General features: G+C 40.0%; 3 protein-coding genes, 1 long non-coding RNA gene and 1 pseudogene across 5 annotated transcripts in view; 2 read left to right on the top strand and 3 right to left on the bottom strand.

Annotated features, from left to right (window-relative positions):
* The window catches only part of RHOJ (ras homolog family member J), a 96,095-nt gene extending 87,173 nt beyond the window's left edge, over window positions 1-8,922 (top strand). The window contains exon 5 of the mRNA XM_040226309.1: window positions 6,578-8,922. Within this exon, the coding sequence (XP_040082243.1) occupies window positions 6,578-6,724 (147 nt within the window). The 3' untranslated portion in view covers window positions 6,725-8,922. The remainder of the gene's footprint in view (window positions 1-6,577) is intronic.
* Window positions 8,923-21,622: 12,700 nt separating this feature from the next.
* On the bottom strand, window positions 21,623-25,634 carry GPHB5 (glycoprotein hormone subunit beta 5). The gene is made up of 2 exons (XM_040226308.1): window positions 25,431-25,634; window positions 21,623-21,811 (listed from the first exon to the last, which is right to left on the bottom strand). Exons 1-2 carry the CDS (start codon window positions 25,632-25,634, stop codon window positions 21,623-21,625), a joined length of 393 nt encoding a protein of 130 aa, XP_040082242.1.
* Window positions 25,635-50,430: 24,796 nt separating this feature from the next.
* On the top strand, window positions 50,431-52,016 carry LOC120853617 (annotated as a pseudogene).
* A 27,540-nt stretch (window positions 52,017-79,556) lies between these two features.
* PPP2R5E (protein phosphatase 2 regulatory subunit B'epsilon) lies at window positions 79,557-235,728 on the bottom strand. Of its 2 annotated transcripts, none has more exons than XM_040226306.1 (14): window positions 235,127-235,728; window positions 232,764-232,927; window positions 153,006-153,202; window positions 122,867-122,968; window positions 115,825-115,917; window positions 99,917-100,047; window positions 99,705-99,764; window positions 98,276-98,384; window positions 96,782-96,835; window positions 96,628-96,678; window positions 94,843-94,962; window positions 91,545-91,672; window positions 89,357-89,458; window positions 79,557-84,229 (listed from the first exon to the last, which is right to left on the bottom strand). In XM_040226306.1, the coding sequence occupies exons 2-14, from the start codon at window positions 232,918-232,920 to the stop codon at window positions 84,130-84,132; spliced, it is 1,404 nt and encodes a 467-aa protein (XP_040082240.1). In that variant the 5' UTR covers window positions 232,921-232,927; window positions 235,127-235,728; the 3' UTR covers window positions 79,557-84,129. The 2 variants fall into 2 exon arrangements, with proteins under 2 accessions (XP_040082240.1, XP_040082241.1); XM_040226307.1 differs by having other exon boundaries at window positions 232,764-232,924; window positions 235,127-235,722.
* Window positions 204,749-232,751, bottom strand: LOC120852840. The gene is made up of 4 exons (XR_005718668.1): window positions 232,010-232,751; window positions 230,307-230,318; window positions 209,848-209,853; window positions 204,749-204,760 (listed from the first exon to the last, which is right to left on the bottom strand). It is a non-coding gene; the product is annotated as an uncharacterized LOC120852840 (long non-coding RNA).
* Window positions 235,729-271,949: the final 36,221 nt, after the last annotated feature.

Below are 271,949 nucleotides of genomic sequence, written 5' to 3'. Positions count from 1 at the left end.
TCAGTTATGTCTGACTCGTGTGTGTGTGTGTGTGTGTGTGTGTGTGTGTTCAGTCGCTCAGTTATGTCTGACTCTTTGCAACCCTTTGGACTGTAACCTGCCAGGCTCCTGTCCATGGAATTTTCTGGGCAAGAATACTGGAGCGGGCTGCCATTTCCTACTCCAGGGGATCTTCCTGACCTCCCCACCCCCCACCCCCACCCCGCACCAGACCTTTTGTAAACCATCTCCTCAAACCATTTCTTTTCCCACGTATAAAATGGGCACATGTCAGACTTCCCTGGTGGTCCAACAGTTAAGACTCTGCACTTCCACACAGAGGACACAGGTTCAGTTTCTCGTTTGGGAACTAAGATTTCACATGTCATGTGACATAGCCAAAATGTTTTTTAAGAAATGGTCACATTTCTACAGGTTCTTCTTCCTTTTCCTCAAACATCCCGCTTCCATTCTCTCCCTAAAGTACTTAAACATACAGTTCCACAAATGACTGTACGTGATTCCCAGCTAGATAGCTTTCACACAAGGAGGCTCCAAAGGTTCAGCACCAGCTTTGTGCAGAAACCTGTTTTCCGTGTCTCTTGCTTCCAGAGTCTCCCACCGCCATCCTGTCAACGTCCTAGGCTGACTTCTCATTTGGGAAGTTGTTTTTTCCCCTCTGAGAAGAAGTCGTTCCAAAGCCTCCCATCTCATTTCATACTTATTTTAGGAACAATGGCTGAGTTCACCACTCCATTGCCTTTTGCCAGTTTCTCCTAGCAACTGCTCTCAGATACAGCAAAAATCATGTTTAGCTTACAAAATCCAATTTAGAAGAAAACCAAGCAAGAGTTTAACTTGTTTCATCCCAATTCATGTAATTATAGAGATGCTTTAGGTTTCTCTGCAACCTGACTTTCCTGTCAAGTAGTTTATAATAACAGCTAACGTTTATGGAGTGTTTGCAGTGCACTGGGCTTCATGCCAAGCACTTTTCACACCTTGTCTTAATTAATCCTCACAGCAACCCCCCAAGGTGTACATATTATTACCTCCACTCTCCTAGTGGAAACTGAGGCTCAGAGAAGCTAAGATCGTGCCCCTAGAAAGTGGCAGGGCCAGGATATGAAACTGTGTTTAACCACCCTGCTCTTCTACTTCCCTGCTCTAATCTGAAAAGAAACCCTTAGGTTTGGGGTTTCTTTGTTTATAGACTGAAGCCCCTTATCTTTTTTAAAGACTTTTTTTGATGTGCACCATTTTTAAAGTCTTTATTGAGTATGTTACAATATCATTTCTGTTTAATGTTTTGGTTTTTTGGCCGTGAGACATGTTGGATGTCAGCTCCCCCGTCAGGAATCGAACCTGCACTGCCTGCACAGGAAGATGAAGTCTCAACCACTGGACCAACAGGGAAGTCCCTGAAGGCCCCTACTTTAATGTGTATACTCTCCCCATAACTTAGATGCTTTGCAAGTTCAGATTTTTTATATACTTTTGTTCAGTACTTTTCCATTTCCAAAATGTTTTTCATCTGAGAGGACATTTTATTTATGAGACATTTTCATGTCATACATACTTCCTATTATTTACACTCTAGAGTCAACTACATTTATATAAATGTTTTATATCAATTTATAATAAATAGTCATTGTTATCCCTTGCTTTACCCTTCCTCTTCTTTTCATTATTGGTTTTAATTTTCAGCCTACTCTTCCCATGCTTTTGTCATTTGTGTATGTCTATTGCAACTGGACGTATTTGGCAATAATTAATACCTAATCTGTGCCACTTTGGCTCTAAGATGATGACGCTTTGTGCATTCTCTTTCCCAGTTCCACTGAGTACAATCTAAACATGGTTTTCTAAGCTCAGTCTTCCTAAGATATTTCTGAATAAAACACTGGACCATTTTCCTTTTTTCAGTCTTTGGCCTCTCCTGTCATCTTCTTCACCCTGTGCATTTTTTATTGGTATTCTCTCTCTTTATCTTAGCACCCATCTCTTGGGTTTTTAATTTGCAACAGTGCGGTTTAAAGCAGCAAAACTGCAGCAAAAACCCTGTCATCAATGTTCATGGGGTCCTTAATACCCTCCCGCTGACTGTGAGGGTCACCATTACCGTCCTTGTTTTGTGTGCCGGCCATTTCCACTTTGTCCTGTGGTCATGGGAAATCAGTCACTTCACTGCTGAGATCAGAGGGAGACAGCCCTGCCCTCAGGAGACCCACAGCCCAGAAGACGAGAGAGACAGGCAAGCTAAAGCACACCAACTGAACAAATAGAATAGACACGTGCCCAAAGGACTGGGGCAGCAAAGAGGAGACAGGGATGGACATGTTTGGGGAGAAGGACTCAGAGTCAGTTTCTTGGAGCAGCCAACAAATGAGCCAGGATAATAGGTTTGTCAGGTGGACAAAATTAGGGGACTGGGGAGATCAAGTTCCATACAGGGAGACCGATACATGCAAGTAATGGCCCAAATTTCACCCACAAATGTTTTGATCAACCAACATGAGTATTTTTGATGTGATTTAGTGGCCAACATTGAACAATTTGGAAACTTCATGTAAATATACACATTTCTGACTTCTTAAAAAAAATCAGTACATCTGGCAGCACAACCCAGCATTTCCTCATCAATTGCAACTTTTAAACAGTTTTTTAAATCAGGTATTGGGTTGGCCTGAAAGTTCATTCAGGTTTTCCCATAAGATGGTACAGAAACACCAGAACCAATATATACTGTTCAGTAAGCCACAATCCCCACCACCTCATAATAACCTACACTCAAGCAGTACACTCACATTATCCACTCTTGAGTTGGCAATTTCTACCAATTCTTGAAAAAAAAAAACGCTTTTCCTCTTTCAGCAGTTTAATCACCATGCTTATTTATTGGAGAGGGACTCTCTCTCATGCGCCCTTTGGTTCTCTTTCTGTCATGTGGCTCTCAAGTTGAACTTTCTCTCTGCATAACTTTCCTAAATTTTAAATAAGAAATAAGGAGCTTCTCCACTACCTGCCATTTCTTTAGATACCAGCTTACTCTGTTTATTGTGCTAACATTTCTTCTCCCTATTTACATACAGTACCAACCTTCCTTCCCTTCTTCTCTCATCATCACTCAGCCATAACAAAATCTCCATCTGTTTGTTTTGCTCTTTCATCACATTTCTTTACATTTGCTGGAGAGACCTCAACAGAATGATTAAGACTCAGGCTCAGGAGACAGACACATTCACATCTCTGCCATTTTCTTAGTTGCATGGCTTTAGGGAGGTTACCTTACCTCTCTGGACATCAGTTTTCTGAGCTGCAAAGGGGAATGGTGAGAGACTTACCTCTCAACTAAGGGAGCCAGTGTACCTACCACAAGGCCTAGCTCGCCTAGCTAGCACTGTTGTGGACACTGTGTCCTCTCAGATATGTCTGCAGCTGGGCAGACCTTCCATTCTATTCCTTCCAGTTACACCTTATCTTATTCTAGAACATGTCCTACTTCCACAAGGACCACCTGGAAGAAACACTAGGTTTTCTTTCACTTGGTTGGTCACTGTGAGTTCGTTTGCCTGGTTTTTTCATCTTGTCAGACTCTTTTTTATGTTCTGTATACCTCTGATACACTTCCCAGCTTCTGAAACAATGTTACAGCTATTATAAAGTTATCAGGAAAATGTTCTCTCAGTTTACATTCCTCAGTCTCTATTTTGTTCCTGAAAACACATCATTTGGGTAAAGCATGTCCCAGATTGCTAACGTGTATCTAAACAAAGATCTGTGAATCCTGAGCGCTTGCAGATGGATTCTAAATATTTGACAGTGTAGGTCACTTTGCTCCAAGAGGCAGATGAAGTTGCTGCTGTAAAAGAGGCTATATTTCCTTAGGATTGTTTTGCATTTTGCATCTTGGAGGGCACACTTTTTTTTTTTTTTCCCAGCAGTCCCTATAATATGGCTGTGTTTTAGGGAATAAGTCTTACCTGCCTCAGGATGAATTCTTTCCTCTGATCATTAGAGCACCTGATCCTTGGTTAGCAATACTGACCTCACAACAGGGTTCTGGTTCTCACGCATATTTCCCAAATCACACCCAAAATCTGTTTGCTACTTTTCCAGTAACTATCAGTACAAAATAATGCTATATTAACCCAGTTACACAATAATGCCTTGATCTACTGTTTGATTATCTTCAGAAATGTCTGAATTGGGAACAAGTTTGGACTCCTCTTGCACCATCAAAAGGCAAACTCTAATAAGTTGTCAGCAGCACTGTGGTGGGGGTGGGTAGAGACAAGAGAAGGAGAAAATGTACACTCTCCCATCTTGCAGGACCAGATGGTCCAGAATTCCACGTGTGAACCCAGCTCAGTCCAGCTGTCCTGCAATTTCCAGAGACAGTCGAGGCTTGTGATCTTAGCGGGGAGGTATTCTAGATACAACAGCCCCATGGTGTGTTCTGGGTATTTTTTCCAGGATGACTGACAAGAACCATTCAGTAGACACATTCATTAAAAATTAGTGTGCTTTTCACATGTGTTAATATTGAGTCCTGAATACAATCCCAAACTGTAAGAGATGACATTTCAGGACATTATTAGGAAAAATTTTTCTGATCCTTATCCTTAGAATTCTTATCCCTCACTTCCCTTTTGGCTCAGCTAGTAAAGAATCCGCCTGCAATGTGGGAGACCTGGGTTCACTCCCTGGGTTGGGAAGATCCCCTGGAGAAGAGAAAGGCTACCCACTCCAGTATTCTGGCCTGGAGATTTCAGTCCATGGGGTCGCAAAGAGTCGGACACAACTGAGTGACTTTTGCTTCACGAACCCTCTTTTATATTCAATTGTTTTTGATTATATTAAAAAAAAAGCTATTTTCTAATCCAGGCCATGGTCAAAGTGAAACCATAAAATGAATTTTTAATATGTAACATCCTTCCTTTGGGAATTCTTTTGGCTCATATAGTAACCAATACCCATATCAGAAAAAAGTGCATATCTGGACCCCACCAGAACAATTTTACCTCATGCTTAGTTTTCTTATCTGTGGACTTTCAAACAAGTGGGCAGCGTCATTTCATTGTCAACTTGACCAGAGTTGAGTGATGAGGGTCAGAATTTCCATCATGAAACCAGGGAAAGAACACTCATCAAGTGACCCAGATTCTAGGTCTAGCTCGTTCACTTTCTAGTTGGATGTCCTTAAGCAATACAAATTGGCTGGTTGCTGCCCAAAACACCCCACATTAGTGTCTTGCTTGGCCAATAGAGTGTTTTTTGATTGGTAAATATTAATTAAAATCAAAATGCCCACGTCCTCTTCAAAAACACAAAGATGGCAACAATGAACCAACATTCCTGCATGACAACGATTGTCCAAAGTCAAGTAGCCTGACAGCTTTAAAGGGGTATGCACCCACAGGACACCACAGTCTCCACCTCTCCCTGTTGTCTGGCACCAGCCCTACTTTACTTAGTTACCTAAGCTACTGGCTCTAATCAGCATGTGATTTTGCTACCCTGTTTTAGTCATTTATCTGTTGGTTTCCGGGAGCTCTCCATCCATCCACCCTCTCCTGGATACACTTTAATTTTTTCAGTTATTCTTATAATGTGAAGCATATAATAGAAGCATTTCTCCAGATGTCCTTAATATTTAAAAGTCCACATCAAATTGTTAGCTCATACTGAGCTTGGGAGCAATTAAAACCCCAGGTCTTGCTCACATGAATTATCTCTTGAAGTTGACTGCCAAACATGGTCTGCTCTACCTGCAATTTTTTAAAAATGAGAATCTGTAGCTCTGGCCTGAATTTTTATATTTCTCATAGGGATCTGTGATTATCAAATATGTCATAATTTTAAATCATCAAAAGCTTTGAAATAAAGCCCTAGGCAAGCACAAGATATTTTGTCATTTAAATACACGTAGACTGTATATTGACAAAGAGGGTATCTGTGTCAGTAGATACATTTTATGACCTTTATTTTTCTGTGTTTTGGGAGTTTTTTAACTGCTTAAAATATGCCTTTTAATGTATCTTAAAACTGAATAATATAACCAATCAGATATTACTTTGCTGAGAGATACCTTGTCAGAAGTGCATTTTAATCAAAAATGACCTATAAAACCATATCACTCTCTATAAAACCACTCTCTTTCTATGAGCTTTATTAAGCAAGTTGACACCCTGCCCTACTATGCACAGAAGGGAATTCATTCCACTTATTCGGCATACAAATGAGTAGGCACTAAAAGCAACATCACATACCCTGATGTTCACAAAAAATACTTAAACCATATCACTGGTTTTGAATCCTCTTAATTTTTATGTTTTATATTCTTATACTTATGAATAAATTTGTTGTTCATCAGAAGCAATCCATAGTCATTTAATGTTAATGACAGAAAGCAAAATATGTAAAAATACCAAAAAGAAAAGCAGATGCAAGTTGAAACACAGAAGGAAAAGACGTGATCCAAACCATCCCTGGGCTGTTTGTGAGACAAGCAGCAGTAGCTCTTGGCTGGGCAGAGGGCAGGCACCACTGTGCTTTTCTCTCCCTCCTTCCTCTCACGCCTCTCTTTGTGTTTTAGATTGGAGCACAGTGCTACCTGGAATGCTCGGCCCTGACCCAGAAAGGTCTCAAAGCAGTTTTTGATGAAGCAATCCTCACCATTTTCCATCCCAAGAAAAAGAAGAAACACTGCTCCCAGTGTCACAGCTGCTGTTCAATTATCTGAGGTGGCTTGAGACCCACCTCCACCCCACAAAGGGTAAGAATGGCAGCCAATCTCTGTGACCCAGCTCAAGCCAAAAGGAGGGCATGACCAGAGAGGAAGTCCCTGACCCAGAGGCTTGCTCCTCCGCCCTGTGAGCCCTCCCAAGCACAGCACTCTATCAGCCAACTGCCACATCCTCCGTACCAGCCAGAAGCATCCACGTTGCACACTCCACGAGAATGCTGAGCACAGATCCCAGCCAGTGCCACTGCTGACCACGTGGGAAACAAAGTCAAGGCCAACTTGAGTTTTCCATCATCCCCTCCAAGAACATGAAGCTGATAGGAAATCATCATAGGAAAACCAAAAAAAAAAAAAAAAAGAACTTGGTTCTTACATTGGTGGCCTTACGTGATGTCTTTTACAAAATATGGGAATATGATACTAACCTTTTTTTCTTGAATCTGCTGTTCTACTATGTGTCTTACATTAATTTGTATTATTTTAAGAAATTACTAATTTACCAGTTTACTCAGGCCTTATAAAACCATGCCAAACTATCTTAAAGAAAAAGGTTTTTATGTTCATTCCTATTTTCAGCATGTTTCTACCAAAGCTATTAAAACCACATGTACCTCTGAATGCCTGACTGTAAGAAGATACAAGGAAATGTTGAAACTTTTGGAAATATGTGAAGCCATAATTTCTGAACCTGATTGAAAGAAACACCATCCGAATTGTTGCAGGTCTACGTTTGTTGCCTAAAATTCACCCCCAGAAATGCTTACGTTGATTGGTCGCGTTATTTTTTCCACATTATATTGTCATTGTTGTTGTTTAGTCAGTAAGTCAGGTCTGACTCTTTGCAATCCTTTGGACTGCAGCACACCAAACTTCCCTGTCCTTCAGTATCTCCCAGAGTTTCCTCAAGCTCATGTCCATTGAGTCAGTGATGCCATTCAACCATTGCATCCTGTCTCCCCCTTCGCCTCTTGCCTTCAATCTTTCCCAGAATCAGGGTCTTTTCCAATGAGTTGGCTCTTTAAAATTACAAATGAACTGTGCTTTTAAGAAAGTAGAATTTCTGCTTTTTAATCAAACTGATTAGGAAGAGAATATGACAGACCTATCTTTTAAAACAATTATTATTCATTAAAGTGAAATTTCCTGCTCCCTCCCTTCCGCACTATATGCCTCTTTCCTCTCTTGATTTCACACTGTCTCCCATGCCCAATAATAACTTGATTCCAAAGAAGGATCTGATCATGGGATGTAAAAAAGTTGTGTTTAAAAGTCCCCAAAGGTTAAGCCAAAGTGCCTCAATTTTCCCTCTCACTTCAACTGAAAATTCGTCTCAGCTTGTCCCATGGGAGCTCTCATTCATTCTCTTTAAAGGATATTTTCCAGGTATAACTGGTACTAAAGTATTGCCTCTCCCTATTTCCTGTACTAATTGTCCCAAATGATATTTTGGTCTATATCCATGAGTACCAAGCTCTGGATCCATCTATGCCCTGCTTCCAAAATGATGTGCTCTATGGAACAGGGACTTTGGCCCTGGGGAAGAGACTCTTCCAAACATACAGGGATTCTTGTATCTCAGAGTGATTTATTTCCTAGCTTTTAATTAGAGACTGTGAAGGCTTCTAATTAGTCTTATTTGCTTACAGTTATCCTGGAAACACCCAGGTAGGCACTTTATTTTTATTTCTACTGCATAAGCAAAGTGCCTCTTTGCAGCATGAAATTACACAAATTGTAGTTTAAGAATTTCTAGGTTCACATTCCTTTTGGAAAAATCCAGTCTTTCTAGTTCTTTCTGCTCCTGGAGGAAGCACAGTTAAAAAGAAGCATACAGTATTGGTCTTTTCTGTCCAGACCTTCCATGACACCCCCCCCCGCCCCGCAGTTTTTTGGGTTTTGTTTGTTTGGAATTTTTGAAATGTGCTTTCCCTTCTTCTACATTTCAAGTTGTATTTCTCTTCTCCCCCATCTAGTTGCTGAACATTTTCTTGAATACACTCACACCCCACCTAAAAGAAAACGGGAGTTTTGTAAGTCAAAGCTTGACATTTAGAGAAAACAAGGACACTCTCTCTTTGTAAATGGAAATCAACCATGTATAAACTGTAACTCTGCAGACATTGAGTTCATCCTTTACAAACAATAATGAGCATTTAGCCCTATAATAAATGAAGTGCCATTAGCTGGTTTTGTTATATTATTGTGTGGTTATGTCTTGCTAAAGAGTCATTCCTCACTGATGTGGATGAAAAATTGAGAACAGTGTGTTTGCTCTGCCAAGGATAATATTCCAGATGTGTGCACTCAACAGGCAAAAGGTTCCCCAGGTCATCACCTCCCTAATGGGCCATAGAGATTAACTTGTTCATAGTGGGAGATCTCTCTCTCGCCTAGAACCAGAACCTGGAGAGACAGTGTCTGTGTGGAGCCTAGGTGCTTAGAGGTTTTAGGAGCTACTTGTTGAATAAAATAATGAAGAACAAAGCAACCTAAAAGAGTTCATGTCATTCCACCAAATTCCCTGTTTCGTGGCAATAGGTAGTTCATGTCTCTAAAAAAAAAAAGTTTTCTGCCATAAAATTGAATAAAACTATATTCTGAAACCAAAGATTAAAAGACCTAGAAATCTCAACAAGGACCCTTTAAAGGTCTACACCATCTTCAAAGTCAAGAAGAGGCAACAGATCGCTACTGAAGGTGTAGTCTTGACTTTTCTGAGATAGAAGAAGCTATAATCCAATCTCCTCACTGTACAGATGAGAAAATACAAGCCCAGATGAGTTAAGAGAGAAATGTTGTGACAAAGCAGGATAGATCTCAGCTTTTCTGCTTCCCATCCAGTGTCTTTTATCTCCATACTGTAATCTATACTGGGGGCTCAGACGGTAAAGAATTTGCCTGCAATGCGGGAGATCTGGGTTCAATCCCTGGGTCAGGAAGATCCCCTAGAAAAAGGAATGGCAACCCATTTCAGTATTCTTGCCTGGAGAATTCCATGGACAGATGAGCCTGACGGGCTACAGTCCCTGGGGTTGCAGAGTCAGACACCACTAAGCGACTAATACTTCACTTTCATACTAGAATCTACTCATTATCAACATATTAAGTTGGAGTTTTGTAGGTATATTACCTGAGTTGCATCTGTTTATCCTATAGATCTTAACCACATTTCAAATATATGACGTAGGCCACTATAATGAGATACACATATACAGTGTAATATAATCTCAATTTCACGGCTTGATCAGGTAGCTAGTTTGATGGATTTTTTTTTTTTCAATCAGATGGTTGGTTGTTTGGTAGAATTAATGGACTTATTTGGAAGACCCAAGTCAGAACAATGTTAACAGTAGAACTCTGGGCTGCTTTCTGCCAAGAAAATTTATACCCAAAGAGCAATTGCTGAAGGCAGTAACTGCAGCACTCTCAACAAGAAAACACTAAACTGGGAAATCAAAAATTGTCACACACATATGACAGGAAGAGAGATTTAGTATTGAGATTTCAACATGTCTGATCATAACACGCAAAGAACCATTTGGAAGATTTCTGGTCTGGAAGAGAAGTACCAGATGAAGTGCCTGTAATCATACACACAGCTTTCATAAAACCCAGAATATGAAGATAACATAAATATCATCCTTAGGAGTGTTAGTTTCTATAACCTCACAAAGTAGAGGGTCTTCAAGAAGAAATATATAACTTGAGTGAAGTCGCTCAGTCGTGTCCGACTCTTTGTGACCCTATGGACTGTAGTGTGCCAGGCTCTTCCATCCATGGGGTTTTCCAGGCAAGAATACTGGGTTGCCATTTCCTTCTCCAATGTAACTTGAGGTCAGCCTTTAAAGAGGCAGTATTCTGGGAGTTGGTGATGGACAGGGAGGCCTGGCGTGCTGTGATTCATGGGGTCGCAAAGAGTCAGATGCAACTGAACTGAACTGAACTGATTGCTTTCATAAACGCAGATTCATCCATAAGACCAAAGTGATGGAAGATTAAATATCAAGGTTTAGCTTTAAAGGAATGTTTGACACCATGCTGAAGATGATCTTATGTCTTCATTTTTAAATCTACCCCTGTGTTTAGAGGCCAGAATACAAAATGTGCATTCTCTTCTGCAGAGAGAACCACAGGTCACCAGCTATTCTCTTAAGAGTCATTGAGTAGGCTGCCCAAGTACAAAGGAAAACTCAAGAAAACATTTCATTTCAAGGACCATTAGAAGCAGAAAAAGAGAGAGTAAGAGAGGTCAGGGAAACCAAACTTCTTGTGAAGAAAATTAGGTACTCTTAAAAAGGAAACATTTAGAGAAGGGAGAAAATCCTAAAACCAAACACGAGGCAAAAACACACATCTGACAGTCCTCCTGGAGAATCCCTAACTTCTGCCTGGTCTCTAGAGCAATGGGGAAGAAAGCAGGACCATTCTCATGAAGAGCATTCTATGTTTCTGGTTCTCTAAGCAGAATCAGCCAACAGAATTAATTGTGTAATAATCCTAGATAATACCACCTCATGATTCATTAAAAATGGATGATGTGCTGGACAGGCTCTCTGGGTCTTTAATAGCCATGCAGGTCATCTCTCTCAAACCTCCTCTGAGGTCATCTCCCTTCAAACCTTCTTCTTCATCCTCCTCAAACCTTCTAACATGGAGCAGGCAGGCAAAGGAAACTTACCAAGAAATATGACTGAATAAATCAGTTTGAAAGTTTCATTGAAAATGAACATGACTTAAAACCTGAAAAGGATGACTGTGGGATATCTGGAAAGACAGTTACTTGTATGAAGAATATTTATTTATTTTGGCAGAATAACTCTAAATAGAAAGATTGCATTTAAAATGGACAATGGTGTTACCTTTCTAAAATAAAACATTTCTAAACTCCAGAATGAAAAATAAAATGTACAACAGCAATGGCAGAGTACAAAAATATGAGATAAGGCAACAATTCATGGTGCTTCAACAAAGAGCAAAAAAGAAATTAAAGCACCAAGCTCTACACACAAGCTCATTAAGCATTAGGCTCAGCACTGCTCTTGGAAGATCTCTTGGGGTTAGGACAGGAATGAGTCAAGGAGGGTTTGGCTCATCTGTGAATTCGTGGGATGCAAGTTCAGTAACAGTTCTTGGCTCTTAACTTCCACTACAAGAAATTAGAGGAAAAGCTGCATGATTAATCTTGGTCACAATCTATGTTTTTTTTTTCTCCTTAGGCAATATTCTGTTAAAATCTAGAGTCATTTTGTGCATGTTTTAAACATGTTCTACCATGGAAATTTCATTTTGTTCTGAGTTCTGCAGTGACTCAAAACCTTTATGATATGTAGCTGGTATAATTTTGTTGTATTTTCAGCCATGTCCTCCAAGCCTCTTGGTATATGCAATTATCATGGATGAACAGGGGCTGATCAGTGTTTTAGGGGTGTGATGTCTGGAGTAATTTGAGAAGAGGGTCCCTAAGACCCAGAGCTGAGTCTTGCCTGGAAGCACATTTCACCTCCCAGAGACTCTGAACAAGTCTTTTTTTATTTTATGTTAATTCTTTAAAGAAAAAACAGAAACTCTTTCATAGCAGGTGGTATGTTTGGGACAGCTTTGTAAATACACACCTGAAAGTGCCACCACCTGCTATTTTTTTTAATCAATTTTTGTAAGCAATCGGATTTTTTCTCACAGAGGGCCTGTGGGCAGAAGGTTAATGAATTCTGCATTCTTCTCATCACCTGGCTTAAATTGTTTTGTTTGCTCTGAGTACACAGTAATTGCTGTTTAAGTACATCTCAGGAGAATTTTATCCCGATGGAAACAGTCCACATTCCTCCTCAGGTAATCTCGGCAGAGAAAATGATAGACACGGGAAGCATGGCTAAGCTGCTTGCCAATTGGCTTTCTTACCATCTGCTTCTTTGTAATGGCTATTCTGTGTACACTATTGGTGATTAACAAAATGTCATTTCCTGCACTCTAACCTTGAAGTTTATCTTGTGCTGTATTCTGACTTTAATTCATTATACAGTCTTTTTTCCTACTATCATTTCTGGGTTATCTGAGGGTATCCTCACCAGCCACTCAAGAAAACTGCCTTCTCTAGCCTTTGTTGGAATGGGAAATTTGCTACTCAAAGTGTGGTCCAGGGACTAATTGAATGGGCACAACCTGAGAGCTAGTTAGGACTATAGAAGCTCAGTCCTGGGCCAGACCTACTGAATCTGAAGCTGTATAAGACCCCAGGTGACTTGTGTGCACTTTAAAATTTGAGAATACTGGCCTATGAGGCAACCAAGTTTATCATTAGTCTTTACACCCAAACATATAGCTGCCAGATGAAACCATCGGCTTCACTTGTCTCTCTGATGCTATCTTAGGCTAATATTTGAGTTGTCCACATTTACTTGATGAAAAAAAGACTTTCAGAAGTCCTTCCTTTCACTTTCCATGTGCTTCCCAGCTACAGTAAAAGAAACAGCATGTTTTGGAATCCAGAGCAGAAAAGCAGCATCTGCTTTGAAAGATCTGATAAATCTCAAGAACTTCTTTTCCGAAAGTCTTTCTGGCATTCATAAGGGAGAGAAAAAACCTCCAAAATGATTTTCCATCAAGAAATAAGAAAGATTTATATCATGTGACATTATAAACTTATAAAATGAAGATGAAACAAGTGTCTGAGGCATAAAACTTCATTCTTCACTGTTTAAGATAATATTCTAGACAGTTCTCTAGAGGCCAGAATAAAGATTGACTACAACTTGACCTCTACGAAGGGCATCCCCCTGATTTAGATGTTTATTGCTCTAAGCACAGACCAGAATTGTCATCACTTATGCAACACGTTTTTACTAAACATCACAGGGGACCATGCTTTGTTAACTCTACCCATATCCCACCTCGTGTACAAGAGCCCTTTAAAAATGGAAAATTGTACACACACATGCTTAAGCCTCTTATCTTATTCACATTCCATTGTTGCTCCAGAAGACCTGAAGGAAAATCATACCTACTTTCAAACAAAGAAAGTGCACAAGGATCACCACTTCTTTTTTACTTACAAATGGCCTACTAATTTCCCAGCTACAATATCAGTGATTCCATCCCAGAATAAGAAACTGAAGTTATTACACAGGTACCATCACTAAGGGACCACCTCCTCTGGAAAGGACCACCTTCTGCCCCCTGTGGCTCTGATTCTGGTCCTGTCAGTCAGCTGTTCCTTCACGTTCAAGGCTGCAGGAACCACCTGTGTCCCAAGATATCCTTAAATTGGGTACAGCTTTTAAATTGGGACAGATTTTACATCTGGGAGCAGCTTGGCTATCCAAAACAGCTAGCATTCTTGGAAGAGTTTAGCCAAATCCAAAAACAGAATCTTACTAAAGATGATTTTCATTATGGCAGCCTCTTACTGATAACCACTGGTGCAAGCTGTCAAAAAAGCACTTCTTATACCAGGGGCTGTGTATCCTCCTGGGGCCCTGCACCCCCACCCATTCACTCCCTTCTCCAGGCCACAAAATAGAGCCTGTTTTATCTTCCTCATAAGAAACTAATAGGACAAGAACACTGGCAACATCAATCTCTCTTTAAGAATCCATTTACTTATCATTTTTAATTGTCTGATTCTCACTGTCTTTATTGCAACAGCAAAGCAAAATCCCAGTCCAAGAAATTGGGAAGTCCTCTACTGAATTAAGCACGTTGAAATAATCAAGTGCTGAAGGAGAGAAGCCTCTGGTCACAACCCGCTTGCTTCTACTCCGCTGGCCAGCAGCCTGTAGCGTAGAAAGAGGTTTGAATGAAATTATGGTACATTAGTTCCTTTTGGTTCGTCTCGAAGGTGGCTCAGATTTTGTTCATGCTGAAATTTGCCACCAGTTTCAGCTGGACTTTCTCATTAACTAATGTTTGTGTTTCAGTGGGGAGATATTTTAACATTAGCATCCTCAGCTTGCTCAAACAGGAGCTAAAAGCTGAGCAAAATCTTCCTTTTAAAGCCATTTCCAACATATTTGAAAATGCTGGATGTCGTCATTCCACTCAGTAAAATCGGTCCCTCGAAATATTTTAGTTTTGATATACGGATGCCAAGAGGATAATGGAAGATGGGGGTTCAGAACAGCCTAGAAGCTTAGAGCACCTTCCTTCAAGGGTGCACCTCTCCATGTATTGATAACCTCTGCATGAGCAACAGAGTGAGGTCAAGGAAATGTGATCTGTTCATGTATTTCCTATGCAAAGAACTGGGAACCTCACAGGATTAAATTTCCATTTCAATTGTATAATTCTGTATGTGTATACTTCATAGAGACAATGACTATTAATAATTCATCAGTATCCTTTATTTTATACATAGAGAGTTTATTGTAGGCTTCCCAGGTAAGCTCTGTGGTGAAGAATCCACCTCCCAAGCAGGAGGTTCAAATTTGATCCCTGGGTCAGGAAGACTCCCCTGAAGGAGGAAATAACAACCAATGCCAGTATTCTTGCCTGGAAAATCCCTTGGACAGAGGAGCCTGGCAAGCTACAGTCCTTGGAATTAGAAAAGAGTTGGATACAACTTAGTAACTAAACAACAAGAGTTTGTGAATAAATGTTCTTTCAAGTTAAGTCATTTATTATTTATGACTTAGGGATAGTTATATTTATTCCTTGCTGGTAACCATACCTTGAGCATCACCAAAAAAAAAATTACAATTATCGTCTTGGTAATATATTGATGCGTGAGTGCATGCTAAGTTGCTTCAGTGGTGTCCAACTCTTTGTGACCCTGTGGACTGTAGCCCACAAGGCTCCTCTGTCCGTGGGATTCTCCAGGCAAGAATACTGAAGTGGGTTGCCATGCCCTCCTCCAGGGGATCTTACGACCCAGAGATCAAGCCCACGTTGATATTCTTTGTTAAAGCAAAATGTTTTTTTCTCTTTTGGAGAAGGGTGTGTGTGTGTTTGGGGGTTTGAATGACTTTCCAGAAGCCCTGATGGTCCACAGTCAAGGTCAAAGCATATAATTGATCTTGTGTATCAGGAAGCCTTTTTTTTTTTTAACTCGATTATTCAGTATGCTAAAGAACTACAGTCAGAGGAACTTAGAGTCAAAAATAAAGCCAAAGAGTTTAGGAAACGTTTACTTTTCTCCTGCTAATGAGGACCTGGAACAGAGACTCGAATAATCCCTCTAAACTCCTTAACATTGGAACAAGTCTCTACTTACACCAGCGGTTACAGTGCTGTGCACCTGCTCCACTTTCTCTCATCCTTTTTCTATTTCTTTCCTCTGTTATTAGACATCACCTACCTCCTCAGAGGTCTTTAGCCTCCCCTTCAGATACTCCAGGACCACAACCACCAGCCACTGAGCCTTTTAGATATCCCTGTACACAATTCCCAACAACCCTGTTCATGAAAACAAAGGGAGATCATTGTAAAAGAAAATGTCAGAAGATTCATTTCACCAATAAGGAGCAAACTGTTTCTCTAGTAGAAATTTTCATCAGCAAATAAAATTTTTAGAATTTTCCAAAGAATCCCTTTAAAGTTACTTCTTCATAAGTTGCTTTAACATGTTGAAGAAAACCAAAAAGGTACATATTATTTTTAAGAAAATGTCTCATGAATGAAAAAGATAATCAGTCCTCTTGGAAAACTTGATGAAATGCAATTATTTTTTCTTAGATGTACAGTTTACCATCTCAGAAATGTTTTTTATTATATTAAAACCTAATTAATTTGAAGAGTTGAGTCGCTACAGCAGAATATGTTGCTTTTGTGGTGGCTCATTCATTTCCTGATCAGGGGAAGAAGGAAAACGCAAATTCAATCAGCACAACTAATAAGCCCAGAAGTAGAATGTGTTGTGAGTATTTACATTCTCCATTGAAAAACACTCTTATGGGGGAAAACAAAATCTAGGAAATTTCCCTTCTCCTTACCTTTTGTTAGAGGTAAAATAAAATACCTTTTGCAAAATAAACGTGTCTCCAAGAGTAAGGAGCTGCTGGGAGTCAGTTTTGTCTAGAGCCCCTCCCCCACCAATAGGCGTGGACCACCATCTCTGCCAGCATTCACACTACCTGGGAGACGAGCCTGAGGGCATACTACCTTCATCTCTACAGCAGTCTCTTTGAATTTCCCTTTGAGGCTCTGCTCCTTTTCTCTCTCAGTCTCTCCTGTTATAAACTTCGGTTTGAGTTATAGCAAAGCACTATCTTGCTAGAGGTTATAAAGGAAACTAGAGAAAAACTACAGTCTCCATAAAACAACCCAAGTTTGCACTGAGCTACCTCCAGGAGAGACAGCAGACATGCTAATCAATGGTGAGAGAGAGTCTGACATCAATAAACTCAAAAACTTCTCCAGGCGAGAACAACTCAGAAGGAACACTCCAAAAAGCCATCATGCTCCGATGGAAAGAATTTGGTTCTGGGTCAGAAAAACCTGGCATGTGCTGCCAATCAGCTGTCTGATCTTGGGGAGGTTACTTGACCTCTCTGAGCTTTGGTTTCATCATCTGTAAAATGGCGATGGCATTAACAATGCTTCGGCAATAACAATGCCTATGAGCACGGTTGACACAAGATTGCAAAGAATTAATATAAAGGGTCCTGCCCTACTGTATAGTGTGTGGAACTCTGCTCAATGTTATGTGGAAGGCTAAATGGAAGAGGAGTCTGGAGGAAAATAGATACATGTGTATGTATGGCTAAGTTCCTTCACTGTTCATCTGAAACTATTACATTGTTTCTTTATCAGCTATACCCCAATAAAAATTAAAAGTTTAAATATATATATAAAGGATCCTGTTTATAATAAGAAATCCATAAATGGTAGCAATATTTATATCTGTACTTCCAAACATAATGCTCTGCACAAAATTAGAATTCATAAATACTTGTGAAAGCAAAGGAGGGAGAAAAAGAGAATGACAAAGAGGGACACAAGAAAAGGAAAGAGGATATTTGAAAAAAAATCAAGTTTACCACTGACAGACATTTTCCTCCTTTTCATTTATAACATTTCTGATTATAATAAATATTTACCGTAGAAGCTGTTGGAACGCCACGGACTGGGAACACGGTGGACTCCTCTCCAGCACCGCAGATCCTGCTGATCAGAACCCTCCTCCTGTTATGGCAACTACCTCCCCCTCGCCTCTGGCAGCTACAAGTCCCCACCAGGTCTCTGAGGTTCCAGACCCCTCTCACCTCTGCTGAGACCAGGAAGCCCAGTTTCTCCTGCCGATCAACCCTGGTCTACAAAGACAGCCACTACTGAGCTTTTCTGTGTTGCAGAAGCCCCTGACTAGTGCCTTCCTCATCGCTTTAATGAAGGGAGGATCCTCTGAACTCTCCAGGTGAACATATCAGGGCCCCTCTCTGAGGCTTTAGTCCTCAAATACTCTGCCAGGATAGTCTGACATTGTCTCTTCATTCATGTAAGCCACCATTTCCCCCGAGATTTAGGGAGCCAGCCCAAACACACACTGGAATGAAATCCAGGTGCCCTAGTGAGGATGCTAGTCCTGAGTCATGGGAGAATGCCCAAGAAGCTCTTCTTGAAGCGAGAAAGTGTTAGTCGCTCAGTTGTGTCCAAATCTTTGTGACCCCATGGACTTTAGCCCACCAGGCTCTTCTGTCCATGGATTTCTCCAGGCAGGAGCACTGGAGTGGGCAGTCATTCCCTTCTCCAGGGGATCTTCCTGACCCAAGGATCGAACCCAGGTCTCTGAGGCACCGGGGATATACAGGCCTATATTCTGCCACCCTCTCCTTCCTCCCATCTGACACCCTCAAGATCCATTCCCAAGCACATTTCCCTGATCCCTGTCTGCTTTAGTCAAGCCCCGAGGTTCCTTCAAAGGAAAATCTCATTCCTCCCACCAGAGGGCATGTCCTTCCCCAGCTGGGTCACCCTGAGTCTTGACCCTAATTATCCACATAGAATAAATGAGGGGTTGCAGGTGGTATGTAAAGCAGCCTCCTCGGACGGGGCCTCGACCTGGTCTCCGAGCACCAAGAGATTGGCCTCCTCTAGGAAAAAGGAACAGCCTTTTTGGTGAGGGAGCCTCAAGCTCATCCAGGGGTTGTCCCCAAAGCAGTCCCTGTGACCCACTACTTCCCTAGGAGGAACTTAAGGACAGGAGATTGCCAGGGTGAGAGACTCAGCCTTTCTGATGATTCAACTCATCAGTTCAACTTATCTGATTAGGCCTGAGGCCTGATTTTCAGCACCTTCTGCCCTCCATCTTCAGGAGAAGAGAATCTCTTCAAATGTGTCTTTCATGCCAAGCCCCAAGTACTTTGATTGCACTTAACCACCAATCAGTCCCTACAGTTCTGATCATTACCATGCTTCCCACATCTCTCAGATGTTGTCAATGTTGCATTAACCCATACATACCTTTCCACACGCACCCCATCCCAATTCATCACAGCAGAGTCTTAGCAACTGTGTTGCTATAGCACCTCCTACGGCTCTCAAGGCCAGCATTACTATCTATGGCATTCTGGCTAAGGTTCCCAAAGATACCTCTGGGGATTTTATCCATTGGCCTCCTTAGGTTCACTCCCCACCTTTCTCCAACCTGCTTCTTGGGTGGCCAACATTTATGAGCTGAACCAATGGGCTCCCCAGTTCTCTGCCTTCCCATTTGCAGATCAGGGCACAGGAGCAGAGTGAGGTTAGAGTATTTGCTAACCACCTTCCTCCTTCCCAGGCCTCATATTGGTAGCGGCCACATCCTCCTATGAAAAACCACAACCCCTGTTGAAGAATTTCTCTCCTATAGTTCTCTTTGAGATCTGAAAATCACTCTTTCTCCTGGTCCTTCAGCCTAGGCTGCCCACAGCTTCACACAATTGTTTGAGAGTGTCTCACCACCCACTAGTTGGTTTCCTTAATTCTGTCTTCATGTTAGTAAACAGCCTCTTCATGTAATTCTCCTCAATATCCCACTGTAGTATGTTATTTGTTTCCCACCCAGGACCCTTACAGATGCTGCCTGCTCAGTCATGTCCAACTCTCCGCCACCCCATGGACTGTAGTCCACCGGGCTCCTCTGTCCATGGGATTTTCCAGGCAAGAAAGGGTGGCCGTTTCCTTCTCCAGAGGATCTTCCCGACCCAGGGATTGAACCCAAGTATCTTACATCTCCTGCACTGGCAGATGGATTCTTTACCACTGTGCCACCTGCTACAGTCACTTTTTCTCAAATTCTGGCAAGCCCTTACTGCTTCCGCTTTTCCCCTCTAAGTTTCTTTTAGAAGCAGCTCTTTCTCCCAGAAACTCCTGATGGAAGTTCTGAAGGATTGGTTGAAAACACCTGAGTAGTGCCATCCAGTCTTATCCCTAATCCCCTTCCTCCACCCCAGTGGAGACAGCAGGCACTCACATACTTTTCACTTTAGAGTGACCGTCTTGTCTACCAACAGATCTGAAGGTTGGGTGGATTTTGCTCATGCCTTTTGTTCTGGGATATCTACCTCAGCATCCCAATCCTAGACCATCAGTCTTAGCATTTGCTTTACTGTTTTCATGGAGACTCATCGATTCCTCATTCAAGGAGGGCCCCTGGTTCCTAGTGATGAAATGCCAGGGATGAGAATACAGATTGAGCCACCTTTGGGATTCAGGGTACCCTGTCATCTGTCTGTATTCCTTACTGAATATGACATCCTAAATGTGCAAGTAAAAATAACCTTGCAATTCATTTTAAGTGTGATTGTTGTTATAATTCCAAGCGTATTAAAGACAAAAGAGACTTTTTTGAAACTTTTCATGAATTCAAAAGACAGAGGAAATGCTTTATTGTCATTAACATAGATTTTCCCGGTGCACTGTGAAAAAGGAACGAGGTTCATTTCAACCCCTAAAATGTCAGAATTAAAGACACCTGCATAACATTAGAGTGTTGTTTTTTTTTTTTAAGTCACAGAGAATCAGCTGCTGTAAGATTTTAGAGAGGGCAAGAGCTAGACAATCACAGACTTTTCCCTCTGAGTCAGCAGTGCAGTTTTACCCCCACAAACACAGAACACTTTTGAGTTTAAAAAACTACAATTTAAAATATACTCAGTGGTAAAGAATATTTGTGACTCTGATAATCTCGGACATAGCTTTGGGGGAGTACCACTTGAGTCTAAATGCATAAGTTTAGTTTCATAAATTTTTAAGATCAAGTGATAGCTCTGATTACATATTTTTTCTGAGCTGTTTGTTTGTTTTTAATCACAAAGTAGTCTCTTTATCAAGGATCTAAAAGGGACTTTGGAATTTTTCTTGGGAAAAGAATCCCCTAAATCCAGACACCTTTCAATTTGAGCTACTGCTGCCCTCCCTTTTTTAATCTGAGCAGTCTCTATATCTTGTGTTGGTAATCCCTCAGTTAAAAGGAAAAGAAAGTTCTAAGGGAGCTTGCAATTGGATTTTCTTGGAGGGCATGAGGACTAAAGCATTGGTTTTTATTAATTCTTGGCACTTTGATCATAAATCTACTTGGAGACCAGTCATTAAATAAGATATGAGAATTTAAAGGCTTTTCTAGCCCCATTTCCTAATTATGCCCAAAGCATTTAAAATATTGGCTTACTATAAATCCATATTGGAGGCGGGTTATGATATACGAGTTATGTTCTGAGACTCAAGGTAAAGAAAATTTAATTTGTAGTGGGTGAACCAGAGAAATTATGTCAGGGAAGGTACAAATACTGTTTTGCATTTTTAGCGTAAGTATGCTGCCTCAGCCTTTTGCCTGAGCTGGGCAGAAGGGAGATATATAGCCTCCTGCATAGGAGGGGTCAAAATTAAACAGTCCTTGAATTCAGGGGGTATAGCTGCTCATGCTGCCCGTGCAGGTGTGTCCGTGAGCCTGGCGCCCTCCAGCTGTGTCTGCAGGTCACGCCAGCTTCAGATGGTCTCACACTCCGTGGTGGCAGTGGAGCAGGCCCCGCAGTCACAGCGGACCGCCACAGGGTAGCTGTAGAAGGGGTCGACTCCAGGGGCACAGTTGGGCAGCTTGACCGTCACCTGTCTGGTCTCATTGTAGGTACAGACTCGGTGATGGGCTTCGATGTAGGGGGGTTCCAAAATGGGCTTCTGTCCCCACAGGTAAAAAACAGAAAACCCGTTAGAATATACCATCCTGTTTCATTTTCTTGGTACCACTTATCACTATGAGAGATTAGCTTGTTATTCATTTCTTTACTTGTTTATTTCTTTACTTGTTTCCCTTCCAGTAGAAAGCAAATTCAATAACCACCTGTTGAATCAATAAAAGAAAACAGAGCAAGGCAGATTCCTTAGTGCCCTATACGCATCTCAAACCCTGCAATCAGACCTATTAAGCTTGAATCCCTGATCTGCCACTTGTTGGAGACCTTGGAAAATCAGTTTCCTCATCTGTAAAACAAAATACCTACTTCCCAGCATTGTTGTGGAGATAAGGTAAGATGGTAGATGACTAGCACCAAGTAAGCATTCAGTAAGTGTAGTCAATTGTTCTTATCAGAGCAATTACAAGAGTAAGAAAGTAGTATAAAAATAAAAACTAGCAAGCTTTCAGAGGACAGCACTTTCATTTGTCCCAGGCAAATGAAATATGTTTAGTGGAGGTCCAGGATGCAGATCTTACATGCATGTCATGGGAATATGGCTTTGCCTTCAATGAGGACCATGTAGAAGAGTTAAGTTCAATATCAACTTCTTCCTACTATTTCTCAGATAATGTTTTATCCTTTCTCACTTTGCTTCATGTCCTCTTATCTTCAGTAATCTGGAATCCCAGGCAATATTGCCAAATAAAACTGTAGCCCACCAGGCTCCTCCCTCCATGGGATTCTCCAGGCAAGAATACTGGAGTGGGTTGCCATTTCCTTCTCCAGGGGATCTTCCCGACCCATGGATCGAACCCAGGTCTCCCGCATTGCAGGCAGATGCTTTAACCTCTGAGCCACCAGGGAAGCCCTAAATAAAATACAGGATACCCAGTAAAATCTGAATTTCAAATAAACAACAATTTTTAGTATAAGTATGTCCCAAATATTGCATGGGATAGACTTATACCAAAAAAAAAAAAAGGTTGTTTATGTGACATTCAAACGTAACTGGCATCCTGGCTTGATTGGTCTGGTTATTTGCTAACTCTAGCTACCCTAAACCTAGGCCAGAAGCAAAGGCTATTTTCAGCAATAGTTCCACCTTCAGAGTAAATCCAGCCACTGTGTCGTCATGAATATCCTTATTTTCAGACATGCTCCCCAGTTAAGTTACCAAAATTAAGTGCTTTATCAATCAGAAACTTTCAGATTGTGGGGGAAATAAACCTCATTCTTTTATTTACTTTCTAGACATAGCCTCCATTTTCCTACCACAATAAAGGCATACATAAAAGCTGCCTGACATTAAGGAGACTCCTGCTCCTTAATAGTCTCAGTGCTTCCGTTTCCCCAGTGAGAGCACAGTCCCTGACCTCCTGTGGGTGACCGCTACCCAGGTAAACCATTCGTTGATTTATAAAGGGAAAAGCAGATGCGTTCAATTAAAGGGAAATTGTAGTTTGAGATTTTAGCCCAGAAAGAGCTCCAAATGGCCCCGACAAGGCTGTGAGCAGGGGAGGGCACTGCCAGGCCACGCCTTGAACACAAGAAAGTTTCTCACATAAGTATGAGGTCATGTGACAGCCACAGTATCTGTAACAACTGAATTTTCATTTGTTATTATGTCTCAAGCCCCCAAATGATGGGAAAATGAAGCTAACTTGGTGGAGTTGTTTCATTTAAGTTACAGGTTTCATTACCATAATCCAATTCCAATCATAGGGCCATAACTTTATCCAAATGATAACAGGTTGCTCTCTGAGCCCTGAATAGAAGGATACTTTTCCTAATGGCAGTGTCCTTTCATAGTGCTCATGGACTTCTAGTTTAGTGTTAGTCACTCAATTGTGTCCGATTCTTTGTGACCCCATGGACTGTAGCCCACCAGACTGCTTTGTCCATAGAATTCTCCAGGCAAGAATATTGGAGTGGGTAGCCATTCTGTTCTCCAGGGGATCTTCCCAACACAGGGCTTGAACCCAAGAGTCCTGCATTACAGGTAGATTCTTCCATCTGAGCCACCAGGCTGCTAAATGGGCTCGATTTGATGAGAAGATGTATAACTCCAGGAAGGGATTCATCCCTTTTAATTCAACATTTATTGAATGCCTTGCTTATACATGTCTTTTGACAAGAGCCGTGAAAGGCACAAGAATGAACCTCTCCACTCAAAAAACTTAAAATGTAATGTGTGGTGGAGAAGGAAATAAGATAAAAAAGGTAGATGATGGTCATGGGCTGAACAGAGAGTCAGAAAAGGCTTAGAGGAGTTGGTTCTGGAGACAGGCACCAAGGAATAAATGTGAGCAGGAATATGAGACAAGGACCAAAAGTAAGATTTCATGAGGAATATTGAATAAAACCTTTAAAATCTAGTCTCTTAGGCAGAGCTAATAATATGCACAGTGCCTGGGAAAATAGGCAGATGGCATATTGCTGAGGACCTTAAAAGTTAGTTACTGAATTTGCAGCAGTGGGTGATCATTAAAGGTTTTTGGAGCCAGGGTGACAAAAGAGAGCTAGTACTTCATGAGGAACCAAGTCAGGCCCTAGTGGGCAGAGGCAGCAGTCACTATATGGTGTGATCCTACAGGGCGCTGAAAGGTGCTCTGTCTCCTCACCCCTCAAACATCTCCTCCTCTCAGCCTAATAGCATTCTACCTTTGATCGAGGTTTTTATCCCATTTGAAATGTACAGTCTCTAAAAAAGCTGGATATAATTGTATGTGAAGAGCCTTAATAGGTCTGTCAATGATGATCCCTGAGGGGCCCAGGAATGACTCTAGGGGAAGTCTTCTGAAGACAGCAGGGCTGAAGGTAAGGCGCTGAAGGAGGGGCTGAGGACACGCCCTCACCTGCTGCTTAGCTTGGGGCCTTACTTGGTAACTGGCTGGCATTTTAAAGGGGGAGGAACACAGGGAAGAGTTTGGGTTATAAGCGTGAACCAGGAGTTTATCCCGAACTCTCCACTGACTCCCTGCATGACTCTGCAGTCAGCTACCAACTGAATTCTTGCATTTCATCTGTAAAATGGGCAGAAAAACAGCACATCTTGGCCTCCCAGAGATGATCCCCAAGTAGACAGACACCATGTCAATCAAATTATTAATTTTATCAATGCCCTTCATTAGAAGGGCAATATCATACTTCTTTCAGATTATTTTTGGAAGATTCCAAGTAGTTGTTTTTTGTTTGTTTGTTTAACCCATAACAAAGTATAGATACCCCAGCTCCATCTCGTTTCATTAAGAACTTTAGTACTTCGGCTTCCCTGGTGGTGCAGTGGTTAAGAATCTGCCTTGCAGTGCATGGGACACAGGTTTTATCTCAGGTCTGGAAAGATCCCACATGCTTCAGGGCAACTGAGCCTGAGTGCCACAGCTACCAAGCATACACCGTAGGGCCCCTAGTCCTCAACAAGAGAAGCCATCGCAATGAAGCCCCACACCACAACTAGAGTGGTCCCCTCTCTCCACAAGTAGGGAGGGCCCGAACACAGCAATGAAGACTCAGCACAACCAAAAATAAAAATAAAGAGAAAAAATTTTTTTAAGTGAGTACTTCAGAATCAGTCCAAGTGACATGAAAGCATTGCTACCAGAGCCTCTTCTGGGACTCACCTCCCAGGTTTCACAGCGGCCCCAGCAGGCATCCGTGGTGATCCGAAGGCCCCTGCAGCCCGGCTTCTTGGCCAGGAAAGTAAACTCCCTCACTGCACAGCCTACAAATGTGCGCAGGTCCCCACTGGAGGTGCTGATGACATAGCCACAGCCAGCCAGGAGCAGGAGGGCCATGGGGCCAAGGAAAAGGCACACCAGCCTCATGCTGCTCCTCCGAGAGGAAAAGGAAGGAGAATTCATTAATGGATCTAGCTACCTCCATCGATGCAATGGACATGAACTTGGGCAAACTTCAGGAGATGGTGAGGGACAAGGAGGCCTGGTGTGCTGCAGTCCATGGGGTCGCGAATAGTTGGACACGACCAGGCAACTGAACAACAATAACAACAACCTCAATGGATAATGTGTGGGTCACTATCAACGGGACATTGCCCTTAGAATTTCAGGTCACTAGACACTCAACCCTCCAAGGGTATCCTAAGGCTTTTCCTTATGGTATCCCAACTGCTGGATTTGTGCATTAAAGAAGTTTGTTCCAATAATCTCTTCAGAATGAATACAGAATATGACTAACACCAAAAGTAATACATATCCTAACATAATACATGAACACACATGAATTATTTTTATTCAGATCCAAGGTATTTGGTATCATGCTACATGCTTCACTCGAAATTATATTTCCAATGTCATGGATGAGAAATGGAGAGGGGTAGATAAATAATAATTGCATGCCCCATATGTATTGTTACTAACCCAACCCAGCACAAAACCATAAAACGTGGATATGCAGAATAGCTCTCACATCCGACTTGGTGGCCATTGATAAAAATGTGTCCTAGTTGCTACAAATTCCCTTTGATCTAAGCCTCAACTGTGATAGGCATCTTGTTGTGACTAAATTTAAATCTGAATGATGGAAAGCATCAGGGGTATTTAAAACACAACCCCACTCAAATACCAATCTACTGTCTATCCTCTCTGTTGTTGTTTAGTGGCTCAGTCGTGCAACCCCATTGACTGTAGTATGCCAGGCTTCCCTGTCCTTCACTATCCACCTGAGTTTGCTCAGACTCACGTCCACTGAGTTGATGATGCCATCCAACCATTTCATCCTCTGTTGCCCTCTTCTCCTCCTGCCCTCAACCTTTCCCAGCATCAGGGTCTTTCCTGGGTCTTGATCATTTCCTGTGCTTTTTCAGGAGCCAGAATCACTTCTTTCATGGTTGGCCCACCAGACAGACATACCTGAATGCTGAAATTAGGGTGGACTCTCCACTTACAGAACACCTCCAATTCATTATGATATAAACTGCAGAGTTATTTATTCCCAAACTTATATCCCAGTTCCTACTCCTGACCTGTCACCTTAGCAAGGCTCTCTGGACTTACCCTCAGGCAGAATGAAGTTCCTGTATGGAGAAGCACTTACCTGATCTTGCTGGAGCTGACTCGCCTGTAAAGCTGAAACTTGTACTCAAGATTTTGGAAAGTCGCAGTGAGTGGTACAAGTTTGCTCTGGGTAAATGCCTCTACCCTCTGTGACTGGGCTGCTTGATTGCTCAAATATATAGGAAAGGTCTTGTCAATCAAAATGAAAAGGGAGGCAGAGCCTTACAGGAACCACTAAACACATCAAAGCCTTGGAATATAAAGCCGTTCTCTATTTTCCAAAAGTGATTAACTTAAAGGGTGTTGTTTTGTTTCTTAACATCGCCTACTGAAAAAGAAAGTTACCTTGGTGGGTGACATAATCCTGGGGAAACAGTCAAAGGTAGTTCACCTGGCTCTGGAAGACCAAGTGCACTGGGGCAAGATGGATTAGATTTTCCTTTGCAGTAACCACAACTTTCCTTCTCAACAGGAGGCAGTCACCAGCTGCTCACAGCTCTCTTTCCTTTAACTCACAACACATTTCAACGCATTGAAAGATGACAAAACAATAATTCTTCCTGGGAGGAACATGGGATCATTAACTGAAAGGATGGAAATCATGGTAAGAAACATTTGAATGTCTTAAAATGCATTAAGTATTAGAGCATATTAATAATACCTTAAAATGAATCACACAGGAAACAAATATTAAGGTATTCAACATGATGGTCTTCCAGCATGGGACTTAAAATGACTTTTTATTTTTTTCCATGTAGTTTTCAGCATCTTTCACATTTTCTACTTGGGCAGGCTTTTCTCATAGAAACTCGGTTAATATTGGTACTTTAAAAATTAAAATAAACCAATAATTATCCATCTGTGCTGCATGTAAGGATATTCAATGCTGTTGTAATAGAACTGCTTCATTCAATTTCTGGTTCTTAAAGTTTAAACTAAGAATGATATATTCTTATTCTCACACTCATATTCTTTATGAGTGTGAGACACAGTTTATATTCCAGTCTGCAACTGTAGCATGTAAATGGATTAAAAATCTCATTGTTCATGGCATTATTGTGGGTGTGCTAAAAAAATTAATGAAGCAGACATCTTTCTAGCCTTTAGGAGTTTACATATCATAGCTAATAATGACATATTTCAAGACATTTAAAATGCACATTAAATAAATATGATTCCAAATAAAGTTGAAACATTTCTATGTTCTACAAAGAAAGGTGTTCTTTAAATAGACTTGCTACTCTTTAAGGGTTTGATTTTTTTTTTTTTTGAAATATATAACAACTCTTAGTGAATCAATCCATCATTATATCATGAATATACCTATCTCTAGAGTCAGATTATCATATATATTTTATAGAAATAGAACTAGGCTTGGACTAAAGGACTTTCTTCAGCCCTTCAGACTGTGAGTAGCATAACCAGACCTGGGGTACTATAGAGACAGACTGCTTACCTGACGTGATTGTCCTAACTTGCTGAGCCAATCAGTGGTGAGCTGCCATCCTGACCTGAGACTGTTCAACCCTTTTGGAGGAGACCTGAAACATACATACCTGTGTCTGCAATGTAACAAGATAAAGAAAGACAACAAAGAGAGGCCAAGAAGTGCCTTTCTTCTCCAGCTGGGCTGTGGCATTCTGCTTGCTCCCCATCAGCAGTGACCTTATAAGGATGACCACTTACAGTCACTGAGCGCCTGCTATGTACCAGACTCCATGGTACCTGATGTGTTCTTGCATATGTTACCTCTAAATCTTGTATCAGTTATGTAAATCAAACTATATTGTCTTCTTTTTCCATTGGGAGAAATGTAGGCTCAGTTATTTTGTAATCTCCCGGTCTCCAAAGCCTTTGGGAACACTGAGATGGCAAATCAGTTTGTTTCATCCCTGTAATCAACTTCAGTCAATCGAAGGTACCACCTGGAACACTCTGTTAAGAAAGGCCCCAGGGCTCCCTGGAGGTCCAGTGGATAAGAATTTGCCTTGCAATGCAAGGGACACCAGTTTGATCCTTGCCCTGGGAGGATGCCACATGCCACTGAGCAACTAAGCCCATGTGCCACCACTACTGAGCTTGCACTCTAGAGCCCACGAGCTGCAACTTCTGAGCCCACACGCTGCAATTACTAAAGCTTGCTGTGCTCCACAACAAGAGAAGCCACAGCAATGAGAAACCTACACACTGCAACTAGAGAAAGCCCACATGCAGCAACAAAGACCCACCACCACCACCAAAAAATAAATTAAATAAATAAATAAGAAAAGAAAGGCCTCTGAATCCATTCCTAGGACAGAAAGCTGTGGACCCCCAACTTCATCATGAGTGTAGGAAAAGGGGATGGTAGATGGCTGCCACTTTTTTGCCATTCATGGACTGTGCCATGCCACATGCCTCTCTAGAGGCAGTGAGAGGGTTGCTGTGTGATTTCAAGGGTTACTTAAGACCCTGATACCCACAAAACATCTCAGAATCTGTATCTGCAGGCTTCCCTTCCATTTTCATTGATGTTCCCACCATTAAAGTCGTTCTCTTGACACAGCAAAGATATGGGCAATGTCTCCAAGCACAGGTACAAGAGAATCTTCTCTCATCTTGTCACATTGTCTTCACTGGATTCATTGTTACCTTGGAGGATGAGTCACAAGATATAGGTTTCCTGGGGGTAAGCAGCAGGGAGCAGGGGCGTATGAGAGCAATCATCTTGAGGTCTAGGGGAGCATGACAACAGAGGAGGGAGGAGCTGAGTGTCAGCACCTTGAAGGGTTGAGGCCTGGTCCAGAGTGGGCAGTCCCAGGCAAGGGAGGACCAGCAGTGCACAACCTGTGCAGGAGATGGAAACACTGCAAGAGCCTGGTAACTCTCTTCCCTGGTTCAGCCACACTGATTCTCAGGGGCATAACTTCTTTTGTGACTGCCTTGGAAGGAAAGTTCTGACCAACCTAGATAGCATATTCAAAAACAGAGGCATTACTTTGCCGACTAAGGTCCGTCTAGTCAAGGCTATGGTTTTTCCTGTGGTCGTGTATGGATGGGAGAGTTGGACTGTGAAGAAGGCTGAGCGCCGAAGAATTGATGCGTTTGAACTGTGGTGTTGGAGAAGACTCTTGAGGGTCCCTTGGACTGCAAGGAGATCCAACCAGTCCATTCCGAAGGAGATCAGCCCTGGGTGTTCTTTGGACGGAATGATGCTAAAGCTGAAGCTCCAGTACTTTGGCCACCTCATGCGAAGAGTTGACTCATTGGAAAAGACTCTGATGCTGGGAGGGATTGAGGGCAGGAGGAGAAGGGGACGACAGAGGATGAGATCGCTGGATGGCATCACCGATTTGATAGACGTGAGTTTGGGTGAACTCCGGGAGTTGGTGATGGACAGGGAGGCCTGGCGTGCTGCGATGCATGGGGTCGCAAAGGGTCGGACAGGACTGAGCGACTGAAATGAACTGAACTGAACTGGGCAAGTCACTTCTCTTAGCCTCAGTTTCCTCATCTGCAACATGAATGGGTCGGACCTGATGACTCATGAGGCGTTTTCTAGCACCAGAACTTAAAGATTTGCAAATTATTTATGAATATAACAAGCTGAAAGCAAGTCAGGTAGAGAATCTGAAGGTTTATATTATATTAAAGACATCTAGGCTTGTGTTCATCTGACTCTGATACTTGCCATCTTGTGATCTTGGGAAATTCTCATAGCCCACTGAATCTCAGTTTTCTACAAAACTGAAAATGCCTTTTTCAAAGGGTTTATGTAAGCATTCTACAGAATAATGTCTAGAAATTGTTTATCTCAGTTCTCGATACCTCATAAGCAGGCAATAAATGTTTTACTCTTTTTCCCCATTATGTGTACCCCTAAGAAAAAAGAAGCAGCCAATAAAAAATTATGTCTGTTCATTATTAGGCATATCCTGATTTCAAAGGATTAAATGCAGAAAAAATACAAGTCTGAAAATAGAGGAAGTAAAGTCTTTGGGGGCTAGAAGACCTTCTCAGCATCCTGAAACCAGGAGACACAGGTGGGTACCAACTGTGCTTTCCCACAGCCTATAGTGCTGTGATCTGACATTAAAGTTAACGCTTTTTAAGTAGGAAAAGGGCTTCGGCACTTCTGGTAAAGTATCTGCCTGCCAATGCAGGAGACACAAGAGATGTGGGTTCGATCCCTGGGTCGGGAAGATCCCCTGTAGTAGAAAATGGCACCCCACTCCAGTATTCTTGCCAGGAAAATTCCATGGGCAGAGAGGAGCCTGGCAGGCCATAGTCCATGGGGTTGCAAAGAATTAGACACGACTGAGTGACTGAGCAAGCAGGGAAAAAGTCTGGTATATTAGATTTAATTTATAAGATTCAAACCTCATACTTCATGTGTACCACAGTAACAAGTTTTAATGTATTAAGAAATCTTCATGAATAGTCTGAAACAATTGCAGTTCTGACCAAAAATAGAGCCAAAGTAACTAAGCCAACCAGTGCATACCCGGCATACCCGCAGGTAACTCAGTGAGAGCCCCCAGGAACTCAGCTGTCTGCTTCATCCATTACAGTGATCTGTTAAGAGGTGAGAAAAGACACGCAAGCTCTAGTATGTTTCTCCTATTGTCCTCTCAGAATACACAATGCTGTGTCCAAGGGCCAAATTAATTAGCATGATGCCTCCTGAGGATGGGTAAAAAAGCCACAAATGAAGCTCTGTGTTTCAAGGAAGTGATAGAATTCACAATTTTCTGTAAACAGATACGAGCAAGGTCAGCCTTGGACTTTTCAAAGTTTGATGTTGCTTTCAATATCCCTTATTTAGAGGGAGAAGAAGATCTTGGATTACAAATGTAGATGAATGGCAAAGGCTTGAAGAAATGAGTCTTCTTGAAAAGTCATTTCTTCCTTTCAAAGCACTGGGTATTTGTGGGACTCTTCATTTTATTGATTTAGAGAGATAACATTTGCGCTAGATGATGGTGCAGTTGCCATGGTAACTATTTTTTTTAACGAGACTAAAAATAATGACGCCAATGTGTGATTTACTAGGACAAGTCAAGCCTTTCTCCACAACTGTCTGAAAGAAATATCTGTCAGTTGTCACAGATTTATTTCAGATTAAGGGGCACATGGTTTAGGCACTGAAGCGGAATGTTTTTATTTCCGCCTGACTCTTCCACTTTTGAATGTCATAGCTTTGCAGGGCATGGCAGACACATGCCTAATAGAGAGGAACAGAGAGGAGCTTAATGAGTCACAAAGAAGCATTCTTTATTTCAAGTGTATCCTGTATTCTCATCGGAATGAGTCCGCAAAGCGGCTGGGTCCCCAAATCCTTTATTTGTGATTCCCTAGGCAGTCGCACAGGGCCAAGCTTGTTGTTAGTTAAGTTTTGAAGCAACAGCACCTCATTTTTTAGCTATTTGGCTTTGTTCCAGAAAAAGGTTCCTAGGATCACAGCCCCAGAGTGTGGGGCATATGTCTGTGTGCACCCATGCTTGTGCTTGAGTGATGGAGCAGGGTGATGGGAGAGTGAAGACGTGGAGAGCTGTTCTACTCTCCAGAGTTCTTGTTACTTAACTTTACACATATTTATCAAGCAACTACTATGTGCCAGGCACTGTCCAGCACTGGAGTCACTGGGTTCATTTAAAAATAAACAGATGATGTTGGGAAAGTGGAATAGCTAACAGCTGAGAGTAATAATTGATTTCCTTCCTCCTTCCCTTTCTTTACTTTATCCCTTCTTTCCTTCTTTCTGTCCTTCCATATTCTATTGACTGTTACCATGTGTCAGACACATGCTAAGTAAATGTGATGCAAATATGAACAGAGCTAAGAACCCGCCCCAAATAGTCAAAATCTAGCAAGGGTGATAAATAAACCAACAGATATATGATCCAGAAGTTGTACTTTAGGGCATTTATCCCAGAGTCATGGAACTTTATATTCACAAAAAAAACTTTCATACATGTTCATGGCAGCTTAATCCATAATAGCCCCAAACTGGAAATAGCTCAGGTTTCCTTTACTAGGTGAATGGTTAAACAAATTGTGATCTACCCATGTCATGGAATCATACCTCAATAAAAGGGAACAAACACACAACTCGTGAATCTCTGGAGAATCATGCTGAGTGAAAAAAGCCAATCCTAAAGAGATATTTATCATATGGTTCCATTTATATACCATTCCTGAAATGATAAGATTCTAGAGATAGAGAACAGACTGGGTTGCCAGTGGTCAAGGCTTCCCTGGTGGCTCAGATGGTAGAGAATCTGCTGGCAATGTGGGAGACCGAGGTTCAGTTCCTGGGCTGGGAAGATCCCCTGGAGACGGGAATGAAAACCCTCTCTAGTATTCCTGCCTGGAGAACCCCATGGACAGAGGAGTTTGGCAGGCTACAGTCGCTGGGGTTGCAAAGAGTCAGACATTACTGAGCAACTGACACTTTCACTTTTCACTGAGGAGACTCAGAGTTAGGAAGGAGGTGGAGGTGATGACGAAGGGCAAATGTAGGATTTTTGTGATGGTGGAAATGTTCTTCTCTTCACTGTGGTGGTAAATAAATGAACAAAACATGTAATAAAATGGCACAGAACTAAATATCAATATACCCATATACACAAATATAAGTTGAGGCGTGTGCTCAGTCATGTCCAACTATTTGCACCTCCATGGACTGTATCCCACTAGGCTCTTCTGCCTGTGGAATTTTCCAGGCAATAATACTGGAGTGGGTTATCATTTCCTACTCCAGGGGATCTTCTCAACCCAGAGATCAAACCCCTGTCTCTTGCACCTTCTGCACTGGCAGGCGGATTCTTTACCACTGCCACCACCTGGGAAATCTAAGTAAAACCGGGTAAATGTAAGCAAGATGGGTAATTATATCAATGTTAATACCTGACAATATACTATTATACTACAGTTTTAAGTATAAAAGATACTGAGGGAAACTCGATGAATGGGACACAGAATATCTCTGTATCATTTCTTACAACTGCAAATGAATCTACAAATATATAAAAATTAAAAGTTTGATTAAAAGATAAATCAACATTTTATTTACGGGATGGGCAAATGGATGCACGTAGTCAAAAGCTACAAACTTCCAGTTATAAGATGAATAAATGAATCCTGTGGCTATAATGTTCATAATGATGACCTATAGTTAACAACACTATTGTATATTTGAAAGTTGGTGTGAGAGTAGAACTTTGAAGTTCTAATCACAAGAAAAAAATTTTGTAACTATGTGCAATGATGGATGCTAACCTAATGTGGTAATAATTTCACAACACACATATATATCAGGCCATCATGTCATACCACTAAAACAAATACAAGGCATATGTCAATTATACGTCAATTTTTTAATGAAAAAGTACTCTGCATTAAGAAAAAATAAAGAAGTTAATTTTAAGTATTACTGCTAGGAAATCAAAAGAATCAGAAGCTTAAAAAATAATTCAACATCCCATTAAGTGCGGTAAGTGCAGTGATAAAAATGGAGAAAGGATCTTATGTGACCTTAGAGTTCCTATTGAGGTGACTCCAGTGAGTTGGGGGAGAATTCATTTCAGGCAGAGGAAATCACACATTGACTCCACCACTGGAGTTAACAGCAGTCTCTTTTGACATGAAATTATATAGAGAAAAACCTAGAGATTTCACACAAAAACTTCTAGAACTGATCATCAAATTCAGCAAGGTAGCAGGCAGGATACAAGATGAACATACAGAAATCCATTGCATTTTTTTTACACTAACAATGAAATATCAAAAAGAGAATATTAAAAAAAAAAAGTACCTTTTAAAAACACATCAGAAAAAAAGTAAAATACTCTGAAGAGTTTGCTGAGAACTATGTAAGATTAATAAGGGAAACTGAAGATGAGTCAAAGAAAGATATCCCATGCTCTTGGGTTGAAAGAATTAATTTTGTTAAAGTGACCATATGACCCAAAGCAACCTAAAGGTTTAATGAAATCCCTATCAAATTACTCACGGCATTTTTCACAGAACTACAAAAAATAATTCTAATAGTTTATAGAACCAAAAAGACCTAGAACTGCTAAAGCAATTCCTGAGGAAAAAGAATAAAGCAGAGACATAACTCTCCCAGACTTCAGACAATACTACAAAGCCACAGTAATCGAAACAGCACAGTACTGGCATAAAAACCGACATACGGATCAATGGAAGAGAATAGAATCCAGAAATAAACCCACACACCTTCAGCCAATTAATCTGACAAAGGCAAGAATATGCAATAGGAAAACATCTCTTCAGCAAGTGATGTTGGGAAAGTTGGACAGCCACATATATAAATCAATGAAGTTAGAATACTCCTTCACACCGTACACAAAAATAAACTCGAAATGGCTTAAAGACATATATAAGACATAACACCATAAAACTCCTAGAAGAGAACATAGGCAAAACATTCTCTAACATAAATTGTATCAATGTTTTCTTAGGTCAGTCTCCCAAGGCAATCAAAATAAAAGCAAAAATAAACAAATGGGACCTAATCAAACTTATAACCTTTTCCACAGCAAAAGAAACTATAGACAAAATGAAAAAACCTACAGAATGGGAGAAAATATTTGCAAACGATGTGACCAACAATTTCAAAAATAATAATTTCTAAAATATAAAAACAGCTCATACAACTCAACAACAACAACCCAGTCGAAAAAAATGGACAGAAGACCTAAACAGACATTTCTTCCAAAGAACACATACAGATAGCCAAGGGCACATTGCCAGGGTCCAGCCCCGGTGGATCCAGGGAAATTCGAAGCGTGGACGGCGTAGGCGAGGAAAACTTATTTGTTTATTAATATAAGATTAGAATATGAAGAAATAGTGTAGTAGGAAAATTAAGTGGAGAAAGAAGGCTGAATAACTTGGCTTACGGGGAAGACCAGTAAAATCTCAGGACAAGAGATCTACACCATCTACGTTGGGCCACTGGCGCCCACTTGAATATCGAAGGGTGCCCCACCTTAGGCTCCCTTTCACGTGGGTCTTAAAAGCCAGGACAAGTAAGTAGACTTGGTGAGCCGCCCCACTCCAGATGGGAATTCAGCCTGAAATTAGAGTAAAGAGGAGACACGGGGGAAACCAGTCCAGTGACTGGCCCCCGGCAGGCACATGAAAAGATTCTCAATATCACTAATAATTAGAGAAATGCAAATCAAAATTACAATGAGATATCACCTTCCACTGATCAGAAAGGCCATCATTTAAGTCTACAAATAACAACTACTAGAGAGGGCACTCTTGTCTGGAAAATCCCATGGACAGAGGAGCCTGGTGGGCTACAGTCCATGGGGTCGTGAAGAGTCGGACATGACTGAGCGACTTCACTCACTTTTCACTGTCATGCATTGGAGAAGGAAATGGCAACCCACTCCAGTGTCCTTGCCTGGAGAATCCCAGAGACAGGGGAGCCTGGTAGGAGGCCGTCTATGGGGTCGCACAGGGTCAGACGCGACTAAAGCGACTTAGCAGCAGCAGCAGCAGCAAAGACACAGAGGAAAGGAAACCTGTACACCGTTGGTAGGAATGTAAGCTGGTACAGCCACTATGGAAAACAACATAGAGCTTCCTCAAAAAACTAAAAATAGATTTGCCATATGATCCAGCATCCCACTCCTGGGCAGATATTGGAACAAAACTATAATTCACAAAGATACATGGACCCCTATGTTCATAGCTACACTATTCATAATAGCCAAGAAACAGAAACAACCAAAGTGTCCATTCACAGATAAATGAGTAGAAAATATAGTACATATATACAGTGGAATGTTACTCAGCCGTAAAAAGGAATGAAATATTGCCATTTGCAGCAACATGGATTCAACTAGCGATTATCATATAAAGAAAGAGAAAGACAAATACCATATATCGCTTACATGTAGAACCTAAAATATGACACAAAAGAAATTATCTATGAAACAGAACAGACTCACAGATATAGAGAACAGATGTATGACTCCCAAGGGGGTGGGGGAAGAGGTGGAGTAGGAATTTGGGGTCAGAAGATGCAAAGTAGTAAACAAAGAATTGATAAACAACAAGGTCTTACTGTATAGCACAGGGAACTATATTCACTATCCTGCAAAAAATCATAATAGAAAAGGATATTAAAAAGAATTCATGTCTATATATAACTGAATCACTTTGCTGCACATCAGATATTAACACATTGTAAATTAACTATACTTCAATAAAAAATTTTTAAAAGAGCAGACTCTTCATCTGTCTTGTCCACTGCCATTTATCCAAGGCCTAAAACACTACCTGGCTCACAGCTAATTATTGAAAACTATTCACTGAATGAATCATAAAGATGTGGAAGAGGATGTGGTGAGTTCAAGAAGCTGCAAGGAGTCATCACGGTTGAGCAGAGTGCTCAGGAGGATAGACAGGAATGAGGAGGGTAGCAGAAGATGGGCTACAGATCAAGCACTCTGAAAGGCTCAGTCTTTATTCCAACATAAAGGAGGAGTTTCACAAAGAAACATTCTGTGCTCCAGAAAGATCCTGTGGGCATAGTGAGGAGATAGACTGGAAGAGAGACACCAGCTGGTGAGTGCTTTGCTATGTCAGAAGTCCTTTAAGGATAAGTCCTATGTCCAAAACAGAGGTGTCCAATTGCAGGAGAACTCAAGCCACACATGCAATTTTAAATTTCTAGTAGCCATTTTAAGAAAACAAAAGGAAAAAGTGAAATTAATTATAATAATTAATTCTAGTGTGTTAAGTGCTAGAAATAAAATTGTACCAAATATTATCATATAATCAACATGTAAACACTACGAAGAGCCTCTCTGGTGGCTCAGCTTGTAAAGAATCTGCCTGCAATGTGGGAGACCTGGGTTCAATCCCTAGGTTGGGAAGATCCCCTGGAGAAGGGAAAGGCTATCCACTCCAGTGTTCTGGCCTGAAGAATTCCATGGACTGTATCGTCCATGGGGTCGCAAAGAGTCGGACATGACTGAGCGACTTGCACTTCACTTCAAACACTATAAAACATTATTCATGAAATACTCCATACTCTTTTTACATCCTTTTCTTATGCTGTCTTTGGTCTAATCTCTATCGATATGCATAACTGACAGAACATTCAGTTCAAAGTAGCCACATTTCAAGTGCTAAAGAATTACTTACACCATAATGAACAGCACAGGTCTAACGCACAGATGCTGATACCCAGTGGCAAGAAATAATTATTTGAACTCCTTCCAAACCCTTTTCACGTGGCATGACTATTAATTCTCACAACAGCAACAACAATCCTGAGAAGTATTATTATCTACCTCTATGATGAGGAAACTGAGGCCCAAAGAAGTTAAGCAAATTGACCGTGGCCTTCCAGCTAGTCAGTGATGGAGCTGGGATTCAAATTCAGCTCTGACCGCCTTTTCCTATATCCGCCTGCTTTAGCCACTTTTTAAGGCTGTTCCAGTGAGAAACCTGGGTCTACAGTGAGGGATCATTAGATCCATTTTATGGCAACATCTGAGGCCTGCCAGCTGAGCCCGTGCAGCCGATGTATGTGAAATTTCAAAGCTTAAAGCAGCAAGGAGTCCATTAAAGAGATGATTTTTTTTTCAGAATTTATCAAAACGCTTATTTATCTAGAACCTGATTTCTGATCTGCTGAGCCTAATTACTTGACTTGAGAGTCCCAGTCTTTAGAAATGCACTAATCTGCCTGACTGAATCCCTGCTTCTTACCTTAACCTTGCTGAAGAGCTCACATTAAAATAAATTATGGGGAGAAATTTTTTCTAAGTAGAGATGGCCCTGACATTTAGTGAACAATCAAGTCCAGAGATGGGAAGCTAAAATTATCAAGGGAATAGAAGAATTTAATAATAAAGAATGGGCTTTGAAAAAACAACGTCACCAGTCTAAAAGATAAGCTGAACAGGCAAAGCCTGAGGAGAAGGAAAGTACAATATAAGATCTTGAGGCCATGGTGGCTATGGGTAGAGTGAATAGCAGTATATCAAAGGCAGACCTGAGACCCAATTCTCTCTGTCGCTGTGGGCCTGAGTCCTAGGTGTCTCTTGGAACCAGGGACCCACCTTTGCAAAATGCTGACCAAGAATTAGAGAAGCAGTTTGAGATTTTTAAGAGCTGAATAAACAGTCTCAAACCCACAATTGTGAGTTAACAAGCCATGGATAGAAAGCAAATTAACGCCCCAAATTTGAAGCTGAAACAGCCTGAATATTAAGCGTATTCCCTTCTCCATGGAATCTTCCCGACCCAGGGATCGAACTTGGGTCTCCTGCATTGCAGGTGGATTCTTTACTGCCTGAGCCATCAGGGAAGCTCAGATATTAAGTATAGTAACATCTAATACCATTTGTTGGTTTCCTTACTATCTACATGATCTCTATCTGATGTCGTGTGCATGAATGCTTTCTAAGTCACTTCAGTCGTGTCCAACTCTTTGTGACCCTATGAACCAGAACCCTCCAGGTTCCTCTGTCCATGGGATTCTCCAGGCAAGAATACTGGAGTGGGTTGCCATGACCTCCTCCAAGGGATCTTCATAACCCAGGGATGGAACCCGTATCTCTTCCACCTCCTGTATTGGCAGGTGGATTCTTTACCACTGGCGCCACCTGGGAAGCCCATTTGATGTCATAGAAACATCCTAACTTCATTATGTCTCAAACAAAGTTCTTTATCTTTCTCCCTAGGGTCTTTCCCACCCACTTCATCTGTCATTTCCCATCTCTGAAGTGAAACCTTTGAGATTCATTCTAAGTACCTCCCAATCCCACCCCCTGCACCCCTACCCCCCAACATGCACAATTCTATCAGTTTTATCTCCTAAATACCTTGTGACTCAGTTTCCTAATTCAAAACACTTGAAGACCCTTCTTACTAATGCCTCTGACTCTCTGTTCACTGTACCTGGGAAGATCTGTTCTAAATGTCAGTCTAAATATGACTCGTTCATTCTGGTTTAAACTCATCACTGCTTCTCGTGCCACCCAAGACAAAATACAAGCTCTTTAACAAAGCTCTCTCCTTAGCCCCTCCCCATTCTCATTTCAAGTTCGGGTCTCTCTGCATGAGCCAAGGACCACCCTCTCTCCCATCTGGCCATCACACTTGCCCTTTCCTCTCCCCAACCCCTACCTCTGCCTCACCCCGTGTTCATCCTGTAGGACTTGGCTTCACTGCCAGCTTCTTTCAGGAAGCCTTCCCTGATCCTCAGAGTCTGAGATGGGCACCCAAGACATGTGCTTTCATCATTCCTCATGCCTCCCCTATTGCAGCTCATTTCATGAACAGTTCGCTTGTCTCCAACCCCTGCAAGTAGTTCCCCATCACTCTCCTGTTCAATCTTCCAAGCCTAGTGCTTTACAGTGTAAGCAATACATGCTGAACTAAATGAGGAGAACTGAATGTTTGTGGAGAACGCCAAATATCACTTATCCCCACTTTTCCCCAGCTCAAAACTTAGCTTCCATTAAAGTTTGGCAAGTATCTCTGGAAAAGCAAATAGTCAATCCAATTAGATCTGCCTTTCAATTTCTAAATGAGAGTTCAATGGCGAGTGCAGGTGTCACCATGAAATGCCATGAGCTTTGAGTTAGTGCAGAGTGGGGTCCACATGAGGGGCTGTGAACTTACACAGGCAACAAGAAGTTCTAGAAGGATTAGGCCCTGGGAGCAGGGCCCTTCCCATTATCTTCTTTCCCATAACAGGACAGTAACCTGATGGCTTCCACCCCCCACCAATCGGAACAGAGTCCTCCATGTGAGTGGTCAGGCAGGGCACACATATCTGCTTCTTGAAACACCTTGGCACCGTGGTCTGTTTGGCTGAGTTTTATGACTAACTTCAATTACTGGGAAAGGAAAAAATATTTTCCTTCTTTGCAGCTTGAAATATCTCATCAAAGAAATGTGGAGACTATGGAAACCAGATTTGATTGGCAGCCAGCTCTTTGCTTCGATCACTTCTGCTGTTCTGCAGCTCTCTTTGGACAAAGGAGTTTGGGCTTTTCTGACAGCCTGATGGGTAATGACATAATTTTAATAATCCTCTCCCCTCAGGGGCAAAAGTAAAGAAGGAAACTTCATAATGACATTACTGTGCCTCAAAGATGCGGTCGCTAGGTTCATCCTTTCTGCATTGTTCATGTCCAAGGCTCTGGAAACAAGATGCGTATTTCAAGACTGGTGAGGCCTGCAGAAGGCTGAGCCGAAAGTGTGAAGCTTTAGAACTATCAGAATACACTCACTCTCAATTCAGCTCTGCTCATCATGTAAAATCATGGATCTAACTCTTCAAAAATTAGAAGACCCTTGTATTTCAGACTCTAATTTCCAATGTTAAGATCAGGGTGGGGAGAGATGCTATCTCCATTCTCACTTGTCTGCAGTGGGCAAGAGGGAGAAGGATGGGGAGAACGCTTCATGCCTCTGTCTCTCTACTCTGCACCCGACCTGTGTTTCTTTTCTGATCGACTGATGAGATTGGAAAATAAATAGGGTGACTCAACATCTTGGAGGTTTAGAGTTCAGGTAGATTTATCAATTGGGATGGTTTTGGCTGCAAATAACAAGCCAATGAAGGTGTCATAAGCACACACGAGCTTAAGCAACAAGAAGCCCAGAGTCAGGGTGATCCAGCCTTGGTGTGGCTGCTTAACATTGTCATCAAGGACCTGGGTGCTGCTCATCTGCCTGGCCTGCCATCCCCAGCATGATGACCTGCCTGCCCTCATGACCTGCCCCAACTCCAAACTTAGTGTCCCTAGGCGACAGTGTCCAAAAACAAAAAATCAGGCTGAGGAGGAATAAGAAGAAGAAAGTACCTTGTCACAGCATCTCTCTTTTAAGAGAGGAAAGGTCTTACCAACACTTCCTGCTGGTTTCCTCTCTAGTCACATTGGCCAGAATCAGGCCACATGATCATGGCCTCTCTGTAAGGAAGCCTGGGAATGGGAGTGCCTGGCATTTCCAGCCTCTACCGTGGAAGACCAGCTCTGCTGACAAGAGAGGGCACCTACTGGTGTCGGGTAGACAACCATCAGTGCCTGTCCCGTGTGTTGGTTGGGGTCAGAGCAAAGGCCAGGTCAAGGCCTGCTCTCTAATTTAACCCCTTTCAGTAGGAAACTCAGCATCTGTACCTCCGCCTGTCAGATTCCTGTGTCTTATCTTTCTTTAGTCCCAAGCTCAGAGCAAGGAGAAAGTCACGATTGCTTATCACCCTCAAACACTAACAGTCACTGCCAGGAACACTGTTGACAGTAGGAAAATAAACCAGTGCCCTCAGTTTCTTTATCTGCAAAGTGAGGGGTTTGCATGAGTGTCTCTGAAGCCCCTTCCAGCCCTGACGTTCTGTGGTTCTATGACTGTGCATTCAAATGTCTCCAAGCAGTGAATCAAATCACAAGTAGCCTAAGAAATGCAATGAAAGGAAACAGTTTGACTCACACTGACTTACTCTGGCCTTAAGGAATCAAAACTAGTAAATAAGGATGAACTTTGATGCCAGTGTCGTTTAATAAAAATAGGAACTTGTGAATATGCCCCAAGCCTGTTGTTCAGTGTAGCCATGTAATGGGCTGACAAGAGTTTAGGAAAATTGTTATTCACTTGAAACTGAGTTTTGTAAGACAAGCAGAATGACAAGGCACTAAAAATGAGTCTCTCGTTCATCTCTGCTTTGAAATAATCTCTAAGTCTACAGGATACAGCCTGTATCCTGACAGGCTTAACATAGCTTATAAAAGTTCCTAGCATCAGCCTCTATTCACACATAATAAAAACAGCTAATGTTTTTAGTCTTACTCTCTGTTCAATACATATTAAACACTTTCTTGTCATTGTCTCCTTTAACCCTCACAACAAGAATATTGCTATAATGTTAATATCTCCATTTTACATGTGAAAAAACTGGAGTTAAGTAACTTGCCTAAGGTCACACAGAGAAATGTAATGGAGTTAGGATTTGAATTTAGGCAGTCTGTGTCCAGAGCCCATGCCTTTAACCACTATGTTATATTTCTCTGACAGTATCTAAATATTTTTAAAATTTTTCTTTACATTTCTACTTCTACCACTAATCTATAGGGGTCATTGTTTTTCTACCCACTAGTATTGTATCTAGGGCTTCCCTGGTGGTGCTAGTGGTAAAGAATCTCCCTGCATTGCAGGAGATACGGGTTCAATCCCTGCATCTGGACAATATCCTGGAGGAGGGCAAGGCAACCCACTCCAGCATTCTTGCCCAAAAAATCCTATAGACAGAGGAGCCTGGCAGGCTACAGTCTGTGGGGTCACAAAGAGTTGGAATGAAGCAACTGGACACTTCACACATGCAGTATTATATCTGACAGCAAAAAGACACTCAATAAATACTTAAAGAATGGATGAATGAATGAACAAGTGACTTCCTGTGCAGACTTTTCAATGTTCTTCAAACAGACTCTATTACACCACCGTGCTGCTGTGCCCCACCTTATACAGCTCCCTCTGCCCAGCAGATTCCTACTAATCCTTTAGGCATGTGCTCAGATGTTGTATCCATGCTGTGTTCTTTCCATCCATCTTCCAAAGAGAAAAATAGGTCACATGGAAAACAAGTCACATAAGAAGGAACTAGAATCAGAATGACACAAGATTTGCCGTTAATCAGATTAGCTAACAAAAGTCCCCAGGTCTCAATGGCTGAACACAATAAAATCACTCACCATCAGCAGAAGCTGAGGGCAGGGCTCTGCTATCATTAAGGGACAGAGGGTCCATCTTGTGATGACATCATCTTTGAGGTGTGGCCTGGAAGACCTCCATGGATGGGAAAGAGCCAGTCTGGAAACCAGTGCGAGCCTGAAATAGGCACACCACTCCCACCCACACCCCACCATAACTCAATCTCGTGGCTCTGACCTAACTGCAAACAAGGCTGAGAAATGAGGTGGTCTTGCCCACGAAGAAGATGAAATAAATCTGATGAACACATAATATTCTTTTCACCAAAGCTCCTTCACAGTAATATGGAAAAATACCTTTGAAATTCTATTGAATAGTATCTTCATCTTAGCAAATTCTACACCCAGACACATTTTCAGTCAAGCATAAAAGTAGGATAAAGAAATGTTCAGGCATGCAACATCTCAAATGTGCCTGTTCTCAGGAAGCAACCAAGAAATATAAACAAGGAAGTCAATAAAGGAAGAAGAAAATATCAAATATGGGAATGAGCAATCCAAGGCAGGAGAGAATTGAAGAGAATCCAGAATAATAGTCCAAAAAGGCCTAGAGAACAGCAAACCCAAACTTGAGCAGAAGGGTATAAGGGGACCACATTTGAAGATGGGAAAAGGGAAGGGGGCTGGTATACAAATGGATGACATATCACCCTGCTCCCTCATCTTCATTATAGAAAGTCAATAAACAACATCACGAATTTATAAATCTAGAAGTTTCAATATAGGCATATTACTTAGAAACAGAGAAGTAAATGACAAATGGAACAGCTAAAAAGGGTTGAAAAGTGTTGCTCTAGGATAGCTGAACTTGGAAGTACGGTGAGCTAAACTTGGAAATAGGGTGGGATACAGCCAGAAGATGCCATTTGTCATTCTAGCTCTTGGTAGAGTATTTGAGTTTTTAACCATGTAATGTATTTCTTGGCTAAAATTTTACATATTTTTTAAATAAAGAGGAAAAAGAGATAAAGAAGTTTTCATAATTTTTTCCTTCATCCTACCCAAAGCTCCCCCTCAAAGACCTTATTATGGCCTCAAAATGTCAAAGAGGGAAGAATGAGACAGGATAAATGCTCATTAATATGACACCTTCTTTGAACTCCAAACAGTATTTTTTTCACTTTCATCCATTTCTTTCAGTTCTTCAAAATAGACACTGGCCAATGGTCCCATCAAATTGCCAACATCCACTGGATCATGGAAAAAGCAAGAGAGTTTCAGAAAAACATCTATTTCTGCTTTATTGACTATGCCAAAGCCTTTGACTGTGTGGATCACAACAAACTGTGGAAAATTCTGAAAGAGATGGGAATACCAGACCACCTAACCTGCCTCTTGAGAAATCTGTATGCAGATCAGGAAGCAACAGTTAGAACTGGACATGGAACAACAGACTGGTTCCAAACAGGAAAAGGAGTACGTCAAGGCTGTATACTTTCACCCTGCTTATTTAACTTATATGCAGAGTACATCATGAGAAACGCTGGGCTGGAAGAAGCACAAGCTGGAATCAAGATTGCTGGCAGAAATATCAATCACCTCAGATATGCAGATGACAGCACCCTTATGGCAGAAAGTGAAGAGGAACTAAAAAGCCTCTTGATGAAAGTGAAAGAGGAGAGTGAAAAAGCTGGCTTAAAACTCAACATTCAGAAAACAAAGATCATGGCATCTAGTCCCATCACTTCATGGGAAATAGATGGGGAAACAGTGGAAACAGTGTCAGACTTTATTTTGGGGGGCTCCAAAATCACTGCAGATGGTGATTGCAGCCAGGAAATTAAAAGACACTTACTTCTTGGAAGGAAAGTTATGACCAACCTAGACAGCATATTCAAAAGCAGAGATATTACTTTGCCGACTAAGGTCCGTCTAGTCAAGGCTATGGTTTTTCCTGTGGTCACGTATGGATGTGAGAGTTGGACCGTGAAGAAAGCTGAGCACCAAAGAATTGATGCTTCTGAACTGTGGTGTTGGAGAAGACTCTTGAGGGTCCCTTGGGCTGCAAGGAGATCCAACCAGTCCATTCCAAAGGAGATCAGCCCTGGGATTTCTTTGGAAGGAATGATGCTAAAGCTGAAGCTCCAGTACTTTGGCCACTTCATGTGAAGAGTTGACTCATTGGAAAAGACTTTGATGTTGGGAGGGATTGGGGGCAGGAGGAGAAGGGGACGACAGAGGATGAGATGGCTGGATGGCATCACCGACTCAATGGACATGAGTTTGAGTAAACTCCGGGAGTTGGTGATAGACAGGGAGGCCTGGCATGCTGCAATTCATGGGGTCGCAAAGAGTCAGACACAATTGAGTGACTGAACTGAACTGAACTGAATGGTCCCATCTTCCTGAGTAGGTTCAAGGGAAGAGGGGAAAACAGATGGGGCCAGGAACACAGCCCCTGAAATATCACTAGTGACCACTACCCATGTCTGCCTCTCCTTCATCTTGCCAAAAAAAAAATTAAAAATAAGACATTTTAGGCATTTTTCTGAAATCAGTGTGCTCTATGTGCTCTTTATCTAGTTTGACATGACTGTTTTGGTGATCACCCATAAGTATTGCCTTCCAAAGTGCTGGTACAGCTATCAGTCTTACCTGTCTAATTTCAATAATTCACCTTTAGTTTTTGTAGGCAACGTTTGTCCATTTCTTGGCTCTCTTGCTACCCTTCACGCTTCTAAAAGTTTACCAGCAATAGTTCTGCTGTGCCGGGGTCCAGCCTGGTGGATCCAGGGAATTCGAAGGGTGGACGGAGTCGGCGAGGAAAGACTTATTTATTTATTGATATAAGATTGGATTAGGAAGAAATAGTGTAGTAGGAAGATTAAGTGGAGGAAGAGGGCTAATAGCTTAGATTACGTGGAAGACCAATAAAATTCCAGACAAGGAATTTGCACCATCTATGTTGGGCCACCTGTGCTCGCTTGAGTATCTAAGGGTGCCTCGCCTTAGGCTCCCTTTCACGCGGGTCTTAACAGCCAGGGCAAGTAAGTAGACTTGGCGAGCCTCCGCGCCCCAGATGGAAATTCAGCCTGAAATTAAGGCAAAGGGCAGAGGGAGGGAAAGGGAAAAAAGGAAAGAGAGAGAGACACGGGGGGAGCCAGATTCCCAAGAAACCAGGCCGAGAGACTAGTCCGAGAAACTGGTCCAGTCCTTTATTGTTCAGAAGGCCTTTTATACTTTTGATAAAACATGGAGATCAATGGGTAACACAAAGTTATGCAGCATTAGCAGTCCAGACTCTTATCAAAACCAGGCTTTTCTCTCTGCATAACTAATTGTATACACAAGTCTTAGGTAATTTACATCATCTTCCAGCAAAAAGGGCCAATTAACATTTTACAGCCTTTTTTCTGATAAGGGTTTGTCAACCAGAAGACATTTGTGTTGATCTTCCCAAAGTCTGGTGCCACTCTCAGAAAGCACTAAATAAAGTTACATTCTTACATAGCAAGGATACAGCAGTTTATATCAAGTGAAAGGAGTACAGTGATTTATAATAAAGGAAAAGCAATTAACTCCAAAGTCTAGTGTTGCTAACATCACAACTACTATATATCTTTTTCCATATCCTGTTTACATTGATTAACATCTTCCCAGGTGCCTAAAAGATAAAGAATATGGAGGCCTGGTGGCAATCATTGAGTAAACAGTGAAAACCCTCCACCAATATAATTTTTAACTCTTTAGAAAAGGCTCTGTATCTTTAAGATGCTTTTAAGCTTTGTGCCTCTCGCAGTTGGGGGGCTGTAAGCAATTCACAAGCTGTAAGAGGTCCGGGGGAACCTGTTAGGCAAGCTAGAGAGCTATCAGAGGGGGTTTAACTGAAACATCCCTTTCAAATGCAGAAGACTAAAGCCCTGAGTTGACTTTTTTCCAGAGGCTATCAGAAGAGTGGAAAAGCAGGCAGATTCTTATTTTTGGGGGGTACATGCTCAGGAAATGCCAGGGGGAACTCCTGAAGTCTGATCACTTCCTTGTGTATGTCAGCTTCCTCCCTCATGACCTTGTCACGGGTGGGATTCCTCACGCTGGCTCCCGGCACTGCTGTTAGTTCTGTAAGATCTAGTAGAATGTCATTTACTTGGTCCTAAATACTTGACAACCTAGACAGCATATTTAAAAGCAGAGACATAACTTTGCCAACAAAGGTCCATCTAGTCAAAGCTATGGTTTTTCCAGTAGTCATGTATGGATGTGAGAGTGGCCTAGAAAGAAAGCTGAGTGCCGAAGAATTGATGCTTGAACTGTGGTGTTGGAGAAGACTCTCGAGAGTCCCTTAGACTGCAAGATCAAACCAGTCAATCTTAAAGGAAGTCAGTCCTGAATATTCATTGGAAGGACTGATGCTGAAGCTGAAACTCCAATACTCTGGCCACCTGATGTGAAGAACTGACTCATTGAAAAAGACCCTGATGTTGGGAAAGACTGAAGGTGGGAGGAGAGAGGAGAAGGGGACGACAGAGGATGAGATAGTTGGATGGCATCACCGACTCAATGGACGTGAATTTGAGTAAGCTCTGGGAGTTGGTGATGGACAGGGAAGTCTGGCATGCTGCAGTCCATGGGGTTGCAAAGAGTCGGACACAACTGAGTGACTGAACTGAAGGGGCAAGAAGTCATATAAAGAGCCTCAGAGCTTAATACTTAGTTCATTTAAACCAAAGCATTTGTCTCCTTAGGGTTCCCACAGCACATTGACGTAACATCCATCATTGTTACATCTGTGTACAGTTTTTTCCTGCCTGAGACACTGTGAGCTTGAAGGTAAGGACAAAATCTTAGTTTATTCATGTCTGTAGGATTAAATACACAATTCAGAATATTCTAGAATATTCTACATGTTCAACACATGTTTATTAAATAATGACTGTAAACTCAGTTCATGGAAGAGACAAAAACAGCAAGTCTGATGTGTTTCAAATTCAGGGAGGTACAAGGCTTTAGCATGTCACTCAAGATAAATTTTAATCTAGGAACACACCTCTTCCCTGTGCCCCCTCATTCTCTTTACTTACCTAAGAACAGAAATCTGGTTTCTAGATTCAGCCACTTGTTTTGCTCCATCATCATGAAAACAAGGGTATTCTCTTTCTTTGAAATGCATGTGCTCAATTAAAAAAAAAGATTTTTTTTTCTTGGAGTATAGTGGGCTTCCCAAGTGACCCAGGGGTAAAGAATCCACATGCCAGTACACGGGGTTTAAGAGATGTGGGTTCAATCCCTGGGTGGGGAAGATCCCCTAGAGTAGGAAATGGCAACCCGTTCCATTATTCTTGCCTCGAAAACTCCATGGATAGAAGAGCCTGGCAGGCTGCAGTGCCTGAGGTTGCAGTCAGACATGACTGAGGACACACACACACAAACACACACACGGAATTGCTTTACAATGTTGTATTCGTTTCTACTGTATAGCGAAGTGAATCAGCTATACATATAGCTATGCACATAGCTGAGCCACCAGGGAACCCCATATAAACATATACATATAACCCTTCTTTTGTGGATTTCCTTCCCATTTAGTCACCAAAGAGCACTGGGTAGGGTTCCCTGAACTATGCAGTAGCTTCTCGTTGTGCTCACTTTTACAACTAAATGTAAATACCATAGAAAGGGCCCTGATTGGTTTCTGCTCTTCAGTTAATCCTTGTCTGAGGCCCCAGCTTGTAGAGGGAGATCAGACCCCCTCCTGGGGAGGGCACCTGTGTGACAATTCCAGCAGCATGGTTATTCTATGAGGCTTTTGTAATCAGAACCTCTCTCTGGGGATAGTTTACTGACACTGGAAGTTCGTCATGGTTACAGAGCACTCTGATTTCACAAAAATAAGAGGTCTTCTCTGCTGAGGTGGCAAGTGCTGTTTTGTTTAATACAGATTAACTGGGGAAGAACCACAAATTCAGTGTTAAAGAGCCAAGATTTCTCTCCCCTCCCTGAGCCAGCCTGCTCAGAAGATAGTGATACGTGTTTATAGTCACTAAATTGAACTGAAGAGAAAGTCAAGCTGGAAGGCATTTGTCTTTGAAAACAGGCCACCAGAAGCAGGCTCCTGCCCTATCTGCCCATAGAAGTCCTCATATTCCCCACCCATGGGTCCTCTTGGTAATAAACAAATGCAGCTAAGAATTTGTATTTGGCATATTTATAAGAGCCCGATCAATGTTACCTAAAAAGAAAAAGAAAAGCAAAAAAGTGACCAAATCTGAGTACTGGGCTTTGGCTTCAGTCAATACAATGCAGACAAGAGCTGGGGTCCCAGTCTCAGATTAACTTTTTATACCCAAGAAACAACAGCGATTATATCAACCCTGGAACCTCAGTGGGAGGGTCAGCATTTAATGGAAAAGTGCTCTCCTCACTGTTCTGCCCCTGAGCCTGGAGATTAGATGTCTGTGTTGCTATTCCATACCTGACAACAGAAAAAATATATATATAAATGACATCCAGTGCTGACAAGAATGTTGTACAGATAATACATCAAAATTATGGAGATGCTGTAAATCAGTACAAATCTTTGGGAAAATAATTTGCTCATAGATCTTAAAAGTCATAGAAAGTTTTCTACCCTCTCATTCCTGGAAATTTATCCTAGTGGGGGAAGAAAAGATCTAAAATTAGGATACAGTTTTGCAAACTGCACTTATTGTAGCATTATTTTACAAACTATTATAGCAACAGGAAATATCCTAACCATGCAAGGATAAGAAAGTGTTAGACCATGGTCCAGCCACACAATGGAAAAGTATTTATCAATTAAAATCATTATAAAGACTGTAGCATGTGGGAAAGCACTTACAAAGTGCCTGCGGGGGACCCCGGCAGCGAGTGGAGGTGGAGGTGCGTGGCAGCAGCGCTGGGCGATGGTGGGCGTCCCTGGAGAGGCTGCCTTCCAGCTTGGTGCTGACAAAAGAGTGCCAGTGATGCCTGGATCTCCTGTGGAAGTGAAGATACAGTCAAGATCCTCACCTCCCACCATGCCACCCCTTCTACCAATAAATCCCGGAAGATCCAAGCCCGTGTCATTCACGTCTACAGCATTGAGCAATGGCATCAACCATTCTTCTCCTACCCTTAACAGCGCCCCATCACCACCACAAAGATTCAGCAACGGCCCTGCCTCTTCCACATCATCTGCACTAACTAACCAACAGCTGCCAGCCACTTGTGGTGCTCTGCAGCTCAGCAAGTTGAAACGTTTCCTCACCACTCTGCAGCAGTTTGGCAATGACATCTCACCTGAGATTGGGGAGAAGGTGCGGACTCTTGTTCTAGCACTGGTCAACTCAACAGTAACAATTGAAGAATTCCATTGCAAGCTCCAGGAGCTTTCCTCTTTGTCCTTTTGTTATTCCATTCCTCAAGGCCAACCTGCCTCTGCTGCAGCGCGAACTGCTGCACTGCACTCGGGCTGCCAAGCAGACCCCATCCCAGTACCTGGCTCAGCACGAACACCGTCTGCTCCACACAAGTATTGCATCCCCTGCTGACTCTTCTGAGCTGCTCATGGAAGTGCATGGAAATGGAAAAAGGCCCAGTCCAGAGAGGTGGGAAGCGAGCAGTTTTGAAAGAGACACAATTGCTCCTGAACCTCCTGCCAAGAGCGTGTGTACCATCAGCCCTGCTCCCCAGCACAGTCCTGCCCTCACTGTACCCCTCATGAATCCTGGGGGCCAGTTCCATCCTACTCCTCTGCCTCTTCAGCACTACACCTTAGAAGATATCACAACTTCCCACCTATACTGTGAGCCCAGCAAGATGATGGAACATTGGGAAGTTCGTGATAGACACCACAATCTTAGTCTAAATAGAGGCTATCAAGATGAGTTGGTAGACCATTTGACAGAAAGGGAATGGGCTGATGAATGGAAACATTTTGATCGTGCCCTCAGCTGCATTATGGAAATGGCAGAGAAAACAAGGCGCTCCATGGCAGCCCGGTGGCGCTGTCAAGAAGCAGACCGTGAAGAACTCAACTACTGGAAAAGACGATTCAACGAAAACACAGAGATGAGGAAAACAGGGAGCGAGTTTGGTCTCCAGGAAGCACAGTCCTGGGAGCGCAGATTCTCCCAGCAATGATTCTCGGCGGGGGGGAGTTCCACAGTAGGCTAGAACAGGATATGTATCTGTGGAGTTTTGGAAAAAGACTGAAGCTGTGAATAAGGTGAAAATTCAGGCCATGTCAGAAGTACAGAAAGCTGTTGCTGAGGCAGAGCAAAAAGCCTTTGAAGTGACTGCAACCGAGAGAGCTCGAATGGAGCAGACAATAGCGGACGTGAAATGGCAGGCTGCAGAGGATGCCTTTCTCGTCATAAACAAGCAGGAAGAATCAACGGAGAGCTGCTGGAACTGTGGCCACAAAGCCAGTGAAACCTGCAGTGGCTGCAACATTGCACGACACTGCGGCTCTTTCTGCCAGCATAAAGCGCCCTTACAAAGGCCCTAGTACAAAAACCAGGACAAGAGGGCACCAGAAAAGAAAGCTATAACCTTATTTTTCTTATGAATACTGATATAAAAATAATAAATAAACTGAGCAAATTGAATCCAGCAACATACTAAACAAATAATATACCATCGCCAAGTTGGTTTTATTCTAGAAATACAAGGATGATTCAGTAACAGGAAATAATCTGTTCATATAATTCTCCATATTAATAGATCAAAGGAGGAAAAACACATGATGTCATCTCAACATAGGCTGCAAAAGCATGTAATAAAATAAATATAACAGTTATTCCCAATTAAAAATATTTAAATTCTTAGTAAAATAGGAAAAATAGGTGTTTTCTCAATTATCTGTATATCTACACATACATACGTAGCTATATTGAGCTTTAGTTATTTGTAACTATAAGAATGCAGCAACAGATGAACTGATGAGTTCCTTAAAGACTAACTGAGTGCAATGACTGCTCAAAGGTTCAAAGGCAAATCCTGTCCTGATCTTTGCAGATTGTACCTTTAGGTCCAAGTTACTTTACCTCTATACTCGTTAGAATGCTTTGAGCTGCAAATTATTCCCATTCTCAATATTTTCCAATAGCTTTGCTTTATGCAGATAAGCAACTCCACATGTTCCATCAACCCACATATTCTCACCATTGCCTCCTTCTTACCACCAATCTCCATCTCATTCCCCTATACCAGTAATTTGGGTTTTTGCTAAAGACATACCAAGCACATTCCTGCCTTGGGACCTTTGAACTTGCTGTTTCCCCTGTCTAGAAAGTTCTTTCCTCAAATGTTTTAATGGCCCACTCCCTCACTTTATTCACTTGCCTGACCAAATAGCAAGCCTCTCAGATATATGGCCCCCAATCAACACTTCCTATCTTCTTACCCTGCTGGATTACCTGACATCATTCTATGTATTCATATGAGTACTGTTTTTTTTCTGTTAACAGAAATTATGTTTCATGAGGATAGGCACTTTGACCATATTGTTTAGGACAGCGCCTGGCACATAGTAGCTGCTAAGTAGGCAGTAGGTTAAGTGACTTGTTGAAATAAAGAGGAAAATATGACTCACACATATTTAAATAATCAAGGAACTTATTATCTCACAAAGCTAAATCCCCAAGGTAGGACTAGGTCCAGGAAATAGCAAAGCTCTTTTTCTCTTCCTATGAAATTCTCTATGGTCTTCCCCCTTTAGCATGCCTGCTTTATCCCTAGAAAGAGGCTGCCCGGAAGGTCACAAAATGGCTGCAGCAGCAGCTAGAGCAACATGCTTTCTCTTTCATGTCGATTTGAGAGAGAGCAAGACTCTCCCGTTATACCAGTCAGAGTTCTCTCATGTTCACACATAAAATTCGCCATCATTCCTCACCCACTGTGAGATTAAAGTCCTTCCCTTCCATCTGACCGAGCTCCCTTTGTTCACATGCTCACCCCTGACCAATAACCGAAAAAGAGGATTGAATTCCAATTTTGGCTCACATGAACGAGGACCTATCCCTGGAGAAGGACTAGAATCAGCCTCTACTGTTTCACAAAGGAGGAGTTTCAGGAGGAAGAAGTAGGTGAATCCTTGTCCTAAACAGACAACCAACCATGAACTATAATCTCTGACTTCAGAGAACTCTCAAGCCCAGGAAACCCTTTCTGACAGAGTAACTGGCCTCTTGGGATCTTGAAACACAGTTAGAACAGTTCATGGAACAACACACTGGTTCCAAATGGGGAAAGGAGTACGTCAAGGCTGTATATTGTCACCCTGCTTATTTAACTTATATGCAGAATACATCATGAGAAATGCTGGGCTGGATGAAGCACAAGCTGGAATCAAGATTGCTGGGAGAAATATCAGTAACCTCAGATATGCAGATGACACCACCCTTATGGCAGAAAGCAAAGAAGAACTAAAAAGTCTGTTGATGAAAATGAAAGAAGAGAGTGAAAAAGTTGGCTTAAAACTGAACATTCAGAAAATGAAAATAATGACCTCCAGTCCCATCACTTCATGGCAAATAGATGGAGAAACAATGGAAACAGTGACAGACTTTATTTTCTTGGGTTCCAAAATCACTGCAGATGGTGACTGCAGCCATGAAATTATAAGATGCTTGCTCCTTGGAAGTAAAGCTATGACCAACCTAGACAGCATATTAAAAAGTAGAGACATTACTTTGCCAACAAAGGTCCATCTAGTCAAAGCTATGGTTTTTCCAGTAGCCAGGTATGGATGTAAGAGTTGGACCATAAAGAAAGCTGAGTACTGAAGAACTGATGCTTTTGAATTGTGGTGTTGGAGAAGACTCTTGAGAGTCCCTTGGACTGCAAGGAGATCCAACCAATCTATCCTAAAGGAAATCAGTCCTGAATATTAATTGGAAGGACTGATGCTAAAACTGAAACTCCAATACTTTGGCCACCTGATGTGAAGAACTGACTCATTAGAAAAGACCCTGATGCTGAGAAAGATTAAAGGTGGGAGGAGAAGGGGAAGACAGAGGATAAGATAGTTGGATGGCATCACTGACTTGATGGACATGAGTTTGAGTAAGCTCCAGGAGTTGGTGATGTACAGGAAAGCCTGGCATGCTGCAGTCCATGGGGTCACAAAGAGTCGGACATGTCTGAGCAACTGAATTGAACTGATGTCTTGAGTAAAGTACCACTCTTAGACAGGAGAGCTGTCTCAAAACTTTTCCTCCTGGGAGAGACTAAGCACTGGGGGAAAGAGAGTCAAATATAACCCTTTCTTGAGGAAAGGAGATGGAAACAGCAGTGCAAAACACATTTCACCAGAGAGCATTTTTCGCAAATCAGTATCAAAACATGAAGCATCTACAAAATACCATATTCCTCCACAGTAATTAAAGGTCATATACTTCCTATTCAGGCAGTATGAAGAAAGGCAGCATTCCAACACAGGGGAAAATATTTTGTCAGCAAAATCAGCCAGGTTGTAAGTAACTGAGAATATATCACCAGGTAGATACCTACACTCGTAAACCAATAGTTCCACTAAAAGTTGCTTTGGTCACAGTTCTGACGTTAAGGTGATTTTCTAGCAAAGAGAGTCCCAAAGAGACATTGAAAAACATCTGAAGTATTGTCTACCATTTCAACAATGTTACAACATCCAACGTAACCTGCTGCAAAAGCACAAATCAACTTCTAATGTAGCCTCCCTAGAAAATGTTTGATCATTTTTTACAGTGACTCCTTTTGCAGTGAGGTGCTTTACATCTCATATAATTATTTTCTTTTTGATTAGCTGTTGAGTTGTCACTAACTATATTAAGCCATTTTGGGGTGAAAATTTCACATGCCTTGAAAATGCTATTTTCTCAATATCCAATGCATCCAAACTATTGTAAGCTGGCCTCCTTCTCAACCCTCGGCACTGGAGGCTGCAACCATAGCAAAGGCACATATTTTGTTTCTAACACAAGAGTAAGGCTCTGAGTAAAACTTTCTTGCTTCTTTCTAATTATCTTGCAAGGGTATCTTCTTCAAAAGGGCTACTGTTTACTTACATGACATGGGTCTAAATATTATCCAACATTTGTAAGCTATTTCATGAAAAAACATCCACTAATTTTGTAATAAATGAGAGGGAATTGGAGAAGATTTGAAGACACCCAACATTGCCAGAAAATTTACTAGCCAGAAAATTTGATACAAGTTGCCCCAGAACACAACCAGCAAGGGACAGAGCTGGAGAATCCAACCCAGGTCTTCATCCTCTGTAACAGGGCTCCGGCCACAGGAAGGCTCGCCCCTCAGCCAGGCAGCCTCATCCCTTTCTGGTGTACCCTTCTGTACACACAGTGGGCTTCTGCTCATGTGCTACAACAAGGCACAAATTCAGCTCTAAGTTTCTTTCATCCAAAGCGAACTCCTAGTGAAGATTTAAACATCCATAAGAGATATATGTATATATCCCATAAGGATATATACAGATATATCCAACCTAAAGTGGTTCAAAAGAATCACAGCTTTTCCTAGTTCAGATAGGACTGAAACTATACATTAGTAGAGAAACTAATCCCTAGGTCTACTTCATTTTATTCGGCAGAAATCAGGGACCAAGTTCAGCCAAACTGCAGAAAGCAGAGAGTCAGACTGAGGCAAGATTAGGAGGTTTCCAAGACTGCTCTGGGCTTCCCTTGTGGCTCAGTTGATAAAGAATCCACCTGTGATGCAGAGACCTAGGTTTGATCCCTGGGTTGGGAAGGTCCTCTGGAGAAGGAAAGGCTACCCACTCCAGTATTCTGGCCTGGAGAATTTCATGGATGCTATAGTCCATGGGGTCGCAAAGAATCGGACACTGCTGAGTGACTTTCACTTTTCACTTTCAGGACTGCTCTAAGGCAAGGGGCTTGAGAGGTTGTAGACAAAGTGAGCTGGGAAATGAAGCAGGAGTCTGAACTGGATAAGGGAATGCAGACAAGGGAGAGCTAACAGGCCATGGAGTCCTGGCAGCAAGGGCCAGGTCACATTTGTCTCTGAATCCCAGCTTCTGGCATAGTCAATCAATGCTCATCAGAACATACTGAATTTATGATGTATGATATATATGCATAATATATATTTGATGATATAACTGCACATATCTATATATAAACAAAATAAACACACACACACAAAAAAGAAAGAAATGGATTAATGAATTCATATACACCATGAATGTACACACACTCATGTGCACACACACACAGATAATGGGGGGGGGCTTATACACTAGAACACTAAGATCATCGTTAGACAAAATTCACCATTATTATTCATCCTTGTTAATTCTTGTCTCAGATGGATACTTCTTTGCTTCCTTTGCTCTGACCCTTTAAAATCTAAGACTTTGACACTCAAACTCTGCTTTCTGGGGAACTCAAGCAAGGGCAGGTAAGGCTGCTGGGAGGCTTCTAGAGAAGAATCTCCCCTCTAGTGGAAAGAGACCTATAAAGAGAAATTGTTCTTTCTTCTTCTGGATGCAGTAACATGAAGATATGATGCCTGGAACTGAGGCAGCCATCTAGTAAGCAAGAGAAAAGTTTGTGAAGGAAAATCAGCGTGTTAAGGACAGTGGTGTGATAAGATCAAAGTCATTGCATCCAACCTTCCGACTTCTTATTATGTGAATTTATAAATATTTTCAGTACTTAAGCCATTGTTAGTCCTTTTCTGTTAGTTGCCGCCCTAGTCCACCTGTAACAATGAGACCAGCAGAGTGGGATCCCTCACCTGCCAGCTGTAACTCACACTATGTTGTTGCAACAAGGAGGTAGCACTGAATTCACTTAAATTGAAATAGTCATGTATTTAGGTCAGGAAGTTCAGAAGCACAGTAACTTAGGTGGGTTCGTAAGTATGTTGTTGACAATATTTCTGACAAGCTAATTTAGGAGGAACTGATGTAAACAGAGATAAAATCTAAGCCTCATTTCAGCCAATAATCTGACCCCCTCTTCTTTTTTATTGAGAAATCAATAAAACTAATTCATGTAAAGTGAAAAGGGGAAGTGTTAGTCACTTAGTCATATCCGACTCTTTGGGACCCCATGGACTGTAGCCCACCAGGCTCCTCTATCCATGGAACTCTCGAGGCAAGAATACTGAAGTGGGTTGCCATTTCCTTCTCCAGGGGATCTTCCAGACCCACGGAAGGAGCCTGGGTCTCCTGCATTGCAGGCAGACGCTTTACTGTCTGAGCCACCAGGGAAGCTCACATAGAATGGTTTGCAGTTTGTATTTGTTGATCTTACCTTGTACCAGCCACTATGTTAAGCACTCTACCTATATTATCTCTTTGAATCTCAGAACAACCCTCTAAAGTAGGGAATATTATCATTTTCGTTTTATAAATGAGGAAAGGCAAGCTGAAAGGAACTATCAGACTTGTAGCTTGCCATAAATTTCTTCTCTGTTATAATCTCATCCTTTGATATAAATGTTAATGAGTAATGAAATACACAAATATCAGAATGCAAGAGAAAGAACACAGAAAAGCAAGAGGCTTCAATAACCCAGTCTTAGAATAAGTTAATCAGCGCTTTGGCAAGCAAAGCCAACATGTTCAGAGCTTAGAATCAGCTAATGTGGAAAAACCCACTTTACATAAGTTTCTTCCAACTCCATTATTCAGTTTCTCTCCAGCAGGCTCTGAGTGGGTTTCTATCTCACCTCTTCCATGACTAGATACTGGGAAGGTTTCCTTAGAAAGGATACCTACCTATTAACAAAAAAAATTTCCAGTCATTTCCAAAGTTTCCCCTAGAGAATTAATCTTCTTCTAATTCATGTTCATAAGCTGCCAATCAGATGTCATCAATAGTAATGAAACCCATATCATTAAAATATAAAACTTTTAAAAGCCCATCTGTAAAAAGACAACAAAAGACATGTTTGTTTACTTTAGAAAAACATAGTAACTCTGTGCTAATTAGTCAACTTCCCAACTAAATCAGAATTCCTATTATTCATGACTATGACATTTGATCAAAGGAAAATACTAAACTACAGGTGGCTTATTTCTCCATAATCTTTTCCCTGGTAGTTAAGCCAAACAGAAATTTCATTACCTGGTTTCTAGTTATACAATAATGAGCCAGACTGTTCTGAAATCTCAGACATCACAGCCAAGGATTTTTGAGAGGGGTTGTAGATGAGTCAGGAAAATCAGAAAATAATAGTAACGGGCAATGGTTTTTAGGAATAATTTGTCAAGTGGAGGGGAAAAGAAAAGGTTTTAAGTAGGGATTTTTCAGGGCAGTAATAGAATTGCATAATCTCTCCTCTTAGGAACTCATCACTCAAATTCACTAAGGTTCCAAGATGGCTTTAGGATAATGTGGTGTCCTAGTAAGTTTTCCAGTTCCCTGTAAGGAATATTCTATAGAAGTCTTCATCACTTAGTCTGTTTAGAAAAGCAATGATTGTTGCTTAGAGGTTGCCTCTTGGACTCATTCTCCTTATGGGACATGAAGAAATATATACAAAAAACTCTTTATATGGAAGTTTCATTTGATGATGAGAGGAAGCGCTGCAGGACTACAGATGCCACACAGAAATATGCCAACAAAGACATCAGAGAGGAATTTAAGACCCAGATAAACTCATTTAAGCATATCTATGCATCTAGATGGTAAAGAATCTGCCTGCAATGTGGGAGACCAGGGTTCGATCCCTGGGTTTGGAAGATCCCTTGGAGAAGGGAACAGCAACCCACTCGAGCATTCTTGCTTGGAGAATTTGATGGACAGAGGAGCCTGGCAGGCTACAGTCGATGAGGTTGCCAAGAGTCGGACACAACTGAGCAACTAACACACACACACACACACACACACACACATGCATCTACTTGAAAAATGATAATCAAGAACACTGACAGGCAAGTGGAATCATATCATGCATTTTACATACAGCATCTGTCCCAACAACAGCCTCATAAAACTGGTGATGTTAACCCCTTTTTACAGGAAGAGAGAATAATAAACTACCAAGAGTAATATTTAAAATTTAAAATATCTCGATCATTGTCTATCCTACGTACATATTAGTTTGTACTTTGCTTCAGATGAGAATTTTGAAACTAAAGACTTTCTCACATGAAATCGTTGAGAACAAGAGTAATACTGGAATGCACATGAGGAACACAGACTTTTTTCTAGACCACAGATTCTCAAACTCTGACCTCAGGATCCCTTTATTCTCTAAAAATTATTGAAGACTCCCAAGAGCTTTTGCTTATGTATGTTCTAACTATTAAGTCCTTTCATTTCTACCTTTCACCCTCATTTCAACCTTTCATTCGCATTCATGGCACATATCCACAGATATACTTTAATGTTCAATTACTAATTAGTTCTAAAATAACAATAAAAAGCTAATTACATGTTAACAGAAATAACACATTTTGTGGAAAAAAAGTATTTTCCCAAAAAAAGCAGTAAGAAAAACTGCTCTGTTTCACTTATTTACAAGTTGCTCTAATAGCTGGCATATAAAAACATCTGGATTCTTAAAGGTACTTTTATATTCAATCTGTTGTAACACATTGTTTATGTTGACGTATATGAAGACAAGCTAGTCTCATAATGATACATAGTTGGGAATGAGAGAAATATTTTAATACTCTTAAGATGTTTATTTTTAACATTTTTTAACTTATAGTTAATTTATAATGCTGTGTTAGTTTCTGGTGTACACCCAAGTTATACATAGGTGTATACAGCTACTCTCTTTCAGCTTCTTTTCCATTGTATGTCATTATAAGATATCGAATATAATTCCCTGTGCTATACAGTAGATCTCTGATCATTTATTGATTCCATATATGGTAGTGTGTGTATGTTAATCCCAAATTCTTAATTTATCCCTCCCCTCCCCCATACCCCTCCTTGCTATCCTCCTTAGGTAACTAAAAGTTTGTTTTCTAGGTTTGTTAGTCTATTTCTGTTTTGTAAAGAAGTTCATTAGTATTAATTTTTTAGATTCCACATATAAGTGATACCATATGATATTTGTGTTCCCCTGTATGACTTACTTCAGTTAATATGATAATCTCTAGGACCATCCAGTTTGCTGCAAATGGCATTATTTCATTCTTTTTATGGCTGAGTAATATTCCATTATGTGTGTGCATATTCATTCATATATAATATATGCACCATTTTTTATCCATTCATCTGTTGATGGATATTTAGTTTGCTTCCATGCCTTGGCTATTATAAATATTGCACTGTGAACACTGGGGTGCATTTATCTTTTCTAATTAGGGTTTTTCTCCAGATATATGCCCAGAAGTGGGATTGCAGGGTCATACATTAGCTCTATCTTTAGTTTTTTAAAACAGCCTCCATATTCTTCTCCATAGTGGCCATATCAATTTACACTCCCACCAACAGTGTAGGAGGGTTCCTTTTTCTCCACACCCTGCTCAGCAATTATAATTTATAGACCTTTTAATTATGCTAGTCTGACTGGTGTGGGGAGATACATTACTATAGTTTTAATTTGTATTCTCTAATGATTCTCTTTTAAGTTTAATTAGGTCTCAGTTGTTGATTTTAGTTTTTATTTCCATTACCCTAGAAGACAGATCCAAAAAAAGAAAATGTTACTGTGATGATAAAGCATATTCTTTGGTACTAAACCAAAGCTCAACAAGTGGTAGTTTTTTTAAGGTTGGTTTGTAGTGTAGAATCTGAAACTACATCAATGAACTTTTTGTAGTGAGTTACATTAAAATCCATTTGTCTCTCTTGCACTTCAAATAGTTTACCCAGGCATGATATCATCTCATACTTCACTGGTGATTTAGAAAACATTAGTTGACTGCAAATGTTCTGAGTGTTCATAAATTTCATCGTACAACATAAAAATAAAATCACATTCATTAATTTCACCAGCACTCTGATCAGAAAAGGCTTTAAATTTTTTGGAAGCTGACAAGCTCACAGTAGTGGATATGTTTTCCAAAATTCTAATTTTCCCTTAAAATCTCAAATTTCATTTTGCCAACCAACACTATCAGTTATTTTCCTTGAAGTGATAGGTTCACTTGAAATTTTTGGCAGAAAATATATGCCAAATACCCAGTGCTAAGTAACCACAACTGGTCTTTCACTCTTTCAAGTAAAAATTATGCCCCATGAAAAATCAGCTAATTCAACTCCCAACTCAGTCAAACAAGTGCTACTTCTCAAGATAATCATATTTCAATATGTAACAGAAGTGCCATATATACACTTTCCATATCATCACACAAATATTAAAATTGTTCAAGGAATGAGAATCTTACTGAGGATTTTAGTAAAATTTACCATTTTTACTGCTTTATGAATGACATTCTTAATTGAAACTAGCATTATTTTTTAAACTGAGTGAAAATTTCAATTACTACTATTATGGTTTGATGTATACTGCCTTAATTCAGCACTTTTATCTGCTAGCACTTTTATCTTTCATTGATTTTACACTACCAGTGGAAATGTCAACACAGTGAAAAGACTGAATAACATCTGAATATTATTCGGAAAATAATTCTTACCTTGCAGATTCCTAAAAGGGTCTCAGTGTCCAAGAGACACTGCCCTACAGTCTTTGAGAAGCACCACTCTACACACACAATAGACTAAAGCTGGACTAGAAAGATGCGGATGAGGGGGAAAGAAAGAGAGAAATTTGATTTTTGGTTAATTACTAGAAATCACTATCATTTTTCACCTAAACTTATTAATAGTAGTATTAATGAAAAAATCTCGATATCTTTAATGCGGTAAGCACCAACTTGCATTCATGTTTATGAAGTCAGTAACATATTGACTGGCATCAATTACCAAGATTTCTCCCTGAATCTCAAAATCAAATTCTTAAAGCTTTCAGGAAAAGCTGTTTTAATTGAAAGAATTGTCTATATATTAGATTATTAATCTGTTAATGGTGTTGGTGATGGACAGGGAGGCCTGGAGTGCTGCAGTTCATGGGGTCTCAAAGAGTCAGACACGACTGAGTGACTGGAATGAACTGGACTGAACTGAATGCTGTTGGGTTTTAAGTTTCAAAAATGTTTTGCCCTGCAATATGGTCAGTTCATAATGATTTGTGATATGGTATTGGGAGTTGCAAAGAACTTCAGTTTACTCTGTCAGTGAGATGGCCAGAAAATTGAGCAGCCAAAGTGGTATATAGAAATTATATTCAGTCCTTCCTCTTCTTAAATTCATTCAGTAACTTTGGATAGTTTGGCGGATAAAATTCAAATGTTTTATTGCAACTTGAAAAGCTGTGTGTTATCTAGCCCATAACTCCCTCACCTTCCTCACCAGCCTCACCCCCTGCTCTCTCTTCTCTCTAGACATCCATATTCTCAAAGGTTTACCTAAGTAAAAACCTAGATTGTCAGGCTGAATTTTAAAATTCTAGATACATAAATGATAGACTATATATACATATGTAGATATATATAGCTTTATATATATTATTAAAACTCGACATTCAAAAGACTAAGATCATATAATCTTAGGCATCCAATACAATCACTTCATAGCAAATAGATGGGGAAACAATGGAAACAGTGAGAGACTTTATTTTCTTGGGCTCCAAAATCAGAGGCTCCAAAATCCACTGCAGATGGTGACTGCAGCCATGAAATTTGCTTGCTTCTAGGAAGAAAAGGTATGACCAATCTAGACAGCATATGAAAAAGCAGAGATATTACTTTGCCAACGAAGATCCATATAGTAAAAGCTATGGTTTTTCCAGTAGTCATGTATGGACATGAGAGTTGGACCATAAAGAAGGCTGAGCGCCAAAGAATTGATGCTTTTGAACTGTGGTGTTGGAGAAGACTCTTGAGAGTCCCTTGAACTGCAAGGAGATCAAACCAGTCAATACTAAAGGAAATCAACTTTGAATGTTGATTGGCAGGACTAATGCTGCAGCTGAAACTCCAATACTTTGGCCACCTAATGTGAAGAGCCAATGCTGGGAAAGATTGAAGGCAGGAAGAGAAGGGGATGACAGAGGATGAGATGGTTGGATGGCATCACTGACTCAGTGGACAGGTTTGAGCAAGCTCTGGGAGATGGTGAAGGACAGGGAAACCTCGCATGCTGCAGTCCATGCGGTAGCAAAGAGTTGGACACGACTGAGCAACTGAACAACAGCAACACTATATTATTATATATTATAGATTTTATATGTTATATTTGAAAAAAAAAAAAAGAACCTAAATCTTATTGGACTTCCCTGGTGGCTCAGATGGTAATGAATCTGAGTGTAATGCAGTGTTTGATCACTGGGTCAGGAAGATCCCCTGGAGAAGAGACTGGCTATTCACTCCAGCATTTTTGCTTGGAGAATTCCATGGACAGAGAAGCCTAGCAGGCTCAGTCTTATTAATTTTTTCCTTTTCTTGAAAAAATAACATATTTACATTATTTTAAAAGCAAATCAACATTAGAAGTCTAACTCCCACCCTGCCCCCTACTCACGCAGTTCTGCCCTCACCCACTACAGGGAACCATTTATATTAATGTCTTACTTATCCTTACAGTATTTCATTAGGCAAATACAGAGAAATACCACTCAAAATCTTATTTTCTCCTGTTTTTTTCTTAAGTAAGCTTACTGTATAAACTCTTTCCAGTATTGCTTTTTGCATCCAATAATATGTCCTAGAGATCTCACCTTATCATTTCATAGAGAGCCCCCTCATCCTTTATTCCCAGCTACATGCCATGCCATAGTATCGTCCTTTATTCCCTTATTGCTTCAATGTCTCCAATCTTCTGCCGCCACAAACTACACTTTCATGAATAACTGAACACATACATGAATGTTTCTTTTTTTAAGGTTTTCATGTGTGGTTTATTTCACTTGTATTTCAGCTGTGTAGTTAGCATTTAAGTTTCGCTTTTAGTACTTATTTACATTCATGTGCACAGAGTTTAAAAATAGCATCTTTTGGGTGTGTGGTTTTTTAACCAATTTTTATTTGAGTATAGTTGCTTTACAATAACGTGCTAGTGTCCGCTGTAGAGCAAGATGAATCAGTTATATAAATACATACATCGTCTCTTTTTTAGATTTCCTTTCCAATTAGGTCACCACAGATCATCGAGCAGAGTTCCCTGTGCATCCTTTAAAATTACAGTTTTCTCCAGATATATGCCTAGGAGTGGGATATATGAAAGCTGTATTTTTACTTTTTTAAGGAGCCTTAATACTGTTCTTCATAGTGGCTGCTTCTTAAACCTAGACTTTCACCTCCTGATCAGGAGGAAAGTATAAGCATACTTGTATTCTGATCCCATAGCCAACAACTTGATCCCTTTAGCTTCCAGTGTTTCATCCTAGAATTGTGAGACCAATCTGTGTCCCTGTCTCCCTTTCTCTTTCTCTTTTAAGGGCACCTGACATTGATTTTAGGATCCAACCTAAATCCAGGGTGATCTCACTCAAGATCCTCCACTTAATTCCCTCTGCAAAGATCCATTCCATGTAGGGTTACATTCACAAGTTCTGGCTGGATATATCCTTTGCCTCTGGACAAGTGACAGTGAAGGCTTGATGATCAAAAATAATGTGATACAACTTGACCTGAATAGGAACCTACTCCAATGGAGCTAATAAAATAAAAATTACCTTTGTCTTTTTTTTTTTTTTTTTTTCCTAAGAATTGGCAGTTTCTACTCAGCAAGAGACTCTAAGACTGCCTCTTTCCCACATCGGCTGAAATTACTGTTAACCATACAATCCTGTCCCTGGAAGCCTTGCCTCCTATCCACCCAAAAAATTAAAACACAGTTTTAACTAAAGTTGATCAGAAAGTTGGACAAAGGCTCTTAGGAATAACTACAAAGCAAGGCCACTCACGACTGAGGGCACTTTCCTAATAAAAAGGTAAAAAGTGAATCTTTCAAAAGACAAAGAATATATTTACATGAGAGTGGAGAATAGGAGCCGGGCTGAAACTGAGGAACATATTGACCTAAATGAAATGGAAACATGTGTAAGGATGGATGCTGCAGATGCAGTAGCAATTTCCCAAGCAGAAGAATGAGTCCTTCGGCCAACTGAGATGTTAGGACACTAAGGCATAAGGACATGCCCGTGGCATTCAGGAAATCCCACTGAATTAAACTCATGAGATACACACCGAGTTAGACAGGCATGATCCTTAGGGCACTCAAATGTCTACAGATTTTTCATCCTGGCATTTGCCATAGAGAAACATTCCAGATTAGTAGAGACCAAATATGAATGCCAAGCAGCACTCTTGAGCCTTGGGAGGACCCCAACCTGGGGCCCCAAGGCTCACCTTCAGGGTGTGTCCCCAGAAGTGGACAAAGTCCTGGAATCCCATGGCCAGCCTGACTTGTTGGCAGCAGAACATGGTTGCCATGAGGGCCTTCTAGCCTGAAGCATCTTTATCACGTGTCAGCATGTTTGGACAGCCTGGCTGCCACCCTAGGGGACAACCATCACCATCATCATCCTCTCAAAGGTCAGACTGCTGGAGGCAACACATACTGGGGAAAACATGTTTTCAAATGGGTTGACAATCACAAAGCACAAACCCAACACCAAATGATCCATCCCTAATAGCCCTCTAGGCCACTCACAGCAAGTTATGCCCTCCTTGCTGCTAGTACTTTCCAGAAACCCCAAGCCCAAAGCTTCACCCAGTGGCTTGGCTTCAATCTGCTCTATTTGCTCAGCAGAGGGACGGAACCCCACAGGCATATAAATATGAAGAGAAAAGAAACCTTTCCGTGATGATGGAACAACAGAGTCAGAACAACAGCAACAAACTTGTCCTAAAAGGTAACTGTCACCAAATAGTTTTCTGTGCCCCTAACATACTGTTGGGAGTATGAGAGGTTTTACTCAGCACTTAGGGAATCAAAGTGAGTCAACCGTTAACTTCCCTTAATTCAGCTTGGTGGAGGCATACAGAAAATCTATTAAGATGGACTTGGGTATGTAGAAGTGGGGTCCTGCCATAACAAATATGAGCATGGTCTTGGAGCCTGGAAGACTTTTGAGGCACATGAGGGAGAAAACCTAAATTGACTCCAATAGACTGTTAGTAGAAGAGACTTGAAGACACTGTTAAGGCTCTGAAGGAAGTGAGGAACAAGTTACTGGAAACTGGAGAAAGGGAGATGCTTGCAGTGCAGTGGCAGAAAGCTTCGCAAAGTTGTCTCCTGCAGTTACATGAAAAAAAAAAAAGTAAGGATTGACCTTGGTTATTTAGCCAAAGAGATTTATTTTCCAAGTAAGATAAAGAAGATATCATCTGGCTTCTTCTTGCCATTTGTACAATAGTAAAATGCACTGGGAGACCAGTGAATTGGAGGGGGGGGACTATTAAATCAAGAACCAGGACTTAATGACTTTTTTAAATTATTAGACTTTTTGTATGTTGAAAGATGCTAAAATTAAGAAATAGCTTCCTTGCACTGTCAGGAAAATGTGGCATGGGGAAAAAAAAAGCCAAGAACATGAGTATACACCTTTTGTTAAAATCTCAAGACAGATCAGAGTTGCAGAAGAGTATTCAGTCACACAAAATGTCCCCTCAAGACACCAAGGCTGTGTCTCCCAGATTCTCTTAATCACACCAAACAGTCATTGAACAAAACCAAGAATCCAACCCAGGGACTGAACCCCGGTGTCCCACGTTGCAGGCAGATTCTTGATCAGCTGAGCCACCAAGGAAGCTCAGCGGGGATCTTAGGAGCCTCCTATCTCAAGCATCGCACCAGGGGCACAGGTAGAGAAGGGCTACCTCACAAAGATCTGTGAGTATGGATTCATTCAATGAAATGAACCCTGGTCCTAGTGGAATCCAAGGAAGACCCATTATGTTTTCAGAAAAGTTATTTTAGCAAAAGTACTGCCAGATTGGACTGAAGGAACTAGAGATTAACCCCTAGTGGCTCAGTCGGTAAAGAATCTGCCTGCAATGCAGAAGACCGCCTGTGGCGTAGAAGACCTGGGTTCGATCGCTAGATTGGGAAGATCCCCTGGAGGAGGAAATGGCAACCCACACCAGTATTCTTGCCTGTAGACTCCCCCATGGAAAGAGGAGGCTGGCAGGCTACAGTCCATGGGGTCACAAAGAGTGGGACATGACTTAGTGACTAAATCACCACCACTAAGTGAAAAGAGGCATTTGAACTCACAACATCCTACTCACAAGAAGTAGGCTAATAGGACTATTAAGCTACAAAGAGTACCATCTTTCACTTTAAAAAAAAAAAAGGATCATTAAGGGGATGAAACTAAGAGCTCAAAGGACAGGGCCAATGAGAATGATTCCTAACACCCCTTTCTACCTCTCATTTCGCCCTTTTTGAACAGAACTATCTATATAGCTTTCATTCTCTGCCTATATTCCTCAGTTGCATGTTGCAGAGGCAAGGGGTGGATAAGTTGTCTCTCTAGTTTTAAAAATCCATCAATGTAGAGGAATTTTACCCAAAGTGCACTTTCTGATTTAGAGAACGAGATGCTGGACTCTGAACAGATGCTGTAATGAGAAATGGGATGAGACTCGTGGCTCCTCTTGGAAGGAAGTGGATATATTTTGGGGGGTGGGGAGGACACCAAGAGGATGTAAACCACTGGGAGCTATATTATGGACAGTGACAAGCAGATTCTAAGATGATCCAGGGAGTCCTGCTTCCTGGCATTCCTGTTCCACATCTCTCCTCCCCTAGAGTACAGCCTGGACCTGTGGCTTGCTGTAGGCTAGAAAATAGCAACAGAAATGAGACATCACTTCTGCGACCACATGACATAAGATGAGAACATCCATTTGTAGCAGATTTGCTCCCTTGCTGTCTTCACTGTAGTGAGCAGGCAGATGGGGGAGACCCTCATAACAAGGAGTTGAGGACAGTCTCCGGTCAACAATCAACTAGAAACTGAGGACAGCACCCTGCCAATGGCCAGCCAGAAACCGAGGCCTTTAGCCTTAAAATTGCAAAGCACAGGATTCTGCCAACAGCCACGTGAGCTTGGAAGCAGTTCCTTCCCCCATCAGTCCTTGAGAACAAACAGACCACAACCCTAGCCTACACCCTGATGGCAGCCTGATGCGAAATCCCAAGCAAAATCCCAGCTAAGCCATGCCCAGACTCCTAATCCAAAAAAACTAGGAGCTAATAAATGTGATTTAAGTCTCTAAAGTTTCTAAGTTTATGGTAAATTGTCACACAGCAATAACTAATACAGAGCTCAGTAAGCTAGCCTGGGCTTTGCAGAAGCCTACATGTAGAGCACAGTGCTCAGATCTCTACACTCAAGACCCCAGGGGGCTTCCAAAGAAGAAGAGCATAGGCTCATTCCTCACAGAAACCTTAGTGTAATGGATACGTTTATTATGCATATTGTTCACTATTCGTTTACGCATTCATTCAACACAGACTTACTGAGCACCAACTACCTGCCAGGCACTGTTATTCTCACGGCTAGTTTATAGGCATTGGTGAGGCAGATCAAGTCTCCCCTATTGAACTGACCTTCTAGAAAGGGGAGGTAAAAATAAGTAAAAAAAAGTTAACAAATAAAAGGTAGTTTCAGGCTATGAGAAGCTAAATTCAGTAAATAAAGAGGACCATGAGATGGGAGTGATTCAGAAGAAGGGACTTGTTTATTTAGGTAGACCAGTCATGGGAATCCACTGATGAGATGACATCTAAGCAGAGAACTAAAAAGTGAGAAGCAGCCAACACCAAGTACCGAGGGCAGAGGAAACAGCAAACGCAAAAGTCCTGAGGCAGAGCTAAGGAAGACGATGGAAGCCATTGGAGCTAGGATCAATGAGGAAGGGAAGGGAATAGCAGGCAAGAAGATCAGAGAGCTGGGTGGTGCCAGATAACTTGGCACCTTGTACACCATGCTTGGGAGTCTAATCTTTATTCCTAGTATATCAAGTAATCACGGAAAGGGTTTTTGGAAGAATATTGACATGATCTGATATTCAGAGCAATCCACTGCCTTTTCTTCAGGCTTTCTTTCACTTATCTGAATCAGTGATGTGTCATGGGATGGAAACAAACCATGAAGCTCATGGAGAAACCATAGAAGAGACTTTGTAATGATTCCTTTAATCTCTCATAGTCCTATTTCTTTTATAGCCTGTACCTGAAGACTTACTGTCTTCCCAGGTGTTGCTGGGTGCAGTGCCAAACTTGGCAGGACTTCCATTGCTATGGGTATCCTCAAAGGAGGTCAGCCTGAGGTGATTCTGGTTGGTCCTTAGCAGCATGGAGACAATTTCAAGGAGATGCAGCCATACATGGTTATCAGGTGTACATCAAAGCATCGAGCCGTTTGTCCCCAGATGGTAACAGCAGAATGCAGTCTCTCCCAACCTATCTTCTATGCCTCACTTTGGTTTCTTGTTTTTATCTCTCTAAAGAAAACAGTAAAAAATGCAGTGAGTTGTTCATGTACATCTGTACTCTTTTCTGCAAGGATGTGCATACGTGTTAAGTTGCTTCAGTCATGTCAGACTCTGCAACCCAATGGACTTCAGCCCACCAGTCTCCTCTTTCCATGGGATTCTCCAGGCAAGAATACTGGAGTGGGTTGCCATGCCCTCCTCCAGGGGATCTTCCTGACCCAGGATCAAACCCGTGCCTCTTATGTCTCCTGAATTGGCAGGTGGGTTCTTTAAAACTAGCACCACCTGGGAAACCCCATATTATACCTCAAGAAGCAGTAAAAATGAAAGGGTACATATAATTTCATAATGAAAATAGAGCCTGCAAAATTGATATACTTTTGATTCATGAGCTTTTAAAATGATTCTCCCCAGCACTTCCCTTTCCTCTCCCACCGCTGTAATTTAGCTGAACCATTCATGCAGTGTTTTACGGATCTTCCGAGGTTTCTCCCTGTGATGACTCCTCATCAAATTAGCCATAAGCACAGTACAGGACTCCACCCCCACAAGGATGCCTCCTGACCTTTGGATTTTCAGAGTCTGCAGAAGAAATTATGAAAGTTCTCCTCTCTCTCCTGACTGGCCCCTCTTGGGCTTCTCCAGGTGGTCCTTCCTGGATTGCTGAAGCTCCTGGAACAAGCAGCAGGCTTTCCAAAGAGACAGGGCTATTCCAGAGTTGTAAGGAGGAAATGAGTCTGCCTCTGAGATTCCACAAGCTCAATTTGTTCAGTCATAATCACTTGCCATTTCACATTGCTCATTATGTGAATTCGCTATTGTCTGAGACACTCCAGGTGCTGAAGTACAAGGGAGAACAGCGATAATATCCTTTTTGTGTCAGTGAAATAGCCTGTAAACGCCTAATTAACACCATCTGATGTTCAAATTTCCTCATTCAAGCAAACTAGAAGGTTATCTGTGCCAGATTTCTTTCTAATCAGTGGCAGAGGTCAATTCCTGACCCCTGCATTCTCAGAATCTCAGAAGAAGAATTATGCATCTTGAGGGATACCAGCTCAACCTGTTACGTCCTAATTCTTGCCCAGGATGTGCTCTATCCATACATATATAATCACTCTGGTCTGAAGAAAGCCCCTTTTATACCAACAGGCATGTCTCAACTTGCGTTGGAGGTTGTTGTAGGTCTGCTCCGCTGAGTTTTTGAAAAAAGGATACACACTATTTGTTTGACCTATTTCTCAGACATTGAGACTTTGATAAAAGACAATTAAGCCTTTTTTCATGATCTCTCTCCTCTTGAATACCTTTAGCTAATATTACCTATACTATGTCTGCAAGCTATCAGTAGTTGCTTCCACATGTCCAGTTGCTTATGCTGTTATTTCTTGATTTGGAAATTCTACAAACATTGTCAAAGATTCAGCTTAATTTTGCACAACCTGTGTCTCCCCTCTTCCATTCTCCCAATGTATCATTCTTTTAATTAAGTCAGTAGTCAGTGACTGCATTCATATGAGTATGTAAATATTCTCTCTAGCCTAATAATAAACAGTGACACCATGTACTCCCTGATATCACACACTGAGGGAGGAGCATCATCTCTGAAGCATCCTATCAATATCCTGAACTAATGCCTCTAACTTCAATCTTATCATAAGGAACCATCTGAAACCCCAAACTGAGGGACATTCTAAAACATGACTTACCAGTGTTGTTCAAAAGCATCAGTAATGAAAGATCAGGAAAGACTGGGAAAGTGTTGCCAAGTTGAAGAGACTAAGGAGACGTGACAGCTACTTATAACATGGAGTCCTGAATTGGATGCTAGACGAGAAAAGGAACATTAATGGGAAAACTAGTAAAATCTGAATAAATTCTATATTTTAGTTGACAGCATTACATCCAGGATACTTGTGCCAAGGATAAATCCTCTGGTTATAGAAGATGGTAACATAAGGGGAAGCTGGAAGAAGGGTATCCAGGAATTCACGGTAATATTTTTCAACTCTTGTATAAGTCTCAATTTGTCTCAAAATAAAGTTTTAAAAGTGAATTTAAAAATTGAATGAAAATATGATTCATTTAAAAATAAGGTAACACATTACAAGTGTAATATTAAAGTGGCAAAATTAATGGCAGTGATATATAAATTACTGATGTGTGGGAAATATTTACCTGACTTAGTACCATGCCTGATACGTAGAATGTGTTGGGGTGGGGGAGGCAGAGAATCATGTGTCTCCAAATTATAGCCCTTGAAGGAAAATCTGCTTTAAAAATATATGATCAGAATTCTCCTAGACCTCTTCATGCAGATAAAAATGGGGAAATGTAGCAAAAATACAGAGACATACACACAGATGAGAAAGGAAAACGATTGGAGAGCACTAAAAGGCATATTCTGTAGGAAAGTCAACACTTGGGAAAAAAGGATGACACTGGGTAAATCTTCCAATTTTATAAGTTTTAGCCCGAGGGTCAATACGAGGTGAAGCAGGAGAACACAAGTAGAACACAACAGAAAAGCTGTGTTTCCGCCCTAAAGAACCACAGAGTGCAGGGCAGCCACAGCCATTGGAAAGTGAGGGTAATATCACAGAAAGGACAGCACTAGAGAGGAGAAGCCAAAGTTTGTGTGCATAACCTAACCCAAATCTATGACCAACACCTGACCCTCCCATGCGGGAAACAAACTCCAGAGAAGGATAAAACAACTGAACAATGATATGAGCTACTTACCAAGAGATGGAGTTTGCAGAGTCCCACCAAATTAGTTTTTGCTACAACTAATTAATACTCTTCAGAGCTATATTACACAATCCAGAGTTCCCATAACATAAAATTTAAAGTATCCAAGAAAAAATTCAAATTTACTCAATATACTAAGGACCAGAAAAATGTGACAAATTCTCAAGAAAAAGACCATTAAGAGAGACAATTTCCAGATATTGGAATTTGCAAAAAGAATCTTATGATAGCTATGATAATTATACACAATGATATTAAGGAAAACATACAGTGAATGAAAAGATAGACATCTCAACAAAGGAATAGACTCCAGAAAATGAACCATGAGAAAATTCTAAAACTAAAAAATATAGTATCTAAAATAAAAATATTTGTTATATGAGCATAACAGTTAATAGAGATGATGGAGGAAAAAGAACCTGAGGAAGATCAATATATTATCAATTTAAAAAGCACTGAAAAAAGATATATATTTTTTTAAATGAACAGAACATCCACTAGGATGACTATAGATAAAATCAACAGAAAACAACTAGCATTAGCAATGAGGTAAAGAAATCAGAACCCCCATGCATTGCTCAAGGAGTATAAATTAGTGCAGCTACTGTAGAAAAAAGCCTGACAGTTCCTCAGAAAATTAATCATAGCATTACCATATGACCCAGAAATTTCACTCCAACCTCATTTACTGAGAGGACTGAAAACGTGTGTTTAAACAAAAACTCATAATGATCACTCATCACAGCACTATTCACAACAACCAAAAGTTGAAAGCAACCTAAATATCAATAAATTGGTAATAAATAAAATGTGGTCTATCATACAATGAAATATGCAGCAATAAAAAGGAAAGAAGTCCTGATATATACAACAGGAACTTCAAAAGGAATATGCCAAGTGAGAGAAGCCAGACAAAAAGGTTACCCATTATATGGTTCCATTTATGTGAAATATCCAGAATAGGTAAATGCATAAAGACTGAAGGCTAATTTGTGGTTAACAGGTGTTGGGAGGGAGGAATGGGAAGTGGTTACCTCAAGATTATGGGGTTTTCTTTTGGGATGGTGAAAATATTTGGAATGATATAGAAAAGAAAGCTGTACAATATCTTTAATGTACAAAATGTCAGGGAATAGTATATTTTTAAATGGCCAATTTTAAAAAGTAAATAAAATGATTGAATTTATGTGAATTATATCTCAATAAAAAGATAATTTATTAATAAAAAACAAACAGTACCTGTGATATATGATACTATAACAAAGACTTAAGTACCTGTAGTTCCAGAAGAAAGAAAGAGAACAGAACAGAAAAAAAATCTGAAAAATAACGATCAAAATATTTACCAAATCTGGTAATAGGTAAATATGTGGAGATTTAAGCAGCTCAGTGATCTCCAAGCATGATTTATATGAAGCAAAACATGAGGCACATCAGAAGCAAACAGAAAACAAAAGATAAAGGAAATTTTGAAAATAGCCAGAGATGTGAACAAAAAAATAATCCAAGATGAATCATGAGCCTAAACATAAAAGCAAAAATTATAAAGCTTTCAAAGGGGATATATAAAAGAGTATAATTTGGGCTGGCAGGGAGGAAGGAAAGGAAGTAGGAAGAGAGAAAGATTTAATAGGACATAAGAAACAGTAATCATAAAAGAAAAAAAGTTAAATTATATCTCACCGATATTTAAATCTTTTGCTCATTAGGTATGGAGAAAATATTCACAAAACACATATCTGACAAAGAATTATTATCCAAGAAACATAAAGATACCCTACAATTCAATAATAAAAAGGTCAACAACACAATAAAGCAAAATGGGCAAAAATCTGAACAGACACTTCACAAAAGAAGATACACAAATTGCCAAAAACACATGGAAAAGGTGTTTAATGTAACTAGTCATCAGGAGAATATGAATGAGAACCTCAATAAAATATCTTTATATGCATTCACCAGAATGGCTAAAACTATTTAAAGTGACACCACCAAATGTCGGCAAAAATGTGGTGCAACTGGAATTCCCATACCTTGTTGTTAAGAGTGTGAAATGTCATATCCACTGTGGAAAATGGTTTAGTAGCATTTTTTATTATTGAGGTAAAATGCACATAAAATTAAATTTACCGTTTTGATCATTTTTACATGTACAGGTCATTTGTACACGTTAGTGTGCAACCATCACCACCACCCATTCTCTTAACTCTTTTCATCTTTTAATGCTGGAACTCTATACTTATCAGAAGATAACCCCCATTCTTTCCTCCTCTCAGCCACTGGCAACAACCATTACGCTTTCTGTCTTTATGGTTTTGACTCATCTAAGTACGTCATTTAAGTGGAATCAAATACTGTTTGCCTTTATGTGACCAGCTTATTTTCATTTACTATAATGTTCTCAAGGTTCATCTATGATGTATCATCTTTCAGAATTTCCTTCCTTTTTGAGGCTGAATAATATTCCACGTGGGGCTTCCCTAGTAGCTCAGAGGTTAAAGCGTCTGCCTGTAATGCAGGAGACCTGGGTTCGATCCCTGGATCAGGAAGATCCCCTGGAGAAGGAAATGGCAACCCACTCCAGTATTCTTGTCTGGAGAATCCCATGGATGGAGGAGCCTGGTGGGCTACAGTCCACGGGGTCGCAGAGTCAGACACGACTGAGCAACTTCACTTTAATATTCCATGTATGTGCCACATTTTGCTCATCCACCCATCTGCTGGTGGACACTTGTGTTGCTTCCACATTTTAGCTATTGTGAATAATGATGGGTGTAAAAATAACTCTTTGAAGCCCTGCTTTCATTTCTTTGGGGTATATACTCAGAAGGGCAATTGCCAGATCATATGATATTTTTAATATTTTGAGGAACTTCCATACTGTTTCCACAGCAGCTGTATCATTTTACATTCCCATCAATAGTGCACAAATGACCCAGTGTCTCCACATCCTTGCCAGCTCTTCTTGTTTTCTGGTTTTTCAATAGTAGCCATCCTTATCGGTATGAGGAGGTATACCCCACTGAAGTTTTGATTTGCAGTTTCCTAGTGATTAGCAATGTTGAGCATCTTTTTATATGCTTGTTGGCCAGTTATTATCTTCTTTGGAGAAATATCTATTTAAATCCTTTCCCATTTTTGAATTGGGCTGTTTAAGTTTTTTGTCATTGAGTTTTTTAAAGTTCTCCATATATTCTTAACGTTAAACCTTTTACAGATATACAATATGCAAATATTTTCTCCCATTCATGAGTTGCCTTTTTACTATGTGGACAGTATCTTAGAATGCACAAGTTTTTAAAATTTCATGAAGTCTAATTCATCTATTTTTTGTTACCTGTGCCTTTGACGTTATGTCCAAGAAGTCATGTCAAATATTGTACAATGTTGTACAATGAAACTTTTGTCCTATGTTTCTTTCCAAGAGTTTTATTATTTTGGGTCTCACATTTAGGTCCTTGATTCATTTTGAGGTTATTTTTGTATATAGTGTTAGATAAGGACCCAACTTCATTCTTCAAATTGTGAATATCCAGTTTTCACAGCACTGTTCTTTGAAAACACTTTCTTCATCAAATGGTCTTGGCAACCTTGTCAAAAATCTTTTGACCATATCTGAGTTTCTTCTGGGTTCTCTATTTTATCCCATTGGCCTATATAGCTTTATGCCAAAACCACCACACTGTTTTGATTAATGTAACTTTATAGTAAGTTTTAAAATCAGAAAGTGTGTCCTCCAGTTTTGTTCTTTTTCAAAATCCTTTTGACAATTCATGCTCCCTTGAGAGTCCATATAAATTTTAGAATGGATTTTTTTTTAATTTCTGCAAAAAATCCTTTTATCAATCAATCAATTGGGATTTTGATAATGATTACATTCTATCTGTAGATCACTGCAGCAGCATGGACATTTTGCCAATAATAAGTAATCCAATCAATAAACATGGAATATGTTCCCATTTATGTCTTAATTTCTTTCAGCAATGTTTTGTAGATTTCATTGTACAAGTCTTTCACCATTAATTACTAAGGATTTTATTCTTTTTGATGCTAATAGTATATGGAATTGTTTTTGTAATTTCCTTTTCAGTTTGTTCATTGTATAGAGATGAAACTGATTTTGGTGTGGAGTCTTTAGTTTTCTACATGTAACATCATACCACCTGCAAACAAATTTACTTCTTCATTTCCAATTTGGATGCTTTTTCTTTTCCTTGTCTAATTGCTCTGATAGAACTTCCAGTACTATGTTGAATATAAGTAGTGAACAAGTGGGTATCCTCACCTTCTTCCTGATCTTAGATGAAAAGCTTTCAGTCTTTCACCATTGAATACAATGTTATGGATTTTTCACATGTGGCTTTTACAACGTTGAGGTAATTGCCTTCTATTTTGTTGAGTGTTTATCATGAAAGGGCATTGAATTTTCTCAAATGCTTTTTCTGCATAAGTTGAGATGACTATGTTGGGGTTTTTTCCCTTCATTTTGATGATGTGGTACATTACATTGACTCATTTTTGGATGTTGAACCATCCTTGCATTCCAGGAATAAATCCCATCTAGTTATGGAGAATAATGCTTTTAATATGCTGCTGAATCTGTTTGCTAGCAATTTGCTGGATATTTTTGTATCAGTGTCTATAAGGGATATTGGCCTTTAGTTTTACTTCCTTATAGCATCTGTTTTTGGTATCAGGGTTATACTGACCTGATAGAAATGGGTTAGGAAGTGTTCCCTCCTCTTTGATTTCTTGAAAACATTTGAGAGGCATTGGTATTAATTCTTCTTTAAATGTTTGGTAGAATTCATCAGTGAAGCCACCTGGGCCAAGATTTTTGTTGGGAGATTTTTGATTACCAATGCAATCCTCTCACTAATTATGTCTATTCAGATCTATTTCATGGTGATTGAATCATTTCATCTAGACTACCCAACTCTTTTTTTTGGCAAACAAATGTTCACAGTGCTCTTGTGTTTTACTTCTATAGAATCAGCAAAGATCTCTCCACTTTCATTTCTGATTTTTAGTAATTTGAGTCTTCTATTTAGTCCATCTGGTTAAAGGTTTGTTAATTTTGCTGGTTTTTTCAAAGTACCAACTTTTGGTTTCATTTTTCTCTGTTGTTTTTCTATTCTCTATTTCTGCTTAATAATCTATATTACTTCCATTCTTCTGCTGTGGGTTTAACTTTTGGGTTTAATATTTATCAAACATAATAATATTTTTCAGGTCACCATCTGTCACACTTTATGCTATTTTACATATACTGCCTAATAGAATATAACAACACTGAAAAATAAGTACCACTTTACAAATGAATTTGAGGCTTAGCTCAGTTTTCCCAAAGTCACACCGCTGATAAATGTCAGAAGCCAAATGATCCCAGGGGCCTCTGTCTTCCAAGTCCCTGGTCATCTTGGGTGACACTGGCTGAAGACACCTTGCCTGAAGAGCTTCAGGGAGGACAAAGGGGGCCGTGACTGATATCCATCTGGTTCTGAGGCCCCATATCATCTGGTAACAGCAAAATTTGACGCAAATCATATAATTAATACAGACTGTGAACAAAATTAAATGAGACAATAAAGATGTAGAAAATGGGAACAACGGAGGATGGGCAAAACTCTGGACAGAGGTAATCCACTAACATTGGTCCAGTCAATCAATGAAATGTACATGACTTTTAATGGTCTTTTTGGTATGAGGAGTAGCATATAGGTATTCAATTTGTTTCTTAAAAATCTTCCTTCTCAAGAATATACAATGAACATGTATCATAATCAGAAACAAGCAAATTTTAATTCCCCTAATCCAATAGTCTTGGTCAACTATTCCATACTTTTCCATACTTAGTCTCGGCTAAAACAAACAAAATCTGGATTATACATTTGTTTTGCTTCATTATAATACAGGAAGCAATGTTATAGAAAAGGTTAGATATTCCATGGAAATCAACTCATATTTCTATGAACCCTAAAATTTTTTGTTACAAGTTTCTTCTTGGTAAGTGACTTACCAAGGTGATCTTCAGATGTAAAATTGTCATGCTTTGAAACACAAAACTACTGAATGTACAAGGATTTTTTTTCCCCTTCCCAACTTAGTTTAACTGAACATGAAACATTAACTAGTTAACTCTACATGGTTCCAAGTCTAATTAGCCAAAGAGAGTAAACCACACCTAAATGAAATGCTTTACAAGGAAAGTATCCCATGGCTGGCTACAGATGACATTCCTCTCCTCACATAGCGATAGGGCCCACATCTACTGCACTTGTATCTGAGCAGACTTCACTGTCTGAGCAACAAAATATGACAGAAATCATGCTGTGGCAGTTTCTGGGCCCAGGTTTTAAAGAATTGGCAGTATCCACCTCCTGTCGATTAAAACGCTCATTCCTAGTTTTCATACTTTGAGGAAGTAAAGGAAGGCACCTCCATATGGAGGTCTGTGTCAAGAAGAACTGAGGTCTCTGGCTGAACCCCAAGTCAACAGCCCGCACCGACTGGCCAGCCATGCAAGTGAGCCATGTTGGAAGGGAGCTCTCCTGTCCCCTTTGATAAACCCAAGCTGACACTTGAATAACAAAGACAAGAATTCTTGCTAAGTCCCGCCCACATCATACATTTGTGAACAAAATAAATAACTTCGATTTTGCCACCAAGTTTTGGGGTATTTGCATATCCAGCAATAGACCCTGAAGCCCACCTTAATTACAAACTGATTTTCTCAAGCTGAAAGCCTGAACATACCAACCTGTCTCACATTTATATTGATCAAATCTACTATTTGTATGGTTCAAAAAGGTCATGGAGGTCAGAAACAGATGAACAAACACACATAGCCAGGCGCCTGAGAACTCTTCACTGCTTCTTTATTAGGACGCACCCACAGTACAGGACCTCTCACACATCTGTGAAAGGGGAAGGTTACATTTTCCTTTGGGAGCACCTTCATTTTTGTTTCTGTTACCACTTTGAAGAAAGTAAATCATTTCCAAAGACATTTTAAACTCCAAGTGTTGTTTTAAGATTCAGCTTGCATTTTGTTGTGTTTGAAAAAGGAAGTAGCATATTTTAGCTAGTGCCAGAAGATTCTTTTGTGGCCTTTTAACTTTCATGTGGATCAGAAGTCTTAACTGTCTGGTTGAATCAGTCTAGAATTTTCATATGCAAATTTTCATATCAAAAATGTTTCATTTTTTTACCTCTACCCACAAACAGATGCTGTTTAAAAAAACACACACACAACTAAATTTAAAACCAGTCATGAACCACAGCATTTCTAACAGGGAAAATGAACTTTTGCTGCCCTCTCCTGCTAAAACAATGAAATACTAAAATACCAAAAGATGTATGAAGCTAAAGCGAAATCCTCAAACCAAAAGCAATGGACATGTCATTCTCATTATACCTCAATCAAAAATCAGACAACAACCAGAAAATGTATTGGTAATATTTATATTTGAAAGTTCCCCATTGATACATGAGGTCTGGATTACAACTTATATACAATAAGTGATTTCCAAAAAAGTAAAAAAAAGAGAAGGGAAAGAAGGAAAGTCAGGGGAGGGAAGGGAAGGAGTGGGGTAGAAAAGGAAACCTATATTCATAGACGTCATAATCTGGGATGTTTATTTCCAAGAGAGATGCTACTGCTGCAGTCGTGCACACTAAGCAGCACAAATTAACATTCCACTAGATTAAAATTTGCTCAGCTTTCTCTCAAGATGCACCATCCTTTTAGAGTTTCAAAATTAAACACTGAGAAATATAAAATGCGTTCCCAATATAGCTACTACAAAAATTCTTTGTAGCTCATTCCTTAACTCCACTCAGAGAAGCAGCTGAGCCAGAATATAAAAATAAAAATATCGATGTGCAAATAAAATATCACTGATCATGTCCGGTGCCACCTTTTTTATTCTAGGTGACTGTCATTTGTCATAACATCGGTAATAGCATCAAAAGAGAGAATCTCTTTATTTCTTGGGCCAGGTCAGTGCATCCAATTGAAGGGGAAAAAAACAAAACGGGGGAAAAAAAAACACCTCTGAACACTTAAAAATGCCAATAACATCCATACATCTTCCCTTTCCCACCCACCCCCCCCAGCCCCCACAAAAAAATAAAAAAGCTTTTAAAGCTCTAAATATACTTTTTTTCTTCTTTCCATAGTGTGATTGAGCCTAGGGCTATACATTTAAGTATAGCAGGTGCAATTATAAGCAATTCCTGGCTCCGCACCCTGGACTGTCCCACGCATAGAAGGAGGTACAAAATAAATTAAACCCTTCCATTTAGGCAAGTGAGCCCAAGATGAAGGAGTATAACCCTGCTTGTGAGTATCCAGAGGCATTGAGGGTATTACTTATATCTACTTTTTTTATTTTTTATTTTATTTTATAAAAAACAGATGTTAGGGAGAGCAAAATATAATAAAATTTCAAAAGACGAAAACTAAACACTGAGGAAAAACGGGGGACACTTGCACAATGAGAAAAGGAATGCATGCTTGATTCAAAGTATGAGATGGGTCAGTTCACTCACATGGTTGTTCCAGGCCCACAGCCTAAGGCCTCAGCATCCTTCTAAACCACAGGGTTTTGTTTTCATTTTTTGTTTTTCTTCCCAAGACACTCTTAATCCTACCCCTGAAACCAATATGGTAGGGATAAGGTTGGAGTGATCATCACTCACTAACTACAATATCTGCTATTTAAAAAATATATTTATATATAGTTCTGGAAATTAGGAAGCAAACAAAATATAACACAGAGATGCATTTGTCACAATTAACTCGAGTTGCAGCAACAGCAGAAATGTGGGAAAGGACAGAGAGAGAGGGCTGCTGCAAATGCAGCAAGTACGTCCTTAAATATGTCACACAGTGCAGCAGTCAGGCTACCTCAGTTACTCTGCGTCACTGGATGCAACATGACAGATGTCACATTGTCACTTCCGGTTAAAATAGAAAAGACAGTGTTTCTTCTCAGAAGTTGCCCAATGAATTTTAGACATATATCTATAATAGCGTCTTTAAATACGTCTAAGATTTGGCTTTATTCTTCTCAGTTTGGAATGCTCAACATACGAAATTGACATCAAGGGTATCGGTACAGCTTTCACCTTAACTCTGAGGACAGGGTAAGGTGCAATAAAGAATCCTGGTCTTTCTCATTTCAAATGACTGCATTTCATTCTAACGGGCAGAGATATAGTTCATAAACCTGTGACCTTGATCGCAAACAAAAGTTCATATTGTCAAAATTAAATATAAAGCAAAGTCAAAACTCATGGGCTAAAATCAAAAGGGCTGAAGGAGATGGTTTGTTACAAATTTATTTTTATCTTTAGCATTTGAACTTGCACCTTTGCTCCAGCACTTTTAAAGTAAATTCTTTCATCTTTGGCAGCCTCTGCCAGCTTTACATTGAATCCCCATTAAAGTTCTTTAAAAAAGAAAAATCTATTAATTCCACTAAACCATGTTGTGTTTGATATTGCATATGACTCTTTTACTGCTGTTTCTTTTTCAGAATTAACAATGCCAAGTTTTGTTTTTGTTTTACAAAGTTATTGAGATGACAATGTCCATAATTGGCTGACTTTTTATGCACAAACTGTGACCTGATAATCCTGAAACACTCGATAGGGGAGAAAGGTCAGCGGCTTCTTTTTTTTCCCTTTTTTCTTATAAAGAATAAAACTGCATATTCTATCTTATATTTTAAATGGAAGGAATAAAATATACAAGCCCATATTGATACCATATTTCTATTAAGAGCAACAACAGTTCATATGTTCCTGTTTGCTACTATCACAATTCAACACATGAACGCAGAATCAGCTCCGTATCACGAATACTGCTGGAAGGGATGGTTTAGGATTATCAACTCACTGCTGCCATGTCCATAACAAGCAAAAGCATCCTGGAAATAAATCCCAAAACACATATCTTTCAGTACATGATAATGCAACTGCATTAGGTTAAGTACACAATGTACACAAGTTTTATCAGCATTTTAACTCCCCAAGATGTAAGATTCCTCTTTCAAATACAAAGCAGAGAGCCAGTAAGATATATCTATAATACAGCCCTAGATTTTGTGTTTTTTTGTTTTCTTAAACAATTTGGTCACAATGCACCTTTGATATAAAAGCATTTTTAAACTTTATTATTAACACTCAGGACATTAGGAATTTCCAGATTTTTTCAGTAGCATTTGTAGAACCACTTTTGGTAACAAATACAGTAGTTAGGAATACGCATCCAATTCAGAATGCATAATAATGTTTATCCTGAATCCTTTCTGGCTAAAAACAGGGCTGGCGCTGTGATGGGATACAGAATGAGAATCTACAAAAAAACACTGTAATATGTTTGTTTGTTTGTTTTCCCCAGAGGCTACATCCTCTTTTTGCTGGAATACTTTATAAATACATATTAAAAAGTAAGGCAACAACTCCAAACAGTCCAAGCTGTTTGCTCAACTCTATTCCCAATTAGATTCACAATCCTGGCAATCAATTTCATGGTTGCACTGTTCAGTGTTCGTCTTTATTTCCAAATGGTCCGAAAGGATGTCTCCTGACATTTCTAAAACATCTCTGGTTTGTGTGGTCAATGAAGTACATAACTAATACTGGTCAGGTACTGAACCCTAGCTTGTCCCAGTGCCTGTTTTTAAAGGATTCAAGACATTGATCTGGATTCACCATAAACTCATGCATGAATCCAAAATTCCCTTCCCTACTATGTTTATCACCTGTTCTCTTTTACTCCTAATTTTAAAACTAAAGGAGTACCTGGACTACCTGGTTACTGGAAAGATGTTCATTCCAGTAAACAAAACTTTTAACACAGGACCTTTATAATTCATAGCCCCATTCCACATTCAACTCATGAAGATGTGCAAAAGGAAAAGATGTCAAATTACAGTCAAGTTATCCAGAGGAGGATGTTATACAAACTTATAAGGAAATGACAGTCTTCTTTTTCTTCCTTCCTTTACTATAAATACATTTAACAGCTTAGCAGAAAGACAAGCTAAATTTAAGATTGTTCACATTTGAAAATTGTTTCATACTCTCTGCTAATGATAAATAAGGAACTCCCAATAATGGAATTTTAATATAGTAATTTCATCAACAGACCTCTGAAGACTGCTTTTTTTTTTTTTTAAAAGAAGGTTAGAACAATAATTATGTTTGCCAAGTTCTGAGAAGTCCATCTACTGTCCAAACTTTGGATTGAAGTCCTTATTTTTTTTTTCCTTTACTTAGAGACAGGTATATACAGTGCTGTTGTAATAATGAAACAAATGTGAAATCTACTGTAAAGTTGCACAATACAGAAAACTGTTGCTCCATCTTCTACTACATAAATGTGTGACTCCACAGGTTAGTAATGTTGTTGTCGTTATTTTCGTTAAGTTGGAATTATCCCATCACGTCTAAGACCTCTCTTTAACTCCAGATCCTCCAGTTTTTTCCACAATTCTTCACGTTCCTTTTCTTTCTTTTTCTCACTGGGGGGAAAACAATAGAATATAAGGTAAATAACTGAGAAAGTTTAAAAAGATTATCCAACAATAACTGCCCCTTGGACATACTTTAACCCAGTCTTTTAAATATCTCTGAAAACTCTGGCATTAAACTTGTAGGTGTTTCATCTTTTGGGTTTTCTGCTCTTTTTTTTTTTCCTTGACACATATGTAGAAACAACATAGAGTAGGAAATGACAAGAATATTTTAAGATTTCATTTCACATTAATATTCCTTTACACCTAGCTTAATAAGGAAGATTAACTTCAAAATACCAAGAAAAAAAAATGACCAACATTTATAAGTATCTGTTATCCTAAATCCAATGGCATGTTTACTTTGGGTCTAGTTCAAATCTGATTTTTTTTTTCCTCTCTGAATAGTTTCTCAAATGGGTTGCTAGAGATGACACTGATATAGAGAACGTAGTAAGTGAAGAAAACATACTTCCTCTTTAATTACAGTCCATTTTTTCTATATTATATGTATGTAAAGTCTTTAGCAAAATCTTGTTCTTAAAAATATCAAACCACAGAAACCAAATTATGAATTTTATACCTATATATAAAATTAAACATCCTTTCTTCTATAATTTGTTTTAATTCTCAACAGAACTTTGTTAGTATTATCAGTTATTACATTTTTAATGTTCCAAGACTTCGAATTTGGCTCAATATCAATTTGTGACTTACAGACTTCAGATTTCACTGTTTGGTTAAAATTTTCCCAAAAACTAGATGTTCAAAATAGGGTAAATGAATTTTATTTTGCCAAGGACATTTTTAGATTACCATACTTTTATAAAAGAAAAGATGTTAACTTTATTTTTTTATTATTATTATTTATTTATTTATTTATTTATTTGGCTGTCCCAGGTCTTAGTTGCAGCATGTGGGATCTAGTTCCCTGACCAGGGATTGAACCCAGGCTCCCTGCATTGGGAGTGTAGAGTCTTAGCCACTGGACCACCAGGGAAGTCCCAGGATGTTAACTTTAATATCAATGAAGTAGTAAGTACGCAACCCAGGAATACATGGGTACACTATAAATTTATATTTATTAAAAATAACTCACTACACTGTCCCTAGTTTCTTCATGTTGTGATGAATCAGTAAACTGCACACCTGATAATATTTGTGAATCCATAAATTCAGATAATTCCTAAAAACAGTGGCTCTACTTCACTTGGCAAGAATTTGACTTCACTTAGCAAGACTTTTGTACTTCACTGTAGTACAGTATATTTATTCAGGGAAGGAAATCCACATAAGTGAAATGTATGTATAATTCCACTGCCTTATATTTTTTAAGCCATTACCAATTTTTTTAAGTTGTACTGATTGTCTACAGCAACAGAAATTAATCTTCATCCCCCCCTGTCAAAATACCTCTAGAAATATCTAAAGACTTTTACATCCCCATTCCAACATTTTATAATTAGTATTTTGGCAATTTAAGCCGTTTACTGCAACTAGTTTTAACTGGCTCAAATACACTTGATACAATATGAATTTTAGTAGGCATAATAGTTTTTCAAACAATTACCTACTTGGTAACTTTGACCCTGAAAAGTTTTATTTATAGGGCAATTAATTCTCCAACCATTATGGATCCTAGATATCTAACTGCAAAGCAAAACCATTTGGTAAATTATCACTTTTGGTTTCTCAGTACAATCTGGGGATTAACATTGGGTCTGTCTAAAGATTTATTGTTTATTTATCATTGGCTGTGCTGGGCCTTCGTTGCCGAGCAGGCTTTTCTCTAGTCGTAGTGAACGGGGGCCACTCTTTGCTGTGGTGGAACAGTGCAGTGGCTTCTCCTGTTGCAGAGCACAGGCTCCAGGCACTTGGGCTTCAGCAGATCAGTGTGTGGGTTCAGTCACTGTGATTCGGGCTCTAGAGGGCTGGCTCAGTAGTTACGGCACACGGGCGTAGCTGCTCTGCAGGGTGCGGGCTGTTCCCGGACCAGGGATCAAACAGGTTTCCCTTGCAATGCAAGACAGATTCTTAAACAGTGGACTCCCAGGGAAGCCCAACATTAGGTCTAAATAAATGTTATCATAGAATACTGATTTGAAAGTAAATTCTGCTGATCCTGCTGAGTTTCAATGCATATTGATCTTTTTACTTGGAAGAGGAGGAAGATAGTAAGCAAGGGCTTTAGAGACTTTATTCAACTAAAAAACAGCTTCAATATATGTTAGGTTCTTAATGCCCTCATTTGCAGTTTAAATGAAGAGCTGACATGATTAAACATTCATAAACTTGTTACTGAGGCATTTCACCAGTCTTTGATCAAGAGTTGTATAGCAATCAATGCAATCTACCCTATGGGGCTTTTCTTCTAGGTAAACTTTTTGCTGAGTTATCATACATCTTTTATACTGACAGCTTTATCTTCAAAAACCCTAAATATTTCTGATATAGCTTCTGTCAGCCCTATTCTTTCCCACTTTTCTCTCTCCCTGTAGGTGGCAGTTTAAAACTTCACTACGCTGTCATACTACGGATAATGTCAAACTCCCTGTTACAATTTCACAAAGCACTAATGTTGACATATGTATCCGTCAGTGTTAGTTACTTATTCCACCCACCATTTTCAGATTTGTAATTCTTTAAAAAATGTTGATCTGAACTGCAACAGTTACTAACTTCTTGCCTTCTAGAAATAAATCTTTTCATTTCTCATTGGGACTCTTTGTGCCCCATGCACTCACTGTAGCCCAACAGGCTCCTCTGTCCATGGGGATTCTCCAGCTAGGAATACTGGAGTGGGTTGCCATTCCCTCCACCAGAGGACTCTTCCCAACCCAAGGATCGAACCCAGGTCTCCCACACTGCAGGCAGATTCTTTACCATCTGAGCCACCAGAGAAGCTCTTGTCGGACAATACCAAATAAATCTCTTTAGTCTCCTTTTCTCTTCCTATATCCACGGAAAAACTAGTATATCCATCTACTAAGTACACCCTTGTATTGCTCATTAGACAAAATACTAGTTTTTGAATAATCCTTCTGTCATTAAGAAAGTCCACTCACTATAAATCACTTTAAAACACCAGACTGTCATAGTCAGCTTCATAGTGTTTATTTGCACTTAATTATCTTTTCCAAGAGTCTGGCCTATTTAGTTTAAATGATAAATGATCATAAAACAGTTTTGAAATTCAATAAAAATGAATGAAATTAATTCAAATGATTTGAATATTTTAGAAATAGGTCTTCAGTAGTCTTAATGGATTTCTACAGATTTAATTCTTATTCAACTAGGAAAATAAAAATGGGTTTTTAGTTACTATAAAAAGAAAGATATTATGTACAATGCACTCCTTAATGGTATATCACAGTATGAAAATTTGCCCTGTATTTCCTTCACTTAAATAACATTTTTTAAAGATTTTAAGTTTGAAACATGGAGGGTTATTATAAATTTAATGATTTGAAACAACTACAAATATAGTAAATTAACAGTTAAGTTTGATACAACATATCCAATAACTGATTTTTACCTCAACGTGGTATTAAAAAAAAACTCAAGTCTCTTCTCTCTATTATTAAATACTTTTCGTATTCCATAAAGTTGCTCTGGTAATTTTTTTAAAAATCACTATGACGATCCTCTGTCCCCTGCCACCAAACCTTTCCCTTCATTGCTACTTTTATCTAAAATCCAAGTAACATATTAAAAGTCAGGAAAAGGTGCAAGGGAACCACAGACAGTTTTTCTCAGGAGGTTTAGCCAGGTCCTGAGTATGAACACTGGGATCCTTCAAAGTCTAAGGTTTTATAATATACACAAAGCTGACATTTTCTTCTGGATGAGAGAAGTCAACCCAGTGGTTCAACTACTAACTAGCTCTCCAGACTTTCCTCAACCTCTCCAAGTACATCAAGTCAGGGTCTGAATATTTGTGTGCCCCCTAAATTCACATGTTGACATCCTAAACCCCAGAGGTGATGGTATTAGTAGGTGAGGCCTTTGGGGGTGATTAGGTCATGAGGGTGGAGCCCTCATGAATGGGATTAGTGCTCTTATAAAAGAGACCCCACAGAGATCCCTTGCCCCATCCACCTCGCGAAGACACAGTGAGAAGGTACCAGATCTGAATCAGAAAGAGGGCCTTCATCCAACTATGGTGGCGCCATGCTCTTGGGTTTCTGGATTCCAGAACATTTGTGTTATTTGGAAGCTACCCACAAGATACCTATAATGTGGTATAGCAGCCCACACAGACTAAGACACATCTTTTGGAAAGTTGAATATACTGAACGAGAAATAACAAAATTGAAGAATCACATAAATGAAATCAAGAAAGACCCATGAAACCAGAAGCATTTATTATAATGAGTTCAACTGGTTTCTGCTCCCTTTTGACCTTAAATGTATCAAGATTTGCATAATACTCTTTTATCTCCTTGTTCTTTGCACTGCCCTCTAAATCACGGGGATGTGCTGAGTTCTAGTATAGAAAGTTAAGTTCTAGGTCAAAGAGCTAAACAAAAACCATGCCCCATCTCTCTTGCCGCTGGTAGTAGTTAGTAGTTTGTCGCTCAGTCGTGTCCGACTCTTTGTGATCCCATGGGCTGTAGCCCACCAGGCTCTTCCGTCCATGGGATTCTCCAGGCAAGAGTACTGGAGTGGGTTGCCATTTCCTTCTCCAGGGGATCTTCTTTCTCGACCCAGGGATTGAACCCGGGTCTCCCGCATTCCAGGCAGACACTTTAACCTCTGAGCCACCAGGGAAGCTGCTGGAGTGAAGGACAAATCAGCCCCATTCTAGTTCAGAACGGGAGTGAATCCAGATGGCTATCAACCTGATGATCCCCTTATGTGGGCCTGAAACACCAGTTATGAGGCAGGCTTCTAACCTGGACACAGAAGAGAAACATTAGGGAAGGGAAAGAGGAAAGCAGCCTTTACCAAAATGACACTCTGTTACCCAGTGGCACACTAATAAAGACACAGCTAATGCATATGCGAAAATGAATATGGAAATAAATAAAATTGTGCTGCTTAGGATTTCAGGTACAACGAGGCAAATTCAGCAAAGAGCAAAGAAAGAACTCAATAGTTTTATGCACAGCTGACAAAAAAGCTTTAAAAAGTTACCGCTGACGATCTGACTTGTATGTGGCTGTCAGCTCATCAAACATGGTGCTGTTCATTTCCATAAACGCCTTCAACACATTGTACACTAACGCCACAATAGCCCTGGAAGCACAGAGAGAAAGGAACGTGTTGGTCAGTCCTATGTAATGGGTTGCTGCCTGAAGAAAATGGATGTACAACCTTTACCTGAGTGAGCTGCTCACACTGCCTAGTCACCATCCCTTTTTTAGTTGGAATAACTAGAAATGACCTACAATTCATTTCCACATGAAGAGAGCTACAGTCTTTAGACAAGAGATCTTTCTGAGGGGTTGGCAGGATTAGAAAATCTAATTTTGCCCTTCTAATCACTGGTACCCAGAATAGACTTGCCTATGGGCACTTGTTAACTTCAATGAATAAAAAGGCAAGTATAAAGCAACTTCACCCTAAAAATGAACACTTGTGGCAGGACCAACCTTTGAGACCTGAATTTGCATAGAATTTTATTTCTAAAGTGATAAAATACATAATTCATCAAAATCAATTTGTTTCCATGGTAACAAATTTTATATATCTATTAATTCATATTCAAAGATGATACCAAGCCCCCCCGGAAGTTGGGCAGCTTAATATGAGTTACATTTCTAGTGGTGCTTTGCATCAGTCCTCTTGCTGACTCAACGCACAGGCTGAAGGTAACTGGCTAGCTGGTGATGGCTGCTATCAGCGGATGGAACATTAAACAGCTCAAGAGCCAAATGGCTGCCCATGCTTATCAAGTCTAAGAATAAGCTCTTGGCAATGTGAGGACTCTGCCATGACAAGCTGAGTATCTTCAGACTAGAATCTAAATAACACTTCCCTGTGCAAAACTATACAACATTTCTTCCATTTTGCGTGTTTCCCAACACCACTGAAAAAGGCATTCCTTGGGTTTGAAGTTTCTAAAGCATTTATAAGTGGATTTACTGTATTGCTTCTGCCCTGTGTTCATTAAAAGAGAAACTTCAGCTGTCTCTTGTTGAAAAGAAAGACCTTCTCAGATACGACAGTGATGGAGCTGTGAGGGAGAAAAGGTGAATACAGTCTGCTGAGCAGTTAAGGACATGTGCTTGAACCACTCTAGGTTCTCAAGAGGCTACCTACATAATGAGATTTAACTGTTTGCCAGCTCTTATATTTTTATAAGCTTTAGTCACAAATTTGGCAAATGTGCAAAGTGAGAAATATGATATTTTACAGTTGTATGCAAAACTCGCAGACAAACATACTATGGAAATACTGAATTATATTTCATTTTTAATGCCACATTCAATTTTCTTTCTATGTCATAGAGAAACATGTAAAGTCATTCAAATACAGAATGCTTTAACTTTCATAAAACTAGATGATAAAAAACATTAAAAAATGTTTTTTCCCTCTACAAAACATGTATAATGACTGAGTTGGTTTGTAAAAAATGGATCTTGCTAAAATGCAAATCAATTCAGACCACTTCCCTTCCTACAGCTCTCTAGTGTTTCCTTATTATCTACTTGGTGAAGACTCACGTGGGCACTACTCTACTTTCTGACCCAATCTTCCAGCAAACTTCTCAAATGACCATGTGCTTCAGCCCTCCCAAATTCACAGGCCTCAGAACACGACAGGTGCTTCTTAGCTTTTGTGCCTTTTTAGGTGACAGGTAAACCCACTATCTGAATGGACTACCCCCCATCCCATCCACTTGCCCAGTTCTTTTAAGATTCAGTATGAGCATCATCACCCCCAGCAATATAATACAAATCTCTCTACTTGATCCAGAGCATCCCCAAAAGATCTCAGCAATATTCAAAGACAGGTTAAGATGCCCTCAAATAAACAGACACACGAACATAAACAACACTTAAAACACTGTTTTATAAAAAATCTGTTTACTTGTGGGTCTCCCCAACCAGTCAGTGAATTTCTAAAATGTAGACATTTTACCTTTTCACACGCGTATCTTCAGCAGCACGCACAACATCTGACACACAGCATGCATACAAGACATTTTATCAAGCAAAAGCGACGGAAGGAGGGAGAGAGGCCAAAGGAGAGGAGGAGAGGGAAAGATGGAAGGAGAGAGGGAGAGAGAGCGGGGAGGAAAGAAGGAAGGAAGGAAGAGGAGGAGGGGAGGAGGGAGGGAGGAGGAAAGAGGAGGAGAGGGAAAACTGTGAAAACCTACGGATTCCAATGTTCTTTAGAAATCCTATAAAGACTGGAAAACATGATGGGAAGGATGACGTTAGAGTTTTCTTCTATCAAACTCATGATGTATTCATTATTCCAATAATAGAGTGCCCTTTCTGCCACCTTTGAGAAAAGGAAAAAGAAAATGTTAACAGAGAGAAAAAGACAAAGATAAAACAAAATTATAACCTCTTCAAAAAAAGTATTAAGACTATTTTAGTATCATTCAAACAAGTATAAAATTAAGTATTAATCACACTTTACATTTTTGTGGGTTTAAAATCTTTCACAAAGTTCCAAACTAGTTAATCAATTTGGGAAAGAAAAAGATCTGCTACCTGCTTATTTTTATTCTCCTTTTAACACATTTATTCTCCTGATTCCACATTTTCCCTACATAGCTCACAAGCATCAGACACCTTCACCCTGCTTCTAAATGCCATGCCGTTTCCCCATCACTTTAATTCCCTTCCTGGCTCACCTCTTTCATCCCACACACTTCAGATCAACCACAGGGCCCAGCATGTAGCTGGCCTTCAGTCAACAGCTGCTGTAGAAAGCACAGCTGCCCATCCCTGCAGAGCAGGCACATTTGCTAAACACCTCCTTTGGCCAGAGACTGTGCCCAGCCTGCAGGCAGAATGTGTCATCCTTACCACCATCCGAAGAGTGGGTACCACTGTACAAACGAGGACACTGGGGTTCAGAGAGATGGGGAACCTGGCTACAGTCACACTGCTTGTGAGTGATAAACTGAGACATGAGTCTAGTGCCCAGACTCCTTCCAGAGTTCATTTCTGGTCCCCTCCTTTGACCTGGGTAAGCCAGGAGGAAGGCACTCAGTTTTGGACTTAGGGATACTGGCTGTATGTACATGCACTTGCTATCTCAGACCTCTTTTTTCTGACTGCCACATTTACCAACTGACTCTCTGAATTCAAAGGAATGCTTCAAAGAAAACCTAAAAAATCTAAAAAGCAATCTGAGATAACAATAATAATTCAAGTAAACCAAAGTCTCAAAAGAAAAAAGAAAACAAAACCCCCCAAAACACTAAAAACTCTAAGAGTAGTTACATGGGGAAAGGAAGAGTTGCTTCTTTCATTTACACCGATTAAGAAATTATACTTCGTTTAAATACATTTAATAAATCTGTCCCCACACTCTGCACAAAATTCATTTGCTGAAGCCCTAACCTCTAGTGTGAGTGTATCTGGAGATAGGAGGTAATTAAGGTTAAATGAGGTCATACAGGTGAGGTCCTAATCAGATAGGCTTGGTGACCTTGTATGAAGAGGAAGCAAGAGATTTGCTTCTTTCCTCAAGCATGCAGCAAGGAAAGGCCATGCAAAGACACAGTGAGAAGATGTACAAGCCAGAAAGAACCCTCCCAGCAGCAGACCATGCTGGCACTCTGATCTCAGACTTCCAGCCTACAGAACTATGAGGAATCAATTCCTATCGTTTAAGCCACACAGACATATGTGTGCTCAAGTCATGTCCAACTCTTTGTGACCCCATGGACTGTAGCCTGCCAGGCTCCTCTGTCCACAGGATTTTCTAGGCAAAAATACTGGAGTGGGTTGCCATACCCATCTCCAGAGGGATCTTCCCAACCCAGGGATCAAACCCATGTCTCTTGCATCTCCTGAATTGACAGGTGGATTCTTTACCACTAGCGCCACCTGGGAAGTGCTATGGAAGTCTGCTGTGGTCTAAATGTGTCCTCCAAAACTCCTACATCGAGATCCTAACCTCCAAAGATGATGGAATTAGCGCCTTTTCAGAGAGACCCCTGAGAGCTCCCTAGCCCCTTCTACTACGTGAGGATACAACAAGAAGTCTGTGACCCAAAAGAGAGCCCTCACCCAAACATGCTGCCACCCTGATCTCAGACTGCCAGCCCCTGGGACTCTGAGAAAAGTTTTCTGTTGTTTATAAGCCATCCAGTCTGTGGTATTTTGTTAAGTAGCCCTAAGACACAGATCCAGTGGATTAAGACACTCTGTCTCCCTCTGATGCTTCTGAGCTTCACTTGAGTCTAAGTCTTCCTGATAATGCTCATTTGGAAAGAGATTCTGGCTCTTTGCTTTCCACTACCCCCAAACACATAATAAAAACTGAAAAATAAGGTAAACAATCCAAGTTTTTGAGTACCACGGACCATGTGTAATACATAAAACATCTACAGAGGGTCCTGCATTTTCAAAGAAATCTAGACAAGTGTCATATCATCTGAATGTGATGGTTCATAGAATGGTTTCTTTTTTTTCCCCTTGGCTCTGTAGTATAACTGCAAGGTTTTCATTAGATTACTGACTTGATATACTAAAGATGTCTTTAGGTCAAAAATTAGAACAGCAGCAGCCAGTGTCTCTAACTATGCAAGATAATAACAGCTCAGAGGGAAGCCTACCATCAAGTCCATCATGCTAGCGGTGGGGCTTTGTGCTGCCAACTGCAATCTGAACAATCTGTTCCAATCAAAAGGCAGTATATAAACAGTCAATTCTCTAGGTCTGTGATTTGGACCTTTGATGAGATGGCCAAATTAGAAAACCTAATGCATTTCACCCCGGACCACCTTCTTCTCTCCAGTGTGGGTCCCACAGCACAACTTAAATGGCCCCAGTGGAGAAACGGGTTGCCCAGGCTCACCTTCCCTGTAATCTCTCAGAGTGGCCACAAGGAGGCAGACTGGTGCCACAGAAAGGTCACAGGCTTTCACAAGAAGCTATGCCATGTGAATCCTCACTCCCTCTTAACTTAGGAACTTCAACAGATCATTTTCTGAACCTCCTTTGTCTCATCTAGAAAGTGGAGCGGGGGAGTCTCATAGGATAATCTGAAGTTCAGGAGTAATGTATGTGAAACATCTAACAGTAAAGAAGATCAGCATTCTTTTTTTCTCTTAAGCTTTATTCACCATTCTCTCTTACACACCATAGGAGCCCTACCTGTCCACCTCTTATTCAGCCATTTTATATGAGACAAGTTCTTGTACCACTCTGAAGGTCAGTGTTTACATCTGTAAAAATCATAATGCCCTGCCTGCAGAGTGGTCATGAGAATTCAAGTTACTAGACAAAATGCACCATCACAGTGGATGTCGCGTAGCAAGAGTTCAAGATGAAGGTGGTGATTATCAAAAGTATGATTATCGTGTGAAAAAAGAGCGAATAACAACACTAGGTAGCTAGTATCCATTACATTTCTTTCAACAGAAATAAAACTTGACCAAAATAATACATGTTGTACAAGCCACTCTGGCTCGTGCCCTCTTTTTAACTAACCTGAAAATGGGGGCTAGACACACACTTGGCGATTTGTTTAAACAAAGGTTCTTGGATTTTAACAAACTGCGAAGGTTCAATCACATCCAGTATTTCTTCGAGCTCCCCAAGGAACATGACCTAGAAGTAACATGCAAAACACCAAGTGTCAGGTGCTTGATTAAAAAATCTGTATGGACAATGAGGAAAACGAGTTTTTGCATGGTTTTAATATAGTGAAAATTTATGCATAAAATTGAACATGAACAAATCAGAATTTAACTTATGTTAGATGTTTATTTCATAAGAAATTCACCGGAGGGTACTTGTTAAGAACAAATTTCCTACAGCACTGAAGATGTGATTCTATTTACTTTGGAAAAAATACTCTATGTGCTACATCTATTACATAAAGCAGGGGTACTTACACACTGCAGCAGGGCCCTGCCTGGGAATGGGACTGTCCCAGTGGGGCTTGCCTCCCCTCCTCCATATTTTTAAAATGGTGGGTGAGTGGCCCTCTTGCACGATGGACAAAGTCCACTGTAGCACATGCAGATATTTGCCAAACATTTACAGCTCCGTGCTATGAGCTAGGTGCTCCTCTAGGAGACACCGGTTCACAGAATATACAAAGTCAGAGACACACCAGTGAGCAGATTTAGTCACAGACAGATGCCACATTAAACTCCTCAGCACACACTGACCCATTCTCCATGCTTACCCGTACATATGTACACACTCGCTCGCTATTGAGCACAACGAATCTCGTTGCCCCAGTACCCTGTGCTTCCAAAACCAGAGCTTTTAGATCACAAAATGGAGCCAAATCAACAGTACAGTTACTTGTTTTAAATATAATGGAAAACTGACAGAGAAATAAAAACCATTTTCCTATTTAGGTATGAAGAAATGACTGCCTAGAAAAAAATTAAGTATGCAATTAAAATATGAAAAATGATCTTTTCATATCTTAAGATGCATCTGGGTAGCAATGGCTAGTTTAATTTTACCTAACAGTTATTAAGAAATTAGAAGAGTTTCTGAAAATGTGTAAAGGAGGGCTTTGGCGAACTGAAGCTGATTTGAGAAGGAGGGTAATTTCCATCAAAAGTGAAATTTAGTCGAGCCTTACCATTTGTTAAGAAACATTCTGAATTTCTTCTAAAACACTCTCCAAATATAAAACCAACTGCTGACCTTTGTTTCCAGGCCATTTTCCACATGGTTTCTAACCTTTCAGGAAAGGTGGTATAGATCTGGTGCTCAGCTAGGCTCACTTCGCAAAGAGACTTGCTTCTGCCACAACCTCACACTGCACATGCCCAGTGAGGTCTTGGCAAAAGTACAAATGATTATAAATCAGAGATTTCCAGGGCCACTTGTGAACAGCTGAAACTAAAGGTCTGCGATATATTTTAAGATTGTGCATAGTAAGATCTCACCCACATGATGCTTTAAAGTGGGTATCTGGGCAGGTTGCTAGAGCATCTATCAACAGTGACAGCAAAACCTCCATCCTCTGTAGGTGGTCACTAGGAAGCAGGCATCAGTGAGCAGACCAGGATAAAACCCCAGGGTGCAGGAATCGGAGGGGAGGGCTCTGGCCTAATCACCTAAACTCAGCGTACCCAGGAAGGCTACTTAACCCCTAAACATCAATTTCATAACTAGTAAAATGAGAATATTTGCAGTCCTGCCTTATTCTGAGTTACCGTGAGGATTAGCTAAGATAATGCGTCTTTACAGATGCCTATTATCTCAGTGCTCTAGTAAGCTATTAACACACTGACACTGAACACTTACCTCTTTTTGACTACATGTTTTGGGCCAAAATTTCATTAATCCCCTAATAACCTAAAATGAAAAGGAAAAAAACAAATTGCACTTCATTTTTCTTATATACTCCATGAAAAGTGGTTTTTCTGAAGTTTTTCAAAATTGCAGAAAAAATACTTACTGGTTCTGTCAGTGAAGGATCTTTCTCCAGAAACTGTACTATACAATATGCCAGCTGGAAAAACAAGCAAAGACAAGACAAAATTAGAAATTCTATATGCTCAGGGCTCAAAGATGTATTATTAAAAAGCCCTAAAAAGCTTCCAGAGTCTGGTTTTAATAACTTCACGTTCAATTCATTTAAAAAATAAAATACATATAAAGGAAAAGAAGAAGCTACTTTTTCAAGCCAAAGATTGACACTAATAAGGCAGCAGGGAAATTTTTTTAAAAAGAATGTTGGGACATGAAGTAGTCAGTTAATGAAAAGCAGAGGTGAAATACCATATCCAGTATATTCTGAAAGCATCTCATCTACATAGAGTTTGAGCTACATCTCATGGGTTTCTTTTCTCTTTGCTGGAACATTAGCAATATGGGGTTTTACTGTGGTTCCAGAAAAGTCCTATCTGAGAAGCAGGCACTTAACTGAAAACATTGCTGACCACCTGAAATGGCACATGCAAGTTGAAATAGTTTCATGGAAAGATTTAAAAGGTTGTACCTGCCATGGATAGAACCCTGAATAAACACGAAGAGTTCTACATCAGATGCTAACTCATCAAGATAAGAATTTTTTTTTAATGATCATGAAGTGTGATATCCTATTTCAAAAACTCAAGGCAAGATCAGCAAAGGGGCTCGGAAAGATTCTTGGACAAGAAATTCACTCTTGTGAAACAACATTTTGATGGTGTTTTAAATTAGAAGCATATGGGCTAATTTTTCCTCGAAACACACTATTTCACATTTAAAGAGGAACACTCCTCTGAAAGATGTGTTACATTTTTATGAAAACTCAAAACATTCCCATTACAGGGAGGGGGCATGTCAGAGGTTTGAAATGCTAAAACTAAAATGCCATGATATCACGTATCTACCTCCTAGTGACATGCTTACCATGCAAGGCAGTGTTAGCAGGGAAATCAGAATGGGGAGGACTAGACAGGGTATGCTTTTTAAAGTAATGGAGGCTAAAGTGAAAATACTGATTGATTTGTTTTCTTGTGAGAGTGTTATTTGTATGGAGGTGAGAAAAAAACGGTGAATGACCGAGAAGAGGGGGTAAAAGGGGCAAGGACAGACTAACGCAAGATGAGGATGGGCTAAAAGATTTGAGAACATTCCAGAATGATTACATACCTCCAAATGTCTAAATCTGAAAAGCCCATCTACATGTTTATCACATGCAACCCGCAGAATATATGATTATGAACTTGGGCAACTATCTAAGTTCTCTCTGTAAAATGAGATGATTAAGCAACTGCTGTTCCCACTTAAGAAATAATTCCCTTGATTCTCCTATACACAGGCAAATATATACACATTTTATTTGCTTTGGGGAATATTTTTAACTTTCACAAGCCTTTTGTTTGTTTAAGTGAAGTAAATAACAACAAAACACTGGGTTTACAAACTTTATTTCGATTCCAAAAGTAGTTGTACAAAATTCTACCTGGGCGTGGAAGAGTGATAAACTCCTGACGGTGTGTAAAGGGATCAACACTTTCACCAGGAACTGTTTGTGTTCTGCCTTAAGAGGTAAAGCAAAGCCATTGATAATACTAGGAAAAAGAAAAGAGACAGGAATTAGTGATGTTATTACCACAACAAGCTAAATTGAGATGCTGTTCTTGTGAGATCAGGCTATATCTAAATCAGTTTATGTTTGATCCAGAACAAACCAAAACCCACCCCAGGGGCATTCAAGTCCTCTCAGTTGCTTTAAAGAATATCTTTAAGTAGAAAGAGAATTTAAAAGAAAGAAATTTGCTTCTGATCTCCCAGCAAAGGCTCTTGAGCTCTTACACTTAGATACATAGTTCCCAAAAGCTTTTGTATCAAAACTCTTTATTTTTCCTTCCCCAAATAATTGCTGGCCTGGTTCACTGATGACCCTTTCCATTTCCAGATAGTGTTTCTTTCTATCCCTGAAATTTGCTCATGCGAAGAATACCCCAGGGTATAAAGCCCACCCGTGGGAAGTCCTAAAGGGAACCAAGTGACTCTACCTTCTCTCTCTCCTCATATTAGGAGGAGAGACTAAGTAATCACATTGTCCAGCTACATTAGACTCCCTTGTGTGTGGAAACCCAACAACAGCTGTCTCTCCCCAATTCATTTCACTACTCCAGGCAGCAGCTGTTCACGAAATACACCTGGTACGTGGACCCTTTGAAAATGGCAATCTTTCTAATTTTTCTAAAATAATGTGTTTATCTGTTTCTGGCTGTGCTGGGTCTCCCTTGCTGTGTGCGGGATTTCTCTAGTTGCAATAAGCGGGGGCTGCTCTTGGTGGCAGTGCCTGGGCTTCTCTTTGTGGCAGCTTCTCCTGTTGCAGAACACAGGCTCTAGGGTGTGCGGGCTTCAGCACTTGTGGCACGGGGGCTCAGCAGTTGCAGCCTGTGGGCTCTACAGCGTGGGCTCAGGAGTTGTGGCCCACAGGTTTTAGCTGCTCACATCACGTGAAATCTTCCCAGGCCAGATCAAACCTATGTCCCCTGCACTGGCAGGCAGATTCTTACCCACTGAGCCACCAGGGATGTCCCTCCAGTTTATCATAAATCTGCTTTCAAAAATTATGGCAGAGAAACGAAACTGACAAGAAAAAGATGTTTGAGTAACTGGTCTGACGGTGATTAGATGAATAACGATTAAACTGTTGGCTCTTTCTGTCATTCCAAAATAATCAGCAACGCATAATTATGAAAGAAGGGGAACACAAAACTAGGTTTTGTAGAGTCAGCTGGGAAACATGCTATAAGCACAATTGAGACCTGATGTACATACAGTAAGATCTGGGGCAGCGGCTCCCCGTGCCACCTGACCCTAACGATCACAACAATACTCACCTGAGATTAGCAATGAGCTAAAAATGTGCTTACCTTCCTAATATTTCCAGCAGTTCAGCTACACCATTGAAGTGTTCTGTTTCATAAACAAACCTAAAAAGAGAGAGGAAAGAAAAGGGGAGGGAAGGGGAGAAGAGGAGAGGAAAGAGAAGGAAAAAAAGAAAAAGTATGCTATGTTCAAATATTTGAGGTTTACTTAATACTTCTATAAAACCATCAACTTTGCTTCTCCTCCCTCCACTTACCTTAGAAAAATATTGTTAATCTGTTTTCGGATAAATGCTCTAAGACCAAGAAACTTGCCATAAATTCTGTGTAAGACTGTTTTTAAGTAGTCCCGTTCCCGAGGGTCTTCGCTGTCAAACAGCTCCAAAAGCTGTTGTAAATAAAAAATAGTGTAGCTGTCAAAGTGGTTTCAGCAAAGGATTTAGAAATTCCGCCACCTGTTATTTAAAATCTCTTCCTTCCTTCTTCAAAACATTATTAAAAATCTATTATGTGACAAGCACAGCGCTATTCTCTAGGAATGCAGGGATAAGTAAGTCAGACAAGGGGCTCATACTCTAGAGAGAAGAGATGCACAAAAAGAACAATAATCAGAACAGTAATTATAATATTAGGTAACACACATATAGCTTAGTATGATCAGCGGGCAATTTTCTAAACAACCTACTTACATTAATACTCTTTATAAGGTAGTCTTATTCCCATTTTAACGAAGAGGAAATTGGGGCACAAAGATGAGAAGTGGTAGAACTAGAATTTGAACCCAAGCAGTCGGGACCCTAGAGTCCATTATTTCAATCACCACACTTTTGTGGCATAAGTCATTTACTGAGCTTATGTTTCAAAGATACAGCTAGGCTTTCAGCTCTCCCAGAGCATACAAGTAAACTGAGATAACCTAAACCAAAGCAAACATCAAAAAGTTCCCCAAAACACTGGCAACATTCTCTTCTGAGATCCTGGATCCTATTACATGGGTATGTTCACTTTATAAATACTCACTGGTGTGAACATTTATGATTTCTGTATGTATGTTATACATGAATAACATTTTTCAAGCTTCCAATCATTTATAATCTAAAGACAATAACTGAATGCTGATAAGATCACATCTTATCAGAATTGAAAACATATGCCAACACAAACACTTGCACATGAATGTCCACTGCAGCACGATTCATGACAGCCAAAAAGTAAAATAAACCAAATACCCATCAACTGCTACAAAGCGTGCTACAGTGGAACATTATGCGGGCATGAAAAGGAATAACGTACTGAAATATGTTACCACATGGATACGCCTCTCAAACATCATGCCAAGCAAAAAAGCCAGACACAAAAAGCCCACATAGTGTATGATTTCACTGAAATATCCAGAATAGGCAAATCAATAGAGACAGAAAGTATTTGAGGAGTGACCACTCATGAGAATGGCATTTGTTTTTGAAATGATAAGAAGTGTTCTGCAATTATAGGACAGTGATGATTAAACTCTGTAGAATATACTGAACATTAAATGATAAACTTTAAAAGGCTGAATTTTACAGTATATGAATCATATTTCAGTAAGACTGCCTTTTTTTTTTTTTTAAATGATAATAAGGTTCCTCTACCTGAAGAACAAACTTGGAGACTGGTTTGAATTTTAATTCTTCATACCTTCATTATCATTGCAATAAAACAGAACTCACAGTTCTAATGTTAACTTTATAGCAAAACATTTCATGAGCGTACAGACACCATACAAATGAATGCAGACTACCCAATTACCAAAAAAAAGCTGTCAAGACACACTTAAACATGATTTCAGGTGATTAAAGACTGAGGCTGGGATTGACAGCGTAAGAACTTGGTGGGCAGTAATCAAATAAATTATCTACTTTTGTCTGAACAAAAGACAGAGTTACAGGGCAAAAAAACACAAACTGAAGAACAGTCTTCAAAACTGAGCAGTGAGACAGACAAAATTTTTGACTGTACAATGTCATCCATTCATCCATTCAAAAATTGAATATTTCAAATGAGCATGTCGCCAGCCACTGGGCACAGTGTCAGGGACAAAATGATGAGCAATACAGACACTGCTTTTACAGAACCTAGTGTAAGAGGAATACATGACAAGTGACTCAGGATACTAGATAAATACACAGGAGCAACATCTACTCTATTTGAGAGAAGTGGAGTGATCAGGTAAGACTTCTACACGAACTGACATCCATGTAAAAATTAGGAGCCAGAGGTGAAGAAAGTGTTCATGGCAGATTCAATAGTACATACCTTTGCCTGCAGCCTATCCAAATAGAAGATGTGGTTAAAATAGCTGCCATCTCTCTGCTTACTTAGTCATACAATCAACCAGCCAGTCAATCAATCAATCTCTGTATATACCAGGGACCATGACCATCTCCTTTGCTGGGTGCATGCATGCGTGCACACACACACACACACACACACACACACACGAAAAAACCTGGAGCCCACAGGAAAGCAATGAGAAAGTCAACTACACATTTCCACAGGAAACAATAAAAGAAAGATGTGAGCCTTGTGGGCAAAAAAGGCCCCATGGGTTCGTTATTTCTTACCTCTACGTGCAGAAAATGACAGATTTCTAACTGACCCATTCCATTCAGTGTTAACAGAAATAATTAACCTTTGAGTTCTATATTTTAATTTGGTTTCTATTTTTAAGTGTTGCAAAAGGCTTAATGAGTAATTTGTAACTAACACAGGAGAAGGTTTGAGGGGGTGTAATGCTAGCAAAACTTGAATCAACCATGCTTATGTACTGTTAATCTTAAGAGTTTGATGAATACATAATAATTAAACAAAAATCACTTAACTAATGCGTTTTCATTAGGCCCTCAAAGAAAATGTATTACCAGGCACCTAACCTGAGCCAGTCTTAAAGGCACAAATAATATATATATATATACTATGTTCTTTGAGAAAGATGAATTGTAGTATACAAACTACTTTTCTGCAGCGCTACAGAACACACTCAATGATTTCATGATATAGGAGGCAAAAGAAAAGGTAGAATCGTGTGTAGGCCCAAAAAGAAGGGAGTGGGATGAGTTTTAATTTCCCAAACCAAGTAATACTTGTGTGCATAGTCATATATAACTTCCAAATGCTGCCCACATAAAAAAGCTATGAAAAATAACATCCAGTATCTGTAAATGCCTAGGTAGACTGTGCTCTCTGCAATGTAACAGACAACTTGTTGTCAAAGAAATGAAGCTGGAGAGTTTCCAAGGTGATTACAGAGCAAAGACAGACCTGTCAACATGCTGTCTCCCACTTTACAAAACCAGCCATCCTGAAGCTGAGAGACAGAGACACTGCCCAGTGATTTAGCCCAACAAACTCCCTTTGAACCTCATCATAAATCTACAGTGAAACGTGAAGGACAAATTACAAAATGTACTCAGGGTCTGTCAGTTAAACTAGAGGGGTTGAACCTCTGTCTTCTTAAACACTCCCTGAAATGAGAGTAAAGGAATAAAAATGCAAGAAATCCATGGGGCAGAGAGGAGTGGGGAGCAGATCAGACAAACCTGCACATCTCTCAAGGATGGAAAGTGGATGGCAAGAGGTAACTATCTTAGATTTCCTCTTTCTCCACTCTGCTAAGTGTTTTTCCATTCTGCCAGCAGGGAGGGAAGCCAACAAGAAGCAAGCCAGTTCACACCAGAGAACCCTTAAAAGGCATAAGAACTGAAGGCACCAGATATGTTTGATGGCAAGGTTGTGAGGAGCTAGAAACAGGAGAACTGATTGAAAGTTTGGAGGAAGAGTAACAAGATCTCCCAGATCCTCTGTCCCATGCAGTTTACTGAAGATTTACAGTCAAGGCCTGGAGAGAATAAGTGAGCAAGTCTAGTCTTAAGGACATCAGATATAGGCTGAAGTAAAACACTTATTAAAAACAATGGGATTTAATAAAATTCTGCATGCTGAAGAGCGTTATCTTTGCCAGGCCCTTCCCTGACTAAGCTCTCAGTTCTGACTGAGGCAGGAGGTTAGAAAGGTCTTATGGGGGAAATGGACAGTCCCAAGAGGAAACAGCTACAGATATACTAATATCTGAAGGTTTCTTATCTGAAGGTTTCTCAATTAAATGGCAAGGCCTCTGCCCAAGATGCCAAGTGTTTCCCACTTACACATGTGTGTACACACGCACACACACCCAGAGATACAGATTGTAAGAGGTCTTTTTTTAAAAACTAACATATTAACTATGAATATAGGGCTTCCCTGGTGGTTCAGTCGTAAAGAATCTGCCTCCCAACGCAGGAGACGCAGGTTTGATCTCTGGGTTGGGAAGATCCCCTGCAGAAGGAAATGACAACCCAGTCCAGTATTCTTTCCTGGGAAATCCCATGGACAGAGGAGCCTGGTGGGCCACAGTCCACAGGTCACAAAAGAGTTGGACACAACTTAGCAGCTAAACAACAACTACGAATATAGTCTAAGATCACCAAAGATTCTAACATAAAAGATACAGACCCCCCCCAAAAAAAAATCATAAAGAATCCAGAGGAAACAGCGCAAGAGTGGAAAAAACTGAAAATAAAAGAATCTACAACATCCTCAAAATAAACAAATCCACTAGATCTTTGAAACAAAAACAGAATGCTATTACAGATGAATATTCAGGAGATAAAATAGCACACTTAGAAATTCACAGGTCTGGCGCATTAAAGTGAGCAAATCTAGCTTGAAAGTATAACCAAATGACAGAGTATACAGAAGAAAGAAGATAAGAAAACCAGCAGATCAAAATGTCAATCAAGTTATGTGGGCAGAATAAAGACATTTTCAGAGAAGTGGGTATCGAAAAATGTGCATCCCATCCATACTTTTCTCGGAAGCATCTAGGGGATGTACAAAGGATATGAAGCAAGTAAAGACACAGTCAGAAACGGGCAAAGGGAAGTCCCAGGATGGCCACGGTGGACACAGCCCAAAGTGCCAACTAGAGCAGGAGACTTGGGCTCCGGGAAGGCGGCCTCCAAGGAAAATACAAACACAAAAGACTAGTTACCAGTGTGGGCCAGCTTAAGAGCTGTGTGACACTCCCACAGAACTGACGGGTGAACTAGTGACCACTACACAAGGAAGCAGGCAAGTGAAAAATCACTAATTCTAGGAGGTTAAAAAAAGCCTACAAGAAAACAAACGCCATTATGGCATACTGTGTGCCTCTGCTCTGAACAACATGTATACAGTCCTGTTGCTTGACTGTAAAATACTACAATTTGATTTAATTAAATTTTCTGACTGTACTGGAAAGATGGACAGGAGGGAGATATAGAGGCAGACATGGAATAGCTTATAGTAGGAACAGATTTTAAACAATCAAGAAACAGCATTAAGAACGCTATTTAGAAGTACTGAGGTACATATGAGACAGCTACTTGAATGTGGTTACTTCCAGGGAATGAGACTTTGGGTTGGGGAAGGATCAGGCAGGAGTTACTATTTTTCTTTATAAAATGTATGAGCAAAAGACTTGAAACAAAAAGCCATTATCCTCTTCTGCAATAATGAAGCAACTGCCCAGCTCTATTTCATGTAAAGAAAGAGTAAATAATCAGTGAAATTAGTATTCTAAATGTTTCAAACCTAACTAAAATCAGATCTCTACAGGTCAGGCTTGACTTAACTTAAGCTATTCTGCTACATTGCTATTTGTAAGAAAAGCTATGACAAACCTAAACAACATATTAAAAAGCAGAGACATTACTCTGCCAACAAATGTCTGTATAGTCAAAGCTATGGTTTTTCCAGTAGTCATGTATAGATGTGAGAGTTGGACCATAAAGAAGGCTGAACGCAGAAAAATCGATGCTTTTGAGCTGTAGTGTTGGACTACAAGGAGAGTCCTTTGAACTACAAGGAGATCAAGCCAATCAATCTTAAAGAAAATCAACCCTGAATATTCATTAGAAGGACTGATGTTGAAGCTGAAACTCTAATACTTTGGCCACCTGATGCAAAGAGCCGATTCATTAGGAAAGACCCTGATGCTGGGAAAGACTGAAGGCAGGAGGAGAAGGGGAAGACAGAGGATGAGACGGTTGGATGGCATCACTGACTCAATGGGCATGAGTTTGAGCAAGCTCCGGGAGATGGTGAAAGACAGGGAAGCCTGCTGTGCTGCAGTCCATGGGGTCGCAAGGAATCCGACATGACTGAGTGACTGAACAACAAATTCTGCTACATGAAAAAATACTATCTTCCTAATACCTTCACCTCAATCAAGTAAAAATGCACCTGGAGAAAAGAGCCAAGAACCAAGAAACAAGAGCTAGCGGCAGCCTGACTCCCATGTATCATAACTCAAGAGGACCAACATATGAAATGGACTAACTATGGGGCAGTCACTGTGCAAGTACAGTGAGCACAAGCTTACATTATAAGCTTACAGCAATTCTGACTTTAGGAACTTTGTAACTCAGTATAAAAATTTCAAAGGTATAAGTCATACAAACATGAACAACTCCACTGAGTCACATGCTTTTATTTTCCTCCTCATTTCAGCACTTTTCCTACAAAGTAGAGAAGCCCATTCTTTCTCCCTCAAGCATTTATCCTGACTCAAGAAAACCCTGCAGTTTAAAATTTTAAGACAATCAATCTGGTGGGCATCTCAAGAAAGAGTGGTTATGCTACATGATGATGTACTTAGTGGGATACAGGCAGGGACTAGCTACATAATTTGTGGGCCCAGTGCAAAATGAAAATGCCTTACTCCTTGCTCAAAAAGTGTTAAGAATTTCAAGACAAGAATAGCAAAGCATTAAACCATGAACAAGTGCCTTCTAAGCACAGGGCCCTCTGCCCCAGCATGAGCTGCATCCCCACCAAGCTGGCTTTGGATGCAGGAGTCAGAACAGTAAACCCCTTTTTTAAGGTTTCTGAGTTACAGGTTGAACAGATGAGATACGGTAATTTACTGTTCATTGGTAATGGCTATCTGATAAAATTCCTGGTAGAAATAAACTCTCAAGTTTTATTTGCTAAAGACTCTGAGAGAGAAATGTAAACATTTTGACACACTCAAAGAACTTGTTTAGAAAATAGTTCTTTGTATTAGGGCTGAGATTCAAGGTTTGTGAATTTTATTTCTTGTTAGAATCTAAAATTTTTTCACAAGTTGGTTTTATGTTGTGTCCAATTTGTCTTCAGTTTTTAAAACACAATAACAAAAGGTCACTATCAAGGACAGGCTGGAAGATTTGCATAATTTGCATGAAAATTACAGCACCTTTCAGCTAAATATAACTACACATGTGAGGAACAAGTTATTAGCCAGCCATCTCCAAAAGTACATATGTTTATGGAAATACTTGAATAGTATGTCTCTTAGCAACCACTGACTACTTTTCAGACTTGCAGAGTGGTTGAAAGCAGTCTTTAGAAATTCACTACTCAATTCCTGCCACAATAACCCATCCAGTGAAATAATTCAAGGTTTGGTGATTCATTTTTGGTCTTGCGGGTGCGAAGAGTCATAAACGAACCATTTGCCCAACTAACACAGATGAAATTTATCTTTATTGGGAACAGACAAGGTTGTTTCATAAGTCTAGGCAAGCCTACACACTTATAGCTTAAAAAGTTACCTAAGTCTAAAATCAACATTACCCTGCAAACAAGTGCACCATGTAAAAAATTGATTATCTTTGAAGTCTCTGACAGCTTCCTTATGTAAAGATTTAGATTAAGTACATAACAAATGCTAAAGGTTATGTAAACCTAGATTTAACAAAAATTAGTATGAAATTTAAGCTAGTTAATATGTCATCCTGAGTATGTCAAGGCTATATATTGTCACTATTTAACCTCTATACAGAGTACATCACGCGAAATGTAATGCTGGATGAATCACAAGCTGGACTCAAGACTGCCAGGAGAGATATCAACAACCTCAGATATGCAGATGATACCATTCTAATGGCAGAAAGCAAAGAGGAACTAAGAGCCTCTGAAGGAAGGTGAAAGAGGAGAGTGAAAAAGCTGGTTTAAAACAACATGAAAAAAAACTAAGATCATGGCATATTATCCTATCACTTTATGGCAAACAGATGAGGAAAAAATGGAAATAGTAGCAGATATTATTTTCTTGGATTGCAAAATCACTGTGGAAGTCACTGCAGTCATGAAATTAAGATACTTGCTCCTTGGAAGAAAACCTGTGACAAGCCTCGACAGAAACATCACTTTGTCGACAAAGATGCACAGAGTCAAAGCTGTGGTTTTTCTAGTAGTCATTTACAGATGTGAGAGTTGAACCACAAAGCAGATTGAATGCCAAGGAATGGATGCTTTCGAATTATGGTACTGGAGAAGACTCTTGAGAGTCCCTTGAACAGCAAGAAGATCAAACCAGTCAGTCCTAAAGGAAAGCAACCCTGAATATTCACTGGAAGGACTGATGCTGAAGCTGAAGCTCCAACACTTTGGCTACCAGATTTGAAGAGCCGACTTATTAGAAAAGACCCTGATGCTGGGAAAGATTGAGGGTATGAGGAGAAAGGGGCAATAGAGGATGAGGCGATTGGATGGCATCACTGATGCAATGGACATCAGTCTAAGCAAACTCCAGGAAACAGTGAAAGGAAAGCCTGGCGTGCAGCAGTCCACAGGGTCACAAAGAGTTAGACACAACTTAGTGACTGAACAACAAGTCCATTCTGAAATAAAAAACAGCAGATCCTTCAAAGGTACAAGTCACAGATAGTTTTGACTGGCCCATAAAAAAATCTAGACTTCCAGGTTTTCCTAAAAAAAAATCAAAAGAATCTAGCAATACTTGGCCCACTTAGCAATTAGCCAGCAGTTGACCGGAGTGGACTGGCAGCAGGGTCCAAGCTCTCTGGGTCACCACTGTTTCCATCAACTCCTCTCTGTCAAACCCAGACTCTACATTCTATATCACTTGTCTGGCCTCTATGAAGATTTGAATGTGCATTCCCTGGTTCTCACATACTAAAAAGAACACGTTCCTGGCCCTAAACAGTTACTTCTAACACTGACTGGAAGAAATCAGCTGGTGAAGTGGAATGATAAGAATTCAAGGACAAGAGACCATATTAAACATCTTAAAAAAAAAAAAAAACCAACAGCCAGAGAAGAACCATACAAGGAGAGTCCAAAGGGCTTTTTGATTTTTTAGATTGATAAAAGTTAAATCTCAAAAAACTGGTAACATGCTAGGTAAGACATCACAAACTAATATACAACTCTGGGGACTGAGGCTGTTCTAGAAAATAATGACAAAGAAACTTCTCAAAACAAGAGGTGATCCTAACAAAACAGTAGTGACAGCAACAGTGTAACGTTTACTGTATAGTTACAGTGCTCAGAAGTTGTTCCCCATACTTACACATGAATATACTTTTTAAATCTACACAACAACCTTGTAATTACTATCATATTATGGATATTTTGGATCTACTTTCCAGGGGAGGAAACTGAGGCACAGAGCGGTTATATAATTTGCCCAAGGTCAGACACTAAAAAATAGCAGAGTCTGCATCCAAACTTCTTTATACAGTTAACCACTAATCTATTTTGCTTCCTGCTGAGGAATTAACAATTAAAAAAGAGTTACTGAAAGAGGCTTTTGAGGAAACACAGGAAGCTTTCCACTGAAATTCAGACTTTAAAAGGACATACACAGAAGAGAAAAGGATGGACACATAAAAAATGTTAAGTGTAAAAGAATGGCCCAGTCTTATAAAAAAGCAGTCTTAGGAAAGTTAATGCACAGAATCAGCTGACATTTATGAAAAATGCAAGGCAACAAAATGAGAATGTAGTTGCAATGGAAATATTTTGACTATTCTTATTAATTACAACATACATGTTCATACTTTAAAATGAAAAAATAGAGAAATACCAAAATCAAAAAGGTCATCATACATAATCTGACACCCTAAGAGACAATTAACAAAAATGTACTGTATCTCCTTTCACACTTTTTATTGCATAGACAAATCATCTTTTCTCTAAAATAACAGGTTCACATATGTTACTATTCCACACTGTGCATGTTCCACTTAAAACCAGATCCTGTGTAACTCTATCTCATTCTTTTTACTCAGTGATCTATATTTTGTTAAATGAATGTCCACAGTTTATTCAACTGACCCCCTACTGAGGAACTTTCAAATTGTTTCCAATTATCTAATAATCATTAACAATGATGCATTCACTATCCCTGTATATTTTGCTTTGTGTACATATCTATTTCTCATGGAACTGCTCAGTCACAATCTACATCAATAGAATACCATCAGATCGCCTCTTCATGGCACCTCACTCCAGTACTCTTGCCTGGAAAATCCCATGGATGGAGGAGCCTGGTAGGCTGCAGTCCATGGGGTCACGAAGAGTTAGACACGACTGAGCGACTTCCCTTTCACTTTTCACTTTCATGCATTGGAGAACGAAATGGCAACCCACTCCAGTGTTCTTGCCTGGAGAATCCCAGGGGCGGCGGAGCCTGGTGGGCTGTCGTCTATGGGGTCGCACAGAGTTGGACACGACTGAAGCGACTTAGCAGCAGCAATAGCATAGTATGTTTTAATGTCTAATAAAGTATCATTAATTTCCTTTTTCAAAAGTGTTTTATTTCATGAACTCTGAAATTTTCAAGTAAAGAAACTACTGAAATTTGGGGCTTCCCAGGTGGTGCTAGTGGTAAAGAACCCACCTGCCAATGCAGAATGCATAAGAGATGTGGGTTTGAACTCTGGGTTGGGAAGAGCCCTTGGAGGAGTGCATGGTAACCGACTGCAATATTCTTGCCTGGAGAATCCCATGGACAGACAAGCATGGTAGGATACAGTCCATAGGGTCACAGAGTCAGACACTACTGAAGTGTGTGTGTACACACACACACACTGAAATTTTAATTAGAAGTGCACTAAATGTGCAGATTAATCTGGAGATTCTATGGACATTTTTTTGATGGCAAGCCTTCCCACCTTGGAATGTTACATTTCTGCATTTATTCAAGGCTTCTTTGCAAATTTTTATTATAAGTTTCTCATAAAATTTTAAATTATTTCAAAAGGTGGAAATTATAAAACTAATATTGGAATCAAGAAAAATAAGATATTCTGCCTATGTGGACAGGTAATATAATGAGGATGTGAAAAGAGGAATTCATACTTAATGAGCAAATATTAGGCCTCATATGATACTAGCAGACATTTATGTAGGTCACATTATTTTATCATCATAATAGCCTACTACTTTGTTTTAACTTGCTATAAGAGAGACGACTGTTATTGTCACTTCACTGAAGAAAACACAGGCTCAGAGCAGTCAATAATCTGCCCAAGTTTTCAGTACCTATTTAAGATTGACGGTAAGGAGCCTGTGTTCGTATCTGTAGTGCCAATTCAATTAAGAAAATCTAACAGCTGTCAATTTGGGGTATATTCTATTTTACCGAACAGTATCTCACTTATTCCATTATCCCTATGTTATGAATGAAGAAATCCATGCTTGGTAGCAAGTATATTAACTTGCTGAAAGTTACACTGCAAGTAGGCAGAAAAGCCAGGATTTGAATACAGTTTCTTCTTATGCCACAGTCATATTCTCAGCTCCTAAAATACAAGTAGATACACAGGAGAGTCAGGGTTCAAATCCAGAGCTTTCTAGCTTTCTTTCCATTACATCATGCTAAAATAGCCCAATTCTTATTTTGCTTTAGGGGATGGAGGAATCAGACTGTAAAGAATCTAGCTAGCTGCTACCAAAAGTGTAAATCTTGTAACTAGAATAAATTATGTCTAACTGAATAAAAAAAGTTCTGCATTGAGATCACCAAAACTCTGAGATCTATGAGAATTCACAGAGAATAAGATATTTGCTCAAAGAAAAGGAATAAGGTAAGTGTCATTCTGATTTGCAAAAGGGGAAAATCTGAGGGTTCCCACGTCACAAGAGAAACACACTAGAACCAGGCTGCACCATGCGAGTCCGTGGTGTAGAGAAAAGCGAGGGTGTGCAAAATGAATGAGCTGACAATAGAGCACAGATGTACAAAGGACTTGCCAGTTCAAGAACGGTTAAGGCTTGGTGGTCAGAGCAAGAGGGAGGGAGGGTGGGACAGGGGATAACAGGACAGAATCTCAGCAATAATGTCTCAAGCTCCAAAAGGCTCACCATTGCCAGAAGGTCCCAGGTTGGGGCCGAAGGAATGTCAGGAGAAGCAGGTAGACGGTTGAGTCCCTTCTCCGAGAAGGAACGGGAGGCCAATTGTACAGGTTACCAACATGAATGAACAGGGTAATATGGAAGATGGAAGCTGATAGAACGACAGCTCATCTCTAACATGATGCAATGGTTTGAGTCACCTACATTCAAATATCACTCAGTGGTGACTTTTGATCAGGGATCAAACCCAGGCCCTCAGCAATGAGAGCTCAGGAGTCCTAACCACTGGACCGCCAGAGAATTCCAGCTTTCCTTTTTATGATAAAGTTCCAAGGTCCATAGAGGAGGGGAATCCTGTAAACATGAAGTCCTGGCTTTTACCATTGCATCAGACGAAATCTCTCTCTGACTCTATAAACAAAAATTTGGACTCAGAGGAGGATGAAATTCTGCAGTCGATTTCTAACTGGCTCAAGGATGGAATTCAAAGACTGCTGATTAATGAATCTGTGCTAAAATAAAGGGAAGTTGCTAAAGGCACGCCACAGGCTTTGATCCTCCATCCTGCCTAGTTTAACAATTTTAATCAGTGGCTCTAATGAAGCCAATAGGTAGCATATTTAGAAAGTCACAAATGTGATACAGATGGAAGGCAGAGTGAAAAAGGTTGATGACAGAATCAAGACCCAGAAAAACTTCAGAAGGCTGGGGAGATAAGATATTCCATAGGAATATATGTCAGATCCTATATCAAGATAAAAAAGCTAACTGCAAAATGAACAAGACCAAGGGAAAATGAAAATGGGTTTATGACAAAATGCATGAAACTAAATTGGAAGTCACTCAATTATGGCTGCGGTGGGGGCGGCGGGGGGAATGATAGGGAAAAGGCATAGTTAGGGAGTTTGGACACTGCTATATTTAACATGGATAACCAACAAGGACCTACTGTACAACACATGGAACTCTCTGCTCAATGCTATGTGGCTGCCTGGATGGGAGGGGAGTCTGGGGAGAATGGATACATGTATATGTATGACTGAGTCTCTTCACTGTCCACCTGAACTATCACAACATTGTTAACTGGCTATATCCCAATATAAAAAAAGTTAAAAAAAAAAAAAGTCAGTTAAGACCATAAGCTTATTAACCTAAATTAACAGTGTCATAGAACAGCAAGAAAAGCTAATGAGAGGACTCCTTTAAGAACCCTAGCATCCAGACAAGGAATGCAGACCCTGACTCTAAGTTCCATTGGACTGACCGAGCTCAGAGCTCTGTGTTCAGATATAGATGTCATCCTTAAAGACAAATGGACACAGGTCGAAGACTTCAAAAACTAACAAATGAGACAGATACTAAGGACTCAGTCTAGAGCAGAGAACACACACCGACAGCTGGAAGGCTAGATCCACGAGGCAGATGGCTTTAATTCACTCTGAATAGGATTTTAAAACTATCAGAAAATTTCACCAAAAGAACAAATTTGGGAGAAAACAATTTCTCTTGGAAAAAAACATTATTTAGCAAGAACTGATGAAAGAGGTATAGTCAAAGCTCCCTTCAGTAACAGCTGGTCTGCCTCGTATTGTCTGAATCTAGCCCCCAGACTATTTTAAGTGAGCCTACAAGCATCTGAGTTGTAACTGCTGCTTTAGAGAAAAAGTGGTGAGAGGTAAATACAAAAGCTGTGTTCTAGGACCTCAAAGGTTATGCCTGGGCTAGTGATACACTAAGAGACTCTAAAATAAGGCCAAAGGCATATGAGGTATAGGGAGATTCAACATAAAAAACAACTTTCTAACAAAAAGGGAAGAACCTGCCTAAGTATGTGGCCCTTCCTCACTGAAAAAGAGCAGGCAGAGGTTACCCCTCATCAGGGTCTCAAAGGAAACTGAATCAATGGATAAAGAACTAGAAGAGACAAACCAAAATGTCCCTTTCAAGTCTGGGTTTCTCTGATGTTTTAATTTTAGGAGCTTTATTATCATCAGTATCATCGACCACGGAGAGCACACCGACTGGGCCCTGCGTGTTTTCCATGTAAGAAAAGCACTGACTTTCATAGTAAGATTGCAGGATTTACTGTTTCCATGTCAACTAAACACAGTGTCTACTGCTGAATAATTATCTGATCCTCTTGGGCACTTTAATTCACCATAAATGTAAGAGAACCTTATCATTTCGTCAGTGTTGAGAGATGGAGGCTACTCCTGCCTTGAAGTCATTCCAAGTTATAGTGAAGGGACTCACAAGGAGGCATCATGGTGTAAGAGACAGAAACCTGAACAGGACATGTGTGGGAAATCTGGTTACCTTTTTTAGACCTCAGATTTATTCATCTACAAAATGGGCATAAAACTTAGCCATATCTGCTTTAGATTATTGTATATATCAAATTAAATAATGCATATAAAGGTGCTCTGACAACTATACAGTGCTGTAGAAATGCAAGGACTTTCCAATACAAACACAGATCTGTTATGTTTTGTTTTTTGTTCTGCCTGAAATGCATTTTACCTCTTTGGGATAAGGATCTGGACCAATCTACCTATTGCCCAGTGAACCATCAACCTACTTAGTTATCTACCTCTCTAAATATCAAATGCTGGGAAAGACTGAAGGCAGGAGAAGGGGGCGACAGAGGACAAAATGGTTGGATGGCATCACCAACTTAATGGACATGAGTTTGAGCGGGCTCTGGGAGATGTGAAGGAGAGGGAAGTCTGGCATGCTGCAGTCCATGGGGTGATAAGAGTTGGACACGACTGAACAACAACAAATATCAAATCTCACTTTTCCAAAACTTCTCAGCCTCATAGGTCCAGAATTCTAAAAGGTGTTAATTTGAGAAAGGGGAATGAGATCATCACTTGAGTCATCAACCTTTATCCAGTAAGATACAGAAGATCAATTTCCTGCCAAAGGAATGTTTTATATTTGAGGTTCTGCATATTGACTCACTGCTGCTGCTGCTGCTAAGTCGCTTCAGTCATGTCTGACTCTGTGCGACCTCACAGACAGCAGCCTACCAGGCTCCCCTATCCCTGGGATTCTCCAGGCAAGAACACTGGAGTGGATTGCCATTTCCTTCTCCAATGCCGGAAAGTGAAAAGTGAAAGTGAAGTCACTCAGCCATGTCTGACTCTTCATGACCCCATGGACTGTAGCCTACCAGGCTCCTCCGCCCATGGGATTTTCCAGGCAAGAGTACTGGAGTGGGTTGCCATTGCTTTCTCCAATATTGACTCACTAGGAGATGCTTATTTTTTTCTACATAAGGCATCTCATTAATCACTTAGAAAGAAGCTACAATAATCCATACACCAGTTGGCTCAAGTATCCATTTTTACAGATGACTGTCAACAAGAGCACCATGAACGTACTTCAGGTCTGGAGTAAACAGATATGATCCATAATTATAAAATGTAAAATGACATTCAAGAAAAATATGTAGGAAGTTCCAAACAGACAGGTGACAGTTAATCTCTTCAAGGGAATCTTAAGTGTTAACCTGTGCTACTTCCTAGCTATGAAAGCTTACTAGTACCCTGACTTTGATTACTTATTAAAGCTTACTTATGCTCTAGACCATGCCTACTCAGTTTTAACAGATGCATGAAATAGTTTAAAATCCTTATGCAAACAGAAGTTTTCAAATTATATAAAGAGTCACAAACTAGAGTTATATAAGTGAAATTCCTTTATAATTACATTTTAAGAAAGAAAATTGCAGGGATTTAGGCATTAGCATTCCTTGTTGTTTAAAATGTAATTTCCAGTACAATAAATTAAAGAGGTACCTATTGCTTTTAATGGGCAATAATAAATTTATGTATATATATTTGTTTATGGGTTGATATAACTGTCACCATAAGATTTTTTAACAAACATCTACAGCAAATGAGATAAAGTGTTATCAACTGAAAAACAAATACATACAATGAAAGAATACACTTACCTGTAATACAAATTTCTGATCTATGTATTTTTTGGCAATGCTGGGTTGGAATTCTTGGCTTTCCAAAAACCGTATGAAAAACTCATATACAAGCTGCAAGAAATGGATTATTGTTAATTTCAGACTATAATTCACTGAGAACAGTATTAAAAACCATAAAAAGCTCTAATACTAAAACTGACAGGGGTTTAGTGTGTTTTAATAGCAATCAACTAGCAGTGCTAGCCTTCCTTGCAGCTCACAGTTGCTGTTATGATTTTTAGCTTTTTAAATTTATAATCTGAAACACAGCCTAAGAAAGCAAATAAAAACCTCCCCAAATCTCATCATTCAGAGTTAATCACTGTTAACATTTTAATGTATAAAACTACCGATTTTTTTATACCTCTACAACATATCAATGTACTATAAATATATGTATGTATGTATATACATACATACACACACATATATAAAATATAGTTTTAAAACTATTTTTACCATCTAAACAATATATTGTGGTCAATTTGTGCCAACAATATCTACGCCACCATTCTTAGTAGCCAGAAACACAGTCTGCTATAGATAATTTATAATAAATAATTCCATTATTCATAATTACTTTAACCAATACCCTCTGCTTAGACATGTAAATAGTTCTTAAATTACTACTCTATTAAATTACACCACAATGTACCTTATATAACATATATCAGTGTGCACTTGTTAAATTATTTCATGAGAAAATGTTTCTAAAGGGGAATTGTTAGATCAAAAGATATCCAAACATGTCAGGATTATCAACATTCATTACCAATTTCCTTTCAGCAAGTTTACAGAAATTTAAGCTCCTCTAGCAACAACAATATATAAGAGCATGTCAGGATGTTCTCATCTGCAAAGAGTTAAGAATATTCTCATCCACAGAGTCAACCTCAAATAACTTCTGATAAACAGTGGGGGATCACTGTTTACACGCTTTACAAAATAAACCTATGTTAAAGTATACATTAAATCCTGGTGTAGCACATATACCACAGTATGTTAAAATCAGAACTTTCAAGAGACAGATACTGGGTTGAAAACCTAGCTCTACTCCTTACTGTGTAACCCTAGTCTGTTGTTTCAACTGTACAATGCAAATGATAATCCCTAAGATTAAATGTGATAATATATACATAAAGCCCCTGCACAGTGGCTAACACATACTACTACTGTCATTACTGCTTAAAACAGGATTCTCAAACTTTTTAGTCTCACCTTTTTATAATGAAAAATTACTGAAGACTCTAAAACACTTTTGTTTACATGAGATATAGAAGTAGAAATAAATACAAAAATTTTAATATATTTTTATTTTATAAATGTATAATTATAAAATTATATTTTAATATATTTATTATTCAGAATAAAACACATCACATGTTAACATAACTAATATATTTTTGTGAAAAACTTTACTTTTCAAAAAAGTTACTATGAAAAGGAATATTGTTTTTTGTTTTTATAAATCTCTTTAATGGCATATTAGAAGACAGATTCTTATCTACCTCTATCTTCAAGCTGTTAGAATATGTTGCTTTGGTTAAAGTATATCAAGAAAATCGAGCTATACACAAACCTACTGCTGTGAAAAAGAGAGAGTACTTTCACAGTTTTTTGTTTTACATAATTGTGGATACTCTTTGATACTACACCAGAACGACAGTCATTTCTTAAAGCTGCATTTAAGAATCTGAAACCATATCAATGAATTTTTCACACTGTTACACTAAATTCCAATCATCTATCTTGCACTTTGGATGATATTTACCCATGCATGGTTACTTAACATCATTCATTGGTCAACTGGAAAACATTAGTTCACTGAGTTACTGCAAATGTTGATATATTTTATTACACAGTATCAATAAAAGTCCTTAACATCTCCAAGGAATTAACATTGCTTAATATCTCCAATTTTTTTTTAAGTCTTTAAGCTTTGGGGAGCTATAAAGCTCAAGGTGGCAAACAAAGGACAGATACAAATTTTCCAAAGGACAGACACAGGCTTTCCAAAATTCTAATTCTAAATTTTGCTTGAATGCTCTAATTTTATCAGTGGGAAAACAACTGTTTTCTTTGTTTGTTTCACAGAAAACATTTACTAAATACCCAAGTCAGAACAACCATAGTTTGTCAAGTATTCTTTCAGGTAAAAATGATACTTTATGAATAGTTACTTTAACTTGCAGCTCAGACAATCACACAAATGCTTGATTCAGCAGGCTTTATGCATACTTTCCATTTCACCATGAAGAATGTTATTTTTAATGTGTACTCAAAGGTCCAGATTTAATAAAATTAATAATTTTTGCTGCTCTTCAAGGACATTCTTAATTGAAATTGGATTTTTTAAAATTCTAAGTGCATGGCAGTAGAGAAGGCAACTACTAAGTCAGTTTGACATTTGATTTGTGCTAGTAAGGAAACCACTATTGCTTTTACAAATATTAGGGCAAATGCCAACACAGTAAAAAGAGAGAATAAAGCAGTATTATTATAAAACTAATTTTGACTTTGCAGGCCACTGAAAATCTGATCTCAGGATCCCCCAATGGTCTGCAGATACCACTAAACTAAACGTGTCACATAGGGATCTTGTGACTTTAGACTCTAATGTAACACTTACATCAGCATTTTACATTTTACATTTACATTAGCATTTTGACTTTCTATTAAATTCTGTTTTGCTCTCTGAAAGTCTAGATTCAGAAAAACTTCTTCCCTGTGATCTGAACACTGCCAAGTTGTACTTCTAGTCATACTAATGCCCGAGTTCAAACATGCCCTAGAAGAATTGTTCTTTCCTTCAATATACTAATCTTTCAACTTATAGTTTTACCAATAGTTTTACATCAGCATTATTCAAATAACTCATGAAAGAGGGTTTCATCTCTCTTTTGACTCCCACAAAATGGAGAGATTTCCATCTTCCAGGCCTGACTTGTGGGCTGGCAGGGCTTTCTGGTGGGATTGGCAAAGTGTCCTCTCCCTTCTTGAAAGCAGCTATGGTTTAAAAAAGTTTGGTGGAAATACTTCAGACACATTTATTAATAAGCATAAATGCTCTCTTTTTACCTCAGAATCAAAAATCTTCCTTGAGTTTCTAAAGGAAAAGACTAGGGACTGGGGAGAATAAATTACTTTTCAGGGTCACGTAAGTGAATTCTCCAAGGAACGTAGAAAGTGAAGTCGCTCAGTCGTGCCCGATTCTTTGCGATTCCATGGACTGTAGTGTACCAGGCTTCTCTGTCCATGGGATTTTCCAGGCAAGAGTACTGGAGTGGGTTGCCATTTCCTTCTCCAGGGGATCTTCCTGACCCAGGGATCAAACCCAGGTCTCCTGCATTGCAAGCAGATGCTTTACCCTTAAGTATTCCAGATTTTCAGTCTCAAGTGCAAAACATTACAAACAACCCCTTAATTGTAAATGGAAGTCCTACAAAATCATATTTTACTAGAAATACAGACCAAATTTCAAAAAATATGCAAAGAATAACCATGGTAACCATGGGATGCCAGTTTAAAAGATACCAATTGTTATTGGTATCTTTTAAAAGATACTGTTGAAAACATCAAACAAAACACATAGGGTAGATTTAACATTTTTCCTTATTTTTAAATATCCTCAAAGATTCATAATTTGTTATGAGTAATACTGTATGAGCCAAAATTAAAATCCAAGTGTGCTGGAGCAGACAATTAGTGAAAGCAATGAACACAGCCAACCACCCAACAACCACAGTGTGATTTTACTGGTGGTGCAGAGGTTAAAGCATCTACCTGTGATGTGGGAGACTTGGGTTCAATCCCTGGGTTGGGAAGATCCCCTGGAGAAGGAAATGGCAACCCACTCCAGTATTCTTGCCTGGAGAATCCCATGGATGGAGGAGCTTGGTGGCTACTACAGTCCACGTGTTGCAAAGAGTTGGACATGATGAGCGACTTTACTTTCAGTTTCTACTATTGTCAGAGATTTGGTAATAAACACTGTTCTGAGTGAACTCTGGGAGTTGGTGATGGACAGGGAGGCCTGGTGTGCTGCAATTCATGGGGTCGCAAAGAGTCGGACATGACTGAACGACTGAACTGAACTGAACTTCCTGTGTTTTGCTTCCCTGGTGGCTCAGACGGTAAAGCATCTGCCTGCAATGTGTGAGACCTGGGTTCGATCCCTGGGTCAGGAAGATCCTCTGGAGAAGGAAATGGCAACCCACGCCAGTACTCTTGCCTGGAAAATTCCATGGACAGAGGTGTCTGGTAGGCTACAGTCCAAGGGATTGCAAAGAGTTGGACACAACTGAGCAACTTCACTGTGTTTCCTTGTAAAATGTGGTCCAGAAGCAGCAGCACACTGCAAATGCTGGAGTTATGAAAAAGTGAAAAGGTTGAAGAACATGCAGTTTGGGTTAGGAAAAATCAATCGTCTGATCAATCATAAAGTAAGATGTTGAACAGCAGTGATGAATCACTGCAACAAGAGAGACCCATCATGGACAGAAAGGGAGATTTCTGAAACATCCATCTAGGGTCTTTCAGTGTGACCGATTCATGGAGTCAGAATGCACAAAGAAAACAGAATTCATAAGACAAGTCAGGAACCAGTACAAAGGCATCCAGAAAGCCAAAGAGAGTGAAGGCAACAGTGCCTACTGACTTGACCTTTGCTATGAATGAAGGTTGCTTTGTGAATTTTAAGAGGTTTCTTTTTCTTTTGTAAATTTTATTGGGGTATAATTTATTTACCATGTTGTGTTAGTTTGAGGTGTATAGCAAGATGATACAGATGTTACAGATGTAACATATATATGTTACATATACAGATATACATATACATATATTCACTCTTTTTTAGAATCTTTTCTCATGTAAGTTTCTTTGTGTGTTTGTGTGTGCTCAGTTGTGTCTGACTCTCTGCGGTCCTTTGGATTATAGCCCATCAGGCTCCTCTGTCCCTGGGATTTCCCAGGCAAGAATACTGGAGTGGGCTGCCATTTCCTTCTCCAGGGGATCTTCCTAATCCAGGGATTGAACCCAAGTCTCCAGCATTAGCAGGCAGATTCTTTACAACTGAGCCTTCGGGGAACCTGATCCAGTCTAAGTCATGTTTCCCCCTGAGCTAAAGAAGGGCTGAGAGGACTACAGGCTGAAACACGTGTCAACAGAGATGAAACCAGACTGTTCTGGAACACAGTTTGCTACTTTAGCTCTCCAAGGACACAGATCTCAGCATCAGTCTTCACCGTTGCTTTGGTTTTAAGAGTTTCAGATGAACTAATGGTTAATGTTTCTGTACTAATGACACGGTGTAAGCTTGACATTTGTGGTGGTGGAATTCAGCTTAATAGCTTTAGAAATTAATTTAGTCCCATGTTTTATAGAGTCATTAAGCTTAGGAAGGATTAACTGAAATACTGAGTTAAACTTTATCATACTTTAGGGGAAATTTATATCTATGGCTATCATAATTTAGAGTATTCAAAAGCTCTTGCAAATGGTAAAAATGCTCTACTGTCTCTTCTTCAGAATGTAAACTAGACAAAAGTTGAAGCTCTGAAGGCATTTCCTTCCTTGTCTTTTCTACTACACGATGAGGGACTTTTCTGAGAAAATTATCTCTTTTTGTTTAATTTGTTTTTTAAATTTCTTCCAGATGATATTACACCTCTGTGACCTGATGCCAAGCATGAAGAATAAGATATGACAAAACACTCATCCATTCAAAAGAGTAATTGCTTTTTTGTGTGTGTGGTCACAATCTGGGATCCACCATGAAAAGCACAAATAGTCTCCCAAATTTCTTAAGACTGCAGAAAGTATGTCTGGCACCTTAAGAAAAAAAAAAAAAAAAAAGCATCTAAGATAGTAAATCAACTATAGGGTTTTAACTAATTTACTCCACTTGGCAATCATAGCAGGAATATATATGTATGACATGCCTAGGTGAGAGTTGAGAAAACACAGCCCTGAACGCTCTCCATATAACTAGGCGAAAGAGCATTACATATATATCTACAGCAACCTTGAGCTGCCAAAGCAGGACAGGGAAAGTTGCAAATGTATGTCAAAAATTCTGAAGCAGGGAAAAAAATAAACCCTTAGAATATCTCTAGGCCTTCTCTCCCTGCTACAGTTTTCTGCCCTTCAGAAAGTCAACTAGTAACCATAAGCACACTGCTACAAAGATGCAGTGGCTTCTGCCTCAGGTTAAAATGTACAAGGTCATATTTCTTCTCCATCATTCCCTCCCTCCTTACTAGCTGTTACCCAGCCTTGGAGAACAACCTAACTGAATGGAAAAACTGGCCTTAAGGTTCACTGTACTCACATTTCCTCGTTCTATTCATTTGAGAAAGTCTGGTCTTGAAAGAAGGCAGCCGGGGAAGGAGGATGGTGAAGGGCTGGTGTGGATAACTCAACACAGTACAAATGGGCTTAATGCTGGGAAAGAAGATGCAGGGGTGGTCCTCATCTGTCCTGGCACATGAGGGCAATTGGAAAACATGGCCTTCTCAGTGCAACAGAGCAAAACTGGCCTTCACACAAGCTTTTTCTCAGCTATTGCTCCTCCTACGACACCGTGAAACACCTACTGCAATTTGTTTTTGTCCTTCCAGGCTAAAGAAACGCATTCGTGGTTCTCATGAAGACAGGCATTCAAAGTCCCCAGGGTACCTAACTGCTGAAAATGAGGTATGTACTCTGTGACCTAATCACATCTAACTTATATTAACATGAAATAGTTCTGTTCTTGTTTGAGGCTCCAGAGGGAAGATCACAAACACTAATAAAAACTGTGCAACCCGGGAGGGGCCACCCTAAAGCATTATAATGCTTATTATTTTAATTCTTTTGGCATCCAATTATCAAGAGTAAGAAACATAAAAAGCATTCTCCAGCTTTCCAGTAATGTACTCTTAATCTGATTTCTTGGTGAATAAAGGCAGTCAAGGAATTCCCATGCTAATGAGCTCATGGATTAATGGATCTTTCTTTTACAACAAATGTTAGCTCAAAGTACCTGTAAGTGTGGCCACGATGCCTCAAGGGTAGGTTCATCTTCTTCTGGATCAAATTCATTGCTGTCACTAGGAGGAAGAGTTCTGAATATATTGCAAGATACCTAAAAATAAACAAGTAGCAGAGTTAGCTGGAATGGAATCACCTCCTTGGCAGCCTTACACAAGGTCTTTGCGGCCAGCCAAAAGGAACCCAGATGACAAGAACACCACCAAACTGGAAGGAGACCCAGCTTTGAGGCCAGGACCAGCTCCAAGAAAAGCTGGGAAATAGAGCAGTACCTTCCACCCTCTTGAACAGTATTCCTAGTGCTTACAATGCCATCTCCACCCCAGGCCCCTGTGATTTTATGCCTTCCATCAAAGCTTGTGATTCATTTACTTTCCAGTCAAGCAAGCTTCTCATTAATCAATTTACACTAAAATACAAATAACTGCTAATGGGCTTCATGTATTTCCCTTCAAGGGCTTATTCACAATTTGTGGGTTTACAGTCACACTAATGGTAAATTTCAGGCATTTACAGAAAGCAAATTGGAAAAAATGTTTCAGAACCTAGAGTCCTTACAATCATATCTAATCTGCTCTCAGCTGGTTTGTAAAATAGTAACAATGACCAGGGTAAGGTATCTGTGACACAAACTTCTATAAACCAGGTACTCCTTTACCATAGGAAATTTCCAAATTAAATCCTGGAGGCTCAAAGAATGGCCATGAGTTGACAACTGTTGAAAGTGGGCCATGAAGAGACAGGAGTTCATTATACTATTCTACTATTTCTGCACATAATCCAAGATTTCTATGGTAAAATGTTTATTTTTTTTAAATGCTGCTGCTACTATTTTGCAGTGACCTTCCCAGGGTTCCTTCCAATTTCTATTCTGTTTCTTGTTTTATTACTTACCCATCCTCTCCTAATGACTCAAATGCATCCTCAGATTTAAAAATTAAAACAGGGGTGGGGAGGGAATTCACTGGTGGTCCAACTGTTTGGACTCTGAGCTTTCACTACAGAGCACAAGGGTACAATAGTTGTTTGGGCAACTAAGATCTTGGAGCCTTAGGGCCAACAAACAAACAAACACAAAAGAAACAAAGCAGGGATGGGTAGATATTATACCAGAAGCCTTTGCTGAACTTTCTATATAATATAGAAAATACTAGACTATAATATGTTGTTCCAAAAGAGGGAAAAAGAAAGGCTCACATAATCTGAATGTGTTTACTCATTCAACAAATAATTGTTAAGTGCTCATTACGAACACACACTGTTCTGGGCACTGGGACAACAGAAGTGAATGAAGTAGATAAAAATCTGTGCCCTCAGGAGTTTATACTCTAGTTTAAAGTCACAGTTATCCCTATTTTCTAGATATGGTTGGACTTCCCTGGTGGCTCAGAGGGTAAAGTGTCTGCCTACAATGCGGGAGACCCGGGTTCAATCCCTGGGTCTGGAAGATCCCCTGGAGAAGGAAATGGCAACCCACTCCAGTATTCTGGCCTGGAAAATCCCAAGGACGGAAGAGCCTGGTAGGCTACAGTCCATGGGGTCACAAAGAATCGGATACGACTGAACGACTTTCTTCTTTCTTCTAGATATGGTTACTGAGCTCAGATGTGTAAGCTATAGAAAGACTTGATTTTACTCTAAGTGCAATGGGAAGCCATTAGCGGATCTTAAACAGAAAAAGGATACAGTTCAATTTTTACTTTTAAAACAATCCCTCTGGCAGCTACGTATAGAACAGACAGGAAGAGGGCAAGTTAGAAGCCTATGAAAGAGGCAAGACATGATGATGGCTAGCAGAGAAGACAGAAATAGACTGATTCAAATATATTCTGGAGGTAGTATTTGCTGCTGGCTGGGAAGTATGGGGTAAATGAAGACTAGAGAATGAGTCGTAGATGTAAGGTCATTTACCCAAGATGAAAACAACTGGGAAAGGAAACATTTCCTTTGTTTGCTGGCTTTAGTGGGGACTTCCAGAGATCCAGTTAGAAATGTGTTAAAAGAGCAATATCCAGGAGCCAGCCAGACACATGAACCTGTAACCTCAGAGGCAGACAGGTCAGGACTGGAGATCTATACAGACTCATCAGCACGTAAAGATACTTGAAACCATGGGATTAAGGGATCTTCTTGAAAGGAATAAATAGAAAGAAGGGAAAGGACCCTCAGATAGCCAACATTTAGAAACCAGACATGGGTGTGAGGGAGACAAGAAAGACAAATGGAAAGGAGTAGGAAGTAGGAGAAAAAAAAGATTTGAGTTTGAGGATCTTAAGGGCTAGGAGAAAAGAGTGTCTTAACGAAAAAAAGATGACCAAACAGCAAATGCTGCTTGAGGAGTACCAAGATCCTCCTCCAGAGCAGAATCTACTGGATTCAGAAGCCCTATAAAGTGTGTACTATCATTACCCTCAATTTGCCATTGAGGAAATAGAAGCAGGTGTTGAGAGCTGAGGTTATCGTTAGTAACCAGCAGTTATGACTGAACCCAAGCTGTCAGGCTCCACCCCAGTGTTCTAAAACAGTGGGTAGACCAATTCTTTTGCTCTTCTTTAGCTTAAATGACTGAAAAATGAAATTATCATTCTAGAATATTTTTGCAGTGACTAACTACAGCATGTATAGCACAGTTACTTTACTTTTGTCCCTTCTCATGATTATTAGAAATTATGTTTACAAAGAAACCAGTGACTTTTCAGATAATCAGCAATCAATGATTTCTCTTCCACCAGCCAAACCAGTGACTTTTCAGATAATCATCAATCAATGATTTCTCTTCAACCAGTCATACTGTGTAATCAAAAGAGCAAAAATCTTTTAATTACTCGCTCTCGAATCTTCATTCAACTACGCGTTTATTGCAGAAGCTGAGTTTTCCTCTCAGCTACGTCGTTGATATTTATTGTACTCTGTAACAAGTTTTATTTTCCTTCCCACAAAATGCAAAAGTAAAACAGAGAAGGAAGGACAACTACATTCCAATAAAAATTAATTTGTAAAAAGAAAGAGAAAAGAGAGAAAAGAAACACACTTTCTGTAGTTAAAAAAAAAAAAAAAACCTGGGTAAAAAGACACAGAAACTTCTGTTCCTCTGTATTCTTTGACATTCAAACTCTTTCACGGTGAGGAAATATTGGGCTGCAGCAAATATTTGTTTACATATTTGTCTCTTCCCACTAATTAGGAATATGCAATGTCATATTCACATTTGTTTTCTTGGCACATGAGTCTTCCAATAAATGTTCACAAAATAAAGTTTTGGATATATAATACAACTGTATGTTTTTGCTTTAACCAAATTTCAATTTAAATTTTTGAGTGATTTAAATAAGCCTAGGTTATTTAACCTAAGATGTTTAGCTTTGCACAGTGTTCTAAGCCTCTCTTTTGGTCAAAGCTTCATCTCTCAATTATTGTCACATCAAAACAATGCTGAATTGTGTAAGCAATCCAAACAGCAAAGAGTTCTAAAGGCATGTACGTGTCACTTAGCCACACAATGCCACTTCTTTAGATCTGCCTTCCTTACAATGCTTTACTTAGTACTCCTAAACATTCACCACGAGTAATGAGGACACAAGGATCTATTGGGCTGGACAATTAATAGCCAACTCAACTAATTAAGTAGCTGTCTAGAACAAATGGAAAGAATGTCAAAGCAAATCAAGTCAGCCCTTCACTCTGCCTGGCACATCATAGTTGCTTAATAAAAATGTCATGACTGAATAAACCATTGTTCCCGTCCTTGAGAATCTATCCTAAGAAACTAATCTAACACAAGACTGAAAAAACTATTTAAAGTAGTTATTTGCAACATTCTCCAAAAAGTGTAAAAATGGAAATAACCTTTAAGTCCAACATTAGAGAAGCACATCAATTCAGTAGAACACTGTACAGGATTAAAGATAATCACTATATTGAAGCACAAAGAGATGTCAGAAATACAGACCTAGGGGGAAAGACGATGTGACCATAATGAAAGTGAAAGTCACTCAGTCGTGTTTTATTCTTTGCAACCCCATAGACTATACAGTCCATGGAATTCTCCAGACCAGAATACTGGAGTGGGTAGCCTATCTCTTCTCCAGCGGATCTTCCCGACCTAGGAATTGAACCGGGGTCTCCTGCATTACAGGTGGATTCTTTGCCAACTGAGCTATAATGCTGTCAGCTATAACTATACAGATAAGAGCAGATACGGATAACTCAGATGGTACTAATAGTAAAGACTCTGTCTGCCAATGCAGGAGGTACAAGAGACATAGGTTCCATTTCTGGACCAGGAAGATTGCCTGGAGGAGGAAGGGCAACCCACTCCAGTATTCTTGCCTGGAGAATCTCGTGGACAAAGGAGCCTGGCAGGCTACAGTCCATGGGGTCAAAAAGAGTCGGAAACGACTGATCACACAGCACAACAACTAAAAGGAAGTTAAGAAAAGCTGTATTAAAGCAAGAGGAATATGGATGAAACTCAGTAGCTGCTGTTCATCCTCTTGGGATACACCAAGTAAGTTCTAAATGCATAAAAAGCCCAAGTGAGAGACATGTGATATGTGCATTATGCCTTTAATTTCAAGATAAAAACAAGCTCTTGAATTTGAAAAAGATTATGATTGTCAGCAGAGTTAAAAATCAGAGCCTCTCACAATGTCTAGGATCTACCTCATGAATGAATGGTTGAAGGACTGAATGAATGGAGCAGGTGAACTATACAGCTGAGCTGCAAAATCATGAGTTTAAAACTGGGCCATCCTTGGATGAAAGTGAGGAGGACAGTTCTCTAAATTCCTGAAGTCTTAGCCAGCACTGTGTATGTGTGAGTCCAACTTGGGAAAAGACCCAGTTGCCTTCATCATATTTCCAAAAGACTTTCAGACTTTAAAATGGTTAAAAACTACTGTTCAAAATAATAAATATGCTTCCATTAAATCTTCCTATATCATGGCAGTAACTTCTGATTTACAGGCCAGGTTTTAAAAGGATTATTAAGTAGGTAACAATTAAATAGGTACCTAACAGAAGCTTTGTCAACAAAGGTCCATCTAGTCAAGGCTATGGGTTTTCCAGTAGTCATGTATGGATGTGAGAGTTGGACTATAAAGAAAGCTGAGCACCGAAGAATTGATGCTTTTGAACTGTGGGGTTGGAGAAGACTCTTGGGAGTCCCTTGGAAAGCAAGGAAATCCAACCAGTCCATCCTAAAGATCAGACCTGAGTGTTCACTGGAAGGATGGATGTTGAAGCTGAAACTCCAATTACTTTGGCCACCTGATGCGAAGAGCTGACTCATTTGAAAAGACCCTGATGCTGGGAAAGATTGAGGACAGGAGGAGAAGGAGACGACAGAGGATGAGATGGTTGGATGGCATCACTGACTCAATGGACATGAGTTTGGGTGAACTCTGGAAGTTGGTGATGGACAGGGAGGCCTGGTGTGCTGTGGTTCGTAGGCCCACAAAGAGTTGGACATGACTGAGCGACTGAACTGAACTGAACAGAAGCAGAAGATATTAAGAAGAGGTGGCAAGAATACACAGAAGAACTAACAAAAAAGATCTTCATGACCCAGATAATCATGATGGTATGATCACTCACCTAGTGCCAGACATCCTGGAATGCAAAGTCAACTGGGCCTTAGGAAGCATCACTATGAACAAAGCTAGTAGAGGTGATGGAATTCCAGTTGAGCTATTTCAAATCCTAAAAGATGATGCTGTGAAAGTACTGCACTCAATATGCCAGCAAATTTGGAAAACTCGGCAGTGGCCACAGGACTGGAAAAGGTCAGTTTTCATCCCAATCCCAAAGAAAGGCAATGCCAAAGAATGCTCAAACTACTATACAATTGCACTCATCTCACACACTAGTAAAGTAATGCTCAAAATCCTCCAAACCAGGCTTCAATAGGACATGAACTGTGAACTTCCAGATGTTCAAGCTGGTTTTAGAAAAGGCAGAGGAACCAGAGATCAAATTGCCAACACCCACTGGATCATCGAAAAAGCAAGAGAGTTCCAAAAAACCATCTACCTCTGCTTTATTGACGATGCCAAAGCCTTTGACTGTGTGGATCACAACAAACTGGAAAATTCTTCAAGAGATGGGAATACCAGACCACCTGACCTGCCTCTTGAGAAACCTATATGCAGGTCAGGAAGCAACAGTTAAAACCAGACATGGAACAACAGACTGGTTCCAAATCAAGAAAGCAATATGTCAAGGCTGTATACTGTCACCCTGTTTATTTAACTTCTATGCAGAGTACATCATGAGAAACAATGGCTAGGTGAAGCAAAAACTGGAATTGAGACTGCCAGGAGAAATATTAATAACCTCAGATATGCAGATGACACCACCCTTATGGCAGAAAGCAAAGAACTAAAGAGCCTCTTGATGAAAGTGAAAGAGGACTCAACATTCAGAAAACAAAGATCACGGCATCTGGTTCCATCACTTCATGGCAAATAGATGGGGAAACAGTGGAAACAGTGTCAGACTTTATTTTTGGGGGCTCCAAAATCACTGCAGATGGTGACTGCAGCCATGAAATTAAAGATCTTCATGGAAGATCTTCTTCTTCTTGGAAGGAAAGTTATGACCAACCTATACAGCATATTAAAAAGGAGAGACATTACTTGGCCAACAAAGGTCTGTCTAGTCATAACTATGGTTTTTCCAGTAGTCATGTATGGATGTGAAAGTTGGACCATAAAGAAAGCTGAGTGCCAAAGAACTGATGCTTTTGAACGTGGTGTTGGAGAAGACTCTTGAGAGTCCCTTGGACTGCAAGGAGATCCAACCACTCCATCCTAAAGAAAATCCGTCCTGAATGTTCATTGGAAGAACTTATGTTGAAGCTGAAACTCCCATACTTTGGCCACCTGATGAGAAGAGCTGACTCATCTGAAAAGACCCTGATGCTGGGAAAGATTAAAGAGGGGAGCAGAAGGCGACGACAGAGGATGAGATGGTTGGATGGCATCACCGACTCAATGGACATGAGTTTGAGTAAACTCCAAGAGTTGGTGACCAACAGGGAGGCATGGCATGCTGCGGGTCCATGGGCGTCACAAAGAGTCGGACACGACTGAGCGACTGAACTGAACTGGCCATTGCATGCTTATGCAAATGTATCATGACCGCAAGTAGCCACCAGCATCACTCCTCACTGCATAGAAATTTTTAAAGCATCTATGTAGCTAGATTAAAATGCATCCAGATATTTACAAAGTGACAAACTGTCACTATTAATACATTTAAATGTATGAGGTTCTAGCCCTAAGCCTTATGTTTTATTTCTTTCATAATGAATTACCAGAAATGAACAAAAGTTTTTAAAGTATACTACCTCTATTTTATTTTAATCTATACTGGGGTCAATGCAATAAAAAAATTAAGAAAAAAGTGTCTTTGAAGTAAGTCTAATTCATTTTCATTTCAACAATCTTAAAATAAACACTGAAAGTTGGACCAAACTAAAGCTTGAAGGCACTGGCCTGGTCTCTAGAAAGCAGTGATAAGGAGAGAAAGCAAAGCTGGGGGAATGGGAGAAACAGGTATTAAATCTGGATATTAAAACTTCTCCTCAAAGACAGAAAACCTAGGGTAGGTGATTCCACTGAGATGCTTTTAGAGTCAGATCTTGTTAGAGACTAGTAAGGTGATAGAATTCCAGCTGAGCTATTTAAAGTCCTAAAAGATGATGCTGTTAAAGTGCTGCACTCAACATGCTACAAATTTGGAAACTCACCAGTGGCCACAGGACTGGAAAAGGTCAGTTTTCATTCCAATTCCAAAGGGTAGTGCCAAAGAATGTTCAAACTCCCAGACAATTGCACTCTTTTCTCATGATAGCAAAGTTAGATTCAAAATTCTTCAAGCTAGGCTTCAGCAGTACATGAACCGAGAACTTCCAGATGTACAAGCTGGGTTTAGAAAAGGCAGAAGAACCAGAGATCAAATTGCCAACATTTGCTGGTTCATAGAGAAAGCAAGGGAATTCCAGAAAAACATCTACTTCTGCTTCATTGACTATGCTAAAGCCTTTGACTGTGTGGATCACAACAAACTGTGGAAAATTCTTAAAAAGATGGGAATACAAGACCATCTCATCTGTCTCTTGAGAAACCTGTATGCAGGTCAAGAAGCAACACTTAGAAACTTACATGGAACAGATAAGTGGTTCAAAATGGGCAAAGGAACACAACAAAGCTGTACATTGTCACTTTGTTTATTTAACTTAACACACAGAGTACGTCATGTGAAATAGGAGAAATATCAATAACCTCAGATGTGCAGATGATACCACTCAAAAGAGCAAAAAGTAAAGAGGAATTAAGGAGCCTCTTGATGAAGGTGAAAAGAGGAGAGTGAGAAAGCTGGTTCAAAACTCAACATTAGAAAAACTAAGATCATGGCATCCAGTCTCATTACTTCATGGCAAACAGATGGGGGAAAAGTACAAGCAGTGACAGACTTTATTTTCTTGGGTTCCAAAATCACTGCAGACAGTAACTACAGCCACGAAATTAAAAGATGATTGCTCCTTGGAAGGAAAGCAATGGCAAACCTAGACAGTGTATTAAAAAAGCAGAGACATCACTTTGCCAGCAAAGGTCTGTATAGTAAAAGAAGCTACAGCTTTTCCAGTAGTCATAAACAGATGTGAGAGCTGGACCATCAAGAAGGCTGAGCTTAGAAGAATTGATGCCTTCAAACCATGGTGTTGGAAAAGACCTCTGAGAGTCACATGAACTGCAAGGAGATCAAACCAGTCAGTACTAAAGGAAATCAACCCTGAATATTCATTGGAAAGACTGATGCTGAAGCTGAGGCTCCAATACTTTGGCTATCTGATACAAAGAGCCGGAAAAGACCCTGATGCTGGGAATGACTGAAAGCAAAAGGAGAAGAGGGCAGCAGAGGATGAAAGACTGGATAGCATCCCTGACTCAATGGACATGAGTTTGAGTAAATTCCAGGAGAAAGTGGAGGACACAGAAGCCAGGCGTGCTTAGTCCATAGGTTCGCAAATAGTCGGACATGACTGAGCAACGTAACAGCAACAAAAAAATCCAGTTCCACTGTAAGAAATCAGAAAAGTGAGGTCCTAAGAGTTTGCGAGTTTTTCAAGGTAAAAGTGCCATGATCTGTCAGAGGGTTCTTGGGGTTCTTTGTTTGACACCTCACCTCTACCACCACCCCTGAGGACCATGTATGGACCTGCTTTCTTTATCTCTCTCTCTTTCTTCCCTGATTCCCCTCACCAGTTTTTGTTTGTTTACCATTTTTATTACTCTGTTTTCCCATCATCCCCTTCTTAGGTTTCTGGTCTGCCAGTGGCACTCAATGACATGCACAGACACTCTTTTTCTGAGAGCGTTCAGACTCAAGCTGATGCCCTTACCCGGCACTAACACAGAAATAAAGCAAGCTCTGCATCCCTGATGTCTGGTTCACAGCCCCATCATCAAACACCTGGATGACTGCAAGTTTCCTCTCTGGTGTTCCTGCTCCTCACATCCCTTCTCACCTTACCCAGTTAGCTTCTGAGTCCCTCTAGGGCTCTTTCCTAATTTCTGAAAGCATGGACGTGTGTGTGGTAAGTCGCTCAGTGGTGTCCAATTCATTATGACCCTATGGCTACAGCCCACCAGGCTCCTCTGTCCATGGCATCCCCAGGCAAGAATGCTGGAGTGGGTTGCCATTCCCTTCACCAGACCATCTTCCTGACCCAGGGACTGAACCGGGGTCTCCTGCTTTGCAGGCAGATTCTTTACCACTGAGCCACCTGGGAATCCCTAATTTCTGAATGCCTAGAACCTAATATAGAAAAAAAGGAAATAAATAGGGTTTCCAGATAAAATACAGGTTACTAGTTAAGTCTGAGTTTCACATAAACAGTTTTTTGGTCAAATATATCCCACACACTACATGGGGACTAAAAAAGGTTATTCACTGTTTATCTGAAATTCAAATTGAAGTAGGTGCCCTGTATTTTTATTTCCTAAATCCAACAACCCTAAAGTAATACTAATGTCAGTTAAGAATCTCTACCAGTTACAACTCAGTAGCAACTCAAAACTGGCACTGTAACATACTGGGGAAGAGGATGAAAGCGGGAGATGCTAGGCAAGGCCTAGGATCCGACAGCAGCTTGCTTTGAGGGACTAGCTGCTCTCTTATTTTTTCAGTTCTTTGGTTTCTTGCTGATTGCTGTTAACTTCGGTATAAAGAAATAAAGTTAGAAGTCTTGACCGAATGTGAAAGAGAAGACTAAAAAGTTTCTAAGTACATAGCCCATCTAGCAAAAGAAGTGTTTAGGCATATTTTCATCAGTTTTTGACTAAACAACTTATTTCATTTTAACCTGCAATATTAAAATACAACTACTAGCATTTTAAATAATTTATTAAATTACTGCAGGAAAACTCAATATCCTCAATCTCTTTCTCTCCATAGAAACTACTAACTTTACACCATGGTTTTTGTTGACATCTTGCTATTGTTATTACTTAGGGAAAATAACTAGCCTAGCATAAGAGAACAGAATGTGGAAGCACCTAGTAACTACTCACTAAATATCTCCCAGTATTAATAATGAACAAAACAGAAGGTAAGGATAATACAGTTGAGTACTGCTTAAAAAAAAAACAACACACAACTATTTAACTTGAACGAATATTAAAAAGTACTTTTTAAAGGTATTAAAGGAATACTTTTTATTTCCTTTGGTTATATATTTGTTAGCACTATTAATATTTAAGGCCTGGGAAAACCAGGCATATAATGTGATCAGGGACACTTCTACTACAGTATAACAAGGTAACTTAAATTATCTTCCCTGTGCTTTAAAATAATACTTTCTAGATGATTAAGTGTCATCTTTCTTCGATAAAAGCAGGTAAGCTAATTAACATCAGAAAGGTTTCTCCCCCTTTCATCTGTGAAACTGTAGTTTCAAATACTTATGCAATACTAGCTGTAAATACAATAAGTGACATCATAACTATAAAATAAATTTTCTTGGAATTACATGTAAGAAGTAAGTTTTCTAACAAAAAAGAGCTATATGAATGATATTAAGCAGAGAACATTCAAGCAAAATTCAAAATGCCATTACTCCTCTAGCACTCCTCTAGCAAAATTTGTGTCAAGACCTCATGCAAGTAACAATTTTAATAATATCCCTGAGGTTTTTCATCCAGTTCTTCATTTATCATTCCAAAATCTATCATGTATTAAAAAGAAACAAATGATTTAATCGAGTATTTATAAGCAGAGGCAGGACCCAGGAAACTCAATGTTGAAACTAGATCATCATGCATTATTCTCATAGTATTCTGTGGTAGCCCAAAAGATACATCTAAACAGATATACTAAAACTAAATTTCGAAAGAAAATTCATAGTAGTTCATCAACGTCTGCCATAGATGCAATTTTTAAAAATAATCACATCCAAAATATAAATGTAAACTGAAATAAAACTTACTTAAAATCTATAAATCAGACATTTGAACAGAGAAGACTGATTTCCAAACATACTAGAATTTGTATTAAACATTCAAACTGTAAGAAATGAAATTCTAACAGAATTTGCTTAGGCACACCTTGCTATGCTATATAATTTTTGTAACATAAAAGTAACAACATATACATATATAATGTCAAGTTACTCTTGGTAACACCAAATTTAAGAACTCTAAGTGATCCCAATTATAAAGAACCTTCCAAACCTGACTCTCAGCCCCTTTTAATTACAGATAAATAAAAACAAAGGGGAAAATCCCAAAGCATTTGTAATTATGCTCAAGGAAATTGCAGAAGATAAACTATCTAATTTTAACTGATGCTCTGATTAGGAAACAAATGGCAACATTTTAAACTTTCAATTAGCACTTAATTTAATTCACTGGCAATCCCCTCAATCAATGTTTTGAAAGACAAACTATGTCTTTTAATTATAATAAATCTCCTGCAGTCTCCACTTCAGACTAGGTACAAATTTTCTTTTTAAACCTCACTGTCTCCATGAATGGACAAGGCTATTTAAAACTTACATCTAACTCATGGAATCATTAAAGTATCTTATTCTAACATAAAGACAAGTCCTTAGCACTAATTCTAAAGAGGAGAAATTTAATTAAATCAGTATAACAACTTCTTAGATTATGAGCCATCCACTACAGGTGTCATTTTCTTCTCTAATATATTAAATATGATAAGTGTCAATGAAATTAGAAGTTTCAGACAAGCATTTCCACAACTTATCATTCCAGACATGCTCACCAGAATATGATTCCTTGAACCAAAACCACCTCCATGCAGGTCACAAGCACAGGTCTTGGCAATACAATAAGGACTGAAATACTGTGATACATAGGTGTGTCAAGCTACGCCAGTAAGGTTGTTCACATTTTTATCATAAAATCATCTTTGTGGACAAAGCTCTATACCTTTCAGAACACATTCACCAAACCAGAACCAAGACAGAGAGCATTGTTTCCATGTGACTAAGAAATATGCCCATGAGACAGTTGTGCAGTTTGTTTTACAAAATCCAGAAATCTAAAAGAGGATTTAAAAGATTTCTAAAGTCAACGATTACAACCTAATTATTGTTACCCATTCACCATCATATTTTAAATCTGTATTAATAGGGCTTTCTAGGACATAGCAGCTATTCTATTAAAACTGATTTCTGAAATGAGGCAGAAAGAACATTTTTAAATGATAAAAAAATTTAAGAAAAAGCTTAGCAATCAGTTGAAGAAAGGGAGTAACAAATAACAAAACAAACAACAAAAGGAAGCTTAAAAACTTATATTGCCCAATTAGAGTTTTTAAATACATAGCCAAATTCAAAAGATTAGAGTAATAGAAATCTTAGGCATTTTCCTAACTCACAAGGATACCAACATTTTTACTTATATCAATATTTCCTTAATCAAGTTTTCCTTTCAAAATCTACTAGGTACACACACTATTCAGATTACACAGACTAGGGGAACAAAAACCAACCTGTTTTCACTGATGTTATTACTGCTCCTAGTGGTGATGGCAGTAGTTGATAACTGTTATGATCAACAGATATAACTGGATTTTTCTGAAAATAATTTGCCCCTTTAGACGATCGGTTTCTAGAAGGATCAGAGCACTGACAATTGTATAGGAAGAAAGGAATCTGTCCATGAGAGATCAAGGACAGTCAACAAAACTTGAATACAGATCAAATACAAGTACCAGGTACAGTTTTGAGGAATAACATCAACACTTAGCTACAAGGAGACAAAAGGGAGAAAGTGTGTGAAGGACAGGCCGTTGCTTTTTTGCTCCACTCTGTCTGACCCATGCTCATCAGAAGACCGCAAAGACCAGTGGCAGGAAAAGAGACTTGGAGGGTAGTGGGGTGCAAGGGAAAGAGGAAGATATCTGAGCTGAACCCCTCCATGTACATTTACATAAAGTTCAAAATCTTGGAAAACTAACCAGAAGAGAGGATTTAAACCCACAAAATTGTCTGCTCTTACTCAGCATCGCACCCAGTCGTATTAAAATGGGAGACCTGTATGAGAGGATGGCACTGGGCAGTGGGCTTCTTCCTCTACACTGAGACTGGCTGGGCTACTTCCTTACCACAGCCATCCTTTCATCCGCCCAGGAACGCTCCTTTTATTGGTGTCTTTGGATCTTTTCTCTCGGGCTTATCTAAGTCTCCAGAGAAGAAGCATCTACCTCCAGAATAGTGGCATAAAGGAACTGGGAGCTGAGTGGGGAAGAAGGTTAAGGATCTTTTCACTCACACTTCCCTGCTTTCAGAAAGGTACTGCTGCTCGGAACCAATGTCCCTGAGTTCGGATTCCCTCCAGTTTAGCCTCTCCAGAGTCTTCTGCTGCGGGCTGGGAGGAGCAGTCATCTGGCTGCCTGGTTTGGGAGAAGCAGTTCCAGCTATATCTTACACAGACTGTTCACCAAGTCTGTTTTCACCCCAAGCACCCTTACTTTGAAAAGTACCTTTCTGCACCTTCTGGAGTTAATGCAGTGTGAGCTGGCAATTTCCAAACTATCGTTGCTATGGACCAGAATTCAGCTTTCTCTAATCAGCCTTGGTAGTGATCACCAGGTCATTTGTTTTATGGTTTCCAAAATGTTGATTCTGAGATCTCTCCGTTTCACTTTTTTCCTGTGGGTTTTATTTCCTTTTAGTAATTTCTGTGTGGTTTCAGAGATAAAGGAAGTAGACATGTGTTCAGTTCAGTCACTCAGTCGTGTCTGACTCTTTGAGACCCCATTAATTGCAGCACACCAGGCCTCCCTGTCCATCACCAACTCCCGGAGTTCACTCAAACTCATGTCCATCTAGTTGGTGATGCCATCCAGCCATCTCATCCTCTGTCGTCCCCTTCTCCTCCTGCCCACAATCCCTCCCAGCATCACGGTCTTTTCCAATGAGTCAACTCTTCACATGAGGTGGCCGAAGTATTGGTTTCAGCTTCTGCATCAGTCCTTGCAAAGAAGACCCAGGACTGATCTCCTTTAGAATGGACTGGTTAGATCTCCTTGCAGTCCAAGGGACTCTCAAGAGTCTTCTCCAACACCACAGTTCAAAAGCATCAATTCTTCAGCGCTCAGCCTTCTTCACAGCCCAACTCTCACATCCATACATGACCACTGGAAAAACCATAGCCTTGACTAGATGGACCTTTGTTGGCAAAGTCATGTCTCTGCTTTTCAATATGCTATCTAGGTTGGTCATAACTTTTCTTCCAAGGAGTAAGCATCTTTTAATTTCATGGCTGCAATCACCATCTGCAGTGATTGCAGAATAAAAAAAATAAAAGTCTGACACTGTTTCCACTGTTTCCCCATCTATTTCCCATGAAGTGATGGGACCAGATGCCATGATCTTAGTTTCTGAATGTTGAGCTTTAAGCCAACTTTTTTACTCTCCTCTTTCACTTTCATCAAGAGGCTCTTTAGATCCTCTTCACTTTCTGCCATAAGAGTGGTGTCATCTGCATATCTGAAGTGATTGATATTTCTCCCGGCAATCTTGATTCCAGCTTGTGCTTCTTCCAGCCCAGTGTTTCTCATGATGTACTCTGCATATGGGCATATGTTCAATTCCTGCTATTTACTCAAAAGTTAGCCATCATTTCCTACAAAATTATTTCTTCCATTCTTCAATAACTTCTGCAAATTCAAGCAATTTTCTTAGGCTAATACATCAACCCTCCATTAGTGGGAAAGAATCCAGTAGAAGGTTAAGAAAATTAAATGGCACCTGCTCTGACCTCAGCCAAAGAAAAGTGAGAGACCCCCCACATCAAGTCTGCTTTCTCAGAATTAGCACCAATCACAGTAAAAGGTCTCAGTGTGAAGCAGAACAGAAAGCAAAGTACATTCTGGGTCTTGGAATATTAAATAGAGAAGTCAATGAATGCCTCAAAGTCATCAATTTCACCCAAGGAACAAGTACACACATCTCAAGAGACAGATCATCACTAAATCTCAAGGTGGAGCAAAGCTGAATCCTCAGCAGGAAGTTCCCGTCTCAGTTTTCTGTCACCTTTTCTCTATGATTTCTGTTTCCAAGGCACTAGGTTGTCCTTAACTCCATTATTCCCAACTGTATACAAAGCAGTTCTCAGTAGATCTCAAATTCGCTCCAGTCAAAACCAATCACATCCTCTACTTCCCCATAAAAGAGAAATCTCCTTTCACCTTCCTCATTCTAACTCTTGAGAATTTTAACTCTTCCTCTTTGTTATCTGCCTTTATGCAACTTATCGAGAAGTCATTTTAGTTATTCCTTCATAATGTCTCTTAGAGTTAATGGTGGTGTTACTTCTCATAGTGGAAATTTGCAAGCAGTTTAAAGGTCTTCCACATGGGAAAACAGCTAAGTAAACAATGGTATATCTACAAGATGGAGTATGAGGCAGACATTAGACTGATGTTTTTAAAAGATATTTAACTACATGAAAGCATGTTTGCATCATAATTCTAAAGAAAAATTTTAATAGAAATTATATATAGAGTAAGATTTAACAAGGGAAAACATGAGAGGAAACAGGAAATTTTCCTTAGTGACAGCAATGTTCTAGATTTGGGGTTATGGTTACTGAGTAAATAGAATTGTTAAATTCCCTGAACATTCACTGCCTAAGCTCTATTCTTAAAATTATATTCCATATATCTTAAAAAAATTTTTTTAACTTAGGGGAAAAATCTCATTTTAAAAAAACTGATAGAAGGAAGCTGGCCAAAATGTGGGCAATGATTGAATTTAAATAATGAAACTATACATCATTTTTCCCTCTGGTTTCTGAACTTTCTTTGATGAGCACAGAAAAAAAATAGAGAAGATGGGGAGTTTCTTTACATACTCTTCTCTAGTTCCTCTTCCTTTGCCACCATCGGACAGGACTGGGACAACAGTCCTCTGCCATTGGCCATCGTGGGCTGAATCGGCCCACTGAAAAGCCACACAAAGGAGCTGGCAGGAAGCTCTCCTTGTGGGGTAGGAGAAAGAAAAATTAGTATATCATTTACATTTCACCTCCTATTCAAAAACCTTAGTAACTTCCTGCTTGCTATCCATGAGACTAAGCCTACTCTCCTCTACTTAGCCTGCCAAGACCTCTGGAATCTAGAGCCATCCCTGCGGCTCCATCTCATTTCCCACAAATTCCAGCCATGCACCCTCCACTCCCATTAGGCTTCTATTTCAACACTAGACTTTGCTCAAAGAGGCAACTTTTTACCTGCTGACATGCTGACAATAATGTCAAATTTATTCTCTCTAGAGTCTATTATCCCCACACAAACCATCACAGGGAAATATTTCCCACAGAGAGACAACTATATTGCACCATCTCCAAAATTGGAAATGTAGCAGCGAATCCAAAAGTGAAGATTGTTGATATTAAATCTTGAAATCCAAAAATAGAGGTGTAAACACTGCAATAGTCATGGTGCTTGCTGTGTATAAATACAGAGCAGGCTGTCTTGCTGTTGGCAGTCGAACACTCACACCCCACACTCAGGCTCGCCCTGTGACACCAGGTTTTCACTATGTTTCATTATGCACGGACTGCAGGTCCTAACATCCTAGAAAGGTACTAAAACTGCTAAGTTAAGTGATTCCAGTAAGAATCACAGTGCCCAAGTTGACAAAACAATAACAACACGGGGCTTTTTTTAGAACACATATAGTCCTTTTAACATCTGCTTTCAACGATTTACTTTCAAAATCGGCCAGTGCTAAAGGAATAATTAAACCTCTTGAATTTTGAATTAAAAAAAACACACAAAACACTGGAGGCTCCTAAGGGGGCATTTCTGGCTACTGAGTCTGTGTTCTTACATAAAATTACTGAAGATAAACAGGAAACTGCCCAAACTGTCACTGCCCCTTACTCTGTGTCTGTGTGTAATTCTCTTGTCTCTGTGACCCTTCATTAGTAAAATAAAGCCCTGAGCTAGAGGGTGAGCAGTGAAAACAAAAACACACCTGACCTACCTCTGACCAGAGATGAACATCACTCTTTACCAGATACTACTCTCCATAATAAACTGAGTATGATACCCCACTCCAGCCAGCGCCCCCCTCACCAGCCGCACAGAGGCGTGCCAGCCTCGTCTCGGAGCGGGAGGCAAAAGCGTGCGTGTAAGTTCCTCAGAAAAAAAACAAGAGAGGGTTCTAGGGGCACTGTCTACCAAGCTTTTTAGCTTCCTTTTAAAATGTGCTCTTAAAGACCACTGCCTTCCAATTATTTTATCCTTCAAATTACTATGCTTGCTTTCCAGAATACCACCCCGCTTTGTTCCTGACAATACAAAACTCCATTTTCTAGCACCTTACCTACTGTCTAAATTTTTCTAATTTCTCAGAGAAAAATCCAAAAGTCCCACAAAAGAAAGAGGCTGGGGTTATTCCAGAATGTTCTACCCTATTCTCATAAAAGGCTTAACTTCTTCTGGAAGGGAAAATCCATGGTATGCCCATGTAAGCACCTGCCCAGCCCCCCACTCTGTTTATAACCTACATTTCTGGAGGGACAGGAAATATCATACTCTCCAAAATACCTTGCTTGTCCATTTTGTGAAAAAATAAACTTGCTCTCCAACTTACCAGATAGTTATGCCCAGTCCTATTTCTACTCAGAAACATCCTCTCTTCTCTGTGCCCCCCTGCCCGCCTCTCCTGGCATTGTTCTTCCCTGAATTCTGCCTCAGGCTCTGCTCTTTCCTGTAGTTCCTCCTCCGCTGACAGGCTAACCCCCACCACTTCTCTATTCATCACTGTAACTGCATAGAGTAACGTCCCTTATCTTGCCCTCACTTTTCAGAGGCAACTTTCTCTGCAGAAGTCACTAGATAGGATATTTCTTGTTTTCATCTACAGATCAAGTTTGGCTTTTACTATTGGTCAGAGGCCAGCTACCTCCTGGAAAGGACCTGCTCATTGTTTTCTTGCCAAATTCTTGCCTCAAGCATCACTGTCTCTCAGAATTCCATATGGAAGACACTCATTATCTCCACTTTTTCCTGCTAGTAAGGCACTGCTACGGTGTAACCAGCTTTTCCCTTAGAGAATCAACCAATAAATCCCTCTCTCTCATTTCTGTCCTCCTTCAGTAAAGAGAAGTCTGGGCCATAGAAACTAACATCGATTGAGTTGCTCTGCTAGAGGTTAAGGACCCACTTAAATATACGACCAGCAGGACTTTCCAATCATTTTGTCATCCATTTTCTTGGCAGGTTTTTCCAGAAGTATTGCTTACACAACTAACCATATTTTCAGTTTCTAGGTTAAATTACAAGGTGGGATAAAAGAGAAATCAAAATTTGAATGCAGTACTGTAACTTATCCTGCAGACTCTGCTGCCAGCCTGGGGGCAAGGAGGGAGGAGAGAGAAGAGGAATATTCTCATCTCAGTGAAATCATAGTATTGGATAGTTCAGCGCTAGACAAGTCACAGCTGTCAAACCATTTTAAGTATATTGAAAACTCTCAACAATCTGTGAAGCAGTTAAGACAGAGGGACTACAGCTTGTAAATGAAGCAAATAGCAATCATGAGTAGCTCACTGCTTCCTGAGTTAAAACCTGCTCCTTAGAAGAATGTTTAAATTAAACTAAACCCATTGAAATCCCTATCAGATATGTTAAGAGACAATGTTTGCAGAAGAGAAGTGGTAAATTATTAATACACTATGGATATTACTATGCAAGTAATATCAGAAAAAAATGTTATATAGGTGAACTAAGGACAGTACATACATATGTATATATTGTGTTGGCCAAAAAGTTTGTTCAGGTTTTTCCTATGACGTTATGGAAAAATTCAAGCAAACGTTTTGGACAACCTAATATAATTATATAGACATGGGCACTTGCAGATTTACAGGGCCATACCCCATCCCAAAAAGCAGACTTGAAAATAAGACTTCCCAGAGAGAATTAAAGTTTAAAATCAATAGTCAAAGATGTGAAAGGCCACCTTAATGACACAAAGAGCTTTCATGCTAGCAAGACTTCATTGTAACCAAAAAACTGATTAATCCATTCAAAGAAAAAAGTAAGTCTAACAGAGGTGGCAAAGGCAGTACCATAAATGATAACAACAGTCACATCACAATAACTTTATAAAGTTACAGTGCGTAACGATCTTAGGATGAAGATTCAGCTAAGATCACACAGCTAAGTAAGCAGCCCAGGTTATTCCGTCTATATCACTAACCCAGGAAGGACCACAAATAGGCAGGCTGTACAATTATAAGTAATCGTAAATACTTCCAAGGATTAGGGGCCATAGAGATGAAAGGACATTTAAATATCTAACTTCCTAGCTCTAAATCCAGGCTAACCAAGCAATTTAAGGATCCCTTGGTTATGGATACGGCCCTCTTGTTTCTACTGAGGAGACAGAGGGAGAACTGCCATGCAGGGAGTACCTGAACTTAGGGGATATGACCATCTCAAGGACTGTGGCCTGGGGGGAACAGAGGAGAGTTCTGAACTACAAAGCTTTCCTCCCGAGCCCCTCCTCACTCCCAGTGACCACTTGTCTACTGGGAGGCAGTGGCTGGGCAGGGGAAAAAATTAATTTGAGAATAACAAAGGCAACGTAGTTATTACACAGGGTAGTGAGGTTTGGGGTGGGGGGTAGAGAGGGAGTGAAAAGGAATGTTCCTTAAGCAAAAAATAAACATTTAACCCCAGAGCTTATTATTTGGTAAAATAACAAGCAAGGAAAAGGTTCCAGGGAAAGCATCAAAGCTTATTACTTAAGTAGAGGGGTTCAAGGAAAATGACACAGTACTGAGGCAAGAGTCCAAGTTTAGAGATTTTAGTCTCCATTCCTATTAGAAAGACTGATCTCAGGCGAGTATTACAGCACAGCAGTCAAGAGGATGAGCTCTGTAGCCAGACTGGGTTCAATTCTCAGTCCTGACAGTTACCCAGATGAGTAGCTTCAGGAAAATATCTTAACCTCTCTCTACTTCCTTTACATATCTATAAAATAACACATAATAATAATATAACATATAATACAACAGGGTTGTTGTGAAGACTTAATTTACTCACACAGTATTTGCAACAGACAATTATGCTGCTAACACTGGAAGTTGCACAGGTGCTGCACATCTTTCATTGGTATATACCTTTATGAAGAACCACTAAGGATTAAGTAATTCAAATACAATTCTTAATTGTGAAACCATTATAAAAACCAACAAAAACTGACACAAGAGAAAACAAAAAACCTCAATAGGTCACCTATGTATTTTAAAAATTGAGGGGGTGGGGGAAGGATGGATTAGGAGTTAGGGACTGGCAGATGCAAACTTATATAGAAAGGATAAGCAACAAGGTCCTACTGTATAGCACAGGGAGCTATATTTAATGTCCTATGATAAACCATCATGGAAAAGAATATGAAAATAATGTGTGTATATATATATTCATAATTGATGTATACATAGAGAGATACATATAATTACTATACAGTAGAAATTAACAGAACATTATAAATCAACTATACTTCAATACAATATATTTTTTAAAACAATGAATTCACTGCCAGAAACCTTCCCATGGAGAAAACTCTAGGCCCAGATGGTTTCATTGGTGAAATCATTCTAACAATTTCATCTTCATCTTTAGTTACCACCATAAATAGGAAGACCCTGCTCCCCTCTAATCTCATCCTATATTTTAGGGAGCAGCACCTAGCAGAGCACTGCACATGTAAAAATTGAGCTTAAACCATTCTGGAGTCAGACTATGTCTCAAAATTTAACCAAAAACTACAGATCTTCTCCCACAAAAACAGGCAAAACACGCAAAATTCTGTGCTCAACATCAAGAGGTCCACTGACCCCCACGAAAATATTCAATGGACACACAAACATGCTAACCAACACTATCAAATGAGCATTAACAGATGCAGCGCAGAGTGATAGCTTAATAACAGGACAGAGTGCCTGCCAGTTTCTCTACCCTCTGATACATTACAAACGGTAACAATCTACTCCTAACCTTGAGCAGTGATTTCTTCCTGATCTCATTCTAAAAATATCTTTTGGCAATCTTCATCATCATAATCTTACAGTCTTTACAAAATACAAGAAATTCTTTTCTTTTAATGTTTAATTGTGGTGAAAGTCCACAATGTATATTATATTACACATAATATAAAACAAACTATTTTAACCATATTTAACACTTCAGTGGCACTAGTACATTCACGATGTTGCACAACTCTCACCATCATCCATCTCCAGAGTTTTTCACATTCCTCAACTGAAACTCTGACCCCATTAAACACTAACTCCCCATCCCCTTCCCCATTCACCTCCCCCCAGGCCCCCTGGCTTCTACTTTCTGACTCTATGAATTTGACTATTCTACGTACCTCGTGATAAGTGGTGTCAACAGTTATCTGTCTGCACCTACTGTATATTCGTGGAGAAGGAAACGGCAACCCACTCCAGTATTCTTGCCTGGGGAATTCCATGCACAGAACAGTTGGAGGGCTATAGTCCATGGGGTCGCAAAGAGTCGGACATGACTTAGTGACTAAACCACCACCACTGTATATTCAAAGTACCAATGAATTATTTACCTTCTAATTTACTAGGTCCTATCTTTTAGACTTATCCTATCCTTAAAAATTTCCCAGTAAATTCATCACTTCCTAAATGCCTTTCCCAGATGTTATTCAATTCTCCTCCATTATTTATATTTCTAATCATGGTGGGCTGCGGTCTATGGGGTCGCACAGAGTCGGACAGGACTGAAGCAACTTAGCAGCAGCAAGCAATACCACCTCCCCTATCCCACCACACCCAATGGCTCACATCTACAGATCTTATCTCCTCTGGGTCTAAAGAGTCACCTCCAAGACAAATCCAGCCAGGATGTAGAGCTAAATCTTCCTGCATCTGAAGATGCAGGAAGATGAAAAATGGAAATTTCATGCTCCCTCTGGTAGTTATCATTCCCAAGGCTACTTTTAGATGGCTGGTATTTTATGGAAAGAAATCTCCCATCGTTCAGCCTAGAGAGGATGCAGTGAAGTTAACAAAGCACCCGTAAGAGTCCGTGTAGGGAGACCCTCAGGTCTTTAAATTGCAGACTTCATATGTTTCCACAAAACTGTTTTAGTCTATTAAGAAGCTAACCAGAGCGATGATTTCCAGTTAAATCATAGAACATATAAAAGATAAAAACAGGGACTTCTCTGGTGGTCCAGTAGTTAAGAATCTACCTGCCAGGGCAGGGGACAAGGTTCAATACCTGGTCCAAGGAGATACCACATGCTGCAGAGCAACTAAGCCCATGAGCCACAACTATTGACCTAAAGTGCTCTAAAGCCCAAGAGTCACAGCTACGAGCCCACGTGCTGCAACTGAAGCCCGTACGACCCAGAGTCCATGCTCTCCAACAAGAGAAGCTTCCACAATGAGATGCCCAGGCATCACAACAAGAGTAGTCCCTACTGGTCACAACTAGACAAAGCCCACCGCAGCAACGAAGACCCAGTAGGCCAAAGAAAAGATAAAACACTTAGATAACTAAGTAACAGGGCATAATTTGAGAGTGGGCAAAACAAACCGAATGTGTGGACAAGAAACAATAGAAAGGACTCAAGTAGAAGAAAATGTTGTATTTTATCTTAAAATTACATTCACTTTGGCAAACCATGTATTCCATAATTTGAGATAGATATTTAACCAAAATGAGGCAGAAGTGGAGCAGACTCTAAAATCAAGAAAAGCCAAGATATAGAGAGAAAATATGAAAATAATAACAATAAATGACCAATGCGATAAAACCTTCACTCAGGAAAGAAGGGATAGGATTTTTACTCTAATGAGGATAGTACACCCAAGATTCCACTGCTGTGTGTGCAATCATTATCCACAGCCATCACTTCAACTTCCTGACACTTCACATACAACCCACTACCTCCCCCTGAACCACTGCACCGAAGCACCGTGATTCTCTGCTATTACCTGGGGTCCCAGCATTGTTCTTTTTCTCCCCTGCCCTACGCTCATGCTGATAATTATGAATAACCATCTCTAACCTTCCCATCAACGACTCCTGTAACCTCAAAGATAATATATCAAAACTCAACTCAGCTTCCATCTAAAACCTGCTGCTAATCCTGCTGTACCTTTCTCAAATAGCAGCTCCATAGACTACCTGTTTTCCAAAGCTATCCGAGACTCCCTTCTCTCTCTCTAAACATCAATGTAAACCCTAAGTGGCTTCAGTTATACCTCATAATGAGGGCGGTGTGCACCTGCACTGGGGCTTCACTGAAGCGCATGGACTTCTATTGTGCAGAACAGGTTCTAGAGCACACAGGCTCGGTCGCTGCAGCAGTGGGTGGGCTTCTACAGTTGCAGCACACTGGCTCGCTAGTTGCAGTGCATGGGCTTAGCTGCCCTGCAGCATACGAGACCTTAGTTCCCCAACCAGGGACCAAACCCATGTCTTCAGCACTGGAAGGCAGATTATTAACCACTGGACCATTATGACTTTTAAATGCCATCCTTGCCTCCCCTGCTTGATGAAAGTGAAAGAGAAGAGTGAAAAAGTTGGCTTAAAGCTCAACATTCAGAAAACTAAGACCATGGCATCTGGTCCCATCACTACATGGGAAATAGATGGGGAAACAGTGGAAACACTGACAGACTATTTTTGGGGGGCTCCCAAATCACTGCAGATGGTGACTGCAGCCTTGAAATTAAAAGATGCTTGCTCCTTGGAAGAAAAGTTATGACCAACCTATACAGCATATTAAAGAGCATTACTTTGTCAACAAAGGTTCGTCTAGTTAAGGCTATGGTTTTTCCAGTAGTTATGTATGGATGTGAGAGATGGACTATAAAGAAAGCTGAGCGCCGAAGAATTGATGCTTTTGAACTGTGGTGTTGGAGAAGACTCTTAAGAGTCCCTTAGACTGCAAGGGGATCAAACCAGTCCATCCTAAAGGAAATCAGTCCTGAATATTCACTGGAAGGACTGATGTTGAAGCTGAAACTCCAATACTTTGGCCACCTGATGCAAAGAACTGACTCATTTGAAAAGACCATGATGCTGGGAAAGATTGAAGACGGGAGGAGAAGGGAACAGAGGATGAGATGGTTGAATGACATCACTGACTCAACGGACATGAGCTTGAGTAAACTCCGGGAATTGGTGATGGACAGGGAGGCCTGGCCTGCTGCAATCCATGGGATCGCAAAGAGTCGGAGATGACTGAGCAACCGAACTGAACTTTCCTCCCCTTCTCTACTTCCTCCCTGTCCTTAGTTCAGGACCTCTAAAACTTCTCTAATACAACAAGCCCCTAATCAATTCTTCTCTGCCTTCTCTCCAATCCACCTGGCCCACTGCCACTACAATACAAAACTGACTGTATCACTCCCCTGTTCATGACTTTTCAGTGGTTACCTACTGTCTGTAGATAAACCAGAGGTTCTTTCAGGTCCTTCTGGTCCACACCTACATCTTCAACTGCCACCATTCACCTCTTCTCACTCCCCACTCCCCCCCACACACACACAACGCTACAACAACACAGCACTGCTTGTGTTCCTCTGACTATATCGTGTGGTTTGGGAATGCCTTTGTATCGTGTAATTCTCTTTTTCATTTCAACATTATTTCAACCACTGGAAAATATGTGTTTCACTGTTTTCGATAGTCGGGCTTTCCTCACTTTGTAAAGCCATCCCTGACCTTCCTACCTTCCCCCTTTCTCTCTGCTCCTTTGTTGCCTTCTACAAACTTCTATTAATACATGGATGACATATTATTTGCTCACATGGGTGCCCTTTCTACCAGACTGATCATTAAAATGTGAAGGTGTGGCTCTAAGCCACTCAACAAATATTACCTGGGGCTAATTAAAACAATGCCTTCACCCATAAGATTCCCTCTCATATTTGAACTATTTCCCAGAGATGGTTTTGAAAAGGAAGATGTGTGAATATAAAGAGTATAAAAGACAGAGTTTAAGTCTGGATAAAAAAATTAACCCAAGATTACTTATTGTTCAGTGGGCAAGTCATGTCCAACCCTTTGAGAGAGCGAGAAATGCTAAGAAATTTCTCAAATGGATGCATGGTAACAGAATCAGAAAAAAAAAAAATGAGCATAAATGTGGTAAAAACACTGCCTCAAGGACAAAAGCCTGACACTTGAAATGATACAAGGCAATATGTGCCAAAGCCTAAGGAACTAACAGTCCTGGTTCTCGTTTCTCCATCAGATATGACCCCATGAGAAAGAAACACATGGAAGAAACCACTGACAGAATAGAAGCAACTACTTTGGACAATATTCGGTAAACTTTAAGGATGGCAGGATCCATTCTAAATTTCTTAAAATGTGTTGGTGGTTTTTGGAGTTGGACGGACATGAGAGACCACCACCAACTCCCTTCATTTACAAGGGGAGAAATGGGGCTGAGAGGAGCTTACCCAAGTCTCACAGTAGTTAAGTGGAAGATAAGAAATGAGGACAGTGGCTTCTACTTTATCTGGGGCTATTCGAGTTACGTGCTACATTGTTTTGTTTACACATAAAGAGTCATTTTTCTTTCTTAATTCTAACAGTCTTTAGGCTTTATTTAAATGTTAGAAATGGGTTCCCCAACTCCTAGATCACTTGCATCTGCCACTCTTTTCTTACCGAAACAGGAATCAGTCCCATCAGGCTTTGGTGATATTGCTGACCACACAGAACACGCTATCTTAAGTCATCAGTCACACTCGTTTGTAAAACCCAGCTATCAACTTCACTGATATTTCATTAAAAGTACCACCATTTCTCTCATTAATCCTACTGAAGCAATTTCATTCTACAGTAATAAGAAAGAGGAACAGGTGGGGACAGTGACTATTCAACAGGCAGGACTGGAATGAGAGAATCTGAGGACCAGAGGCAGTGGGATAGAACACATCTAGCCAATAGAGCAAACAGGAACTCTGGGCTCCTCCAATGCTTATAAAGTCAAGTGCCTAATAATGAAACCACCCAAGTATAGTAATAGTATTACTGACTAAACGCTGGCCGTGTGTTAGGGACTATTGTTGTTCAGTCAGTAAGTCATGTTTGACTCTTTGCAACCCCATGGACTGCAGCCCACCAGGCTCCTCTGTCCATGGGATTTCCCAGGCACGAATACTGGAGTGGGTTGCCATGTCCTTCTCCAGGGACCTTTCCAATCCAGGGATGAAACCCCGTCTCCTACAGTGGACGTGGATTCTTTACCATTGAGCCACTGGGGAAGCCCTTTAGGAATTATACCAAGAGCTTCACATATGTCATCTCCAATCCTCACAAAATAACCAAAAGGCAGGTAAAATACAGATGACGAGAATAAGCAGTAACAGCACCAGGATTTCTACATACGAGGGGCTCACAGGTGGCAAAATGGAAGGGAATAGAAGATAAGAAGGGACTTAGTTCCAACCCTTCTTACAGAGGTAAATCCCTGTTTACTAGATTGTATGTGTATCTGAGGTGGTGAGAACCTTGATGTACAAACAAAGCATAACAATTTTCCTTAGTGGACTATTTATGGAGCATGGTGGGAGGGACTGTAGCCACTCTTCCCTCCATCCTACCCATCTCTTAGCACCTTATGTAAACCGAGGACATTAGAGATGGAGGGCTCGGTCCAAGGTGATGGAGCAAGTAAGTGAGCCAAGAGCTGGCATTTGAACTCAAGTTTGTGTGGTTTCAAAACCCTTTCTCTTTCTACTCTACCATACTACTTCCTTCTCTGTAAATCCCAGACTAAGAATCATGTAAAATTAGTAGCAATTTCACAAATCACAAGATGTGAAAAATAAATTACACCTGCAAGAACCCTAAACTATCATCTAGAAAGTCAATTATCTAACGCCCTAGAATAGCAGACATACTACAGATTCAATACTTCCTAAAATAGGACTTAAGTACGTTTTAAGGTATACATTCAGAAGCAAATGACAGGAGTCATTTTTTTTTTTTTTATTTTTTTGTTGAGGTTTGAGGGTTGTGGTGGTGGTGGGGGCGGGTGGCACGGCACAGATGGATGGTAAAAGAGAAGAGAAAATGGTCTCTCCTTTGAGACTCAAGCTGCTTTAGGACCAAGATGATTCACAGGAATGAATGAATTTTTTAATTATGCTACATACTGGGTTTAAAACTGGATATAACCCAATAAATCCAATATCTTCATCATAATTTGAGAGCGTGAAATGCCCATATTTTAAGAGGGAATATGCTTTCATTCACTCATTCAACAATCTCCAGGTAGGCCTGGACTAGGATATTACAGAGGTCACAGGGATGTTCCTGACATAGTTCCTGCTTAGGAGTACTCAGCAGTCCCCAATCTTTATGGCCAGGGACCAGTTTCACGGAAAACTATTTTTCCATGACTAGAAGGGGCGGGGGGGACTGTTTCAAGATGATTCACTTACATTACATTTATTGTGCACTTTATTTCTAATCTAATGCTGCCGCTGATCTAACAGGAGGTACCAGCCTGTGGTCCAGAGGCCAGGGACGCCTACAAGTACTTATAATCTAAATAGAAAAATCAAATAAATGTTTGAAAGGATTAAAGAGCAGCCAATGAACAAATTCTAAAGGCTGGGTTGTCAAGAAGTAGTAGAACTGAAGGAAGGAGAAAACACTGGACTTTTCAGGAACCAGTGGTAGCACTTTAAGCCAGCTCTTGAAAGCAAGCATGGGGAACCAGTATTAGAGGCAGGGGGCCAGGGAATTCACAAAAGTCCAGGAAGAGGGGAAAAGACAGGCTATTAGAGAACAAATCCACAAATACATAGATGTTCTCACACAAGGGCAAACGGATATGCGTACAAAGATATTCATGGAGTTATGGTTAAATACATTATGGCACATCCACACAATGAAATGCAGCTATAAAAATGAATGAGGCAGGCTGGTATGCACTGATGTACTTACATAAGCGAAGAAAGCAAGATACAGAGAGTGTGTATAGTGTGCTACCATTTGTGTGTTTACAAAAGATAATATTTATACATATAGGCTTGGATATGCTTCAGTATTCACAGACTATCCATGGAAAGATGCAGAAGAACGTTATAAACAGTGGATAACTCTGTTGGCTGAGAACACAGGTAGGTTAAAACCAAGGGACTCTGCTCTGAAGAAGCAGGTGGACTAAAGAAGATCCTAGTATCAGGGTAAGAGGGCTGGAGAACAGGTCAACTCTAGAGCCAAGGTTTCTCACCAGTGGCATTACTGACATTTGAGGCCAGATAATTCTTTGTTATGGGGGCTGTCCTGTGCATTTTAGGAGGTTAAACAGCATTCTTGGCCTCTACCCCTTAGATGCTGGTAGCAGCCCCCTCCCAACCCTGATTGCAGCTCCCAAAAATGTCTCCAATGCCAAGGTGCCCTGGCAGGGAAAATCACCCCTGGTTGAGAACCACTGCTCAAGAGCCACAATGTAAACATGTAAACAGTTAATGTACAAAACACTGTTTTACATTCCTGTAAATTAATAAATGCAATAGACACTCCAATATGGATCTGAGGACTATATTGGACACTGTTTTGAAATGACCTTCATATATGTGTCATAGTTCCTCAAGCTGTGGTAATTGAGGTCCCTTCCCAAATCTGAAAACTATTCATTTTTAACCAAAACGACTCCATCTCAGATGTCTCTTTTCTGCATTTGTTGAATATGAGTGATACAAGTAACACAAAAAGACTAAGTACATTTTCAGCAGTACACAGAGGGTGAGCCAGATCCCCAGTGGGCTTCCCAATGATGCACCAACCCCCTTAGATCTCTTCAGCATAATTTCAGGAGTTAGTAGACCAGCGCCACCACCTCCAAATAGCTTGTGCTCTCTAGACCCAAGATCTTCTAGAAGGCCAAGAAAGGCAACCCTCTCACAAAAATCTAACAGCAGACTGTATTTTGGCTCAGCTTTTGAAAAACTAATATAATTACTGATACAATAAGAACATAATTTCTTATACTAATAATGTTTCTTCTCATAACACTTTAACGACCACACAAAGTACAAGAAGCTGTTCAAAAATAATGAAAGACATCACTCCTGAATGTAAGATTATAAAGTGAATGATTAGTTTATAAAGCCAAGAGAGGCTTTATCTAGGTTCTACATATCACAATTTCATTAAGTTTAAAGCCATTTCTAATATACCACAATGAATGGCGGGGGGGGGGGGATCAAGGCATCCAACAGGCTTGTATATTTTTCGAACACAGATCTAAAACTTTTGTTGATTCTCCTGTGTCTTTTCTTTTCCCAATGCCAGAAATCCAGTAACACTCTGGCAATCTTGGTTTCGTATTTTGAAGTCAATGATTCCTCCAATACTGTTGTAGGTGAAAAGTTCTGGATTTCATTCTCATGAAATCATGCTCTTCAGATTCTAGTATTGTGCCGACTACTTGTGCTTAGCTCTCAGGAGGTTGGCTCTCATTTGTGGAGGTGACCTCCTGTGACCTGACTCTGCAGTAAATACACCTGTGCGTCCTTATGGAAGGTGCTTACATGTGTCCGCGGCGAAAAAAAGAAACTCACCATTCTAACTACTTCAGGGTAAGTCTGCTCTGTCAAACAGCCTCTGCTTATTGTAATGTAGTCCACCAGTTCATTAAGAGTGGAGCGCTTGTATTCTTTCATTTTAAGATCAGATAGCGTGTCCATGAAGTCAAAAATGACACAGCACTGCTGAAGTTTCTTTAGGAACAGTTCAGGCTGCTCTGAGGATGGAACGTCTAAGAAAAAAAAAGGAAATGGTGTAAGTCTGTCATCAATTTCTAGGTAACAGGAATTCTCTGTGAAAGTTAACTTCAAAAGCAAGCTCAAAAAAATAAGAATTCGCATGACAACAGTGTTCTTTTAAAACAGTTACACATGGGCAGGAGGAGACACCACAGCCACTACTGCAGAGACCTTGTCTTCAGAACCTGCAGGGTCCAACACAATGGGCAGCGTTTGCTATTCCACCACCAGAGACCAACCAAGATCCCAGAGCCCTTAGAGAGGGGAAGCAAATTTTAACCAAGAACATCCCAATGTCTACACTCTTAAGCCAAAAACACTGAAAAAGGTCAAACGTTCCATTATAAGGTAGACACAGAAGTTTTCACTGTTGGTTTAAATTAACTTTACTAAAAAAATTTCAAAGCAGAAATGTCAGTTGATTCATTTTAATTTCACGCTGACATCCTTGGTATTTAAGGCAACTGTTGTTGAGTGTTTATATTTTTTGTTTTGTTTTGGCTTGGTATCTGTGAAGCTTTCTTGTCAAAGACACTCAAAAGATCAACAGAATGAAGCAATATAGACTCTCTCAAAAAGGGCACATCCATAATAGGACAATGCAAGCAAACTCTACCTAAACGTAGGCTCTCCTAGGCTCTCCCTCTTGACCCACCTTCTTCTCTTACAGGGGCGAAAACCACTAACATGTTCATTAATGTGTTCTCAGAATAAACATCTGTTCTTTTCCTACAAACAGCAGGTCAGACATTTGGTTTGGTGTCGCTAAAAAATATGTAGAAATTTTATACTAAATTCCCCAGCTAGAATGGAAACCTGACCCAGAGTTGAACTTGAAAGACACCAACTAATGGTAAATAGTTCATCCCACTTCTATCTTCTTTCCACTACTTTATTCCACCAAACTGGAGCTTCTCTGGAAAGGCAATGATGTTATGACAAGAGAACTTCTGCTGCCTTCATCCAAGGCGATTAAATCATAATCCTCAGAATACTCTGAAGTAAGCAGGTGGCATCACTATTATTATTCTCCATTTTTCACAAAGAAAATTAGAGACAATCATGGAGGTTCCACAATGAAGAGTTGTGAAGCTAGGCACAGCACCCGAGTCTCTAACCACACTCTCATCTTTCCTCTGTACGATTCAAGAAGGACTCGAACAGTGTTTGTCCAGTCACTTGCAACCATCCTCAGTTGCCAATCTCCCAGGAAATGCACTACAATGGCCTCGCAGCACGGGCCACCTGATTCCTGGAGGTAAATGCGAAGACTAACAGCACCCATCTTACACAGTCACCAGCAGCCCCAGCAGAGGGTGGACAGGGCTAGACTGCTAGTCACAGGATCCACTTGGTTCCTCCTCCCATGCCCCCTCTCCTCCTCACAACCCACAACCCAAGTGCCAGCCCATGTACCTGGGACCTCATGGATCATTCCCCCCAAAACTGATGTCAACTTTAGGTGAGGCGTAACGGTATCTGAAAGTATCACATTTCTCTACCAGATGTAAGGGAACAAGAAATAGCTGATCATTTTTAAAGGTATACAGCACCACTGCTATTCTCAGCAAAAACAAGTTACATATTTAGAAAGTATTCTCAACCAGTTGCCCCTCTCACCACCACTCCCCAAAGTCCCCCCAAAAGTCTAACATATTGACTTAGTAACGTCAAAGAATTTGAATTAAGCCATGAGATGTCTTATTCTATTCCCCTAAACTTAATCACTCTCAAAACATCTAAGCTTTATAAGGACTAAATTAGAAAAACCAAGCATTCTCTTTAATTGCTGTCTCCTTCAGGTGTTTATATAAACAAACAAAAACTAAACAAGGCTGCTTATCAACATGACTCTATATCCTTAACCAATGGCTAATTAAATGAACATAACCATCATGGTTAATTACTGAAGTCTTCTAAGTTCTAAATCAGATCCCACACCTCAGAGTGGAAGAGGAGTTTTGACGCTGCACAGAGAACAAGAAGAGGCTTATTAATGTATTAAAGTCTTCAGGACAAATTTTAATGAATCCTATTTTTGATACAATAATTTTGATAAAGCTTAAAAACCAGGCCATGTACAAGGAGAACTCCTTAACTCAGCACATATGAATTATAAAAGCATGTATAAATGACAGTTTTTCCTCCAAAAAGCAAATCATCATTTAACAATGATTATTTTTTGTGGTCAGTGCAATGATACTCAAATAATTCACATTTGGCTATTTATAAAAATACAGGCAGTTAACATTTAGTCCTCTTTCTTAATTTTAAACAACTGAAATTTATTCTCTTTTAATCCAAATTGCTATAATGTCAAAGACAAATGTAAAGCAGGCTATTGAGCTGCACAATAATGATAATAGCTCACATTTATTGACCACTATTGGATGCAAGTACCGGGTAATATTCTAAGCATTTTACATATTTTATATCTCACTTAGTCCCAACAACAACCCTATGCAATAGGTACTATTTCCCACTTAATAGATGAGAAAACCAAGACACAAAGAGATTCAGTGACCTCCACAGAGTCTTAGAGCTAATAAGCAGTGGAGAAAGGATTCAAACTCAAGCTAACTGACTCCAGAGCCTGAACTCTTCGCTCTGTGCAACAATCAAACTCAATGAAATGCGGGAATAATACCATATTCCACAGAGAGGGTATGCACAAAGAGAAAAGAGGAAGAACACAGAAAGAAAACAACCAATTAATTTCCAACATGCCCTCAATATAAAGTATGATGCTGAACCCCTCTAGCCTATTTCCCAGTATTAACACATACAGCAACAAGCTATGTTTATCCTTTATCACAGACTAAATTCCTCTAAAATAACCTCCTTCCTCTAAATTTAAGAACTTAAATAATCAAGACTGAAGAAAAAAAGGAGAGTCAAGACAAAGAAAAAAGGGGAATGGTGTCCTCAAAGAACCAATCCCATTATAACAATATTTAAAAACTGTGTTTTCATTTGTGCTGAAGGATGCCCTAACTTACAACGGTCCAAGCTAGGGCTCTTCATTTGGCACGCAGACTGCCCACCCCCCAGGGTGCTGCTCCTACTACCCCCCTTGCCCTCATCCTCCCTAGTTCCAGTGGGATATAAGAGTAGAGTGTGAAACGGTGGGACCAGCCAGGATCTGAGATGAAACACGGAGTCATGCAGACGGTTCCAGTGATTAAGTTTAACGTCTACAGAACCAATCCCAGACGCAGATACAAACATTCTTTTCTAATGAAACATGTGTAAAAAAAGGATCAGGTACTAGGCCATAAAGAAAACCTCATAAATGACAAAAAGAAGAAATCAGACAAGCAGTACATTTTGGCCACATGCAGTAATACTAGATTTTAACAACTCAAAACTACCCACCTCCCAAATCGAAACATTCAGTAACTTAGATGAAGAAAAAAAATTTATAGACATTTCAAAATAAATGTAAACTAGAAAAACTAAGGGTCATTGCAGAGTCCCAAAGCACACCAGGCAGTAGATGCTTGTGTCGTCTCTCTTCCCGTGGAAACCTCTGTCCTGCACAGACTGTCCCTACCCCCAGGACCAGGAGAGGGATTCCATAAAATCATAACCATAAATAATGAAGAATCAGTAAGCAGTTATATAATACCATGAAGGTCATTAGCACAACAACCCATCCATCCAATGTTGGTATTTGTTTGAAAGGAAGAGTTAACTGATCTAATGATCTTAGCTTGATAAGATTTCATAAGGTCAGATTCCACTATTCTGGAACAACTCTTAGAATTTAAGCTGATTTCCAGAATATGTTCCTTACCCAAGAAGATAATAACCAGTTAAATGGTCAATCTTCTTGACACTTGCATTTCTAACTGCAGTGTCCTTGTCTTTCCCTTTCAGCATTAGTCATTTTCTCACACATGCTTTTTTCTATCACCATCTCTCAGCATCCTATCAATTTTCATTAGTAAGTTGAAATGATTACTCTCACCTCCAAGGTGTTCATACCCAAAGAATTTTAAAATTTACAAGCCCCAAAGTATTGGGAAAACAGGCACAGAATTCAACAGCAGAGAAAGGATGTAAGTTCAGATTAAGAGCCAAAGGTTCTCCTTATATCTAAAGAATAGTCAACGGGTGTCACACACACTTAGTTATACATGTAATACACGCGCACACACACACACACACACACACACACTACTCACCCTCATTATGATTTCAAGGGATGGATGTTTATTATTTGTTTATAAATGGAAGAATACTCTTTCCTCCCTAATCAAGAGCTTCCATTATTCCACCCCTTCTAAAGTCTGGGACACAGAATCATGGACCCAATATCAGCCCATCTTCTCTGAGGGAGTGTCTCAATTTTGGACTCTGCAAAGAAGAAAGCAGCAAAGGCAGAAGAAACGAAACATGAGCTCAATGTCCTTTGGGTTTGGTACTCTGGGACGCCAGTTAAACAAAATTGTTGAAAATCACTGCAACTTGCAAATAAATATGCCAACCGAGTAAATAAAGCCCACATCATTAAATTCATTAGCCACAATATCACAGGGAGAAAGCAGATTGGTTTTTAGAAAATAAAATAAAATAAGAGATGTGGGCTGATTATGCATTTACACATAAGCTGTTTAAATGTATGTAGATAAATATTTCCATAAAATGGTCATGTTTGTACTGGAAGTTAAGCAGTAACATTGTTTGAGCTCCTAATGAATAGTATTTATAATCAGTTATGTCCATTCAAAAGATCTGGGGAAAAAAATTCTAAATTAACAATGCTTTTCACCTGAAAACACCCTAAGCTATTACTCCTTTAGCCCTTTTACATCTATTTCCCCAACTCGAAAAACAACAACAAAAAAATTGGAAGTACTCAGCATGTCAATGTGCTCTGATCCCTCCACCTCCTCCTTTAGAACTTTCCCTAAGGCAAACACATCCCCATCCAAGTATGCTATTAGTCCCTTACACGTGACCCTTCAAAACTTCAACAAAGTCACAGAATTGTATCTGTATGGGTATATGAGAATATATTCACAGAAAACTAGTCTCACAGCACTGAGAAGAGCTTGCCTGAGCGTTGAAGACTGAAGTGTGGTTTGTTGGCAGATGTGGTAAAATACCTAAAGTAACTGTCAGTCTCTCAGTCGCGTCCGACTCTTTGTGACTGCATGAGCTGTCGCCTGCCAGGTTCCTCTGTCCGTGGGATCTTCCAGACAAGAATACTGGAGTGGGTAGCCACTTCCTTCTCCAGGTTTCTTCCCAACCCAGGGATCAAACCCAGGTCTCCTGCACTGCAGGCAGATTCTTCACTACTGAGCCACCAGGGAAGCCCCCACTTTTGTCATACCTACTTCAAAAACAAACCTAAAACAAATACTATTTTATTCATGGAACTATGCTTCTATTAGGAACTGCTTTTGATACTTGAAAAAAAAATCAGATATAGCCAACAATATTTCATAAGACCACTATAAATCCTTATAATGAACCAAATAATAAAAGTAGGCTTCATGTCCTATAAACTGAACCCAAGCATACCATGTTGGTGTCACAAGACAGTCCCAAATAAATAAGTAAATAAGAAACTGATGTGAGCTAAAAAGTATTAAGTATCTGACCATACCAATTACTTTATTACTGTGTTCCAAGTAGGGGCTCCAAAAACGTATACTGTTGATGATGCTTCCACTACAAGGTATTTATATGTTATAAAAGTGTCTCATGTGATTTCAATGTGTGACCACAGCCGAAGACCACTGTTTTTAAAGTAATCACTTTAAAATCCTTCTTTCATCTCTTTCACCTTTGAAATTTGCCCTCAGTTTATTTAAAGCTAACAGTGAAAACTTTTGGTTTTCAACCAAAGGTCCCTGGCAACACCTACAACAGTGCAAGTATTCCTTCTTGGCCCTGGCTATAAATACGTGAATGTAGAGTTGGCTGCTTTCAGAACTCTTCACAGTCTATTAGGAAAGTCGAAAAACACTTTGCTGATTATTAGCACACACTTTTTTTTTAGCTTCAAAAACACAGAACTACTACACCAATAAAAAATAGTATCAAAAGAAGACCAAGGTGTTAAGTATTAAACAACAAACTGAAAGGCAGTTAAGACCAGTACTGATACTTTAAGGTTAAAAGAATGATGACAATGATAAGGAACATTTACTACTGCAAAGCACTGTACTAAGCTCTTGACACACATTATCCTATTTAACCCCTAGAATATCTTATGAATGGCCACTATTAATATCCCAGTTTTTCAGATGAAAAAAAAAAAAAACAAAAAATAGAGCCTAGACAGCTAAGTCACCTACCCAATGTCACCCACTATTAAGGGTTATAGGTAGTATCCAAACCTAGATAGCCTTAATCCAGTGCACACACCAACAGCAATGACGATGACTGGGGTAAAGAAAGCAACTCACCACCACCACCACTGGAGCAATGGGTGAACTATCACGACTGCGTATTTGTTTAAGAAAAGTATCTAAAAGTAAAGGAAAATCTGATACACTTTTCTACAAGTATTTACACATTTTAAAACTTTAACATAAGCGAACAATGGTAGGTGGATTAAGTTTTAAATAATAATAAAGTAATTATTCTTCCAAATTTGGACAATCAACATGTGTTATTACTCTTTCATGGATCTCTCCAGTTATCCTTTCCCCAAAGCTGACAAATATACATGCTAGTTTATAAGCAATACCCAGAAGTCTCCACTAATGCAGAAAAGTGGCCTCAGCACCAAAACCATAGGATTCAGGGCTACCATATTGTTTCAACAGTGTTCTAATCAGAATAAGTGGGAAACACTCACGTGCACCCACACATACAAAACTTCTAATAAATATGTTTCCAATTTTTCACAGTTCTCCCTCATGCTTGACCTTCTAATGCACTGTAACTTGTCAGGACAAGAAAAATAAAACATTTAAAAATTCCTAGTTACAGATGTAAACTACGTTTCTGTCACCAAACTTATTCACAGGATAGAAGGCACCACAGCCTCTGACTAACACAGTCTCTCTACTATCAGTCCATTACCATTTGCAGAGATGAGACTAGGAAAATAGGAACCAAGGCTTTTTCAATAAAAAGGATTCCTGAAGCATGCTGGGCTATGTCAAAAAAATAAAATAAGAGCTGCAAGAATTATAGAATGTTCTACAGTATCCCTGACAGTGTCTCCCTCTGAAGATTCTACCAGTAAAATTATTAAAAAGAATAGGTTGACTTTCTTTTATTTCAGGAAAAGACACTAAAATAATAACTAGATATCACTTATTTCCACTATAATTTCCTAAAATAAAAGGATCTTTAAGGATAGAAAAAGAAGAGAAAGCTCAAACTTAGAATCAAAAATAATCCTTCCTCAAAAAGGAGGGTGGCAATTCTCCACACACGCACACACAGATGCATACACATCTGCATACGTGTGGGCACACCCAGTCATGTATTCTCTCTCAATCTGCTTTCCCCTCTACTCGTTTTTTCATTTTGCCCAGTACCAGCAACAACTCTTCCACTGGCCGTCTGCGTTTGGGAACCTCTGGGCCACATCACTTCTTTGTTCCAACATTTCTCTAGTAGCGTGGATAACAGTCTCAGCTGTAATGACAGTACTAATTTCAATTGTATTTAGATGGTTGTAAACGCTGAGAAGATAATCATACACCCTGCATGAGTTATAGGAATATCTCACTTTATAGCAGCCGTGAAGTCCCGAAATCCCATAACAAAAATCCCCTGTAAAACTTTATATATATATATATATATATAACTCCATTCAAGGACTTGCCACATTATATTAGGACCACTTTTTTTCCCCAAGCCAATGAATCATGTGTCTTGTTCCTCTTTTAATGCCCCTCAAAAGAAATTTCTGGAACATGATAGGTACATAATAAATGCCGGTTGACTTTATAAACCAAATCTTATTTTCTTCTACTTTCAAAGGTAAATTACAGCTTTATTCCTCTAGGAAAAAATTATACTGAAGAGAAGAGGGAAAAGTTTAATATATTTAATAAACTATTTCCTAATATTTTAATAATACCAAGTCACAAAATGCAAATTTTAAAACTAAAATGGAACAAGTATAATAAGTCAGACAGAAAAAGACATATTAGAGGTTGCCACTTATATGTGAAATCTAAAAAAGTCAAACTCGAAGAAACAGAAACTAGAATGGTGGTTACCAGAGGTGAAGGGGCGGAGGAAATGGAGAGATGCTGGTCAAAAATATTAACTTCTAGTTATAAGATAAACAGGTTTTGGGGATCTGAAGTACAGCATGGTGTAACACTAAATAAGGATATATTATATACTTGAAAGTTGCTAAAAGAACAGATCTTAAATGTTCTCACCACAAAAAAGAAACGGTAATTATGTGACCAGATGAGGTGTTAGCTAACACCACGGTGGTAATCACTTTGCAAAATATAAGTGTAGAAAATCAACATACCGTACACATTAAACTTACACAATGTTATACATCAATTATATCTCAAGAAAACTAGAAATAAATAAAATTTTAAAACTAGGTTGGTTTTTAATGACACGATATTTATGAATTTAGAAAAAAAAAAAAGTGCAGCTTACTTGACAAAGACCTAAGTTCTTTGAACCATCTGCCCCATTACTATCCAAAAAGATTATGTCTCACTTTCTAACACTTTCTTCAAAAAAAAAAGAAAAAAAAATCTGGCTGACTTTTAAAATCAAACAGAATGGTTCATCTTCACAGATAAGAGGAAAATACAACAGAAAAAAATATTCGAAATGAAGATGAATGCATGAAACTAATGAAGTAGTATTATTTGGAATGCGCTTCATAGCAAACATAAGTCTAGTAATCTTGTCAAGTATATCATTAATAAATGAAAAGTGGGAGATCTGGTGCAAAGGGCACAGGCTTTGCATTCATTCACCAAATATTCACTGAACACTCATTGAGGTCCAAACACTGCAGGGATATCACAAGGAGGAAAAGTGACAAAAATCCCTTCTCTCACAGAGCTTTACATACTAGAAGGAGGAGACAAAATAACTGCAACTAAAAATAATAAACACATTGTATGGTATATGCTGGAGGCAGGCAGAATATGTAGGACAAGGGGGATGAGGCCTGTTGGGTTGGAGCGTATGATTTTAAGTGGAATGTTTATCTGAAAGATGCTGTCTGCTGTGCTTAGTTTCTCAGTCATGTCCAACTCTTTGCTACCCCATGGATTGTAGCCCACCAGGCGTGGTTTTTTCCAGTAGTCATGTATGGATGTGAGAGCTGGACCATAAAGAAAGCTGAGCACTGAAGAATTGATGCTTTTGAACTGTGGTGTTGGAGAACACTTGAGAGTCCCTTGGACGGCAACGAGATCAAACCATTCAATCCTAGAGGAAATCAACCCTGAATATTCCTTGGAAGGACTGATGTGAAGCTCCAATACTTTGGCCACCTGATGCGAAGAACTGACTCATTGGAAAAGACCCTGATGCTGGGAAAGATCGAAGGCAGGAGGAGACACAGAGGATGAGATAGTTGGATAGCATCACTGACTCAACGGACATGAGTTTGAGCAAGCTCCTGGAGTTTGGACTCTCCAAAGGACAGGGAGATTTTTCCGATGAACAGGGAAGCCTGGCATGCTGCAGGCCATGGGGTCACAAAGAGTTGGACACAACTGAGCAACTTAACTGAGACTCCTCTGTCCATAGGATTCTCCAGGCAAGAATACTACAGTGGGCTGCCATGCCCTCCTCCAGGAGATCTTTCCAACCCTGGTACTGAACCCAGGTCTTGCACATTGCAGGCAGATTATTTACCGTCTGAACCACCTGGAAGATGGATTTTGAACAAATACTTGAAGATGAGGTAATCAGAGAGTATCTGAGGGGCAACTGCCTAAGCAGAGGGATAATAAATCCAGGGCACCATGGAAGCAGAGTGTGCAGGTGAATCTGAGTATCAGTCAGCAAAGAGGCAAACAGGGCTGGAGCCTGAGTGGAAAGTGGGGTGATGGGTCAGAAGAGTAAGGGATGAGGGGCTATAGGAGATCATGTCGGGCCTTGAAAAACACAGTGAGGCCGTTGGCCTTGAGTCCAGTCCCTGGAGTAGGAAATGGCAACCCACTCCAGTATCCCTGCCTGGAGAATCCCATGGACAGAGGAGCCTGGTAGGCCACAGTCCATGGGGTCACGAAGAGTCAGACACAACTAAGCATGCACATAAGGCTTCCAGTTCGGAAGTGGAATCACACTTTTACAGTTTAATAAGAGACACTGGACAAGCCACTTACTTTCTGAGCATTAGTCTCCATATCTGTAAAATGTATTGCACAGGGTGGAGAGAGGAGTAAATGAATTACGTGTTCTGTAGGCTGTTCAGTCCTTTCCAAAAGCACTTTTAAAAAGTTACCATTTACTTCACAAACATCGTATCTACAGCATACAGTATCAAATAAATTCAATATTTAAAATCCTATTAAAACTATTTTCTGTATAGAAAGGCTTACATTTGCTTTTTTGGCTCATCTTCATTAATATTTTAAAAACATATACAAAATACATTCTGAAGTACTTTCAGAAACATTAATTTTTGAAATTTTATTCTAATAATATCAAACTTCAATTAAATAAAGGCTGTCTCTTTAAAACCCTAAGATAACAATAATTTGTCTTTTCTATATTTGGATTTTAAGACAAGGAGTAAATCATGAAAATCATACTCTGATAAAAAGTAACTAATAGAACAAATTTCCGGGATATGTCCAAGAGTCACTGTTGATGCCCAAATTTCAGCCAGGTTCAAATATATGAGCAACAAAAATCTTCTAAAACACTATTTTCACTTATTCCATGATTATAAAGTAAGAAATAAATTAATGGGATTATAGCTTTTTTCAACAAGCACTTACCCTTCAGCTGGCCCTCCCCCACCAAAAGAAAAAAAAATGCATTACTTCAAGTATTCAGTTAATTGAGCACCACCACCCCCCACCTCTTCCCTAGGGATTACTTCTACAAGGGATAAAAAATGGCCTATCTACTTTCCATTTGTTTTGAGGATTAACATCAGTGGGAATCAGTTCAGAATGAGATGAACCTCAGTTATTTTAATGGTATGATATGAAGTTAAAAACAAATTAAATAGATAGACATCACATTAATATCAATTAAGCCCATGTCTGCTATTTAACCACCACTTCCTCTATTTCACAACTTACAGCTGACACCAAAGACAACATTAAACTTAAAAAAAAAAAAAAAGATTTAAAATACGAAAAAAGAATCAATCCAATGTTGCAATGCCAGCTTAGAGATGCTATTTCTGAACCTCAGCTGGGAGTTTTAAATATGAGACCTTAAGCTCCTGAGAGTGACACAGGACTGAGAGTACAGTGAAATGACCTCTAATCCCAAGAGTAATAAAGAGTGTGTATGTATAATTAAAGTCATAATCTGGACAATAAAATCCAGCAATGGCATGTAGTACACCTCACTAACTGTGGAATGTGCCTATACTTCATACAAAGGATATTACTTAATGAATAGAAATTAAAGATAAATGTAAAGCCCATATATATGTATATATAAGGTTTGAGGAAATCCAAAATTCAGATTTGAAACACCATACTGCGAATTGAAACCTTATTTCCTATTATGCATAAAAACAGTAGTCAAGTATAAAACAATAAACAGGAATTTACATGTATGTATTCATGTATCATGTACATATGTATGTATAAATACAACTGTGAGTGCATGATTCCAAAATGGAAACTTAGAAAACAGTGATACAAAGATAAAGACACAGAATGAATCTGGAAAGCTTAACAGCTTCAGAGCAGAGAAACATTTTAAAACACTGAACAGTAAGATATACCAACTAGAACAAGGATATTTACAACATAACTCCTTTCTTTGCTACTGACTTCCTGGCCACAAAAATCTGTCACCAAAGGTAGGAAGAGTCACTGAAACCTAAAGATAAGCGTGCTAATGATGAAACTCTAAGCACGTGTTTTTACTGAATCTAAATATAATTCAGCATTCTACAACTAATGCAGTACTCTAGGGCTTAGCTAATGTCACTGGGTAGTACAAATATTTTCTCTTCAGTTATACTAAACATGACTTTTAGGAAACATATTCTATAATTGTATCTTCCACTTAAGGTGGCAGACCAAATGTGAGACATAAGATCTGGCGTTAATAAGAGTGATATCACTAAACTGGACACTTAAGTCTACTATCTCAAAAGTCTGTCAGTTATAATTCTGAAGGAACATTACATAGATGTTTACAATTTCACATTAAGCTGATTTCCTTCAGCACAAGTGGAAACTTTCTACATTCAATATACCAGATGGCTGAGATTATGCTGCAGGTTCCACGCTCTGAAGTCAGGGGTCTGGGCTCTAAGCAGACTCCACTGTTTGCCACTTGTCAGTTTGGAGCGTTTGCCAGTTTGTCAGTTTGGGTGACAGTTGAGGCAATGGACTACAAAATCAGACTGCTGGATTCCAAGCCTGTCCCTGCCACTTCCTAGCCAGAGAATCAGAGGTGAGACTCAGTCTATCGATTCCCTCAGTAATGAGGGCATAATAGTTGTTATTGTTTAGTCACTAAGTCATGTCCAACTCTTTTGCAAACCCACAGCATGTAGCCCACCAGACTCCTCTGTCCATGGGACTCCCCAGGCAAAAATACTGGAGCAGGCTGCCATTTCCTTCTCCAGATCTCTCCCGTCCAGAGATCGAATCAGCACCTCCTGCATCTCCCGCTCTGGCAGGTGGATTCTTTACTGCTGCGCCACTAGGGGAATCCCGTAAGAGTGGTTATTGTTCAGGTGCTAAGTTGTGTCTGACTCTGCAACCCCATGGACTGCAGCACTCCAGGCTTCCCTGGCCTTCCCCATCTCCCAGAGGTTGCTCAAACTCATGTCCATAGAGTTGATGATGCCATCCAACCATCTTATCCTCTGCTGTCCCCTTCTCCTCCTGCCTTCAATCTTTCTTAGCATCAGGGTCTTTTCAAATGAGTCGGTTCTTTGCACCAGGTGGCCAAAGTATTGGCGCTTCAGCTTCAGCATCAGTCCTTCCAATGAATATTCAGGGTTAATTTCCTTAGGATTGAGTGGTTTCATATCCTTGCTCTCCAAGGGACTCTCAAGAAGTCTGCTCCAGCACCACAGCTCGAAAGCATCAATTCCTCAGTGCTCAGCCTTCCTCATGGTCCCACTCTCATATCCATACATGACTACTGGGCAAAAACCATAGCATTTCCAGAAAGACCTTTCTCGGCAAAGTGATGTCTCTGTTTTTTAATACACTGTCAAGGTTTCTCATAGCTTTTATTCCAAGAAGCAAGCGTCTTTTAATTTCATGGCTGCAGTCACCGGCCGCAGTGATTTTGGAGCCCAAGAAAATAAAGTCTGTCACTGTTTCCACTGTTTACCCCTCTATTTGCCATGAAGTAATGGGACTCTGATGCTGGGAGGGATTGGGGGCAGAAGGAAAAGGGGACGACAGAGGATGAGATGGCTGGATGGCATCACCAACTCGATGGACGTGAGTCTGAGTGAACTCCAGGAGATGGTGATGGACAGGGAGGCCTGGCGTGCTGCGATTCATGGGGTCGCAAAGAGTCAGACATGACTGAGTGACTAAACTGAATGCAACTGAATGGGACCAGATGCCATGATCTTTGTTTTCTGAATGCTGCATTTCAAGCCAGCTTTTTCACTCTCTTCTTTCACCTTCATCAAGAGGCTCTTTAGTTCCTCTTTGCTTTCTGTCACTAGGGTAGTATCATCTGTATATCTGAAGTTGTTAATATTTCTCCTGGCAATTTTGATGCTAGATTGTGATTCATCCAGCCCAGCATTTCACATTGATGTACTCTGCACAGAAGTCAAATGAGCAGGCTAACAATATACAGCCTTGATGTTCTCCTTTCCCAATTTTAAATCAGTCCACTGTTCCATGTTCGGTTCTGTTATTTCTTGACCTGCACACAGCTTTCTCAAGAGGCAGGTACAATGTTTCCATCTGGTATTCCCATCTCTTTAAGAATTTTCCACAGTTTGTTGTGATCCACACAGTCAAAGGCTTTATCATAGTCAATGAAGCACAAGTAGATGCTTTTCTGAAATTCTGTTGCTTTTTCTATGATCCAACAGATGTTGGCAATTTGATCTCTGATTCTTCTGCCTTTTCTAAATCCAGATTGAACATCTGGAATTTCTCAGTTCACGTACTACTGAAGCCTAGCTTGGAGAATTTTTAGCATAACCTTGCCAGCATGTGAAATGAGTGCAATTGTGCCAAACATTCTTTGGCTTGCCCGTCTTTGAGATTGGAATGAAAACTGACCTTTTCCAGTCCTGCAGCCACTGCTGAGTTTTCCAAATTTGCTGGCATATTGAGTACAGCACTTTAAGGGCATCATCTTTTATGATTAGAAATAGCTCAGCTGGAATTCCATCACCTCCACTAGCTTAAGAGTAGTAACTAACTACCTCATATGATTGACTTAAGGATTAAGTGAGTGAATAAAAATAAAAACACATAGAACAATGTCTGGAACACTTTAGGTGTTCAATAAACTTTAGCTGCTACACTGCTGTTGCTAAAAATCACTGCTGAACCTTAAAATCCTTTGCAAAATGAATCTAAGAATAGTAGCTTTGTCACAGTGAGAGCTCAAGCATTTCATGAAATAATACATAAAATGTTTCACACAATGCCTGACACATGGAAAATGTCCCAAAATATCAGCTTTTTAAAAAATACCTAACAAATGAAAAACATAAATTGATGATACATGGAGGATTCCTTCCCTTCCCTTCTGCATGTGTGTGTGTCTAATTGTGCAAGCCATATTTGTAGAATATAATATTGAGCTTTTGATCTACTAATATCCAGTGAGATTACTTCAAAATAAAATTGTAATTTGATTAGAAGAAAGGTGAAGACGCTGACTCAATTCAATATGTGAAATGATTCAGCTGTCAGGACATGTTTCAGCAGTGTGTCACAATCCTGGAGGGTGAAGACAGTCAGCATTTGATTGAATGTATGAGAGCCTAACAGAGCATCTGGGACAGAAAATCAAGAAATTATGAGAAATACAACCATCTGGAGGAGCACTGCCCAGACCCGGACACACCCAGTTCTCACACATTCCCAAACAATCAGGTTTGCAAAGGAAAGAAAAATAAACAATGTTGCACAGTGTTGTCCTTCAAGCCTGAATTTTAAAATAACATTAGTACTCACAGATGTTAATACTTATAAATATTAGCTAGAAGCAATAACAGTAATTTATACTTAAAGATACAATAACATATTTATAACAAACATTACTGACCTCCCACAAAAATAACATTAAGTACCGAACCACTTCAAAGTACCTCGTAAACCTTTTTTCTCTTCCACATACTCTGTTATTTAAAGATCTAAGGTGTTAGCTAAAATTCTGCAAACTTTTTATAGCCTCCTACAAGGCTTCAGGCTAAGTCTGGAAGGAATATGATAGGTAGTTTCAGTCTTCCCAGAACAGAACTGGCTTAGAATCTAGTATGTTTAATTTAATAATCAATTATTCATTCATTCATTCCACAAATATTTACAGAACACTTTTTATATGCCAAGCAGTTCAGGCCTTAAGTACACATTTCTGAGCACGATCAAACAAGATTCTACTCTTCAAGAAGCTTACGGACCAAAAAGGAAAAAAATCTAACTAAATAGTCATGTAAATAAATATAAAACAGGTTGCACAATGAAGAAAAGACACTATAGGAACATAAACTACAAAGAATAAAAAAGAAATGATGCTTGTCCTCAAAGAAATTCAGCCTGGTGGGAAGCAAAATTAACATATGTAAATAAGAGAAAAAATGTAAGAACAATGCAATTAAGTACCTAAATTTCACGGACTAAGAGACAGAAAAGTAAAAAGCATTCAGTGAGGACCTAAAATATTCCAGCCAGGGTCCTTCCATGAGTTCCTTCTTGAAATCTTGCAAAAATCCTGAAAGGCAGGCATTAATAATCCCATTTTACAGACAAGAAAACCGAGGCCGCAAGCTATTCAGTTTCATTAATATAGGCCAATAACCATGATGTAAAAGCAATTTCATTGTACAGAATCAAAGGTATGAAAATTTTACATTAAAATGGAATCCTTCTTTGACACTAATTTGAACAGATACATGTGGCAGCAGGGATGTGGAGAACAGATTCCTCTACTTCCTCTTTTATAGTCCATCTCCAACCTCTGAGGCAGACAGGATTTTCACATAATCACACCGTGCACTCATGACCTTTCCACACCCGCAAACATCTGCCTTATCCACTGAAAAATATGGTGGATTACCCTGAATGCTAAAGGACTAACAGGTTTACACTCATAAAGAAACATATTTATACTACTGCAAAGATTTCATAAATAATAACAAAAGGGCCTCACTCGATGGTCTAATTTTAACAATGGACATTTCAAACAAAATGGGCAAGATACTTGGAGCCCCCTCCTCCCCAGTTATATCTACACCACTCACATCATCATAAGACAGGAAAAAAACAAAAAAAGCACATCTTGATAAAAAGAGAAAATATGTTTCTTTTCTTCCAGTTTTACTTAGATATAATTGGACATGTCTAAGGTATACAGTCATTGAGTGGCATCACTGACTTGAAGGACATGAGTCTCAGCAAGCTCCGGGAAGTGGTGATGGACAAGGAAGCCTGGCACGCTGCAATCCACAGGGACACAAAACGTTGGACACAACTGAGCAAATGAACTGAACTGAAAGTATACAGCATAATGATTTAATTTATATACATCATGACGTGATTATCACAGTAAGTTTAGTGAACATCCATCATCTCACACAGGTACAAAGTTAATGAAAGAAAAATATGTTCCCTTCTTGTAACAAGAACTCTTTGGATTGACTCTCTTGACAATTTTCACACATAACGTGTGTGTGTTAGTCACTCAGTCACATCCAACTCTTTGCAACCCCATGGACTGCTGCCCACCAGGCTCCTTTGTCCGTGGAATTCTCCAGGCAAGAATACTGGAGTGCGTAACCAATTCCTTCTTCCCAACCCAGGGATTAAAACCGGGTCTCCTATATTACAGGCAGATTCTTTACTGTCCGAGCCACCAGGGAAGCCCATAACATATATAGTGTTCATTATATTTATCATATGTATATTATATTCCTAGTACTTACCTTGTAATTTTAAGTATGTATCTTTTGACTGCCTTCACCCAATTCTCCCTTCTCTCACCTGTGCCCCAGTCTTAAAAAGATGAAATATCTATTCTCAAGTTCAAACAAATCACAGTTTGTTTATATCATTCATTTCAGTCGCTCAGTCGTGTCCGACTCTTTGCTACCCCACGAACTGCAGTACGCCAGGCCTCCCTGTCCATCACTAGCTCCTGGAGTCCACCCAAACCCATGTCCATTGTGTCGTTAATGCCATTCAACCATCTCATCCTGTCATCCCCGTCTCCTCCTGCCCTCAATCTTTCCCAGCATCAGGGTCTTTTCAAATGAGTCAGCTCTCCACATCAGTATCGGAGTTTCAGCTTCAACATCAGCCCCGCCAATGTACACCCAGGACTAATTTCCTTTAGGACGGAAATTTAACCAGGCAATAAATAGCTTGAGTCACTGCTCCTGAGCCATTGCTCCTCCTGAAGTCCAAAGTCTTAAGAGTTACCAAGCACTGTAAGCAAAGGATAATGTCTCTTTTAAAGGGTTTAACATGCAGCAAGCTCAGCAGAGTTTTGAATGACATTCATCCAGAGTTCAGAAACTCTCGTATTACGTAAACTGGGAAAATATGCACCAGATTCTCTGTGGGAATAGAAAGCACATGCTAAAATGTGTATGTTTCCAGCTTCCGATGAAACCAGATGCTTTATCTGTATAGCTGGTTCACAGATCCAGATGGGCCAGAAGAACCTCATTCACACCCCTCATTAGGGTATTTTTCAGAATCCATCCTCTATTGAAAATACCATAATCTCCTAGAGACAATCTGCCCTTTTAGGATCTGTAACACTATAAACAATGTCAAAAAATACTTGTTCATGAATGAATAAAGCAAAATAAACAAGAGTCACCAAGGACAGGTCAGATATGAAAAAAAAAGACACACTCTCAAGAGCCATTTCCTGTTTCACAATAAATACTTCTTTCTGAAAATCTTCACTGAGTCATCATTTCCCAGCCATATCATATATACATAATAATAGTAAAAACTTAGTAAGCACTTACTCTGAGACAGTCACTACTCTAAGCAGTTTACATGTACGACAGAGGAACCAGAGATCAAATTGCCAACATCCGCTGGATCATGGAAAAAGCAAGAGAGTTCCAGAAAAATATCTATTTCTGCTTTATTGACTGTGCCAAAGCCTTTGACTGTGTGGATCACAATCAACTGTGGAAAATTCTTCAAGAGATGGGAATACCAGACCACCTAACCTGCCTCTTGAGAAATCTGTATGCAGGTCAGGAAGCAACAGTTAGAACTGGACATGGAACAACAGACTGGTTTCAAATAGGAAAAGGAATACGTCAAGGCTGTATATTGTCACCCTGCTTATTTAACTTATATGCAGAGTACATCATGAGAAACGCTGGACTGGAAGAAACACAAGCTGGAATCAAGATTGCTGGCAGAAATATCAATAACCTCAAATATGCAGATGACACCACCCTTATGGCAGAAAGTGAAGAGGAACTAAAAAGCCTCTTGATGAAAGTAAAAGAGGAGAGTGAAAAAGTTGGCTTAAAGCTCAACATTCAGAAAATGAAGATCATGGCATCTGGTCCCATCACTTCATGGGAAATAGATGGGGAAACAGTGGAAACAGTGTCAGACTTTATTTTTGGGGGCTCCAAAATCACTGCAGATGGTGACTGCAGCCATGAAATTAAAAGACGCTTACTCCTTGGAAGGAACGTTATGACCAACCTAGATAGTATATTCAAAAGCAGAGACATTACTTTGCCGACTAAGGTCCGTCTAGTCAAGGCTATGGTTTTTCCAGTGGTCATGTATGGATGTGAGAGTTGGACTGTGAAGAAGGCTGAGCGCTGAAGAATTGATGCTTTTGAACTGTGGTGTCGGAGAAGACTCTTGAGAGTCCCTTGGACTGCAAGAAGATCCAACCAGTCCATTCTGAAGGAGATCAGCCCTGGGATTGCTTTGGAAGGAATGATGCTAAAGCTGAAACTCCAGTACTTTGGCCACCTCATGTGAAGAGTTGACTCTTTGGAAAAGACTCTGATGCTGGGAGGGATTGGGGGCAGGAGAAGGGGACAACAGAGGATGAGATGGCTGGATGGCATCACTGACTCAATGATGTGAGTCTGAGTGAACTCTGGGAGATGGTGATGGACAGGGAGGCCTGGCGTGCTGCCATTCATGGGGTCACAAAGAGTCGGACACAACTGAGCGACTGAACTGAACTGATAATATTGTGCAGGAGGCATTTTTATCCTCATTTTACATATAGGAAATTAAGTCTCAGAGAGATTTAGTAATTTGCTCTTGGTCACACAGCTGGAAAGGAGCCCTACTGAGCCTTAGACTCAAACAATCTGGCACCTGTACACTCTATCACCTCTGCCAGAGAGTAATATGAGTTGGCTTATCAATAACCACTTTTGTTTTTTCATCTCATACCTACAATATAAACTAAAGCACGGGTCCCCAACCTCTGGGATCTAATGCCTGAGGATCTAAGGTGGAGCTGATAAAATATTAATAGAAATAAAGTACACAATAGGACCGTCCCTGGTGGTCTAGTGGCTAAGACTTCACACTTCCAATCCAGGGGCCTGGGGTTCAATCCCTTATCTGGGAACTAGGTCTCACATGCCACAACTAAAGATCTGGCATGTCACAATGAAGATCGACAATCCTGAATGCTGCAACTAAGAACCAGGGCAGCCAAATAAATAAATATTTTTTAAAGTGCACAAAAATGTACACTTGAATCATACTGAAATCATCCCCCAACCCTACCAACTCCCTTAATCCATTGAAAAATAGTCTTCCACAAAATTGGTCCCTGGTGCCAAAAAGGTTGGTGACCACGCGCTAGAGGGACAAACTGAAAAGGTTAATCCTCTTAACAGATTCTTTAATATGTCTACTAAAGTCACAAATTCAGTGATCTACCTCCACTTGGACCAAACAAAATGCAAGTACCAGGAGTTATACAGATTCTCTAGCTGGACTGTTATTTCTATTAACATTTAAAGGACCCCTTTACGTTGGTGTTAAGTCTCTCAAATGATTACTACAAGTGTTCTCTGGCCTTCCAACATCCTCCTTTGCACCTGAGCTGCTTTACCTTTAGATTTCAACATTCCTTCTGTTTGGATTTAATTTACTTTTCAAGGAAATGTAAGGACACAGAGGTTTAGCTGTTGCATTTTGTTCTGGAACACCTGACATTTGTTGATCCTTCATATGTTTTGATAAGATGAGTCAAATTGAGTATTCAATCCTTTGTTATCACTGGCAGGGCCTAAGGTCAAGAAGACATCCGGCAGATTGAGGGCAATGAAACTTAAGGGAACCATGAATGGGACGAGGAAAAAACAAAGGAAGGGGAAGAAGACATTTTAGGCAAGAAGAATATAGTGGTTAAGATCGAGCACATTATATGGGAAATATAAAAAGATGTTCATGACTGCAGAAAATTCTTAAAGATATGGGAATACCAGACTACCCTACCTGCCACCTTGCTTAATTAACTTATACGCAGAGTACATCATGCAAAATGCTGGGCTGGATGAAGCTCAAGCTGGAATCAAGAAAGCCAGAAGTATGAATAACCTTAGCTATGCAGATGACATGACCCTACAGGCAGAAAGTGAAGAGGAACTAAAGGGCCTCTTGATGAAGGTTAAAGAAGAGGGTGAAAAAGCTGACTTAAAACTCAACATTCAAAAAATGAAGATCAGAGCATCCAGTCCCAATACTTCATGGCAAATGGGGGGGAAAATGGAAAGAGTGACAGACTTTATTTTCTTGGGCTCCAAAATAATTGCAGACAGTGACTGCAGTCATGAAATTAAAAGATGCTTGCTCCTTGGAAGAAAAGCTATGGCAAACCTAGACAGCATATTAAAAAGCAAAGATATCACTTTGCTAACAAAGGTCCATATAGCCAAAGCTATGGCTTTTCCAGTAGTCAGGTACAGATATAAGAGTTGGACCATAAAGAAGGCTAAGCACTGAAGAATTTATGTTTTTGAACTGCGGTGCTGGAGAAGACTCTTGAGAGACCCTTAGATAGCAAGGAGATCAAACCAGTCAATCCTAAAGGAAATCAACCCTGAATACTCACTGGAAGGACTGATGCTGAAGCTGAAGCACCAATACTTGGGCCACCAGATGCAAAGAGCCTACTCACTGGAAAAGACCCTAACTCTGGGACAGACTGAAGGTAGTAAAAGGAGAAGGAGGAGACAGAGGATGAGATGGTTGAATGGTATGCATCACCAACTCAGTGGATATGAGTCTGAGCAAACTCAGAGTCAATAAAGGTTAGGGAAGCCTGACATGCTGCAGTCCATGGGGTTGCAGGGTCAGACAGGACAGAGCGACTGACCAACAACAACAATGTACAACTGACTGGATAGCGGACATAGTTGACTGGGAAGAGTAGGAAACCAGAGTGAAGAATTAAAACAGACCAAGCCTCAGCTGGCCTTGAAAAACGCACAGTAATCTGAGTTTCATGCAGGTGACAACGGAGATCTGTTAAGCAGGAGCAAACACAGTAAGTGTTTCAGAGAGGTGTGAAGGAAGGTTAGCAAAAACACTGTCACCAAAACCAAACATGAAGAGTTATGACAGCCAATACTATGCTGATGGCAACTGAGGAATGGAGGAAAGTCTGAGATACACTTAAAAGACAGGAACAAAGGGATCAAAAGGATTTTTTTGTCGTACTATGTGTAACGCAAAGGAAAGATAGTCAAAGATTACTAATGTCTCCAGGTTGAGAAAATAATGATACTGGTGGTAAAAACGGAATCATTAGAGAGGTTAATTTATAAAGGAAGCTCATGTATGTCATTGTTGGGGGAAAATGGAGTATGAGATTAACTCCAGGGCATGCAAGGGAGGAGAAATTCATGTTGGTACTGGAAACATGAGGCTAAGCTAGAGAATAGAGATTCCAGAGTTTTCCCGTAAAAGTGAAAGCCAGAGAAATAAATAAGCTCAATGACACAGTAAGGGATGAACTAAGCACAGAAGGTTAAAAACGGAACCATAAAGTGGCTGCTGCTGCTGCTAAGTCACTTCAGTCGTATCTGACCCCATAGATGGCAGCCCACCAGTCCCTGGGATTCTCCAGGCAAGAACACTGGAGAGGCTTGCCATTTCCTTCTCCAATGCATGAAAGTGAAAAGTGAAAGTGAAGTCACTCAGTCGTGTCCGACTCTTCACGACCCCATGGACAGCAGCCTACCAGGCTCCTCCATCCATGGGATTTTCCAGGCAAGAGTACTGGCGTGGGGTGCCATTGCCTTCTCCACATAAAGTGGCTAGAAACAAGATAAAGAAAACTCAAAGGCAAGGCAGAAAGCTCAGTTATGGGAGCTGGGAACCAAGAAGATGAAGTGTCACCAATAACAATAAGCAGAACTTCCAAGCCACATCCAATGCCAACAGTTTTTGACAGACATACAAGTGGAAAACACTTCTCCTGTAGCCTTAAAGCAATTCTCCTGATGCTAATGAAACAAAACAAGTTCCCAAAGAGGTCTGAGAGATACCCAATGAACTCAAACACTTGGGAACTGGGACAGGGCCGGCTGTAATTTGGTTTTGATTTGGTTTTTATCAAATTAAGAGAAGAAACAAGAGGAAAAAGAGACAAGATGAAAGAGGAAAAAAAGTCAAGTCCATTCAAGTTCTTAGGAACTCAGCAGTTTTAACCCGCATGCTATTGATTTCAACATTACATTTTAATTAGTAATGTCAGGAAAACTGCATGAAAAAAGCCAAGGTGAAGAGCGAAGAGCAAAAGGTGAAGGTTAGGACTTTGTTTTTAATTCCAGATGCAGTGAAAACCCATGGCAATGTTAAAGCCTGAGGGAGAGACATAGCATACAATTTCTATTTTTAAAAAGACTTCTCTGGGCTCTATGAGCTGAATGAATGGAAAGGGGGCAAGAGAAGCTGGAAAACCAGTCAGACCACTGGTATATAAAAGGCTACTGCCGTGGAGTCACCAAAATGACTGGAGACAAAGTGGACTTAGAAATATATACTGGATGTGGCATCAAAAGCACTTACTGATAGCAGGCGTTCTTGGGAGGGTATGAAGGCAACTTCAAAGTGAGCAATAGGAATCAATGGTGAGTACTGGTTGTCTACTTTGAACAGCTGGGCGAATGGAGGAGTTGTCAAGTAAAAAAGAGAAGAAATAGTTGGGTGGGAGAAATCAAGTATTCCACTGAGAATGTGTTAAGTTAAAGGTGTTTAGGAGACATATAACCTGAAGATGTCCAGTCAGTAACTGGACATACAAGACCAAAATCTGAAGTAAGGTCAAGAGCTGGAGATAGAAACATGGAAGCAAACAGCACATAAATGTTCTTAAAGCCAATCAAATAGATGAGACCATCTATGGTGAGTAGAGAAGCCTGAAAAATCCAACACGTGTAAGTGTAGGACAGAAGGAAGAAGCAGCAAAGATAATGAGAAAAAATAGCCAGAGTTAGGAAGAAAATGTCCAGAGTGTCACAAAAGCCAAAGGAAAGCATGTTTCCCCAAGTAAAATGGGGACAAGCAGCAGATGCTGCTGACAGACATGTGTCCATCAAGATTTGGAGGTGGCCTTGATGAGTAATTTCAATAAAGCAACAGTAAAGGCAGGACCACACAACACCAAGAATTTATGGAATCCTACCCTGTGGCCCCACCATTAACATAAGTTTTTTTCAATTTATTTATGTTTAATTGAGAGATACCTGCTTTACGATATTGTGTTGGTTTCTGCCATACATCAACATGAATCAGCCATAGGTATGTTTTCAGCCTCTATTCCTGCCTTCAGTTGCTCTGTGCCAAGTTCAAACTTAGGGATTCTGACTTTGGTATAACACATCACTCTCATCTGTTGGGTAGAGCCTCTGGGTTGGATTCCTTCCTGCCTGAATCAAAGGCCTGCCTATTCATTGCATGGTCTTGAGACCAGACCATGAGGTTCTACATGACATCCATTAAGAGAGGGTCTGTGAATATAATGGGCATTCTAAGTCTTGGCCTGTCCCCCTAATACATTGCACTCTACTTAAATTTGAAACAAAGATCATGACTTTCCCTGGAGGTTCAGTGGTTACGACTCTGCGCTCCCAATATAGAGGGCCCAGGTTTTATCCCTGGTCAGGGAACTAGATCCCACAAGCCATAACTAAACCTCAGCACAACCAAATAAATAAAAAATTTAAAAAAAAACAAAAATCAATGAATATTTTACTGATGAAGGTCAAAGGAAATTTTAAAATTCTAAGTAGTTTAGTTTTTCTTAATTTGGAGTAAGTATCCAGGTGTTCAAGACATCGTTCTTAGACCTTATCATTAATTTATAAAAACAATTTACATCCTTTTAACTGGGATAATACAATGAAGACAGTGATCATTTTAAGTGGAAAAACTACTTATGAATATAGAGTGAAAATATCTAATACATTTTTAATTATTATAGAAAGAAAAATACATCATGTATTTTAAAACCTTTACAATAAAACAAAGTGCAGGAGAAGTTTTTAACAGCATGCATTCACTTCCTATTTTAAAGAGAAAAAAAGTTTCCAACCAAAACACTCAGGCCTCTATAATTTCACCCCACAGGAAAGCCAAGCTAAAATGAAAAAAAAGAAATCTAATGGAAAGTTTACAGTGGAAACTCTGACAAACGCTTAACTATAGTGTTATAAACAGCACTGCTATCATTACTTATGCCTACACAGCCAGACACAAACTCATACATCCTTCATTTCAATCAGTGGTCAAAAAAAATAGAAACTCATGATACTTAAAGCTTATACTTGCCACTGATGAACCTAAACAAAAAATTAAAACCATAAACACAAGCTAGAGTCAGAATACTCTCAAACAATGCCTTTGCATTTGAAAGGAGGACTGACATTAATTTATATTTGTATAGTACTGAGAAGCATTTTAAGACATCCCTAAAATACAATATTTCATTTAGTGATCCTAACAAAACTATGAGCTAGGCTAAGTTTGATACTAATTTTCCAACTGAGGAACCTGAGTTGCACCAAAGAGGCACAATTTGCTCAAAATTACACACATAAGAGTTAACAAGGACCACATTCAAATCCATGTCTTACAGGTTTCAAGAGGTCCACTTCTCCCTCCACCAAAGTTTACAGTAATATAGTCTTTAATTAAGGGGTTTCAAATCCCTGCCAAAATTGGTTCAAATATCACATAAAATACTGTGACTTCTCAACAGACTCAGCTATTCGCCCAAGTAATAACCAAGCTTTGATGATTAGTTCTGAGGCATTAGATGCCCAACTACACTGATGTATTACCAGAAAGCCAATTCTGACAGTTCATTCATTATGCGATTATTTTTCCTAATGAGCACACAGAAATCATTGTAAGACTGTTGGTGGTCACTGTGTTTCCATCCTTTCTTAGAAGTTCTACTGATTTCAAACCCATTAATAATTAGCAGTCATAAAGTAATCTATAAATTACTCATTCATGACATTCATGAATAAGATCATATATTTAACACAAACTTAACTAAGAGTAATAGCTGAAAATTAAAGAACAAGGTGAACCATTTAGACTGTAAAGTATTAGAGTTTGTTTTGTGATTTACACCAAAAAACAAACAAACAAAAAATCCAACACCTCTTCACTTTAAGATGCTTATTAACAAGTATCAAATCTTTCCTTTTAATTTTAATAAGACATTTTAACCCAAAATTTCTAAATATTATCATTCACCACATAATCAGTGTAAAAATATTGAGATCTTTTGCATTCTTTTTTCATATCTAAGTCTTCAAAATTCAGTGTATTTTTATACTTCCAGAGCATCTCAATTTGTATCAACCTCACTTCAAGCATTCCATAGTACCATGCATATAGTGGCCACCATATCAGAGCACAACTAAAGGATTCAAGAAAGGCCCCAGGCGAAATTAGAATGTGCCAGAATTTTGTCCTTAATGCTCCTCTTCTTCTCTCTGTTCTCCACTGAGATGCCTTCTTGCTTCCCTTTTCAGGGCCCCATGCTTTGCTATTCACATTCTCTCTCTAGGAAAATAAGAGAGCACAGGGCATGGAAATACACTGTGATTCAAACAGCCCTAGATTTGTAACCTGAAATGCCACTTCACCAGTATCTCTTCTCCCCACTTCCCATTTAATTTAACAGGCTGTTCTCTGGAGTATCCTTTATGAAGTCCACAATATCTACTACATATCTGGATCACAGGCATGATCCAGTGTCTGCATCATTTCATAAGAAAAAGAAACTTCACCTAGAAATTAAGATAGCATTTAAACTACTATTTCGCCTCTGCCTCAGCCAAACTCAATACACCATCTAAAAGCAAATAGGCAATAAAACAATATTAAATAATATGAATAACTACCATTTACTGAACACTTGATATATTCTAGGAACTGTCAATCTGCTTTAATGATAACAACAACAACATACCAGATAATGTTCTCTGTGGTTTACAGAAATGACCTCCCTAGTATTCGTGGGCTTCCCTGGTGGCTCATCTGGCAAAGAATCCACCTGCAATGCTGGAGACCTGGGTTCAATCCCTGGGTTGGAAAGTCCCCTGTAGAAGGGAACAGCTACCCAGTATTCTGGCCTCGAGAATTCCATGGACTGTACAGTCCATGGGGTTGCAAAGAGTCGGACACGACTGAGCGATTTTCACTCATACTCATACATACACCCCCCTTTACAAAAGGAGAAACTAAGATCCATAGAGACTACACATTTTGCCCAAGGTCACACTGGCAGTTAGGAAGAACCCAGCACCACAGCCTCTGCTCTCTCATCATGTGTGAGTAAAATGGGCTAATTTAAGTAAAGCGCTCAGAACAATGCCTGACACATGATGAATACTCCACAGATGCTAGTAATTGTTACCAGTATTACTCAATCTTCCTAACAATCAAATAAACTCTTAAAATAAAAACATGAGAAAAGAATATGGAAAACAAGAGGAAACTGAGAAGAGAGAAGGTAACAGATCCATAAGTGAAACCTCAGGAAGAAACAAGTCAAAGCTTTCAGAAAGAAAGGGCAAGTTCAGTGATAACTGTCCAGAGTTTTATCTCTTTGTAACAAAATGTCATCTTCTATTATTTTACTGATTCATTTATTATTTTTTTTAATGTAATAATACTAAAAGGAAATGGGAAGGGGAGAAGAAGGAATTAGGAAAACGAGGGAAAGAGAAGTTAGATACATTATCTGTAAAAACTGCCAAATAAATCCTCATTTTAAGGCAGGCTCTTTCAAAGAAAATGTAAGTGTAGGTTAGCTAAAGGTTAAGTCACTATCCACTACTGACTCCTACAGGAAAAAAAAAAGCACTTAATTAACATGCATACTAGAGTTAAAAATCCAAAAATTTACATGAGAGAAACAATGAATCCCAAGAGATATTGCTCTTATGCAAAACATGGGTAAATGAATCAATATGATTTAGCTTCGAGATCCTTCAAACACTCTAGAGGCTGTTTTCCCATCTCAAAGGTGGAAATAATAACAACAAAAAAGGACAGAGCTCAATTTCATTTAATATCTGGCTTATTACTTGATCATCTGTTGATACTACTAATAAAACAAAAGAAGGAAAAATGAATAAAGATTTGGATACCACTGATGTGGACACCTACCCTGAAGAACTGAACACTGAGACCATTGTTTTCAACTTGCAAAACACATAAATGGCAACTTCTGGTCTTCAGCAACTTAATATCCAACATCCAACCTTTTTTTAAGAATAAGGAAATTGAAACCTAGAGGGGTTAAGTCTAAAAGCCAGATGGTCAGTGGAAAGCAGGAACATAAAGAAATGTCATACTTAAGAGTACAATCCAAGTTCCCTCACTGACTAAGTGTTGCCTCACTTTCCCCATCCAATGGGAGAATTACACCACTCTCCTAGCAAGCTGATAAGAAATAAAGAAAACAGAATGTACATCAGCAAGTAATAGGCACTCAGTAAGTGGGAGACAGTGGTTTTAGTGTTAGGCCAATCTCCTTGCAAGTGGCTCAGTAGGTGACAGTTATCACAGTTACAATTAGGAATACAACCTTCTAGGCGACAAGGACTGCGTCTGCCTTAGACAGTGGGTAGAGCCTGGCATAGAGTAGCCATTAAACACTGGAGGCAGGGAGGAAAGAAGAAAGATTACACAAATAATCAACAGAAGAATTGATACCCAACACAGTTCTTCAAAATTCCATCTAGAAGGCACTTAATACCACATGTACAATAACAACATGTACCATTTCATTGTTTTTTCAATCTCAGCTTAGGGAACTGCAACAGCATATATTTGTAAATGAAGCAGAATAGAAACAACTATATAAACAAGTGCATCTAACATATGAAATATAAGTTTTACTTCATTTAACTTTTATATTGGTTACATGTACCCTGTTGCATTTAAGGAGAGGCCCATATATTGCAGCCAGAATGCAAATGAACCTTTCACTGGAGGTGGCAAAAAAAATTAGAAAACCACCATCTTAGATTTTCTAGGAGAGTTTCATTCTTACGTGAATTGTATTTTTCAATAAAAGTAAAAGGAAGTATATTAACTAAATAGTATCTGAGTTTTATACATATGTGTGTCAAATACCATCAAGAAAAATTAAATATTAGCCAGACCCTAACTTCCAACTGCATTCTAACTGGATCATCAAAAAAGCAAGAGAGTTCCAGAAAAATATCTATTTCTGCTTTATTGATGATTCCAAAGCCTTTGACTGTGTGGATCACAATAAACTGTGGAAAATTCTGAAAGAGATGGGAATACCAGACCACCTGACCTACCTCTTGAGAAACCTATATGCAGGTCAGGAAGCAACAGTTAGAACTGGACATGGAACAACAGACTGGTTCCAAATAGGAAAAGGAGTACGTCAAGGCTGTATATTGTCACCCTGCTTATTTAACTTATATGCAGAGTACATCATGAGAAATGCTGGGCTGGAAGATGCACAAGCTGGAATCAAGATTGCTGGGAGAAATATCAATCACCTCAGATATGCAGATGACACCACCTTTATGGCAGAAAGTGAAGAGAAACTAAAAAGCCTCTTGATGAAAGTAAAAGAGGAGAGTGAAAAAGTTGGCTTAAAGCTCAACAATCAGAAAACAAAGATCATGGCATCTGGTCCCATCACTTCATGGGAAATAGATGGGGAAACAGTGGAAACAGTGTCAGACTTTATTTTTGGGGGCTCCAAAACCACTGCAGATGGTAATTGCAGCCATGAAATTAAAAGACGCTTACTCCTTGGAAGAAAAGTTATGACCAACCTAGATAGTATATTCAAAAGCAGAGACATTACTTTGCCAACAAAGGTCCATCTAGTCCAGGCTATGGTTTTTCCAGTGGTCACATATGGATGTAAGAGTTGGACTGTGAAGAAAGCTGAGTGCCAAAGAATTGATGCTTTTGAACTGTGGTGTTGGAGAAGACTCTTGAGAGTCCCTTGGACTGCAAGGAGATCCAACCAGTCCATTCTAAAGGAGATCAGTCCTGGGTGTTCACTGGAAGGACTGATGCTAAAGCTGAAACTCCAATTCTTTGGCTACCTCATGCGAAGAGTTGACTCATTGGAAAAACTCTGATGCTGGGAAGGATTGGAGGCAGGAGGAGAAGGGGATGACAGAGGATGAGATGGCTGGATGGCATCACTGACTTGATGGACATGAGTTTGAGTGAACTCCGGGAGATGGTGATGGACAAGGAGGCCTGGCATGCTGCCATTCATGGGGTCGCAAAGAGTCAGACACGACTGAGCGACTGAACTGAACTGAACTTCCAACTATTGCTTTGGAAAATACAAACATGGAACCTACATGAAACCTAGAACTTGAAACATACATTCAAAAGTTCACCAAGGAACTCACCTTACACAACTCAAGCAACAGTAAAATCATACGGTCTAGCAATTCTAAAGCATAGTAACTTTTTTTCCCAACCAAAACACAAAAATTTACTATAATGAATAGTAAATTCACTACTTTACTATAAACTCAAGATAAATTCTGAGCATAATTATTCTTTTGTGAGATACCACAAAATAATCCTAAGTCTGAGATTCTCTACAGTGAGGCTGAAGTAGCAAGGTAAATTGTACCATGGGCAAAGCCCTCTCTACTGAGCTCTCTAAAAAGAAAATTCAGAGGCCAGAGCTATATATCACAAAAGCCAGAGTTTTGCTATAATTTATGCCGTATGATACCTAACTAGGCAAAACAAAAAAGCATTAAATGCTTAATATTTACCCTACGTTAAGTTGAAAAACGTGTAAGCACCACACTTAACTAGAGGGCCAGGAGTCTCTTGGGTGACAGCAGCCAAGATGGCTAAGGCAACAAGCACACTCTGAGCACAACCAATCTCGGGCATGGGAGTCCACGAGGACTTGACTCTATCCCTGATTTAGCGTAAGAGCAGGCTAAATCACTCACCTTCTCTAGAGCCTAATCTCCTCCTGGCTGAAGAAGACATGAAGAACAGTATCTGGCTCCAGTCTGTTATTCCCATACTTCACAACAAAGACAAAACACACAGAGACATACACACTCTGCGCTCTTTAGAAGATTAATTTCCCTGTAACGTCTACTTGTCAAGTACTATTCAGGTGACAGCTCCAGCTGTCTGGCCCTAAACGGTCTCTTCTATTCACTCAACACCTCGCTAAATGAACTGACCCGTTTGTTTGCCTACACTTAGGAATCAAGAGCGGAACAAAACGTAGTCTTTGATACATGTCAATCTAAATAGCACCTAGCACCACACTGACATCAAATTAAAAACCCTTTTGACAAATTGTAACTAAAAATACTGTCTATAAGGATTAAAGAGCCTGAAAAAAATTCTCCCTGAGCCATCAAGCTAATAAAATGAAATTTTCCAACTAGAAAAATAAAACATGTGAAGAGAAAACCAATACATATGATCAAATATTGTTAGTTTGAATTAAATAAAACAGTAAACTTTTTTATATGTCAAAACTGATCCTAGGTCTATATGAAATATAGGCAATTTCACTTGGTTCAACCTAAGAGAATGCCTTAATTCGTTAATAGCACTAAGACTAATAATATTAGTGGCATCAAAGGATGGGCTAAAACCAGAATACACATGTGAAAACACTTTCCACAGAGAATTTTTGCTTTGTCTTGTTTTACTTTGTGTTTTCTATTAAAATATACTTAAATGAAAACAGTATAATAAATCCCCATATACGCATCATCCAACTTCTCTTTCTGACATTCTCTAAATGTCACTATTTACAACATTCTGGAAATTACACGCTATGCAACTGTCTAAACATACAAGATAAACTTGTCAGAATCAATTCAAAAATTCAATGTTCTACAAAATTCTGTCAGGTTTATAGAGCAAAAATATTTGAAAACTGCTGCCATCAGGCATGTGTGATCCTGGATGCCATATAGATGGTATTCTCAAAGCATGAGTTTTGGTGAAATATTTTCTTAGTTGTTTAGTTGTTGAGTTTTGGCATATATAAGAAAGAGGGGTAAATATATGCTGGCACAAAATATCTCTCATCGACATGGACAAAGAAACTAACAGAGTAAGTCAGCCATTTACAAAATAAAACAACTATTTGAACACATAAAAATCCTGAAAAGTATTTAATTATATTTACTTCTATGTACCACACAAAGGCACAGGCATATACCTTCTGGCAAGTCTAACAGAATACACTATTCATCAACAGTTTAACTTACCCAATGCCTGCTGTGAGCTGGACCCTGGCATATTTCCTTCCACACACATTTCTTGAGTACTTCCTGTGCATTGGACACTCTTCTAGGCAGTGATGATACAGTAGTGAACAAACAAGATGAAGATTCCTGCCCTGATGGAGTTTATGTTCTAGCACAGATACTCTTATAAATATGAAAATTAGCTAGTATTTTAAAGGGGGATATGTGCAACAGGAAAAAGAAAAAGAAAGCAAGGAAAGAGCAACAGGAAAGGCAGCAGGGTTACAATTTTAAGTAGGATGAGCTCACAGACTTGTGGCCTAGACAGACATTTACCTAATTATGACATCAATGTGATAATACATACTATGTGAGATCTGATCAAGGCTCAGTGGGAAGGAGGAGGAGGCCCTTAATTCTGCCTCCCAGAGGAAGGAACATCTGAACTAATTTTTGAGAGATCAAGAGAAGTTGGCCAAAGGCATGAGATGACAAGGGGCTCTCAATGCCCAGAGAACAGCATGTGCCGTGGCCAGGAGAGGAGAGCTAGGAACGGGCAGCCTCCCAGGATGAAGCCACGGCTGACATGATGGGGGAGGAGGCAGCTGTGAGAAAGGCAGGCAGGGGTCAGAGCAAGGGGGTTCCACCTTCGAGGGGGTGCTTTCTACCACGGAGCTGTGCTACAGAAAGCTCACACAGGCAGCTCTGAAAGGCAGCTTTGTGTGGGGCCAGGAAAGAAATGAAAAAGCAGAGGCAGTGATGGGGAAACGAGAGGATAGGACAGACTCAAAACATCTACTGAGCATCTAGAAGCAGAAAGACAAGGAGCCCAAAGAGACGCAGTGGAGGCCACATTGGAGATGCAGGTACCACTCCCTAAAATGGGGACATTCAGAAGAGATGAGATTTGGGGCACGCTCAATGTAAGGGACCTGTGAAAGGGACCATGAAGTAGTAAGAAACACAGATCTGGATTAGAAAAAATTCTAGCCTGGAAATATAAACTGAAAAGTCTGGGAGGTGCAGCTGAAGGTATCAGAATGGATACTATCAATCTTTTTCTCTCTCCTCCCTTCCCCTCCCTCTCTCTCTTCTGCTCTCTCTCTCATACACATAATATATACATACATAAGTATATCAATTATAGAGCACCGAAATCTTCTAATCATTCCCTTTTTCAGAAAGAAGCAGCCTGCAACAACACAACTACTAATATTTTTTTAATCTGTCCTAAGTGCACAGTGTCAAACACAATTATTCAAAAGCAAAAAAGGAACTTCTTAAGAATGAGGCAACTACAAGAATGAGGCTATTACAGATAGTTTCCAGAACCACAAGAAACAATGTTATAATTCAAACCAAAGAAAAGTATTCAGAATCTACTCAAAAGATCAGGAAAGCCAGACACAACAAGGTTCTAACTAGGTCAAGTATATCTGCTGGGTCCTTCACAGTGTTCTCAAACTAGTTAAAGATATAGGAAGTTTAAAAATACTACCAGGGCCCCACCAAGTTGAATTTTTATAGCCTAAGATTTCAGTAATTCATAATAAAAATAGATAAGCCAACAAATTATTTTAACTTTGCAGGAGACCAAGGCAGCAAAGAGCTGCCTCATCTTTCTCAGTAGGAGCACCCCTGAAAACAGTCCTGTAGGAGGGGACAATGTAACCACATTTCTTATTTTAAAAATAAAAACTTTTCAGCACTTTAAAAGAAAGGAAAAAATAATTTTTCTCCTAAAGCCATTATTATATCCAAACTCAACCATTCATTTCTTTGAACAGTCTTTTCACCTGCTTTGCTTTCACAGAAGTAAGTGTTCAGTCCAAAGGAAGCATCAACCCCTTTTGTAAGATTTTGGCTTAAATCTTTCTGCCTCGCAGAAGAGAGCTACCGCTACGGTATTCAAGTAAAAACATATATTTTTTTTTACATACCTAGTTCAACAAGATGACTATGAAATGTGAGTGCTCTTTCCATGTTTCTCTTACTTTTTTAAAAAGCAGGGGAAAAAATCTGCAGGTGTTTCTATTATTAGTGATATATAACTTGTGATGCATATATGCAGATGATACCACCCTTATGGCAGAAAGTGAAGAGAAACTAAAGAGCTTCTTGATGAGGGTGAAAGAGGAGAATAGAAAAAAAAAAAAGCTGGCTTGAAATTCAACATGAAAAATACTAAGAACATGGCATCCTGTCCCATCACTTCGTGGCAACTAGAAACAGGAAAAGTAAGAAAGTAACAGATTTCATTTTCCTGGGTTCCAAAATCACTGTAGACAGTGACTGAAACCAATAAATTAAAAGACAGCTTACTCCTTGGAAGGAAAGTTATGGCAAACTTAGATAGTGTATTAAAAAGCAGATATCAGTTTGCCAACAAAGGTCCATATAGTCAAAGCTATGGTTTTTCTAGCAGTCATGTACAGATGTGGGAGCTGGACCATAAAGGAGGCTGAGCACCAATGAACTGATGCTTTGAATTGTGGTGTAGGAGAAGACTCTGGAGAGTCCCTTGGACTGCAAGATCAAACCAGTCAATCCTAAAGGACATCAACCCTGAAATTCAATGGAAGGACTAAGGCTGAAGTTGAAGCTCCAATACTTTAGCCACCTGATGTGAAAAGCTGGCTTACATCAGGAAAATACCCTGATGCTACGAAAGATTGAAGGCTTACATCAGGGAAAAGCCCTGATGCGAGAAACGATTGAAGCCAAAAAAGGTAAATGGGGTGGCAGAGGATGAGAGAGGGCTAGAGAGCATCACTGACTCAGTGGACTTGAATTTGAGCAAACTCCAGGAGATAGTATAAAGGACAAGGAAGCCTGGCATGCTGCCATCCATGGGGTCGCAACAAGTCAAATGAGAGCAATTGAACAACAACTTGTGAAGAATCTATGGTTGTGTAAATACTGACAAACATTTGTAGTAGAGAAGCCTCCCAAAGGCACTTCCTCTAAAACTATGTCCTCGTCACACTTTGGTATTACCTATTCTCTCCACTCCCCTTCTCACTTTTCCCCTCTCCTCCTCACCTTTCTCCCCCTTGCGCTCTCCTCACTTCTGGGTCTTCCACTTTCTCTTTCATAAACACACACATACACACACTTTAAACATTTTCACCAGGAAGCAATTTTTCTTCCATGATGCTTATAAGTGAAAACATTTGCACAAACAACAGGTTCTCTAACAAATACCAAAAGACACACTCTTCTCGGTAATAAGTCTCTCTCTTTCTTCTCTCTACCTCTCTCTCATATAAAAAGATCTATTATCTATATATGGCAACATTCTTATCTTGAGATGTATGCACGTGTGCATGTTAAGTCACTTCAGTCATGTTCGACTCTTCGTAACCCTATGGACTGCAGTCTGCCAGGGTCCTCTGTTCATGGGATTCTCCAGGCAAGAAATCTAGAGTTGGTTGCCACGCCCTAACTCTAGGGGACCTTCCCAACCCAGGGATAGAACCCACGGATCTTAAGTCTCCTACCTTGGCAGGCAGGTTGTTTACCACTAGCGCCACCTGGGAAACCCCTTGAAATGTATACTAAATTACATATTTAGTTTATTTGTGCAAATATACTAAATTCTCATCACAAACTGCTTACCAACACCATCATTTGGGATATATCAGAATTTGAAACTAGAAATCATGAGATCCACTATGCTCTACCATTTCCGTCCCCTTTCATTTTCTTTCCTATCCTATCTCTGCTTTCCTGCCTTCCTCTCTCCTGTAAACTCTAAGCCCCAAACTGTTACCTGTGTTTCAGCTAAAAGACCCCAAGCAAGTCTTCACTCTCCTCGTTTTGGTCCCATACCCCTCCAGGCTCTATCCCCATCCATCCTTAGATGTCCCTCTCAAATGTCATTTTCAAAGGTCATGAACCTTTCCTGGTGATTTGCTCAACCTGATGTCATCCTTCCCTGCCTTTGAAGTGCAGGGGTCCCTCGCTTGTAAGTCTCTTACTGCACTTAAGTAGATTACAGGATGCAATAATATCTGCCCTCTTGGAATTAGATTTAATTGTATTTGTGCCATGTAGCCCCTATGAGACCAAAACACAACATGAGTAGAGCTGAGTTGTCTCAAACTCACTTTTGTCTGTAACAAATAATTTGTTTTATACAAGTATTCTCATCTCTCTCTCTCTCTCTCTCTCTCTCTCTCACACACACACACACACACACACACACACACACACACACCAGTAACTATGTGTGGTGATGGATATGTTAACTGCCTGACTGATAATTTCACAATGCTGAAGTATTAGAATGGCACATTGTACACTTTAACTATACATATAATTTCTATTCATCAATCACACTTCGGTAAAAAAACAAAAACAAAAAGCAACTGTGCAGTCCAATACAGTAGCCCACATGTGGCTATTAAGCATTTGAAATATCAGGTGTTCTAAGCGAGGTGCACTATAAATGTGTAAAAAACACATGAGATTTCAAAGACTGAGTATGAAAAACAGAAATAATTCATTTTATATCATATATGTATTAAAATGATATTTTAGATCCCTTGAGTTGAAATCAAAATTAATTTTATCTGTTTCTTTTCCTTTTTTAAAAATCTAGTTACTAGAAAATTTTAAATTATGGATGTGACTCACGTTGAGGTCTGCATCCTATTTTTACTGGGAAGCACTAAACTAACACAAGAAACAAAGGAGACAAATTGCTACAACAAAAAGCAAAGAGGAAAACTTGCCATTCCTTTGGACCTGCAAGAGCCCACAACCATTCTACTCTGTGATCATAAAAGAAACCCAGTCATCCTCTATTCTTCAGTAACGTGACTTACTACCTCTGAACAAGAAGTGCAGGCAACCTTAAGTAAACAGCACACTGAACTGTTAAACCTTCACAGACACTTCATACACTTAGCTTAAACCTAAATTGTCACGGAAAAATAAGAAAGGAGAAAATATCTTATTTTTCAATCAGAGAGCTTTCTTTTTATTCAAAAGACAATGTTGCCATGAGAGGCTCTACCCTAAGCAACTGTTCTTTCCTGTTAAGGACTCCAAAACTCCTATCTGTTTTCTCCTACATGATGGTTAATCATGTAAAAAATGTGGCCAAATATAAAGGTGCCCTTTAGAAACTTCTACTAAACAAGCAGTATTCCACGTTATTATGACTCTGAGGCCTCTTGTGAAAATTTTTAAAGGGTCACAACAGGTTTAAATCAACCCCACAGAAAGAATCTGGCATTTTAAAAGGATCTGATGACTCAAAACATTCTTTTGGACTCTCCCAGCCTCTTCACTGGAAATGCACACCGGACAGTCACACCAGTTCGTTTTCTTTTACATTAACCCAAGTCAAGTGCAAACTTGAAATGTGAACTAAAGATAATGACTTTAGGCTCTCGCCTTCTCAGGTGTTTTGTTCTTGTTTATGGGGGGATTTTTGTTTGAGTGGGTTTTGTGTTTTTGTTTGTTGCGGGGGGTGGGGTGGGGGTGTTTTACTTATCCATTTAAGTGGAAAATAACAGCAAAATAAAAATAGCCAATTCCAAGACAGAAACTACCAGAGTCTCCTCACTGGAACTTACAAGTCGACTCTTTATACCAGGCTTTACTTGGCCAAGTTGTGCCTAATTCTGCCTGTCTCTACCTCTGAGCAAAACACGACGAAGCCAGACATTCCAACAAAAAAGTCCCCAAAGGTGGCTAAGGGCTAACCAGATGGTCATCCGCCCATCAGCCACTCTAAGTAAAAAATTCTGATACATTAAAGACAGACTTGGCATGAAGCAGCAAGAAATGGGGGTACAGTTTTTAAAAAAATCAAATAGCTGTTAAGGCTAAACACCCTAACTTCTTTGAATAGAGCTGGGTTTCTCAACTTCACACTACTGGTGTTTAGGGCCAGAAAATTCCTTACTGTGGGCAATGTTCTGTGAATTGTAGGATACTTAGCAGCATCTGTGGACTCTCCACCCCCTGGATGACAGCAGTGACCTCCTTCCCACGTACCCACACCACAAGCTGTGACAATCAAAAAGGTCTCCAGACATTGTCAAAGGTCCCTTGGGAGACAAAAAAAGTCCCCAGTCAAGAATCATTGGTAGAGAGCAAAAGCACCTGAAAAGTTGTACCAAATCAGAGGCAACTTTCTCCGTGTGTAGGTAGGGTGGCAAGTTGTACTGAAACTGCTGGTCTTGCACACCTGATAAGAAGTACGTACTTCTGAGAAAGTCTCTGATATGACCAAACATGGAGGGTTACAATTTCATGAAGTACACTAGGGATAGGAACCAGCCAAGCTTCAGACACAAGGTTCTTCAACTATAGTGGAACTAAAGCTTCCTGTCTTAGTAACTACCTTAACTGGTAAACATTTTTATTAGATTAACCAACAATGATTATTTAGAAGACATGATGTTCTAACTCCTAAACTCAGATGGTTACTGTCTTAATATGGTTTTAAATAAAAATAAGATACCACAGGACTGGAAAAGGTCAGTTTTCATTCCAATCCCAAAGAAAGGCAATGCCAAAGAATGCTCAAACTACTACACAATTGCACTCATCTCACACGCTACTAAAGTAATGCTCAAAATTCTCCAAGCCAGGCTTCAGCAATACATGAACCGTGAACTTCCAGATGTTCAAGCTGGTTTTAGAAAAGGCAGAGGAACCAGAGATCAAATTGCCAACATCCGCTGGATCATGGAAAAAGCAAGAGGAGAGTTCCAGAAAACCATCTATTTCTGCTTTATTGACTATGCCAAAGCCTTTGACCGTGTGGATCACAATTAACTGTGGAAAATTCTGAAAGAAATGGGAATACCAAACCACCTGACCTACCTCTTGAGAAACCTATATGCAGGTCAGGAAGAAACAGTTAGAACTGGACATGGAACAGACTGGTTCCAAATAGGAAAAAGAGTACGTCAAGGCTGTATACTGTCACCCTGCTTATTTAACTTATAAGCAGAGTACATCATGAGAAACGCTGGGCTGGAAGAAGCACAAGCTGGAATCAAGATTGCCCGGAGAAATATCAATCACCTCAGATATGCAGATGACACCACCCTTATGGCAGAAAGTGAAGAGGAACTAAAAAGCCTCTTGATGAAAGTGAAAGTGGAGAGTGAAAAAGTTGGCTTAAAGCTCAACAATCAGAAAACAAAGATCATGGCATCTGGTCCCATCACTTCGTGGGAAATAGATGGGGAAACAGTGGAAACAGTGTCAGACTTTATTTTTGGGGGCTCCAAAACCACTGCAGATGGTAATTGCAGCCATGAAATTAAAAGACGCTTACTCCTTGGAAGAAAAGTTATGACCAACCTAGATAGTATATTCAAAAGCAGAGACATTACTTTGCCAACAAAGGTCCGTCTAGTCAAGGCTATGGTTTTTCCAGTGGTCATGTATGGATGTGAGAGTTGGACTGTGAAGAAAGCTGAGTGCCAAAGAACTGATGCTTTTGAACTGTGGTGTTGGAGAAGACTCTTAAGAGTCCCTTGGACTGCAAGAAGATCCAACCAGTCCATTCTAAAGGAGATCAATCCTGGGTGATCATTGGAAGGAATAATGCTAAAGCTGAAACTCCAGTACTTTGGCCACCTCATGTGAGGAGTTGACTCACTGGAAAAGACTCTGATGCTGGGAGGGATTGGGGGCAGGAGGAGAAGGGGACAACAGAGGATGAGATGGCTGGATGGCATCACTGGCTCGATGGACATGAGTTTGAGTGAACTCCGGGAGTTGGTGATGGACAGGGAGGCCTGGCATGCTGCGATTCGTGGGGTCACAAAGAGTCGGACACGACTAAGCAACTGAACTGAACTGAACTGAAGATACACTTTGTGACCCATATAGTTTATGCTTCCCCGGTGGCTCAGTGGTAAAGAATCCACCTGCAATGCAGAAGACGCAGGAAACAAAGATTCAATAAGTAGGTTGGGAAGACTGTCTGGAAAAAGGCATGGCAACCCACCCTGTATTCTTGCCTGGAGAATCTCATGGACAGAGGAGCCTGGCGGGCTATAGTCCATAGGGTCGTAAAGAGGCACTTCACAACTGAAGTGACTTAGCATGCACACACACACACAACCCATATAGTTAGCAAAAAAATAACAGGACTAACATCCAGGGACTGTGGGAAAACAGGTATTCTCTAGGAATGTAGATTGCAAGTTGTAAAGCAATTTGGCAGCATCTACCAAACTTTATTTTTTACTCAAAATTCCACCTCTAGGAATCTATCCTACAGGTATACTAACCTGTACACAAGGAGAGGGATGCATAAAGCAGTTCCCACAGCACTGTTTACATCAACAACAAATTGGAAATACTTCAAATGTCAATAAGGAAATAGTTTTAAATAAATTAGTGTATATTCACACCTTGGAAGACTGTATAGCCATTTTTCTTTAAAAAAGCAATAATAAGACAAACTTTTAAGTGGGAAATAAATGGACAAAGAAATATATATAGTGAGAGAGAAAGTATGGCCTCATGTATGTGTGTGTGGGTATGTGTGTGTGTGTGTGTGTGTAGATACAGACAGAAAAAAGTCTGAAAGAATATACACCAATTTGTTTTGATTTTTTCGACAAGTATGTGCTCTTTTAAGCCACTAATAATTTTCAAGACACAGACTTAAAGTAAGACTTGGGCTATCTTCATTTTTCAAATTTAAGGCTTATTAAAAACTGTTTTTTCTGTATGTCACTTTTTTGATAAATCAAGCTTTGTGAATAATTCTGTATCACACACTGGGATGTATCAGAGTGCAGTTTGTCGACCATATAATGTTGACATTGCTGAGCCTTCAAAGCAGTCACGTAAGGCTTAATTCACTTTGCCAAGTCAACTTCAAAGAGGTAAGAAATCTCACCAAGAAGCCCTCTTGAATTATAGTCAGTTGATAACTAAGAACATAGAGAGAAGTATTTTAATTTAGCACAATATTTTAATTTTTATTAAGTTAATAAATGTTCTATTGTTTAATTTAGCAGACTCTGATCTTATATAAATTTAAATTTTATTCTAATTTTACTTTTCAATTTATTGATCTAAATGATCCATACTTATTGATGTGGCTTTTCCTCTTCTACTTAAATCTTCAATGAATAATCAAACATCTGAAGGACTGACAGACCTGATAATAAATAAAAATTAGAACCTCAATTCTAGATTTAGAGTAACAAACTATTTTATCTGGGTGCACAGTAGGAAAGTACTTTTCCAAAAAAAATTTTTTTGGTTCTAAAATAAACGAGCAAACACTTTTCAAAACAAAATGTCAAGCATGAACCATAATAGCTATGGCCTTTAAACCATCTTAGCACACCACCCTCTACCCTCAGCTCTAACCAGTTTAACTGCTTTTAAATGGAACATTCTAAGTTGTAAAAATAAACTGTATTCCCTCCTGTTTAAGTTTTCCCATTTTTTCACAATAGTTTAACCTTTATTAGGGCATTTATCTCAAATACACTATATCCACAGCTCAGTCAATAAAGAAGCTGCCTGCAATGCAGGAGACCCAGATTCAATTCAGGAAGATCCCGCTGGAGAAGAAAATGGCAACCCATTCCAGTATTCTTGCCTGGAGAATCCCAGGCACAAAGGAGCCATTGGTCCCAAGAGTTGGACACGTCTTAGTGACTATAACGATGGTGACATGATTATCACTTCTAAATTACTTTATACAGAGATGCATAAATGTGAGCATGATACTATTTCCTTTCCACTGAAAGAACAATGTAATAAAGAACCTTGAAGGTCTTTATTCAATTAGAATACTGGATCTGAAGACTGGATCTATGGGATTTCATAAAACCTGGGTCTACATCAAAAGGCTACATACAATCCTCTTCTTTCTTGACACCATCAAGGTAAAGCACCATCTGTAGATAAACCACACTCCTTCATTCTCCAAAAGTAACTAACAGTGTACGGGGTAAGGAACCGGGTGGGTATAAACACAGGAAACGGCACAAAGTTTACCCAGAAACTGGAAAGGTAACTCAATCACTGCAACCTGTCAAAAAACACTGCTTCTTTCATGTCCAAAACACACTTGGTTTAATGGTACCACCTGGTATTGTTCAATATTTCCTTCGTCACAAATACCAATAAATCTCATTTCCTTACTCACTTAGAAGACAATACATTTGGTGAACTTTGGGCAATAACTGAATTCAGTTTCTATGGCTTATGTCTTATTTTAAGTACAATATCATTCGGTCAACAAAATAATCATCTTAGAAAAGAAGTTAGTATTTTTTCCTTATGAGTTAGATGGCTTTTTTAGTTAGTATCAACCAAGTCTTGAGAGCTTTTTTGAATGTTTGTCATTTTGTCTTGAGACTCAATGCTTTAAATCCGCTAAAGAGACAAATACTGTGGGTTTTATTAAGTGAAAAGGCAAAGCTTGCTTAAGTTGTTTTACTTAAGACAGAAACTGTTTAATACACATATTTATAAACAAATATGTATTATCAGATGGTTCATCTAAGCATTTCACTACCTTCTTGACATGGTTTTTCCAAGCTTCACATATATGAATTTTTACAAGACTTTACAGTGTTTGGGGATCTTTACATGCTAGTAATTTTATCATTCAGGAAAATACAAGGACAAAGTTTTTCTGAATTCAACATTTATTTTTAAATAAATCCATGCTTTATTAATCACAAGCACCTATAAACATCTGAAAAATACTAGTACAATACATTTATACCCAAGGCCTATTTATTTAGTCTGTAGCTTAGGGGTTTGCATAGATGACTGAACCCCTTACAATTACTACATATTCCTCATCTTCTGAAGGCCACATTTGGTGAACCATTGGCAGAGAATAGGAAACACAAAACTGCCTAGGTACAAACAGTATAGCTCTTTAAGTATTTGGAATCTGAAGTGACATTTTATTGTATGTCAGGCATGAATACGCTATTTCCCTCTAAAATTGCAATTCCAAATTTAAATTAAAAATTAGTCACAAAAATCATTCCCATACAAGCGTTTTCTTCATAGGCAACTTTTAAGAAATGCAATTACTCATAAAAAGGCCTCAGGACACTCTAGAACATGGGACATGCCAGCTTCCATTTCCACCACTGAGAGAAGGTTGATTTTAGTCCTGAGCTATGCTGCTCAGCCAGACCATCTGTAATTAAAATCTTAACAAGACTTTGAAAGTATCACAAGTCAGAGCTGCTAGTGAGAGAGACAAACACATTGCAGAAATGCATAAATACAAATCATAAAACAGCCACTTCACCAAGAAACTAGAAGAAAGGCGGCAGCAATTACAAAGAATGGGGAAAGAGCAGTAACAACACACATTTAGTCATTTCTCTGCCCTATCCTTCCCTTATAGCGCACAGGGATTTGATCAATGTTTGCTAGCATCTTGTCTGTTACTAATGAGAAATAAACCAAAGAATTTTCCCTTTGGATAAGCCCCAAGAGACCATCTATTCGGGACCCACTGTCTCGTTTTACAAATGAAAACACCCAAAGAACATTAAGTGGCATGTTCCAGGTCATTCAACTGACTGATATACCAAGTGGTAGCCCCAGAACTTCTGGTTCCTAGCCTAGAGTCTCTAGTGTCTTATCTGGTATTTCATAATCCCTCTTGAATGTCCTAATCTAGATGTGATTTGCATTTATGTTGACAATTATTTTGACAAAGATAACTACTTTAAACAGACATTTCTCACGCTTCATTTTACTATCCTACATATCATTTCAACTGAGCCTCAGAGTTTACCCATCTATGGAAGTGGTGGTGGTGGTGGATATGCTTTTTGGGCACTGTGAATTTTTCTTATACGAACATATCTCCTCTTGGATTTTGGAAGTCTATGAAAAATAACTGTGTCCGAAAAATCAATTTCAAACACAACTTTCCAAGAAACAAACTTCCTTTAATGAAGTCCAACTTGGTTTTCAGAAACCAATGCCCAAGATTTACTTTACTTTAAAATCAGATGGGTGCATCATCTCCCATTCAAATAAACACATCAAGGTGCCAAATGAAGATGCATAATTACACTGCAAAATGTTGCAGGTTTTTTATGTTTGGGGGGGTTGTTTGTTTGTTTGTTTTTAACCAACTAAGTCTTTGTGACAGGAAATAGTTTACAACTAAATTCTAAACTCTGGAGTTAAAACTGACCTGAATGACTTTTATACAGTTTAACATAAGTTGTTAACAGCACACAAACAATAAATACTAATACAGAAGACTGCAAAATGAATTAATTAGAAATATGACAGATCACACCACAATAACAACAGTTAAAATTTATACAGTACTTATTGGGGACAGGTACAATTTTAAGTACCTTCCACACACTAATTCATTTAATTCTTAAAACCCCATTATGTATGTACTATAATTATCTTTTATTTTACGAACTAAAAAATCAAGGCTGAGAAATTAAATGACAAGTTCACGGTTAGGTTCTAGTAAGGGACTTAAATTCAGGAAGTGAAGGTCTGGAATCTGTATAGAAAATGCTAACAAGATACAAAGATGGTAGAAAATGTACATGAAATGTCCAGAATATCTAGATAAATCTAGAAGAGACAGAAAGTAGATTCGTGGCTGCCCGCGGCTTGGGGAAAGGGGCAGAAAGAAGAAAGGAAAGTGACTGCTAATGGGTATAGGGTTATTTTTGAGGTGATAAAAATGTTCTAAAATTAGACTGTTGGTGATAGTTACACAAATCTCTGACTATACTAAATACTAGTGAATTGTATGGGTAAACTATATGGTATGCATATCACAGTCAACCACGGTATCCTCAGGGAATTGGTTTTTGGACACAAACCCCATCTACCTACCAAAATCCATGTGTGCTCAAATTCCTTATACAAAATGGCATAGCATTTGCATATAACCTATGCACCTCCTCCCTTATACTTTAAATCATCTCTAGATCACTTATAATAAAATGTAAATGGCTATATGAATAGTTGTAAACACAATGTAAATGCTATGTAAACAGTTGCCAGCATGTAAATTCAAGTTTTGCTTTTTGGAGCTTTCTAGAATTTTTTCTTTTTCCTGGATATTTTCAAACCACAATTGGTTGAATCTGCAGTTTTGGAACCTCAGGTTTATCTCAATAAACTGTTTATCTCAATAAAGCTGTTTCAAAAAAAGAAAAAGATGAGACTTCCCTGGTGGAGCAATTGATAGGAATCCACCTGCCAATGCAGGGAACACAGGTTTGATTCCTGGTCCAGAAGATTACACATGCCGTGGGGCAACTAAGCCCCTGCTCCACAACTACTAAACCTGACCTCTAGGGCCCAAAAGCCACAGCTAAGCCAATCACCCTAGAGCCTTTGCTCCACAACAGGAGAAGCAATCCCAGTAGGAACCCCATGTCCCACTCTCCACAACTAAAGAAAGCCCATGCACAGCAACAAAGACCCAGCACAGCCAAAATAAATAAAATGAAAAGACGGTGGTGAAATATTTATTCAAAACTGAACCATATTCAGTAGAAAAAAATGGAGATGATGGTTATATAAATTGCTAGTATTAGGGAAAGCAATTTGAATTCTCTACTTTTGCAACTTTAAATCTAAAATTATTTTAAGTTCTGTTTTGTTTTTTGTTCTTTTTGTTTTTAATGGAAACATCAACACATCATAAAGTAGAGGGTACCACAGCTAGAGGCAAGAGGGCCTGCCTCCTAACACCTATAACTTCCCTTACCTAAATAATAATGATAATAATCCTCATCTTCCTCACTCTCTCACATGCCATGACGACCAAATGAAACATGATGTAAGGAAAGAGAGCCAGGACAACAGCAGAGATGACCACTGGAGCAGACTCCAATAGATGAGTTAACTGTGACTCAAAAAGGTTATGCTCTTGCTAAGGGTCATGCACAGGGCAAAAACAGCAAACCTCCAAAGCCTGTTCTCTTCCACTACCCTGGACTCCTTCTATGAACATAAGAAATCTTTGTACTGTCATTAGTCAGCAGTTAACCTGGATTCCTTCTGCCAGGAAGATGGGAGGGTAAGAAGGGAAATGGAGAAATGTACACATTAAGTCATAAACCATGATCCTCCAAAATGCAGAGAAGCTGAGCACAAGCACTCTTTTTCCTCAAACTACAAGCAAAATGTTCTGGCTCAACTTCCAATATTAAAAAAAAAAAAGTCAGTGGTTCCCAAAATGGGTAGTCTTTTGAAGCAGAAGACAATGACCTAATATTCCAGTAGCAATGCTTTATAGTCTCTGTATTTCAGTCTTGTTGCTCAATAAGCACTGAACTAACCAAGAGACATACTACTAATTGGCTAAGTCAATTTCTTGATGTGACTTGAAAAAAAGGCAAATTAACATAAATTACTTATAGTTGTGGATAGGATAGAATTAGCCCTTACCCCAAAAAATGGGGGATCAATTTAAAAATAAATTCAGAATGATCTGTAAGACCATGAGCCCATATAAACAGTCACCCGCCCAACCAAAAGCTTGAAGAACATAACAAAATGTTTGATATGGTAACCATCTCTGGAGCTGAGAGTAGAGGTGATTATTTTTATGTCCTTCTATAATATTCATCTGTATTTTTTATAATGATATATTGTGACTTATATTAACTGAAAAAGTTGCCATTTTTGTTCTTCTTTTTTATTTTTCAGAAGAAGACCAAAACACACATTCAACTATTCACATAGGAATAATCTGTATATTTGGAAGGTAGTGGAGGGGTAGATTTGGAAAAACTTAGCTCAAGGCTTCTAACTGGAATCATTACGTAAAAATAATCTTTAGCAACTGTATATTTCATAAGACAACATTCAATCAATAGTTCTTTAATTTTAATGGCTATTAAAACATTACTCATCACATATTAAATTATAATGAAAATGAAGCAATGGTGGCAAAAGAACTCTAAAAACTAAAAAAGAACATTCATCAAATTTAAGACTGTGACTAATCCTAAATCATTTGTTAATACAATTATTTCCTAAATAACAGATAAAACAGTACCACCGTATTTTTGCTGTATGAAATTGATTAAAATATCAGAAGAAACAGGCTGAACATAAACAGTTAACTAGGTACTATGGAGAACATAAAAATCTAAGATTATTCCTACTTTCAAGGAAGTGAAAATAAGAGAAATGGGCTATTTTTTGCACTAAAACACTGTACATTATGCAGTGAGTGTAAAATCTGCAAAGCTCTATGTGGGAACCCTAAAGAGTATGCTAGTAAGGCAGTCCAGTATATGGGAATGGTCCAATGACCAATACATACCATATATCAAGAATTACATACTCAAGGAGCTTGGGCAAGATGGCAGAATACGAAGATCCTGATTTCACCTCCTCTCACAGGCACACCAAAATTACAACTATTTACAGAGCAACTATGATGAGAAAGACCAGAATCTAGCGGAAAAGATCATCTACAACTGACAGTGCAAGTAAGAAGGAGGGGCAGAGCTGCAGTATAGTCAAAACCCATCTAGTCAGAACCCATACCCCTGAGTGGGCAACACACAAGCAGGAGGATAATTACAATTCCAGAGGTTCTCCACATGAAGCAACAGGTCTGAGTTCCCACATCAGGCTCCCCAGCCTCAGGGATCCTGCACCAGGAAGACAAGCCTCCAGAATGTTTGGCTTTGAATACCAGCAGGGCTTACTTTCCTGAGACCCAGAGAGCAATGGGAAACAGGGAATCCGCTTTTAAAGAGCACAAAAAAAACCTCACACACTCTGAACCCAAGGCAGAGGCAGTAATGTGAAAGCAGCCTGGGTCAAACCCACCTGTTGATCTTGGAGAACCTCCCAGAGACACAGAAGGCAACTGGAGTCCCCCTGGGGACATAAGACACTGGCAGCAGTCATCACTTAGCTCATTCTCCTGTGTGGACACTGGTGCTGGCCAGCAACATTTGGAATCCTCCCTCTAGCTTTGTAGCACTGGGGACCTAGCCCCGCCTACCAGGCTGTCTGCACCAGTACTGAGCCAAGCAACTGGATGGGCAGGGATGCAGCCCCGCCCACCAGTAGGCAGGCTGCCTTAAATCCCCCTGAAACCATAGCCCTGAACATGGGCCCTGTTCACCAGAGGGCCCAGGACCCAGCTCACACACCAGTGGACCAGGCATCAGCCCCATCCATCAGTAACACATCAATTCTGCAACCGCCAGGTCTTATAGTCAGAGATTCTGGGAACTGGCTCAGCCTACCAGAAGGCCAGCATCAGACCAGGGACCAACCTCACATATCAGTAGGCAGGCACAAGCCCAAGACCACCACAGCCCCACAGCCTGCCTTACCAGGACCCATCCAACATGCCAGCGGGCTGGCAAAAACCCTAGGACTTCCAAAGCCCTGATCTTGCCCACCATTAGGCCAACACCAGCTCTGGGAAACCTTGGGTCCATCAGCCAGCAGCCACAGCCACTAGTGGGTTAACACCAGCTAACATCAGCTTCAGGACCCTCAGGGCCCTTCAGCCAGGGGATCTTGGAACCTGGACCCCACCTACCAGCGGGCAAACACTAGCTCTGAAATATCTTAAACTCCTCAGCCAATCACCCCAGGATCCTGCATACTCACCAAAAGGCGAGCACTAGAGTTGGAACACCCAGAAATCTGCAGTCAGCCATGACAGGAACTGGCCCACCCACCAGCAGGCCAACACTGGATTCAGGAACCCTGATCCTATAACCCCTCTCCCCAGAACTCAGCTCTGCCTTCCAGTGAGCCCGCACTAGTTGTAGGAACCCCTGGGGTTCCATAGCAAGTTACCTTGTGACCTGGTCCCACCCACCAACCAATAGCCATCAAGGCTCCACATAAGGTAAGCCCTGGCAACCAACCAGGCTGGGGGGCCAGTCATGCCTACCAGATTGCCCACAGTAGTCAGCCCACCACAAAAGAAGGACCCATGCAGCCTACACAGGGGATACTCCTAAAGCAAACAGCCCTGGTAACCAGAGGGAAATGAGTTGCTGACATGCACAGGACATCTCTTACCACTTCTCCAAGGTCAGGAAACATAATCAACCTATCAGATACATAGAAATAAAAATAGCATATCAGACAAAAATGAGGTGACAGAGAAACATGTTGCACATGAAGAAACAAGATAAACCCCCCCAAAGAACTAATTAAAAAGTGGAGACAGGCAATCTACACAGTAGAGAGTTCAAGGCAATGATGGTAAAGATAATCAAAGAACCCTGGAGAAGAATGGATGAACAGAGTGAGAAGTTTTTAACAAATAGTTAGAAATATTAACAATAATAAATTTTAACAATAGTTAAATATAAATATAAAGAAGAACCAAAAATAGATGAAGAATACAATAAATGAATTTTTCTTAAAAAAAAAAAACTAGAATCAACAGTAGATTAAATGATACAGAGAAATGAACCAGCAAGCTGAAAGGAAGATAAGAGTCGTGGAACTCACTGAAGCTGAACAATGACAAAAGAGAATAAAGAGAAATGAGAACAGTTTAAGAGACCTCTGAGACAACATCAAGGGTACCAACACTCACATTACAGGGGTCCCAGAAGGAGAAGAGAGAAAGGAACTGAAAATATATCCTTATTTGAAGACACAATACCTGAAAACTTCCCTAACCTGGAAAGAAAACAGACAGAATGCCCCAAAATGGATCAATCCAAAGAAGACCACACCAAGATACACTGTAATTAAAAAAGCAAAAATTAAAGATAAAGAGAATAATAAAAAGTGGCAAGGGAAAAGCAACAAGTTACATACAAGGGAACTCCCAAAGGCTATCAGCTGACTTCTCAGCAGAAATTCTGCAGGTCAGAGGGAGTGGCATGATATATGCAAAATGCTGAAAGGGAAAAATTTACAACCAAGAAATTTCATTCAGATTTGATGGAGAGATCAAAAGTTTTACAGATAAGCAAAAGCTGAAAGAGTTCAGCACTACCAAACCAGCTTTACAAGAAATGTTAAAGGGACGTCTCTAAGCAAAAATGAAAAGGCCACAACTAGAAACATGAAAGGTACAAAAGGAAAAGGCTCACTGGTAATGGCAAAAACACAGTAACTGTAGTAAATCAACCACGTACAAAGTTAGTAGGAAGACTAAAATACAAAAGTAGTGTGAAAGTACAAAAGACCCTGAATAGCCAAGCAATCCTGAGAAAGAACAGAGATGAAGGTATCACATTACTTCACTTCAGACTATACTATACAAAGTTACAGTAATCAAAACAGTGTGATACTGGCACAGAAACACACATATAGATCAAGGGAACAGAATAGACAGCCCAGAAATAAACCCACTCATTTATGGTCAATATACGACAAAGAAGGCAAGATTATGCAACAGGGAAAACTCTTTAATAAGTAGTGCTGGGAAAACTGAACAGCTACATGTAAAATAATGAAATTAGAATATTTTCTCATACCAGATACAAAAATAAACTCAGAACAGATTAAACATCTAAAATATAAGACTAGAATTCATAAAACTAGAAGAAAACACAGGAAGAATACTCTTTGACATAAAACATAGTAATATCTTTTTGGATCTGTCTCCTAAGGCAAAGGAAACAAAAGCGGAAATAAACAAATGAGACCTCGTTAAACTTAAAAGGTTTTGCAAAGCAAAGGAAACCATCAACGAATCAAAAAGATGACCTACGGATTGGAGAAAGTATTTGCAAATGATACAATCATAGTCTCTGTCCTCTTAGGCATTAAATAATGAACCGGGGAGAACTGCATGAGGGTTCTGAAAGCCCTTATTAAAAGCAGAATGCAAGGAAAAAATATTGGGAAAACCCCAATACAACTCAAACAAGCAAACAAAAGGATTCTACTTTACTAAGAAGGGCATTGCCCTGTTTTTAAAAGCAAAACAAAACAGAAAAACTCTTTGAAGTTCTGATTTAGCATGCAATACCAAAGTCACATGCCAGGATCCTAAGTCCAAACTTTGAATACAAGTTCCTTACTAGGAAATGAAATCTGGGTAAAAAGCCCAGGAGTTCAAGTTATTTCCAATTTTTTCTTCCAAATAAAACTCAACTACAGGTATAGATTATTCCTATCACATTACCTACCTTACTACTTGTAAGACCTGGACACACTGTATAGATTACAAACTTCAAAGTTCTGATTTATCCAAACAGCTCATGTGTTTTCTTGGCAAGTAGAATTTTTCTTGGCAATCAATCAAAAGAACCCTATCCAAGAAGTCAATCAGGTAATTCTTGCAAACTATTTATTCAGCGCATTAAGACGACTGAGGGAATGAAATACAAAACACACAACTTACCATCTAATTAGGGAGAGCAAACCAACACCCATGACAAGCAACAACAACCGGTGCAATGTAAGAGCTCTGCCTGTATTATTCATGCATTATCCCCAGGACATAGTATAAAACAGATGCTCAATAAATGCAGTTAAACAGATGCTGTTTTAGTCATCTTGGTCACTCCAGCATCTAGCACGTTCCCAGGAGAAGGTCTATTGAATGAGTGAATGACAGGGTGCAGTGCACATAAATATGTCTTGCACGACTTAGGATAAGAAGACAGAGATCACTGAGGACTAATCTAGAAATATTTCAAGACAAAGTCTTGAACCATGAAATCTCAGAACTAGAAGAGATCTTATTATAGCATTAGCAGGATCACATAATCTGGTTACTCCCAAGGAAGTTTCTTTTACATCCCCCTAAGGTTAAAAAGATAATTAAACTATTCTTTAATTATCTAAGAAGTAGTAACTTCTTTAGAATTGAGGAAATCCACATAAACGGTGGGGATTACAGAACCCTAATAATAACCACCTATCTACTCAAGTATTCTTCCCACTCACTCCCCCAACTCCTCCCCCACACTCAAAAGACTAGGCAAGGGAGGCTGGGTCCATGGAGCTGGCGTGTCTCCAAACAGTCTCTGTCAAAGTCTGGAGGAGTATCTTTGGCTGAGAATTTAACTCCTCACATCCTTTTACACCAGCTTTACAATCATTCTATAACCTGGTTCATAAAAGCTGAGAATCAACAGTCTATATACCCTCTTACACTTTACAGAGTTCCCCAGAGAAACTCGTCCTTCGCAGGCAACATTTACCGACCACCTTAAGCTATCCTGCTGCACTTGGCAGAAACTCAGCTGGGAGCATAGAGGACATAGCCCCTGCTTCCCAAGGGATCACTGCGTGGGACAGAAAAGTATCACAAAGTACAAAACTGTGTGGGAATATCATGACAGACATAAAAAAGCATATGCTCTAGAAGTCTGAAAGAAGAAATGACAATTTTGAATAAAGTCTGGTAAGGCTTTCAAGAAAAGGTAGTGTTTCATTCATTCATTTATGCAACAATTATTTACTACGTATGTGCTGTGTACCAGGCACTGCACGGGCACAACATTGAACATTTGCCGTAGATCTTGAAAGACTAAAGTAGGGAGTTTACTAAATAAAGAGGAATATGGGATGGAGAAAGATTTCTCAGTCAAGAAAAAAGCACACAGAGTTATGAAGTAGGAAAAGGGTATGACAGATTGAGATGCAGGTGAGAATATTCAGCATAGATTTAAACACTGATGAGATATTCAGCATATCCAGAAAGATGTGTGCTAAAGAACAGAGGACCAACTTTAAATAAATGTCTTAAATATTTAGACATTATCCTTTATGGACAATAATAAACAGACATTTGTGAAGAGGGAAGTTACATGATCACCGTGGAGTTTTTAAAAAAAGATCTCTTTTGTGGAGGACAGACTGGTGTAAGCAGAGCAAACAGACAGTGACTTGCCCACTGTCAACCAGTTCATTACTGGTAAAATGGACTAAAACCCAAGTTCTCTTGTTCCTATCCCAACAAGCTTGGGATTATAAAGCAGGAAGAAAAGCACAAGCAGTGAAAAAGAAAAACAAATAAGTCGGACTTCATCAAGATAAAAAACTTTTCTGCTTCAAAGGACACCATCAAAAAAGTGAAAGACAACCCACAGTACAGGAAAAAATATTTGATAAGAAACTTGTGCTCAGAATATTACAGCAAGTCTCACAACTCAATAACCAAAGAAACAAAAATAGGCAAATGATTTGAACAAAAAATGTCTCCAAAGAAAATATACTAATGACCAACAGGCACATGAAAAGACGCTCAACATCACAAGCCATCAGAACATGCCTATCACACCCAACAGGATGGCCCTCATCAAAAAAATAACAAGTGTCGGCAAGGATATGGAAAAATCGGATCCCTTATACATCACAAACAGAAATGCAAAATGGCACACCCCGTGAAGAAGTTTGGCGACTCCTCAAAAGGTAAACACAGAATTACTACTACGCCTAAAGTATTTACCCAAGAAAACTTGAGAACATGTCCTCACAAAAACATTATCCATAAAAGCCAAAAAATGGGAACAACTCAAATGTTCATCAAGTGACAAGTGGATAAGTAAAATGTGTTACAATGGAATATGATTGACCATAGAAAGGAATGAAGCAATGATACATGTCACAACATCATGAACTTTGGAAACCTGCTAAGTGAAAGAAGTCGGTCACAAAGGACCACATAATGTATGATTCCACTGACACGAATAGAAAAAGCAAACCTATGCACAGAAAATGGATTATGGTTGCCAAGGATTAGGAGTGGCAGGGGTGGGGGCAAGGAGAATGAGTAACTGATAATAGGCACAGATTCTTTTAGGAGGAATAAAAATTTCCAAAATTAGAGGGTGGCAATGGTTGCACAACTCTGTGAATGTACTAAACACTGAACTGAACACTGTAAATGGGAAAACTGTACAATATATAAATTATACCTCAAAAAAGGTGCTTGAAAAAAGCAATAAGAGGTTGGATATTTTAAGCCAAGGGAAGAGGAAAAAAAGATGGGGAAGCAGTAAGCACTAGAGCATGGTCAATGAACTTTCAAAGATCCCAAGAAAGGAATTTGGGGCCTACAAGGTCTGGAAGAAGAGTAACGAAGGCCTGCCTGCTGAGGGTGAAGCCCTCCTAAAGCCCCTTGGTCCTCACATTCCAAATGCCCTATTTGTTAATTACCTTGCTCCTGGATTGATCCAAGGAAGACAGTGAGAGCGTCTTCCAGAAGCCATAGGATAAACACGGCACATCTCCCTGGAACCATAAACTTTACTAAAAACACTGATTTTGAGAATTAAAAGAAGCAAAGATCCTATGCAATGCAAAAATCTCTGAATTTTTAAAGTAAAAAACGAAACTTCAAAGAAATTGCAGGACTGTGGCAAGGGTAATTCTCTTATGGCTAGGTACCTGAGTGGACATACTCGAGCGTGATCTTTACACCATTCGTCTCATGCCAATAGGAGAGCCTTAGTTTGTACCATCCCTCCTAGTAGAGGCCTTGCTTGAGTGGCTCCTAAGTGCCTTTGGAATCCAATGCAACTGCCAGATTGAAGCCTGCAAGTCCTTACTCCACTCCCTGCCTTCCCACCCCTGTCCCCTACACACCCCTCACACACCAGTGTCCTCCTGCTGCTCTGTAGCTCTGTCCCCACTATCATGCACGTGTTTTTCTCTCTTCACACAACCTGACACTCCTCTCTTCAGAGCCACTTTGCACACATCAAAGGCCCTGCCCATTCCTTGCTAAACCACTGGCTACCCACCCCAGCCACAGGCCTGTGAATGCTGTGACACCCCCTGCCCTCTCCTGTCGCCCCTCACCCTGTCCCTCTCACAGACTAACTGCACATGTTCAATATTTTCATAGGGCCCTCAACGTTACAAAAGACTATAGCCTGCTGCCCATTTCTAAACCCTTCTGATACCATCACTTGTCTAGATACTTGAGAAAGTATGCCTTCTCTATAAATTAGCTAGTACTTGATGAGTATACATTATGTGCCTTTTCTAGTATTAAGTCTTTTGCATATATTAACTTCATTTATTCCTTACAAGTCTAAAATACAAGTTCTACGTGCACCCTCCTTTTTATCACAAAGGAAACTGAGATGTAGATTATTAACATTAGTGATCTTAATAACTTAAGGTCACTCCAATGTGTGCGTGTGTGCTAAGTTGCTTCAGCTGTGTCCGACTCTGTGCGACCCTATGGACTGTGGCTCATCAGGCTCCTCCGTCCGTGGGGATTCTCCGGGCAAGAGTACTGGAGTGGGTTGCCATGCCCTCCTCCAGGAAATCTTTCTGACCCAGGGACTGAACGCACGTCTCTTAGGTCTCCTGCATTGGCAGGTGGGTTCTTTACCACTAGCGCCACCTGGGAAGCCCAAGATCACTCCAACAGTAAATGGCAAAAACTAGACTAAAACTGTAGCCTGTCTCCAAAATGCATGTTCTTCATCCTGGCCATTCCATCATAAGAAGCCACAGTGAAGAAAAGGACCCCAGTCCCTGCTGCCATTATGAGCACTCTCTTTCCACTAAATTATTTAAAACCTCATCTTGTTTTGCTTGCCAGCTTCCTAACTCAATCAGCTTTGGGGCAACAGAAATTAATATGTACCCACCCACCTTCTAGGATGGGAGAAGATGTTTCCACAGAGGATTACCTGAATGGCCAGAAAGAAGGAACGTGAAGCAGTGAAACCTCCTGTCTCAACTTTTCCTCTTCCACATTCCCATTGAAGATTGTGATTACAATCAAATACAAGTCAGTCCATACCTGCACACTTTCAGGTCTTCATAAATTAAGAACACTCTATATAAAAATCAATGATATTTTCAAATCAAAGCTTTCAGGAAATTTATGAGTCCTCAGGTTCTTTAGGTCAGCCTTCAAATTCTGAGTCAAATAACTCTCACAAAGACTTTGCTGCTTACCATTCTTAGCTTATTCTGTAGCCCTGTTGTGAATGGTAAATATTTCCATTACGGCTGCTCGCACAGCTCATTATGTCTCAGTTATATATTAGTGTATCATACACACTATAATTTAAGAATCATATAATTGTCTTTATTTTTAAGTATTCTGTAATTCAGAGGTTTCACTAAGCCAGATGCCCTTCCTCTTACTCAGCCCCGTCCCATCTCATTATTCCAAATTAGAGGTTTGACTCTCTGTTACAAACAAATACCTGCAGATGGTAAACTCCTGTGGACTAACAGAACTCAGATTCAAAGCCTAGAGGTGGCTACAGGAAAGCCATTTGAGAGACAAATTACACTTGAAGGACAGCAACCCTATGCCTAGGTCAGCTAAAGTACAGGGGAAGTGTGGCTCAGTAGGATCTGAATTTGGTACACAGGCCTAACAAAAGGGGGCTTGGGGGCGGAAGGAATTCTCAGCAGACAAGAAGAAGGGATTACCTGGACAAGGAAGTGGCAACCCACACCAACATTCCTGCCTGGGAAATCCCATGGATTGGGGAGGCCAGGCCATGGGGTCACAAAGAGTGGGACACGACTGAGCGCACACACACGGCTCTCTATACATTTCTACTGGACTTTACAGGTTCCTCAAACTCCTTAGGTCCAAAACAGAATACAACTCTCCCCAAACCTCTTTCTTGTTTTGTATCCCTCCCAGCTTGGGACTTTGGAATTACCCTAGACTTCTTTCTCATTCTCTGCATCCTGGCAGTCTTCAAGATCTGTTATGTCTCTTGAGAAGAACTTATGGGCCCTATTTCATTCTCCTGCTTGATTTTGTTAATAAAAATATCATGTTGTTGATTTTCTGCCATTTTATTTCCCAGGTTTAAACGTATTGTTTGCAGAAGTAGTACTTTCTTTAGACCATATGAACATATAAAGAAGGTAGTCATTCATCCCACCAGCAAATGATAGTTTATATTATTTTAATGTTATTACTTGTATTTGAAAAAACAACTTATATATTCTTGGAAACAAAAGTATGGAACTATTTCTTGATTTGTCACTTAAGTAGGAGCATTTTTCTTGTCATTAACAATTCTCAGGAAGTACTGTCATTCTCTGTGAGGTCCTCTTAAGTTTCTGACAAATAACTCCGACAATTATCTTTGGGAAAAAAAAAAAAAAGGTATTAACACCACAACAGCTGAACCTCCCATTTAGCCTAGAGAATTTGCTGTTTGCCACCTTCTGCAAAAAAAAAAAAAAAAAAAAAAAAATGAATGGACGAATATTTATGCATTTACATAAACCATCAGGATAAAAGAGAATGATTATCTTCCTGAGGTATTTATAAAGAAAAATGATCCAAAAATCATTATATTTAGATTGTTTAAAATTTTTTAAGGGAAACTGAATGACTACTTCATTAAATATCATTACACTGGTCTACCTGAGCATCAGGCAAGGGGAGGAGAGAGGCTGCTTCCAGCCCAGAAACAACAGGACACAGATGACACTAGGTCTAGTGAACGGCCATCAACAAGGCCCAGTGATGAATATCACCTAATGGTCATTCCACTGAGGCTCGGGGAGCATACACCCTGCTCCAGGCATTGTTCCAGTCATTGGGAATAAACATTCAATCTTGGCCCTCAAGGAGTTTACATTCTACCTGGAGGAGAGAGGAAATAAACACAGGTGATGATAAGAGAAGGGGAGTAAAATAATGCCAGCTGGAGACTGGTAGGAAAGAATGCTAGTTCATGTGGGGATATCTGTGAAGGCCTCTCTGCAAAGAGGATATAAACAGAGATCTAACAGAAGTGAAGAGAGGAGCCGTGCAGAATATATGGCAGAGAAAGAGCAAAGATAAAGCCCTGAGACAGGAAAAAGTTTAGTGTATCTGAGAAACAGCCAGAAGGGCAGTGGAGCTGGACAGGGTGACTGAGAAGAGTGAGGTTAAGAAGAGGTCAGAGAAAGGGCTACATCGTGCAGTCTTACAGCCACAGTAGGGAGTTTAAATTTTGTTCTGAAAGAGATGAGAAGAGAATAGAAGGTTTTAAACATGATTTGACTCTTATTTCAAAAAGTCTGCTCTGGCTGTTGTGTAGAATATAGGGGCAAAAGTGGAAGCAGGGGACCTGTTAGGAGACAGAAGGTGACTGTGGTCTAGACTCAGGGGTAGGACCAGAAGTGGTGGTAGATTCCACATGTATTTCAAAAGAGAGACAATATCCACTGAACCAAGACCTTAAGTCCTCAGATTATCTTTCGCAGACTGCAAAAATGGCCACAATTTCTTCTCCTCCTTGTATTCATGACACCGCAATACAGTGTTAGAGCTCCTCCCACAAAGGGGTGGAGTCTTTCTCCACCCTAAGGATTTCAGCTTGCTTGTAACTTGCTTTGACCAATAAGATAACAGCAAAGATAATGCAAGAGATTTGAAAAGTACTGAAGCATTAAAAGCCTCTTGATGAAAGTGAAAGAGGAGAGTGAAAAAATTGGCTTAAAGCTCAACATTCAGAAAACGAAGATCATGGCATTTCAGTCCCATCACTTCATGGGAAATAGATGAGGAAACAGTGGAAACAGTGTCAGACTTTATTTTGGGGGGCTCCAAAATCACTGCAGATGGTGACTGCAACCATGAAATTAAAAGATGCTTACTCCTTGGAAGAAAAGTTATGACCAACCTAGATAGATATTCAAAAGCAGAGACATTACTTTGCCGACTAAGGTTCATCTAGTCAAGGCTATGGTTTTTCCAGTAGTCATGTATGGATGTGAGAGTTGGACGGTGAAGAAGGCTGAGTGCCGAAGAATTGATGCTTCTGAACTGTGGTGCTGGAGAAGACTCTTGAGAGTCCCTTGGACTGCAAGGACATCCAACCAGTCCATCCTAAAGGAGATCAGTCCTGGGTGTTCTTTTGAAGGAATGATGCTAAAGCTGAAACTCCAGTACTTTGACCACCTCATGTGAAGAGCTGACTCATTGGAAAAGACTTGGATGCTGGGAGGGATTGGGGGCAGGAGGAGAAGGGGATGACAGAGGATGAGATGGCTGGATGGCATCACTGACTCCATGGACGCGAGTCTGAGTGAACTCCGGGAGTTGGTGATGGACAGGGAGGCCTGGCGTGCTGCGATTCATGGGGTCACAAAGAGTCGGACACGACTGAGCAACTGAACTGAACTGAAGCATTAATGATTGCCCTCTCTCACTGTTTCACAGCACCCCACAATCCACCACATAAAGAAAACCAGGCTAAACTGCTACATGGTGAGAGTCCACACAGCCCAGACACCCCTGCAGCCAAAACCAGTCAATGGTCAGCCAACAATCAGATATGTGAATGACACTATTACGCACCAGCTGACTGCAGGTGCCAAGAGTGAGCCCAGCAGAGGCCAGGACCATCATGTAGCTGAACCCGACCCCAGCTGCCAAACCAAAGAATGGTGAGCTAACTAAATGGCTGTTTTAAGCCACCAAGTTTTGGAATCATTTGTTAAACAGCAAAAGCTAACTGAATACCTTTTGATCCCCCAAATCAAAAGCAAACCACTAAGCTCTCCTGGTTTCTCTAATGGCATTACATGAAAAGAAAGTTTCAACTGTAAAGTAAATTGATACAAAATGGGTATGATGTTGATGAGTGATAAGCTGATTAAAAAGCAGAGAGCACAAGTCACAAATTACTGTGTAGCTCACTGAAGTGTGGTGTATGAGACTCAGGGAGCTGAGTTCTTTGTGAAATAAAATCACCAAGATAAGCATCTCAGAAAACCGTGAGAATAAAAGATTTCACACCAATAGACTTTTTCTTTACAATGTCCTACACACCATTTCTGAAAATTACAAAGTACTTTACCTCCCTTCAAAACATTAAAAATGATACTTTTTCAAGGTTGTCTAGACAGATGAGTAATTAAAACTGTTTCCTTATAGAGAAGAAACCAATTATATTAAAGAGATCACAACTTGAGATCACTCTTCCTTGACTGATACAGATAGATGGGTAGATAGAAGGTGGAAGGATAGAAGGACAGACATATATACATACATACAAATAACACTTCGACTATTAACTGCTTTCAGTAGAAGCATTTACGCTATATGGATAAACTCCTATACATGTTTTCTCATGTTACAACTAACTATATAAAGGCTTAATCTAACGATCATCAATGTTAAATGGATCATTTTATTCCCACTTGCTTACTTTCACTAGTTTGAAAACGTCAAGGTAGAAAGTGAAACCCTCTTATTTCCCCAAAGATAATCACTGTTAACAGTCCACTCTGCCTCACAAAATTTTTTTTTTTTAATCTGAAAACCTAAGATTTAATGGGGGGGGGGGGCAAATTACCTTTTTTGGAACTGAAACAGAAACTGCTTGGATGGTTAAAGGAAAGCACTTGCCAAAGTTTATGGGCTTAGTTTATATTTGACATTTGGAAATGTGTCTCGGGGAAGAAAGGAAATTCCTGGGGACAGATTCGGATTACCTCTGTTTCTGAAGCTATGCTCGCTCACCAAAGAAAGGCCTCCCAGGGTCACAGCCTGGTCTATTCAGAATATACATTGCATCTCCTTTCAAGTATAAAGAACAAGGACAGACAGACTGAGTCTTATCAGAAGTATGCACAGAAAAATGAAGAGCCCAGAAAATAAAGTTTCTAGTAAAAGAAATTGTTCCCAAATACTGTACAGATTTTCAAAAATATGAACCACTCAGTGTGCTTCTCATGTTACTCAAAAATTTAGCAAGCCACATCAAATCCTTTCACCTCTTAATTATACTCCCTAATGAAGGGACAGAAACATGGAAAACCTAAAATTCACTTCTTCCTGAGTTATTAAAAAATATACTGATGGTAGGGCGTGGGAGGCGGGGAGCACAAGTAGGGAGGGCTTCCTGCAATAACCAACAGAAACTTTTCCTTTATATTTCCTTTATGTTAGCTTAAGGCTAGAGTTAAAATAAGCTTTTTAGATTTCCTGAACACACACCAAACAAACGACAGACTGGTGAAGAAAAAAAGTCCATTAAAGAGAAAAGAGAAACTACACAGAGGAGCAGAGTAGTAACTTTTACAGCACTTCTTCTCATTAATCACAAATGAGCCAGAACCGGTGCATCTGAGATGACATAAATACCTACAAGAAAAGTGGGCCAGCACAGAGAAAAGACGAGAACATACACACTCTCTCCTGCAGCTCCCTCTTTCACTCATACAGGCCCCACATATCCACCCAAAGGAGACTATACAAATGTGACGCTTTTCAGGCCCTAGGTGCTAACCCAGTGGAAACTTCTCTATGGTGAATTTTAAGGAGAGCAGTAAAGTGCCGGGTTAAGTGTCAGCAGCAACTGCTGTGAACCAGCAAGTCTGTTTGGTCTACACTTAAGATGTGACAGGAAACTGAGGTGGTTTTATTGTCAAGAAGGTACTAAAATTCATTTAATGTTTGCATACTCTCTCTCCTTTGCAAAGATGATTAAATAAATAGGACCCAATGAAGATCCCACAAAATTTTGATATCTGAACCATCAACATATTCATTCACTCTATAAGCACTCACGCTATGTCTCCAACACACGAGACACAGACAGCTCTAAATCACAGCTAAAGAGACTGAAGATAAAACCAGAAGAGGAAGCCTTTCAAAGCACTTGGCAACTTTAGATAATCCTTACAGAGACTGCGCTCTATCCAAAGCAGCACCTTTCCACCTAACCAGGGCAAGCACAGTCACAAACATCTGTCTTTAAAGCAATGTTCAGTTTATTAAACAACTACATTACATAAAAGTCTCTTCATTTAAAATATATATGTACATTTGTTTAAAAGAATATTTAAGAAACAAATCAGAAAAGAAAAAGGAATGAGTCAGCACTCCTTTACATACATAAAGAATTCCTTTCCTATCTGAAGGATGGCTTCAGCTCAACAGGTACTCAATCAAGAGGGACAATGTGAAGGGACACTATCCTAGACAGTGGGAACATAATTACAAATGGACACGGTCCCTGACCCAGAGACGGAAATACCGTGACAAGGGTCAATCAGCAAGTGTCTGCCACGCGTGAGGTACTGGTCGAGACATAGCTTAGACATGGCCGCTCAAACTAATCCTGCAAGGCAGATATTATCAACACTTTACAAATGAGTACACTGAGGCTCTGAGTCTAGTCAAGGCTATGGTTTTTCCAGTGGTCATGTATGGATGTGAGAGTTGGACTATAAAGAAAGCTGAGCACCGAACAATTGATGCTTTTGAACTGTGGTGTTGGAGAAGACTCTTGAGAGTCCCTTGGACTGCAAGGAGATCCAACCAGTCCATTCTGAAGGAGATCAGTCCTGGGTGTTCTTTCGAAGGAATGATGCTAAAGCTGAAACTCCAATACTTTGGCCACCTCATGCGAAGAGTTGACTCACTGGAAAAGACCTTGATGCTGGGAGGGATTGGGGGCAGGAGGAGAAGGGGACGACAGAGGATGAGATGGCTGGATGGCATCAGCGACTCAATGGACATGAGTTTGAGTGAACTCCGGGAGTTGGTGATGGACAGGGAGGCCTGGCGTGCTGCGATTCATGGGGTCACAAAGAGTCGGACACGACTGAGCAACTGAACTGAACTGACGCTCTGAGAAGGTTATGTGTCCAAAGTCACCCAGTTTGCAAGGAAAACTGGCTGGAATTCCAAGACGTCAGGCTGGCTGGCTCACAAACCTAGCCTCTTCCTATAACCCTACCTTGCTGGCTATGCAACATCTTTGTGTCTTAATCATCAGTCTCCCTAGCTTCCCATGCTACCTCTGTATTTATGACCCAGTCACAGCTAGTTCTATATGGCCTGAAGTAAACTCACCTGAAAGACAGAAAAAAAAAAAAAAACTAAGCAAGAGGAACCAAGCTGGAAAAATAAATGTCAAAAATCTGTCTTAAAAATTTTTTTCTAAACAGATAGCGGGGAAAAAGTCTAGGAACTGTCTCTTGCTTCAACAAAGCTGAAGTCAAACAGTATAGTATACACCTAAAGTGCCTTGCCTTGACTGAAGCTTTCATTTCTCCAAGTTTGAGTCTTTACTTTAAATCTTTAAGATAAGAAGTAAAAATTCAAGGTAGAACAGAATCATCAGCATCTATCAGTTCAAGGAGAAAGGTCACTCGGAAGAGAGAGTTCTTTTCTGAATGCATTCCAATTTGACTCCACCTACTGAACTTTGAACTGCCAATAATTTCTTGGGGCCTTGGTTCCCTCATTATATACCTACTTCAATGTATGTACATGCTGTTTTCATGAACATTTTCAATTCACAGTCACTTATTTGAATTCATTATTTCTCAACAGAAACTGAAGACATATCAATGGGAAAACTCATCATCGTGAGACAAGTATGAGAAACGAGTGGTCAGGACACTGTAATAACCATAGCTTCCCATGGGAAAGAAAAAGGGAAAAAAACCTTCTAGGTTTCTGTTAGTCTCTCAGTCAAGTCTGACTATGACCCCATTGTAGCCTGCCAGGCTCCTCTGTCCATGGAATTCTCCAGGCAAGAATCCTGAAGCAGGTAGCCATTTCCTTCTCCAGGGGATCTTCCCCACTCAGGGATCGAACCCACGTCTCCTGCATGGCAGGCAGATTCTTTACCATCTGATGAGAAAAGAGTGGTCTGAACATTGTAATAACCATAACTTCCCATGGGAAAGAAAAAGGGAAAAAAAACTTTCTAGTTTAGGCCTGAAGAAAGACTAAATACAAGTTCCCTGCTAATCAAAATTATACACACATAACAAATCCATAATCTCAGTTCATAAAAACAGCTTTAGGTAAAAACTCACAGATGAAGGAAAATTTCTAACACACCTGAAATTCATACTCTAAACTACCTACTCCAAAGATACTTTTGCAAAACTCCTAGCAAATTCTTTAGATTTGGGGGGTTGCTTTGGTTTTTTACGATTTTCTAATGTTCCCATGAAATGAAAGACGTTAGGTTGATAACTATTTCCTATCTGTCCAGGTAGCATCCACCAACGTCTTAACTCCATTTAGCAACCACCTACAGTCCCTCCTGATGTTTCACATGTCAGTGTTCAGTGTCATCACACATATGCAACTCCGCAAGCCTCCCTCTCCTCAGAGCACCGAGCACACCAGCTGGGGAAGACAGGTGAGCACAACGCTTCAGCATCCATCGTAACGCAATGCAGCTCACTCTTGGCTAGACTAGTCCTTGGGTTCAGTAATCGTATTTTTTTTACAGCTTCCAAATATTTCTTCACTCAAAAACTCATTTTAAATGTTCTTTAAAGTTCATTAGTAAATGTAATACATTTACTAATACACTGTTTCGCTTAAACAATTTTGTCTATGTATAGACTAAATAGATTTAAAAAAACAAAACACCCACTTCCTAAACATGATATACAAAAATAGATCATCTTCACAGGATTCAACTGAAACCCAAGCCTTAAGATACAATTCAGTACTATTTATAAATAAATGATAATAACAGTAACAACAATGACAAAGCTAGCTAACATTTATATAATACTTGGCATGAGGTGGGCCCTACTCAGAGCATTAGCTAAATTAACTCCTTCAACACTCAAAACCATCCTGTGGAGAAGTTCTTGATCTCTCATCTTTTCCACATGAGTCAAGCAAAACATTACAACTATCTCACCAAGCAGAGCAAATAACCACACAATTATCCTTGTATTTATGGAGAAATGAGTATCAATTATTAACTACAATGCTCTGATGTGAAGAAATTATTCCCTTAAGAGATAGTACAGAATAAAAAGGGGGTGTCTTTCTAGCCAGGAAATATATGAAGGTAAAGTGTTATTTTAACAAGTAAAAGAAAATATTCCAGTAAGTAAAACTGCAAAGAAATATAATTTCACCAAGAGCATGCTAACATTAAATATAGATTTGCACTTAGAGGAGTGTACATTGATTCTAAAATCATTTTGAAATTCATTAACCACTGATGCACAAGAGTGGTCCTTCAAGCTCTGACTGTCAAAATCTCCAAACTCTACAGTTCTTTTATTTATTCTATTGTACACTCCCACAAGTCGGAGTCTGAGACATCACAAACTATCACAAATCCAGTTTTGCTTCAAGCACTGGTACTGAAAAGCACTCACTCCACTCAATTTTCACCACCCACAGAACGCAGCACAGATAACACCCAATAATTTAAATCATAATAGCTTGGGAAATTTTAAAATTAGCAAGTGATAAAGAGGTGGATTCAATTTTTAACTTCATTCAATCTGTCAAATTTAAAATACTTTCCATTATTTGTTTTTCCCAATCTTCACAGTAACCATAATGCTTACCGGTGTTAATTGCTTTGCCTAACTGTGGTTCACTGTTGCTTACATTCTCATTTAATGAGCTTCAAGTGGTGTTGACAGTACATCTAGCTCTAATCTTTCTAAACCTTTCTTCTATTAATGAATTAAATCTACTGTATTATGTCCCCCACTATTCCAAACAGCAGTTCATAAGGGTGAATTAAAACATGAAAACTTAAAACCACACACTTTAATAACACAGTGCCATCTATAGAGCATGTAGTTGGACCTACAAGTGGACTTTATTTAGTTTTAAATGGACTTTTTTCCGTTTTGTACATTTCATGTTTATAGTCTGAAAGTAAACTGGTAAAAATTTTTAAAAAGCAAGTAATGATTAAGTGGTTTGTTTTCAAAGAAACCTCAGTGTCAGAAATGACAAGCATGATGTTACCATGACAAGAAAAAGAACTTTATAAAATTCCAACTCCAATAATAAGACTACCTCAAAATAATTACAGTGCTATTAATCATCACATGTAACAAAAAAAAAGTTAAAGCATAACATAAGAATATTTAAACATGAAGGACTTCCCTAGTGGTCCAGTGCCTGCCAGTTCAGGGGACACGGGTTCGAACCCTGGCCCGGGAAGATCCCCACATGCTGCAAGGCAACTAAGCCCACAAGCCGCAACTACTGAATCAGTGTGCTCCAGAGCTCGAGCACCACAGCTAGAGAGTACGTGGGCTGCAACAAAAGACCCCGTATGACACAACCAAGACCCAGTACAGCCAAACAAATAAATGACTTTTTTTTTTAAAGGGAATATATAAACGTGAGGGGAAAATACTCCTCGTGACTGACTGAGTAGGAGGTTTATTTATGGGTGATGTATATATTCTATCATTGTATATTTACAGCTATGTACAAATACCCCTGGGCTTCCCTGGGGGCTAAATAGTAAAGAATCTGCCTGCCATTGCAGATTCCCATTCCCTGGGTTGGGAAGATCCCCTGGAGAAGGAAATGTCCTGGGAAATCCCTTGAACAGAGGAGCCTGGCGGGCTATTGTCCATGGGGTCACAGAACTAAACAACAACAGACAACAAATATCCTCAGGATCAAGGACAAACTTTAACCTAGCCTGAATTATTTGGCCCAACAACCTGAAGAGCTCCATCAGTCTCTGACCTCCAGCTACAATGACCTTTTGAGAAGAAGCACCTCATCAGTCTTCTTCTTTTGCTCATCACCATGTTCCCAAGACAGTGCCTGGTACATCACACCACAAAGTACAAATCTGATGAATGAATGAAGGAATAAATGAACAAAATGAATTAAACAGCCCACAAAACAACTTCAAATATGAGAATTTAAGTCCCTTGGATGTGACTGATTTAGCCAGGTCAAATACAGACTCTTTCACAGGTATTTGCTTCATATACACATTGAAAAATACCTGCACACAATTTATTTCATTCAAATCTCACCGAAATTCAAGAGCATGAGTACAGGACCTACCACTCTTAAGCCAAGGGTATTTAAAGTATACACCATTTCTAGAACATACCACTAAACCAGAAATGCCTAAATAAATTCCACCATTAGCTAAAATGCCTTTTACAATGTTAAGTTATAAGTCTAAACACAAAAAAATATAGCTCTATTCAAATCTTTAAGAAATAACTAAGTTTAGGTAGGAAAGCACAAGCTTTTCTCAACAGCCAAAGGTTATGCCAAGATTCCTCATACCTGAAAAGTTATAGACAGATCTCCAAGATCCAGTCACATCCCAGACTGAAGTGACTGAGTTTCAGAACTTCATCTTAACTGTTATTGATTAAAACATCTTTAAGCTCTCTTAAAGAAAAGGAGGAGGAGGCAATGGCACCCCACTCTAGCACTCTTGCCTGGAAAATCCCATGGATGGAAGAGCCTGGTAGGCTGCAGTCCATGCTAAGGGTCGGACACGACTGAGCGACTTCCCTTTCACTTTTCACTTTCATGCACTGGAGAAGGAAAATGGCAACCCACTCCAGTGTTCTTGCCTGGAGAATCCCCGGGACGGGGGAGCCTGGTGGGCTGCCGTCTATGGGGTCGCACAGAGTAGGACACGACTGAAGTAACTTAGCATAGCAAAGAAAAGAAAAGAGAAGTTGCTCAGTCATGTCCGACTCTTTGTGACCCCATGGACTGTAGCCTGCCAGGCTCCTTCATCCATGGGATTTTCCAGGCCATTTCCTTCTCCAGTGGATCATACTGACCCAGGGGTCAAACCTGGGTCTCTCACCCTGAAGGCAGACTCTTTACCATCTGAGCCACCAGTGAATCCTTTCTTAAAGTGAGATGTATTTTATTTCTAAATCACTGTTGTTGCTGCTGTTGTTTTGAGCCCCTAAGTCATATTTGACTCTTTGGGACCCCAGGGACCGTAGCCCACCAGGCTCCTCTGTCCATGGAATTTCCCAGGCAGGAACACTAGTGAAGTGAAAGTCACTCAGTCACGTCTAACTCTTTGCAACCCCATGGACTATACAGTCCATGGAATTCTCCAGGCCAGAATACTAGAGTGAGTAGCCTTTCCCTTCTCCAGGGATCTTCCCAACCCAGGGATGGAACCCAGGTCTCCTATATTGCAGGCAGATTCTTTACCCACTGAGCCACAAGGGAAACCCAAGAATATTGGACTGGGTAGCCTATCCCTTCTCCAGAGGATCTTCCCAACCCAGGAATCGAACCAGGGTCTCCTGCATTGCAGGTGATTCTTTACCAACTGAGCTATGAGGGAAGCCCTAGAGTAAGTTGCCATTTCCTTTTCCAGGGATCTTCCCCAACCAGGGATCGAACCCACGTTCCTTGCATTGCAAGCAGAGTCTTTACCTCTGAGTCGCCAAGAAAGCCCTTCTAAGTCACTGAAGTGAGAAGTGAAGTCGCTCAGTCGTGTCCGACTCTTTGCGATCCCATGAACGGTAGCCTGGAGCCTGGTAGGCTACAGTCCATGGAATTGTCCAGGCAAGAATACTGGAGTGGGTTGCCATTTACTAAATCACTAGGTACCATTAAAAATAACAGTTGGTTCTATCACGTGTAGATGTAGCTGAAGAGGGAAACATAAATGGATGCATGGAAGACAAGGTGGAATGGAGAGTACTGAAACTTCCTTTAACTTTTAGAAAGTCCCTTGTATCAATGTGCTTTCAAGTCATTTTGACTTTTGCTCACAAATTAAGGTAAAACACCAGTCCTTCTGATTCATCACTATAACTTTCTAAAAACTTAACTTGATGAGTCAAAGGTTGAAACAGCCTTCTGACCCTTAAAAGAAGCATCATTTTTGCTACAAATGTCCTTAAATTTCAAAATACTCATTCAAAAAAAGTGTTACAAGTTTACAATGTGGAAGGTACAGTCTGGCCTTGATTTCCAAACTGCTAATGTAAGAATACACCGAGAGGTCCTTGGGAGCCTGGAACCACGCTGAACCCTCACTGTATACCCTTATCAGGTATGGTTAAGGTGCAACCTCTCAATGGAGGGGGTCTTCTGGGCATGTTTCAATGAAAGGCTAATTACAAAGCCTGTATCTTTCCTGTCAGAAGACAGCACTTTTCCTGAAATGGTAGCAAGTCCCAATTTTCTCCAAGTTCTTTTTCATGCTTTAATGTTTTACTTTGAACCATGCTCCAGACACTGGTAACCACAAATTAATTATATTAAGATGTAACCTCACCTTAAGATGAAAGTCTTTTGACTTGCGGATACAGCTGGGGGGACATGGGGGACAAATTGAAAGAGCAGCATTGAAACATATATATTACCATATGTAAAACAGATAGCCAGTGGGAATTTGCTGTATGGTGCAGGGAGCTCAACCCAGTGGTCTGTGACAACCTAGAGAAGTGGGATGGGGTGGGAGGGAGGTTCAAAAGGGAGAGGACATGTGTGTGTCTATGGCTGATTCACACTGATGCATGGCAGAAACCAATACAACATTGTTCAGCCATTAACTTCCAATTAAAAATAAATAAATTTTTTAAAAAAGACAAAAAGTCTTTCATGGTGCCTACATAAATGAATGGAATTTTGCCAGATCTCTTCCTTCACAACACTGTGTACTCTGAAACATGATGGAGGCCCACAGGAGTGACTCAAAGAAAGATCAATGGCAAACAGAAAGCAAGCAAAGGACTATTTATTAAGCCACCAACCACACATTAGCAGTTTACCCACACTATCTCATTCCTCACAACCACCTTGGGATGTACGAGTCCCCCTTTACAAAAGTGGAAACTGAAGCTCCAAAGAGGTTAAATACCTGATCTCAATTCACAAAGCTAGAATTATCACCCAGGCTTGAACCCAAGACCCTTTGCTACAATATGCTAGTTCCCAAAGATGGGAAGATGAATGGTTTAAAAAAAAAAAAAAAACACTGCCAGGGACTTCCCTGGTAGTCCAGAGGTTAAGACTCCACCCTTCCACTGCAGCGGGTGCAGGTTCAATCCCTGGTCAGGAAACTAAGATCCCACATGCCACTGTGCAGCCAGAAAAAGAAAAAAAAAAAAAAAAACCACCATGGCAAGAGTGCTACCTGTTTATCAAACTCTAACTATCTGGACTTCACGGTGACAGTGACAACAGGGGTCCAGAGAGGCATCTTCCCTCTCCCTGCCACCATGAGGTAACAGCTACCCTTTCTGTCCGCCTCTTGGTGGCACTGCCTTGACATTTCCAAGCAGCTGAGTCTGGGAGGCATGCTACTATTCCTCAACTCTTCTCCATCACCACAGTGCTCCTGTCAGCCTGGCGGCTCCCTGCTCTTCTATTCTCTGCTTCTCTTTCTCATCACCTCATCTCCTCACAATTTTCAGGGTTCTTACAAGAGGCAGTAAGATGATTCACTTAGGAAGTCATCTTAGCATAGCATGAGCAAAAAAGTTGTTAGGTCCAGGGCCCACCTGTGTTCATCCGCCACTAATGCATATAATGGAGGAAGCCTCGGCTTTGAAACCAGATGGGCTTGGGGCCCCAACTCGGGCTCTCTCTACCCTCTGCCAAAGGCAAACATCCCATGCTCTTCGTGTTGTTGCAAAGCGTCAATGCAACACCCTGTGGTACGTCGCCCGGCATAGGGCAGAACCAAGAGAGAGTGCTTCTCTTCTGCTTCATCGGTTATTAAATTATTTCTTCACCAGCAAAGATAACCTGAGCTTCTCCACCCAACTTCTTCCTGGTCTAATACTGTTCCAGAGAAAATGCTGTTTTACAGGCACTCTCAATTTTACCAATGGCAGTTACATTCATTCATCTTAATTTTTCAAAAGACACTGATCAAAAATTTTCCAACCAACCACACTGGAGTCACGTAGCAACTTCTACCTTCAAACATCTTTTAAAATTCTGTTTGATACCAAAAAGAATTAAAAATCAGAAGACACAGGCAGGAGAAATCTCTTGACATGAGATCTCCCTTCTATAGAAAGGGGTCATATGACAAACTCTCTCTCTTTCTGCTCTAAGCAAATGGACACCCACTACCCAAGGCAATGGTTGCTAGTTAGCCTTTGGGAGAAACTCCTTTCGAGAATCTGATAAACACTCTAAACCCTATGCCCAGAAAAATGTCAATCTGCACAGAGACATAAAATACTGCCTGGAATTTCACGAGGGTTAAATTCACGAGCCCTCTGAAACCTACCCATCAACAGCAAAGAGCCCTCAACAAGGAACCATCTACAATATTCAAACTGGCAATATCGTCCATTTAGATTTTGTTTCTTTAAGGTGCAATAAACTCAAAAGCCTGGACAAAAACCTCAAGAAGATAAAGAAAGAAGTGTTCACATTCAACTCTCCACATCTGGGTTCAGTGTCAACTCTTTCTGGCTCAAAACAAAATGCTATAAATTTAACAAGGCTCAAAACCTAAAAAGAAGGTTCTCTCTTTAAAGCAAAACATCAAAATAAAGAGATGTCAAGGCCAGTGAATGTGCTGGGAGGGCGGGCAAGGGAAAAGGAGGTTAAAAAACGAAGTATTAAGAACATCTACACATTATATTTTTCAGTATCATCCTTTTTAATTTTCTACGTCTGTGTATGTTCTTAACGCGCATTACATATTTACATAATAGCACATATATATATAATATATAAACAGAAATACATGTTACTTTTACTGACAGGAGTAAGCGATCACAAAAAAAGTTTGTAAATCCTGTCCTACTAGACAGCTTCCAAAATTAGTTTACCTAACAATAGTTTCTCCTGGGTAACTCTCCACAAATGGAATTTCCCTTGAAAATAATCACATTAGCCATCTTCCTTACTCCTGAAATGAGAAGTTGGTTTCAAACTGACAACAATAATGCTGAGATTGTTCCACAAGAACCAGTTCCCTCTTTTGCTTTTAAAGTGTAATTCTCATAGCTCCACTCACTGCATATCTTTCTACCTAAGTGGAAATAATCCATGTAATGAATTAAATAAAAAATCCAACTGAAAACACTGGTAAGCATTTTCCACTACGCAGTTCTTACCATAACTGTGATAGTTAATACTCTTCAATTCCTACAATGTCCCCAGCACTGAGCAAAATGTTTTACCTGCCTGATGGTACTTAATCTGACTCTCTTAGATGGGTTCTAATACACTCTCAGTTTTGAAGATATAAAGCCAATACTCAGAAGTCACATGGCTGTGAAGGACCTGGAATTCAAACCTCCGTGTGTGTGACCCAGAGACCATTCTTACATCAGGGAGGGTAACTGCCTCCCTCAAGTAACATATGTTATGTATATAATTTTATATATTAGGTAACAATAATAATATACAGTTAACATATGCTTAAGTTCTTTATGCCTAATTGTACTACAAAATAAAAATAAGATCCCTGGTTTTTTAAATAAAATCTTACAATACCAAAAGTAGAAAAGTATTTTTAAGTGGTAAAAGAGAATGTCATTGGCAAACAAATAAAAGAATTACTTTAGTTAGCCTTTATGGAATATGGGGAAATTTTACTGTTCTTTTTCAAGTACTACAAAATCTAATTAATATTAAGAGTTAACATTATTATAAAATGAAAGTTTTAAAGATGAGAAAATTTGACCATAAAACACTGCTCTGAAAGTCCATTATAAATCAGATATTCTCTCAAACTATATTAAGAAAGAACATCTGATGATCTTATCAGCTTATAATTCAGTCCCCAAACTCCAGCAGAGAAAAGAAATTTCATTGTACTTAACATCTTAACTTGTGCAAAATCAAAGTGATGAATCCCCTAAGTAAAAGGAATGACTCTTAGTCTACCTTACATATAATCCACTCTATTCTCTCTCCACAAGATACCACTTCTGTTTTTAACCTGAAACAAGCAGAATTACACAGAACATAAACCCATTCTCAGCATTTTAAGTGAACACTTAGCAATTTGATCCTTTAAAACTGAAAAATCTTCATTAAACAAGTTTACTATTTTGTGTAAATTACTAGTTAAAATCTGCATGGCCTGGATTTGAGGGGAAGAATTTTAATATTTAGAAAGGAAAAAAAATGTCTATACTGCTATTACTAATAATCTCAATATTGTGATCTAACAATGTTCATTCATTTGCTAACAAATGCTTACTGAATACCAACTATGTATGAGGCAAACTGGTCTAGGCCCTAGAGATAAGTGAAACAAGGTATTCACACTAAAGATTACATTCTCATGGGTGATGAGAAACAGATAACATACAAGTGAACAAAGATAAAATAATTTCAGGTTATAAATATGATGCTAAAAAACAATAAAATGATAAAAATGTCAAAGATTATTTTTTAAAGTGATGCAGGATGGTCCGTAAGAAGGTCCCATTTGAGCTGAAATTTGAAGAATAATACACAGAGAAGAAAGTTCTAAGTAGAAAAGGACCACCTCACCTTATGAGAGGTTTTATTTCACAATTTAATTCATTTTTATTTCTTGGATGGGTTATATCCTGGAGAGACCCACTTTATGATGAATTCTGTTTAAAGCTTACAATATTTACTGATAAGTATCCAATGCATCTGTGCACACACAAAGCTAACCTGATACACAGGAAAAACCGTAATAATAATAACAATTTCCCAATCTTTTAGTGTAAGCCAGAAGCTCTTAACTCTGGGGAAAGAGCAGTAATGATTATGCTAAATCTTTTGAGAATCTGATGAAAGCAATGAACTCTGTCTTCCCCCCCCAAAAAAATGCACATACACAGAAACTTTACATAAAATTTTAGGAGGTTCTTAGAAACTTGAAGCCCGTCTATAACACATACACCCTATCCCCAAACAGAAATCCATGAACCCTAGGTTAAGAATTAAGCAGTAATTATCATACTCAGATGGGATGAATATAAATGCAAGCTGCCACTCTACTTTTAAATCATTCACAAATCAAGAATGCTTACTCTCAATTTATATTGGCCCACGTAAGACTCTGTATGGGAATTTTCTCTATTCTACAGAAACAGACTATTAGGATAGATATAGACATAGTTAGCTATATATATACACATACAGATATACATATATATATATATATATACACACACACACACACACAGAGATTTATACATATATGTATAAAGAAAGATAGATAAATTCCCACCTAAAAGTGAATGAAATACCTCTTCACTACAACTACTGTAATCTTTCACACATGATAACAGTGTAATTTGAGATTTGGTTTTGTGCAAAATCTTATAATTTCTTCTCCCAAAGAAAAATATTACCACATTGCTTCAAAGGCTGCAAAGCTGAACATAACACCTATTAACTTACAGATGTTCTCTGGTTCAAAAGCAAAGCTTATGATTATTTTTTTAAAAACCATTCACACATAACATACACACACACTACAATTTAGTTGCCTAAGGAATATACATCAATTACAAATTATAAAACAGAAACAGACTCACAGACATAGAAGAAAAACTCATGGTTACCAAAGCGGGGAAAGGGAGGGGGTTAATAAATTAGAGGAGTTTGGGGTTAGCAGATTTAAACTACTATAAAACAGGGAAATAACAAGGCCCTACAGGGAATTATATTTAATATCTTGTAATAAACCATAATGGAAAAGAAAATAAAGAATATACATCACTAATCTAAGGTACAAACTAGATCACTAGATCAATGGTTCTTAACCTTTTTTGATTCCAATACCCCTTCAAGAATTTGAAAAATACTATACAATCTTCCAATTTTTAAAAAAATGGACATATGCATATAAAATGTGCATATAATTTCAGTCTGTTCAGTGCATTTCAAATTAAATCAAGGGTTTAAAAAAGCCTATACCTACAATACAAGTATATTATGGCTGCCTGTTTCTGGGAAGGGGAACTAACTAGGAAAACCAACTTGGAAGGAAGATTTTTCATTACATATCCTTTTGTATTTTTCAAAATTTGAACCATATAACTCTACTATCTATTCAAAACACTTCTAAGTTAAAAAATAAAAAAGCATTACACTCAAATATGTGGCAGGATAGCAATACAGAAGGTAAAAAAATCTTCAGATAAAGATATTTAAAATAACTAGTCTACTAAAGTCAACATATTTGCACACTGTTTCTTCATATTTGGGGGTTGAAAGAGGTTCATGACCACAAAACTATGCTCTTGTTTCCTAATTTTCAGAGAAATTTCCAGTTTCAACTTTTTGCTATGAAAATATAAAAGGTCAAATAATAATTTCACATTATTCATATCTAACTTCTGAAATCTCCGTTAAATGACAATAGTTAGTAATGTATTGGATGTGGTATTGCCATATCTCTTGATTTTTATTATCATTCCCATTTGATAGATATGGAAACCAAGCTTTCTGAAGTTAACTCACTTGCCCTGGGCAACAAAGCTATAAGTTAGCTAGAACTCCTGCAGGAAATAAAGCTTATGTACCTCCTCCCATGTAACACTGCAACATAACCTCCACAGAGGAAGGTGAACACTAAAATCAAGGACACTATTTCTTAGGCGATCATTCTCATCATAAATACAGTTTAGAGCCCTAAATCGTTATAAAAACTGGGAATTCTATCTGCATTTTCCTATACACTACACAAACCAGATACAAATGAAAGAGAGGAATTATCCCATCTAACAATTTCAAAAGCACAAAAACTAATTTTAACTTGAAATTATTTAAGTCCTTACAAACTGTCACCCTATAAAATAAAAATGTATGCTGAATCATAAGCCTAAAGTTAAAAAAAAAAATCAGAGAATGAGTGTCACAGAAATGTTACCCATCTAAAGGTTTCAATATCAAGAGGCAAAGAGTTTCTTTCTGCTGAACAGCACCTCCAGGCATCAAAGTTTTTGGAATGTTTGATACCAACTGTTCAAACTATAAGCAAAATGCCTCAGAGACGTATGATGAATTGTGAGCCTAGCAACAATGATGCCACTTTCATTATAATCACATTTTCAAAAAGGTGGTAGTTTTCAAAAACATTTCCCTCAAATCTAAATTTATATAATCGTTTAAAGTTAAAAAGAGAAGGAAATAAGGAGTGGGTGGAGAACATAAACCACTTAACCAGATAATAACTCCTAGTAGTTATTATTATTATTGCAATTATTATTCATGGGTGTGTGTGTGTGTATCTGCCTAAGTGTTTATCTCGTCCTAGGTACCTGTCAAAGTCTGCTTCATGTCCTGCTGTGCAGGTACCCAGAAAGCATCGAAGTCTTTACTTTCTTATGACGCTCATAAGGTACTCAACCTCTACTGAATTTCCCTTACCAGGAAAATGAGGAAAAGTCCTTCAAGCTTAAAAACTTTAGGACCTTCTGAAAATACTTTCAGAAGTACTTCATGGACAAAATTCAGATGTCTATATGTCAAGGTCTATCCTGCAATTTCACAATTGCAGGAAAAGCCAGGTCACTCTAATATATTAACACAGACAGAACTATGTGCTGGTGTTGCTTTCTGCAGAAAATAAAATCACTGATACAAATTTCAAAACCCCACCTATTAGAAAAAGAGCAAAAGAGATGAAAGTTTCCTTTCACATTTTTACAGTTCTGCAAATAAAGAGACTTTTAAAATGCTAAGCAATAATGGTAGTGTTACTTATGAAATGAAGTGAAGTCCCTCAGTCGTGTCCGACTCTTTGCGACCCCATGGACTGCAGCCTACCAGGCTCCTCCGTCCATGGGATTTTCCAGGCAATAGTCCTGGAGTGGATTGTCATTTCCTTCTCCAGGGGATCTTCCCAACCCAGGGATCGAACCCGGGTCTCCCGCATTGTAGATAGACGCTTTACCATCTGAGCCAAGTCAGTCAAATACTATGATGTCTATAATAAACATTTTTATAGGGCAAACACACAAAATAAGTGATCATTAATGAATACCTAATTTTTGAGCTTTCAAAAATTATGTTAAAAATGTTTCATAATTACGATGTTTATACAATTTCCATTTTCAAACTCCCCTAAAATTAAAGACCTTAAGGACATGTTTTTACTTTATTCTTTAAAGCAACCCCCAAAATTCAACTGTACTTTATATTACACCCTCAAATAAAATTAACTCAAGCCTTCCAAGTTAGTCAAAACAATTCTATAGAAAATTAAATCAGTAGCTAGCCTTTGGCATGCATATATAATTTATTCTGGTTTTTCCTAAGGAAATGGCAAAATAAGAAAAGAAATTCATCTTACATTTTCATTATGTTCATAAACCACTTCCTAAAGTTGTAAGAAGGCAAACAAACAAAAGTTAATCCATTGTAAGAATAACAAATGTCATTCAACAAACTCTCTACATTCACTATAATCATCAAGAACATACACACATTTCTAAAATCTGTAAATGACTGTTACTTCTTTGTTATTCTACAGCTATGGAAATCTATCTTACGGAATGCTTCCTAAGTATTTTCCCAAAACACGCTTATTACACAAGAATCACTTTTAGTCCGTCTGGAATTAAGCTTGCAGGTGTATCTAGTATTATATGATCCTGTTGCTCTCCAATGCTCCTATGCTGGCAAAATATACAAGTTCACAAAAATCACATTTTTGGAGAGCAGAAATCTTGAAAATTTTCAGTACTACTGGACTACGTTTAAAACATGAGAAAAAGAAATACAAATAGCCAATAAATACATGAAAAGATGCTCAGTATCACTAATCATTCGGGAAATAAAAACCACAATAACTACCACTTTATGCACATTATGATTGCTATTATCAAAAAAAGAAAAGAGTAAGTGTGAGAATGTGTAGAAATTGGAAGAACCCTTGGGCATTTTACATTCCTGCTAGGAATGTAAAATGGTGCAGCTGCTGTGGAAAACAGCATGGCAATTACTCAAAAAATTAAACATATGACCTAGTAGTTCCACTTCTGGGTATATACCCAAAAGAAGTGAAAACAAGGACTCAAATAGATATTTATACACCCATGTTCATAGCAGCATTATTCTCAATACCAAAAGATGTAAAAACGTAAGTTTTGTGTGCGTGAGTGTGTGTGTGTGTGTGTGTGATGGAATATTAATCAGCCTTAAAAAGGAAAGAACTTCTGACACATGCTACAACATGGATGAATCGTCAGGACATTACACTAAGCAAGATAAGCCAACCACAAGAGAGACAAAGATTGTAGGATTCCACTTACACAAGATACCTAAAGTATTCAAATTCATAGACAGAAAGTAGAATGAGGGCTGCAAAGAGGTTAGGGGCAGAGGTAATGGGGAGGCAGTATTTATTTAATGGACACAGGATTTCAGTTGGGGAAAGATGAAAAAGTCCTGGAGATGAGAGATGGGGATGGATGCCTTCACAACACAAAGGTAAATGCCATGCTTAATGCATACTTAAAAATAGGTAAGATGATCAATATTATGTTATATATATTTTACCACATTTTTTTAAATAAGTTAAGAAACAACAAAGTGTTGAAACATGAGCCAAATCTGCTTCATGCATGCCTCTTTCACTACTCACAAAACCAGCATCATGGCTCTGAGTGGTCAGTTAAATTCCAATTTAAATGTTTACCATGGACCCCAAGAAATTAATATAACAAAGTTTAAATCTGTTCTAAGAAAGTTTAAACTGCTTCCTCAGAATAAAGTTCTTTGCAAGACAGAGATGATAGTAGTTATCACCTGTCCATTTCAGACTAAATAATTTAGTAAAGAACCCAAATATACCTCCCAACTTTGTAGTTCAAGCATGGCTACTTTTATCCCTAGCAAGTTTTTCTTTCATTTTTCTTTCGAAGTCTTATAAAGACTATTTTCACTTTTACCAGCAAAATCTTTAGTCAAAAATTTTCTCCACCAAACTCATATGAGCTCATCCTTATTAACTATAGATATATCATCTCTACAGTTATATATATTGATAACTGTAGATATATATATATTGATTACTGTAGATATATCATCTCTACAGTAATCAATATTCATTTCATGTCCACCAACTTCAAGTTTACACTGGGAAAAACATAAGCATAAATTCCTATGGGAAAAACAGAAGCTTAACATATCCTATGCTACATTTTCTAGTCCCACTCCAGCTTTTCTTATGATACCTTTCTTATAATACCTTGGTAACAATTTCACAAATCATTATAGAAATAAATGTGCACTAACTAGCAACCAAGTTTTTTATTTCCTTTGAGCTTAAAGGAAACCAAGTTTTTTAATTTCCTTTGAGAATAAAGACTAATTTAGAAAAAAACAGTTCTCATAAGAACTTATCCATAATTAATTCCACAAACAAGAATGATCATCAAATCCATTTCCTGTTTGTACTATCTGAAAACAAGAATGTGTGTAATCAATTACTGACCATTTTTTCTCAATTTGAAAAAATGAATTATTTCAAGTATCATTTTCTATATGTAAGTTAATGGTACCATATCCTCTACTACTTCCTGTGATTAAGATTATACAATTTATAGGTGTCATTGCATACAACGTATACATCTAAATCTCAACAAAAGCAAAAAAGAAAAACACAGACCCAGACATCTTAAAGTTTCTGTAGCGTTCAGTTTTTCTATTTACCAATGTTAGAGATACTCCTAATAATAAGTTTTTTTTCATCTGTCCATGGCTATGTAGGTTCAACTGAGCCCTCTAAAAGGGGGAGTGGGTATACCTGGTCACAGACCAGTAACTTGTCTAAAACATGTTTGAAAAGTCCATTCCTTCAACTTCCAACAAAGAATTTTAACAAATATGGAACTTACAAAAAGAAAATTATATACAGATATAAAAAGATCAATTGAAAAGGAATCCATCACCTGGTCATGAGCCTTACCTTTTAGCAGCGGCAGAGGTGTTAACTCAATAGGCTTGCCTTGAGACCTAAACTGTGAGGAACTTTGCGACCTCTTCTGTCTGGCTTTTCTGACGGACTTCCGAGAAAATCCGTCTACTTTATCCACTGATGGAGGAGTAGTTGGTGCTGAGGACATATCCCTACTGAAGAGAAAGAAGTATCATCCACATACCCCCAAGGTGGAAGCAAACTAGTGAGTTACACAAATTCTAAAATCCCCACACACATTTTTTGAAAATGTGAATATGGGGTAAAAAAAGTAAATAAAATCAATTAACAGTTCTATATTCAATGGGAAAACAGAAAAACTTGGTGGAAAATAGAATATAAGTACTATATAAACAATATTGTAACGCTAATGCCTTGTGCTGCGTCTACAATATGCAGTAAAGATGTTCATTTATACCTGAAAAAACTCTTCTAAGCCCTGTACTCATTTTTTAACTGCACAGCTCTTCTCATCTTGAGATCCTAAATTAATTTTGGAGGTATTCTGCAACTGGAAAACTTCCATCAATACATTTTCCCAAGATATTTAATACTATGAATGGGCTCTGGAGTTGAAATCCTTATGGTACTTCAAGAATCTACACCAATGGATCACAGCAAGGTGAAATTTACAATTTCTGAACTAACAAGGCATGACTTTTTAATGCAATATCCTAGGTAAGATAAACGACACCATACCACCAATGAAGACAGGCTAGATTGCTTTAAACAGAACACATAAAGGGCATAATTAAAATCATTTCAAAGAAGTCTTTTTGAAAGAAGACATCTGATGTTACTAAAGCTGAAAAACTATGATGAAATCGTGCATCAAAATTGACGTAGAACCTAAATTCACAGCTTACTTAGACAACAAAGTTGAGTTCCCTTGAAGTTCATCCTCAAATATTAATTTTCATTCCATCAAACTAATGGAACAGAACAGTTCCTTGAGATTTTCTTTAACCTTCTCAAATTATTAAAATGAAGGCTATTTCCTAAAAGTAACAAGCATTAAGCTCAGTTTCATTCACCAATTTAAACAGATGCCCTCATTTCCATGGCACAGAGGCTCCACCATGCCCCATGTAAAATAAATGGCAGTCTTGAATAGAAATAAGGCACATAGTGGAAAGGCTGAAATGCAATCACTCACCTGGCATCCCTACATAACATGAGTGGTTTTTAACCTCTAAATAAAAGAGTAAGGGAGTTTCTTTCTGAACGTGTGAAAATAAAGTTACCTGGATTAGCTGGATTTTGACAGAGCAAAAATAACAAAAACAGAAACCAAGAACAAACAAGACCTTATAGTGGTGAGGTTTGGGATGCTTAAGTCCCGTTTGGCTCTTTTTTAAAAAAGTTTTTTTGCAATCTACCTAATTTAGCCTCAACTACAATGTGATAGATAATTGCAAAGCATGAATGACTGTAGAAGTAAGATCACTTAAAAATTCATAATGACTGCATTTACAAGAAGCTCCACATCACATTTTTATGTTGTAAATTTAGGGGCAGCTTTCTTTTCCAATCTGGTATGTGAGTTATTTAGATTACATGTAACCCTCACAACACAAAATTTCCGTAAATCCTGTTTCTCCATCACTCGTTTTGTCTCCCCTTTATTCTTCACGTCTCATCTTAGAGATAAGTTACTGGTAGCAAAAGAAAAAAAAAAATTTTTTTTTTTTAAATCACTTGACCCTTATGCCCGCGGCCCAGGATAAACGTCAAGGATCTCAACCCTAAAGCGCTGCAGAACTGAACGTGCAGTAGCAGCGGGTCGGTGCAAAGCCCGGGGAAACAGGTTTCGCCCCGAACTAGAGCGCCCAAGCTTTATCATCCTCTGAGCAGCAGGCACAGGGCATTTCCAAGGCTCAGGATAATCCAAAGTGGGTGCTGGGGTGGAGGAGAAAGACAGACAAGGGGTTGGTCTGTAGGGATGCTCTCATACTCCCTTTGCTCCCACCCACCCCATCCCCCCACCACCCGAAGCCCTGGAGAAGCTAAGCTGCTACAGAATCCTTCTCACCACACCAATCCCCCTTTCCTCCCCCCTCCGCCTCCATCAGTGGATAAAGGGGGACAAGAATACGCCTCCAGTGCCGGAAGGTGGAGAAAAAGGGGGGGAGGGGGCAAACAGAACGAGAGACAACATTAGAAGCAATTGCAGGTAAATCAGACAAGTGGGACCGGCGCTCTCTCTCCCGCACCTCATCCCACCGCACCCCTCGCCAGCTCGGGCCAGGCCTTTCCCGAGGCCGGTGCCCTGCCGGTTCTCCAGGAGGACGGGGAAGAGGCAAGCAAGGAGGAAAGGAAGCAGACAAGCCGCGGGGCTGGAGGGACGAAGTTACCTTGAAGCTTCTGGAGAAGAATCCAAAGATGATCTGGGGTTTCGGAGGGGCGGGAGACGGGAGAGAGGGCCGCAGCGGGGGCGGGTGGCGGGACAGGGACGTGCAGGGGGAGGTCCGGACAGCGGCAGGGAGCCCGGGGCGACGGCTGTCCGGCGCGGCGTCCCTCCGGTTCCGCGGCGGCGGCGCCTCTAGGCCTCACAGCCGGACCTGAACCTCAGCGCTCCCGCGGCGGCAGCGGCCTCACGATCCTCCCCCGCGGGCCCGTCCCATCAAATCGGCACCGACCCCGTTGCGGCTCCGCCGGTGGCTCCTCGCTCACATTCCCGGCGGGCGGCGCCTCTGCTCGTTGCCTCGGACCCGGCGGCAGAAGCGACGACGAGGGGAGGGGGGAAGGGAGGGAGGAAGACTGAAGCCGCAGCGGCAGCAGGAGAAGGAAGGAGAAAGAGGAGGAGTCGCTGGGGCTGGAGCCGCTGCTGCCAGAGCCTCAGTTCGGTACCCGCGGTGGGTCCCCGTCAATGCCCCTTTCTCTCTCCTATTGTCAATATCACCGGGCGGCTGAGTCCATGGCACACGCGCAACCGAACCTTCTCGCCAGCAGCGCCCGCCTCCGGCGCCCACTCACTGGAAACTTCAAACGGGAAGCAAAGCTTCATTGGTCGCCGTCCGCCTTCACTCGCCTGTCAGCATGTTGAGCTGAGAGCCGATCGCGGATTGGCGGCGGGGAGTGGGCGGAGAAACAGGAGGGTGGGAAGAGAGGAGACCGAGGATTGGACTAAGGCGAGAAGAACCCGGATGCAGCTGCGTTCTCAGGCCGCGCTGCCGCCGCTTCCGCCAAACCGTAGGGTAGGCCGATGAAAAGAGCTGCTGCAGCGACTAGGCCTAACTGGAGCTGCTAAAGCTCGGGAGGTGTGTAGCGGACTTAAATACGAAGGGTTTCTGTGCAGTGCGGAACCTCTGGGCGGCGGTCGTCTGCAACTTGAGGATTCCGAGGGCAAGGGTCGGGTAATCCCTGGCCCTCGATTGCTCCCCTTTCAGCCGCGAGACTGGCCCTTCTGGGCTCGAGTAGTCCACTCGCGACGGGAACCAGCGCCGCTGCTCGTGTAAATGGGCCCTTCGCGGCTCGCGGCCGTAAACGCCCAGCAGTCGCTCTCCGCTCCACCTTGTGGGAGGCCTGGCACCGAAATCCGAACCCCTGGGGCCCGGCCAAGGGTTGGATATCGCTTCGAATTCTCTCTCGTCCTCGTCTCCTTTTTCTTGAACCTCTGTTTTGAATGTCAGCTCCCTGGAGCTGCTGCAAGCCTGGTTGGGGCCAGGTCGGTGTGGCGGGCGCAGGTGGGAACGCTGTCTCTAAGCCCCGAGATCATTTACTGAGAACAGCCGCTTGGGCTAACCCGCTGCACAGAGCTCAGGGAAGCCCAGCTCCAAACTGTGGGAGTTTGGGAGCTTTTAATTGGCAAGTTGGATCCGAAAGAGTTTGTGGCGAAGGCTTCACTTAACTCTAGCTAGAACAAGTGATTAAATATTTAGAGACATGGTTGCATTCTTGGTGAGCCCTAGGCCAAGTGGTGAAGTCCATGGGGTCGCAGAGTCGGACACGACTGAGTGAACAGGCGAAGTGGTGCATTACCAGAGAATATTCTTGAACCGTTGCTCTGTTCGAGTGCATGCTACATTTGTCTTTTGAGAGGGTGAAAAAAAAAAAATTCTGAAGTACAAATGCCAAGGTACCAAATGTTCAAAATTTGGAAAATGAAAAAAAAAAAGCATTTATAATCATTCAACCTAGAGACAACTACTGTTAGCATTTTGGTGTACTTCTCTCCAGCATTTTCTTCTTTAAAATTGATTATGTATTCCATTCTGTAGACTTTTAATTTTTCCACTTGGCATTATATCATGTTTTCCATGTAAGTAAAACTGTCCCATGCATACAACTAACAGCAGGAAAAGGAAATGCTTTTATTTCTCTTGTTTGTGTTGTTTAACACTCAAGTGTTGCAAATTTCTATGCATATCCCCAAAAATGAGTCTTGAATGAAAAAATTTGTCATTAAAAATATAGGAAGCCGAAAAAGTTGGTGCTCTTAGATGGAAGCGGGCTTCCCCGACTGGCTCCAGGTGATTGGCCACTGTAGTGTGTGTGTGCTCTGAAAAGTTCCATCTCCCCTAAGCATTATAAAACTGGCTAGAATTCCAGTCTCCCTCCCACCTTCAAGAAACTTGCATTTCCACATCTCAATTTCCCATACCAGTCTTCATGAAAAATTCAGTGTCCCAGCCATGCAGTACTTCTTTGCTCAATTTCTGATTAAGGGTAAATGCAGAATTTAAACCAGGGAAGATTTTAAAACCAACTCAGTTTCCCTTGGCAACAATTGAACTGTCAAAGAGTAGTGCTTGTTTGAAATGCTCACAGCTGTTGCTTAGAATATTTCACATTTTGTAGAGTGGGTATTTTGCTTGCAAATTATGGATCTCTATAAAGACAATTCATTTCAAAACTCTTTCACTTTCTATAAAATGGCTGAGTAACTGAAATGAGTAGGTCTTTTTAAATGGAAAAATCCTTGCCTATGTGAGAGATTGTTCCTTGAACTGATAGTTTCTAAAGGAGGTCCAAGCATCCAAGGGGTATGTATATTCCAGGAAAGTACAAAGTTGAGAAATGGAGTTATTTCCTGCCATATCAATAAACCATGGAGTCACAACCATCAGCTATTTTGGCTCTCCAAATATGAATTTCTGAGCCAGGAGGGCCCCCAGGAAGCCCTCAGGCTGCAGTCATTCCCTAGATGAGCACTGAGGAGCTGGGGCGGGGGTGGGGGGGGGGGGGGGGGTGGAGGGGCAGAATGGGGGAGGGGGGAGATGCGAAAAATGCAGGATACTGGCCCCAGATAACTGAGATGTAAATAAAAGAAGTGATTTCAGTGAACCCAGACTTTTGCATCTTCCTATATATAGAAAAGCACTAAATTCCTTAACGTGAGATATCCTCAGTTCAGTTCAGTTGCTCAGTCGTGTCCAACTCTTTGCCACCCCATGGACTGCAGCATGCCAGGCCTCCCTGTACATTACCAACTCCCAGAGTTTTCTCAAACATGTGAGATATCTGGTTTTCCTTAATTAACAATAATCTTTTGATGTTTAAACCACCTGCTTATTGTTGGAAACTTCTATATAACCTGACTCCTCCCCCCCACCCTCGGAGCAGCTCTCTCAGGGTCACTTGAGATGCTGTTTCCCCTGGCTTAAAGTCCTAAAAATTCCCACCAAATAAAATATAACTCTCAACTTTTAGGTTGTGACTATATTTAAAGTCAACCCAGTCCATTTGGGTTGCAGGAGAAAAAAATGTTGGGACATCTCTTTATGCCTGCTGCTAAGTCGCTTCAGTCGTGTCCGACTCTGCGCGACCCCATAGACAGCAGCCCACCAGGCTCTGCCGTCCCTGGGATTCTCCAGGCAAGAACACTGGAGTGGCTTGCCATTTCCTTCTCCAATGCAGGAAAGTGAAAAGTGAAAGTGAAGTCGCTCAGTCGTGCCCAACTCTGCGACCCCATGGATTACAGCCCACCAGGCTCCTCTGTCCATGGGATTTTCCAGGCAAGAGTACTGGAGTGAGGTGCCATTGCCTTCTCCCTCTTTATGCCTAGTTCTAATCAAAAAAGAAAAACTAATATTCTACATATTTTATACATATAATGAGTGATCCTGCACCCAGTCCATGGAATGATCTTTTGGCCTAGAACAGCACAGATGTCCTCAAGGAAAAGTGGGAGTTACCCATTTTCAGGGGTTAGCAGTGGTAGTCCCACTCAGTCAACCTCTGTCAACATGTAATGACTTATTGCAGTTTGCTCGGTTCAGTTAAGAGAAGTTACTGAATATATTACCTAGGCTTAATGAAACTCATGATTGAGCTCAGCTGCTCAGTCGTGTCTGACTCGTTGTGACCCCCAAAGACTGTAGCCTGCCTCTGTCCATGGGATTTCCCAGGCAAGAATACTGGAGTGGGTTGTCATTTCCTAATTCATAGAAAATATCCACGTTGCTTCACAGGGTTCTTTGCAATGAAACCACAAGCAAATGACAGAACTGACACATCTAGTATCAGGTTTTTTGGCAGCTACATTTCAAAATTAATATAAATTCAACCAAATTTTGGCTTGAAAAAATACCAAACTCATCCAGAAGATTCTGAATGTGGATTTATATCCACTGTCATCAACAGTGAACTTCATCCTGAACATATAGTGTAATTGAGTTATTAGCTAATGCTGGCAGCATATGTATATACTTAATAAATAAATATACATGTATGTGGTTAATACTTGCTCCCCCAAAATATGCTGATGGAAATGAATGATCAAAAAAGTTTGGAGACATTTGCTGTACACAAAAATATAAAAACAACAACGAAGAAATACATTATAATTGTCTGGGAAGCCATCATCAAGTGACAAAACACTGTTCATTGTATGAGATGAAAGCATTCAGTTCCCAGACCAAGGCTGAGCTTTTCATGAATCTACTAGTGAGCTGACCATGCGATGAGACTGGAAAATGTTCACCAGACTGACTAGTGAACTAAAGAAGGGTTAAGATAATAAGCAGAAGTATCATCAAAACAATTATCAACAAGCATAGGAGGAAAGGGCTTCCATGGTGGCTCAGCGGTGAAGAACCCTGCTGCCAATTGCAGGAAACACGTGTCCTCAGGTTTGATCCCTGGGTCAGGAAGACCCCCTGGAGAAGGAAATGGCAACCCACTCCAGTATTCTTGCTGGGAGAATCCCATGGACAGAGGAACCTAGAGGGCTACAGTCTATGGGTCCCAAAGAATCAGACACGACTGAATGACTAAACTACCACCACAGGAGACAAAGACATGCTGATAAGATGACACCATCAGAAGTGTCATCTTAGCATAAGTACCATCAGAGGTACACAAGCCCAATTTGTGAGTGGGGGTAGAGGGTACATGAAGCTGGTTGTGAGCTAAAAGGGAAGAATAGTGGAAAAGCCTGAGACAAGAGCTGCTGTCTTAGGAAAGCAATAAAAGGATTATATACACAGCCACATAAACAAGAAAATTTGGTGCTATATTTGTTTCAACAACATTTACCTACACAGGAAACACCCTCAGCAGTGACATTTTCTTGGGTCACAATTTAAACTGTGCAGTTGCATTTTCAGATATACCTCAAAAGTCATAGGTTATGCATGGCTTTTCATGTGATTAATGTGTATAATTATAGCTTGAGGTTTAAAACATTTAGCTGTTCCAGTTCCATTCCTAGCAGTGAGAGGTCCTTGGTCACTAATGCATCAAACAGGAAGAGGGACCCTATGTTGCTGATGGCGAAGGAAATTTAACAAAAAAGGGGGAAAAAACAGGGAACGAGAAAGCCTATGCTTCAAGAGCGTTTTCTTTCACATAGGCTAAAAGACAAATTAATGTACTACAAGCAATAATTTTGCTGGTAAAATAGTCAACTTATATACAATTAAATGGACTAATGTGTGTGCCTGCTCAGTTGCCTCTGATTCTTTGCAACCCCATGGACTGTATAGCCTGCCAGGCTCCTCTGTCCATGGAATTCTCCAGGCAGAATTCTGGAGTGGGTTGCCATTCCCTTCCCCAGGGGATCTTCCCCACCCAGGCATCAATCCCATGTCTCTTGCATGGCAGGCAGTTTCTTCACCATCTGAGCTACAGAGGAAGCCACAAAAAATGGACTAAAGTTGTAACTAATTATACTCATAATGATGAGAACACACAGACTCTGGAATCAGATACTATACTCAAGGCAGAACTCCAGTGCCAAGAACCAGCAACTGGGCCAGATTTCTCACTCTTCACAGCTTGGGTTTTCTGGCCTGTAAATGAACAGAAGAATACTTCCTAACTCAGGATAGTCATCAGATTTAAATAAAGTTATACAAAAGAGATCTCAACAACCCGGATAACCATGATGGTGTGATCACTCACTTAGAACCAGACATCCTAGAATGCGAAGTTAAGTGGGCCTTAGGCAGCATCGCTAGGAACAAAGTTAGTGGAGGTGATGGAATTCCAGCTGAGCTATTTCAAAGGTTAAAGTGATGCACTCAATATGCCAGCAAATTTGGAAAACTCAGCAGTGGCTACAGGACTGGAAGAGGTCAGTTTTCATTCCAACCCAAAAGAAGGGTAATGCTAAAGAATGTTCAAACTACCACACAATTGCACTCATTTCACATGCTAGCAAGATCATGCTCAAAATCCTCCAAGCTAGGCTTCAACAGTACATGAACTGAGAACTTCCAGATGTTCAAGCTGGATTTAGAAAAGGCAGAGGAACCAGAGATCAAATTGCCAACATCCACCGGATCATAGAAAAAGCAAGAAAATTCCAGAAAACCATCTACTTCTGCTTCATTGACTACGCTAAAGCACTTGACTGTGTGGATCACAACAAACTGTGGAAAATTCTTCAACAGAAGGGAATACCAGACCACCTTACCAGCCTACTGAGAAACCTGTATGCAGGTCAAGAAGCAACAGTTAGAACCAGACATGAAACAATAGACTGGTTCAAAATTGGGAAAGGAGTACCTCAGGCTGTATATTGTCACCCTGCTCTTTTAACTTATATGCAAAGTACATCATGCAAAGTGCTGGGCAGGATGAAACACAAGCTGGAATCAAGATTGCCAGGATAAATATCAATAACCTCAGATATGCAAATGACACTACCCTAATGGCGGAAAGCAAAGAGAAACTAAGGAGCCTCCTGATGAAGGTCAAAGAGGAGACTGAAAAAGCTGGCTTAAAGCTCAGGATGGGTTTCGTTGTGGCTCGCTGGTAAAGAATCCGCCTGCAATGCAGGAAACTTGGGTTCCATTCCTGGGTTGGGAAGATCCCCTGGAGATAGGAAAGGCTACCTACTCCAGTATTCTGGCCTGGAGAATTCCATGGACTGTATAGTCCATGGGGTTGCAAAGAGCTGGACATGCCTGAGTGACTTTCATGTTCACTTTTCTAAAAACAAAGATCATGGCAGATGGTCCCATCACTTCATGGCAAATAGGTGGAGAAACAATGGAAACATTGAGAGACTTTATTTTCCTGGGCTCCAAAATCACTGTGGATGATGACTATAGCCTTGAAATTAAAAGACGTTTGTTCCTTGGACAGGCTGCGACTGGCCGGCGCACTAAGTGCAGGTGGCTGCCACCAGCCGGCACACTAAGCACGGCCTAGAGGAGCTACCCCACGTCCGAGGTGAGGGGCACAAGCCAAGAGTGCCAGGCTGTGACGGCGCAGGAATGGCCGAGAGGAGCTACCCACATCTGAGGCCAGAGGTGGCGCCTGAGAGGAGCCACCCCATGGGAAAGACTAGAGATCTCTTCAAGAAAATTAGAGATACCAAGGGAACATTTCATGCAAAGATGGGCTCGATAAAGAACAGAAATTGTATGGACCTAACAGAAGCAGAAGATATTAAGAAGAGGTGGCAAGAATACACAGAAGAACTGTACAAAAAAGATCTTCACGACCCAGATAATCACGATGGTGTGATCACTCATCTAGAGCCAGACATCCTGGAATGTGAAGTCAAGTGGGCCTTAGAAAACATCACTACAAACAAAGCTAGTGGAGGTGATGGAATTCCAGTGGAGCTGTTTCAAATCCTGAAAGATGATGCTGTGAAAGTGCTGCACTCAATATGCCAACAAATTTGGAAAACTCAGCAGTGGCCACAGGACTGGAAAAGGTCAGTTTTCATTCCAATCCCAAAGAAAGGCAATGCAAAAGAATGCTCAAACTACTGTACAATTGCACTCATCTCACATGCTAGTAAAGTAATGCTCAAAATTCTCCAAGCCAGGCTTCAGCAATACGTGAACCGTGAAATTCCAGATGTTCAAGCTGGATTTAGAAAAGGCAGAGGAACCAGAGATCAAATTGCCAACATCCACTGGATCATGAAAAAAGCAAGAGAGTTCCAGAAAAACATCTATTTCTGCTTTATTGACTATGCCAAAGCCTTTGTGTGGATCACAATAAACTGTGGAAAATTCTTCAAGAGATGGGAATACCAGACCACCTAACCTGCCTCTTGAGAAATCTGTATGCAGGTCAGGAAGCAACAGTTAGAACTTGACATGGAACAACAGACTGGTTCCAAATAGGAAAAGGAGTTCGTCAAGGCTGTATATAGTCACCCTTCTTATTGAACTTATATGCAGAGTACATCATGAGAAACACTGGACTGGAAGAAACACAAGCTGGAATCAAGATTGCTGGGAGAAATATCAATCACCTCAGATATGCAGATGACACTACCCTTATGGCAGAAAGTGAAAAGGAAGTAAAAAGCCTCTTGATGAAAGTGAAAGAGGAGAGTGAAAAGGTTGGCTTAAAGCTCAACATTCAGAAAACAAAGATCATGGCATCTGGTCCCATCACTTCATGGGAAGTAGATGGGGAAACAGTGTCAGACTTTATTTTGGGGGGCTCCAAAATCACTGCAGATGGTGATTGCAGCCATGAAATTAAAAGATGCTTACTCCTTGGAAGAAAAGTTATGACCAACCTAGATAGCATATTCAAAAGCAGAGACATTACTTTGCTGACTAAGGTCCATCTAGTCAAGGCTATGGTTTTTCCAGTAGTCATGTATGGATGTGAGAGTTGGACTGTGAAGAAAGCTGAGCACCAAAGAATTGATGCTTTTGAACTGTGGTGTTGGAGAAGACTCTTGAGAGTCCCCTGGACTGCAAGGAGATCCAACCAGTCCATTCTGAAGGAGATCAACCCTGGGATTTCTTTGGAAGGAATGATGCTGAAGCTGAAGCTCCAGTACTTTGGCCACCTCATGCGAAGAGTTGACTCATTGGAAAAGACTCTGATGCTGGGAGGGACTGGGGGCAGGAGGAGAAGGGGATGACAGAGGATGAGATGGCTGGATGGCATCACTGACTCGATGGACGTGAGTCTGAGTGAACTCCGGGAGTTGGTGATGGACAGGGAGGCCTGGCGTGCTGCAATTCATGGGGTCACAAAGAGTCGGACATGACTAAGTGACTGAAACTAACTGAACTGAACTGAACTGTTCCTTGGAAGAAAATCTATGACAAACCTAGACAGTGTATTAAAAAACAGAGACATCACTTTGCCAACAAAGATCCATATAGTCAAAGCTATGATTTTTCCAGTAGTCATTCATGTATGGATGTGAGAGTTGGACCATAAAGAAGGTTGAGTGCCAAAGAATTGATGCTTTCAAACTGTAGAGTTGGAGAAAACTCTCGAAAGTCCCTTGGACTGCAAGGAGATCAGACCAGTCTATCCTAAAGGAAATCAACCCTAAATATTCATTGGAAGGTCTGATGCTGAAGCTGAATCTCCAGTACTTTGGCCACCAGGTGCAAAGAGCTGACTCATTGGAAAAGACCCTGATGCTGGAAAAGATTGAAAGAAGAAGGGGGCAACAGAGGATGCGATGGTTGGGTGGCATTACTGACTCAGTGGACATGAGTTTGAGCAAACTTGGGGATGGTAAAGGACAGGGAAGCCTGGTGTGCTACAGTCTACAGGGTCTTAAAGAGTCATACACGATTGAGGGACTGAACAACGATGCACTTACTATGGGCTTCCCAGGTGTCACTATTGTAAAGAACCCGGCTGCCAATGCCGGACACTTAAGAGTCATGGATTCGATCCCTGGGTTGGGAAGATCCTCTGGAGAGGGGCATGGAACCCACTACAGTATTCTTGCCTGGAGAATTCCAGGGACAGAGAAGCCTGGCAGGCTATAGTCCACAGGATGGCAAAGAGTCAGACCACAACTAAAGTGACTTAGCATGCATTCATGTGTGCACTTACTATAGTGCCTGACCCATGTTAACTGTTCAATAAATACTAGTTATAATATCCACTGTCTTCACATTTCAATACTTTTTATCCATTTAGAAATTTTCCTTTAAGAGGTTTTGTCTTTTTCCCCCCTTAAATTATATTCTGAAATACCCTTCTGTGATAAAAAGAAAACAAGGAGCAAGGAAATGAGCCACATGCTTTTCAATCATTTCCACACTAAATTATCATGTATGTTTGGCAGCATTCATTAGCAATAACGGGGATTTGCATTGTGCAATATCTGCATACTTTTGAAAGTAATAAAAAATGATCATTTGATTTAACATCATTTCAGAGCTTTATGTTCATTTCTAATTTATATACCTTTAAAAGAGGTGTAGACTATTTTGCTCTGCTGCTGCTGCTGCTGCTGCTAAGTTGCTTCAGTCATGTCTGACTCTGTGCGACCCCACAGATGGCAGCCCACCAGGCTCCCCTGTCCCTGGGATTCTCCAGGCAAGAACACTGGAGTGGCTTGCCATTTCCTTCTCCAATGCATAAAAGTGAAAGTGAAGCCGCTCAGTCATCTCCGACTCTTAGCAACCCCATGGACTACAGCCCACCAGGCTCCTCCATCCATGGGATTTTCCAGGCAAGAGTACTGGAGTGGGGTGCCATTGCCTTCTCTGCTATTTTGCTCTAAGCTTACCTATTTCTCTTTCTCCTTGAAACCTTCAGAACAGCACTAAGACTGAGGTCCCAGGCCTGTTTCTAGTAATAGCCTAGCCTTGGTGTGTTGGACATTGGCTTCCCATCCATACCCACTTTTCCTTTGAGGACCACACTGCTTTCTTCATGTGGTCTTGGTGGAACTGTTAACCATGAGAGATGGGTACCCGACCCAAGGGGATCACCCGCATCTTCCACAAGATTTACTCTGTGAAAACTGAGAGCAATGCCTCTTTTTCTTTTGGATCATAAACCATAGAAATTATGTAAGTTGGAGCTACTTCTAACCATCTCCCTTCCTCTCCTCCATCCTGGAGGGAGCCAATACTGTGCGGAAAACATTGGCAAATGCTGAGTTTTAACCACCTGATTGGAGCTGCTAAATTCAGCTATGTCAGAAACTAATTTCTGTTGTGTGATGCAGTGAAGTCTATCTTTTGTTTAAGCTACTTTGATATGGAATTTCTATAACTTACACCCAAAAGAATCCTGACTAATAATGCAAGGCCAAGTTATTTAACCTCTCCAAGCCTCAATTTACTCCTTAGGCCCTGAATCTGGGGTTTTCTATGGGATGAAATCTTTAGGTGAACTCTGATCCAATACATGAGAGAAAATTATTTAAAGTGAACTTGCCAGAAATTCTTTCATAATGTAATTTACCAAGTCAGATTTATTTGTTGGGTTTTATTTGTAAAATTCAAAGCAGATGTCTTTAAGAATTACACCTATAGAGTTAAGTTTCCTTAGAATACACCTACACGAGAAAGTGCAGTGACCCACCAAACACGAAAATAAGCTTTATTCTTAGCAAATTGCTGCTTTTCAGTAGGTTATTTTTTACTGTATCACTTAAGACACCAGGCCATATTTTAGGAAGTGTAGCCTATGGTTGAATATTGCATCCAGGATTCTTACCTATCGTAGAGAGCAAGCATTGCTTCCGAGATACCAATAAAATTGGGTAAAACCTATGAACAGAAGGTAAATCACTGCTAAAATGTTATCAATGGGCAAGACAACCAAGAGGGTGAGAACTTAAATCTGAAAACACTGTTATCAAAACAAACAACAATAAGGACAATGTACTCAATCTTGTGTGATACTGGTAATAATAACTGCAAACACATGCATAGCAATTTAGCTCACTTTCCTGTGCACTAGTTAATTTGAATCCTATCTCTGTAGATGTATATTATTTCTATTTTATAAATAAGAAAGACGAGATGGGGAAGTTGTCCAGTTCCACATAGCTAGTAACTAGTAGAACCACAATTTGTATCCAGTTCTTCCAGGGGCCAGGCCTTTTCACACTGTACCAAGTTACCTCTATTTTTAAACCCTTGTTTGCTAATGATATGGCCAAGTAATTGAATACATAGCTACTATTTTCTCCATCTTACAGAAGGAAAGACTAATAAGACACAGAGATTAAATATCCTATACAGTGTCATATAGAAAAAAAATGGTATAAACAATGGATCAAGTCTTCCATCATCATCATCAACGTGAACTCCCACTCTATAAGCGAGGAATTACAGCAGACATTTTACATGTATTCTCTTAATTCTTAAAATAACCTGTTAATGCAAGTACTTTTATCGTATTCTACAGGTACAGAAATTAAGGCACAGAAACATTTAGTTTCCTTTCAAAAATCATGCAACTAGTAAGTGGCAGAATTGGGGCAGGAGTTAAGACTAGAAGACAGGCACTGAAATTCATTGTTTTACTGCCTGTCTCCCCTGGGAAATGGTCTATACAATCTGGTTTGTATATAGTGCTTTATAGAATATATAGAAAACATGAAAACTTTCTCACTCATTTCCCTTGATAGTCAAGCCTTTTTCCAAAACAACAAAGAAGCTCCATTCTGTCTTTGGTGAGAAGCGCACTTTGCTGGTGGAGTTAGGTTGCAGTGTGGCTCCATATCATAACCTTCTTATTGAAGAGATCTGCTTTGGAGACCTCAGTCTTAAAGAGCTTTGAAACAGGGACAATGGCAGCAGGCACCTCTAATATTTGAAAACGTTCTGTCTGATGGGTTTCAAAGTCAGTAAAGCTTATATTCTCAGATTTGGATGGTTAGTGAACCGCTTAACAAATCAGTTGGCAACTGGAACTATTTATGAAAAAGTATTTTTGAAGAACAAGCATTGGAAGAGACTCATTCAAAATATAAAATTCCAGCTGTGTTGACCTTTAGAGAGGAAAAGTTAAAATTAACTAAAAGTCACTGGCTTTGGAGGCAGATGGGAGCAAATGCTTAGCTTCAAGAGAAATCATTATCATCATCAAAGAGTACATTTCAATAAGCCTTTCAAACACTTAATATCAGAGAACGTTCCTAACCAAATTTCTATCATTTTACTTAATCATTCCTTTGTGCGTTCATTCCAAATGTTTAAGTAACTACTCTGTGCTCAAAGGAAATTCAAATATGAATAAGATATAGTAAGTAATATTACTCTAGTGTATTACAGGAAATTATGATCAAGAGTTAATTATTATGGGAGCCCAATGAAGTGAAAAGGGAAGTTTTACTCACTCAATCTTGTTGGATTGTCTGCAGCCCCATGGACTGTGGTCCACCATGGACAGGCTGCACTGTCCATGGGATTTCCCAGGCAAGAATACTGGAGTGGGTGCCATTTCCTTCTTCAGGGGATCTTCCCAACCCAGGGACCAAACCCAGGTCTCCTTCATTGGAGGCAGATTCTTTACCATCTGAGTCCAGTGTAAAACCTTGTGACCAGGAAAGGCAAATGGAAAAAATAATAATAATAAAGGAAAAAGAGGGCGTGGTATCTAAGCTAAACATTGTGACACTCAGAGCTCTCATTCATTCCTGGCTCGGCATCTTATTTGTTTGCTTGCTTGTTTAAAGTATTCTTTACTATAGCCAGGAAATATCCAAATGAGTCACATAAATTATTTTCATTTTATTAAAAAGTGCTCAACTGATGTTGAATTCTTCCTTGCATTCCTTCTCCTCTTCCCCAGTCCACCTTCGGAGTTAGGAATTAGGATGCTCATTTCCCTTCACTCTCTGTGTGCTGGGATATTGCAGAACAAGGTAGAATCTAGGTTCTCTCTCTTGAGTCAGAGCATCAGGGGCTTGGAGGGTGGGATGAACTGGGAGATTAAGATTGATGTATACATGCTACTATGTATAAAATTGATAACTAATGAGAACTTACTATATAACATAGGGAACTCTGTTCAGTGCTCTCTGGTGACCTAAATGGGAGGGAAATCCAAAGAAGAGTGGATATGGGCTTCCATGGTGGTCCACTGGTTAAGAATTCGCCTTGCAATGCAAGGGACACCAATTCAATCCCTGGTCTGGGAGGATGCCACACGCAGCAGAGCAACTAAGCCCATGCATCACAACTAGTCTCCGCCTTTCTGCCAGTTAGAGAAAGCCCGCATGCAGCAACAAAGACCCACCACAGTCAAAAAATAAAATCAATAAATAAATCTTTTTAAAATACAAGGGTGGATATATGTATTCGCATAACTGATTCGCTTTACTGTACAGCAAAGTGTATACTGCAATAAAAATAAATAATAACAATAAAACAGCAGCAGGAGCCTCATCAGGGATTTAGCCGGTGTGAAAAGGGATGAATTGTTATTAAAATTCTGGGCGGGAACACAGAGCCTCCGCAGACAGGGACTAGCAGCAGGACTGGAAAGACTGAGGTCTTTTTTTGTCTCTGTCCCTTGCTGTGATTGTACTCTCTTTTTTTCTCTCATTAAAGAGGCACTTTCTTTGAAGACCAGGCTACATGGTGCAAAAAAGCAGATCAAGCTCTCATGCTTTCATTGTCTCCATTTAAGACAGTATCCAGAAGTTAGGCTAGACTCCCTGGGGAGGGGACTCTGGTCCAACCTAGGTCCTCCCCACGGCTGGTCCTGTCAACTGTGGCCAGGACATCAGAGGACTGTTGCACAGAATGAGCGATGAGGCTTTCTGTTGTCTCCATGTGTGCTGAGAAAGAAAAAAAGAAAAGGAGCCATTACCCCAGGATACATGCAATGACTATCTGCTTATGACATCTTTGATTTTCTTTCCTCAAATTAAATTTATAGTAGTGGAATTAATGGTCTGGGGAGAAGAGTATTCGTTAAGTCCTTGATTAAGTTCTGCCACATTGCCAAAACTATTACTCCCTTTCTCATCTTGTCTAAGTTGATAGGTCCCAAATTTGAAACTAATTATAACTTTCATCTCTTTAATTATAGAGCTAGAATAGTTAAAATATTTTCCATATTTAGTAGTCATTTATATTTATTTTCCTGCAAATGGTTTGTTAGTGTTCATTGCTTATTTTTCTATTACAGTTTTAATGCTTTTATGATCTACTTATATGAATTTTTTATATATTGATTTACATACAGGAATATACCAGGTTTCCTTTGGGATTTCTTTCATTGCTAAGCATAAATTCTTAGAAAGTCTTTGCCTTAAAAATTCCTCCCTCTGGAAATAATTCAAACAAAAACACTCCTAAGGTTTACCAGGGATATTCATTGCAGAATTTTACTGACAAAAAAATATAAACAACTTAAATATGTATCAGTTGAGGGATAGTAAAATAAATTATGGTACATTCATACTATGGAATACTATGTAGATATTAAATATAAGGGAGATGTATATGCACTCATATGGTAAGGTGTCTATGGCAGTAAGTGAAAAAAGCAAGAATCATAAAATTTTAGATAAGGTAGTCCCCCATTTATATTAGGAGAAACCTGATGTATAAATAGGTATATAGATATCTAGAAAAGATCTGGAAGAATATACCTGGAACTATTAACAGTGAATATTTGAGGGCATGGCTCAGAGGAAGATGGTAAAGTTTAAATTATATATTGAGATATTTTAATTTTTATAAAGAATAGGCATCATCTTACATTTTATTTAACAAAACATTTTAGGGAATTCCCTTAAACAGTGGTCCAGTTGTTAGGACTCCTAGCTTTCACTGCTGAGGGTCCAGGTTCAATTCCTGGTCAGGGAACTGAAATCCTACATGCCTCATGACTTGGTCAAAAAAAAAAAAAAAAAATTATGGTGGAAGTCTCTTATGTAATGGTCTCCCAACATGTCCTTTCTTTTCAAAGGTTACCATGACCCTGAATCTGGGAGGCTTTTATTCTCATGATGTCATATTTAAGTACATGTCCCTAAACATCACGTAGTACTTTTTTCATATTTTCGATTCTGTTCAGTCACTCAGATGTGTCCAACTCTTTGCGACCCCATCGACTGCAGCACACCAGGCTTCCCTGTCCATCACCAACTCCAGGAGCTTGCTCAAACTCATGTCCATCGAGTTAGTGATGCTATCCAGCCATCTCATCCTCTGTCGTCCCCTTTTCCTCCTGTCTTCAATTTTTCCCAACATAAGAGTCTTTTCCAAAGAGTCAGTTCTTCACATCAGGTGGCCAAAGTATTGGCGCTTCAGCTTCAGCATCAGTCCTTCCAATGACTATTCAAGACTGATTTCCTTTAAGATTGATTTAAGATTGATCTCCTTGAAGTCCAAGAGACTCTCAAGAGTCTTATTCAATACCAAGTTCAAAAGCATCAATTCTTCAGCACTCAGCTTTTTTATGGTACAGCTCTCACATCCATACATTACTACTGGAAAAACCATAGCTTTGACTAGACGGACTTTTGTTGGCAAAGTAATGTCTCTGCTGTCTAGGCTGGTCATAGCTTTTCTTCCAAGGAGCAACCATCTTTTAATTTCATGGCTGCAGTCACTATCTGTAGTGATTTTGGAGCCCCAGAAAATACAGTCTGTCACTGTTTCCATTGTTTCTCCATCTATTTGCCATGAAGTGATGGGACCAGATGCCATGATCTTCGTTCTTTGAATGTTGAGTTTTAAACCAGCTTTTTCACTCTCCTCTTTCACTTTCATCAAGAGGCTCTTTAGTTTTCATATTTTAGGATTGCATATAATTGGTATTATACTGTACATTATCTTCTGTAACGTAATTATCCACTCAACATGATATTAACCATGTTGATAGAGATGCTTTGGATCATTCACTTTCCCTGCTATATAGCATTCTACTTACACATGTTCTGCCATTTATTCATCCTCTTATTTTGTGATGTTTGGATTGTTTCCCAGCATCTTATATCTTGAACAGAGGTGCTGTGAACATTCCTGGGCACATCTCCTTGTGTACTGTGGTTTCTCCAGTGGGCATATCTGGAAGAGGCATCAGGTCAAAGGGTATGTCCTCTTCAACTTCAACCAGATAGGGGCATACTGCTTTCCTAAATGTGTGTACCAATTTACAATCTCACCAGCAGCATACAGGAGATTCTGATGTCCAAAAATATCCTTTCTCATTCAGAAAGTAGACATTTATCAACATTATCTTCTAATTTTTATTTCTCTCTTATACTATATCCTTTAATTGAGCTTGAATTAATTTTGGCATATGGTATAAAATTCAGACACGACTGAGCAGCTAAACTGAACTGAACTGAACTGATGGTATAAAAAAGAACTTAAATTGATTTTTTATAAATAACCAATTTTCCCACCATCATTTATTGTCATGACAAGTCCATTTTCATTAGACTTTTAAGTCTTTTTCTTCCTTATTCTCACCTGATGACTTGCATAGTTGAATTTCGGAATCTGTTGTAGCTCTCCTAAATAGCTTATTGAGATTTTATTGTAATTGCATTAGGTCCAAGAATAATTTTAGTCTAAAACCCGCACTAAACAGATCAAACTTCCACTGTCAAACTGAAATGACTAAACTTCACTGCACAAAATCCAGTACCCTCAGCTTCTACTGAAGTCTCTCCTATTATCTATACCTCTTTCTCATAATTCAAGCTCATTAATTAAGCAGACTTGAATTAAAGAGCTCTTTGTCCCTTAAACTTTTCTCATCTATTTTTATCTCCAAACTTTGCTCATGAGGTTTCCTCCCACCAGAAATGCCAACCCTTCCTTCCATTCCCCAAAGAAGGGGTCCTAGTACTCTAAGAGTCTTAGTAGTTATCCCACTGTCTTGCATTGCAATTCTATTTCCTCATGCTTGTATTTAATCTCCCCAACTCGATGACTGGATTAACTAAAATAAGAAAAGGGAGGCAAGTAGAACTTGCCTGGAGAGAAGTCAGTAAGAACAGTTGCTGAGTGACTTCCCTTGTGTTCCAGTGGTTAAGACTCTGTTTCCTCTGCAGAGAGTGCAGGTTCAATCCCTGATTGGGGAACAAAGATTTTTCCTGATGCAGCCAGGAAAAAAAAAAATGGTTGCTGGTAACAGGATCAGCAACCAGGTTAGGCACTCTACTCTTAAAATCTGTAACCTGGAAGTGAAGAAAATAGCAGGACAAATGGAAAAGAGATGCTCAGTTATCTCACACAGTGCCTCAACATCCTTCCAAGTCCAGGTATGGCCAGATGCCACAGTGGGGAAGCCAGATAATAGAGAAACCCATCATCATACCAACTAACAGTGCTTTAGGTCTGCCAGCTTGCAGAGACATCATCTCACTATATCACTTCACCCCACAGAACTTTTTTTTCTTTGAGTTTTTTTTGGAAAAACTCATCTTTTTATAAACACTAAAAATTAAATAGTGCAATTTTAAAAACTGTAAGATGATTACTGCAAAACTCTTTGAAGTAGTGACATGATCTCCATTTTATCAGGGAAGACACTGTGACTTAGAGGTTAAATGCAAGTCCAAGGTCACAGTCACACAGCTAGGAACTGACAAGGCTAGGTCTATAACTTCAGTCTTCTAACTGACCCCAGCTCACCACTCCTTCTATCATACCCACAGTTGTTTCCATGGTAACCACGTTAACTTTTAAAAATTACTTCTTTAAATTTTTAATTGTGGCAAAAAACTGACATAATATAAAACTTTCCCTCAACTATTTTTAAGTGTACAGTTCAATATATTAACCATGATCACATTATTCTGTAATGGATCTCTAAAATTTTTTTATCTTGTAAAACTGAAATTCTTTAGCCATCAAACAACTCATTTCTCCTTCCCCTCAGTCCCTGGCAACCACCATTTTACTTTCTGTTTCCATGACTTTGACTGTTCTAGATGTCTCATATAAGAGAAATCATACAGTATTTGTCCTTTTATGACTGGCTTATTTCACTCAGTATAATATCCTCAAAGTTTGTCCATGTTGTAGCATATGATGGGATTTCCTTCTTTCTTGAGGTTGAATAATATCCCATTGTATGGTATTTTCTTTAATGTATTTGAGAGGATAGAAGCAGGAACTTTTAAAATTATTTATTTATTTATTTACTTAATTTTGGCTGTGCTGGGTCTTCATTGCTATGCGAGGGCTTTCTCCAGTTCCTGAAAGCAGGGCTACTCTTTGCTGTGGTGCATGGGCTTCTTATTTCAGTGACTTCTCTTGTTGTAGAGCACAGGTTCGAGGGTGCACTGACTCGGTAGTTGTGGCACTCCAGGCTTAGTTTTCCCAAAGTATGTGGAGTCTTCCCAGACCAAGGATCGAACCCGTGATCTCCGCATCAGCAGGTAGATTCTCAGCCACTGGACCCCCAGGGAAGTCCCACTGTATGTTTATATCATATTTTCTTTATTCATTCATCGGTCTACAGCTGAATGGTGGACTGCTTCCACCTCTTGGCAATTGCATAATGCTGTGACAAACAGAGGTGCCAATATCTCTTCAAGATCCTGCTTCTGATTCTTCTGGAATATATCCCCTTCATGGATCACTGCCTTGTCATGGAGCAGGGGCTTGCATAACTTGATGAAGCTATAAGCCATGTCATGTAGGGCCACCCAAGACTGATGGCTCATAGCAGAGAGTTCTGACAAAATGTGATTCTCTGAAGGAGGGAATGGCAAACCACCCTAGTATACTTGCCATGAGAATCTCATGAACTGTATAAAAAGACAAAAAGATATGACACTGAAAAATGAGTTCTCAGGTCTGAAGGTGTCCAATATGCTACCTGGGAAGAGCAGAGGAGAACTCCTGACAGCCCCAGAAAGAAAGAAGCTGGGCCAAAGCAGAAATGATGCTCAGTTGTGGACATGTTTGGTGATGAAAGCATAATCCAATGCTGTAAAGAACAGTATTGCATAGGAACCTAGCATGTTAGGTCTCTGAATTAAGGTAAACTGGACATGATCAAGCAGGAGATGATAAGAATAAACTTCGACATCTTAGGAATCAGTAAACTAAAATGGACAGGAATGGGCAAAATTAATTTAGATGACTATTATATCTACTACTGTGGGCAAGAATCCCATGGAAGAAATGGAGTAACCATCATAATCAACAAAAGAGTCTGAAATGAAGTACTTGGATGCAAGCTCAAAGATGACAGAATGATCTCGGTTCATTTCCAAGGCAAACTGTTCAACATCACAGTAATTCAAGTCTATGCCCCTACCACTGATGCTGAAGAAGCTGAAGTTGATCAGTTCTATGAAGATCTAGAAGACCTCCTAGAACTAACACCAAAAAAAGATGTTCTATTCATCATTGGGGATTGGAATGCAAACATAGGAAGTCAAGAGATACCTGGAGTAACAGGCAAGTTTGGCCTCAGAGAACAAAATGAGGAGGACAAAGGCTAACTGATTCTCCCAAGAGAATGTACTGGTCATAGCAAATACCCTTTTTCAACAACACCAGAGACGAATTCACACATGAGCATCACCAAATGGTCAATACTGAAATCCAATTGATTATGTTCTTGTAGCTAAAGAGGGAGAAGCCTTATACAGTCAGCAAAAACAAAACCTCAAGCTGACTGTGGCTCTGATCATCAGCATCTCATAGCAAAATACGGGCTTAAACTAAAGAAAGCAGGGTAAGCCACTAGACCAGCCAGGTATGACATAATTCAAATCCCCTATGAATTTGCAGCAGAGGTAATGAATAGATCCAAGGGGTTAGAACTTGTCAGCAGTGTGCCTGAAGAACTGCAGATGGAAGTATGTAATAATGTACAGAAGGCAGAAAATAAAACCATCCCAAAGAGAAGAAAAGAAGGCAAAGTGGTTCTCTAAAAGGGAAAGTCGCTCAGTCATGTCTGACTTTGCAACCCCACGGACTGTATAGTCCATGGAATTCTCCGGGCCACAATACTGGAGTGGGTAGCCTTTCCCTTCTCCAGGGGAATCTTCCTGACACAGGAATCAAACCAGGGTCTCCTGCATTACAGGCAGATTCTTTACCAACTGAGCTATCAGGGAAGCCCTTCCCTCTGAGGAGGCTTACATATAGCTAAAGAAAGAAGAGAAGCGAAAAGCAAGGGAGAAAGAGAAAGGTATATCCAACTAAATACAGATTTCCAAAGAAGAGCAGAGAGAGACAAGAAGGCCTTCTTCAATGAACAGTGTATAAAACTAGAAGAAAACAACAGACGAGAAAAGACTAGAGATCTCTTCAGGAAAATGGGCGATATCAAGGGAACATTTTACCCAAAGATGCTCACAATAAAGGACATAAATGGTAGAGACCTAGTAGATGCTGAAGAGATCAAGAAGGGATGGAGAGAATACATGGAAGAATTGTACAAAAGAACTGTGCCAAAAAAGATCTTAATTAACCAGATTACTATGATGGTGTGGTCAGCCACCCAGAGCCAGATTCTGGAGAGTGAAATCAAGTGGGCCTTAGGAAGGACTGCTGTTAATAAAGCTAGCGGATGTGATGGAAAGCCAGTAGAACTATTCAAAACCCTAAAGGATGGTGCCATCAAGATGATGCATTTCAATATGTCAGCAAATCTGGAAGATCCAGCAGCGGCCACAGGACTTGGGAGGTTAGTACTACCAATTCCCTAGAAGGGTAGTGCTAAAGAATGTGCTAACTATCAGACAATTGCACTCATTTCCCATGCTACTAAGGCAATGGTTAAAATCTTGCATGCTAGGCTTCAGCATTATGAGAACCAAGAACTTCTAGATGTCCAAGCTGGGTTTAGAGAGGAACAGCAACCAGAGATCAAACTGCCAACATTCACTGGATCATAGAGAAAGCTATTCCTACTGCTAAGTCACTTCAGTCGTGTCCGACTCTGTGGGACCCCATAGATGGCAGCCCACCAGGCTCCTCTGTCCCTGGGATTCTCCAGGCAAGAACACTAGAGTGGGTTGCCATTTCCTTCTCCAATACATGAAAGTGAAAAGTGAAAGTGAAGTCACTCAATTGTGTCCGACCCTCAGCAAACTCATGGACTGCAGCCTTCCAGGCTACTCCATCCATGGGATTTTCCAGGCAAGAGTACTGGAGTGGGTTGCCATTGCCTTCTCTGATAGAGAAAGCTAGGGAATTCCAAAAAATATCTACTTCTGCTTCATTGACTACAGTAAAGCCTTTGTGTGGATCACAACAAACTGGAAAATTCTTAAAGAGATAGGAATACCAGACCATCTTACCTGTCTCCTGAGAAACCTGTATGTGGGTAAAGAAGCAACAGTTAGAATCCTGTATGGAACAACTGATTGGTTCAAGATTGAGAAAGGTGTACAACAGGGCTATCTGCTGTCACCCTGTTTGTTTATTCTATATGCTGAGGCCATTGTGAGAAATGCCAGTCTGAATGAGTTACAAGCTGGAATCGAGATAAGGTGGGAGAAACATCAACAGCCTCAGATATGCAGATGATACCACTTTAATGGCAGAAAGCAAGGAACTTAACAGCCTCTTGATGACGGTGAAGGAGGAGAATATAAGAGCTGGCTTAACCTAAATATTAAAAAAACTAAGATCATGACATCTGGCCCCTTTCAGTTCAGTTCAGTCGCTCAGTCATGTCCAACTCTTTGTGACCCCATGAATTGCGGCACGCCAAGCCTCCCTGTCCATCACCAACTCCAGGAGTTCACCCAGACTCATGTCCATCAAGTCGGTGATGCCATCCAGCCATCTCATCCTCTGTCGTCCCCTTCTCCTCCTGCACCCAATCCCTCCCGGCATCAGAGTCTTTTCCAATGAGTCAGCTCTTCGCATGAGGTGGCCAAAGTACTGGAGCTTCAGCTTTAGCATCAGTCCTTCCAAAGAACACCCAGGACTGATCTCCTTTAGGATGGACTGGTTGGATCTCCTTGCAGTCCAACACCACAGTCCAAAGCATCAATTCTTTGGCGCTCAGCTTTCTTCACAGTCCAACTCTCACATCCATACATGACCACTGGAAAAACCATAGCCTTGACTAGATGGACCTTTGTTGGCAAAGTAATGTCTCTGCTTTTTAATATGCTATCTAGGTTGGTCATAACGTCCCTTCCAAGGAGTAAGCGTCTTTTAATTTCATGGCTGCAATCACCATCTGCGGTGATTTTGGAGCCCCCCAAAATAAAGTCTGACACTGTTTCCACTGTTTACCCATCTATTCCCCATGAAGTGATGGGACCAGATGCCATGATCTTCGTTTTCCGAATGTTGAGCTTTAAGCCAACTTTTTCACCCTCCTCTTTCACTTTCATCAAGAGGCTCTTTAGTTCCTCTTCACTTTCTGCCATAAGGGTGGTGTCATCTGCGTATCTATGGTTATTGATATTTCTCCCAGCAATCTTGATTCTAGCTGTGCTTCTTCCAGCCCAGCATTTCTCATGATGTACTCTGCATAGAAGTTCAATAAGCAGGGTGACAATATACAGCCTTGACGTACTCCTTTTCCTATTTGGAACCAGTCTGTTGTTCCATGTCCAGTTCTAACTGTTGCTTCCTGACCTGCTAGGTTTCTCAAGAGGCAGGTCGCGTGGTCTGGTATTCCCATGTCTTTCAGAATTCTCCACAGTTGATTGTGATCCACACAGTCAAAGGCTTTGGCATAGTCACTAAAGCAGAAATAGATGTTTTTCTGGAACTCTCTTGCTTTTTTCCATGATCTAGCGGATGTTGGCAATTTGATCTCTGGTTCCTCTGCCTTTTCTAAAAGCAGCTTGAACATCTGGAAGTTCACGGTTCACGTATTGCTGAAGCCTGGCTTGGAGAATTTTGAGCATTACTTTACTAGCGTGTGAGATGGCCCCATTACTTCATGGCAAATAGAAGGGGGAAAGGTGGAAGCAGTGACAGATTTCCTCTTCTCAGGCTCTAAAATCACTGCAGATGGTGACTGTAGCCATGAAATCAGAAGGTGTTTGTCTTGGCAGGAAAGCTATGAGAAACCTGAGAGCATGCTGAAAAGCAGAGATGTAACTCTGCTGACAAAGGTCCGTATAGTCAAGAAGACTCTGGTCTTCCCAGTAGTCATGTACAGTTGTCAGAGCTGAACTGTAAAGAAGGCAGAGCACTGAAGAATTGATGCCTTTGAACTGTGGTGCTGGAGAAGATGCCTGAGTCTCTTGGTCAAAAAGGAGATCACACCAGTCAATCTTAAGGGAAATCAACCCTAAAAACTTGTTGGAAGGACTGATACTGAAACTGAAACTTCAGTATTTTGGTCATCTAAGGCGAACAGCTGACTTATTGGAAAAGTCCCTGGTGCTGGGAAAGACTGAAGACAGCAGGATTAGAGGGCATCAGAGGATGAGATGGCTGGATGGCATCTCCAATGCAATGGACATGAACTTGGGCAAACTTTGGGAAATGGTAAGGGACAGGGAGGCCTGGCATGCTACAGTCCATGGGGTCACAAAGAGTCAGACACAACTGGTCAACTGATCAACAGCATACACCCAGAAGTGGGATTGCTGGATCATATGGACCATATTTAGTGTTTTAAGGAACAAGTTATCTTTTAAACAGATAGCCCCATTCTCATGGACTCTCCTGCAATATGTTAAGAGACAGTATATTGCCTTCCCTCTAATAAAATTGAAAATAGCAATCCATGCTCATCTATAACAATTAAAATGTGTTTAAACTTTTTACTTAAAATGCATCAGTTACAATGATGGCAAGTGTAAATGCTTCCATTTCCTCCCATTCTCAATTAATAATCTGTTCTTCACTTTTAATACCACTCCCCATCAGGGTCACTAAGTCAGAGGATTCATGATGGAAGGATCTTTCTGTTTTGTCCAGCACTGCGCCTCAAGTAGTGACTTAAGGCTGCCAGTGGCTGGCATTGAATAAACAGGCAAAAAATGGATAAATGAATGAGTATATGAGTAAAAGACCATGCTTCTGGTTATAGTTTAAAGGATTGAACTTAACCCCAGAAGTGGGTGTTGTCACTGATGAGAGAGAATAGTTTAGCACTTCTTGTTCCAGCAAGCAGGAAGTAGAACACAGATGGCAAAGAAAAACTCAATGACGTGAATTTTGCCAGAACGATGATAACATCCCTAGAATGAATTCAGACTAAATCTCTGCTGGTAACATAGGATCATATTAACGACGAGGATTTGGGGAGCTCAGAAAACCCTTGGTTGTCTAATAAAATTAGTGACAGTGTTAGCCGCTAAGTCATGTCCTACTCTTTACAACCCTACAGACTGTAGCCCACCAGGCTCCTCTGTCCATGGAATTCTCCGGGCAAGAATACTGGAGTGGGTAGCCATTCCCTTCTCCAGGGGATCTTTCTGACCCAGGGATCAAACCCGGATCTCCTACATTGTAGGGAGATTCTTTACCATCTGAGCCAACAGGGAAGCCCTTGGAATACTAATAAAGCCCTGCCAAATTGACAGGAGAGTGCTTTAGGTAGGAAAAGCCGAGAGAGGGCGCTAATAGTGTAGTATAGTGTAGGTAATAGTGTATTTTCCCTTCTCTTCTGCCAGACAGCAGAAGCCCTGGGTAGAGAGCATCAGAAGCAAAAGCATTGTCACCCCAAATGGAAGAATCTGTGATGACGAGTTTGCTGTGCATTAGGCTGACTGATGCCCTCTGTTGGGGACAGGGGTGTAGAAGCAAAGAGTGTTAAACACACTGAGGGTAGTTATTGTCACATGGAGAAAGCAAGCTCTTCCTGTGAAAGGCTACTGTCCATACATCTTTAGACTTTATATATCTTATGAAAGGAGAAGTGGGATTACACTGTATCAAAGAAAATTAAATTTAGACTTTACAAATTATATGAATTTATAAAATAAATTCATATAAAACTGTGTCAAGCAGCTGCTGCTGCTAAGTTGCTTTAGTCCTGTCCGACTCTGTGCAACCCCATTGACGGCAGCCCATCAGGCTCCCTCATCCCTGGGATTCTCCAGGCAAGAACACTGGAGTGGGTTGCCATTGCCTTCTCCGATAAAAGATATATGCACTAGAGCAAATTGCTTGGTAGAATCTATGCTCTGTGCATATCTGAAGAATGAATGGATTGTAGCTCTTTTCCAAATTTCATAGCTCTTTTCATTGTCAAATGAAGAGTTGGAATTCAAGAGAAAATTATCTTCTAATAGGCACGTTTCCCCAAAGAGAGGAAAGACAGGGTTAAGTTGTTTAGTGATTATATGAAATTTTTTCCCATTCTCTTAGTTCAGAATTTAAATTCACACTAGTAAAGACTGGGACCTTTGATAAACTGCTCTGTAGAAGGGTCAGCATGGTTTAATGGAAAATATGCTAAACTTGAGTCAAAAGACTTAAGTTCTGATATTGGTATTGGTTTGACAATTTTAGCCTTTTAGAATATAATCGCCCCCTTGTCTACACTGCCAACTGTTGGCTGCTGCTGCTATTTAGTCACAAAGTCATGTCTGACTCTTTGTGACCCCATGGACTGTAGCCCACCAGGCTTCTCTGTCCGTGGGATTTCCTAGGTAAGAATACTAGAGTGAGTTGCTATTTCCTCTTCCAGGGGACCTTCCCAACACAGGGATCCAACCAGCGTCTCCTGCTTGGCAGGCAGATTCTTTACCACTGAGCAACCTGGGAAGCCCCACACTGCCATTTATATCATTTGCTGCTCACTTTGTGTCAAGCAACGCTGAATGGTTCAAAATTTCCTCAAGCTATAGTACAGTCATTCATGCTTCCTCTGCTTGAATACCTTCCTCTCTTCATTTACTTGCAAACTTCCTAAAGTTCCTGTCCCTGGTTAAATGTCACTCCTCTGACTTTCCTCCTGAAACTCCTACATGTCCATTGACCCTTATCTGCACCTCTGCTGTGACAACTGTACTATAATTAGCAATTTGCACCCCTATCTCCCCATTAGACACATCCCCTATGCCACACCTTTTCCTTTTCTGACCATAAAGTTAATATATTTTTATCATATAAATTTAAACAAAGTGTAGAAAAAGAAAAGGCCTCTCAAAACTCACTCCCAAAGATAGCTCTTACTGGCCTAGAGCAGGAACCATGCTATCTTTCTATCTTTGAGTTTACAGAACATAACAGTGCCTGGCACATAACTCTCACTAAGTACGGTTGAATATCTCCATAAAATGAAGGTAGCATAACTGACTACACCAGCCAATAGACTGATGGAATCACACAGGATAATAAATGTGAAAGTTCTCTGAACACTGAAAAACACTGTGGAAGCAACAAATTTGTGTGATCAGTGACGAACAGCCGTGGGCCTCATTTTATCTGACTTCTACTACCTGACAAACTGTTCCACTGATGGCAATGATGATGATGATAACTAACATTTATCAAGGACTTTTCATGTCCCAAGCACTCTGCTACATGCTTCAATTGTATCAACTCATTAAATTTTAGAACAACGGAAAAGGTAAAGGCTATTAATTGCTCCATTTTTTTTTCAGATGAGGAAGCCAAGACACAGAGAGATTATGTGACTTGTCCCTCAAACCACAGAAGCAACAATTAATACAGCCAAGACTTAACCCCAGGCAATCTGACATCTGAGTCCACACTGTTAACCACATAGATCACATTAACAGCCTCCTACCTACAATCCTGAGAATGTCAGCAGGTCAGAACAGAAGCCACCTACTTCCCATTCTTAATCTTGGAACCATAAGTAACTTTACTTCTGCAAATCTCTGTGTTCTCCTGTGTCCTCTGTTTCCTCTTGGGATTAATGGTTGCTATTGCACAAAGTTGCCTGGAGGATTCTTCCTAAAACTGTTTCAGAGAGCATAGCCAGGTCGGGGATCAGACCTAGATCCTAGAGCAAGTGGTTGATTGTATCAAAACAGGTGTGGCAGGAAAGAGAAGCAAAGGGACCACACTACTGCAGGGAATAAGTACTCTGAATCTAGGAGGAGCTAAAGATCTGTTGTTGGCTACATGTGTGTGGTCCTGATGATGCCAAGGACACAGCACTCAAAGCTGGACCTTATTAAAGACTCCGTGCCAAGTGAGCAGGCTTGGTGAAGAGAAGAGAGCATTCACAAAACGCACCCCTTTTTTTTTCTTTTTCTTTTATTTGTCCACTCTGCTCAGCAGGTGGGATCATAGTTCGCCAGTCAGGGATCAAACTAGTGCCCCCTGCAGTGGAAGCTCGGAGTCTTAACCACCAGACTGCCAGGGAAATCCCAAGACTCACGTCTTAATAATTCAGTTCTTTGACGTTGGCCAATACAAATGGTGGCGGCAGTTAATAGTACAGTTAGAAATGTCAACTATAATCTATATGTAACAGCTGAGGTGTGTGAGCAAACTACAAAGGAAGCAGAGAGAGCCCCGTACTGGCAGGTGCTTACAGTTGGTGCCTGGATCCAAAATAGCCTTCAGGGCTCACAAAACTCAATCCAAATTTAAAAGGTGTTGCCAGGCGGGGTGTGGCAGCTCTATCCAGCCAGGTGACAGTAAAATCATGTCAGGTCCAGTGCACTGTGAGACTCATAGCCACTGAAGGTCTCCAAGGAAAGAGTACCGGGTTAAACCTCCTTTTAGGAGCTCATTCAACACCTGAACCAAGCTACATTATTTGCAAAGCCCTGAAGGAAACGGCAACCCACTTCACTGTTCTTGCCTAGAGAATCCTATGGACAGGGGAGCCTGGTGGGCTGCCGTCTATGAGGTCGCACAGAGTCGGACACAACTGAAGCGACTTAGCATGCATGCATGCACTGGAGAGAGAAATGGTAACCCACTCCAGTATTCTTGCCTGGAGAATCCTATGGACAGGGGAGCCTGGTGGGCTGCCGTCTATGGGGTCGCACAGAGTTGGACACTACTGAAGCGACTTAGTAGCAGCAGCAGCAAGGAAATATGTAGCCTTTGTTCCCACCAAGAGAAGAGAAATCAAAGCACAGAGAGGAACTTTATAAATACAGTCTAGTTTAATCAATGAGGAGGCTATAGGAATCAAAAAAACAAGCACAGAAAGACTAAGGCTAAATGAGCACAGCATTGTCCCTAGGCTAGGGACTAAAGACAGAGGGTAGAAAACTAACCAACCTGTTGTTAACTAGAAAAGGAAAGCTAAGCACTAACCACTAAGTTTCTACAAAGTAATCTTGCAAATGCTCTGAATGTCAGAGAAGAGCATGAGCCTTAGAATGAAGAGCTTCTGAATATGCACAATTGCAGGATGAATCAACAGTGAGGCCCTGATTTTCTCCAGAAAATATCAAGGGAAATTTCTCCAGAAGAGAAATTAACAATTTCAGCTATTATATCATGTTATTGAGTCCAGAAAAGAGGCTCAGGGAAACACAGCCCTCAGACTAAAGCAGTGAAAAATCAAGACAGAAGAGATGTGATGAACCGTCTGCAGAGGTAGCTCACCCCTTGAAATATTTTGTGAATGCGTTTGCGTAGAATCTCAGAAAGCCCCTAGTCCGATGCTCATGACTAAAATTAACCATGAATTTTATGCCTCTGCGCCTGTGCACATGTTATTCCTTCTGCCTGATTTATCTTCCTTGCTGTTTTCTCCCCGATCTCCAGTCTATCGGGTAAACTATTTTTCTTTCCAAACACAGTCCAGGCATCATCTTTTCTTAACCTGTGCCTGAGAACAGAATGAATCACACTCTCATCCCGCCTACTTGTTCACTCTGTACATTTAGTATTTTTATTAGAGACCCTGTCACATCCAGCACTGTGCAAGACCTATAAGGACGAGGCCAAATCTCTTCCTCCAGCATCATCTGCCACAGTGTCCAGTTCAATAGGCATTCATCCTAACTCATCAGTTGAGTCAGCCAGGAGAGGGGAGGAGGGGTATGTCTTCTCTAAGAGTGGTGCATCAGGGTCTTTAGGCAGCAGCGGCAGGGAGTGGGGAGGGGGTTGCAGGATTAGCATAGTAATACTGTAATAAATTTGAAAGTGCAATTGAAAGTCTCTCAGTCGTGTCTGACTCTTTTGGACCCCATGGCCTGGGGCCTGCCAGGCTCTTCTGTCCATGGACTTCTCCAGGCAAGAATACTGGAGTGGGTAGCCATTCCTTTCTCTGGGGGATCTTCCCAACCCAGGGATCAAACCCAGGTCTGCTGAATTGCAGGCAGATTCTTTATTGTCTGAGCCACCAGGAAAGCTTTAGGGGTAGTAATAAGTTTAGGGGCAGTATTGGAATCCACATGAGCCATGAGATTTTTATGTTTATTGAGAGAGGATTCCAATCGTTTTTGTTTTGTTTTGAATGAGAAAAAGTGATTTAGTACGGAGACAAATTTGTAAACTGAAATGTCAACCTGCTATAAAAGTATTGAGAAAAAAAGATTAAGAACCTGTATAAAGCAAAGGAATGATTACCTCCCCAGGTGGGGATCAGAAAGTTTCAGAGAGGAGAAATGATTGATCTGGGGCTTAAGAACAAATACAAGTTTGCCAAATAAACCCCCAGGCAGGTAGAACAACCTTACCAAATCATGGAAATAGTTTTATTGTTGTTCAGTCACTCAATCCCCTTCGACTCTGTAACCCCATGGACTGCAGCACGCCAAGCTCCTCTGTCCTCCACTATTTCTGGGAGTTTGCTCAGATTCATATCCATTGAGTGGTGATGCTATCTAATCATCTCACCCTCTGTTGCCCACATCTTCTCTTGCCCTCAATCTTTCCCAGCATTAGGGTGTTTTCCAGTGAGTCAGCTCTTCACATCCGGTGGCCAAAGTACTGGAGCTTCAGCTTCAGCATCAGTCCTTTCAGTGAATATTCAGGGTTGATTTCCCTTAAGATTGACTGGTTTGATCTCCTTGCAGTCTATAACATTATAAATATTACTTTGCACTCACTCTATTCTCAGACACTGCCTTAAAAGCTTTGACATATGTCAGTTCATGTAATGTTTTGAACAATCTTAAAAAGTTTATACAGCATTATCAGGTTCCACTGCTTGTAACAGAGACCTAAAATAACAGTGGCTTAAATGATAGTTTAATAGGTCCTTTCTCCATAAAACCTCAGGGTCCCAGGTTTCTTTTAGCCAACTACTCTAGGCCTTCATCCTCCTGGTCTAAGATGTTGGCTAGAGCTCCAGCCATCACACCACATTCCAGATGGCAGAGGGGAGCAAAGGAACTCAACAGTCATTTTGTGGAAGTTCTACATATGTTTCATTAACCCAATTTAGTCTTTTTTTTCTGGCCATGCCACACACGGCTTGTGGGATCTCAGTTGCCTCACCAGGGATTGAACCGAGACCACAGTAGTGAAAGCCTGGAATCTTAACCACCAGCCCACCAGTGAACTCCCAACCCAAACTAGTCTTTTTTGTTTTACTATTTATTTTTATTTCTTATTTATTTGGCTGCATTGGTCTTAGTTGTGGCACATGGGGTCTTTGATCTTTGTTGTAGCATGCAAACTCTTAGTTGTGGCGTGTGAGATCTAGGGCACCGAAAAGGGATTGAACGTGGGCCCCCTGCATTGGGAGTGCAGTCTTAGCCACTGAACCACCAGGGAAGTCCCTCAACGAAATCTTATAACCACAAACATTTAAGGAATACTCTGGAAAATACAGTCTTTATTCTGGACATTACATCCCCATCCTAAAATGTAGGGGTTCCATACTATGGAAAGGGAGAACAGATAATGGGAGACAATTAAGTTTTTATCACACTGGAAGGAAAGTTATGACCAACCTAGACAGCATATTAAAAAGCAGAGACATTACTTTGTCAACAAAGGTACATCTAGTCAAGGCTATGGTTTTTCCAGTGGTCATGTATGGATGTGAGAGTTGGACTAGAAAGAAAGCTGAGCACTGAAGAATTGACGCTTTTGAACTGTGGCATTGGAGAAGACTCTTGAGAGTCCCTTGGACTGCAAGGAGATCCAACCAGTGCATCCTAAAGGAGATCAGTCTTGGGTGTTCATGGGAAGGACTGATGTTGAAGCTGAAACTCCAATACTTAGGCCACCTGATGCGAAGAGCTGACTCATTTGAAAAGACCCTGATGCTGGGAAAGATTGAGGGCAGAAGGAGAAGGGGACAACAGAGGATGAGATGGTTGGATGGCATCACTGACTCAATGGACATGGGTTTGGGTGGACTCCGGGAGTTGGTGATGGACAGGGAGGCCTGGCGTCCTGCAGTTCATGGGGTTGCAAAGAGTTGGACACGACTGAGTGACTGAACTGATCTTCATTTTTCATATAACAAAACTGATGCAAAGTGTGGTTACATTATTTTCACGGTGCATTCAGGGATTTCAAGCAGTTTCTTTTGGCTGATGCACATGTGTAAAAGTGGGAGGAATGAAAGGTGATGAGGCTGCAGAGTTGTATGCTTTTAATTCTGACATGTCACATGATCAAAAAGGTAATGGCTAGTGAAAAGCACAAAACCCAGGCAGCACTAAAGTGCAGAAGACATAAGATGAGTAATCTCAAAGCTAGATAACTGAGAGTTAGTTTGTGGATCTGAGAGATGTATTTACTAATGAGTCAGTAATTGAATAATAAATTAATTCAAATAATATTATCAACTTCAGAAGCAATCAGTATTGTAAACTTTGCCAAAAAGACCACAAAACTCATCTGATACATTTTTCAGTTTCTCTTTAAAAATTTATTTTATTTAAGTATTATGGGCTTCCCAGGTGGTGCTAGTGTTAAAGAATCCACTTGCCAAAGCAGGAGACATAAGGGATGAGGGCTCGATCCCCGGCTTGAGAAGATCCCCAGAGGAGGTCATGGCAACCCACTTCAGCACTCTCGCCTAGAGAATCCCATGTACAGAGAAGCCTGGCAGGCTACTGTTCATAGGATCAGAAAGAGTTAGATACAACTGAAGCGACTTAGCAAGCACACACATGTAGTTGATTTACAGTGTTTTGTCAGTTTATGGTGTACGGCAAAATGACTCAGTTTTACACATATATTCTTTTTCACAATCTTTTCCATTATGGTTTATTAGAAAGTACTGAATATATTTCTCTGTGCTATGTAGTTGGACATGGTTTGTCTGTTTTATATGCAGTACTTTTCCTTTTAATTTTTGAATGTCTACCTCCCCTCTAAACAATAGTCCAATAAAGATGTAATAATTTGCATTTAATGCATGTTGATTAAACCATGCAAGTTAATCCTTCTCTCACAAATATTGACTCAGTGATAAAATGAAAATTGTTTTGAAATAACACATACACAGAATTGAAGTAGTCTTCCTGTTGAAGAACAACTATTCATCAACCCCAACCTACTTTTTCACACCCTTCTCTGAACCCATGTGCTTCCAAGGAGCATGTGCTATCTTCAGCCCCACAGGCAATGAATCACAACTGGGCCAGTTGGTGGTGATGGCATTCCTCTTGCTAGTGACTGTTTTTGGTTTGGGCACACAATGAAATTTCAGCCAATGACACTTGCTACAAGGCTTCTCAGTAAATGTATGTAAACATTAATTAAAAAGTATCAGAAGCAAAGTATCAAGTATCAGAAGCAAAGTAAAAAGTATCAGAAGCTGCTCTCCCATTAAACATTGTTGAGTATGGATGTTCTCATTGGCTGATTGTCATCTTGTGAACTTGAACCTGACAAGATGAAAACTGGCAGAGCAGAAAAATGGAAAGAATTTGCATTCTTGCTAGCAGCCCTGGCAATGGTTTACTTCTGAACTTATGCCAGGTAGTATGTTCCTCATTTGGTTAATTTGAATTGAGCTGTTATTTGCAGCCAAAACTATCCTGATATTCTACCACAAGGTGTGAGTGAACGTTGCTCAGTCACGTCCGACTCTTTGCAACCCCATGTACTACACAGTCCATGGGATTCTCCAGGCCAGAATACTGGAGTGGGTAGCCTTTCCCTTCTCCAAGGGATCTTCCCAAACCAGGTATCAAACACAGTCTCCCGCATTGCGGGTGGCTTCTTTACTAAATGAGCTATCAAGGAAGCCCATATATAACAAAAATCAACAATAAAAACAGAAATCTCTTTTCCTTTCTCTTCTGCTTTTCTTCTCTAGAGGGGATCACTTTCAACTTTTAACTGTTTTGGCAGGTGATTTACTTACATACTTCTAAATATTGATAATATGCTTACCTTGCTATTTTCTTGATTTATCCATAGAAAGAATGCCAACTTTTTACTGTGGAAAAGGAAGCTAAGCATTTGCATACCCCTTCCACCTCCCTTCCCTGCTGTTAACATAGTTTTACAACTTTTGATTAAATCAATATTGTAGTTCCATGATGACTACATAAATATTATTCACCACTGGGTCAAACAGGATACTATAATTCCATTTATTTTCTCATACAATTTTCCCCCCTTAGAGTTAAAAATCACCCCCCCCACCTCTTTTAATTGCATAGTTTTCCATGTGGGTATGATTAGTTCTCAAACCCTCCAATGGGCCTCTTTAGTTCAGTTCAGTTGTTCAGTCGTGTCTGACTCTTTGCGACCCCATGGACTGCAGCACGCCGGGCTTCCCTATCCATCACCACCTCCCAGAGCTTGTTCAAACTCATGCCCATCGAGTTGGTGATGCCCTCTAACCATCTCATCCTCTGTGTCCCCTTCTCCTCCTGCCTTCAATTTTTCCCAGCATCAGGGTCTTTTCCAGTGAGTCAGCTCTTCACAATAGGTGGCCAAATTATCAGAGTTTCAGCTTAAGCATCAGTCCTTCCAAAGAATATTCAGGACTGATTTCCTTTAGGATTGATTTGCTTGATTTCCTTGCAGTCCAAGAGACACTCAAGAGTCTTCTCCAACACCACAGTTCAAAAGCATCAATTCTTCAGTGCTCAGCTTTCTTTATAGTTCAACTCTCACATCCATACATGACTACTGGACAAACCATAGCTTTGACTAGACGGACCTTTGTTGGTAAAGTAATGTCTCTTGTTTTTAACATTCTGTCTAGGTTGGTCATAGCTTTTCTTCCAAGGAGCAAGTGTCTTAATATCATGGCTGCAGTCACCATCTGCAGTGATTTTGTAGCCCCCCAAAATAAAGTCTGTCACTGTTTCCATTGTTTCCTCATTTATTTGCCATGAAGAAATGGGACCAGATGCCATGATCTTAGTATATTATGATCTTAGTATATTAAGTGTTGAGTTTTAAGCCAACTTTTTCACTCTCCTCTTTCATTTTCATCAAGAGGCTCTTTAGTTCCTCTTCACTTTCTGCCATTAGGGTGGTGTCATCTGCATATCTGAGGTTATTGATATTTCTCCCAGCAATCTTGATTCCAGCTTGCGCTTCATCTAGCCTGGCATTTCACATGATGTACTCTGCATGTGAGTTAAATAAGCAGGGTGACAATATACAGCCCTGACATACTCCTTTCCCTATTTGGAATCAGTCTGTTGTTCCATGTCCAGTTCTAACTCTTGCTTCTTGACCAGCATACAGATTTCTCAGGAGGCAGGTAAGGTGGTTTGGTATTCCCAACTCTTTCAGAATTTTCCACAGTTTGTTGTGATCACACAAAGGCTTTGGTGTAATCAATACAGAAGTAGACATTTTTCTGGAATTCTCTTGCTTTTTCTATGATCCAGCGGATGTTGGCAATTTGATCTTCTGGTTCCTCTGCCTTTTCTGAATAAAGCTTGAACATCTGGAATTTCATGGTTCATGTACTGTTGAAGCCTGGCTTGGAGAATTTTGAGCATTCCTTTGCTAGCGTGTGAGATGAGTGCAATTGTGCAGTAGTTTGAGCATTCTTTGGCATTGCCTTTCTTTGGGATTGGAATGAAAACTGACTTTTTCCAGTCCGGTGGCCACTGTTGAGTTTTCCAAATTTGCACGCATATTGAGTGCAGCACTTTCACAGCATCATCTTTTAGGATTTGAAATAGCTCAACTGGAATTCCATCACCTCCACTAGCTTTGTTCATGGCAATGCTTCCTAAGGCCCACTTGACTTCGCATTCCAGGATGTCTGAGTCTGGCTCTAGGTGAGTGATCACACCATTGTGTTATCTGGGTCATGAAGATTGTTTTTCTATAGTTCTTCTGTGTGTTCTTGCCACCTCTTCTTAATATCTTCTGCTTCTGTTAGGTTCATACTGCTTCTGTCCTTTATTGTGCCCATCTTTGCATGAAATGTTCACTTGGTTTCCCTGATTTTCTTGAAGAGATCTCTAGTCTTTCCTGTTCTGTTGTTTTCCTCTGTTTCTTTGCATTGATCACTTAGGAAGGCTTTTTTATCTCTTTTTTTGCTATTCTTTGAAACTCTGCATTCAAATGAGTATCTCTTTCCTTTTCTCCCTTGCCTTTCACTTCTCTTCTTTTCCCAGTTATTTGTAAGGTCTCCTCAGACAACCATTTTGCCTTTTGCGTTTCTTTTTCTTGGGGATGGTCTTGATCACTGCCTCCTGTACAATGTCAAGAAACTGTCCACAGTTCTTCAGGTACTCCATCAGAGCTAACCCCTTGAACCTATTTGTCACTTCTACTTACAATCGTAAGGGATTTGATTTAGGTCATACCTGAATGGTCTAGTGGTTTTCCCTACTTTCTTCAATTTAAGTCTGAATTTTGCAATAAAGAGTTCACGATCTGAGCCACAGTCAGCTCCTGGTCTTGTTTGTGCTGACTGTATAGAGCTTCTCCATCTTTGGCTGCAAAGAATGTAATCAGTGTGGTAGCAGGAGCCATGGCTATCTGCTGCAGGGGTCTTTGGTTCACGGTGTGGTTGTTATCAGAAAGGTGAGGCAGAGGTCGTGGGAGTCTGGGGCAGTGGACAGAACACTTACATGTATTTGGTTTCTTGTGTGGGTTGCAGTTGCATTTCTGGGCTTGGATGGGGCTTCATTGCAAAGAATGAAGTTGTGATGGAGCTAGAGATTGATGAAAGGACCAGAGCCTGAAGCTCTGAAAAGTCATGAGGGGCATAGGTATGGAATAGGAATGTCCTCGGAAGGAAAGATGCAGCTACATGGGTGACACAGCCTGTGGCATAACCCCTTTGGGGGAGGTCTCCATTAACCCCACCCACCCACCATATAGCCGCCAAGCAGATGACCCA

The sequence above is a fragment of the Oryx dammah genome, unplaced genomic scaffold, assembly GCF_014754425.2.
Source record: "Oryx dammah isolate SB20612 unplaced genomic scaffold, SCBI_Odam_1.1 HiC_scaffold_26, whole genome shotgun sequence".
NCBI lineage: Eukaryota > Metazoa > Chordata > Mammalia > Artiodactyla > Bovidae > Oryx > Oryx dammah.
This window is presented reverse-complemented; position numbering and strand designations above follow the sequence as displayed.

What these genes read in the sequence shown, in the direction of transcription:
- PPP2R5E (XM_040226306.1), bottom strand. Translation starts at nt 232,920, where the DNA reads ATGTCCTCAGCACCAACTACTCCTCCATCAGTGGATAAAGTAGACGGA. An exon ending in ACCTCTGCCGCTGCTAAAAG is followed by an intron (nt 153,203 to 232,763) that starts GTAAGGCTCATG and finishes TTTTTTTCTTAG; the next exon opens with ACGTTCCATCCTCAGAGCAG. An exon ending in CATCGTGGCCACACTTACAG is followed by an intron (nt 115,918 to 122,866) that starts GTACTTTGAGCT and finishes CATTTCTTGCAG; the next exon opens with CTTGTATATGAGTTTTTCAT.
- GPHB5 (XM_040226308.1), bottom strand. Translation starts at nt 25,634, where the DNA reads ATGAGGCTGGTGTGCCTTTTCCTTGGCCCCATGGCCCTCCTGCTCCTG. An exon ending in GCCGCTGTGAAACCTGGGAG is followed by an intron (nt 21,812 to 25,430) that starts GTGAGTCCCAGA and finishes CTGTGGGGACAG; the next exon opens with AAGCCCATTTTGGAACCCCC.